The 207549-nt window shown below is 50.3% G+C and overlaps 1 protein-coding gene across 2 annotated transcripts; it reads right to left on the minus strand.

Annotated features, from left to right (window-relative positions):
* Positions 1-29364: 29364 nt before the first annotated feature.
* On the minus strand, positions 29365-203621 carry LOC142365579 (zinc finger and BTB domain-containing protein 7C-like). Of its 2 annotated transcripts, XM_075446475.1 has the most exons (6): positions 203510-203621; positions 128879-128977; positions 104381-104441; positions 41877-41935; positions 37432-38631; positions 29365-31085 (listed from the first exon to the last, which is right to left on the minus strand). In XM_075446475.1, exons 5-6 carry the CDS (start codon positions 38613-38615, stop codon positions 30449-30451), a joined length of 1821 nt encoding a protein of 606 aa, XP_075302590.1. In that variant the 5' UTR covers positions 38616-38631; positions 41877-41935; positions 104381-104441; positions 128879-128977; positions 203510-203621; the 3' UTR covers positions 29365-30448. The 2 variants fall into 2 exon arrangements, with proteins under 2 accessions (XP_075302590.1, XP_075302591.1); XM_075446476.1 differs by lacking the exons at positions 41877-41935; positions 104381-104441; positions 128879-128977; positions 203510-203621 and adding an exon at positions 118020-118032.
* Positions 203622-207549: the final 3928 nt, after the last annotated feature.

A 207549-nucleotide genomic window follows, 5' to 3' on the forward strand; every position in this document is an offset into this window, starting at 1 on the left:
GAAGGCAGCAGCATCAGGGCTCGAATCCCAGAGCCCAGAAGGTACCTGAGAAGCATGGTTGCCGTGGAGAAGCTGGGCAAGATGTGCATCTGCAACGTCAACACCACCCTAGAAAGGGCTCCCAGCCACACACCAGCAACTGCAGAAATAGTACCTGATTCGATAAAAACAAAGAAATGGCAAAACTCAGTCCCGGATACCAAAGCTGGGTGCTATTAACTGGACCGGGAAGCTCAGCACGTTTTGAACATTAGCGGTTGGGTACAGACTGTTGACAGTCCCATCTGGATTTGAACCTGCAGTGGGAGAGCATCGGCACCTCTCGCAAGGTGTGTTAACGTGTGTCGGAGGGATCAACATCCCCGCAACCGGCGTTCTTGCACAGAGAGACAGACACAGCACCGTGGTTTTTCACAGTCACCTGTCTGCTAGAAAGAACAGGGGAAATAATCTAAGAACTAAAGAAAACCTGATGGAACGGTAGCTGGCTGCACTATGCTACAGCCAATACACGTCAGCTTCCCAAAGGCTGTGACCAAGTCTCCTGAGGTAAAAGAAACGCAACACCAATGTCAGATAACTTCAAAGACACCTAGGATTTCTAAATGACCTGGTGCTATCAGATACCAGCACATGAAAGTGGAGACGAGTGTGCAGCGCAATGCCAGGAAGGCAGGGCTTGGAGGCAGAGCAGATAGTTTTTGTGCTGAGGTCATTATTACCGACATGTCAGAATGATCTGTTAAACTGAAAAAAAAAAAAGAAGAGCTTTGAACAGAGTTGTGGTACAAAAAGATCAGCCGGCATGTTCAAGACAGGAAATAACGCATGACAAAAATGAACATAAATCCATGGAGAACCACCGCTAAATGCTCCCAGATTTCTTAGCTCATTCTATCAAAGCACTAGCATGTACTTCAATAAGTGCTTTGTCTCTTACATCAGCAACTGCAAGTGCTGCTTCCCTGCTTACTGCAAATGCCACTTGAGCACGTTATTTTCTGTGTAAACTTATGTGAAGGTAGCTTCCACCTTCTACAAATCTGCAAAAGATGACGAAAGAGAGAATGGCACACAGAGAAGCTGGGTCTGGAAATGGTGAAAGCGACAGATTCCCTTTCGTGCCGCATTACTTTATGGCCAAGTGGCACAAAAGCAGCCTTTCCACGTCGCTGGAGGACTGCCTGCCACAGGGGTGAGGTGCCACGCTTGGAAAAAACCTCCCCTGTGTAGATAACAGCACGAAACAACTCCGCTGGGCTTGAGACTGCATCTCCCTCGGTCTCTGAGGGGTGAAGATGGGCTTAAACCACTTCTCCATGTATCACATGAAGTCTGTAAGCAGCTTCACGCTGTGTCAGTGCTCAGGGCAGCACGAAGAGGGTCGGAGAGGACACCACGCTCTGCTTTGCCCATCGCATCGTGAGGAGCATGTCAGTTGATTTTCAAGACAACTAACTGCTGGCGTGCTGTCCAAACTGGCATTACACTGAAGCCACCAGAGAAGAGCTTCAACATCATAAATGAAAGGGAAGCTATTGTGTCAGGCATAAAAATCTCCAAAATGAATAGGAACTTCTACTCAGTCATACCGGTATAGAGTAGATTAAATATGTGCAAAGGGCCGAGTACTCCTCAAACGTTAACAAAAAAAGCTGTGATTTAAGGTTGGGAGTAACAGCAAAATACGTAAAAAGGCATTTTGTATTTCTGCTTTTCTGTTTATCTTTTCAGTAACGAAATTTCTCTGAAATGTTGCAACTCAAATCTGTTCACTACCTCTTCTGAAATGCAGAAGTATGTTCCCGATATTACATAAATCACTGTCATTTCGGACTGGGCTGTTGGGAGATTTCAAAGCAAAGCAGGAAAAAAAAAAAAAAAGGAAACAGTCCCACAGTGCAAAAAAATTTGACAGCCCTTGATGTAAGCCTGCTGCGTCTGTCTTATACCCTTGTCAAAGTGGACTTAAGAAATAACTACTATCCAAAATAATGCACTAAAAGCAAAGACATGCCTTTCTGACCCATCATAATACAAACTGGTTGGTGTTTATGTTGTGAAGTACGTTACATTTATCAGATGGGATGGAGTTAGGCAACAATCCTTAGAAGTGACATCTCCGGTAAGAAATTCATAACACAATGAGAAAATCTATATATCTGCTCACATTCCTCATTTACACTGTGTAATTCTGATGAGTAAATGATTTCATTACCTTAGCTTATCCTAATTTCTAGTGCCTATTTGCATATAAGCCCAGTTGCCCTGAGTAACCAAAAGCAGAGTGAGTTGAGAAAGACAACATTGGCATAGGCAGACAAACACTTAAATTTCGAATTCTCCTGAGGCTGCGTTAACTTGCTTTGACTTTGCGCTGAAATGGATTGGGGGCTTCCATGCCATCGGGCAGTAAAATCTCACTACAGGAAAATCTCGAAGGCCCGGATCCGTCTAGGGAGCTTGGTAGCTCAGATGCAATCACAGATGTTATACGTAAGCACGGTGAACTCGATTCCATACCTGTCTCCCAGCTTCAAAGCCTCGCTTTTACGCTTAACTTTAGGTGTGGTCAGCCACTGCCAAGGAGCGGTAACGTCTTACACGGCTTGAACTCAAAACACAGGTCCAGAGGAGGGCCACGAAGATGATCAGAGGGCTGGAGCACCTCTCCTACGAGGACAGGCTGAGGGAGCTGGGGCTGTTCAGCCTGGAGAAGAGAAGGCTCCGGGGTGACCTTAGAGCAGCTGCCAGTGCCTGAAAGGGCCTACGGGAAGGATGGAGAGGGGCTTTTCACAAGGGTGTGTAGTGACAGGACAAGGGGGAATGGCTGTAAACTAAAAGAGGGCAGATTGAGATGAGATATGAGGAAGAAATTCTTCCCCATGAGGGTGGTGAGGCCCTGGCCCAGGTTGCCCAGAGAAGCTGTGGCTGCCCCCTCCCTGGCAGTGTTCAAGGCCAGGTTGGATGGAGCTCTGAGCACCCAGGTCTGGTGGAAGATGTCCCTGCTCGTGGCAGGGGGGTTGGAACCAGATGATCTTTAAGGTCCCTTCCAACCCTTACCATCCTATGATTCTATGATTCTTAATTATGCTCGGCCAGCAGCAGAGGTTGCAGTTGAGGAGACTGCGGAGCCTCTGAGATGGTTTCGCATCTTCGCTGCTCGCTCACGAGAGAAGGAGGGGCAGGGGATCCCTGTGGGAGCTCCCTGCGGGCCCATTTGGACATACCCCCTGCTCTTACTGCTGGCTAGGGGACGTTCACTCTCAGTCATCGATAGGCACTGAAACTGGCTTTTCTTTCCTCTGTTTTCCTGATTTTTGTAGATTAGAAATGTTTCGTGTTGTCAGCATTTCTGCTTTTTCTCGGGTTATCCCTCTGTCCTTTCTTATTCCAAATACTGCACCATTCATCTGCCTACATCCTTTATTGAGGATTAGTTGCAGTTGATTAGAAACACGTTTATGCTAACCCCAAATAAGCCACCATTAAAGTGAAATAGCCTTGTTTACAAAGAGATTTACACAAGTTTATCTTTATTGACTTAAATAAATAAGTGCAATTTGTGAGTAGGCCTGAGGGACAGTAGCTTTGTTTCTGAATTAACGGTAGGCCCTGGTCCAGCAAGGATTTGTGTACGTGTTTAAATCTATGCAGCGAATAAGCCAGCTGAAGGCAGCGGGATCAGTCATAGGAACAAAATTCAGCATAAATGCAAACCTTGGTATGATTAATTTTTATATATCATCCTTATTTCCTTTTTCTGTTTGCTTTTTCCAGTGAGCTGAAATTAATTCATTACAGAGAAATACTGCAAAATAAAAAAAAAATAGTTGGTGACTCCCTAGGAAGGATCAAAATAAACCAATTTATGCTGTGATCAGTTATTGCAATACAGTCTGTTTCTGTTTTACACTGTGTAAGATGCACTATTGTAATTAAGCATATGTTTGTATAGATTAGTCTCAATGAGATTTACCCCAGTTTTCTACACCATCTGTGCAAGATTGGTAGCCGAGTTGGAAGTGATATTGTCACCGAAAATCCGGGAATAAAACCTCGTAACACCAATGTAGTGTTAAAAGGCAGGCATTCTTTATTGCGGCGCCGGATGCACGGGGGATAATTCCACCGAACGTGCATACCCCATACCCTTTCCGTGCAGTTTATATAGATCAAAATATACATATTCATCTGATTACATAAGCCCTTCCTTTCATAGTCAAATCAGTCCATTTTCATACACTCCTCCCACCCGTGCTTGCGCAGTGCCTCCTAGTGGTGGTCGTCGGGGGTCCCAAGATGAAGGCTTATCCTCTTCATCACAGTTTCTGCGCAAACTCAGTCCTCTTCTGGCTCTTGTCCCTGCGGCACGGGTCGTCTTGACCAGTTCTAGGCACCTGCTGGTTTTAATTAACACTAACTTCTTTGGGGGGAGATGTATGACTTTTTGCTTCAGTTAATTCACACAATAGATAGGTACCACAAATACACCTGCAACTACTTGGTAACGCTATTTCTATTAAAAATCCCCCTCCACCATTATTGTTTAACATTAATGATTACCTAGGGACTAAACCCTCTGTTCCCAGACCTAATGTCCAGATGGGCAGGGCTGTACAAGGGACATAGCAGCATTGTTCGTGCCTTATGATTAACTAATTCCATCACCGTGGTTACAATATTGTCTATATTAGTTGATGAAGTGTTTAGAATCCTTCGAGGTAAACATTTTCTTTATGTTATTATTGGTCTTGCAAAGCTTTAGTTACAGATTTTGAACATTCTGCTTTCAAAAACTAGTGATTTATGACAAGTATAATTTTAAAAGTTATTGTGGTTCTAATGGCCAGGATGGATCAAGCAAGAATTCAAAGAACCTGAAAAATCCTTTCTTGCTCGCTTTTATTTAGAGTTGTAAAACATATATTACTGTTATGTAGGTGAAGCTATCACCAAATAAAAATGTTGCCATAATAAAAAATTTGGCCTTAAAAATATATTGGGACTTTGTCATTACAGAACTGTCAGGTTGTTTATTTCAGCTCTTGGCATTTCTCATGATGAATAACCGATGGCAAAAAAAAAAACCACAAATCTTTATCCTTCTAACAACACTCCAAGCAAACTGACAGCTTTTTCTGTGTAATCCACAGGGAAGTCTGTGTTAGAGCCTCCATCCCTGGCACGCCGGATTACTGGGGAGGCAGGCTGATTTCTTTGGCTGGGGTGACAGAAGAAGGAGCTCTTTGCCCTGGCCGGCCGTGGTGTGATGCTGTGACAGCCATCATATTTACAGAGGATGTTGGGGAGGACTCAAGGAACCATCCCTGCCTCGGCCGTTTGGTGTAAGAGTCAGCTGGTTTTGTCCTCCCCCAGCCTGGGATCAAGCTGGTGCAAAAAGCTGGTGCTGGGCACGTGTCCTCTCTCAGCACAGCAAAATCTACTCTCCGCAACAAGAAGTTTTGCCCCGCTGTACTTGGGCAGTGCCTTTCTGGCAATCTTCAGTGCCAGAGAGCTGATTGTCAGCCTACCCGCGGAACTGTCTAGACGCAGTGATGTGCTGTCAAACGCACAAAGTTGACAAAACGATACGGGAGAATATTCTCCCTGTGAATCTTCTTCCAGTCATCATCTAGGAGGTTATTTGTGTCAGTGGCAGGTAGAAGATTTTCAGATAAAGACATCATTTGATTAATCAACTTTGCCTCTTCAAGATGTTCTAGGTTTTTATCCAAAGTCCATCCCTGATATCAGCTCAGGCTTACATAAAGTCCCCAGGCACATGCAATGCTGCAATTACAGGTAGTTTGCGCTTATTTAACAGGAAGTGTCAGTAGATAATGGTCTCCTGCTGCTAGATAAGGCCAGAAGAAAAGCCATGACATTTTACACTTGGCATAAATTTAAAACTGAAGGCTAGTGGCTTGGAAAAAACATCTATTTTGAAACAGAGCATCAGTTTCTCTTCTTAGGTTGCTTCTCAGCAGAAGGGTGAGGAGTGGAGAGGAGCAGGAGAATCATCCCAGAACCATTTACAATTCCAGACAGATAAGATTGTCGCCATGAAGGAATCCTGCCATTCCCCTCCCCTGACTTTTTGCCCTTTTGTGAGCAGGATGACTTAACAGTGGCTGATGTGACTCAAATCCGTGACATGGCCTGATAACAGTCTCAGCTGGAAACATTGGCAAGGCCGTGGGGTCGCTCATAAAAGGCATTACCTGAAAGATCTCCGTGCTCTGAGCCAGGGGATGCATCGCATGGCCACTGTCTGGGGCAAGAACAAAGACTAGAGAAGGGAGGTCAGAGAAACATGGCTGACGTCTCCGGCCATGCTGGTACACTTACAGTCCCAGAAAAGAAAATTTGCAACATGGTTTTTGCTCTAGAAAGTACACGAGAAAACGCATTTGTTGGATTTACAGGCTAGATCTGTATTGTCTTTTGAGGGGCGCCTTGAGGCTACCTCCAGCACCAGACCCTTATCCCTGCAAACAGATGGTTGGATGCACTTCACCAAACGTTAGAAGTTAGATGTTGGAAGCCAGGTTAGTGTTGTGGTCACCCTAAGCTTTCTACAGTCATCAGGAAAAGAGGCCTCTCTAGATGAAGATTCATCTGGCCTACTTCAGAGCTCGTTTCAGGGTGGGATGAATAAACCCCCGGAGTTCCTATTATTCTGCACTGACTACAAAGGGAGCTTTTTAGTTTTTAGATACCTCAGGATACTTCAAATCTGCAAGCCCAGCCCCAGGCACCCAGCAGAGCATGCAATGTCTAAACCTGTGGGGTCTAAACCTGGAACCCGGTCTAAACATGACCACAGCAGTATCATTTTCTCTTGCATATGGCATCATGAGCACATCTGTGTCACCGAAAATCCGGGAATAAAACCTCGTAACCCCAATGTAGTGTTAAAAGGCAGGCATTCTTTATTGCAGCGCTGGATGCACGGGGGATAATTCCACCAAATGTGCATGCCTCATACCTTTTCCGTGCAGTTTATATAGATCAAAAATATACGTATTAATTAGGTTTCCCAATCCACCTATACATATGCATAACCTATTCCTTTCATATTAAAATCAATTCCAAAAAGTAATTTCCATATTAAAATCAGTTCCAAGAAGTCATTTCCATAGACTTCTCCCAGCTGCGCTTGTTCAGTGCCTCCTAGTGGTGGTCATCGGGGGTCCAAGATGAAGGCTCATCCTCTTCATCACAGTTCCTGCGCAAACTCAGTTCTCTTCTGGCTCCCATCCACACAGTGGGGTCGTCTTGACCAGTTCTAGGCGACTTCCAGCCCCTATTAAATACTAACCCCTTTGTATGGAGATGCAAGACTCTCTGCTTCAGTTAATTTACACAATAGATAGGTACTATAATGCTATTTCTATTAAAAATCCCCTTCGCCACTATTGTTTAACATTAATGATTACCTAGAGACTAGACCCTCTGTTCCCAGACCTAATGTCCAGATGGGTAGGGCTGTACAAGGGACATAGCAGCATTGTTCATGTTTATGGTCAACCGATTCCATCACCCTGGTTACATCTGGTGTACCAGTGTGGAGCAGGACATGGTGTACGCACCACACCAACTGGCCACAGCCAGAGACACCGATGGAATGAGCAATGCCCAGAGTACTAGACTTTTGGCTTTCAAAACAGGGCAGGCACATGAAAAATGTTGTTGCAAATAGTCCCTGGCCTGACCTAAATCCCAAACCATGCCCCAGACTTGTCTGCAAGAGTGCAACTGGCCCAGGGCCAAGCCTTTGCCAGGGATTGTGGCAGCCGAAGAGCACGGACAAGGGAGCTGCGTGTGTTGGGTTCTCCCTGGGACTTCCCATCTGCACCTACATGGTCCTGGGAACAGACTGAGCTGCCCCCGGGCTCTGGCATCTTGTCCTTCTGCTTCTGAGCAGACCCAACATCCTTCTTTGAGCAACTTGGATCTATCCTTCAGTAGGTTAATGCATACCAGGCAACGGGCCGAGGCACAGAGTTTAATTTTTGTTTTGCAAATTGGGGAAAAAAAACCTTGTTGTTCCAAACATCCTCAGTACAACCACAAGGTCAAACCTTAATTCTCCAAAGGCAGACAGGTACACTGACTGAAGAATTAAAATACAAATCTGTTGACTACCAAGATGTCTGTCTCTGGTGTAACACCATAGTGCCCAGCTGAGCTGAGAAAACTGTGACAAGCTCAGGACAGGGTTTGGCCGAGGAGCTTTGGAATTCCCTTTCCTGAAGCTCTTGCACAACATCACTGCTTGCCAGTTGTTGCCTTTGCCTCCTGCTCTTCATCCTACAAGTTCCAGCTTTTAAAACTATTGTACCTTTGTATTACAGTGCATTCAGGAAGAGAAGACTAAGAAACAGTAGCTAATTTTTTTCACTGTATGATATTTTTTGTTTATATTTACGGAGCTTAATATCTAGATGTCAGGTATGCTCCTGTGGGACTGCACAGAGGTCCTGCAAGGGGATTTCAGATTTGTTTCTGCTTAGGTCCAAGGTAACCCCTATTTTGCTGCCATTTGTGCCAGCGGACAGCAAGCCGCATCTGCGAGCTTGGTCACTGCCAGCAGCTTCACCTTGCACGAGATGGAGGAGCCGGCGTGTGGTTGCAGCTTGTGTGTACCCCCCTTCACAAAGGGCCAGTAATTGTTAAATAAATTATATGCTGTAGTGTCCGCATGTTAATAACTCTAATCCTACCTCCAACTACCAGGTTTAGAAATGTGATTAGGGAGGATTATACCTCACCTAATGCCTAATCACTTGTCTGTTCTTAGCTGGCCTTGTATTTCCACACACGCAGCATAAGAGATCTAATCAACATCTCGCATGCATGGAAAATGCCAAATGAGTTAAAAATCAGTTGAGTGAGAGCAGGTAACAGCTAGAAACCAGGCGTGACTGAGCACTGCAACATTGACCCATGTGGTTATGAGTCTGGGCAGCACCCAGCCACTCCCTTTGCACCCTGACCGTTCGAAGAGCTGAAAACCCCAAAGGGCTGGAGTTAGATCTCCACCAGACTGTTTCTGAGCAGATGAAACATGGTGGGGATTTTTTTTTAATACAATGCTTGGTTTTATTTTACTTTTCCTAGGAAAATATGGATGCCTTTTCCAGCGATGCTAATGTGCAGGTTAGTAAGTGCCACAGTTCAAGAGCTGCCTAAACACCGTCCCCCACAACTGGTCTCTGAGCGCAAGCCTTCGTTAACTCCTTGCTCCCCGTCTTGATGTGAAATTCATTTTCTAGGATGTGTCAATCACGAAGTGACATCCTGCTATCCCAAAGTAGTCCACAGCTTGAACATCAGTGAGCAGAATCAGAGGACATGATGCTTTTTTTTTTTAGTGGTTTCATGTTGTTGGCATCTTTCGTTTCAATAAAATTCATTATCGTTTGCTTTGAAGCTTGTAATTACAGCACCCTGCTGAGGTATGAAATGTTGGGAGCCTTGGAGGACCTGGGAGATGTTGGTTTGTCTGCAGTGTTTGCTATCAGGAAAATAGGGGAGAAGAAAGGAACAAGTGTTTGGCAGAGAACTGAAATTATGTCCTCAACACAAGCATAGATGCAAATCAAAGTGTGATAATAGAAAAATACACAGGGATTTAACAATTCTGGATTAGAAAAAGGATTTCAGCTGTGTACTTCAGATCTCTAATCTTGAGTGAGGAAGTAATCTAAATCCACCTAATAACAATGAATAAAATGATAGCTTAGCTAAATAATCACTCCCTTTTTTTTCCTTTGTATTATTCAGAATAGGTTTATCTTGCATTAATTTTCATCGGAGCATCACTTTAAATGGCAATGATTTTAACTATTAAATTTTAAATAATTATTCTCTTAGTTGATCAAAACCAAACTTGGTCTCTCTTTTTAGTTTTCAGTGTTGGAAAAAAAAAAAGCCAATGTGCAGCCTGGCGCTATTATAAACTGAGCTTCTTCCTCAGAAGACCTTGGTTTGTGAATTTAGCATCTTGGCTACTTCAGAGAGTTCCAGGTGGGCACTGAGAATTGAAGCAGACGGACACGGATGGGTTGTGGTAGAGGCTGCAGCCAGCCACCTTTCTGATGGACACCCTAAAGTCTGTTCTAACTCTTTGTCCAGAGATACTGTCAGTTCTAGTGAGGCAGAACGTGGGAAATAATACAGCTGAGGAGCAGTATAACACGATAAAACCCAGGAGATGCTATGCACAAGACTGAGTTTGCTTATGCTTGTGTGTAAACTTACACTAAGTTCTGGAGTCACCAGGAGGAGGGGAATCAGGGCACATCTTGAGATGGACCCAAAGTTCGTATGACCCGGCTGGACTTGGACCATTTTCTTGGCCCCGAGTCCAAGCTGTGCAAAGCAGCTGGACCAAAATTACGCACTTGGCTGTGAACAAATATGGAGTTCCTGTTGCCATACAACATAATTGTAATTCCAAGGTTTTTTTTTCCTCAGTGCCTGCAATAACTTTAGGTTTTTGTTGCAGCCCACCAGACAAGATGTCATGCAGCATGATGTGGCCACCATGTTGGCCGTTGGTGGCAGGGGCTGCAGCTCTGCCTCTCACTCAGTTCAGTCCTACAGCACAGATGGGCTCAGCCTTCACCCTCTACCCTCCACAAGCTTGAAGAGTCTTGGATGGATGCAAGCAAGTGGAAGCCTTTGCAGACCTACTCCATGGCTGAGTGGGCAGAGGCAGTGAAGGCAAAGAAACAGGTCTAAGCTTTGCTAAGGAGCACATGAACCTGAGTCAGCGTATACCAAAATGGGGTAAATGTAATGATTTGTCTTGTAAATTATTTCAGGCTTCAAGAAGAAAAAAAGAAATCATAACCCCAAGGAGTGATGACTCAAGGGGTGTGCCTGTGGTGTGATGCCTCCTATAGCCAACACCTGCTGGGGAATGTCCCCTCTACACCAAAATCTAACCCTGCGGTAAGCTGGCACCCTCCTCCTCCTGCTAGCCTGAAGCCTCTGTGCAAACCAGAGTCTGTTGAGACAAGGAAAACGGAGATTTTCACCCTTTTACCTGTGCTGATCCATGCCTCCCCATGCCCTCCAAGCTCATCCCTCCCCAGCTGTGGACAAGGTGCAGACCTTGCTGCCCAACTCCAACACTAGCCTGGAGTCCGTGGGAGCACAGTTATGTCAAACACTGCCCAGACCTTCCTCCAGTTTCCACACCTCCCAGCTGGCTCAAAAAGTTGTGACCTACCATTTTCTAACCACCGTAACCCAGTGGCTGTTCATGTAGCCAAGGAGGGGTAATTATTGAATTTGAAGACTAGGGTAAATTACCGAAGGAACGACTGAGGCAGGGAAGGAGAAGGAAAGGTAAACAGCACAGATGAGGTTAGCAGATTTGGGAGATACACAGCTAAGAGTTGGGCGTTCAGGCCCCAATACATGTTGAACTCTCGCCTCACAGAGCTGCTTCACCAGGACAGCAAAGGATCCTCCTGGAGGAGCCAGGGCCCAGGTGTTTAAGTCTTCCCATCCACAAAAGTTGAGTTTCAAGGCCATGTCGAAGAAGACAAGAGAAGCTGAGGACTAACAGACCTCAGAAGCTGATGAATTACCTCTCCCATCCCGGAAGTTTCCAGCACAAGCTAGAGACCACCTCACCATCTGTCTGACAACTCTCAACACCGAGCAGGGGAAAATATTGGGCTCATTGAGAGGGCTTTAAACTAGGTTCGAAGGGGGGAGGGGACATCGCCCAGCTCACTAGGGACGAGCCCAGGCTTGGCGTGCCAAGGCCAGGGGTGAGATTGACAGCCCAGCTCAAGTGTGTCTATACCAACGCACGTAGCATGGGCAATAAACAAGAGGAGCTGGAAGCCATTATACAGCAGGATGGCTACGACTTGGTCGCCATCACAGAAACGTGGTGGGACAACTCGCATGACTGGCATGCTGTCATGGATGGCTACAGACTCTTTAGGAAAGGCGGGCCAACAAGGAGAGGTGGTGGAGTTGCTCTGTATGTGAAGGAGCAACTGGAATGCATTGAGCTTTGCCTGGGGGCAAATGAGGAACGAGCTGAGAGCTTGGGGGTTAGAATTAAGGGACAGGCTCATAAGGGTGACATTACGGTGGGTGTGTACTACAGGCCACCTGACCAGGAGGAGGAGGTTGATGAGGCCTTCTACAGGCAGCTGCAAGCAGCCTCACAGTCACAGGCCCTGGTTCTCATGGGGGACTTCAACCACCCTGACATCAGCTGGGAAGACCATACAGCTAGGCATTTGCAATCCAGGAGGTTCCTACAGAGCATCGATGATAACTTTCTGATGCAAGTGGTGGAGGAACCAACAAGGAGAGGTGCTCTGCTGGACCTTGTATTAACAAACAAGGAGGGACTGGTGGAGGATGTGAAGGTTGGAGGTAGACTCGGTTGCAGTGACCATGAAATGGTCGAGTTCAGGATCCTGCGTGGAGGAAGCAGGGCGATAAGCAGGATAAAAACCTTGGACCTCAGGAGGGCTAACTTTGGCCTCTTCAGGGAGGAATCCCATGGGCCAGGGCTCTTGAAGGCAGGGGGGTCCATGAGTGCTGGTTGCTGTTTAAACGTCACTTCCTCCATGCTCAGGATCGGTGCATCCCCCTGAGAAAGAAATCGAGCAAAGGAGACAGGAGACATGCATGGTTGAACAAGGAGCTTCTAGCGGAGATCAGGTGGAAGAGAAGGGTCCATGGAATGTGGAAAGAGGGGCAGGCCACTTGGGAAGAGTACAGGAATGTGGTCAGAGCGTGCAGGGATGCGACGAGGAAGGCCAAAGCCCACCTGGAATTGAAGCTGGCAAGGGATGTCAAAAACAACAAGAAGGGCTTCTTCAACTACATCAGCAGCAAAAGGAAGGCTAGGGACAATGTGGGGCCGCTGCTGAATGAGGCGGGTGTCCTGGTGACAGAGGATGCAGAGAAGGCAGAACTACTGAATGCCTTCTTTGCTTCAGTCTTCAGTGCTAAGACTGGCCCTCAGGAATCCCAGGCCCCGGAGGTAAGAGAAGAAGCCCACAGAGAGGATGACTTTCCCTTGGTCGAGGAGGACTGTGTGAGGGATCGCTTAAGCAATCTGGATGTCCACAAATCCATGGGCCCCGATGGAATGCACCCACGAGTGCTGAGGGAGCTGGCGGATGTCATTGCTGAGCCACTCTCCATCATCTTTGAGAGGTCCTGGAGGACAGGAGAGGTGCCCGAGGACTGGAGAAAGGCCAATGTCACTCCAATCTTCAAAAAGGGCAAGAAGGAGGACCCGGGGAACTACAGGCCGGTCAGCCTCACCTCCATCCTGGGAAAGGTGATGGAGCAGCTCATCCTGGAGGTCATCATCAAGCAAGTGGAGGAAAAGAAGGTTCTCAGGAGTAGTCAGCATGGATTCACCAAGGGGAAATCATGCCTGACCAATCTGATAGCTTTCTATGATGACATGACTGGCTGGGTAGATGAGGGGAGAGCCGTGGATGTTGTCTACCTTGACTTCAGCAAGGCTTTCGACACAGTCTCCCATAGCATCCTCCTAGGGAAGCTCAGGAAGTGTGGGCTGGATGAGTGGTCAGTGAGGTGGATTGAGAACTGGCTGAATGGCAGAGCTCAGAGGGTTGTCGTCAGCGGCGCTGAGTCTAGTTGGAGGCTGGTGACAAGTGGTGTCCCCCAGGGGTCAGTACTGGGCCCAGCCTTGTTTAACTTCTTCATCAACGACCTGGATGAAGAGTTAGAATGTACCCTCAGCAAGTTTGCTGATGACACCAAACTGGGAGGAGTGGTAGATATGCACCAGAAGGCTGTGCTGCCATTCAGCGTGACCTGGACAGGCTGGAAAGTTGGGCAGAGAGGAACCTGATGAGGTTCAACAAGGGCAAGTGCGGGGTCCTGCACCTGGGGAGGAACAACCCAATGCACCAGTACAGGCTTGGGGCGGACCTGCTGGAGAGCAGCTCTGTGGAGAGGGACCTGGGTGTGCTGGTGGACGACAGGTTGACCATGAGCCAGCAGTGTGCCCTGGCTGCCAAGAAACCCAATGGCATCCTAGGGTGCATTAGGAAGAGTGTGGCCAGCAGGACGAGGGAGGTTCTCCTTCCCCTCTACACTGCCCTGGTGAGGCCTCATCTGGAGTACTGTGTCCAGTTCTGGGCTCCCCAGTTCAAGAAAGATGAGGAGCTACTGGAGAGAGTCCAGTGGAGGGCTATGAGGATGGTGAGGGGGCTGGAACATCTCTCCTACGAGGAGAGGCTGAGGGAGCTGGGCTTGTTCAGCCTGAAGAAGAGAAGGCTGAGAGGGGACCTGATAAATGCTCATAAATATCTGCAGGGTGGGTGTCATGAGGACGGGGCCAAACTCTTTTCAGTGGTGCCCAGTGACAGGACAAGGGGCAATGGGCACAAACTGAAGCAGAGGAAGTTCCGTCTGAACATGAGGAAGAATTTCTTCCCTCTGAGGGTGATGGAGCCCTGGCCCAGGCTGCCCAGGGAGGTGGTGGAGTCTCCTTCTCTGGAGATATTCAAGACCCGCCTGGACAAGGTCCTCTGCGGCCTGCTGTAGGTGACCCTGCTTCGGCGGGAGGGTTGGACTAGATGACCCACAGAGGTCCCTTCCAACCCCTACCATTCTGTGATTCTGTGATATTGCCTAGGGTTTTGTCACTTTTGCCAGTGAAAATTACTCACCCAGCAGCCTCCATCTCTTACTGGCTGGTTGTGAATGATTCACAGGTGGCTTTTTACTTATCAGACTTCCCACCCCCCCTTTCTGCCTCTGTGACAGCTGAAAATTCAACTGCTGGATGAATGGTGACCTGCAAATTGGAGGCAGGGCTCAGTAAGGACAGGGAAGAGGCTTGCGTCTTCCTTGCTCCTCCAAGGAAGGAAAGCAAGACCTGCAAGCTTGTACTTAAAAAAAAATAGAAAACAGCAAGAACCTTTTTTTCCCCACCACTATTTCTATTTTGCCTCAACTGTATCTTAGATGTGAAGATGAGTATTAGAAGCATGGATCTTTGAGGGCTTCAGGACACAGTTCAGGCTTGACCGAAGCAAGGGCAACATGCACCAGACACAGGGGCCACACTTAGTGCAACTAGGGGAGCTCTTGAGGAATCACTGCCGAATCAAGCAGCTGAATCCCATGTTAGGTGTCCAAAATCCAAAAATCCAAGCCCTGAGTATCCATGTTCAGCCACTGTTGATGTTTGCCATCATCTGTTGGACTCTGGCCGAATCACCCAAGTCACTGCAGTGGCATCATTTCCCCCCAGCACGTTCAGCACTTGCTGTTCTAACAAGCCTGAGTTTCATCTGCCATCCTGTGGCCTGCTCACTCTACACCACGAGCCCTCTGCTGCTTTTTATATTTTTCAGAGTACCTGAATGTATTTGCCCTGCAAATGCCTGTCCACCTACTTTTCATGCTCTGAAGCGACTTCTGCCTGTGTTGAACGGTACAGGGTCCAGCTGAGATCTGCTGGTGACCTCACTTCAGACTGGGAAACCTTGCCCACCACTCTGCCACTGGGTTTTTTTAGAGCAATGTTAGCTTCTGTGGGGTCAGGATTAGGCCACAGAGATGTCCTCCCCCACCCCAGTTCCCCTTTTTAACCTGAGTTTGATACCAAAGTCCTCTCCTCTGCAGAGGTGGCAACACTGGTGTCACACATGAAGGGTCCAGTTGGCACTGCTCTCTCAGGCCCTCTCCAAGGCAGCAGGATTTATAGACCTATTTCTCGGCTCTTTAAAATAAATGGATATTTTTTCTCCCAAAACATAGTAGTTTCCACTGAGAATGCCAGTGTCCAACACAACTGTCTTTTCTTTGATGAGAAGAGAGCTATGAAAGGATGTTGCTTTTCAGCCTGACTATGTGTTTTACCTTCTCACTAATCAAAACCATCCCTATTTTTCCTCTCATAAGCTGGCAGGGGCTCCCAGCCTAGCTTGTCTTTGAAGCTACAGTTTCTGACTTTCACTGTCTTTCCCTCCCGCCCCCCTCGTTTTGAAGTAGGAGATCATCCAAGGGACACCAACGCGTGCACGCTCGAGAGCCTTCCAGCTCTGTGCAGGAAGGCAGGGCTGACAAACCAACATTCACCCTGCATCTCCACAGCAAAGGCTTACAAAACCACCTGATTCCCAGCCTGGGAAGCAGGGCACGTGCCAGCTGCACAGCGGTGCAGGCTCTCAGGGAGGTGGCCAGGTAGTGGTGCCCACCCCAGGGGCAGAATAGTTCTTGACAACAGATCTGTCCTCTTTGAAAAAACAGATATCACAGACATCAGGGATTTCCTGGGGCACAAATCCTAACATTCATCAGGAACCTACAGCCTGGGGGAAAGTCACTTTGGGAAAGAAACTGCCACTTTCTAGTAGTGTTTGGGAGGTTTTTAGTCCATGTGTCTTTCTAAACCTGTGTCCTCCAGCTCAACTAAAAGTTATGGGTTTGACATGTAACCCCTGTCTTAGCAGATGGGAAATTAGTTATCGAAGCTGTTTGTCAAAGCTCCCTCTGTAGTCAGTTGTGTATTTTATTCTGCCTTGTGTATTTTATTCTGCCTTAGACATTTGTCATAGGACAGGACGAGTTATTCCTTGGATACGCCTCTCACCACTACAAAAAAGAGTAGCCTGGATGCCAAACCTATAGGTAGCCCAAGCCACCCTGCACAGGGTAATTCTACATTTTGGGTTACAGAAGAGTTAAGCAGATGATCGCAGTGTCGGGAAAGTCATAAAACATCAGTCACACACAGGGGTTAAGGCTCAATCTCGCTCCCTGGGCATGGAATGAAGCAAAATCAGTCCTTCAAATTTCAAGGTTCTGGTGAATTTACGACATAAATTATTCATTGCCCTAAACAAAGACATTCCCTTATCTACCTCATCTCTACTTTTTTGAGCAATAAATATGGCTGCAACTAATTCTGGTGCAGAAGAGTCAATAAAATTAATTATCTCCCATAAACCTTTCTTTCTGCATCCTATTTTAAGGGCAGTAACAAAAACACATTGCCGGAAGCTTGTTTCAGACATACCACGATGAATTATGGAGACACCAGAGGACAACATGCACATGCAGATCCTCTTAGGCTTTGGTCCTGCACCAGCAGAGACAACTGCGGCTCTGTCCTGTTGCCTTGACTGAGCTGAAGGTTCGCATGGCTGGATTTCTTCTCTCATGTGGGCAGGGCTGGTGCTCACGTGTTCAGACTCTGCCTCCCTCCATGCCCGCATTCTTCTACTGGGGACTGTTCATTTTGCCACAGCACTTAGATGAAATCAGAGTTAGTTTTGGTGTCTACAGAGCATGGGATTCATCAACCCTAGCTTTAAATATCTTAGTAAGGAGACCTGCACTCCACTGAGAGTCTCTGGGCTCCCTGTGTAGTCAGTGGAGGGCCACAGGCAGTTTGGGGCATGATCTATTTCTGACATTTAAAGGAAGATAAGACGACCCAAGTCCTAAAAATGCCTATTTATTTGCAGTGGCTACCTGGGGAGGGCACAGCAGCGAGCTCAGATGGTCCAGCCCCGTTGTCAATCCAGCCCGACAATGCATGGCCAGATCACAGGTCCTTGTGTGCCATAGGTGGGCACAACACAGCCCAGCTCGTGCTGAAAGGGCAGAGAACTAAGCAAAGGTCTTACACATCTTGGGTTAATGTATTACTAAAAAACAACAACAAAAAAATCACTTTCTCCTTTCTGACCAGGTTTCCAAACCTGAAGCAAACAAAAAAAACCCATATACTTGGGACAGTTTCTGCAAGCTACCCAAGTCCCTCAGTACAACCAGCCATGGCTGTAGAGACCTTATAGCAGCCTTCCAGTACTTAAAGGGGGCCTACAGGAAAGATGGGGAGGGGCTCTTTATCAGGCAGTGTAGTGACAGGATAAGGGGTAATGGTTTTAAAGTGAAAGAGGGGAGATTCAGATTAGAGATTAGGAAGAAATTCTTTACTATGAGGGTGGTGAGGCCCTGGCCCAGGTTGCCCAGAGAAGCTGTGGCTGCCCCCTCCCTGGCAGTGTTCAAGGCCAGGCTGGATGGAGCCCTGGGCACCCTGGGCTGGTGGAAGGGGTCCCTGCCCACGGCAGGGGGGGTTGGAACCAGATGGTCTATGAGGTCACTTCCAACCCAAACCATTCTATGTTTCTATGGCTTCACTTAGTGGGACACTATGGCATCGCTGAGATTTTAGATGTCTTCTGGCAATTAACAGTCCTGAAGCAGGCTGAGCTTTTTTCCCCTTGGATGCCACAGCAACAGGAACAAGGGCAGATACTGGAAGAAAAATGCTAAATAGCTGATGGTGGCTTTAAATGCTGAAAAGTCTTTGGGCAGGGTGCTGGTGTGGGGCACCTAAACTGGTTGCATTTTGGATATTATCAACCATGTTACCCATGACAACTGTGTTGTGAAAGAACTCAAGTTTTGAGCTTAACCATTTAGTTGACAATTTTGCCAGCAATAGGAAGAAAAGATGGGATGTCAGGTCATTCTGGCACGTTCAGAAGTATTTATCCCCCCCTATCAAGCCCTCGTCCCCGCAAGCCCCTGGCCTGCACTCATCCCATCTCACTTCACCCTCCCGTGCTAGCACTGTACTTGCCCTGGCTGCATCTGGTAGGGAGAAATGAGCAGCTCCCAGAGGGGTTTCTGCTCACCCAGATTTTGATGTCTATCCAGGAGGTGCACCTGTGGCTTCTCCAGGACATCAGGAGACAAGACTGTGCCCCGACTTAGACATTAAACTTGGGTGCATACAGTGAAATAAGCTGAATTCAGGGGTTTGCTGACCCCACCGGGTGAAGTCCCAGCTCAAACCCCTTTCCGAGGCCAAACCACATCTACGTAAACTCTCTGCCCAGCCCTTGGCAGGGAGACAGGCAGAAGCACTCCAAACACCTTAGCTTACGGTTTCTAGATGGATCTGGGACACTCTGCACATCCCTGCCATCCCTTAACCCCCCGATATTTTCTCCTTTCCAGGCTCCTACAACTTCTGCTGTCCCACCAGCTCCCTGGTTGCCTTTTCTTACAGCTTGTCACAGCCTTGTTTCAGCTTTTGCCCTTTTCATGCTTTTCAATGCTTGGAGACATTTCCCATGTCTTAGCTGATAGTGGACCCACACAGGAGAGCATCAGTACATCCACATGGGTTAAGGGCATGGCAAGATTCATCTCTCCTTATAGCTAAATTTCACCATCTCTGGTTGAGCAAGCTGCTCCCCAGTCAGCAACAGTGATGAGCATGTACCTGCTCCCCCAACACTGAAACTAGCTCCCAAAGCCAAAAAGTGGCTTTTCAAGCATTTTAACTAACTTTTTGCATGACGCAGAGATCCTCTCTCACCCATATCTTGCTGAGCTACCAAAGATGCTGGAGAAATCCCATTCAACCCATGGTGACAGCTGAAAAAGGTACAGATCCCACCATCTCCTTCCCTAGGAATCCAGGATGAACTCAGCCCTGCCTAACACCCCTTTTCAATGCTTTGGGCTGCACCTGTGGAGCTTCAGCTGGTCCTGGTCATGGTACTCATTAGCCCTTCAGCTGGCACCTAACAAGCTGTGGACACACCCACAGCCTCCCGCCTCTCTGCTCTGCTGATCCACACAGGGAGTTTTGCCTTTAGTACCATGCACTGTCTCACCCCGGGTATTTAAATGTGCCAGGCTCTTCAACAGTGATTAGCGGGAGCTTTGAACTCCAAAGTTCTTAGCGATGATAAGTCTCCGTGCAAAGGACCAGGTGGAGAGCACGTGGCGGGAGGCTGGTAACCAAAGGGATAGTGCATGAGAGGGGACACTTGGGCCGTACGTCCTGTTTCCCCAGCCACTGGAGAGCAACAGGCACCTTGAAAGTGGGGTTTATTTCATCCATTTCAGATGTTTACCTCTAGAGGGATTGCTCTCCCCTTGACTATGGAGGAGCACAGATGACAAGCCGAGATGGCGGGCGCCTGACCTAGATGAGCTGAATCCCTTTCCTTCATCCACCCTGTTGCTGCTACCCAGGCAGGACCTGCTCCCAATGTGCAGGAGCACTGAGCGCCTTCAGATTTGGTCAGGCATAGGAATAGGCTGTCCAGGGAGGTGGTTGAGTCACCATCCCTGGAGGGGTTCAAAAAACATGTAGATGTGGCACCTTGGGTATGGTTTAGTAGGCGTGGTGGTGTTGGGTGGGTGGTTGGACTTGATGATCTTAGAGGTCTTTTCCAACCTACGATTCTATGTTTTCCAGTGTGATATTTCTCTAGGTATGTTGGTGCCTTGAAAATCCCTTTTCGTAATTAATTTCGCATGTGGAACTTGCTGCCAACCTGTGTTGGAGAAACACATTGCAAAGAGTCACCCCCTCAACATCTTCCAGCTCCCTCTTTAGCCGTTCTACATCAGGGCTCCGCTGCTGCTGTTGGGCCTGGAGCGGCTCGCCCCATACCTCCCCATGCGGGCTCTTGCACCCACCGAGCATCCTTCCCCGACGCCCGCATCTCTGGTCCCCAAGGCCACTCTAACCCGTATCTGCTCCCATGCGCTCAGACGTCCCTTCTCCTCCCCTGAAGGCCCACACGAGCATCCCCCAGCGTGGATTGAGCATATGGCCTGGCATATGGGGCATTAATGCAGCAGCAGATGGTGGAGCCGTGAGGGCTTCAGCACGGCAGGCACATGCGTTTGCTACAAATAAGAAACTCATGTGTGACGACATCCCGCACTTTGGATATCCCTGCCCAGTTAAAGGGACAGGTAGCAGTGGCCACATTCCCTCCCCGCTGCTGGAGTTTGCTCTGATGCTGCTTGTAATGGCATCGGGAAGGGGTTTTCCTTCCTCATCGGCATTCGGAGTCATCCCCACGTTTCACAGAATCACAGAATGTTCGGGGTTGGAAGGGATCTCTGTGGGTCACCCAGTCCAACCCCCCTGCCAAAGCAGGGTCACCCAGAGCAGGCTGCACAGGACTGCGTCCAGGCGGGTCTTGAATATCTCCAGAGAAGGAGACTCCACCACCTCCCTGGGCAGCCTGTTCCAGGGCTCCGTCACCCTCAGAGTGAAGAAGTTCTTCCTCATGTTCAGACGGAACTTCCTCTGCTTCAGTTTGTGCCCATTGCCCCTTGTCCTGTCGCTGGGCACCACTGGAAAGAGTCTGGCCCTGTCCTCCTGACCCCCACCCTGCAGATATTTAGAGGCATTTCTAAGGTCCCCTCTCAGCCTTCTCTTCTCCAGGCTAAACAAGCCCAGCTCCCTCAGCCTTTCCTCATAGGACAGATGCTCCAGTCCCCTCATCATCCTTGTAGCCCTCCGCTGGACTCTCTGCAGTAGCTCCTCAAAAAAGGAGTTTCATTCTCCCTTGTTCTCGCCTGGTTGCTTCAGAGCATCACCGGGTGGGACATGGACATTTATCTCTGGTGTTGCTCACTGTTGTTTTGGGAGGGAGGCTGTTGGCAGCCTTGCACCCTTGGGAACACACTGTTACCGCAGATGCATGCTGACGCAGAGCACGGTCCTCTGAACTAGCCATGGCCACGTGGGTCCCTGGTGGCTCCTGCTGCTCTCACCGGCTTGTCTTAGCGTGGTCTCCTTCAAAAAAGTCCTCTCTTGGTTACTTTCTTTTTCCCCGTTGCTCCAAATCTCTCTCTCACTGGTGCTTTGCGCAGTGGCCCACTGTATCAGATGGGGATGCTGGAGACAAGGAGACAGGACTGCATAGGGATGCTCCTCCCTAGCATTAAATTTCACAGACTGACGAAGCCATTGCTGAGGTTGACCACTCCACAGTGATGATTTGCACCCACGCAAGAACCATGTGGAAAGCGTAGGCTGGCAGCGCACACTCCGATCCCTGTGTGCTGCAAGGGAGCCATGAATAAATCTCTGTGCTCCCCCTCGCCTCAGTTTCCCCCCAGAAAGGAGAAATAATATTGTCTTCTATCTGAGATCCAGTGAGGATAACAGCTAAACACGTATTGTATGTCTGTAGGTCTCCATGTGCATTTACACATACATTAAGGTTGTTGAATCTAATTTAAAGTAGATACATACATGATGCAGCTTGGCTATTTCTGCTCCAGGGAGAAAGCATCTCTGGTGCTTGGAGCTACAAGAACCTTTGTTGTCGGCTGAGCTGATCGAACACAAAAGAGCAGGACACTGGCCAGCTGGGTGAGAAGCACGTCTACACGTGGGCTGCTGGCTCCGGCAGTGGTGATTGCCCTCCAGCTCCACCGTTTCCCCGTGGGAGATCATCTTCCACCTCCTGTGGAGCTTCCGCTCGCTCCTCAGTTTCCTCATTCAGCTCTTGTCTTGGAATTTCGGTGTATCACAGCCTGGCTCCTTCATCCCTGCAGCAGCGCTTGGAGCAAATCACTTGCCTTTGCATCGGATCCAAGGACCACGTCTCAGAAACGCTGGTGGGCTGCAAAGCACCCGGGAAGAATTTTGTATTTCCAACTCATTTTTCAGTGATTATCATCCAAACTTCCCGGCAACAGCGAGGGCCAGAAGCATCTCATGAAAGATGCTTAAATGAGAACCCAGGTTCTGAGAACTCAAGGGTGAAGCCTTAAATATTTCCCGAACGATGCAAAACTCCAGCTAACGTGGCAGAAGTTGGTCCCACCGAGAAAACGCTGTCCTGTTTACTATGGAAAGCGAGTTAACAGCTAGGTATAAAGGCAGGCAGGTTTACAGTCATCGGTGTAAGGATTTGCCAGAGGTTACCTGTGAGCAGAGGAGGATTTTTAGCTGACAGTCAGGGTCTGGCCTTCAAACCTCAGCCCCTGCCTGCTCTGAGCAAGCCAGTGCCTTGCGTGCTTTGCATCGCCTGCCTGCAAATTGGCTGCCTGAATTTAAGATGATCCCCGAGGCTCCAGGTGCTGCATGAACTGTTAGGAAACCCAATCAGATTTGTGGCATCTCGGTTGGTGTCTTCACCGCAGGAAGAAAGAAAGAAAAGAAAACTTCCAATTAGAAAGGGGAGGTTGTAGCTTGGCACTGCTGTTTGGCTTCTGCCTTGGTATTTGCATTTATGTTTTTTAGCCTCGGTTCCGAAGGAAATGGGCTTTATACAGTTGCATATGATTTATATCTGGCCCCTCTACTCACCTGAACTGGGCAATATTACTAGTGGTACCAAGAGGGGAAGAGGGAAATATCAGCTGGGGCTGTGTTGGACATCAGAGGGTCCAGTCCCGGCTCACCTGTGGGCTGCAGGGAAGAACCTTCTCCAAATCATGGTCCTCATGAGGTCACCGATGGTTGCAGGTGGGATGTCCCCAACCTCACTGGCCTAATTATTTGATTGTGGTTAACTGGGGTGCAGGAAACTCTTAGAATCATAGAATCATTTAGGTTGGAGAAGACCCTTAAGATCATCGAGTCCAACCGTTCAACTCCATCTTGATGTGGCTGAGCTTTGTGTTTCCTCTGCATGGCAGGTAGATGCGGCTGGGTATGACGGGATAGGGTGGAGGATCGTGCCTGGCCCGGTGCAACCGAGACCACCCAAAACACCTCCAGATGTGCATATGGGACCACCGATGTCCCCAGCATCGTTCCAGAGGCGGAGCTGTCACCAGGCCACCACAGGAGGGCAGTGCGAGTTTGAGCGTGCCAGGGAGCTGCAGGAAGCCGAGAAGCAGAAACGGGGAGAAAAGCCCCAAAATTATGCTTTAGGTTTTATTTTTTTCTGCCAGCAGGTTTCATGTTGGGCTGTCGGACATCGCCAGGGGTTCCTCCTCAGCCCAGCCCAGATGCCATATGAAGGTTCACCCTGGAGGGCCACCACGAGGTGGTCCATCACCCATCTCACCATCACTTGACGCTGCAACGTCTCTGGCCCCCAGCCCCACAGCAGCTTTAAGGATACACGAGCCACTCACTGCTTCAGGTAATAGTTTATTTTCTCCAGGGGTGTAAAATGTGCAGCAGGTACGTGTATAGGACCGCTGTTTTCTTAGCCAAGAGGAGTCACAACCAAACAAGAGACCGAAACAAAGAAATCTAACAGTATCCTGCCCTACAGCAATTAGTGCAAGTCATGTAAAATGTCGGTTCAACACAGGAAAACAAGGGAAAAAAAAAAAAAAAAGAAAAGGCATTTCCAAGCCACAGGTATTTTCTCTCTTGCTGTTGGGGTGGTGGGGATCCTGGAGGTGGGGCTGGGAGGTGGGATGGGCTATGCAGGGAGAGTAGGTCTATGTTGTAGAAGAAGAGGGTTTTTTTTTTAATTTCTTCCCTTTTTATTTAGCTTGGAAAGAAAGTCACATGTGGACCAAGGAGGTGCAGGCTGTCAGAGGTGCCAAAAGGTGACAGCAGACCCTAAAAATCCCAACCATAGGCGACCTGCTGCAAAACACAGCATTTTCTTAAAATGAGATGCCTGGGGTCTCGTTTCATTGACTCTCTTATCTTAAAACCTTCCTCTCCCACCACACAATCTTCCAGCTTCAGCGCACTGTAAATAAAGCACTAATCCCCTCCAAAATGGGTGTGAAGATGCCAGGACAAGGAGCACAGAAGGTCCCACTGGGCTGCGGGCAGGGCAGGAGCGGAGAGCAGCGCTGGGCAGCGTTTGCAGCCCTGCTGGTGTCACTGGGAGTCCTGCTGAGGACCACACCTTCGGGTCGAGAGCATTTTAGAGGGTATTTTAAGAAATTATTCACTTTTTTCTTTTTCTCCAGGTGACTGCCAAACGGAAAAGCCTCCCGTTTCCCAAAGCTTTCTTTCCCTTTTTTTTTTTCATTTATTTGGTATTTCAGTTCTCCTGCACAACTGAAGAGCCTCTTGCACCCCTCGCCAAAGGGTTTCGAGCCAAGGGCAGGGAGGTGCCCATCCAGCTCCACGCCGCCCATCCGCAGGAGATGCTCCTCGTGCAGCAACACCTGGCGCCAGCAAATGCCGCGTGCGCAGCATCACCCCGGCACCGCTTCCCCCTCCACGGTCTGGATGGACCCGCAGATAACGGCAGCTGTTCAGGAGCAGGAGCGTAGCCATATGCTGCTGCTAACAAGCATTTACTGAAGCTGGTTTCTTTCTGTGATTCCCATGTGGCTGATTAGCGCACAGCTCCTCTGAGCAATTTTCAGATTTTTCACCCTCCTCTTGCAATTCTGCTTTTTTTTTTTTTTGACATTATAAGCAAACCAGAACATGAAAATAAAATGGGGTTAAAAGCCACAAGATTAAAAAAAAACAAGAGTATTTAAGCAGCTAAAAAGTAATTCGCTTAATTTTCCTTTTGTATTTTTTGTGCTCAGTTTATGTGCTGACCCTGCCACGGTCCTGCAGGCTCTCAGCACAGATGAGATGTTCAATGACCTGCCCTGGGAGGGGGGGATTGATATTTCCATCTTCTCAAGCCACATTTTTGGACTGTGCCCGCAGGTCCAGACCCCTGCCCAAGCACTTGATGCTGTGGAGCGCTCCTTGGGAGCACGAGAGAAGGAAAATAACCAGTGGTTGTGAGAGCCTGGGGGTGTTTTGCTGGGCTTGCAGCGGGGCGTACGACCAGTGAGCCCAAGTCCCTGGTCCCCAGGCCAATGGGATCCTGGGGTGCATCAAGAGGAGTGTGGCCAGCAGGTTCAGGGAGGTTCTCCTCCTCCTCTACTCTGCCCCAGTGAGGCCCCATCTGGAGTACTGTGTCCAGTTCTGGGCTCCCCAGTTCAAGAAAGATGAGGAGCTACTGGAGAGAGTCCAGCGGAGGGCTACAAGGATGAGGAGGGGACTGGAGCATCTCTCCTATGAGGAAAGGCTGAGGGAGCTGGGCTTGTTCAGCCTGGAGAAGAGAAGGCTGAGAGGGGACCTTCGAAATGCCTATAAATATCTGCAGGGTGGGTGTCAGGAGGACGGGGCCAGACTCTTTTCAGTGGTGCCCAGCGACAGGACAAGGGGCAACGGGCACAAACTGAAGCAGAGGAAGTTCCAGCTGAACATGAGGAAGAACTTCTTCCCTCTGAGGGTGACGGAGCCCTGGCCCAGGCTGCCCAGGGAGGTGGTGGAGTCTCCTTCTCTGGAGGTATTCAAGACCCGCCTGGACAAGATCCTGTGCAGCCTGCTCTGGGTGACCCTGCTTCGGCGGGAGGGTTGGACTAGATGACCCACAGAGGTCCCTTCCAACCCCGACCATTCTGTGATTCTGTGACCTGGACCCTTATTTCCCATTGCATTCCCAGTCAAAACAGACTGGGAAGAAGTTACGCCAACCAAGCTGGGAATGGTGCCTGGGCCATGCCAGCATCCCATCCTCCTGGGAAAGGTTTTGCCAGGGACTGCCCCATCAGCTGAGCAGAGAGGAGGGAGCTGCGGCGCTGGGAACATCCCTCACTGTGGTTAAAACTTATCTCAGAGTAGCTATGGGAAAGGAAATCAGTTTAGTCCGAGCTAGTTTTTTTCCAAACCACGCTTGTAGGTAGTAGATAGACAGGTGCCGTCGAAGGTGATTCATCCCACCCTTGGGAGGTCCGGCGTAGGTGGGGTGAATCACCCTCCAGCAGTACCTGTCTCCCTCCAGAGCCAAGACGGCTTCAGAGGAAAGCTGGAAATCACGTTGCAGGTTAGGACAGCCCAAGCCGAAGTGTCAACACGTGGATGTCTCAATGCGCATGGGGTGTCTCTTACTTCACTTCCAAATGGCTGAACGATGTGGGATGAGTCCCACTGTTCCTACCTGGAACCTGTTTTCCAGGGTTTTACACCTCTTTCAAAAATAACAAGGAAATTCTGCAACTCCTTAGCAGCAACACAAATTACAGGGCTTGGGTTCATGTCAGCTGTATTCTTGGAATCAGAGCATCAGAGAATGGTTTGGGTGGAAAGGGACCTTTGAAGGCCATCTAGGCCAACCACTTGCCATGAGCAGGGACAGCTTCAACCAGAGCAGGTTGCTCAGAGCCACATCCAGCCTGGCCTGGAACATTTCCAGGGACAGGGCATCGACCACCTCTCTGGGAAACCTCTGCCAGTGCCTCACCACCCTCATCTTTAAAAATTTCTTCCTTGTATCTAGCCTTAATCTCCCCTCTTTTAGTTTAAAGCCATCACCCCTTGTCCTATCACTACAAGCCCTGCTAAAAAGCCTGTTCCCATCTTTCTTACAAGCCCCCTTGAAGTACAGGCAGGCTGCTCCAAGGTCTCCCTGGAGCCTTCTCCTCTCCAGGCTGAACAGCCCCAGTTCTCACAGCAGAGGGGTTCCATCCCCTGGATCATTTTTGTGGCCTCCTCTGGCCCCGTTCCAGCAGCTCCAGGTCTGTCTTGTGCTGAGGGCTCCAGAGCTGGATGCAGGACTCCCGCGGGGGTCTCAGCAGAGCGGAGCAGAGGGGCAGAATCCCCTCCCTCATCCTGTTGCCCACACTGCTGGGGATGCAGCCCAGTGCTCATCGGTACCTGCTGCAGCCGGGCCCTGGGAGTCGTGGTGAGGAGATGAACAAGAAGCCACCACACCACGAGCTGGGAGAGAGCCCCGCATCCTTCAAGCCCGAGGCTTGGTGCTCATCACACCCGTCCTGGCCAGGGAAGGGGAACAGAGCCCCGGGAAGGCACCTCCATGCTTAGCCAGGCTCCCATGTGGATACCTGTGTCCTGGAGTCACCGCACAACATCAAAACGGGAAGAAATAGGGTTTGCTCTAGTCCTCCCTCCCCACCCCAAAACATGATGGCCGCCAGCACCCTCCTCCATCCAACCCAACCCAGCGCAATGCGGGAAAATCAACCTTAACTTGTTCATCATCATCAGCAGCATTGCAACCCCCTTGGAGTGCCCATACCAGCTAGAAGATTAATTAATGCGTGATTATTTTGGCTTTCCAAAAGGTGCCTTTGGAAAGCACCGAATTTGTGTGTCTGGCAAACACCCGTAGACCTGAGGCCACGGGGACGGCCGCGCTGGCCCGAGGAAGGAGGCAGCTCAGCATCTGCAGCGGCTTAGCCTTCTCAGCATGGCCGCAGGCAAGAGAACCAAGTCCTGCTAATAATTTAAGAGCATCAATTAATACAGTGTAATAAATACATCAAAGGATCTAGTCTCTTTTTTTATTTTCCCATCCGCTTTCTAGCATCAGTGACAGTTAAGGGTGATTGTCCAGTGAGTAACTAAGGCAAATTTTTTGTGTGTGTGTGTTTCTCTCTCCTTTTTTGTTTTGATTTTTTTTCCCCATTGTTTTGTACATAAAGCAATCATATAAAAATAGTTATAAATAGAAAAATTGCAAAGGTTTTTTCCCCCCCCTAGACAAATAGGAAAAAAAAAACCAACCCCCAACCAACCCAACAAACAAACAGAGACGGAAAAAACACCTTGCTTCAAGTCCTCGTAGATTATACAGTACTCAGCATCTTTGGATACTTTACAATGACTCTGAATCATAGACAAAAAAAACCACCTGAAGTAACCGGTCATCTGCAAAATATCGCTTGCATAAGAAGTTGATACGGATTTAAAAAAAAAAAAAAAGTTTGATGCAGTTTTAAGAAGTTTTCTTGGGTTTTTTCTTTTTTTTTTTTTCTCCGTTGACTTGTTGCACACGGAGTCTTTGTGGGTTGCTTTTCGGAGGAGGATGTGAGCGCTGGGCAGTTCCTTGGGATCGTTCTGCTACAGATGGTCTGGGAGCAGAAGTTCTTCGTGCCCTCATGGGGGGAGTTGTGGATCCTGGACCCTTCGTGTCCCTCCGTGCTCCGGCGGGGAGACCCTCATCCAGCCACCGCTTCAGAGCGGCACCGTTGATGGGCAAACCAAAAAACTGATGAACCCGTGGTCCTCTCGTTCCCTTTGATTCGGCTGACATTGAAAGGTATCAGTAAAAAAAAGACAGAAAAACCCCTAATTTGTAACATTTACATTTTGGAGAGCTGGTTTCATGTAAAACCAGCTTCCCAGGGCACCTGCCACAAGCCATCTCAGTTGGTGGTGAAACTGGGCTCCCACCACATCCGAGAGGAGCTGTCGGAAGCAGATGGCCATCAAACGCCTTCGTCCTCGAGAGCAGCTCACGTTTTTAGGGGCTGAAGGAGGCTGACAGGGCGATTCCAGCCTATCTGCCACTTTTTTGGCCTCAGAAGAAATATTAGACAGGGGTGGCCAGCCCAGGGTCTGCAGGGATGCTGGGGAGGACCCCAGACCTGGTGGTCACCGTGGGCAACCTTCAGCTTGGAACGCCTCATCATACATTACCACCTCGTGTTTTGAACCAAAAAATGGGTAAGAAATGGTATTTCTACTTGCTTGCAAGTAGACAATCTCATCTGCAAGACATCTTTCATGGACTTCTTTTCCACCAAGATCCCTTGAGACAAGCAGCAGGGAAATTTGCACACCCATTTTTTTTTTTTTTTTCCCATCGACATCGCAGATTTGGGGACACTCGAGCGTTTTGTAAATTTTTGTCATCAAAATATATCCAGGAATTAGGAGGAATTCAGGACAAAACCCCAGACATTGCAGAACAGTCAGCGGTGACGAATTCTGACTCTTTGGTTTGAAACAACTTTTTCATTTCAAAATTGCCACGCAGTTTATTTTCACAAAGCGAGGGTTTAAAAACGCCCCAGGATCAAAACATTTCTGACTCTTCCAAAAATTTTCCTTCACCTTTTCAAGCAACTGAAGTTAAAATACTCAAAATGGACTTTGGTTCTCCTTCTGAAATTTGGAAATGGTCAAAGAACCAAAATAAGTAAAAACCCCCTTTTCCACCCAGCTTTGCTCCTGGGTGATTTTCTAAATCTTTTTTTTTTTATTATTTTTTTTTACAGTCCCAACTCATCCTGCACAGCAGGGCTTTCACCAGCCCCACAAATCTGATATACCGCTGAGCAAGGCAACGGCTGGGATCCTCCTCCTCCCAACGTGGTTGCTTGACGCTCCCCTTTATCCCTTGGAGAATAAAATTTGTTGCCAGACATGGGAATTAATTAAAAAAAGGAGAAAAAAGAAAAAAAAGTCCTTTTGATCGAAAGGGCCAAGGAATGTAACATATCAAAACCAAGTCTGGATGGCTTGTCAGTGTCCAGTGGGCCCCGCGGGTGGAAAATGGGGGAACATCTCCCCGAGAAGAGCCATCTCATGGTGATGGCCATGCCCTGGACTAAGGCAAGTGACATTTTCGGGAGCGTTGAAGAGAGCAGCAGTCCCGGCCTGGCCTTCCCGGATGGAGCCGTGAGTGGTGGGCAGCTGGATGGGGCAGCGAGCGCCCTGCCGCCCCAAAGCCAAGTGCATCGCAGAGTCTAAAGTGCCGGTGGCCATGGGGAGCACCCACCTGCTTGCCCCAGGGATGGCCCTGTACCCCAAGCCCCACGCAGGCCACGGCGGCGAGGGGACGAAGAGCTTCTCGGGAGCCAGATGATGCGAAAGGGCAGGCAGGGACCCCGAGGGAGCTTATCGCCCTGTTGGGAAGGGACCGGACCCATGGTGGGACCAGGCGTGGGTTTAGTTGCTCGCCTCCGAGATGGGAGCCACGTGGCCGAGCCCCGACAAGCCGCTGAAGCCAGTGCTCCAAGGATCGGGAAGGGGGAAGAAGGGTTGGGCAGTGAGGTTTTCGTTATGGCCCAGGGCGAAGGCGAAGATGCCCACGTTCCTCTCCATGTCCAGCTGGGCTCGCCTGAAGAGCTTTATCTGGGTTTCTTCAAACTGGCTCTCCAGCTCTTGCAGGCTGAAGGCGGTCTTGGCCCCGCTCAAAAAGTGCTTGGGGCTGGGGCCGGGAAGGCACATGGCCGTGCCGCTGAGGTGGTCGCTCATCTCCTCCAACGTTGGCGACATCATGAAGCTCTTCTCCACTGGTGGGCCACCGGGAGTGAAGAGCAAGCCGGCCGCCCTCCACGCTGCCGGCTTGCGTCCTCGCCGGGATCGCGTGATCCGGCAGCTCTGGCGTTTGATGTGGCGATGGAGGTGGTCAGAGCGGGTGAAGCTCTTGTAGCAGAACTCGCACTGGTAGGGCCGGATGCCCGTGTGGATGCGCATGTGGTTCTTCAGGTCATAGTTGTGCACGAATTTGGCATTGCAGTGGATGCACAGGTACGGCCGCTCCCCCGTGTGCTTCCGCATGTGGATTTTGAGCTTGTCCTGCCTGCAAAAGAAAAGGTGCTCGGTCAGGCGGCGTGGGCTGGGAGGACGTGGTTGGGATTGCCCCTTGGGTCAGGAAAGGGAAAGGCAATGAGAGAGTTGGGGCTGTTCAGCCTGGAGAAGAAAAGGCTCCAGGGAGACCTTGGAGTGGCCTGCCAGTACTTAAGGGGGCTTAGAAGAAAGATGGGGACAGGCTTTTTAGTAGAGCCTGTTGCGATAGGACAAGGGGTGACGGCTTTAAACTAAAAGAGGGGAGATTCAGACCGGATATAAGGAAGAAATTGTTTATGCTGAGGGTGGTGAAACCCTGGCAGAGGTTGCCCAGAGAGGTGGTCGATGCCCCATCCCTGGAAACATTCCAGGCCAGGTTGGACGGGGCTCTGAGCAACCTGCTCTGGGTGAAGCTGTCCCTGCTCATGGCAGGGGGGGTGACCTAGATGGCCTTCAAAGGTCCCTTCCACCCCAAACCATTCTGTGATTCTATGGGAAGGTGAGGAGCTCATTTCGGGGCTTCCCCCCATGTCTGGATGCTCTCGCATAAGGCTGGCGTTCGCATCCACCTCCTCCTTCCCTTGGTGACAGCACCTAAACACCGCACAGACCCAGCCCTCCACATCAGCAGTTTGTAGCCCATCCTGAAGAGTTCAAAACAGCTAAACTGGAGGAGAAAACCCCCCTGGAATAAACCCCCAAAACATATGGGAATATCTAAACATGTGAAATGGTAACTAGTGGTGTCCCTCAGGGGTCAGTACTGGGCCCAGCCTTGTTTAACTTCTTCATCAACGACCTGGATGAAGAGTTAGAATGTACCCTCAGCAATTTTGCTGATGACACCAAACTGGGAGGTGTGGTAGATACACCAGAAGGCTGTGCTGCCATTCAGCATGACCTGGATAGGCTGGAAAGCTGGGCAGAGAGGAACCTGATGAGGTTCAACAAGGGCAAGGGCAGGGTCCTGCACCTGGGGAGGAACAACCCCATGCACCAGTACAGGCTTGGGGTGGACCTGCTGGAGAGCAGCTCTGTGGAGAGGGACCTGGGTGTCCTGGTGGACGACAGGTTAACCATGAGCCAGCAGTGTGCCCTGGCTGCCAAGAAGGCCAATGGGATCCTGGGGTGCATCAAGAAGAGTGTGGCCAGCAGGTCGAGGGAGGTTCTTCTCCCCCTCTACTCAGCCCTAGTGAGGCCTCATCTGGAGTACTGTGTCCAGTTCTGGGCTCCCCAGTTCAAGAAAGATGAAGAGCTACTGGAGAGAGTCCAGCGGAGGGCTACAAGGATGGTGAGGGGACTGGAACATCTCCCCTACGAGGAGAGGCTGAGGGAGCTGGGCTTGTTCAGCCTGAAGAAGAGAAGGCTGAGAGGGGACCTAATATATACTTACAAATATCTGAAGGGCGGGTGTCAGGAGGATGGGGCCAGACTCTTTTCAGTGGTGCCCAGTGACAGGACAAGGGGCAATGAGCACAAACTGAAGCAGAGGAAGTTCCATCTGAACATGAGGAAGGACTTCTTCCCTCTGAGGGTGATGGAGCCCTGGCACAGGCTGCCCAGGGAGGTTGTGGAGTCTCCTTCTCTGGAGATATTCAAGACCCGCCTGGACAAGGTCCTGTGCAGCCTACTGTAGGTGACCCTGCTTCAGCAGGAGGATTGGACTATATGACCCACAGAGGTCCCTTCCAACCCCTACCGTTCTGTGATTCTGTGATTCTGTACAGCTGTGTTCCTGCCTGCAAATTATGAAATTGGCTGAGTTTCGAGAGCCTGGCAATGTGGGGCAACACTGCTTAAGCCAAGTCCCCCTCGGAGCTGGTTTTCCTCTCCTTTTATCCTTGCGTTGACCACTGGGTGTCTCAGGAGCTTGGGCTTGGAGCTGGAGCATGGCGCAGGGTGAGGCAGGCAGAGGTGCCCGTCCCTGCCAGCTCCTCCAAGGCCAGCGCGCATCCAGCCTCACCCACACTCGGGAGAAGGATCTTATCGACAGCCACAGAACAGCATCCTCCCCATCCCAACAGGGCTTTTTTACAAATATAGTTTGGTTTTTTTTTTATTTTTAAGGGGAACATCAAAAAGCAGCACGAATATTTTCCCAAGCTGGCAGTCCAATACCTATTTTTTTCCTTTTTTCCCCCCAACGAATAAGTGTTTCCTTCCGCCGTCTACAAAAATCACAGTGAAGGCGCGCGGTTGTACAAAGCGAAGCTGACTGTAGCCGAAGCGAGCCTAGGTTGCACCAGTGGAGTTCAAGTAAGTGAAGAGCAAAGTGGGAGAATCTGTCTTGTTTTCCGAAATGCTTTCAGTGCGATCCCTCCAAGACGTCAGCAGTGTGGTTAAGAATACGGAGTAGATACGGAGTCATGTCATTATTATATATACAACACATGAGCATGCAATAAAAAGGAAAAAAAGCAAAAAACACCCCAGAAAGAAAAAAAAAAAAGGCAAAATCACCCCAAAAATCTGTTTATGCTGGCAGGTCAAGCCCTCAAAGCTTGCAAGGTGCTGCCTAATTTCTGCCGCCCTGCCCGCACGCGTCTTGAAATAGTTTTCGGTGGCATGACCGGCAGCCATTCCTGGGGCCGCATCCCAGCTTCCCGCTCTGAAATTTCTAAAGATGCTGCTATCCCAAGATTGGAACAGGCGCACGTTTTCCCCCCGCCACCCCGCAAGTGCCAAAGACAAAGCGGCGTGGAAAATTTCATCCCCAAACGGCTAACGGGCAGCAGAGTTGGAAGCAGGCGGACACAGGGGCTCATGACGCGAAGCGCTGAGAGACATTAATAAAAAGCAGAGCTACCAGCCCCACCTCTAATGTGATTTAAACCTATATATGTAATGTTTAACCTAGCAGGATCTCTTTTCCTAATAAACACGCGGCATGCCAGGATTGTATAATACAAATACAGGCAGAGCTTTTTTTTCAGGCTATTACCCATCTCCGGCGGCAGACGGGGGGAGAAACTCAATCCTGCCGGCCTCGGCAGTGTCTCTGTGGGATGGAAGAGAGGTTTTATGGCTCTACCTGGAGAAGCTCGGAGGTTGGGGGGGTGGTGAGATGCTCCGGCTGTGGTGAAGCACCCAGGGGAGGATGCGGCATGGGAAACACAAGCTGGGCGAGATGGGAGCTCGACTCGCAGGCTCTCCGAAGGAGAACCGCGCTCCGTGTGTGTGAATAACCTTAATGCAATTGCATTAGGAGAGCGATTAGGGCTCAGCGAGCTGTCACAACACAAATAATGTTAACCTTTCTGGCTGGAACAGTTTCTCCTTGAGCACTTCGGGGTTGTCTTGGTGGAAAAGCTGAAAGATTTGCAGTTTTCTCCAGCGTTAAAGCAGGGTAAACCAGCAGACTTAGAAGCTGAGCGGCCTTTGTTTAAGGAAAAAAATTAATGAGCTATAAAATGAAGTCCTGCTTCCTGCAATCAGATGTCCCCGAGAGTCAGGAGGGGCAGATCTGGGCACGCGCGGGGTCCTCACATGGGACGCGGGGTCCCACCGACACGAAGGGGAAGGGATCTGACGGGGAGGTCAGGGAGCTCCCCACCCAGGAAAATATCTTTTCTCTATTTCCCCCAGCAAATTTGCTCCTCCGCAGTTCCTCGAATGCAGAAATAACGCCAAGGGGTGATTCATTCAGCTCCCCTGCGCCCTCGTTCCCTGGGACCCCGGGGGGGGGTTTGCATCTCCCCGGCGAAGGCTCCATGGGTGCGAATCCGCCGCTTTCGGGAAGCGCGAGATTCCACCCCTCCGAGAGAGCAAAACGTGCGGCGCAAGTGGCGGCATTCAGGAGAGCCCGGCAGAAATCTCTTTCTACGTCTCAAACCGCCCCGCTTTGCTCGAAGACGCTTTCCCCTGAAGGAGAGCTCTCAGAGTGATGCTGAAAATGTCTAAAAAAAACCACCAACCCACCCCCAAACAGCCACACACTATTTGAAATGCTTCCAAATACATCTGAAAAATAAACCAAAGTTTTGAAATTTCCACTTCGCTCAGGGTGTTGAAGAAGGAGAAAAAAAAGAACCAACCCTCCAGCCTTCAGCTCTGTGTGAGGTGACCCAAACGGCTTAGTTTTCGTGAATGATGATGGGAGACCGCACCATTGGGTTAGTCCCAATTTTCCTTGTGATTGATTATTTTCTCGAGTTAAAGTCCTCCTGCCCCTACGCTTTAACGCTGCGTTCAATGGGCCGCGCTAGACCATCTCTGTGTGGAGTTTTTAACCTCCAAGATGCTGATTTAACCCATCTGGGTGAGAAGTCAGGATACCTGGATTCCCACCCGAACCTTCCTACCAACCGTCGCGGTGACTGTGACTCAGTACCAATGTCCCTCCATGCCTCAGTTTCCCCATATGAAGCCAACGAAGCTGCCCTTGCTGGTAAAGGACTTCGGGAGCTGTCTGGGATGGCTCAGCTCCATCATCCCCATTGCGGGGAAGGTGTCGGTGACGCGTCAAGTCGCGCTTTTTCCTCGCCGGCAATCAGCACCTGCAGCATCGCACCCAGGCGACGGCGGGATGGGGCTGGCCGGTTGGTCCCTCCAGCCCGGGGGACGCAGCCCCGCTCACCGAGCTGAACCCACCCCGCTCCTCCCAGCAAACCTCGCCTTGTCCAGAGGTGACAGCCCAGCGCTACCCTGGGGACGCAGCACCGGCAGGAGCTAGATCCGAATTCCCGCAGGCAGGAATTAGCGGCGGGCAGTGGCTCTTCCTCTGCAAACAGCGGGGTGAGCCGGCTCGCCTCGCGTACGCCCGCCCGAGGCACGATGCCTCCCGCATTATAACACGGTGTCCGCTGCGTTAATGGAGCGGAGCACGGCAATTTATTTTCAGGTTGAATCCTCATCATCTGCATAACTTCTGCTTGAATATTATCATGGGGACGGGGGAAGAAAAGACGGGCTGAACGCGGGAGCACCCCAGGTGTCCGGCCATTGTCAGGAGCTCGCCTTTGCCTACTGCACGCATGATTTTCCTCCGGTTTCCTCGCCCCAGCCTAATGGGGCTTTCTCTCTCTCTCTCACACGCAGCCAGGAGCTGAAATACTTTAGAAAGCTTTATTATTATGGTAACGATTGTACTCATTTGATATTAATTATACCCAGCAAGAGCAGGTCCAGGAATCTATTTGTCTCTGCTCACCAATTAAATTCACCCAGCTCTTTCAGAGCAGGGTTGCAAGCTGTAGGATTAGATTTGCGTAGCCCGCTCCAATTTATTGCCGTCAAGGGGTCTGCTGGGGTGAAGAGAGGTGCAAAGGCTGGGAACTGGTACGAGGGGTGGATCTGGCCGGTGATGCCTGCCTGGGAGCAGCCCAGCTTGGGGCTGGTCTCACCTAACTGGAGATACTTAGAAGTTCAGTGCCCTAAGCTAAGCCCTGCAGCTCGTCTTTGTGGTCAGGGAGGACACCTTCGCTCATCCCCCTGCCTCATCTACCTCTCTGAGGGTGCTGATCTCTTTCTGCTGACCATGGAGGGAGGCGAGGTGCCAGGTTCTTGGGCAGCCAACATTTGGGGCGATAAATCATAGAACCATTAAGGTTGGAAAAGACCTTTAAGGCCGAGTCCAACCGTTAACCTCACACAGCCAAGTCCACCACTAAACCACGTCCCTAAGCGCCACATCTATACGTCTTCTAAACACCTCCAGGGATGGTGACTCCACCACTTCCCCGGGCAGCCTGGTCCAGTGCTTGACAACCCTTTCGCTGAAGAAATATTTCCTAATACCCAATCTAAACCTCCCCTGGCGCAACTTGAGGTCGTTTCCTCTCGCCCTGCCACTTGCTCCTTGGGAAAAGAGACCGACACCCACCCCGTTACTAATGTATAATAATTAGGACAGCTCCAGCCTCAGAAAGCCCAAACACTGTCATGTCCAAACATGTGCAACTCGGTTGTGGTCTATGCTGATGCCAAAATGTGCAAACCCAGACTAATTACATCCCGCAGCTAAATGGCCCTCCCAACTCAATGCATCTCCCAGCACGTCAGAGATGAAGCCTCCCTGCCTGTTCGACCATCTGTTTTCCAGCTCCCTCTGGTCCAGCTGTGGTGAACTATGGTGGGGTTGAAAATACCCTGTTACTTATTTAAGCTTTTGTCCGGCGAGCGGATGGATCCAGTGACCCCACAACCCACCAAAATCAGTAGGTTCATTTTCTTCCTCCACCCTCCCTTCCTCCTTTTTTTTCTGAAGGGATAGAGATCATGACCAGCTTGCTTTGCTACTTTTTTTTTGGGGGGGGGGGGAAAGAGATGGGCAGCTTAGGAATCAGCCATGGGTCACAACGTGGCCCCTCCAACCATCACCCCCCCCCCCCCTGCAGACGGCAGAGGTCATCAATGCACACCTGGTAAAGCGGACTTCACAGATATTGCACATATACGGCTTCTCTCCCGTGTGGGTCCTCATGTGCCTGGGCAGCTTGCCGGCTCCCATGATGACTTTGTTACAGATGGGACATTGCTGGGACGCCTTGGGCTTTATCTTCCTCTCTTCTTCCAGGGGCCATGGGGGAAAAACTCCTCCAAACTGGGTAGCACTTAGGAAATTGAGATAAGCGCTACAGTCAGTCTCTGCCTTAATATGCCCTAAGGGAGCTGCTGGGGTGTTGGTAAACATGTCCTTGAAGAAGTCATTAGGGAAAGGAGGCAGAGGCAGGTCTTCCTTCTCCTCCTCTTCCTTGATCTTCCTCTTTTTGATCACCAGATCCAAGGGGCTGTTGTCGACTTGTGGCTCCTCGAGCTGGGAGAAGGAGCTAAAATCGCCGTTCCATAGATGGGGGAAGAAGGTAGGGGTGAAAGGAGAGCGAGCCGGCCTCCTCTCTGGGATGTTTGCCTTAGGGTACAAGTTTTCCCTTAGCAAGGACTCAATGGAGAAGTCTCGTATCACGCCCAAGTGTCCGGAGGAGTTATTGGCTGGGTAGTGATTTGGAAAGTCTTTAGGTGCTTCTGTATATGCTTCTTTGGTAAGGTCAGACTTAGAAGGGCTTTGGTGACAGCTTACTTCTTGGACATCGGTTAGGTTCTCCTGATTGACAAAATCTTCCACTTCCTCCTCCTCCTCCTCCTCTTCCTCCTCATCTTCGTCTTTGTCTTCGTCATCATCTTCGTCCTCTTTGTCATCTTCCTCTTCCGCCTCTCTGTCGGGCTCCATGATTTCAAGGCATACATTGATAATGCACTGGATCTCCAGCATCTTGGCAGCGCTGAGGATGTGCTTGACGTTTGAGGTGGTGATGGTGAGGGTTGAGGTGTAGGCAAACTCGAGGATGGCAGAAAGTGCTTCAGGCTTGACAAAGTCAATCTCATAAATATAGGGCTGGTCTGTTAAAGTGCCGGTAGTGAAGAGTTTTTTGAAGTACTTGCTGCAGGCAGCAAGGACGGACCGATGGGTCCGGTACTCCTGGTCCTGTACAATAAGGATGACATCGCAGAGGAGACCATCATGCCGCTGCTCATTTAAACCACATAAGACTTCACTGCTGTGGTTCGGGAATGGGATCCCGATAAGATCTTCAATGCCATTGGCCATATTCTCATTTAGTGCTCTAGGACAAAACACAGACAGCAGGGAATTAGCAGGGCGTTTCCAATCAGTAACACCAAAATGACCCTGCCTTCTCTCAGTGTCGTCCTCCCCCCAACCCAACTTGGACCTCTGTAATCACCTCCTGCTTGCACTGCCCCAGTGCATCTCCATGTCACCTTTAACTCCTTCCAGATCCTCTGTGCTTTAACCTCTGCTTCCCTCCACATCTCTTAGTCTCCTTCTTTGCCTCCATCCTTCTCTTCTCGGTTCCCACCCTATTCACCTTTTCCTAACCACCACAAGCTCCCTCTACTCTTTTACATCCCTCCCCCAGGAACCCTGTGCAACGATTCTCCCCCGTCACATTTCTTCCACATCCTCCCAGAGCCAACATCTTTCTAGGCACATGTTGGATTTGCCCTGCCAAGAAGCTATGTGGGGAAAGGGTGATGCTGTATTGCTCCTACAACACTTAAGCAAGACAAACCAGGGAGTGCCCATCTCATCTATGCAATAGGTTTTGGGACTGGTACAACTCGACGTCCCAAATTGAAGGGACTGCTGGTCATGGCTGTTTGCTGCAGCAGGAGAGCAGTCCTCATGGGTCTCCAGTTCTGTGTCCTCCTGCTGCTTCATGCCTGGAAGTTATCCCATGTCACCTCAGCATGTGGACAACCCACACAGGGTTGCCCAGAGAGGATGCCCCATCCCTGAAAACATTCAAGGTCGGGTTGGGTGGGGCTCTGAGCAACCTGATCTGGTTGAAGATGTCCCTGCTCACTGCAGAGGGGTTGGACTAGATGGCCTTCAAAGGTCCCTTCCCACCCAAACCATTCTGTGATTCTGTATGAGTGTCTTCCTGAGGGATCTGGGAATGGAGGAGGCAAGCGAGGAGCTGTGTGTCACAGTGTACCTAAACACTCAGAGAAAGTCAACCAGGAACCCAACCAGGGAGCAATGGCTTGGCCAGAGGCAGATGGCTGTCTGCTATCTTCACCCATGAGCTGAGCTTGCTCCGTTCCCTATCCCGTTCGGACTTATTAGCACAGTCTCAAATGTCCTGTGCATCCGGCAGACACCTTCCCCTGCCAGAGTAGCTCCAGTTTCAAAGGGAAATTTGGAAGCAAAAAGCCCACACCCAAAAGGAAAACCTGATTTTTTTCTTTTTTGCCTTTTTTTTTAATCTGTAAGATGTTTCCTCTTTCACATGGCTCCCGCGGCCCTTCCACTTGAGAAATCCCAGGAAAGGAGAGAGACTTCCTCCAGCAGGCGACAAATACATTAATCCCATCGCACACAGAACACATCAAACAGCCAGAATAACTTGGAATACACTAACCCTTTGGAAACCCCCAGGACACAGAGCAGTGTCACCTCTGTGAGCTCTGGCTCATGGCCCTGCTGCAGGTAGACAGCTCATAGCCAAGCGGTTCACCTCCAAGAGAGCCCAGGGTACACCCAGGGCCCACTCTGGCCCCTTTTGCAAGGCTAAGACCATCATGCAGGTTCCCAGTCTCACCCTCTGCATCTCTGGCAGGTTCTCAGTCCCACCCCGTGCCACCTCCGTGTCTCTTCTGGGATCCATCACTGCATCCTGGGTGTCATTCCCTACTCAGTCTCTGGCCACACTGACTCCAAACCTCATTCCCACCAGCTGTGGGGACCTGGTCTACCTCATGGTGTGGGGCTGTTTCCTACCCTACCACCTGCCTCCAGCCCTTGGGGACGGAAGGAGCCTGGTGTGATGGACGTTGTCCAGGGAAATCCCTGCTTCACCTTGGCCAGCAAACCAGTGACCCTTGGGGGAGGCTGGGGAGCCGCAGAGGGGATCAGACTCTGCAGCAAACATTCCCATGGGAAGAGGAATGCCGTCTCCCTTCTCTACCCTCTGCAGGGTCAATCTCCAGCCAAGACCTTGCAGATATCTCCCCCACACCTAATCAGCACTGCCAAATACTCGCCGTGTGGGAGCCGGCGAGCGAAGGCCTTGGTAAGACGGTGCAACCTCAATGGAGCACACCCTGGGGAAGGGTTACAGACCACCAGCCCGGTGGGAGCAATGCCAGGATGAGGGACAAGCCACCCCTGAGCTGGTGAAGCCTCATGGGGGAGCTGAAGGGCAACCCCCACCATGGAAAGCCCTCTCCAGCCACCTCCCCATGCCCAGAGATGGGGAGAAAAACTGGGAATCACACCCCTCCAAGCCCCCCCCCAGCTCCAGCCACCGACATATTCAGCCGAGGAACGAGGAATGACGCTGCAGCCCCACATCCCCCGGTGTGCCCATTAGCGCCATGCTAATTATGTCTGTTGTCTGTAACAAATTGATTCATTACAGCGTGCTGCGCTTAACCACATTAACTAGCTACACTCCTCTACCAGCCTGGCCAGCTCTGTATCAAATCCCCCTTGAAAATCGTCAACAAATGAAAGTCAATCCGATGTGTTCTTCAAGGGGCTGATAAGATCATAAATGGAAGGAGGAAGATAATAAATAGAGGGAGGAAGCGACAACTTCCCTTTTAGGGCTTTGTGTCCTTAAGAATAAGCGTGAGCAATTAAATTTCGATTGCGGTGTTTCTCTTCGACCCTTTTATTTTTGTCTGGAAGGAGCATTAGTGTTGAAGGAGCTCCTTGCGTGAAGGAACGCGTCTTCCGACGAATCTGTTTTTAATCTTTTATTGCCAGATCACCCGAAGTGGAAAAGATGAGAAAAGCAGAATATCAGACTACCACAACAATTGTTTTTATAGAGGTTTTTCCCCGGACACTCAACCACGTCCTCTCCAATTCGTGGAATATTCACTCGGCAGCAAGAAAGCAAGAAACAAAATGAAATTAAGAGATCAGGGGGTACGTGATTATAAACTCCTTTTGATGGAAATGGACTCCTTTTCCTTTCTTTTCCCTTCCTGATCCTCTCAAGACACAGTTCCGTTCACCAAAGCACTTAGGCAAGCTGGTAACTTCACAGGGTGCTGGCAAAACTGAAGGTGATTCATGTCATTTAAATAGGGGGGGGGAGGAGATGAGAAACAGCCCACTCATTTTACATACATCTGCATTTTTTAAACTGGCAGGGTGGTTTGACAGCTCTGGAGCTCGGCGAGGCTGAGAAATGACCTTATGGTTCCCATGCCCCTGGGGAGGTCGATGGCCAGAGAGGCTGGAAGCATGCTAAGGCTGAGGTTTTCATTCCTCTCCCTCCCTCCTCTCCCTCCTCCCCTCCCCAAGCCAAAGGCGGGGTCCTCCAGAATAACCCACCTAAAAATAGCATCGGATGGTGACAAATGTCACAGGCGCGTGCAGATGCTGACCGGACTCTGTGGAGTTAAACAGAAAAAAAATCCCATTTTATAACAGAAAATTACAGCATTGTTAAAATAAACCAGGGTGCGTGGGGCAGGGGGGAAAGGGTGGAGGGCACCTAAAATCACCAGATTCTGCAGATGACGTCTCGAAACGTCGCGTTTATGGGCCTGCTGAAAACTCATTCATTACTTTCTTGCCGTGAAAAGGCCCATTTATCAGGGAACGATCCTGGGAGATGCTGTTGGGATATGGGATGCTCCCCCCGTGGGCGCACGGCGAGCTCTGCCTGCGTATTTAAGTGGCTGCAACAGGAGAAAAGGGGGATTGAGGGGAGCTTTGTCTCCTTTTTGGGTGAAAATCCATCCGGTTTTGGGAAGGGTGGTGCTTCGCTGGCTCGGGCTGGTGACTGCCATACCGGCTTGATGGAGGTGCAGGTAGGAGGCTCAGCCATGATGCCAAGGTCTAACCTCACTGCCTGCCTGAACATGGGTGATACAACCCCGACACAAGCCAGGGACGGCAGCAATATTATAAATTATTATATAGCACCCATTATATGCACCCCTTGGGTGACCCAAAGCTCATCTAGTGCACCCTGCTGCTCCAAAGCCCCTTCTATTTTTTATTTTTATTTTTTGATGGCTTTATTCTTACATCTGCTTTTAGCTTCAAGCCTCCTTCGGTATAATACAACCTGTGCAAACTGATAATACAAAACTGAAATACCAGAGATGCGACATGCTCGTTGTGATATGTAAAAAAGAAAAGTATACACAATAGATTATAGAGATATATGTATAGAAAATAGATAAAAGTAAACTAATATTGCCTATATTCATTTGTATGAGTGGACATGGAGGACCACCACAGCTCAGAGGAGCCCTGGGAAAGATGTCCCCGCCCTGAGGTGGGACAGGATCTTCTCCCTGGGTCTCCATATTGCTCAAAGACAGGAGCAGGAGACCTGTGAGGGCTCCTCATCGGCACTTCCCTCTCCCATCGCCTTCTTCAGCTCCGGCGACAACGCCCTGCGAAGCCAGGTCCTGGGAGGAGATAAAGGCTGCCAGGAAGAGCCCAGGATCTCTATAATTTTTTATATATATTTTTATATTAATACTTTTATATTTATGTTTATATACTAATATTTCTATATTTTCCCATTTTAATACTTCTATAGAGATTCTCAGAGCATTTCCTCTTAAATGTGCGTGGCTTGGCCTTCTCTTTGCTATGATTCTCCCACGGGAAGGCGCTGGCTCCTGACTACATTTGTTTTCGGTGTGCCTATATTCACTCTTCCTGGGATGGCCGCCCCAAAGATACCAGGGGGCCCTGGGGAAAGCTGGGTAGGGTGAAGCGGCTGCCGCCCCCCCCCCCCCATGCTGTGCTCATTCTGCATTCGGTGCGACGGAGGAAGGAGCCTGAGGCTCTGGCTGATCTCTGCCTGCCACCGGTGTCAAAATGACATTTTTCCAGGCAAAACAAATGGTGCCTCCAATTCTTCGCTTCCCTGCACGGAGCGGGGTTTGGGGTGCGAGCCCAGGGGCAAGGCTCAGGGTTGAGCATCCCCCCACAGCCAGATGCCACCATCCCAACACAGCATCCCCCACGCTCGGTCCCTGCGGGCACAAAGCCCCAGGAGGGATTCAAGCTCTGCATCTGAAGCATGAGGCTACCCAGCAAAGCATCCCCGAGGAGGCTGGACCTGGATTTGGGGAGCTGAGCATCCCCGGCCACCCTAGCCTGCGGCAGGAGAGGGCATCACCAGGAGGTCTCAACAGCTTTCCCTATCCCAATTTATCTTCTACCACCAACTCCTTCCCTGTCCTGGACACTCAGCATCTAGAGGGGATGGACGCTTTGGTTCTGCTGCTTCCCTACCTGGTCCTCTTTCCCACCCAAGGTAGGCTGGTTGCTCTCCCTCTGCATCTACCCACAGTCCCATGTATGCAGATCTCTTTGTAATGAGGCAATTAAGATGTGCATGTGAGATTACCCTAATCTGCCAAATTACTACAGCTGCTTCCTATGGGACACACTGACCAGTGATTGGTAGCTCCTGCTCCTTGTTATTTTGGGGGAGTAGAGATGCTGGGGCTTGGTTCCCACATCCGTCAATTGCTCCATGACCTTGAGCAAGTCCCTTGTGCAAGTGTCCCCGAGCAGAGCCATCGCCATTGACACCCCACCCGTAGCTGGCCAGATGGGGATGACACCATTGCCTTGGCCAAGCGCTTGACTCCGATTTGGAAGACACCTTTCCTGCCAAGAATGAGTTGGGATCCCTCAAAGCCTATTTGAAAGGCAAGCAGAGAGGTGGGGTTTTTTTCCTTTTATTTAAAAAAAATATATAAAGGAAGATGTAAAACCCAAAAAAGGCAAATACTACCTTAAGCACAACTCCCCTATGAACATCTTCTCTCCAGAAGAACATGTTATTAAACCACCCACCCCAGTACCTGGTGTTTCTCCCCTCCAGCGGGAAGGCGGGGCAGAGAGCACTCCTCGCCTTTCAGTCCCTTCCCTGTGAGATGCCTGAAATGATGAGGAAAACGCGGTGACACCAACCATGGCCTCCCTCGCAAGGAAAGCATTGGGTGTTGAAAGGAGATGAGCCTCTTTGCAGACCCAAAGATGATGCTGTGGGAGGAAACCGGCTCACTAGCAACAGCACCAGGGTTTTATTGCCAGGCTGGGCACCCGCCCCAGCCTCTAATAACCGAGACCAGCCTTCCCCTTGGGACCAGTCTTGCTTGGAGAGAACAGGGTTGAGCTGGGAAAGTTGGGGGTGTTTGGTTTTTAAGAGGTACGCAATAAGCTCATCCACCCAAAACTGAGGATCCCTCCTCAAAAAATCCATGGATTTTGCTCAGATGTGGACAAAGTAGAAAAGGGCAGAGGTTTCCAAAGTGATGCTTTGGCGAGGAAGGATGGAAAGAGGGTCACGTTGGCTGTGGAAGATGCTTGCTTGCAGCAAGGATGGGGAGAAAGCCCCGTAGGTGGCTGCAGAGGTGGCATCACCCCACGTGGCTCCTGGCAAGGGAGCAGCTCCATAAATGGAGCAGGTCAGCACAATTAAAGAGGATGCTCCACACCACGCCGGTGCCAAGGCTGCCTACAGCGGCCAGCCAGAGCCCCAGCAACGTTGACACAGATGGAGACCTCCCACTGATGCTGGGAGGAGAGGGATGGCCAAGGAGCCCTGTGGAGACAGCCCGACCCTTTTTGGCCAGCCTCCACAGAGCCAAGGATATGTGAGATGGCTCCTACCTGAAGGAAAAGCCCCGGAAGTCAAGCGTGGTTTGGTCACATAATTAAAGTGGTTACGCTTTACAGGGATTGAGAACACAGGGGTGACCTTCAGCCTGGTATTTCTCCATTGCCTACCGGACTTTTCAATATTAATACTGATCTCCGAACAAAATCCTTGGGCATACAAGGATTCATCCTTATCAACATCTGGCTGGCAAGTTGAGCCCATGTGGACCATATATATTTACACATACTACATAAAACTGACTTTTTTGGGCTGGAACTCTTAGTTTCCTATAAGCAGGCCATCAGAAAGCTATCTTCACCTGAAGTCCCATCAGGAAACCCAAAATAAAAGGTGTTTGAGAACCACCTCCAGAGTGTCCAACGATCTCGACAACGACATATTTAATCCCTTCTTAATTTTAGTGACAACCACTCTTCCCAGTTTCTATAGTTCATACAGAAATTTAGCTGGCCAAGCAGACCCAGGGCATGTCCATACGTGGAGATCCACTGTATTTCTCTGATATGATATCACTTTGGGAAGTACCATGAGGACTATTTGCTTAAGGAGATGCTCATTCGCTCGCCGAGGTTTGGAGGCACAAGCGTCTCCTGTGCCCTTTGTGAATCCATCCTCAGGAATTTTTAAAGGCTATTTATACATTGCAGTAAATGTTACGCATCTCTCAAGAAATCTCTCCCTGTAGGTTACCTCCAGCTACCGAGAGCCTACACCGGGCACCTCGTGCTTCAACAACTTTGTTCATGTACAGAAACAATCTGGCAGAATTGCAAATTATCAATCAAATCCTCCCCCAGTGAGCTGAACTGGTTGTAATGGGAATTTGCCACTGCTCCATGACCACCAAGACCCAACCCCAGCCCATGGGGTATTTAAGTTAAGGCCGTTTTTCCTGGCCTCAGCTCCTCTATGGGCTTGGTGCTCAAGTTGGCCCCTCCATTGGCATCTGATGCTACAGGTTGAGCTCCTCTCCTCTCTCCCTGGTCGCTCATCACGGCAGGCACCAGGTATCCAAAAAGCATCCCCTTAGATCTACCCTAAGGTCTCTCACATCATTTTATAAGGAACTCCTAGACTCCGGTATGAAGTTTGGTGGATCAACGTGTTGTCTCTGGGCAAGCCCGCAGGGACCTGCCACCCAGCAGCTCTGCACGCTGTGGGACTGATGCAAGGAAAATGCAGTCAAACCACCAGGACCATGCCCCATGGCTCTCTTATTTCCTTAAAACCAGTTCTCAGGCCCCAGATAAATGCAAACAGGAGCTCTGGCAGGGCCAGAATAGAGTTCAGTGCTTCCTATAATTGAAGGGCCATGTTTTCACTTTGGTTTCTTTTTTCCGGCTTCTTTAAATTACCCAGCACACTTCCCCATTTTAGAGTTTACATAAATCTCCAAAATCAGGAGCTCTGAGTCACTTCTGGGTGGCAGCTTGATGAAGTCTGCATGCCGCATGACAAGTCCCATCTGATGTGCTGAGCAGGTTTTGACCAAGGGGAATCCCAGTGATAAATGGCCAAATAAACATAAACAATTACTGGAGTTACATCGAAGGCACAGCCTGGCTCCAGATGGTGTTTTGAAGGCTACATTTATGCAAAAAGCAGAGGCAAATTAATTAACCGCAGTGTCTAGGCAGGTACCGCGGGAGGGGACTTTATAGGGTGGTCACATCTGACCACAGCGTTTCCTTGTAGCTTTGTCCACATCCATCCAAGCAGCTCTTTGGAGGTCTGGAGCTCAAGGGATGGTGCTCTGGGCACCAGGTCCCTTCTGCTCCTCTCTGCTCAGGTTTTGGGAGATGCTGCAAGGCTGGAGGTGCTCAATATCCAGTTAGTTATGGGGTTTTTTTCTTGGAAACCCTCAGTGGTCCCTCTCTACATGACTCTGCATTAGCTTTGATGCTCTCCTGGTCATGGTCCAGCGTTTAGGGACTTCTACACGCGGTGTCACTGGTATACGAAATGATCCTGGCTGAGTATCTCCCCTCTCTATGTATCTATATGAACACACATACATACACGTTATGCATGTGTTTTTGTGTGCGCGTTGAAACCCCGTGGGAGGGGGAATATGTCAAGTGAAATAGAAGAGTTTCCAGCCATCCTGTGCAACCACCCCGCTCTCATGGAAATTCACTCCCACTTTAAGCCACGCGGCCCCCCTCCCACGCCGTGTTCTGCAAAAAAAACCAAAACCAACCCAAAAACCAAAAAAGAAGGGGAAAAAAATAAAGAGAGAGGATAATCCCCACCAGAGATGCACCCATGACGGAGCTGGCCTGGCTGAACATGAGGTTCCTGGTCCCTCCAGCATCTCTGACGTGACCTGGATGAGGCTCCGCGAGGTACATGACATTGCTGGGGGCTTTTCTGCCCATGTGTTTGCAGCCGCTCTCCTCCACCACCACCTTCCCTCTTGTGCAAGCTGCCCAGCCACTGCTATAGGGGCCTATATAGGAGATATATATATATAAAAAAATGATACATCCCTATTGGTGCGGAACATTATGACATCATGGGCCCATCGGTGGTGGGTACCTCCTTCCAGCACGGCTTTAAAAATAGAAAAAAAAAAGCCATTTCCTCTCATTCTGAGCTCTCCTGGGAGAACAGGCAGACCCCTTCACTCCCTCTCGCATTTCTCCAGAGCCAGAAAAAGGAAAAGAAATTTAAAAAAAAGGCTCCTATTGAACGGTGCGCACACATTGGGTGGGTTTGCTTCCTGACAAAAAAAAGAAAAAAAAACCCAACAAAACAACCCATGGTGGAAAAATGTGCCCAGCTTAACCATGGAAATCTGGTTTGCCTGGTGTCCCTTCGGAGTGGACAGGATTGCAAGGGACTTGGATGCGGATCTGGGTAAGGCTGTCACCAGCTTGCACAAAAACACTGCTCCAAACTAAAATAAAATACGTTTTTTGGGGGGGAGCTCCAAAAAAAGCAGGGGGCCAAGGATGGGGATCCAGCTCCCCCTTTACTTCTCTCCTCTCACCCCCAGAGAGAAAGCCACCGAAGGGAGGACTTTGGGAGTGGAAATAAAAGGGTCAGAGCGCTAGCACGTTAAATCAGAAGCAGATGTGTGCCTGCTCGCCAGCCTGAGTCACCGCGGGAGGGTGGGGAAGGCGGGGGGTTATTGCTATTTTGGTGCTGGGTGTGGGGTACAGAAAACAATGCGAGGAGAAGGCGGTGCAGTGTTTGAGCAGGTTTAATATCGGCTTGGAAGCAGGTACGGGCAGGCTCCAGGAGCGGTGGGGTGGGAGGCTGAGCTCGGCGTTGGCAGCGGCCACATTCCACCCCCTGCCCAGGCAGGGCTGCTCCTCCCGACCCTCCCCGGGCTCCCCCCAGCATCCCCAGTCGCTCACATCCCTGTTTGGGGGAGTTTCTTGCTGGTCCCTGTTGCATCTCCCAGCATCATCCCTCCAGGAGGAGCCCCCATCCCCACGCATTGGCCAAGATGTGCCCACCACCGGACCCACCACATGGCCAAGGCATCTGCAGCCTCACACCAAGGCAGCGGCAGGAACCTCGTCCTACCTCTCACAAGGACAACCCCAGGACCTAGCATGTCTCTAAAACCCAGCTTGCTTTGGGCCGAGCCCCATAACGCAAGCTCAGCCTCATCTTTCATCTCCCACCATGCCCTCCGCCGCTTACACCACGTTGGTGCTCATTAAGCTTACAGTCCCACGGGTATTTACGAGAGCCGTACCTCAGATTGCTCTATTTTCCTTTGGCATCACCCGAAATATTATTTTTCTGCTTGGCTCTTGTGAGAGCCTTTGCAGCCTCGTTCATTTTTAATTGCCATTTAAGTCCTGGAGCTCTAAGCACACAAGCTTCCCTGCTATGGCCAGGCCGGAATAGCTCCCACGTGGCCATAAAGTTGTTTTTGGAGAGATGTGTTCATGGAAGGTGCCTCTGCAGAGCATCTCGCCCTGTGACGGCGATCCAGTCTGCAAAGACAAGGCCCCTCCAGTACCACCACCCCATCATCTGTACCATGGGCAGAAGTCTAGCCCTGGGCTTGGACCATGCTGCTGCAGTCAGCTCCAACACAGGATGAAAATTCAAGTCCTGCCTTCAGAGAGGGGACCCAATCCACCCAGTTTTTACCCATATGAGTGTCTCCTAGAGTCACCTACAGCCCCAGCTCCATTGCAGAGGGGTGAATATTGCATCTCCCCATCCTTCGATGACCCCAGGAGGAGCATCATGGATGACCCATCCCTTGAAATGTTCCAGGCCAGGTTGGACGGGGCTCTGAGCAACCTGATCTGGTTGAAGATGTCCCTGGCCATTGCAGGGGGGTTGGACTAGATGCCCTTTAAATGCCCCTTCCAACCCAAACCATTCGATGATTCTATGATCATTTTTCTGCAAGTCAACTCTTCTCTAAATCACATGTCCCGACCATGCTGAAACCCCAGCGAGATGCATCACATCTCTAACCCTTGAGCTGGGCGTTTCTAGAGGAAATACTGCCAAGCTTCAGCAGAGGAGAGTCAGGAGAAGGGGATGAGACTTTCATCCAGACTTCTTGTATGTAAACCAACCAACTAATGAGCTCTCTGAAGACCACAGGTAATATATGAGCATAACCTTACAGTGTAGCTCAAGCACCGAATATCCAGAGGCAACTCCCTATCTTCAGGGGACGATTTAATCCAGCTCTCAAGGTTACAGAGCAATTTAACTGAAGATCAGGGGTCAGATTCAGATCTCATTTGTATCTCAACTCCTTGAGAGCCCCCGGTTTCTCTGCCAACCCGCCAGAAAGCTAAACAGCAGCTGAGTTGTCAGCTCAGCCCTGACCCTGCAAAGCCTCACCCGCCTGAGCAATCTGTGCGATCCGGTGGGGTCCACCCATGCCCAGCTTGGTAAATACAGTCAAAGCTGGTGGAGGACCAACAGAAAAAAAAAAACATCTGAACTCTCCCCAGCACAGAAGCTGGAAGAAGGAAAAGAAAAATATCTACTGCTTAGATGTTTCAGCTCAAACTCACAGGAGAAAAAAAACATGAAAATCAATAGGATTAATTTTTCAACCAATGTTTCTGCTAGCAAGGAGGGGGTTTGCGGGATCGGGCCCCCGAGCAAGGCGCGTCCTACGTCCCAGCTGACTACATGCACACGCCAGTTGATTCGATTTAAAACAGCTGAGTTGTAAATGAGGCTTCTAATGGAATTGGCAAATGACCCTTCCATACAGCATTGCAGACCGACAGCATTCGAAAAGAACCGGGGGCTCGAGTCAGGACTGAGCTCGCAGTTGGGTCGGGGCTGCATCACCCCACTGGCTACAAAAACAGCCCAAGTAAGCACGGAAAAAATCCCCAGCCTCCCCTCTCTTAGGGATTTTAGAGACTTGACCCTTCAAAAAGGAAAAAAAAATCGGGAAAAGGACGGAGAAAAGGCAGCGCTGCCGCGTAAAGAGAGACAGTCTCGCCTGTTTGTATTGGCCCAGCCTGAACTCCAGGCAGTTTCCAACTGGAACCCAGAAACGCTGATGGTGTTTGGAGTCCGTCTGCATCCCTCCCATGACGTGGAGGGGCATTCAGGATGATGGGGATGGGTTTTTCCCTCCCACCACCCCCCTAACAACTATATTTACTGCTACGTTTTGAACTCCCCATGCTGTCATTACGATGTCAGATGAAATGACATGTGTGATAGCCATAACATCAACGCACGCACAAGTTCACAAAGGCTTTGCAAGGAAATGTTCTCAAAGGAAGCTGCTCACATGTCCAGACTCAAAGGGGGATGTCCAAAGGAGTCTCTGAATTACAGGGTGCTGGCTACAGCCAGAACTTGGCCTTGCTGGAGCTGAACAGATGGATTTTATGCTTTTTTTTTTTTGGGCTTTGCCAATTAAAGCGTAGTCTTATTTATCCTGGTGTAACTATGGATGGATTCCAGGGATTTAACTGATGCTGTTCCAGATTTGCACCGGTGCAAAGAGGACGAGGACGTCACAGCGGTCTGCAGGACAGTCTTGCAGAACTGCACCGTCCTACAGTGAGCTTCTGTGCTGGTGCCACCATGAAGACATTGGCATGGGATCTGAACCTAGTCTGTGACTTAGAGAAAGAGCTGCATGATCACAAGAGCTAGAACAGGGACGGCTATACCACTACAAAAGCAGCTCATGTCAAGGTGGCTGATTCCCTTTCACACGCAAGACTACATACGCCCCTATACAGCACTTGCAGACGGAGAACAGATGCTCTCTCCTGGTCCAAGATATGCCAGAGGCATAAGAAATGACCCCCAACTTATCCACTACCAGGCCAGAGGTAACTACTCCTCACCGACCTACTTCTGAGGTTGTTTTTATGAAAATCCCTATTTCTGCTGGGAAAAAGCAGCAACCGAGTTTCTTCCAACTGCTACGGGCAGCTGGGTGAAGGGAACTTGGCTGGTGCTCCTGAAGGCCGGTTCCAGCAGCACAGTGATAGAGGCAGCAACCTCCAGGAGCGAGGCATCATCTTCCATTGGCACAGCTGGATGCGGAAGGCAACATCTGGACAGCTGTGACAGCATCTGCTTAGGGGGAACGGTACAACTATAACTAGGCCAGTTTGGATGAAGAGCTGCAACTTCCAGGAAAATCTATGGGATATTAGAGTTCAAGCTCCCATGCCCATCCCTGGAAACATTCAAGGTCGGGTTGGACAGGGCTCTGAACAACCTGGTCTGGTTGAAGATGTCCCTGCTCATGGCAGTGGGGCTGGACTAGATGGTCTTCAGTGGTCCCTTCAAACACAAACCATCTAATGATTCGATTATTCTATGAACCTCGCAGTGCAGCGCAACAGATCCATAGATACAGAGGTTTTGCTCTCAGCTCCGAGACAGAGAGTATCTTACGGAGCAGCTGCTTTGCTCTTGCTACCTTACACAAAAAAAGAAAGGTGAACACTTAACACAACAGCAACCCCAAGTATCTGTGTGTTGGAGAAGGGCACAGCATGTGCATGGGGAGCACATGGCTTCTTCTGCATGCTCTCGCCAGGGTGCAGGTTTGATAACAGAATCACAGAATCACAGAATGGTAGGGGTTGGAAGGGACCTCTGTGGGTCATCTAGTCCAACCCCCCTGCCGAAGCAGGGTCACCCAGAGCAGGCTGCACAGGACTGCGTCCAGGCGGGTCTTGAGTATCTCCAGAGAAGGAGACTCCACCACCTCCCTGGGCAGCCTGGGCCAGGGCTCTGTCACCCTCAGAGGGAAGAAGTTCTTCCTCATGTTCAGCTGGAACTTCCTCTGCTTCAGTTTGTGCCCATTGCCCCTTGTCCTGTCGTTGGGCACCACTGAAAAGAGTCTGGCCCCATCCTCCTGACACCCACCCTGCAGATATTTAGAGGCATTTCGAAGGTCCCCTCTCAGCCTTCTCTTCTTCAGGCTGAACAAGCCCAGCTCCCTCAGCCTCTCCTCGTAGGAGAGATGCTCCAGTCCCCTCCTCATCCTCGTAGCCCTCCGCTGGACTCTCTCCAGCAGCTCCTCATCTTTCTTGAACTGGGGAGCCCAGAACTGGACAGAGTACTCCAGATGGGGCCTCACTAGGGCTGAGTAGAGGGGAAGGAGAACCTCCCTCGACCTGCTGGCCACACTCCTCTTGATGCACCCCAGGATCCCATTGGCTTTCTTGGAAACCAGGGCACGCTGCTGGCTTGATCCACCGCCCGAGCAAAGGACTGGAGGATGCTCTGGCTGGGTGTGTTTGGGAAATGTCCTGAAGAGCATCAGCAGAAATGTGGACTCACACTATTTCAGGACATGCTTTTTTGCCCTGGGTGGGAAAACAGCAGTATTTCACCCCACTTTCCCCATCATCTCACTGTCTGTGTTTTGCATCTCCTTTCACAGCACAAATACGTCAGTCTCTGGTTAAATGTATTACAGTGAATTCTCCCTAGGAGAGAAAATGTCATTAGGGGCCACAATAAAAGCAGACATTCGGAAACATCTAACTCTCCACCACCTCACCTCCCATCTCTGGCATTTCTAATACGTATATGTTGTTCCATGCATGCATCACACTAACCAAATCCCCCTTGCATCATTTTAATTTCTTCTCCCCGTTTGTCCATGAAGACGCTCACCAAAATGGAGCCTAAACGCCATGTCTTGCATTTCATATGGTTTTTTTTACATACATATATATATAGATATAACCACTCAGCCCTTCCTTGGAATGGGCAGGAACCCAGTCGCTTGCCAACGCTGCACTTCAAAGCCGCACACCAGTGCTCAATGAAACACCAGCGCTGCAGCACGCCGGGGACTTTCCTTTTCCAAGTCAGTACTTCAAAATATTTCCAAAGGCACTTCAGCCCCATTTTGACCACTGCCTCTATTTGCAAACCCTGCCCTGAGATTCGTGTCAGGTCGAGGGGAGTTATGCTCGCATTGTTGGCATACCTGAGGGGAGGCAGCGGGACTCGCTCCCTGCGCACAGAACAAAGCCCTGAGTTATTGAAGCTCTTTGCCCTCCGCTGAGCGCAATTATGGTTAGAGAAAACCCTTGTTTATAGCAGAATCCTTCCCAGTTGGAGAAAAAGAGGTTTAATTATAAGGGAATGGTGCTGTGGGCGTGCATAGGAGCGGGGCGTAGATGTGGGTGCGGGAGGCTACGAGCAGGGCTGCTCCCTTTGCCCAGGTGGATGCTGGTGGCTCCAGCCTTTGCGGATGGTGAAAACGGGGATTTGAAGTCCCCTTCCACGGCTGTTGAAGGCTGAGCACTGAATCGGGCGCTTGCGTAAGGGATGCAAAGCACGGAGCAGAAAAAGCCGGGAGGGATGGCTGCCTTGGAGCAACAGGAGGGGTTTTAAGGGAAGATGGATGGCCAAGATGCCCAAACCTTGAGCGAGGTTTGGTTTCCACTCCCTCTTCCAGAGCCAGAGCTCAAGCCGAGCTGCTGGCATTTTACACATAGAGATGGCTACAGGGCTTCATCAGCCCAAGAGCTCGACCAGGCCTTATAAAAAGCACCTTATAAAGGAAAAGATACAATCCAGTTAAACATCCAGCGCTCCTCAACGCTGCGTATGCCAAGGTACATGCTCACAAAGTGCCTGCATCATATTTTTCTAGCTCTGTCTTTTCTTCCATTTATTTTAAGGAACAGAGTGCGGTTTCCTCTCCTGCATTTCTCATATTTTGCTTAAAAATAAAATTTGAACCTCTATCAAACCACAGCCCGAGGTGGTAAAAAAAACCCCAAAGGCCTCTTCTCTGGTCAGCCCATCAGGAAGGGGAATATAATTGCCTCTGTGGCTGTATTCCCCCAGCAGCATTCAGCCCCCAAAAGCCAGTGCCAAATCTGCAGTGGATTCCTTCTACCATCACGCAGGACTTCTCAGAAATGTGGAAGGGGTCTAACAGAGCACGCTCTGATTTATACTCCAAGCAGGGCAACTTGAACGGCAGTAGGAGTGTGGGTGTAAATCTCCAGGCATGGAAAAAGCAGCTGCATAGCCCCAGTCCTTGGAATTCGCTCTGCTCTGAATGCCACTGCATAAGAATGAGGCTTTATGGTAAAAAAAAAAAGAGGGACATGTCCTTCTGCTGGATCACAGGGATTTCTAGGGGCACAGCACTATAAATAATCACTCAAGCCATTTTGCACGCGCCTCATGTAACCCGTGATAAACCACGGAACAGGTATCAAGAAGACCACAGCAAGGATCTGAGGGACGGAACCTCTCCTATGAGGAAAGGCTAAGAGAGCTGGGGTTGCTCAGCCTGTAGAAGAGAAGGCTCCACGAAGACCTTACTGTGACCTTCCAGTATTTAAAGGGGGCTTAGAAAAAAGACGGGGAGACTTTTTAGTAGAGCCTGTAGCCATAGGACAAGGGGTGATGGTTTTAAGCTAAAAGAGGGGAGATTCAGACTGGATATATGGAAGAAATTTTTCACGATGAGGGTGGTGAAACCCTGGCAGAGGTTGCCCAGAGAGGTGGTCAATGTCCCATCCCTGGAAACATTCCAGGCCAGGTTGGATGGGGTTCTGAGCAACCTGATCTGGGTGAAGATGTCCCTGCTTGTTGCAGGGGGGGTTGGACTAGATGGCCTTCAAAGGTCCCTCCCAACCCAAACCATTCCATGATTCTCTGAAGACCTGGCGGGTTGAATTAGGAGAAGTGGAGGCTGTCGTGCACTCTCATTCGTCACTGCTTTCTGAAAGATTTATGCCTTCCCTGTTCACACGCACAGCCAGAGTCGGCACAGGTCCCCCTGGACGTATATGCTCCCACCCTGCCCCATCCGACCCTACATACCGAGGGACTACGCACGCAAACGCATCCTCCTCGCCGAGCCCTTTGCACGGGTGAGCCGTGGGGACAGTTGCTGTATGGCAGGGGACAATGCCACGCTTACTCTTGCACCATGCAGACAACCCATCCCTAAGATCTCATGCCCCCCAGACCAACACCAAATAAATAGAAATATCCTTGGAGGCAAGCAGGGATGGATGGCAGTGAAGCACGTGGGTGCCTCCACAATCCAGTTTATTAATTTCTCGTTATTGCCAACTCTTGCTGTTCAGACACAGTGTCTGTCCTGTCTGCAGAGCAGAAACCCACCTCTAGCAACCACACTGAAGTCCTAAGTGACCTTCATCTCTCCTTGACCTTCATCAAGGGCAGGTTGCACCTCTGCTCTTTAGGAGGATTTGAGTTTGAAGGCATGGGAGAAAGCTCTACGGGAGAACAAAGAGGACGCTGCTTCTGAAAATGCACGCTGGAACGAGAAAATGAAATGAATGGCCAGTCCTAAAAGAGAAAACTCCTGCCATAAAGCAGATTTTGAGGGAAATAAAAAAAGAAACGGTCATGCACTGCCCTGCTCTGCTAAACAGGCAGATGGGACCTGTATTTCTGTTCTGAAACTTTAATGGGAAGAATACGATTCTGCTGCAAGCGTATTTTATATGTCCGACGATTAAAGAGGAAGGGAAGGGCATAATTTATAGAAGTATGAAACACAGAGGATAGCTTTCTGGCTGCAATGATTCTTTATTTTCTTGTTATTCCTTTTATTCTTCCTTTTGCTTCTAGGTTTGTGAAAGGTGATGGATGGGCAGCGGTGGAGACAGGAATCTTCCCATTATATTTACAGGGCAGGTACCACAGCAGCAACCGCAGCGGCCACGCAAGCTGCACCTCCTCTGAACAAGAACAATCCTGAGACCCAAACAAAGTGCTTCAGTGTATCCTCAGGCTTTCTACAATGCTTTCCTGCTCCTACAGCCATCTCACCTCTCAGTCGTTAACGGGCTTCATGCTTTCAAGCAGGAAGGCTGAGCCAAGTCTTGCTGTAGCCAGCAGCACACAACACAGCCAAGTCCATCCCTGTCTGACCCTCCAGACCCTGCATCTTCAGAGACACTCTGCTCCTCATCCTTTGAGCTTTGCCAAGACCCTGGCACTTCCCATCCATGCCACCTCGGTAGGAAGCAAGAACCACCCGTGTTTGGCTAGAAAACCACCTTGCAGGAAAAGATCTGCTGGTCCTGGTGGCCAACAAGGTGCCCAGGAGTCAGCAGCATGTCCTTGCAGTGAAGATGGCCAGACGCACACTGAGTTGCGTTAGCAAAACTGCTGCCCAGAGGTCAAGGGAAGTGATCCTTCCCCTCTGTTTGGCAGTTCTGAGATGACAGCTGGAGCGCTGCGTCCAGTTTGGGCTCTCCAGACAGACACTGCTGTTGTGGAGGTACACCAAGACAGTTAGGGAGCTGGAGCACACGAGGTAAGAACAGAGGTTTGTTCAGCCCAAAGACGGAGAGGTTAAGGGGTAATTTAATTTTTATATCTACCTACCTAATGCATAACTATAGAGAAGACAGACTCAGACTCTTCTCAGAGCACAAGAAGCTGTGGAGAGAAGTTGCAGCAAAGGAAGTTTAGATCAGATGTAAGAAAAACAATTTTAGGAAGAGGCTGGTCAAGCCTTGAAGCATGATGCCAGAAAGACGTTGGGATTTGTATCATTTTTTGCAATGAGGGTGGTGGCAGAGGTTGCCCAGAGAGGTGGGAGATGCCCCATCCCTGGAAATGTTCCAGGCCAGGTTGGACGGGGCTCTGAGCAACCTGATCTGGGTGAAGATGTCCCTGCTTATTGCAGGGAGATTGGACGAGATGGCCTTCAAAGGTCCCTCCCAACCCAAACCATTCTGTGATTCTATGATCCTTGGAGATACTATGAACTCCAAGAACAAAGCCATGAGCCTGATCTGGAGTGGGAAGTTGAATCAGGAGCCTCCAAAGGTCCCTGCCACCAAACCCATTCTCTGACTCCACGCTCCAGTTTTGCAGATTGGGAGCCAAGGCAGAAAGGAGATCAAACAATACAACCAAAGGCATGCAGGGGACCTGCACCTGAGGACAGATCTCTGGAGAGCAACCTAAAGCCTTCCTGTCATTGCTTTTGGGTAAATTAAACACATCGCCATAGTCATGTCTGTGCATGTCAGGCTTTCTGGGGTCATCTGCTCTTCTTGCTTCTCTGGTAGAAGGTAGCGCTTCTCTAGCTGCAAAATTCTTCAGATTTTTTTTTTTTTTTTTTTAATCTTCAGGGCCAATTCAGCAACTCATCTTTCTGCTAAGACTGTCAGCAAAAGTGTCAACTGTATGGCTGGTTTCTGTGACGTGGAATCATGCCCACCAAGACTTGGACCAAGACTACGCAGCCCATTTCACATAAGCCACCAACCAGCCCACACTTGGCAAAAACTGAAGACCGTATCAGCCATGCCTGCATGACTTCTGGCTTTGGGCCATTTTTCTCCAACTCTCTGAGCAGCCATGATATAAATCTTGCTCTTCTTTCACTAGTCTTTGCCATGCCAACACAATCACTTGGCTCCCCATGCCACGTTCTCGTCGGGTGTTTGTCAGAGATGTGTCAGTGGAAAAATGAACTCTGTACCCTGGCAAGAAAGGAGAGCAGTTCTTCAGAAAATCAGCCACTGCTGCCCTTTCTCAGCTCACATGTTTGCTGCAGGAGGAATTCGAGTCTTCATGAAATCACTATGGATATTTACCTGCACCAGGAGCAAATCCATATTCCTCCCTCCTGGGGAATAAGCAAGAAAACCTTGCCCAGATAAATGCAGGGCGAGAGTTTTGCTTCCCCTCCAATACCAGCACTCCCATGCCTAAATAGCTCCGTGAAACACGCGCGTGCATGTGTACACATCCTTTATTTGGGGCTAAAATTGCTCTTTAGAAAGAAGACTGCTTGTCCTATTGAAGTTAGAACGGAAGAAGAAATTGTTTATGCTGAGGGTGGTGAGACCCTGGCAGAGGTTGCCCAGAGAGGTGGGAGAAGCTCCATCCCTGGAAACATTCCAGGCCAGGTTGGACGGGGCTCTGAGCAACCTGCTCTGGGTGAAGCTGTCCCTGCTCATGGCAGGGGGGGTGGCCTAGATGGCCTTTAAAGGTCCCTTCCCACCCAAACCATTCGAGGGTTCTATGATAGGGCAGCTGAGTCTTCCCATTCAGCCCAGCAAAGCTACGACTCCTGGTAAACAGAGAAAACCCTTCCCTGAATTGGTAAAATTGAGGCTCTGTAGCAATTTTTATATACTACCTAAATGATCTTTTTCACTGGCTGAAACCTCTTTTATTGAATATATCCCAAATTCAGACTTCAGAGCATCACTAGAGCCTGCCGATGGGATGCTGGGACCCCACTGCGTGCTGGACGGTGTAGGAACGTACAACCCCAGCAACCACCCGTGGGGAGACCGTGAGGCCGACAGAGAAGACAGTGGGGTTGGACATGGTGTGGGTTCAGCTCAGGAAGGTCACACAGTTATTATACTGTTAGCATGGGAGGGTGGAGGCCTAATTCTGTCTGGAGAGAGGGAAGAGAGCCCGTCCCCTGCTGCAAGCTGTGGGTGGACCTATTGCACTTGGCCAGCCGGAAGATAAAGGCAGGTCCCCTAATTTAACATTTCTCAATGGAAGGGAGGAAAAAAGCAATTCAGGGGGTGGAAAGAGCCCAGGTAAAATGTTAGCTGGAGAAAACAGGGTGGGTAGGAGAGGCTCCTAGAAGAGAGGAGCTTGGAGGAAGGAAGGTTTGTGGGGGGCAGAGGGGGATGCCGGCTGCAGGAGCCACCGAGTGCTTCAAACACCGGGCACAGATAAGTGGAGTCGAGGAGCAGGGTGGGAGGAGATGAAGGAAGCAGGCAGGAGAGAAGATTACAGGAGCGCAAGGAACAACAAAGAGGAGGGGAGAGGAGAAGGAAAAATCATGCAGGGCCTCGAAGGTCAAAAGAGTCAACTTCAAAAAGATTACTTAGAAGACATAAAGCCAATGCCTTCATATTCAATTATTTAGTTTTCAACACAATTCTAAGTAACATATGGGTTGTGGGGTTTTTTTTTCCCCCTCCCAACACTCGACTTGGCACAAAGGGCTGATGAGAGAAGTCTGAGACTCTTTGCTTTCCTAACGGACCGGATGGTGCTGGAGCCGGCACTAGACCTTTGCAAGGGATACAGAGCGAAGGAGAGGAGGCTTTTCCAGTTGACAGGAGCAGCAGGGTGGGAGTGAGCAGGGCTTCGGCTACGAGGATGATGAGGGGACTGGAGCATCTCTCCTACAAGGAAAGGCTGAAGGAGCTGGGCTTGTTCAGCCTGAAGAAGAGAAGGCTGCCAGGGGACCCTAGAAATGCCTCTAAATATCTGCAGGGTGGGTGTCAGGAGGATGGGGCCAGACTCTTCTCAGTGGTGCCCAGCGACAGGACAAGGGGCAACGGGCACAAACTGAAGCAGAGGAAGTTCCAGCTGAACATGAGGAAGAACTTCTTCCCTCTGAGGGTGACAGAGCCCTGGAACAGGCTGCCCAGGGAGGTTGTGGAGTCTCCTTCTCTGGAGATATTCAAGACCCGCCTGGACGCGGTCCTGTGCAGCCTGCTCTGGGTGACCCTGCTTTGGCAGGGGGTTGGGCTGGGTGACCCACAGAGGTCCCTTCCAACCCCTACCATTCTGTGATTCTGTGATTCTCCTTTGTGAAGCTGAAAAAGATGTTAAAAAATGACTGGCTCACCTGAAACAAACTGTTTTCCCTAAATTAATTTAACCTAAATGGTTAAACAAGGAGCTTCTAGCGGAGATCAGGTGGAAGAGAAAGGTCCATGGAATGTGGAAAGAGGGGCAGGCCACTTGGGAAGAGTACAGAAACGTAGTGAGAGCATGCAGGGATGCGATGAGGAAGGCCAAAGCCCACCTGGAATTGAAGCTGGCAAGGGATGTCAAAAACAACAAGAAGGGCTTCTTCAACTACATCAGCAGCAAAAGGAAGGCTAGGGGCAATGTGGGGCCGCTGCTGAATGAGGCGGATGTCCTGGTGACGGAGGATGCGGAGAAGGCAGAGCTACTGAATGCCTTCTTTGCTTCAGTCTTCAGTGCTAAGACTGGCCCTCAGGAATCCCAGGCCCCGGAGGTAAGAGAAGAAGCCTACAGAGAGGACGACTTTCCCTTGGTTGAGGAGGACTGTGTGAGGGATCGCTTAAGCGATCTGGATGTCCACAAATCCATGGGCCCCGATGGAATGCACCCACGAGTGCTGAGGGAGCTGGCGGATGTCATTGCTGAGCCACTCTCCATCATCTTTGAGAGGTCCTGGAGGACAGGAGAGGTGCCCGAGGACTGGAGAAAGGCCAATGTCACTCCAATCTTCAAAAAGGGCAAGAAGGAGGACCCAGGGAACTACAGGCCGGTCAGCCTCACCTCCATCCTGGGAAAGGTGATGGAGCAGCTCATCCTGGAGGTCATCAACAAGCAAGTGGAGGAAAAGAAGGTTCTCAGGAGTAGTCAGCATGGATTCACCAAGGGGAAATCATGCCTGACCAATCTGATAGCTTTCTATGATGACATGACTGGCTGGGTAGACAAAGGGAGAGCCGTGGATGTTGTCTACCTTGACTTCAGCAAGGCTTTCGACACTGTCTCCCATAATATCCTCCTAGGGAAGCTCAGGAAGTATGGGCTAGAGGAGTGGTCGGTGAAGTGGATTGAGAACTGGCTGAATGGCAGAACTCAGAGGGTTGTCGTCAGTGGCGCTGAGTCTAGTTGGAGGCCTGTAACTAGGGGTGTCCCCCAGGGGTCAGTACTCGGCCCAGTCTTGTTTAACTTCTTCATCAACGACCTGGATGAAGAGTTAGAATGTACCCTCAGCAATTTTGCTGATGACACCAAACTGGGAGGTGTGGTAGACACACCGGAAGGCTGTGCTGCCATTCAGCGTGACCTGGATAGGCTGGAAAGTTGGGCAGAGAGGAACCTGATGAGGTTCAACAAAGGCAAATGCAGGGTCCTGCACCTGGGGAGGAACAACCCCGTGCACCAGTACAGGCCTAGGGTGGACCTGCTGGAGAGCAGCTCTGTGGAGAGGGACCTGGGTGTCCTGGTGGATGACAGGTTAACCATGAGCCAGCAGTGTGCCCTGGCTGCCAAGAAGGCCAATGGGATCCTGGGGTGCATCAAGAAGAGTGTGGCCAGCAGGTCGAGGGAGGTTCTCCTTCCCCTCTACACTGCCCTGGTGAAACCTCATCTGGACTACTGTGTCCAGTTCTGGGCTCCCCAGTTCAAGAAAGATGAGGAGCTACTGGAGAGAGTCCAGCGGAGGGCTGCAAGGATGGTGAGGGGACTGGAAGATGTCCCCTATGAGGAGAGGCTAAGGGAGCTGGGCTTGTTCAGCCTGAAGAAGAGAAGGCTGCAAGGGGACCTAGTATATACTTACAAATATCTGCAGGGTGGGTGTCAGGAGGATGGGGCCAGACTCTTTTCAGTGGTGCCCAGCGACAGGACAAGGGGCAATGGGCACAAACTGAAGCAGAGGAAGTTCCAGCTGAACATGAGGAAGAACTTCTTCCCTCTGAGGGTGACGGAGCCCTGGCACAGGCTGCCCAGGGAGGTGGTGGAGTCTCCTTCTCTGGAGATATTCAAGACCCGCCTGGACAAGGTCCTCTACAGCCTGCTGTAGGTGACCCTGCTTCGGCAGGAGGGTTGGACTAGATGACCCACAGAGGTCCCTTCCAACCCCTACGATTCTGTGATTCTGTGATTCTGTAATTCTGGGCATCTATTTCATTAAAAACAAAGGAAACATTGAGGCAAACAAATCACGCTGCCTGTGAAAGTCAAGACTTTCGCTTTGAAGATGCGGAAATGAAACGCTTCTGTTTTTCACAATTCCTCTATTAACCTGACAAAACTGACCCACACAGCCGGTAGTTTTTTTTGTCAAGAAAAACTTCACTTTGTATTAAAACATATTTGGCTGAATTATCTCTTCCAACCGTACTTAAGGAAGCTGAAGTGAAGTACGAAGCTGAAAAGAGCCGGCTCCTGTATCCTGGGGCGTTCAACCCATCAGCGCAGTTAAAATCACTGACACGCTATAGCAAGCTAATGTCAGTAAAATGGTACCCAACAGGAGGTTTGAAGCCAGCACAGTGAGCTCTACAATAAGTTCCAGTCCATTAAACACCAAGCTTAAGTAAAATATTACAGCCGCTCACGTTTTAAAGCGGACAGAATAGGTTAGGGAATCACCGAGGGCCCATGAGGATGCTCTCGGAGGAGAATGGAAATTCTGCTGTTGCCTTTTTCAGCTCCCTGCCCCAAATGCCGTCGTTTTCCTCCCAATTATAGGTGCTTTCTTCCACTTAACATGTTTTTTTTCCATCTCCAGCAGTGGATGGCAGCAGGGACTTGTGCCACCGAGGCAAAGCCACTGTGATGTTACACCAAGCATCTGTAGGGATGCCATGGTGCCCACCCAAGGTGATGACCAGCCACATCCAAAAAAAAAAAACCCCCAGAAACTAAGTGACTTGCTGAAGGCCACGTAACAGGTCAGTAGCGGAGCAAAGAGCAGAAACTGTGTCCTCCGGTTTCTGCCCACCCGGATCCCAAGTGTTTAGTACTTTTCTCTGTTCAGCTTTGACCTTACAAGTTCCTTTAACCTTCTCCTGGCAGCTTCCTAATGGGCAAATAAATCTCTGGAGAGTAACTTAAATTCTTTTTTATCACAGACTGTATCAGTGTGATAATAAGATCAGCCTTCAGACTCCCCATTAAGTCACAGAAGGTGTGGTCATCAGTCATGCTTTTCCCAGCCTTAATTGCCAGACAGACACTTTAAGTGGAAAGTCCATCTAATGAGCCAAATCATTAAAACATCCCTGGTTCCTATTTGAGATGGAAAATAAGGGGGTTGCATCTTTGCCCCCCTATTCAATCATGTGGCACCGGGAAAGGTGAGACTTCTCTCGAGTTTGCCTTAGATGTGTTTCATTTAAATACAGCCTCCTACTTCAGGCAAGAAATAGTAATAAAACCTTTCACAGAAGGAGAACTAGGTGGTCGGAGAAGATGGCGGCGGCCTAGAGGTGAGCAGAGTAGTCACCATGGATGGGGGGGCCACCACTGACACCACGGATACTCTTGAGGGCTGGCCATGTGGGGATGGTGGAAGAGCCACCACGGTGGCTGTGTCAGGGTGAAGATGCGACATCTGGTGTGCTTATGGAAAAGGCCATATGGGATGTATGAAGCGGGCTCTTCAACAGGACATGTCCTTCCTAAACGGTTTGCAAGAAAATGCTTCATTTGGAGAAAGAATTGGTTATATTGGTCACCATCAGGAGCCTGCACCACATGGAAGAAGTGGTTGGGTACTCATCACGATCCTCATCTCACAGAGAGGTGGGAAACTGAGGCGGGACAGCACACAAATCCAAAAGCCCTTGCATGGGCGAAGTCCAACCAAAGTCCCTAAAACAGAGCTCAGGCCAGAAGTCCTCTGCAAAGGGGTAATTTTCTCTGCTCTGTCCAGTCCCAACAGAAATACTCACCTTTCCCACCTCTCCATCTCCTACTCATCGTGGAAAGCTCCAACTAGGTAAGCTCTGTCTAGGAGCTCAGCCTAGGTAAGACCAGCCCAAGTCCCCAGTGGTCTCCAACCGTGACGGATGCCTATGGCTACACGCCAGCATGCCCATCACTCCCATAGAGAGGAGATGCCCCAGCTGACCTGCTCCCACCTCAAAGCATCATCGGTGAGAGCTCCTCCGCAGGGAATGCCAGCGGGAAGCCCAGGCAAGCCTGAGTTATGAGCTCCACATCCAACGGCGGCTTTGCCAGGTGCTGGGAGTGCTGGTTCAGAGAGATCCCTAATAAAAGCAGCAAAGCACGGAAGGGTGTGTTGCTTTTGGGTAATAATACATCTTAAAACTGCATGGTGAGGCAAAGACAACGCCGCACCCTAAGCCACCCGAAGGGTGTGGGCATTATACAATGATTCGCCCACGCCCAGAGCCTCCGATGACAATTCACATCCAGCCCCGCGTAAGAATCGGTAAATACCGTATCTCAAACCAGGAAACGTCGACATTTTCCGTGCGCACGAAAATAAACCCCGAAGATGTGTCTTAACACGAACATCACTCGGGGCAGATCCGCACCATCGCAGCGCACGGTAATTATTTTCTGCCCTTCTTCTGGAAGAAGCCAGGGTAAAGTCAACAGCGGTGATATTCTGAGTTATCTGAAGCATAAATTTCTTAGTTTTCATCATTTCCCTATTAAGAAAAAAAACCAACAACAAACAGAGATGATGGAAAAATCTAAATGTATAATTACATTTCAATAACTACAAAGTCATGTGAGGTGCTTTACAGATAATAAAATGACAAGATCTCATCACGTCCAAGTTTATTTTCCTAGCCGCAAATCTACTTCTGGTGAAGTCGCCGGGAAAAGATTTTACTGTTGAGTAATAATGGAAAACAAATACCACTTATTAAAAGGAAAGGGCACCAAGAACTCATCCAATGTTGAAAGGCAACAGAGAAAAACAGTTTGTTATTACCAGATAGCAGAAATAACTCTTTTTCACCAGTCCATGACACCGGCGGCGAGACCTGTTGGTTATTAACAGAGATCCCACTCTTTTTCCCAAACCGCGGCATAGTTTCCACGATGCTCGTGAAAATGGCAATTAAAGGTGCAGCTCTAGGGTTACACCTCCAGTCGTCGGCGTGTTGGAAAAACAGAAAAGCACTGAAACAAGAGTCTCTCTAGACCTATTCCTAATCATTTCTGAGGTCACGGAATCCAAGCTGCTTTTCCAACATAAATTCACCTATTCATTATATATATATATATATAAATCAAACCAATGGCAAGGAGAGATGAAGATGATGATCTAGCTACCTTTTGGGTGACCCCAGGAAAAAGGCAGAGCTGATGCTACCGGCTTTGTGTCGGTGTGAAGGACGGAGGTAGTAGAGTTGCCATATACCTGCCTGCGACAGGGAGGCTGAAAGCCTTCCCGAGGGACAGGCGGTGCTCCCGAGGAGGAATGCTTGTTGCAATATTAATGAGGGAGGAGACGAGACCGCCGGGGAGAAATGAAATATATCTTCCTGGCTGACACAGCGGGGACAGTTTGGATAGCTCAAGAAGAAGGGGGTTCTGCTGGATGTTGCTATTTGCCTTCAGGGCAGTCAATCGGGGCAGATCAGGAGATGTTTGTATGGATAAGAAGGTCCTGCCTGAATTTCTGAATCCTGATTCTAGGCAGGAGAAGGGATGGATATTAATCCTCCAGCTGTAGGTCCGAGTAACAGGAGCAAAGCGTAGCCCTACCAGCATGTGTACAGGCAAGGAAATATAAATATCCATTACTATTGTTTGCTCGAAGCATCTTCAGATCTAAGTTTCTACTGTGCAAGGTGCAGGGCTTATTATTATTATTATTATTATTATTACTATTACGAATCGCAGTGAACATTTATACTGCGCCAAATGTCTTCTAGCTACAAGTGGGACTCTCATGCCCTTATAGGCACTGTATGAGCAAGACCGAAGAAAGAGCAAGCTGTCCCTAACTGCTTGTGCTCCAAATAAATAAGGGGAGAAAAAAGAGATTACCTGGTTTGCACAGATGAGAAACAGATACTCGGTGATTTGCTGAAGGCCACGGAGGAAACCCATGGGAGAGCCAAAATCTGGAGTTGGCTCTTCCAAATCCAGGAGGAGGAGCTACTGGAGAGAGTCCAGCGGAGGGCTACAAGGATGAGGAGGGGACTGGAGCATCTCTCCTACGAGGAAAGGCTGAGGGAGTTGGGCTTGTTCAGCCTGAACAAGAGAAGGCTGAGAGGGGACCTTAGAAATGCCGATAAATATCTGCAGGGTGGGTGTCAGGAGGACGGGGCCAGACTCTTTTCAGTGGTGCCCAGCGACAGGACAAGGGGCAACGGGCACAAACTGAAGCAGAGGAAGTTCCAGCTGAACACAAGGAAGAACTTCTTCCCTCTGAGGGTGACGGAGCCCTGGCCCAGGCTGCCCAGGGAGGTTGTGGAGTCTCCTTCTCTGGAGATATTCAAGACCCGCCTGGACAAGGTCCTGTGCAGCCTGCTCTGGGTGATCCTGCTTCGGCAGGGGGGTTGGACTGGGTGACCCACAGAGGTCCCTGCCAACCCCTACCAGTCTGTGATTCTGTGATTCTGTGAGATCCCAACTCACCACCTTACCTAGACAATCAGCTGGCTCCCGCCTAAGGCTCAGCTTTATCCTAAAACTAGAGGTAGCCTAAAGCTCAGAGGGGCTCCAGATCGGGGCCACCACCTGGGCTTCCCATGCTGAACCTCGTGCCCACACCTTGTGGATTTTGGTTTGCACTAGGAGAGCGTAAATCACCCAAAGGAGCTGGGATGGCAGGGTTTGGGCTGGTGGCCTTCCTGGGATTTTCACACTGAACGAAAGCAAAATGATTTGGGCACGAAGGAAAAGTGGGTTTCCAGGCAGGGGTGGAGGAGACCTCCCAAGGGAAAACCAGGGAAAGTCTGGAGAGCTGAGAACGGCAGCTCATTGCACCCAACACCCAGCCTGGCAGGGCAGCGGGCGAAGGAGAGGGCAGGGAGGGCTTTGCAGGGATGCTCAAAAAAAAGGTACCATCAGCAGCAAAGAGGGGCTTTTCGAAACATAAACAAATTTGGGGAAGAAACGAGAACAGCACGCGAGCTAAAAATAAGCAGCCGCAAGTGGGAAAAAAAAAAAGGATTAAAGGAGCCCAAAAGAAACAGGGAGCAGCAAATTGCAGGGAATTGTTCAGCAAACAATAAAAGGCTCCTCGCCATCTCCCTGCAACAGGCGGGTGGCACCGGGAGAAAGCAACCCACGACAAATGATAGCTGCGAAAGGGGAGGTGGAGGTTGGGGGGGGGGGGGGGGCCAGGAAATTCAGACCTGGCAGATTTGTTAAGTGGTTATTTTCCCTCTGTCTCTGCAGAAGACAAAGGGGAGGGAAAGCTCCCCAAGATAGGGATTGTATTTCACGCCGCGGTCGAGAAGGCTTTCGAGTGGCTGCAGATAGAGGCAAGAAATGGTCCTAAAAAGATTAGAGCTCTTAAGGCAGGGCAAAATACTATATCCAGACAACACACTCGAGTTTTAATGACAGTGGGGAGAGAATTGAGTGAAGCATTGTCTGCTGCCTTTAGGAAACCGAAAACTTAATTTGAAACAGCACAGACTAGAGCTGGGCTTTTCTCACGAGAAAGGCTTTATCCCTTGCCCTTTAAGCGTCACTTTTTATCCTTGACATTTATTTTCCATTCATCTCTTTCCCACAACCGACACAGGTTTAGGAAGGGTCTTCTGTGTTTTTAGAGTGATTTGGGTAACTTGCCTCTGAGCATCTCCCCGGCTGTAACATATTTTTTCTTGCTGCATCCCTCTTGTCAGGTTATTATCCGTGTTTACAGACACCCAGCTGAGGGATAAAGAAGGAAAGTTGGTTCCTACAGATGCACAGGGAACGTGCTGGAAAAGAAACTCAACCTGGGTTCTCTGAATCTTGATCCCCAGACCAACCGCCCTGCACCTCCTGCCTCCGTGATTCCCACGTCAGCTTGCTAAGCTGGACGGGCCAGCGAGTGCAAACCAGCAGAGCTTCCACACAACCTGTTTGATACTGGGAGCGAGACCAAGCACCACGTCCAGTCCTAAATCAAAGAATCATTCAGGTTGGGAAAGACCTTGAAGATCATCAAGCCCAAAGGTCAACCTAACTCTGCCAAGTCCACCACTAAACCACATCTCGACTGGATCAGGGATTTTGTGCCCCCCTGAAAAATGAGGGTGATTGCTATGGACCCCACAGTGGCCAATGTGCCCCATGGGGGTCACCGGGACCCCCCCCTGCCTGGTTCGCCTTGGGACAAGGACAAAACAGGGCACTGCCTTGCTGCCAGACTTGCGACCGCATCCACCGGGGCTGGGGGGACATTGCTCCTACATTGCCCCCACCGACTCCTCCACCGGCGGATGACACCAAGGTGGCTCCGCTGTCCCCATCTTAGCTCCTGCATCCCCCAGCCGAGGACTTTCAGCTGCAGGGACCCCCCTGACCTTGCCCAGGGCTCTGCTACTAAGAATAAAACGCAGAGGGCTGCGCTGCACCGGCGCGCGGTGGGATAATTGCAGGGAAGCGGCTGCTGTAGCCCAGCGACCGCAGTAATTGGGTACGGGCCATCCTGTAGCCAGGTTTCCCGTGCTATTATCCCCTTATTAATAGAAACCAAATCTACCTTTGCAGAGACAGCACTGCAAGCCTGGAAATTATGCGGTGCAGGGCTGCAGGGAGGCATCTGTGGCATCTTTGCAATAGCCTCGGCCCTTCGCCACCCAAGGGACAGATCCCGGCAGGACGCTCCCACCCAAGTGGTGGCAAAATCCCAGCCATCCCAATCTAAAGTCCTCAGTGGTCATCGGAAAGGCGAGTGTTAGACTCAGCCACGCAGCGATTGCCCTCACGGAGGCAAGTGAGCGAGATTCGGTCTGTTAACTAATTAATCCCAGCAGCATCCCCACAAGGTATGGCAGGGAGTATTAATTTCACCTCCCAAAGAGAAAAAACGAAGGTCAAAAAGGGCTTGAATTTCCCCTCTCCCGCATGGATGGGGTACAGCGGGGGCCACGACCTGAGTATCCATGGATTTAGGGCTGGGGAATAATGCGGAGCATCTCGGCTGGGATGCTCCTGCCCGGGCACCACGGGATGTCGAATATATAAGATGAAGGTAAAAGTGACAGCATAATTTTAAGGAGAATCGATCCATGATTCCAGGGTTCTCCTTGCTGAAAGGCGTGAAAGCAAAGAGCTGATTTCTGAGAAACCCAAGAACAAAGTGAAAGTCTCCATGGGGTCTTCCAGGAAAGGACTTCCAGGTCAACACCGTAGTCGTGTCCAGGACTAGCACAGGTCCCTCTCCCCATCCCTGTCTTATTCAAGGCTAACTTCCCTTCTAAAGCTCAACTTGGAAACAGTCCTGGGTACAACGTGCCCCTGATCATGACTGTTTTCATTGGGTAAGCAAAGACGAAGGCACAAAGCGTGAGCCAGGATTAAAGCTGGAGGGTAGATTAGGTGCTTCCATCCAAAATGCAGTCAACTGTATGGAGAATGAGATCTGGTTCAGAACACTTATTTTTTTTTAGTGCAGATAAGAAATGCAGGTGTATGAAGTTTCTTCAGGACCATCTGAATCTTGTCTCAAATTTGGGATTCGGGCTGAACCTTCCACAGCGATGTTCACTTCCACCTCCCCTCCTGATTCCTGGTAGGCAAAGCCTAGCAGATGGCCTCCTACAGTAACAATTTCAACCATCAACGTTGTTCATACACTCCAGGGTGACGGAAAGAATTATCAGCCCATAGTATTTCCAAGCATCCCTGTTTTTCTTCGCCTCTCCTTCACCCAGCTTTTAACACTTCCCATTTCAACGGCAATTAATACCAGCCTTTCTGAAGATGAATCCTATCAGCTTGCAACCAAGTCCTCGCAGAGCCAAATCACCACAGATGTGCTCGAGAGTGATGCAGATGGTTTCTCCTTCCCTTGAAACTCGAGACTTTGCTTCTGCTCGACGCCGCGGTGTTTTGCAGGCTGGGGATGTCAGGAGCACGTCCCTCCCCATATGGCAAGCGAGAAGTCATCCTGGGAAGATTAAAGCAGACAGAGGAGACCTGGGTTGCCTCCTGCATTTTTCAGCCCTTCTCCATCACTTTGTGAAAGCCTGGTGCTGTTAAGTAACTACCTAAGAGATGAAAAGTGTCAGGGGAAAATAAATAATATATAAATGCCAAAGTGTGTTGCCAAGGCCACCTCCAGGATGGATCTGTACCCAGGCGTGCTCCCGTCCGGACGGCTGCCTGCTCCTGCCCCGGCGAGATGTCACTAGGAGTGAAATGGAGCTCCTGGGCAAGACGTTGTTTTAGAGTGATGCATTGGAAAACCTTGCAGGTGACAGAAACTGTAATTGCTGTGATCAAACTTCACCAGCCCATTTCACTCCCCGTGAAAGCCAGCTTCGCTGCTGATTTCAGCAGAAGCAGGATTGATGTCCCTACCAGAGGAGAGGTGGGGAGTGCTAGGGAGACCTCTCCCCAAAGAGCGAGCAAAGCCCCGCTGCCTCGGCAGTGGGTCCTGCATCCCTGAGGCTTCGTGGATGCTCTGGTTTCCACAAGGGTCTGAACAATGGTCTCCATCATCCCCCAAAGCAGTCCAGACCAGGCGCAGAGAACCAGCAGCCTGACAAAAAGGGATCTCAGATTCAGTGTGAGATGTTACAGATGACTTCAAGGGAGCTACGCTGCATCCCACCAGCTCCGTCCCCACGTCCTTCCTTTCAACAGCAGCCTGGCCACATCTGCCTCTCTTTTTCTCAGCAAACCCCTGAGAGCTCGATGGCTCCGTAGCAGTAAGCAATAACGTATTGGTCACTTCAGATACATGACAAGAACATAAAATAAAAGGTAGCCACTGTGGCTGGACGCAGCCACGACCATGCTGGGAGCTGCCCAGTCTTGCGGCACAGGGAGCCGGCTGTGCCAGTAGTGCCAGCAGCCCACTGGAAGGGGTTCTCTCCCCACTTTGTCCTTTCCATGGGTTAGGAGGTGAGGCATCACCCCTGGAGCAGGACTCCTGTCCTCCATGATACAGGAGCATCCAGCCCCGACACATAAGGACACTGGGAGGTACCGGGGGTGCTGGGAGGTGATGGTGAGGAGCGTGGTCCTTGGGGTGGACAAGTCACCACACTCCCCTGCCTCACTGCCCTTGCCTGGAAAACAGCCGAAACATCCCCAGCAAAGCACTTTACAACCCGTTCAGCCCCTTCTCCTCTCCTATGCCTGCTGTGAAGGATGGCTGGAGGGGCTCAGGAGACACAGCACACGGCAGAGCACAACAGGGATGCTGCAGGGGCTCCTAAAATGAGATGCACCCAGATAATCTAATGCCTCTGCAAGAAAGCCCGCGTCTGCTAGGATCAGAACCGGCTTCAAAAGTTGAAGATGTCGCTTGAGAAATATTAGTTATAGCTGTGTACATGTATTTGCCTTATTAGTTTTCTCTAGTGGGAGATTATAAAGTGACCGGGAAAAGAGGGGAAAAATACTCTCCTTGCTTAGCATAAAAATATAGGTAATAATTATTAGGCAATAATTGATTCATCCGCTACTTTATTAACTGGAGTTGACAGGCTCAGCAGCGAGCCTTTCATGTGACACGTTATTAAAGGCTCTTTTTCTGGCTCCGAAAGGCAGTGGCTGGCAGATCAAAGGTCAGACATTTCAAGGAGTAAATTGGTTTAATGTGGCTGCAGATAGCCTCACAAAAACCTAATAAATATGCAGTGAAATGTAAGGAGAGAAAATTGTGGACAAGAGAGACAATTACTTTGAAACCAGGATAAGAGCAGCGCAGGCTCAAATTAATCAGCGTACGGGTTCCTTCTCTCTGTCTCGGGATTTAGTATTCGGAGCAGGAGCCTGGCTGCTGGTGGGATGTGCCGGGGTAGGGGGTACTGGTACCAAACCTGCCTGGGGAAGATGCTCACCGCTGAGCCGCAGACGGGATGGTGGTGTGAGCCACCACAGCTTTCCAGGTATGCCGGGAAGCCACTCGCGACCCGCAGCAAAGGACATTCACGAGCACCGTGGGGTTTCGTGGTGGCTGGTGAAATGATTATCCCTCGGGATAATCCCATGGGGATCCTTTGGTGTGACCAAGCGGGCTCATGCCGGCTCTGGGACACCAGCAGACAGCGACCCACTGCCCAAATCCCAGTGTTCAGTGGTAAACAATGAACGCAGAGGGGTTTAATTGTAAGAATCGATGCTTTTAGCTCATTTCCTTACTTTTCACTTGATCTCCTGGCTTTTTCAGCAGCTTACCTCAATTATTTTTAAACTCCAGGCAGTGATGTCTGGATACTTTGGGGTTTTTGTTTGCATTTCTTGAAATGCATTCACTCAAATGACCTACCAACACCTGCAAGGTGGGATTTCTTTGCTAAAAAGTCATGGCTTTACTCCTTTTAATTAAAGGTGAGAAAACACCCGCTCCACCTCTCTGATCTGGGAAGAGACTTTCTGAATGAAAACAAAGCGTGATATTCCCAGTACTGCTGGAAACCGGAGCGGAGGAAACAAAGCTTTGAAACAAAATGCCCGGTCCCTGTCTGAGCAGCAGATAAGGGCACAACCTCTTTGTATTCCCTTTTCAGGTCACCTTCCCCAGCTGAGTCACCACACTCCGGCGTGATTTATCATGGCCCCACCGATAGCCCGAGAAGGATCAGGCACCTGAAATCTGTCTGCAATTTAGCAAAGCCAAGCCTTGCCTGCTCACTCACACAGGGACTTTCTGCAAGCATGAAAATGTTGGGACCCGAGGGCTTCATTGCTCCATCAGCCATGTTGTCCCATAAGCTGGACCACCACGGATGGATGACATCCCTCCACCCACCATAGAATCGTAGGTTGGAAAAGACCTCTAAGATCATCAAGTCCAACCACCCACCCAACACCACCATGCCTACTAAACCATATCCGGAAGTGCCACATCTACCATGTCCCCGTTGGTGGCTTATCACCAGCTGTGTCCCTCTGCCCAGGATGGAGTTGCGTCCAGGGCAGCAATGCCACCTCCCTGGTGTGGAAACCTCCTGAGAAGCCTTGGGGATGGGGCAGAGGGGGACAGCCGGTGCCACCCATGTTCTGCTAGCCACAAGACACTTCAAGAAGAACCCATGCTTCAAGGAGAACCCACATTTCAAGGAGAACCACACACCCCACGGGTCACCCACAAGGAGAACTGATGGGACGTGGACCTCCACACCTGCAACCCATGCAGGCAGCTCTTGCCTGGAGCTCTTTATGTGTATATTGCTCTGCCATAAATCAGGAGCCCTGACAGTGTAATTTGTATCTGGGGAACCCGGAGCAATTACAAAATCAGCCCAAACACTATTTGTTTCACAAGATTTTGCCCTTAGTTCGCACTGTCGTTCTGCTTTAATTACACCGTAATTAATTGCAACAAAACTGTTTGGAAAGTGCGGGTGCACGGTGGAAAGGCTCGATTATTGCAACCTGTCTGCTCCTCTGCAGCCACGAGCGTAAAATCTCTGATTCTCTTTTGATACAACACTTGGCACTCATTTTGCCACTCTATATCCAGTGCAGCTCCAAATCCTCTCAAAAAAAGACCAAGAGCCATGGAAGGTGGCTACTGACATCTTTTACACCGAGAGAAATTAAGGTGCAGAGAAGCTAATCTCTTCAGTTTCTCTTCAGACAGGACTTCAGAGGACAGAAGCTCCCAGAAGTGAACCAAGCTCGGGCCTGGATGTAAACCACAACCTATTTCTCTGCCCTGGGATGCTCAGATGTTCTCACGTCCCCTTGCAGCTCCCAAAGCCACCTTGAAGAGGCTGGGACCTGTCCATGGAGAAGGTTGTCTCACCCAACACCTCCCTAAAGCCAGAGGCAATGAGACCTGCTCACGGCGCAATGACCTGATGATAAAGGAAAGCAAATCTGACATGTTTCTTTCGCAACCTGTCCCCTTCTAGTATTTCCAGCGTCTCGCCGTGGCACGGAGGTATTAATCCCGGCTGAGGTGGACCTTCAGAGTCCCCTTTCAGCTGGCGTTCAGTCTCTCCGCGCAGACTATAAAAGCAGCCGTAATGCAATCACTGGGCAGCCACTGGGAAGCGTGAAGCCTCCAAATGCATCTGGAGCTGCCTCGAGTTTCATCCCCTGACCAATTATTTCTGCGCAGGAAAGGCCAGCAGCACCAGAAGTCTGCATCGCTGCAAGGCTGGGAAGAAGGTGCGGAAGGGACACGGGAGTCAGGAGATAGGGATTAACGATCACAGAATCACAGAATCACAGAATGGTAGGGGTTGGAAGGGACCTCTGTGGGTCATCTAGTCCAACCCCCCTGCCGAAGCAGGGTCACCCAGAGCAGGCTGCACAGGACCTTGTCCAGGCGGGTCTTGAATATCTCCAGAGAAGGAGACTCCACCACCTCCCTGGGCAGCCTGGGCCAGGGCTCCGTCACCCTCAGAGGGAAGAAGTTCTTCCTCATGTTCAGCTGGAGCTTCCTCTGCTTCAGTTTGTGCCCGTTGCCCCTTGTCTTTTCGCTGGGCACCACTGAAAAGAGTCTGGCCCCGTCCTCCTGACACCCACCCTGAAGATATTTATAAGCATTTATTAGGTCCCCTCTCAGCCTTCTCTTCTCCAGGCTGAACAAGCCCAGCTCCCTCAGCCTTTCCTCGTAGGAGAGATGCTCCAGTCCCCTCACCATCCTCGTAGCCCTCCGCTGGACTCTCTCCAGTAGCTCCTCATCTTTCTTGAACTAATGATGTGACTCATCTCCTCTCGCACACCACCAGGTATTTCTTTTTTCAGCTAAATACCTTGCAGAAAAATTACGCTGCCTTGCTCTTCTCTTCTCTTCTCTTCTCTTCTCTTCTCTTCTCTTCTCTTCTCTTCTCTTCTCTTCTCTTCTCTTCTCTTCTCTTCTCTTCTCTTCTCTTCTCTTCTCTTCTCTTCTCTTCTCTTCTCTTCTCTTCTCTTCTCTTCTTCCCTTCCCTTCCCTTCCCTTCCCTTCCCTTCCCTTCCCTTCCCTTCCCTTCCCTTCCCTTCCCTTCCCTTCCCTTCCCTTCCCTTCCCTTCCCTTCCCTTCCCTTCCCTTCCCTTTTCCTCTCCTCTCCTCTCCTCTCCTCTCCTCTCCTCTCCTCTCCTCTCCTCTCCTCTCCTCTCCTCTCCTCTCCTCTCCTCTCCTCTCCTCTCCTCTCCTCCATCAAACCTTCTCATATTCTGCTGGTAGCAGATGGAGCAACTTGCCCCAAAACATAGGAGGACAGTGATAGAGAACATGAATAGTGAGGACAACATGGTAGATCATCAGTTGGTTCCCCAGTGATGCACCCAGACCTCACATGTTCCTGGAAGCACCACCAGCCTCTGGATCGCTCCCCAGCAGCCCAGAGCCACAGTCACACGGGGCAGAAGGGCCCAAATTTTGCATCAAAAAAATTTTGCATCAAATTTTGCATCAGTCCCAGCACAGGGGGCTGTGAAGCCACCTCTCCAGCTGCCGGCCTGGCACCATGGTGCGACATGGCGCAAGGAAACCCCACGGCAGAGGTGAGGATGCACCTCCTTTGAGGAGCTCATGGCAGACAGGAGCTGGCCAGGGACCGGGCAGGCAGCGGCGGGGGTTCCAACGGCAATGGCGAAACGATTGGGATTATCCCAGCAGCAGTAACTCTGGAAGATTGAGCTTATCTAAGAGACCTCTCAGACACATGCCTAGAGAGCCTGGGGTTTGGCAGACGATCTGCTCCATCAGCTTCAACTCACCTTGGCACAAGGTGCCCAGATACCATGGTGACGGGTTCAGCGGGGATAAACACCGAACATGGGTGTGGGTTGTTTGCATAGTTAGGAAGCTGGCTGGTCTCCATCCCTCCACCCTGCCTCCTCCCAGCGGTGCCAGGATCTCAATCCAAAGTGGTCTCCTACCTCCTCCTGGGATGGCTCATCTGCGGGCAACACGGAGGCACTTCCCAAACTGGTTCCCTGCTAGGTAGGGCAGGGTGGGGGACGGCGACGCGAGGCTGCTGCCTCTCCCGGCACCCCGGGAGGGGGAAGTCATTTGATGGTCTCAACATCCACGTGCCTGCCCATATCCGTATGGAGACGGCACAGAGCCTTCGTGGTGTGGGACATCCTCTCCTCCTTCTCTTCTGCAGCTGCCAAGCACCTCGAGCCCCTGGCAAAACCACCGGCTGGGATGTGGCATCCTTCCCCCCCCCCCAAAAAAAAAGCACTCACGACCACCACGCATCCATTCCTCAGAGGCAAGGACATCTTTCTGAGGGACGAGGAACAAAACAATCCACCAGCAGCAAGAAAGAAATCTATAATTAAGGCAAGCTGCTCACAGGAGCGATACTTGAAAATTATGCAGACCTGTGAGCAACGTTGCCATTGGGTGCGTGGCTCCTCTCAGGCTTCCAGTCAGGAATAAAAAAGCTCTGACTAATATAAAGAGGCCTCCAAATCATTCTTGGCAGAAGCATCCCAGCCCCGGATCCCCTCCCTCTATTCATCGCTAAAGCTCTCAGCCAAAGGAAAATAAACTGTGCGGCTACCTCGCTGACCCGACCTGCAGCGTGGTGTAGCCGGGTGCCGGCCGTCCCTTCTGCACCATTATACACTCATATAATAATGTACAATATATATGCATTATGCGGGAGGGCAGGGGCAGGGATGAGCCCCCCCCCCCCCCCATCACTGCCCCATTTGCTAGGATCATCCACGCACGCTCCATCGTACCCCACGTTTTGATGCGATCTGAGATCCTTCACCTTTTCTAATTCCTTCCAAATTGATGAAACCATCCCACCGGTGACGCTTACTGGGAAGAAGAGCAGGACTGCGAACTGGGGAGGGAAAACTTCAGTGTTTTTGAAACTCTTTTAATAGCTTGCTGTTTCATCAAGGGCAATAGCTCTGAAATTATGTCAGTGAAACTTGCCACTTATTTATTAATTAGAGGAGGAATTTCAAAGGAGGTTGAAGGAGTGAGGTGCTGGACAGCCCCGGGCTCGCTGGAAAATCCCTCAGTGCTCAAACACGCTGGGTCTGACTCCTCATTGCCTGGCACCTGAAGTAAACAGCATCAAGCACCAAGTGTAAAGTGGGTATGAAATCCCGCCTGCTCCAGAACACTGGTTTGAAATGGCCTTTTTGCGGTGGTGGGAGAGATGGAAGGCATTGGGAGACCAGGGAGAGACGGCAAAGCATCTCTTCTGCCTTTCCAGGAGTGATTTGCTGGGCTGTCCTGGGGTGGGATACACCAGGATACGCGTCGAGAAGCCTGCAAAATGTTTGCTCTCTGGTGTGGGGTGTTGGAGATGTTGAAGGCAGCAAAGGCTGGCCATGCCCACGGCATCCGCTCCCTGCGACCGGGCTTGGGATAGACCCAGCTGCCTTCGCCACTCCCAACCTCCAAATCCTCCCAGGAGGAGAAACCTCCATCCGAGCCCACTTCCACCAAGCAGAAAGGAGGGGAAAGTCCCACTCAGTCTCATTCCCCCTCAAATATTGCACCCGGGTGAACTGGGAGGTGGCTGCCATATCCCCTTTTCGAGGGCAGAACAAGCTGCGTGTCCCCGCGCGACCACGCCAAGTGTTCCCATCCACCCGCCACACTCCGGAAAGCAACGCCGGGATGGCCGAGCGCCGGTTCCTCCTCTGCTGAGCACATTCCTCCCCTCCTGTTTTCATTCAGCCCAACCTTAAACAAAACCATGGCGGTTGTTTTTATCGGCGGCGCCGCTCTGGGAATTACCTACGCGGGGTCGGGGGAGCTGGAGAAGGGGTCTGAGCTGCTGAAATAGCATTTAACCTCAAGAAGGAGCTGTTAAAAATATTAAAGCTTAACTGGGTGTAACATACCGTCCCGCCGCATCCCGTTTGGTAGGGAAGAAGCAAAAAGTTCTTGAGACAGACGGAGATTTAAAGCCAAACTCCAGGCAGGGGGTCTCCAAATAAAGCACCTCCAGTTTTCCCCCCTGCAATCCCCACTTGCGGCACAGGCACAGGTCGGCTTGAGTCGGGCTTAACCCTGCCCCGAGCAACAGCCTCATCCCAGCCACGCTTCCCAGCCTGTCTTTGATCGCGATTTCTCTGCCAGCATTAAATCTGCTCAGACCTTTTAACTGTTTGAGAGGAGGCTTGGAGGTTTTCCTGGCAAGTTTTGTGCAAAGAACAACCAAAATGAAAATGACTTCAATATTAATAAATAAAGAGTATAAATATGTAATATAATATAATATAACATAACATAAAATATATTACAGGATATTATAGTATATTACAGTATACTACAGTATATTATATTGTATTATATTATACTATATCATATTATAAATATTAATCATCTGCCTCATCAGAGCCCGTCTGCCTACCCAGCAGGAGGTGTCAGCAGATGTATTTTTGCACTGATATTTGCTATCTACAACAAACAAACAAATAACTAAGCCCGACTTCCAAAAAAAAAACCACCCCAAAACCCTCAAATTGAGAGGTTTTATCGTACAGGTGTTGATCCAGAGCCAAAATCTCCGGGCTCGGTAAAGATTCAAGACACCAAGCAAGAAAATCAGAAGAAGAATCACAGGTTTGAGCTCAAACAGCAATTAAAAACGCATGTAAATGGCGATAGATGAGTAGAGAGGATCGCTACGGCGTGCCGAAGATTTCCAAGGCAAACACGATTAGCCTCCGAGCACGAAATTCAATCGCCCTCCCCTCCCCCCAACAAACAGCAAAAGCCCTAAACGGGGAAAAATACCATTTAAAATCCTGTATTTTGCAAGCCGAAAGTACAGCGACTGACCCACCTTCCCGCTCCGGGTGCCGACCCTCGCCTGCCGCGGCTGCACGGGGAATCGGGCAGCGTCGCTCCCCGGGTGTCTGCAGCCGAGCGGAGACTGTCATTGATTTGTGTGCGGAAAGTTAAGCCTTTCTAGGAGCGGTTAGGAGAATTCACTCCCACCACTCCCTCTAAACCAAAAGTATTTGGCACGGAGCCCTCCTCATCCACCTGTACTATTCAGGGCTAAACAACGCGCGGGACGTGGACCGATTTCACCAGGAGCTTTTCATGTTTCCTTTTCAAACAAGCACACAAAGTTCTTTGGAAAGAAAAACTCAGGGGGGTTGTTTTGGTTTTATTCTTTTTAAATCTCTTTTTTTTTTTTCCTTAAAGCAGATTTATGGCGGTCTTTTTCTTTTCTGCTTGGTGGGTCAAACCTTTCCCTGGTGTAGCTAACTGGTGACCCCTGACCATGAGCTGGTTTGCACCCGCAGAGGACCTGGCTCAGCTGGTGACACCTTGGATGATTTTCCTATCGATCTGTTCCACTTCCCCTGCAAACCTTGCACCCGTAAACCCTTGGGGGGGATGAAAACCTTCTCTTTTGAAACGAACTGGGTATAATTTAACTAAAAAAAATCAGGTTTTGTGCATTAATGACTGAAGCAAGCAAGAAGATGGAGGCAAGGCGTCTTCAAAGGGGGGTTTGCTTACCCATGTCCCCAGTCGCTGCGTTGCCCAGGTGACAAGACCACAAATTGAGTGCCTAATCCAAGGAACAAGTGACCTCGAAACCCCTCCCAAGTGCCCAATTTGGGGCTTCAAAGCCCCCCCAGCACCCAGATTTGGAAGCCACCTCCTGGCCACCTCAGCTGCACCCATGCAACCAACGACCCCATCCCGCACCCACCTCCTGAGGTCTTGGTCCATGAGACCATCCCTGGCAGAGGAGTCACCCCACCAGAGCCCAGCTCAGCAGAGCGTGCCACCTCCGCTGCCATGAGCAGCCTAACGAGGCTAAGCCCGGCTCACTGGCATGCACGCAACCCCAAAGGGTTGGCCATCATGTTGAGTGATAAATAACAGGTCTCTTCTCTTCTCGTTGGGTGCCCTAGGGATCAACTCATTCTCGAGATTCTGCCCCAAATTACGCAGCCACATCTCCAAGGATTAAGTTCAACACTGCATTTAATAAAATACTAGCTTCTTTCTGGCATAGGTATTCTGACAACAAGGAAATACAGATTTTTTGTTAACACAATAAATCTGATGAGAGCAGCTGGACACCAAGTTCCACGTTACACGCCTTTCTGATGGTTTTCCTTTAAAGAAGCACATTAAAAAAAAACCCAAATCACAATCAAAATTGTTTATACATGGGAAATCTTTCCAAAGCACGAGGCAAAATCAAGTGTAAGATAGCCTGGGGCAAGCTGGCACTCCCAGACACGGTTTGGAAGAGCTCCGTGCTCAGAGCATGGTTACTTTCGAAACTTTTATTACATGCTTTCTTGGTCTGTAGGAGAAAAAAGAAATGCTGCTTCCATCCCCACACCCAAACCACTATCTGCAACTCCTCTGACTACTGGGTTTCTAAGGAGTGTCTGGGTAAATCAGTAAATGAACTCGGTGCGAACAGTATGTCTGGCCCCAGAATAGGATAAAGTAAAACTTGGGCAGCATCCAGCGACTGCCAAGCCGGCATGGAGAGGAACCCCGATTGCCACCCACTGCTTTTCCTGGTACTCCCACAGCCTGCATCCCCTGCGGGATGGGAGAACCCATCCAACCACCCATCTGCACACCAGCACAAAACCAAGCGACTCTTCATTTCCCACAAAACCTGCATTTTTTTTTCCATCTAAATGGCTTGCTCCCATCAATCCACCAAAGCCAACCTGTTGAAGAAACAATTACTTCCATCCCATGCTAACCAAGTTGCATTGTTTGTGGTGCTGCATCCCGAGATGGTTTTATGGAAATATCCCCAGCACCATTGAGGTGCTGGAGCATGTCCAAAGAAGAGCAACGAAGCTGGTGAAGGGTCTGGAGAACAAGTCCTATGAGGAGCGGCTGAAGGAATTGGGGTTGTTCAGTCTGGAGAAGAGGAGGCTGAGGGGAGACCTTATCGCTCCCTACAACCACCTGAAAGGAGGTTGTGGTGAAGTGGGAGTCAGTCTCTTTTCCCAGGTAACAAGCGATAGGACGAAAGGAAATGGCCTCAAGTTGTGCCAGGGGAGGTTTATATTGGATATTAGGAAAACTTTCTTCACTGAAAGGGTTGTCAATCACTGGAACAGGCTGCCCAGGGAAGTGGTGGAATCACCACCCCTGGAGGTATCCAAAAGACTTGTAGATGTGGTGCTTAGGTACATGGTTTAGTGATGGACTTGGCAGTGTGAAGTTACCAGTTGGACTCGATGATCTTAAAGGTCTTTTCCAACCTAAATGACTCTACAATTCAAAATGTCCCCAGATTCCTGCAAGCCAAACCCACCATTTTCATACAGGAGAATACTTGGAGGAGGAGGACAGTCCAACACCACTGCAGACCAATAGGTCCCCACTGAACCCTTGAAATTATTTCCCATTTTCCATGTGAAATTGGTTCCCAGTTTTTGATCACCATTAACAGGGGGATGAACGGGTCTCCTAGACTACAAAGGAAGAGAGGCTAAACTACTTCTAACAGCGTGTGAAATGAGAATAGCAGGAGAAAGAAGAGAAGAAAGGGGTACATTAGACCCCACCTCGGTTCACATGAACAACAGAAAACACCTAATTAAAAAAAAAATAATAAAAAAGGTTGTAAGGATTGCTTATTCTAGGTTAGGAAAGCTCTAATTACAAGTGCAGTGAATTGAAAGCTTTCCAGAAGACAGAGTACTTGAAGGATGCCTGTCCGATCAGAAAAATAAATGATCATAAAATTTAAAGATCTTCAAGGGCAAAATAAATTTTGACACAGTTTTGGTTTTTTTGCAGGTTTTTTTTTAAGAGCAAACTGTGCTTTGTGAATTTTTGCAAGTTTTCCTTTTGAACCTAAGTTTTTCAGGCCGGTTTTGAACTTTTGCTAGTTGGAGCCCAATAATCAACTTCAGTGAATCCAGCTCTCTGAGAGCCAGAGGAAGAGATTTTCCGCAACAAGATGTGCTGCACCAGTCACATTTTTCAAAGGAAAATCATTTTCTTCCACAAAGATCCCTATTTCATTGCCAAAATTGGTTGGTAAAAAAAAAAAAAAGAGTGTTTTCTTACAGGTTAATTTTGGTAAGGAATAAAATCCAGCAACATTATTCCCCCCCCCCCCCCGATCTCACAAGAAACTGCTTGCAAATGGGAAACTTGGAAAAACCCAGCGAGGTTTTCTCCAAGGTGTCTATCCCACACACCCACACATGTTTCTGTGTGCTGTGGTGCGTATCCTCGTTAACTTCAACACCGTTCTCCAGGCAATAAAGTTAAGCCTTGCCTAAGTACTTCTAAATGTTGGCCTTATTTTAAAGGTGATGGAGTAAGTAGAAGGAAGAGATGGGAGCCTACAACCTTGATGCATGGCCTCACTGCTGGGGTAGAATCACAAAATGCTTTGGGTTGGAAGGAACCTCATAGATCATATGGTTCCAACCCCCCTGCCAGGGGCAGGGACACCTTCCACCAGACCAGGTTGCTCAAAACCCCATCCAATCTGGCCTTGCTACCACCAGGTCAGGAGGAAGGATGACGGGGCACCAACCCATCAGCGTTGAGAACGTCTTTGTGCTCACGGCTTGGGTAAGAGCTGCTGTTTTTTCATCTTTAAAAGGTAATTGTAGACATTGGGAAAGGGTGAATGGGTGAGTCATGAAAGAGATTTCCTTGCTAGTAGCCCCACGCTCTGCAGACGAAGAGCCAGAGGCTGAATTACCAGTTGACCCATGCTACAGACTGGGCAGATTCACCAGTCCAGGCTATACTTACATGCAAAGCTTCTGTCACAATATTCCTATCCAAAAAAAAGAGCAAATCAGTGAAAATCAATGTCAATTAAGCACTTTGCTAAAACAGTATAGCCAGAGTCTCAGTGATTTCATATTTGAAACCTTAATGGTCATAATCCAGATCGATCCTAAGGGATCCCCAGTGCTTTGCCTAACATGGATGGTGGAACTCAAAGAGGCTCCGGTGTCTTCAATGGAAATATGGTCATTTATGCCACCCAGAGATTTCCTTGAGAAATTAAAACAGTTTGATTTCTATTGAGGAACAGGGCTGGATGCAGCCAAGATGATATTGTATAGGTGTACACATATGTACATGTAGCTGTATGATGGGATTTTGCTACATCATCTAGCTTTATCAGGAAGCTCTCAGAGGAAGCACTGCACCCTGACCTCCTCTCTTCCCCAGTATATCTGCTCCAGCAGGGACTGGTACCAGCTCTAGAAATGCAGTCACCTCTGGTGAGGTGGCCTCACAGCTCCCAGTCCTTCTTAATCCTCTGCAGCTTCACCGTGCCACAAGAGAATAAGAATGATCCCATATTAGAAAGAATGTGGCAAAACTTCTGCACAAACTTTGAAATAAACCTGTGTTTTGCTTGGAAAACATTTACATTTCCCCACTAGGTCTTATTCTCAGTCTAATGCAAGAAGACAAAGCCCGGCAGAGTCGTTGCCTGTGCAATCTCTTGCTTGGTGGGAGACAAAGATCATCTCCACAGGCGACGGATTAGGACATGGAAGGCTTGGTGGCATGGCATCAGAGAGGTGCTGTAAGGCTAAACGCATTCAGTCCTCCTTCATCTCCCAAAACAAAGCCATAGCCAGCTCATCTGAGACAATGGCCATTCCCAGCGCTGAAGATTAGGGGCCAGGAACCTTGTCTCATACCTGAAGCCACCAGCGAGGACAGAATGACACCAGCTCCTGCTCCCCAGTGCACGCGCTGCAAATGGAGCACACGCACATCTTCCTCCTCAAACCGACGCCTATAGAAATATCTGACGTATGGCTTGATTGCTTGGTTAGATGACACACGCCTGAAGGCAGTAGCCAGGTCACTTTGCTTGGTTTTAGTGCTTCAGTCTTCCCTTCCTCTTCATTGGGAAAGAGTTTTGAGTTTGCTTGAGTTTGTGTTTGTGCAGGGTTGGGACTGGGTGGGGACTATTAAAAATAAGTGATCACAGGATGAATCATAACTCAAATGGATGTTAATATAAAAGGCAAGATGTGGATTGAAGAGTCATTTTGCAGAGTTTGATGGTTTGGTGCAAGGTTTTACTGGAGGAACCTCTCCCACCCCAGAGTAGCAGCAGCTGGGTGAGATGAAGACCTCCAGGGAGGTCCAGACCACCTGGGACTTCCGAACATCTACTTTACACATGTCGCCATCCCCAATGCCAAAAAACCTTCCCACCACCCTAGAGCAAACTTGAGATGGGTGGTAAAAAATCTAAGTGACACAAAAACCATCTGCTGGGGGATGAAAGGGAGGAGGTGGAGAGCCAGGCTTCCACCGCAACTCCTTTTGCCCAATTCACGGCCCCAGTGTCATTGCTATGCACCGCTTTTGAAATGCATTCCCTGCCTCGTCATTTCTCGATGGGTTATTTTTGCTTTGCTCTGACACAAAACGAACCAAGTCTCCTTGCTGGGTCTGTTCGCGCCATCCCACCTGTGGATGGGCTAAGGACAACCAAGCAAACTCCCGCATCATAACCAGCGTGCCAGCCTCTGGGCGTTGATAATGCTCTACCCAGACCACTCGCTTTCATTTCCACAATCTAGAAAGTTCTCCGTATCTGGGAACAAGAAATTTAGCAGAAGCTCCCTGATGTAGGAGGAAACAATCTCCTTTGCTTTCAAAAGCTGGGGATCAGGCCGCAGCTCCTCGCAGAATGCGGCATTAATAGTGAGAGGCAAATGAGCCATTTTACCTCTCCTAGCTGGGGAAAGAAGAAAAAATGCGCCTGACCTGATTTACCTTCCTGACAACGTATTTAAAAAATGCTCCCAGGTTGAGGACTTTGCCAGCTGCCATTTCATACGAAACGAGACTGTTTATGTCATGACCGCAACCTTCTGAAAAATGCCCCTTTAGATGGGAAAGCTCACAAGACCCCTAGGTATAATGATTTCAGCTATATCAATAACCACATTTCGGCAGATTCATTATCTGCTCACTGGCCTGCCCAGCTGCACAGCAAAGCGTTGCAGCAGGATGGAGCGAGAAAGGAAAACACTGAATTCAGCCGTTCTTCCCGCAGAAAAATTAACACTGTAGGTCATTCTTTTCCTTAGCAAAAGCCAAGCTTTTATTCCCTCTGCTTTCATGCTGTGCTCGGGAGGGAGGACCTGAACCACACACAATACTGAACACAACCGATCTATCTCTCTTTAGTGGGTGCAAGCGTATTCTCCTTCACAGCTCACATCTTGGCTCCCTGAGCATCCACAACCCTTGCTGTCCCAAAATCTACAGTGGAACATTTTTTGCCTGTTCCCCATAATATTCACTCCATTATTCAAGATTTTAACATCCATGCTAACTCTATCCATGGATTTCATAGAATCATAGAATCATAGAATGGTAAGGGTTGGAAGGGACCTTCAAGATCATCTGGTTCCAACCCCCCTGCCATCAGCAGGGACACCTTCCACCAGACCAGGGTGCTCAGAACTCCATCCAACCTGGCCTTGAACACTGCCAGGGAGGGGGCAGCCACAGCTTCTCTGGGCAACCTGGGCCAGGGCCTCACCACCCTCATGGGGAAGAATTGCTTCCTAATCTCTAATCTAAATCTGCCCTCTTTTAGTTTAGAGCCATTCCCCCTTGTCCTATCACTACACACCCTTGTGAAAAGCCCCTCTGCATCCTTCCTGTCGGTCCCTTCAGGCACTGGCAGCTGCTCTAAGGTCACCCCAGAGCCTTCTCTTCTCCAGGCTTAACAGCCCCAACTCCCTCAGCCTGTCCTTGTAGGAAAGGTGCTCCAGCCCTCGGATCATCTTTGTGGCCCTCCTCTGGACCCGCTCCAACACATCCACGTCCTTCTTGTGTTGGGGGCTCCAGAGCTGGACACAGTACTCCAGGTGGGGTCTCACGAGAGCGGAGTAAAGGGGCAGAATCCCCTCCCTCGCCCTGCTGGCCACGCTTCTCTCGATGCAGCCCAGGATACGGTTGGCTTTCTGGGCTGCCAGCGCACATTCCCGGCTCATGTTGAGCTTATATCAGACCACACTTCATAGGAAATCTAGGCTACAAACCAAAGGTTTATTTCGTACCGCTATTTTCAAGCAACAGGGACCGTTATGATCATGTACGACACCCTCCAGCTTCATACAAAATGAAATACTTCACCCAGTAATTTCTGCAGTGAGGCCCTCGTTCCTGCCTGCCCTCCAGCATTTAGCAGCAGAGGCAATCTTGGTTGTAAGATTTCAAATCAAGGGAGCTTTGCCCTGATCCTTGGCAAGTGTTTCTAGCAGTTTATTAGTCTCAGTACTAAAAAATTTGCATCTTTTTTTTGCCTAGCTCTAGTTTCTGGGCATCTGATCAAACCAAGCCTTTTTCTGCTGAAGAAAACAGTTTGGCTCTCTTCCCAAAGTGAGGACTTGAAGGCTACGACCCCATGAGCAGGGATGAGAGCCGTAAGCATCTCCCTTCCATAGCGTCTCGCTGCTGGGCTACACGACGGCAATAGATGTGGCTACGGAGAGCTGGACCATGGATAGAGATTGCTCAGGAGAAAAGCCATGGATAGGTGGGTTGAGGCTTGCACTGATTAAAAGCTGGACCCTGTGGTCTCTCTGCACTGCTAGGTCCCATCAGCCCTGAGTTTCCCCTCTCTCCATGCTCGGGAAAGACAGAGGGGGAAATGCTCACCCTCCGTACCCCCAGTCTTTACCACCAGACCCCATTTTTCTCCACTCAACCAAGAAAAATGCAAAATACAGAAGACCCAGGCAAAAAATACCCCCACCCAACCCAAAATCACAATCTCCCAAGTAACTAGCGATAGGACATGAGGAAATGACCTCAAGTTGCGTCAGGGGAGGTTTAGAATGGATATTAGGAAAAATTTCTTTACTGCAAGAGTGGTCAGGCATGGGAACAGGCTGCCCAGGGCAGTGGTGGAGTCCCCATCCCTGGAGGGGTTCAAAAAACATGTAGATGTGGCACTTCAGGACATGGTTTAGCAGGCATGGTGGTGTTGGGGTAACGGTTGGACTTCACAATCTTAGAGGTCTTTTCCAACCTTAATGATTCTATGATTCTGTAAAACATGATACTGCTTATCTCCTAGGTCAAGTCCGCCATGTGTAACTGGATTGCCCTTTGAAGAGCATAAGATTGGACTCACAGAGGGAGAAAAGATGTTTATATGAAAACCTCTTTAGTACAGATTAAATGACAACAGATACACGTGGTCCTGCAACACGGGCGTTAAGGAGAGAGGTATGAACAGGGACAACACAAGAAGAAATTCCTATCGGCCAAAAAGCCAGTAGGAGCCCCTGGAAGAGCTCTGCCCCAGCAGCAAATGCATTTGCCCTCCTTGTCCCGAATCCTAGAGTTTATTATTTAAGAAACCCTGAGCAGTAGGGAGCTGGGGAAATGGAAGGAAAGGAAAAGGGCAAAGATAAAATGAGACAAAGAAACAGCAGCTCTCTTCTCTTTGCTGATGACACAAAACTGGGAGGAGAGGCTGAAACACTGGCAGGCTGTGCTGCCATTCAGCGAGACCTGGACAGGCTGGAGAGTTGGGCAGAGAGGAACCTGATGAAGTTCAACAAGGGCAAGGGCAGGGTCCTGCACCTGGGGAGGAACAACCCCATGCACCAGTACGGGCTTGGGCTGACCTGCTGGAGAGCAGCTCTGCGGAGAGGGACTGGGAGTGCTGGGGGACGACAGGGTGACCACGAGCCAGCAGCGTGCCCTGGGTGCCCAGAAGGCCAATGGGTTCCTGGGGTGCATCAAGAGGAGTGTGGGCAGCAGGTCGAGGGAGGTTCTCCTCCCCCTCTGCTCTGCCCTGGGGAGGCCCCATCTGCAGTGCTGGGTCCAGTTCTGGGCTCCCCAGCTCAAGAAAGATGAGGAGCTACTGGAGAGAGTCCAGCGCAGGGCTGTGAGGATGAGGAGGGGACTGGAGCATCTCTCCTACGAGGAGAGGCTGAGGGAGCTGGGCTTGTTCAGCCTGGAGAAGAGAAGGCTGAGAGGGGACCTTAGAAATGCCGATAAATACCTTAAGGGTGGGTGCCAAGAGGATGAGGCCAGACTCTTTTCAGTGGTGCCCAGCGCCAGGACAAGGGGCAATGGACACAAACTGAAGCAGAGGAAGTTCCAGCTGAACATGAGGAAGAACTTCTTCCCTCTGAGGGTGACGGAGCACTGGAACAGGCTGCCCAGGGAGGTTGTGGAGTCTCCTTCTCTGGAGATATTTAAGACCCGCCTGGACGTGGTCCTGTGCAGCCGGCTGTAGGTGACCCTGCTTCAGCAGGGGGCTTGGACTAGATGTTCCCCAGACGTCCCTTCCAACCCCTACCATTCTGTGATTCTGAGATTCTAGGTCGAGGGAGTGAGCAAGCCGTCATAAGGAGAGATGAGGGCTTGTACATCCATGGATGACTAACCTAAAGTTAGCAAGGAGATACGCAGAGGGCAGCGGTTAAAAGAAATATTAAGATATAGAATGTAACGACTTAAAAAAATCTGAAGGTTTTGGTGGCAAATCTCATTCTTTGCCGAAGGGCTGGAGGTTTTTTTTTTTTGGTTGCTCTTGGAGGTCACCCAACTGCTCAGCAACGCAAACGGATGGACAACAGCGCAGCAAATGAATAACTCCTCCTTAATAAATGCAAAGTGATGCAGGGCAGGGAGAGGAATTTCTGCTCCTCAGGCACCTTCCAGGGTCCTAAACTGTGTCAAGTCAAGGAATGAACCTCCCAGCAATGGAGACAGCATGGCGGAGGCCTCTGCTCTGTGCACAGCTGCAAAGCTAACAAGATGTTCGGCTGCATATGGAAAGGGATGGCAAATAATCCTGGAAATATTATAATGCCTTCGTATAAATCAGTAGCGCAGCCTCAGATGGGGAGAAAAGTAATGATGCAGAAAAGGCAGAAGCGTTCAATCAATATTTCTGCTCCGCATTTGGAAAGAAGTAGGATGAGATGCTTGTATCACATGAGGAGGATGAAGTACTTTCCAGTCCATTAGTAACCAAGGAGGTTGTTAAACAGCATCTACTAGTGATAAACAATTTTAAATCAGCAGGCCTGGATAACTTGCTCCCAAGAGCCCTCCAACAGCTGGTGGAGGAGCTCTCTGGCCCGCTGTTGTTAATTTTTAATAAACCTTGGAATACCGGGGAAGATTCAGACGGCTGGAAGCACACAAATGCTGCACCGATCTGCAAAAGGGGCCAGCGGGATGGCCTGACGAACAGGTTGGCTCATCTGCCATCAGTCACGGGTAAAATAATGGGAACCCTCCCGAGAGTCAACCAGAAGAGGAATTAAAGGACAGGAATACAGTTAACGCTTGTCAGAGTGGTTCTGCAGCAAACACGTCACATCAAACAAAGCTGATTTTGTCCTTTGAGGAGATTACAAGTTTGGTTAATAAAGATAATTGCCTAGAGATAATATACACAGGCTTTTGTAAGGTGCTTGATTTACTATGACATGACACGCTGATTAAAAAACGAGCGCCGTATTCTAAGAATAAAGGACATGTGCAGGGGATTCAGAGCTGATCTCAACAAATAGCTGTCAGAGGGGAATCAAACTGTTTCCAGGGGGATTTCACAAGGCTCAATCCCAACCCCAATATTCAGTGTTTTCTCATCTGGAAGCAAATAAAGCAACGCTGTTGATAAATCAGCGACGCGCTACACAAACAGGAGAGGCCAAGCCACCCGAGCACAGCGGAGATGCTGGCAGCCAAGCATCTGGCTGGGGTCATCACTCCACTCTCAGAGGATGAGAAGAAGGGGGACAGCCAGTGAAAAAAACAGAGGCTCTTTTAGTTTAGAGCCGTTCCCCCTTGTCCTGTCACTTCACACCCTTGTGAAAAGTCCCTCTCCACCCTTCCTGTCGGCCCCTTCAGGCACTGGCAGCTGCTCTAAGGTCACCCCGGAGCCTTCTCTTCTCCAGGCTGAACAGCCCCAGCTCCCTCAGCCTGTCCTCGTAGGAGAGGTGCTCCAGCCCTCTGATCATCTTCGTGGCCCTCCTCTGGACCCGCTCCATGGGTGAATATCCCTGCAGACAGCCCCGCAGGCTTGGACATCTAGGTCTGCTTCATTGCTCCAAACCCAGAAACCTAACAGCTGAAAGAAAAGGCTTTTAGAAACCTTTAGCGAAAGAAAATGGAAATGGTTAAACAACTCTACATGAAGCAGCTTCGCTGCATCCCAGTTACACCAGTAAGACTTACACTGTCCCTAGCAACCTCTTAGCATGGGCACCACGCAAAGGTGCCCATGCAAGGGGGTGAAGGCAGAGGGCAGGACACGGTTTGTGGGAAGAGCTGCTCATCTTCAGCACGGCCAGCCAACGTCCATCCCTTGCTTGGGTGAACCCTGGGGATGAGATGTGGGTCCCAGAAAATTCATGGGAGATCATTCTTCTCCAGGTTCAGAGCAGAAGAGGGCCCTGCAGGGGAGAGGAGGGTGCATACTCATCAGCTGATGTGTGCTCCTCACTCTCAAATCCCAAGGGTAGGTCCGTGTCTTTGGTCTTCAGGGCACTGCAGGGGCAAGGAACAGGTCCCTTAGCAATTTGGACACACTGAGCCACGTCACAGGAGCAGGGCTTCTTGCCCAACCTTCGTTTCTGGCTTCTCCTGGGTCTGGAAGGGCAGTTTGGTATCTGCCCTTCTTCCTGCTGCTTCTGTAGTTGCCTTGGAAGGGACCAAACCTGCTCAATCATGCAAAAGATGAGGGGAAACCTCTCTATCTCCAGGATCAAGAAAGTTCTGAGCAATCTCATGACCACAGCAGGCACATGAAGAAGACCCCATCTCCCCAAAGAGCCACCAATTTTGGTTGTCTCTTCTAGCTCCCCTGGGTTTATCGGAATCCTTTCCACACCAAAACCAGCAGCACCCAAATCTCGGTGGCTGCCCTCAAGCACTTTGCTCCCGTGTCCCTGCACTAAAGCAGGGACAGGATTGCTGCGGCATCACTCCCGAGCATGCCTTTAATTATCTGTGTGTTGCACAAAGTCCTCGGTGGGTGAGAGCCCTGCCAGGGAACGCCCCGCGCTGCCTGCTGCCTGGCCTGCCTCCCGCCTCCTCTTCCTCTCTGCCTCCGCAGCTGGGGCAAGGAGCATAACGTAACCCCCAGCACTCCATCCCTCCAGAAAGCATACCTCCTCCACTCCCACCTTCCTCCTCGCCCCCACCCCAGCTCCATGCCCAGCCAGAGTGTTTTTCCTCTGTTGCAATTAACGCTTGACGAAGCAGAACATCCCCCCCCCTGCTCCAGCCAAGCCCCAGACGGCGCAGCCAGAGCAAATTATTTAGAAGAGAGGGGGAAAGAAAAAAAAAATCAAATAACCACAGCAGACAAAGGCTTCTTGTCTTAAAACCCTTACTCAGCCGGCGCATCAGGCAGGTTGGCACCGCGATCGGGTGCTGCTGCGTAAGCAGGGGCTGTGACAGGGTCGGTCCGGGCACCCCGTTGCAGCACCCTCCCAAATCCAGCACCAGGGACCCCGAGTGCCCAGTTTTATGCCGATGGGTGGAAGCCAAGGTTTCACATTTTGGGTGAAGACCCGGGGGCTGCTGCGGAATCAGATCACTCACCCGGGAGGGACAGCATTTGGCCCTGCTCCAGCAGGACCTGATTTTTTCAACAGGTTGAAATTGTAATTGCATATTTCCCCCCCCCCATATTAAAAAAAAAGAGAAGGAGGAGTAGGACGGACTCATTTATCATGTGCAGCCAAACCCCAGGCTGGACTCAGCGAAATGAAAATGAGTCAGTGACACTTTGGATAATGGCATTCCAGTTTGTTCTCCTAAATAATTTGTATTTTAATGAGTCCTTTTTGCTCCGGCACTAGTTTCTAGCCCCCACACTTTTTCAAGTCCTTCTGCGCTTTAATTTGGTTTTAAAAAATTCCCAGCGTCATATTTTTATGAACAAAAAGAAAAGCAGGCTTGCTTCTCTCCTGGCTTAGATGGGAGCAGGTAATGAATCTCTGCGCACGGGAGACGGCTCTTATCTCCATGGCCTTGCCATTCCCAAACCTACTTATTTAAAAAAACTCCCCCACCATGAGATAATGGGAGCAGAGAAAGCCAGTAAAGAAACAAAAAGGCAGTCAGGAGCTTTACAGAAGCAGGGGAGCACCGTGATTTCCACCCGATCTTCTCCTGTCAGGACAGGTCTTTAGGTCAAGATACCGTAAATGAAAAGAAGTCGCTTCGGGGAGGGCAGTCACCAGAGATTCACTCGACATCGAGAAGCTATTTTGCAGTGCTTGGGCTTGCTAAGGGCTTCTCCACTCCAGTTATGCTCAGCTCGCCATGGAAGACATGGCAGCTCAGCCCTTGCACCCACCGCATTGGCGGTGGGGTGGCTTGGCCGAGTTAGCTGGGGGTTACACCCCACACCCAAACGCAGGCTGGTCCAGGTGAAGGTGGTGGTCCTGGCCATGGTGGGTCACCGGGGAAGGGCAGTGGGCCTCCGATCCCATAGCAAACCAGCATGGACCAGAGCTGCTCCCCATCAGGCCCAACCACAGCTGGGTGTGAGGGCACTTCCAAACCGTTTCAACACAAAACTTGACCCTACACAACCTACTAGAAAGCTTCTGGGTGCGGTGAAAACCCGCTAGAAAGCTCAGCAGAAGAGTGGGAACTGAAAACTGGGGCAGTATCTTCCCTTGCCTGCCTCTGAACCCCAACAGCACGTGGTCCTGCTCGTGGTGGGGACAGTGTGGTGGCCCCACACCTCTCCATGGCTCCGAGTGCTGGAGCAAGCGTTGTCCCAGCTGAAGGATGGAGCAGCCATGGCTCAAATGGTCGGGAGGAGGGGAGGAGAGATATAGGGGGGTCTGCATGTCCACTCCCCAGCGTTAGCCTAATGAGTCTCATCAATGGGGAGGGCTTTGTTGTGCAGCTGGGTGGGATGCAGGCAGGGGATGGGGGGGGGACAGGACTCCTGGGCCCCTCTAGGAAAGGAGGTGCTTAGGAAAAGCCCCGGGAGGACAACGAGCTCGGGGGATGCTTGCAGTCTAAACCAGGTCAGGGTAGGGGTGACGCTGATGAACTGGAGATACCTGAGATAAAGTGACCCAGCTGGTCAGTCTCTGCTCTGCTGTCCCGTCAGATACCCTCTCCCTCCTCATCACTCCTAAGCTGGAGGAGCAGTGGCACCAAATGACTGAGTGGGTCAGGAAAGCAGCACCTGCTCCACCTTCAGCCCACCCCTCAGTTCACTGGGAGACATTACATAGAAGAGGAGTTTACAAGCAGGGCTATCCAAGAGGAAGGCCAGCTTAAAAAAATTTGCAAATACTCAGCAAACCTTGCTAACATCAGCCTAACCAGGCTCAACCGCTGCTCTCACCTTCAGACCGGGGGAACAAATGTCCCAGGTCTATACACCAATTTATTTCTACCCATTTAACAAATCAGCGTTTCTCTCTCATCTTCCTTCCCTGGAGTAGCAGCCACCGCAGCTCAGAGTTAGAGCTACTCCTAGTTCCCAAAGCCTTGGAGATACGTTTGACCTTCACTATTGCCCTGTTTTAATTTCCAGCCTCCCTTTGCTTACCCTCCCCTATGGATCCCTGCCAGACTTTCTCCCTCCCTTGAGACCATCCTTGCTGCTATTTTACTTGGGTTTTAATTACCTTCTACTCTGATTACTCGCCTCTTTTACAGCCTTTCTTGGTGCTGTGCCATCTCACCAGCCTATTTGGAAGCACCAAATGGACCAGCCAGATTAATCTTTGGAAATATCTGCTCTTTTCTTGGTTTCTTCAATACCCTGGGAAGAGCTTCAAAGCCACTCTCCCCACTGGCAGCGTTCCCAGGAGCAAATCTTTGTGGACAAGGCCAGCAATGATCTGAAGAGCCCGAGCAACCTGGTGTTACGGTTTTAGGTCCAATCCAGGGTCCACCAATGGCCCAAAACAGCCCACCACCAACAAGCTGATGCACCAAACCCCAGCTGTGCCTCCAGCAAGGTGCTCTCTCAACCCCAACCAGCTCAAAGCTGTTTTAAACCCTGAACAAGGAGCTCTAATCCCCCTTCCAAATCTCATGTCTTCCTGCTAATTTATAGCTCTTGTTTTCTTTGCCGTTCCCAGACAACACCCAAGCCACGTTCCTGGCTTTAGAGGCATCCTGTGGCAGCAAGCTTTGCAGACCCAACCTAGAAGGAGAGTATTTGCTCATGGACGTGGCTGCTTCCTTAAACCAACCTCTCGTTATGAGATAGGAAGATCAGAAACATCCGACGTACTTTCTCTGGCCGCTCGGCAGGTTAGAGATGCTACTGGCCCCTCCTCTCTGCCTCTGCTTGGCCCTGTGCCTCCTCCCCAGCTTTTTCCAGCCTCACTTGGTGAATTTTTTCCTCTGGCTGGTAATTGTTCTCATTGCCCTTCGCCCACAGATGGTCCTCGGAGAGCTCACTATTGACGTGGTGCCAGCTCTCCTCAATCCCAGCTGCTAAACTGCATTAGAAGACCAGCCACCACTCAGCAGAGACCGCTCCTCCACTCCACCTGCCCTGTCACGCCCGGGCCATCGCTGGAAAAGGGTTTGCTCACCAGAGCTGCCACAGCCGGGCAACCTCTCGGTCCCATCACAGACACGGGGTCACCCTCCAGCCCCACTGCCACCCACCCAAAGCCTCCTAGGTCTATCTGGATCTCTCCACCCACCCATCCTCCTCCTTGATGTCCCTCCTGCCGTGCAGCTGAGTCACCTCCCCCCTCTCCAAACCTCTCCTTCAAGCTTTCCCATCCCCTTTTGGTTTGTGAGAGCCTCTGCGGTCCCAGCCCAGCAAACTTCACGCGCGGAGGGGTCCTCTGTGCTCACGGAGCTCCCCTTGGGCTGAAATTTTTTACAGAGGGTGGTGAGACCCTGGCAGAGGTTGCCCAGAGAGGTGGTCGATCCCCCATCCCTGGAAACATCCCAGGCCAGGTTGGACGGGGCTCTGAGCAACCTGCTCTGGGTGAAGATGTCCCTGCTCATGGCAGGGGGTTTGGGCTAGATGGCCTTCAAAGGTCCCTTCCAACCCAAACCATTCTCTGATTCTCTGATTCCCCAAAGTCCCGCTCCACAGGGACAACCCGGACTGCCACCCAGGCAGGATGGATGTGAGCAGAAGTAAACAAGGGGGGAAAAAAGCACGGCAGACCAGACTGGAGGTGAAAGCAGCTCTTATTTTTCACCGGACCAAGTTGTTTTTGGAGGCACAAACACTGGGTTCATTCATGAAGCAGCTAAGTGCCAGGTTTTTCGACGGAAACAATGAATTAGCAAGGACGAGCAGCGACAGGATACATGACCCTTTCCCTGCCTCCCAAAGTGTCCTGTTTCTTTCCTAACCCAGCAGCCAGCTGCTCCTTGAGCTCCACAGCACTCAGCCCCAGAGATCTGGAGCCGCCAGGGAAGCCCAAGGGCTTGGAGAGGAGCTTCTCGCAGAGCCACCTCCTTCCCCATGGCTCCGCACCCTTCCCACCCAAAGCCACGGGAGCCGGGGGCTGGAGGGGACCCCCCACAGCCCTGGGGATGTGAAGCAGGAGCATTGCCACCCAGGAAGGCGACAGCCCCATGGCCAAAGCCAAGGCATCACAGAATGAAGCTGTGGCAGGGGAAGTTCAGACTGGACATTAGGAAAAGGTTCTTCACTGGGAGGGTGGCTGGTCCCGGGACCGGGCTCCCCGGGGAAGCGGCCACGGGACCAAGCCTGCTGAGGTTCCAGGAGCGTCTGGACGACGCTCTTAGTCATATGGTTTAGTTTTAGGTAGTCCTGCGAGAAGCAGAGAGTTGGGCTCAAGGATCCTTATGGGTCCCTTCCAACTTGTGATGTTCTATGGTTCCACGCTCAGCGCCCTGCACACCAGGCAGGTGGGACCCAACTAAACCCAGCCATCATCACTCAACAGCAAAAAAAAAAATCCCAGTTCGCCAGCACTGCGAACCCAGCGCCTTTCACCAGTGGGCAATCTGGCTTCAGAGAGATACAAAGCGAGCAGTTCGACTTTTGGTTGCTGCCACCTCACAGTGGTGGCGGATTAAAGCAGAAGATAAAATGCCGTTCCATCATCTATTTATTAAAAGCACCACTTGAACTGCTTTCATTCGGCATATATCTCTGACTAAAGAGGCACTCCTTGACTGTGTAAATCAGCGAGCAATTGTGTTTTAACAGCCTTCAGAATGGCATTTCCCCACAGTTTTAGATGGACTATCAGACAGAAAACCTCTTCCAAAACTCACTTATCATAACAGGCGCGAGCACAGAGCTCTTTGCCGCTCCTCTACCACTGAGACAAATACAAAATGGGCTTGCAAAACTCACAAAGCATAGATCATTCCCACCTTTCACCCTGCTGCATGAATATCCTTAATGACAGGTCAAAATAAATAATTTTGTTCGCAGAGGAGAACTATTCAGCTCCCACTGACGGATGGGGACTTCTGGCAGGCGATGAAATGCAGGCTACAGTTCCCAACCCACTGATGCTACAGAATCACAGAATCACAGAATCCCAGAATGGTCGGGGTTGTAGGCATTTCTAAGGTCCCCTCTCAGCCTTCTCTTCTCCAGGCTGAACAAGCCCAGCTCCCTCAGCCTCTCCTCGTAGGAGAGATGAAGTCCCCCATGAGAACCAGGGCCTGTGACTGTGAGGCTGCTTGCAGCTGCCTGTAAAAGGCCTCATCAACCTCCTCCTCCTGGTCAGGTGGCCTGTAGTACACACCCACCGTAATGTCACCCTTGTGAGCCTGTCCCTTAATTCTAACCCCCAAGCTCTCAGCTCGTTCCTCATTTGCCCCCAGGCCAAGCTCAATGCATTCTACTTGCTCCCTCACATACAGAGCAACTCCACCACCTCTCCTTGTTGGCCTGTCTTTCCTAAAGAGTCTGTAGCCATCCATGACAGCATGCCAGTCATGCAAGTTGTCCCACCACGTTTCTGTGATGGCGACCAAGTCGTAGCCGTCCTGCTGTATAATGGCTTCCAGCTCCTCCTGTTTATTGCCCATGCTACGTGCATTGGTGTAGACACACTTGAGCTGGGCTGTCAATCTCACCCCTGGCCTTGGCACTCCAAGCCTAGGCTCATCCCTAGTGAGCTGGGCAATATCCCCTTCCCCCTTCGAACCTAGTTTAAAGCCCTCTCAATGAGCCCCGCCAGCTCGTGGCCAAGAATCCTTTTTCCCCTTTGAGATAGCTGAGTTCCACCTGTCGCCAGCAGGCCCGGTGCTGTGTACACCTCCCCATGATCAAAGAAGCCAAAATTTAACCTATGGCACCAGTCCCTGAGCCATTTGTTAATCAGGTGAGTTTTCCTGCCCCTTTATGTACCAGGATGACATGAGAGGAGATTTTATTTCTCTCCACAATGGGTAGCAAACCAGAAACAGGACTATAGCAAAGGTGAGACGCGCAGAAGAGAAGCAAACATCATCTGATCTTCTAGGAAGAAGAAACCAGGGCCAGCCAGAAGCAATTCCTGCCTGCTTACCTGGCTCAGCGATGTCTTACAAACCCAAGTATGGACCATAGACACTGTGCATGATATGTCCTGCAGAGGAAAAGACCATGTCCTGCCATGCTCTGCTTGAAGACCAGGAGAGAGCTGCACAGCTGGGAGCAAACAGCACCACGAACCCAACAGCCACCAGTTTCATGTCACCTCACCACAAGACAAGACCCAGACCAAGCTCTTCCTCCCAGCTCTGCTGCTGCACATGTTTCAGGGTGACTCTTTGCCCAAGCTCAAGTTTAAGAGGTTATCTAGCAGGTCACCAAGCCAGATGTAGCTGCCCTTGGCAGCACTGCATTGGCACCAGCAAGACCAGCTACTCAGGACAGGCAAAGGCTGCCTGCACCAACGGCGACGCAGGCAGGGGTGTCACTGCACCAAAGGGCTGGCGAGCCCGTGTCCGGCTCCTTGCTGCCCCTTGCTTAAAGGTAGGTCAAGACACAAGGTGACAGTTAGCGCTAGCAGAGCCGTCTCTGCCCACCGAGGTACTTCCAGTATCAAAAATTAAAGGGAAGCAATAAAGATTAAAAGAGAAGTAATATGGATCATAAAACCCAAGCACAAGACTAAAAAGTCCCCGGACGCTGACGTATCATTAAGGCAGGGCATGAACCTCCCCCTAACAGTGCTGCCAAATCCCCCTTCCACTGGAAATTATCCTCTTTTCTGATTGCTTTCATCGCCTGGCTCTCCAGCAGGCGATGTTCTCCGGTGTTGGGAAAAAAGGCAGTGGAAAGGCTGGTTTGTGGCTGACACCATCAGCATCTTGAGCCAGCGACCGAGCACACCCTGTTCATAAAGGATGCAGTGGAGAAATCCTAAACAGAATCACAGAACGGTCTGGGTTGGTAGGAACCTTTCAAGGCCATCTAACCCAACCCTCCTGCAGTGAGCAGGGACAGCTTCACCCAGATCAGGTTGCTCAGAGCCCCGTCCAACCTGGCCTGGAGTGTTTCCAGGTATGGGGCATCTCCCACCTCTCTGATCACTCTGATAACTGAAATAACTAGGTCCAGCCTAACAGGGTTGCTGGGCTAAGCTCTGATGAAGAAAACCACCATTTTTTTAAAAAACTCTCCATCCTCCAGCCTTGCAGTGACCGATCACTCAAAGACATCTGCCCCCACCCCAATACTCCGCCATCCTCCCAGAAGGTCCCACTGAAACAGCAGCCCCAGCACCAGGAATTTAATGGTGGGGAGAGAGGTTTTGATTCATTTAGATGCGAAGCTGAGGTTTTAGTCATCCCCAGTGCCAGTGGGAGATTCGATGCCTCCCTACCGTCCATCATCCCCATCCCTGTCCAGCCCCGGTGACCCATTAACATCCCCTTTTTCTTGTAAATATTGCCTGAGCACTCCTGCCTGTCCTCCTGGCCTCAATTAATTGTGGCCTGGGGGAGAAGCAGGTAAAAAAGATCTCAAATTTAACTGCTTCTCTGCAGATGGTAAAAACAGAGCTTGATGTGACAAGCACGGGCAGCGGGGACGGGCACGGGCAGGGAGGAGAGCAGAGCCCTTCTTGCCCGAACATCCTCGTGGGTGCCCGGCTGTCCTTGTCTCCCATCACTTCGTGGGATTTGGAGAAATTTTGCATGCCACGGGGTTTTGATTCTCAGGGGAAAACCTTGCTCTGAAGCAGGTTATCCCGGTGAGCAAAACCTCCCTTCTTCTGAATTCCACACTCCCAGAGCCATCAGTCCATTCCCACCGGTCCCAATAGGGTGGACCTCCCCTCACCCACACTTGGACCTGACCCCGCGCCTCATGATACCATGCAGAAGTTGAGCCCACAGAAGTCCCATGGGAGCCTTGTTGGCTGTGGAGACCACTACACGAGGAACCACTTCACTTAAGAAACCAAGTAACGGCAAGAAACATCTCAGGCTCCAAACAGCACCTTCAGCATCCCTGGTGACACCAGAAACACAACTTCAGCACAGTACCAGGCTCCCAGGTCCTGCTGCAAGGAGCAACAGGTCATCAACAGAGAGGACCCAACTCTACCCAAAGGTGCTTCTGCTGGAACAAAAGCAAAGGCCACACAAATAGGTCGGTTGTGTGGGGTTTTTTTCCCCTAAGACATCGCTAAACTCCACGAGCAGGTAGTGCCTCAGCGTCCCGCAAGCAACGCTTTCAACGCGGAGGAACAAAAGGCTGCGGTGGGGAGGGGAACGGTGGGAAACCTCACGGGCTCCCGAGCTTCATTTGAGACCTGGTGTTTGCAGCACGGGCTGCGTTTCATCTTTTCATAAGTAACTCTTACCAGGAAGCGTTACAAAAAAAGGGGACATTTCAAGGCAGAAAAGTTGGTCTCCAAATGTAATATTACTTTCTTTTTTATTACCTCTTTTGTTAGCGACTCCTCTGGGGAGCGCATCCAGCAGAGGCAATCCAGTGCAATGTGCACTCCTAAATTAGTTTCCAGGCACTTGGTATGCTTTATTATTCATTTCCTCCAAATATTAGGTAATGCCTTTTGCCCCTTTCAAAGTCCATACGAGGGGTCTTTGATGCATTGTGGGACTTGAAAGTTGCAGGTCTAAAGAAGCATTTCTTTTAAGTCCTCCCTTTTATCAGGCATATTCTGTTCTGTTTGCCATCATGCACACAATGGCATGAGTCTTGACCTGCTCCGCGTCTGATGGGTTGAAATCTCAGATGCATGGGATAAAACAGCCGTTCCTAGCAATACAGCTTAAACACTTACGGCTCTATTCAGGCAAATATTACCCAGGGGTCTGCCACGCCACTGAAAAGCTGAAGAAATTGGCTCGGTCGCCAGCTGACCAATTCAGCAGCGAGAAACGACCCCGCTACATTAACTCCCCTTTTCATTTCACCCCGGGCGAGCCGGGGTCTGGAGGTAACCACAGCAGGAGGCGAGAGCCGGTTGAAGCCAGATTCGTTTTCTTTATCTAAAGTACTTTTTGTGCATGTATGACCATGAATGTCATTATGTGTATCTGCAAAAGAGGGAAAGGAATGACACTATGGCACAGGCACAGAAATCAGTGAGGGTTTTTTTGTCTTACGGTTACGCGGGAGCGCTGCCGCCTCTTCTGGAGAAGTAAAATTTGTAGCCTACAAACGCTACAAACATCTCAGATAACCAGGTTTCTTCCTCTGCTGAAGGTATGTGGACTTCGGTGGGTCACTTTACATCACCCAGCATCGGTCTCCTCCATGTGTTAAGCAGAATTAATAGCTCTTGTTCCATAATAAGTCACCTTTTTTTTCCTGTTTACTCCACAAGCTCGCTAGTTCAGAGATGGCCCCTGCCCAATAATATACAGGACCCAGGGCCAGGTTGTAAAGTTTCCTTGCAAAAGCAAACTTTTCAGTACAAAATTAAATGTTTTTGTCCTTTAGACAAATCCATTGACATGTTTGTACAACAGTACCAGGCTGCTATTTTAGGATATTAATCTCCTCTTATCAAGCTCCTCTTGACAGGTTAGAACTAGGAAAGATGTTTTAAAGGGCGATCTTGAAATTCAGAGCTAAATCAAATTCAGTGTAAGGGCAGAAGAGCTCCTAAATGGACTGACACTGCTTGAATTAGCCTCGTGTACCCTATACCCTAAGACCAAAAGATGTCTCTAGGATGAGTCAGAAAAGGAATATTCAGACTATACGGGGAGATGTTTGTAGGAGAGACGGGTCCTTTTTTTATGACTCCCCTTGCCTGCCCCAGTGCTGGGACTGCCCTGCAATCCCAGCCTGTCAGCCTAAAACACACACCAGAGCCTTGATAACCCCAATATTTCACTGGAAAGACCATTTCTTAAGCTATATAGAAAGGAAGAAGCTGATTTTGCATGAGCAAAACCTCAGCATGTCTCTCCTGACATTGGCAAAACATCCAGCAGCAGCTCCTGAGCCTGTAAAGAGGGGGACACGTGCGACTGCAGCCCCTGGCTCCGGTGCGTGCGATTCCAGAGGGATTAGCTCTAAAAGCAACTCTGATCCACAGGGATATGACCTCCCATCCCATCCACCTCCTCCAGGATGCTGCAGACCCGGGGAGGTGAGCCCGAGCCCGATTCCCAGCGGTGCTGAGCATCTCTCCCATCGCTGGTACGACGGTGGCAGCACCAGGTACCAAAAATCAGACGAGAAAGTCTCGGCTCTCACGTCACCCATCTGGTTAGGAGGCTTTTTAGGAGCCTGCTTAAGCATCCTTATTAAAATATCATCAAGACAGCCGGGGTTTTGGCCCTGCGTGTGAGTGGTGCGGCGCTGGTCTGCCGGAGGGGAGTTGACAGGTCATTACCGCGTGTCCTACAAATTCTCTGAGCCAATAAGAAAAGCTCCAACAATGTGATGGTTTATCAGTTCGCAGGCTGGAAAAGGAAATTCTTTCAATCGAGATAACGATCCTGTTCCTTTCCGGCAAATGAGAGTTTTCGCTTCGTACAGAAGTGGAGCCAGAGCAAGCAACCCATCGCTCACGAGTCAACAGAAAGCTGCTGTCGCAGCCGGCGGGAGCATCTGCACAAATTGTAAGGAGCCCGAAACTGCTCCTTTGAGAGAGAAAGAGAAAGAAAAAAAAAAAAGAAGCAAAACCGCAGGAGAAACTAAATCTATTTGTAAACCCCAGGCAGAGTCGACACGAGGCAGCCAGCACGAGAGTGCAGAGATGATAATGGGGCCTGATGGATAGTTCACAGGATTATTAGCTACCCTCCAACTCAAATATGCTGAGGAGACAATTATTTAATGCTCGGGACAGCGCGGAGGGATGTTTAATAAGCTGAATCACTCCGGGATTGTAGAAGCTCAAGGGACCAAACCCCCACCGGTGTAAATCAGGAAAGCCAGCGTTCTAAAACACCCAGTGCCTCGGACACACGCCGGTCCCCACGGCCATCACCGTCTCCACCAGGCATGCAGGGGTGCAGGCAGGGGGAAACGCAGCCGGGTTTTGGGAGCGGATGGGCGCGAGTGGTCCCGGGGTGGGGGGGGACATGGTCTGACACCTCGGGGCTGGTGATTGCACCCAGCTCTGCGGCCAGAGGCCTTCCAGCTGCCTCGCTTACCAGCGAGGGGGTTGCTGCTCCCGAGAAGATAGGCTGAGTTTATTTTCTAGCTGATTGCAGAGAGGCAGCAAGGAGGGAGTGGGAGGTGTGGGAGCCAGAGAGGAGTTTGATCTCTGCTCCGGGCCCTGATTAGCACCTGTTTTGGAGTCAGCGATGATCCCTGGGAACAAAGCATCGCTTCTCAGGCTCTTCTGCTGGGAGGGGTGCTGGGGAGAAGCAGGGTCTCAGCACCCTCCCTGCCCTCCTCGCTGGGAGGTGACCCTGCAGACACAACGTCCCCTCGCCTGGGCTCATCTTGCAGCCAGACGAGAGGGACAGGCTTCTAGCTCATCCCAAGGTGGAAGCCCAAACTACATCAGCTGTAACCTGGGCTAAAACCACCCCCACTGACTATAAAGGACTTTTACGTTGTTAAATGTCTGAAGAGTTCTTCCTAAAGCCTCTTCTCACTTCTGCCTCTGTCACCTTCTCCCTTCATCTAAGCCCAACCCTACACTATAAGGCGCTGAGGTGAGTCTTAAAATCCACATCTCCCCACGATCTGCCCACCACCAGCATCGCTCCTGCATGTCCGTGTAGTCCAGGCTACAGCACAGACCCAAGAATAGAAATAAGGAAGAGAGTTTTTATGCTGAGGGTGGTCAAACCCTGGCAGAGGCTGCCCAGAGAGGTGGTCGATGTCCCATCCCTGGAAACATTCCAGGCCAGGCTGGACAGGGCTCTGAGCAACCTGGTCTGGTTGAAGATGTCCCTGCTCATGGCAGGGGGGTAGACTAGATGGCCTTTAAAGGTTCTCTCCAACCCAAACCACTCTGTGATTCTATGATAACCCAGCACTGAGGTGCTCCTCAGCACCCGTGACACGTGTGCAGTGCAGGGACCAAGGGAGATGCAGGGATTTGGTCCCCAATGGATGGGGACCCATGGGGACTCACAGCACGGCTCTGCTCAGGGTTTGGCCAGTGCAAACCAGGCATTTGCTCACAAAAAGATGGTGTAAAAAGACCGGCCTCCCACCTGGTGCAACACAAGATAGCTCAGTTCAGCGACATCAACTCAGGAGCTGGCTCTGGCACATCCAGACCAGCTTAGACGATAAAACCCAGGACACTCCTTTCTTTCTACTCAAGACCTCTAGGCAAACACCCAAGCCACAGCCTCCTGCGCGACAGCTGCAGAAAACAGGTCTGGAGAGGACCTTGAAATGTCACCCAGATCGCAACCCCATCTGCAACCGGGCCAAGCACAACAAAAGCCAAAAGCACTCCAAGCATTAACAAATCTTGTTGCTCGGCGCGCTCCTGTGCAGCTGCCAGCATATCTGCCGCTTGCTCTTTCCAGCACCACAGCACAGGGAACACACGTACTTATGAGAGCATCTTCTACAGATTTACGGAAAGAGCAATTAGCAGTTTGGTCATTGACAATGGCAGAGAATCATAGTAGTGGTAAAGCTCATTTGGGCTGATCCATCAACACAACAAAGTAGCTCCTCTCCCGCAGGAGTCCCCAGTAAGTGAAGGGCAGGATCAGACCCCCAAGACCCCAGAAAGACATCAGGACAGCCACTTCACACTCCTCAACTTGCGTCCTGCTTGCGAGGAGCCACCAGCTCTCCCCACAAAACCACCAGCTCAGCGCACCCGAACACGTACTCACCGGTACCCTTGTTTTTGTTTCAAATCTTCAGTGATGCTCCCTTTGCTCCTCTGATCATTTTCTAAGGAACAACGGAGAAAAAAAAACAACAGTTCATCAGATCCAGAACTGAGCTTCTGGTTAAGCAGGATCAGCTCTGGAGAAACCTTCTGCCGGGACGATGAGAAACCACCAAACCAGGCCTGCTCCTGTTTCCATGGTCAGTTCAGCTGTTCCTCTGCTCATCACCCTTCCCTCATGCCTGTATCACAAAATCACCCAGCAACACTGTGCCATGGAGGTGCAAACCCAACCCATCCTCCCGCTGTATCGCATCTCCTGTGACAGCTGGGAGATGAACAGTCCAGAAACGCATCTCGTCAAAGCAGCGCTGGCTGCTTCACCCATCCCGCCCCCCCAGATAAACGTTACATCTTGGTCCCTTTGGGATTATCAGCTTCCCGGGTCTTCCTAAACCCGTATCGCGGTTGTCGGTGGTAGCTTGGTGGTAGCCACAGTGGTACCTGCAACAAACCCACGGCCTGCAGGTGATGGGGTGCAGAGGGGGAAGGCGTATGACTAGTATCCCCCTAACTCTGCCCATACAAGTCCTCTGCCCCTCTTAGCTTGGGAAAAACTTTGCGAAAAGGAAGCTCTACAGAAGCTCCTGGTCATCACTTTGCACTTGCAAATGATGAAGACAGTGGGCTGGCATTTCTGAACAGGGAGCTGACACCTCCATGCAGGAGGTGTTGAGCAGGACCGTCACCAGCACTTGCTCAAGGAGATAACAAAACATGCTGTTGGCCGCTAATGCAGGCTACAGGTGGCTGCTGAGGGACAAGGTGGCCAGCAGCTGGGCTGGAAGTTGGCAGGACTCAAGGGATGAGTCCCTCAGAGTGCTGATGAAGATCAGCATGGGCATTCTTTGAAGGTCCTGACTCCACTTCAGCACAGCCTCAAGGTGTGAGACTCCCACAAGCAGGCAGCCATCATATTAACGGGGTCCTAGCACAACTGGGGGTGGTGGTCCAGGTCTCCTCCTTGGTAAAGACAGAGAGGAAGACCACCATGGCTGCTACAAGACCAGGGCAGCTGGGCACGCATGCTACGGAAGTGCACAGCTGGAAATTGCTCCTGTGGTTCAGCAGTCCGCTGGAGAAACAGTATTTGCATGCAAAAGTAGCAATGAGCTCATGATCTGGGGTATTTTCCCCAAAATGGCACCACCAGCTCACACCTGTCCTCAAACCTGGGTTTGTACCTGAGTTTTGGCCAGGGTCAAGGGGTTCCTACCAGCTAGTGGAAGCTGCAAGGGAAAAGCGATCTCTCTGCCAAGGCTTAGTGGTGTGAAGTCAACTGGGAGTCACTCCAAGCAAGGAAACGACCATTTATTGCATGCAATCTCTGAATTTGCAGCACTTGACATGGGCAGAGCCAATGCAGGGCACTCCCACTCAGCAAATTTTACACGAGAAGTTTGAAACCAAGGCGAGGAGACACTTGTTACCATGGGTCAGCTGGAGATGGAGACACTGCACCCTCTCCCTGGGGTCCCCAAACAGTTCCTGACTGAATCAATCACCAGAGCATCTCCTCCTTTCCTTCTCCAGGCAGCCCTTGGCATGGGTTTACTGGAGCAGGCCCACTATCCGTGACACAGGCAAGCAACTGGGAACCCTCTCCCACCCTCTCCCTGCTTTTACATGGAGGCTGTATCCACCTTGCTCTTGCATCAGCCTTGATGGGATTCTCTCTCATGGGAAAGTGCCCACAACATTTTTCAAGTCAGATTGGCACCTGGATGAACGTCCTGGGACTGAGAAACCAAGGGGCTCTGACCACCCTACCCATTTTATTAAACCGGTGAGATAATTGCAGTGCATGCACACTCAAGGAGCAGAGAAAAACCACAATGGGTAACCTTTGTGATGGTCTGTATCTTTCTTTTTTGTGCTTCTACAACCATCAGTGCATGGACATTTAAGCAGTAAGCAAAGCACAGGTGACTGGTAGAGCACACGGTGGCTGCAGACCAGCCCGGTGACTGCAGCCGTGCAGGCTGGCCAAGCTCCAGGGCCATGATCAGCCCCAAGCAAGGGACTTCTCCACAGCTAATGAGTCCATCTGCTTTCAAGAGCATCCAGCTGCTCTGACCTTCTGCACTTAAGCACGACCTCCTTCCTTAGCCCCGGCTCCAGTTCAGATCATTAGCTGATGAGTAACCGCCACCGCTGAGGACTAATGGCTCGTTTGCTGCTCAACAGCCAAAAGTGATCAGCAAGGGGGCAAAGAGCTTAATGCAGGTCACTGTCTACATGCCTACGTGGGTGAGCGCCGTTGTCTTTATTTTGGGCAAAATTCCCAGGGAAGGCTGCAAAAATCCTGCGATGCCCTGGCTTCATGCCAGAGCTCATCAGCTCTGCTAAGGTCGATGCACAACCTCCTCCCAGCATCGGGGCAGGGGCTGGCACCTCGTTTCCCTCGAGCGATGCTGGGCTTCAGCTATAACTTCTACTTTAAGTTGTCTCCTTCTCTCTCCAGGCAGAGTCCTGCATTACAGCTTCTCCCTGTGGCAAGGGGAACTCAGGGACACAACAGCTTGCAAGGCAACATCTAAAACAATCACTATTGGAGGCTCAGGAGAAACCTCATGGGATGAGGCTATAAATGGGAATTTCTTGGCTAAGCAAAGGCTGCACCTGAATTACAGTTTAAATAACACATTGCCATGAACAGGGCTCTGGTGCCCTGGTAGCATTTTCCAAAATAGGACGGGCATTGCCGAGAGCAGCCCAGGCTTCATTCTCCTGCTCCCAAAACGCATGCGTGATGAAAAGCTATGAAGCAAACGGGCTTGCCTGTGGCTTTCCCTTCAGCCACAAGGTCCCTTTTAGCTTCTTGGGGTGGTTTCTTGATGAATCGAACACACCCTCCTGGATATGATGTTAAGGTTTCTACCCTCCTTGAATACATTACTAACATGCCACATCAGCTCACTTGTGGGTTTGTTCTTCTCACCACGTGTCTCTAGAAGGGGAGCTTCTGCCTCTCTCAGCACGCTGACCTCTCCAGCTCCTGGCTGGGTTGGGCTGCAGAGCTGGGAAGGATGGTTCCCAAGCAGCCTGGTGATGGGGCATGCTTGTCCTGCTCTTGAGGTCAACCCCACATGAAGAAACAGCCCTTCTCCAGGGTGTCTACACTGTGGACAGCCCTACCCTCAACAGAACAAGCACTCGCATACTCCCAATGGACCATCCTCCAATTCGACCATCTATGCTCTAGCCCTGACAAGCCAGCAGCCAAAAACGCCCTGAGACAGCTCATCCCTCCCAACCCAGGGAGCAATGAGTGCGTGGATCACGCTCAGGAGGAGAACTGGCCTGGCTGTGTCTTTGGGCTGACATCCTTTCCCACCTCCAGCCCTCAATTTTCCCCTTCCTGCATGAAAATGGAAACAATGACGTCGGCTGTGATTGGAAATGGCTTTGAAATCTACAGATGAAAAATGGTAGATAAGATGGTGCTGCATTCCTCTAGTAACGGAGGGAGAGGGAAAGCCAGTAAAGGGGGGAAAACCCCACATAATAAATAACCAGCCTATAAAATATTACATAAATTTAATGCATTAAAAACCAACCCTCCAAGAAGCAGCTGCTTCATTCTTTACTGTTGATAGTGCCAATATAAGAGGGGAAATTACCACCTTGTGTTCTGCAACACATCACACTGACTTTCCTTTACAAACTCTAATGTCCCTTGATTGCAAAGTCAATTTAAAATTTACCATAAAGCGCAGAATCATTCACCGGAATCCAGGAAGGGAATCCAGGAAGGGACACAGCTGGATGGGCTGACCCCACCTGGCCAAACAGAGCAGGGTATCCCATACCATGTGCCATCATGCGGGGTTCCGGTGGGGGGGAGCTGGGCGGGGGGAACTCACTCGCGGCTCGGGAACGCGTGGCGCCGGTCCTGTCCGGGAGAGCGGCTCTGTGGGTTGTGCGGTTTGTGTTGTGTTTTTCCCCTTATCTGTATCGTTGTTTTTCCTGTTCCCTCTGTTTGCTGTTCTGTTAAACTGCCCTTATCCCGACCCACCAGTTTCTGCCTGTTTCTTTCCATTCTCCTCCGCACCCCGGCGGGGGGAGGGGCGGCCACGTGGCGCTTTTGTTGCCGGCTGCAGCCAAACCAGAACACTAAATTTAGCGCCCAAGCGTGGGGCGGGGATAATGGCAGGGCTGAGCAGCGGGTGTTAAAACTGCTTTTTTAGATTTTGTTAGATTTTGTTAAATTTTGTTATATGCATTTTTCTGTGTTAGTTAAACAGTCACCGGTAAAAAATGTTTATGTCTGTGATCAGATGGCTGTGGTTTTTGAATCCGTACTTGCTGTACTTGTTCCCTGTGGTGATGTTCATTACCTCGGGGAAAAGGATCAGGATGATGATTTTACTGTACTGTACAATGTCAACTTATGACATGATAAGAGCGCTGTGCATGAAATTAGGCTTGTGTCTGCATGTGGCACTGCAGTCATTTCCGTACCTCGGATCCTATGTCTTAGAATTTGTTAATAATCAAACCCAATCTGTGGGGAAAACCGGAGGGGATACCTCCCCCCACTCTGTCACCCCCCCTCTTTCCCTCAGGCTGGTCCTAACGGCTTTTGAGAATTTCGAGTACCCTGGGATGCTCAGGGCAGCACTCTCCTTTTGCTATGCCTCCTGAATGGGTTTTGGGTCTTGTTTAGGGTTAAACAAGTCGTCAAGAACATCGTGCAGAGACCTGCCCCGGGGCCGGATAGCTGTGAGTGGCTGGGTGTGTGGGACAGCATGGGCAGGTGTCTAGGGCAGTGGGCACCACCGATGTTTTTTAAACTCACCCCTGAACAAATGCAGAATCCAGACAAACTAGTAAAATATCTGCAAAAAGTGTGCTGCCACCCTGGGAACTCCAGAGAGACACAAATCACTGCAACGTGCTGGGGTCTGGCCCACGCCTACCGAGCCCTGTTCAATACTGTTCAGTGCCTTAAAGGGGAAAGGGGGGGAAGCGAAGTGGCAGGCACTGCGGCTGGCGCTGCCCCCCCAGCCGGCCCTGCAGCCCCTCCAGCCCAGCAGGCAGTCACAGCCCCCCGACCGGCACGGCCGCTGCCACAGCTGCAGGGTCTGCCTCAGTTTCCCCGGCGGGCACAGCAGCTGCTCCAGCCCCAGCTCCAGCCGCAGGCACAGTGACTGAGCCCAGTGACCAACCTGTGCCGGTAGCAGTCGCCCCCGTAAAACTAAAGAAAGACGCAAAGAGAGCAGATCGCTCCGGGAGGGATGACAATGAGCCAGGGTCATCACAAGAGACAGAGACAGAGATCATCACCCGGTCCCTGTCCCTGAGCGAGCTGCGAGACATGCGGAAAGATTTCAGCCTCCACCCAGGCGAGCACATTGCCACCTGGCTGCTGTGGTGCTGGGATAACAGGGCCAGCAGCTTGGAATTAGAGGGCAAGGAAGCCAAGCAGCTGGGATCCCTGGCCAGGGATGGGGGCATTGACAAGGCCATTGGGAAAAAGGAACAAGTCCTCAGCCTCTGGAGGAGACTTCTCTCAGGGGTGAGGGAGAGGTACCCCTTCAGTGAGGATTTTGTATGTTACCCTGGCAAGTGGACCAATATGGAAAGGGGTATTCAGTACTTGAGGGAATTAGCTGTGCGGGAGCTGGTTTATAATGAACCAGACAATGACCAGTTACCCACAGACCCAGATGAAGTCCAGTGCACAGCATCTATGTGGAGGAAGTTTGTGCAAAGCGCACCATCCTCATATGCCAACTCACTGGCAGTAGTAGACTGGAAAGGTAAAGAGGCACCAACAGTGGATGAGGTGGCTGTCAGACTCCGGAAATATGAGGAAAGTCTCTCTTCCTCCCTTCTCTCAGCTGTGGAGAAACTGGTCAAGCAACTAGAAAAGAATATGTCCTACTCCCCACCTGTATGGGCCAGCATCTCAGCTATTAGGGGCAAGCGTTTCTCTGCTCAGGAGAGGGAATACAGAGGCTACACACCACGGGGAACCCTGTGGTTCTACCTGCGTGACCACGGAGAGGACATGAGGAAGTGGGATGGAAAACCCACCTCAAGTCTAGAGGCACGAGTGCGTGATTTGCGAGGTAAAACAATCACCAAAGGGGATTCTGTTAGGAAAAGTGCCGCTCCAGTTTCCAGCAGCCAGCTCTCCAGACCAGGTAGGCAGTTTGATATCGATTCCGATCCTCTGGAGGGGACCTCCAAGTCATTTATTACAGCAGGTGAGCAGCAAATTCTCTGACCAGGATTAGAGGGGCCCTGCCTCCAGCCAGGTGGAGGAAAGGGACAACCGTGTTTATTGGACGGTGTGGATTCGGTGGCCTGGCACGTCAGACCCACAAGAGTAGAAAGCTCTAGTGGACACTGGTGCACAGTGTACTTTAATGCCATCAGAGTTCAAAGGGTCAGAGTCTATTTGCATTTCTGGAGTGACAGGGGGGTCCCAAGAGCTGAGTGTACTGGAGGCTGAAGTGAGCCTCACTGGGCAGGAGTGGCAGAAGCACCCCATTGTGACTGGCCCCGAGGCTCCGTGCATCCTTGGGATAGACTATCTTAGGAGAGGCTATTTCAAGGACCCAAAGGGGTATCGGTGGGCTTTTGGCATAGCTGCTGTGGAGACGGAAGAAATTACACAGCTGTCCATTTTGCCTGGTCTCTCGGAGGATCCTTCCGTTGTGGGGTTGCTGAGGGTTGAAGAACAACAGGTGCCCATCGCGACCACAACGGTGCACCGGCTACAGTATCGTACCAACCGAGACTCCCTTCTCCCCATTCATCAGCTGATCTGCCAGCTGGAGAGTCAAGGAGTGATCAGCAAAACTCGCTCACCCTTTAATAGTCCCATATGGCCAGTAAGAAAATCTACTGGAGAGTGGAGACTGACAATAGACTACCGTGGCCTGAATGAAGTCACACCACCGCTGAGTGCTGCCGTGCCAGACATGCTAGAACTTCAATATCAGCTGGAGTCAAAGGCAGCCAAGTGGTACGCTACAATTGACATCGCTAATGCATTCTTCTCCATCCCTTTGGCAGCAGAGTGCAGGCCACAGTTTGCTTTCACCTGGAGGGGCATCCAGTACACCTGGAAGCGACTGCCCCAGGGGTGGAAACACAGTCCCACCATTTGCCATGGACTAATCCAGACTGCACTGGAAAAGGGTGAAGCTCCAGAACACCTGCAGTACATCGATGACATCATTGTATGGGGTGACACAGCGGAGGAATCACAGAATCACAGAATAGTAGGGGTTGGAAGGGACCTCTGTGGGTCATCTAGTCCAACCCCCCAAGTTGTAAGTTCCTTCCCCCAGGAAGTTTTTGAGAAAGGGGAGAAAATAGTTCAGACCCTCCTGAAAGCTGGTTTCGCCATTAAGCGAAGTAAAGTCAAGGGACCTGCGCAAGAGATCCAGTTTTTGGGGATAAAATGGCAGGATGGGCGCCGTCAAATCCCAATGGATGTCATCAACAAAACAGCAGCTATGTCTCCACCAACCAGCAAAAAGGAAGCACAGGCCTTCCTGGGTGTTGTGGGTTTTTGGAGGATGCACATCCCAAATTACAGCCAGATTGTAAGTCCTCTGTACCACGTGACCCAGAAGAAGAATGATTTTGAATGGGGCCCTGAGCAACGACAGGCATTTGAACAGATTAAACGGGAGACAGTTCATGCCGTAGCCCTTGGTCCAGTCCGGTCAGGGCAAGATGTTAAAAACGTGCTCTACACCGCAGCCGGGGAGAATGGCCCAACCTGGAGTCTCTGGCAGAAGGCACCAGGGGAGACTCGAGGTCGACCCCTGGGGTTCTGGAGCCGGGGATACAAAGGATCCAAGGCCCGCTATACTCCCACTGAAAAAGAGATTCTGGCAGCTTATGAAGGCGTTCGAGCTGCTTCAGAAGTGGTCGGCACTGAAGCACAGCTCCTCCTGGCACCGCCATAGCTGGTCCTGGGCTGGATGTTCAAAGAAAGAGTCCCCTCTATGCATCATGCCACCGATGCTACGTGGAGTAAGTGGGTCGCGCTGATCACCCAGCGCGCCCGAATGGGAAACCCCAGTCGCCCAGGAATTCTGGAGGTAATCATGGACTGGCCAGAAGGCAAAGATTTCGGAGCATCACCAGAGGAGGAGGTGACACGTGCTGAAGAGGCCCCACTGTATAACCAGCTGCCAGAAGATAAGAAACAGTATGCCCTGTTCACGGATGGGTCCTGTCGCATTGTGGGGAAGCAGCGGAGGTGGAAGGCTGCTGTATGGAGCCCTACACGACAAGTCGCGGAAACTGCTGAGGGAGAAGGTGAGTCCAGCCAGTTTGCAGAGGTGAAAGCCATCCAGCTGGCTTTAGACATTGCCAGTCGAGAGAAGTGGCCAGTGCTCTATCTTTACACCGACTCCTGGATGGTGGCCAATGCCTTGTGGGGGTGGCTGCAGCAATGGAAGAAGAACAACTGGCAGCGCAGAGGCAAACCTATCTGGGCTGCCCCATTGTGGCAAGATATTGCTGCCCGGCTGGAGCAGTTGGCTGTAAAAGTCCATCACGTGGACGCCCACGTCCCTAAGAGTCGGGCCACTGAGAAACATCAAAACAACCAGCAGGTGGATCAAGCTGCCAAGATTGAAGTGGCTCAGGTGGATCTGGACTGGCAACATAAGGGTGAACTCTTTATAGCTGGGTGGGCCCATGACACCTCGGGCCACCAAGGAAGAGACGCGACATACAGATGGGCTCGTGACCGAGGGGTGGACTTGACCATGGACACCATCGCACAGGTTATCCATGAATGTGAAACATGCGCTGCAATCAAGCAAGCCAAGCGGGTAAAGCCTCAGTGGTATGGAGGACGATGGCTAAAATATAAATATGGGGAGGCTTGGCAGATTGACTACATCACACTGCCACAAACCCGCCAAGGGAAGCGCTATGTGCTCACAATGGTGGAGGCCACCACCGGATGGCTGGAAACCTACCCTGTGCCCCATGCCACCGCCCGGGATACCATCCTGGGCCTGGAAAAACAAGTCCTGTGGTGACATGGCACTCCCGAAAGAAGCGAGTCGGACAACGGGACTCACTTTCGCAACAGCCTCATAGACACCTGGGCCAAAGAACACGGTATGGAGTGGGTGTATCACATCCCCTACCATGCACCAGCCTCGGGAAAGATCGAGTGGTACAGTGGGCTGCTAAAAACCACTTTGAGGGCAATGGGGGGTGGGACTTTCAAAAACTGGGATACTCATTTAGCAAAGGCCACCTGGTTGGTGAACACCAGGGGATCCACCAACCGGGCTGGTCCTGCCCAGTCAACACCTCAGCGCCCCGTAGAAGGGGATAAAGTCCCCGTAGTGCACATGCGGAACATGTTAGGGAAGACAGCCTGGGTTAGTCCTGCCTCGGGCAAAGGCAAGCCCGTCCGCGGGATTGCTTTTGCTCAAGGACCTGGGTGTACCTGGTGGGTAATGCGGAAGGATGGGGAAGTCCGTTGTGTACCTCATGGGGATTTGATTTTGGGTGAGAACAGTCCATAAATAAATTGTATAAAGTTAATTGTTAAATAACCCTGTCACTGTCTGTTATCACTGTTATAATTGTTATATGTTGTACCAGTAGGAACATAGTAAGAATCGTCCAGATTAAAGAAGGATGGACTTTTTGATGAAAACCTAGCAGAGCACAGCGATGATGGGACTGGACCTGGTTTTCAACAACTGGCATCGAGCAACTTCATCAAGATCAATATCTCCTGCAGACTGTGGGCACGGGCCGCACCAGATACATCAGCCGTGAGCTCCAGATGCAGCAAGTGACCGCCCATCACCACACATCACCTCTCCTGCCACAGAAGACCATTACAACAGATGGAGCCCAAAGTCATGGATTAAATGAACTCAACGGACACTTTAGAGTGATGATCCATAGACTAAGGGAATGATATCTGGAGACAGGAGAAGTGGTGGTGATCAACTGGACAATGAGGGACCTGGGCATGACGTAGATGGTATGGAATAAGGGGTGGATAATGTCCTGGGTTCGGCCAGGACAGGGTTAATTTTCACCAGAATGCAGGAAGGGGCGCAGCTGGATGGGCTGACCCCACCTGGCCAAACAGAGCCGGGTATTCCATACCATGTGCCATCATGCTGGGTTCCGGTGGGGGGGAGCTGGGGGGCAGGAACTCACTCGTGGCTCGGGAGGGCACAGCGGCGGTTTGGTCCAGGAGAGCGGTTCTGTTCTGCAGACTCTGTTCTGCTGGTTTGTTTTGTATATTCCCCTTTTCTGTATCGTTGTTGTTCCTGTTCCTTCTGTTTGCTGTTCTGTTAAACTGCCCTTATCCCGACCCACCAGTTTTCTGCCTGTTTCTTTCCATTCTCCTCCGCACCCTGGCAGGGGGAGGGGCGGCCACGTGGCGCTTTTGTTACCGGCTGCAGCCAAACCAGAACAATCTCTAAACTTTACAACCCCAGTCACACTCACTCAGAGTGATTTTGCCCAGACCAAATGCATAAGCACCTGCTCCACTCTCCAATGCGGATATATGACGATGCTGCAGACAGCAGATGGGAGAGCAGAGCAGGGCATCACAGCATAGATCTGTCTGTCCTAGTCAGCCCAGTGGAAAGGAAAAGAACTCAGGTTGGGAAACAAGCTAGCAAACGGCTCTGTTGGAAGCACCCTCAGATGTGCCAGCAGGATGAAGGGTAGCCAGAACCATGATTGAAAACTCTGGCATGTGTTGCCCTTCTAGTTGCCAAGAAGGCCAGTGGGATCCTGGGGTGCATCAAGAAGAGTGTGGCCAGCAGGTCGAAGCAGGTTCTCCTCCCCCTCTACTCTGCCCTAGTGAGGCCCCATCTGGAGTACTGTGTCCAGTTCTGGGCTCCCCAGTTCAAGAAAGATGAGGAGCTACTGGAGAGAGTCCAGTGGAGGGCTACAAGGATGAGGAGGGGACTGGAACATCTCTCCTACGAGGAAAGGCTGAGGGAGCTGGGCTTGTTCAGCCTGGAGAAGAGAAGGCTGAGAGGGGACCTTAGAAATGTCTACAAATATCTGAAGGGTGGGTGTCAGGAGGACGGGGCCAGACTCTTTTCAGTGGTGCCCAGTGACAGGACAAGGGGCAACGGGCACAAACTGAGGCACAGGAAGTTCCAGCTGAACATGAGGAAGAACTTCTTCACTCTGAGGGTGACGGAGCACTGGAACTTCTTTTTCTTTGGAGATATTCAAGACCCGCCTGGAACGCAGTCCTGTGCAGCCTGCTCTAGGTGACCTTGCTTTGGAGGGGGGTTGGACTAGATGACCCACAGAGGTCCCTTCCAGCCCCTAACATTCAGTGATTCTCTGTGATTCTGAGAGGTGGTCAATGCCCCATCCCTGGAAACATTCCAGGCCAGGTTGGACAGGGCTCTGAGCAGCCTGCTCTGGTTGAAGATGTCCCTGCTCATGGCCGGGGGTGTGGACTAGATGGCCTTCAAAGGTCCCTTCCAACCAAAACCATTCTCTGATTCTGTAACCAAATACAATATGACCTTGAACGCAGTTGGGTAGCTGTAGCACTGGTGCCCTTGAGGTGGGACCAGCATCCCATGGTGATGAGCCAATCTCCCTCCTTGCGCTGGGACATGCTTAAAATTCAGCTGTTTTTTCAGCCCTTTTACAGGCTCTGATGCAAAACCCTAAGTCATTTACCTGAGCCTTGGTTTCCTCCAGAAATTTAAGCCTATATAGATTCTGCAGTGAAGATTGTGTGAGTTTTTAACGAAGGGCAGGAGCATGCAACTACACCCGTTCTGGGAGTTGATCGTTCTCTCTCGCAGGCACAGGTTCCACTCCTGGGTTGATGAGGGAAAATTAATTAGGCTCCTAGTTTTGCTTCCTACGTAAAACTACCTCCTTTCGCTTCTGACTAAAGTGTTGTCACCATGACAGAAAGCCCATCTCTCTGAAGGGGTACAAAGGATTTCGGCTGAAGCGATTGAAAAAGCTGCATATTTCAAGACGCGCTTCCCCAGCAGCCTTAAAACACTTCTGAGTGCCTGCGGTACGCACGCACCCCATAAACTCCAGATAAAATCTCTCCCCAGATTCACCGTCGGCTCAAAATCGCAGGATACATTCAGGGAAGAGCGTCATTTTTGCAATCAGCCGCGTGCGTTTGTGACTGACTTCAATAGCAGTGAGGTGGAGGGTTGAAGAAGAATCACAGAATAGTAGGGGTTGGAAGGGACCTCTGTGCGTCATCTAGTCCAACCCTCCTGCCGAAGCAGGGTGACCTACAGCCGGCTGCAGAGGACCTTGTCCAGGCAGAGTTTGAATATCTCCAGAGAAGGAGACTCCACAACCTCCCTGGGCAGCCTGTTCCAGTGCTATGTCACCCTCAGAGTGAAGAAGTTCTTCCTCAAAGAAGCAAGGGTTAAACCCAGAACAAGAAAGACGACAGGCAGGACTCAGGGATGAAGCAGTTGATCAAAGGGTAGCTCAGAAGTTATTTAAAAATAAACCAGAAAGTAGAACTTCCAGACAGTTGCCGCTGTAATTACAATGCAGACGATGGAGTCATGGTGCTGTTAAGGTTACTGGATTTTCCTAGCAGCTGTGTTTAATTTACTTAAAACATGCAAAGCCATCAGGTCAGATCCCATTAGCAGAATCACTCCGGAGCACTGCAAGAGCCTGGCCAGCCCAGCGCTGCAGAAATGTTAAGGGCAAAACATAAATACAAGATGCCCCTGAAGAAGTGAGAGAGATTCGTGCTATGGCCAACATCAGCGTGCGTTGCCTTCCCCCTCGGCCGCAGCAGGCGTTGGGTGGTCGGTCCCTCCTGCTCGTCAAAGGCCCCAACCCTCTTTCCCCACCAAAGCTCATCTACTGATGTGGTCTCGTAAGGCCAGAGAGGGAAAGGCAAGATCACCAGAGCCAGAAATCAGTGCAAACATCTCTACTGGCTGTGATGGACAAGGTACCTGAGAAATCCAGGATCAAGCATTTAGGAAAGTCCTTTGAATGTGCTTTTCTACAACCCAGGTTCTCTGTGTGTCCTGCAACCTGCTTATGAACACCTACAATGTCCCAGCTGGATCCCTCTACTCTCCGAGCATCCCCCTGACTCTCCCGTTGCCTTAGAGAGGAGACCTGCTTGTCCCAAACTGTGTGAGGCAGGAGCTTGGTGGGTTTGTGGGGTCAGGCTTCCACCTCTGGATCTTTGTTCAGACAATGAGGTGACTGGGCCCACGTGCTTCATCAGGAGCCTTTCCAAAAGACCGGACCGAAAACTGAAACCTCCTTGTCAGGAAAATCCTTTGAGAGACCTTTTTTCGTTTGGGTTTTCTTTTTTTTTTTTTCATTCATTCAATGTTGGTTCAACACTGTCTCCACCAAAGGGAACATCAAGGTTTCATCCACTACTCATGGTTCCTACCAGCTCAAATCTGCTTCTAAAATTAGCATCCTGAGATACTTAATTTCTAGAACAAAAGGTGTTAGATCATGTTTCGGTCCATGCACACCACAAAGTGCTTCTGCAGCCACCTACGACCACCCCAGAGTCAACAACGGACTGCAGCTCAGACGCATACTGTTCCACAAAGACCTACCCAGCAGCGCGATACAGCTTTAACTGGAGCTGATACCAAAAGGGACAGAGCTGAAGACAAAGACAGAGCAGAATATGCCACGGGCTCCCTTCTGCATGCGACCCAGATGCAAAGTCATTCCTACAGAGAACAGGCAAATAAAACAAAACAAATGAAATAAAAGAAAATAAACATAAAATAACATAAAAAAATAAACATAAAATAACATAAACCAAAATAAAATATCATAAATAATACAAAATAATGTGAAGCAATGCATTTGTTTATGGGAACCCTGAAACCACCCGACCGAACTGCACAGCCCTCGTCGATGAGGGTTGGCACTGCTCACCACCAGAAGCCCTCCTGAAATCAGCAGCTCCTGGCCCCGGCGTCGCTGGAACAGCTTAAGACTGCTCTTCCAACACAAACTCATCCTTCACGGTTTAGAAAGGTGGGAGACTTATTTGCATAATAAATGACAAGGCAGGGATACAGATTTGTGACAGATCCCCCCCTTCCCTTTGAAAGAAATCTATTTATTCTGAGTGAATTGGCTCTTCTCCAGATAAACGGTGTTTGCAGTCCGTTTAGCTTCGCGAGATATGCATTCTTTTGCATGCCCGTAATGAATTTTCACAGCTAGAGCCCTAATCCAGTCTAGTCATGGAGGGTTTATCAGGACCTCTTATTTTATTTCTACCGGTAAATGGGAATTGCTTTACTTATCGCTATCCAGAAGCACCTGAGTGATTTTCACTTCGTATTTCCTATCCCACTGGAATTCAGGATGCGGAGTTATCTGATACTGTACAATTGTCACTCATGTTAGTTGCCTTTTTATTTTAATTTGTTGTATTTATTGCTTCTTTTTTTTAAAAAATGAGATTTTACTTGAAGATCTCAGTCCCTCCTTGCTCCCTGCCATCCTCCTGCTCACATGTCTTAGGGCAATCCTCGGGAAGGCAGGATCAGGGCTTGCCTCGCCTTCATCTGCCTGATGCCTTCCCTTGGGAGAAGATTCAGACATTGGGCTTGTCCCCATCCATCCCACCTCCCTCCACCGGGGAAGCGCAAAACTACGCAATAACAAGCAGAGATTACTCACAGAATCCTTCCTTTCTACTCTACCCTGGTGAGGCCCCATCTGGAGTACTCTGTCCAGTTCTGGGCTCCCCAGTTCAAGAAAGATGAGGAGCTACTGGAGAGAGTCCAGCGGAGGGCTACGAGGATGGTGAGGGGACTGGAGCATCTCTCCTACGAGGAGAGGCTGAGGGAGCTGGGCTTGTTCAGCCTGAAGAAGAGAAGGCTGAGAGGGGACCTTCGAAATGCCTATAAATATCTGCAGGGTGGGTGTCAGGAGGATGGGGCCAGACTCTTTTCAGTGGTGCCCAGCGACAGGACAAGGGGCAACGGGCACAAACTGAAGCAGAGGAAGTTCCAGCTGAACATGAGGAAGAACTTCTTCCCTCTGAGGGTGACGGAGCCCTGGCCCAGGCTGCCCAGGGAGGTGGTGGAGTCTCCTTCTCTGGAGATATTCAAGACCCACCTGGACAAGGTCCTGTGCAGCCTGCTCTGGGTGACCCTGCTTCGGCAGGGGGGTTGGACTAGATGACCCACAGAGGTCCCTTCCAACCCCTACCATTCTGTGATTCTGTGATCTATGAGGTCCCTTCCAACCCAACCCATTCTGTGATGACTTGCCTCAAAAGATGAGCACAGGTTACTTGCACCAGCCACTGCTGATAGAAAAGCAAACCGAGAAAGATTTGGATAGGCTCTGTGCAAACAGCACACCCCGTGTGATATATGCACGACAGCTTCAAATTTAGGTGCCTTGAAGCTCAACAAGACAAGAAGCTTGAAGGTTGCTTTGAGCTGCTTCAAGACATAACGCTGCTACTTTGCTTTGACCTTATGGCTCCACCACAATGAGACTTTATTTTTCTCGTAATCATCTCCCAAAGAAACTTAAAATGCTGGGTCTTTATACATTCCTTTGAGCATTAATTTAGAAGCTGTACCAATATACCCACAAGGTTGGGACATCATGGAGAACCTGCCTCTGCTACCGCTGCCACTTTAAGCAACCCTTTGAGACACCCCTGCTTGGAAAGCAGCACCAGCCAGCCGCCAGCCTTGACGCGAGGGAGACGGGAAGGGAAACAGCAAAGCCATCTGCACACCATCAAATCCCTGCTGCGGGATGACAGCATGCGAGACCGCTGCCGACGAGAGGAAGTCTTGCCATGACATCAGCCCGACCCAGTTGGAGTGCGGAAATGCAGACAGAGGAGTGAGGAGAATCCAGGTTTCCGACACATCTCGGTCTGCTCCCCATCCTCCTTTCTCTGCTGGCATGGGGGAGATGCAACAAACCCAACACCAACCCAGCGTGGTTCTCCAGCCAAGCCAGGAGGCCGCTGGAATCTGGTTATCTTTGTTAGCAAGAAGCTGGTGTAGTGCAGGACCCAGGTCACATGGGAGAAGGTCCAAGATCTCCTTCCTCACCTTGGAGCTCATTTTCTAACCCCCAACCAGGTTTTGCCGCAGATCTTTTCATCCAACCCCGGGGTAAGATGAATTCATCCCAAGGCTCTACAGCGAGTGTCACAGCCTGTGCTCTCCAAAAACAGCATCCCCCCTCCCTGCCCGCAGCACCAGGCAGGCAGCCAAGCCCCCCCCACCCATGCCCCCAGCCCCTTCCCTCCCAAAGGCTATTTCCTTAACCTGCTCCCACCCACCCAGGGCTGACAGATTTGTGCACTCCCCTTAGGGTGGGGTGGGTACATTTATTTCCTCTTTTCCGAAAAAAAAATGGAAAAAAAAATGCAATTAACCTTTTCCTATCCTTGCAAGGGGCAAGAAACATCCCTGCCGCAGAAATGGTTTTGAGACTGAGAGTTCTTCTCATGCAGCTGTGCCAGTGCTATTCTGGCTTGGCTAAAATTAGAGCTGAAGTCGTACGTGGGCCTTCATGAAACTGTCACAGAGACCGCAAGATTAGAGGACCAGCCGGTGACCTGGGAGGTCAAGGTCTATTCCCAGCTGCGCTGAGGGATTCTCATGTGAGTCACAACACGTTTCTCCACCTCCGTTTCCCTAAAGATAAAAGAAGGGCAAAGAAACTGAGCCTGTCAAGAGTGCAGACCTAAACGTGAAGGACCCGCAGACCCCCAGGACCAGGTAAACCCACAGGACCAAGCACCGATATCACTGCACTCCTGGAAGGGTGAAGTAGCTCACTTGTGTTTTGGAGGCTAGAGCATGGAGATGCTTTCCTAGTCCTTCAGGCCAAGCAGCATGATCCTTTAACAGGTGCCAAGAGGACCCAGGAGATCCATAGGTAAACCTAGGGACTTCTGCACAGTTTCAAGACAGAAAGAATAATCCCATCTTACAGACTGCCCTAGGTGCCTCAAGCTGCTCTGTCCCTTCCAAAACAACTCCCATTTACCCCACATTTCTCCAGCATGCCCAGCCCAGAGCGCTGATGGACTGCTGCTAGACAGACACACAGCAGGCAGACCTCAGCCACGGACACAGAAGCATCAGGACAACAGAGTAATCACAGCCAGGTCTTCATAGAATCACAGAATCATGGAATGGTTTGGGTGGGAAGGGAACTTTGAAGGTCACCTAGTTCAATACCTCTGCCATGATCAGGGACAGCTTCAACCAGATCAGGTTGCTCAGAGCCCCGTCCAACCTGGCCTCAAATGTTTCCAGGGATGGGACATTGACCACCTCTCTGGGCAACCTCTGCCAGGGTTTCACCACCCTCAGCATAAAAAATTTCTTCCTTATGTCCAGACTGAATCTCCCCTCTTTTAGTGTAAAGCCATCACCCCTTCGCCTGTTGCTAGAGGCCCTGCTAAAAAGCCCGTCCCCATCTTTCTTCTAAGCCCCCTTTAAGTATTGAAAGGCCGATAGCTCTTGCTTGATCACCTCCACTACCCATCCAAACCCTAGCTAGAGATCTAATGGCACTGAAAAAACCGGGAAGCGCAGGATAACCCCAGCATCCCGGCCACCATCCCCTCTCCCACCACGAGCAGGTCCTGCTCCACCGGCCATGCCGGCTATTGTTGGGCACATAAAGGCCGTTCCACCGGCCGCTGTCAGCACACAGCTCATTACTCTGCAAAGGGCTTTGAAACGCTCTGAAGATGAAAGGTGCTCCATCGGACCAAATTCAGCTCCGTTTGCTATTACAATACCGCTCGTTTCTTTTGTCCGCGCCTTTTGATGGCGCCCAATTGTTCCCCTCAGTCAGTATTTTGGAGTCATTAGTTTGAATTAGTAAAGTTCCCTGCTGCCGGACTTTTCCAAGGCTCTGTTCTCAGGCTACAAAGAGTCGACGAGGAGTTGTCCTGCTTTCACCGAGCCGGAGGCGTGGCGGGGAGCGTTTTGGGGGGAACAGGCAGTCTGCTCGACTCCACTCTCCCGTTGCCGGCACTGGGAAATGCACGTGCCGAGAAGATGCTGCGGGTGGTTGCAGCGGGGCCGGTGATTCCCAGCTGGGAGGAAACCCACAGACCCCTTCATCTGGTACCTCTGGCGGGACCAGGTGAAGGGCTTTGCCCAGTCACGTCCAGATTTAGGCAGCACATGCCACAAAGTTCAGGTTTCTCAGCCAGAAATCCCCCGCTCCCCATTTCAAGGCACCAGCACTGAAGAAGTCACCTTTCTCTGGGTGACAGGCCACTTCCATGGTGACAACACCTGGGTGTCCATGACCTTGTACTCCAAATTTTCGCTCATGTTATGCCTTTCCAACTATACCAGAAAGTCTCTTAGTATCATGACGCTTTTTCTCTGAAAGCATTTATACACGGAACATGCTGGTTCCTCCTTGCCCTGTACCTTCTTGAGATGCTCACTTGGACTTAGGAGGAATTTGGTGGTAGGACATTTTCACTGGAGGATCTTAACCCATCTGGACCTGTGCTCTTGCCCTGGCCAGGCATGCTGGAGTAAGCCAACTCACAGGAGAAGCCTTGCTGACATATCAGGGAATATCACACCCCACGATACCAACCTGACCCGTTTCGGTGATGTCCGATCTACAGGCATGGGTTGTGCATTTGCCATGGGAAGCCCAGGAGAGAGGGACAGCAGACACGGTTTCTCTTGTCCTACACCAGCATGAATCTGGTTCAACACCAGAGCAGATGCCTGAGGTCCTGCAGCCCAAGATCCCAGCTCTGAGAGGGACCAAGGTGTGTACGAAACAGGGCACACATGGAGTACTTCTCCAGGTATCTGCTCCTGATGGCCAGCAAGCAGCTGAGATGCTTCCCAATTCAGCGGCTGTACCTGCAGCACTGCCCTCACAGCCCTTGATGGACATTTCGTCCACAAATTTCCTTAATCGGTTTTTGAAGCCATTTATACCTTTGGCATCCGCAACATCCTGTGGCAAGGAGGTCCACAGTTTAATTACATGTTTTATAAAAAAAGCACATCCTCCTGTTTAAGGCCTCTGCCTAATCGTTTCATGGTTCTTCTCTAGCTGCCAGACACAACAAATAACTCTTCCCTATCCACCTCCACACCACGTAGGGCTTATCTACCCCACTTAGATACCTCCTCAGCTCCTTCTCCTCCAGACTGCAGGGCTTAGTCTATCCAGCCACTTTTCACGTGGAAGCTGTCCTGTGCCATTTCTCTTTGTCCCCCTCTCTGTCCTACTCCCATCACACCATAAGTCCTCACATGCCAAACGGGACACAAGTTTTTGGCTCCTTCTTTATCACCAGAACCCAAAAACCCATCCGCTACCCCTGCAGTGGCAGATCCTTGTGTCCCAACCAACTGCAGGGAGGAGGAGCTCCCAGCACCTGTACAGGGAGAAGAAAATCCCCAGCCATGCACCATGCCCAGCACATGAACCAAGGCACATCAGCTATGTCCCTGTCCCCAAAACACAACACATGCTGCGACAGGCTTAATTGGCACGGGTATTAACCAAAGGAGGCCCCTTGGAAACTCGTGGTTTATGGGGCTGAAGACCAGCCCTAGAAAGACATGCACCTCTGTGGCTCACACCAGCTGAGAGTAAAGGTGGGTCCCACTGTGTTAGACACTTTCCAGATACAATACAGCCTCCACGACACGTCACAGAATCACCGAATGGTTTGGGTGGGAAGGGACCTTTGAAGGCCATCTAGTCCAACCCTCCTGCCGTGAGCAGGGACGGCTTCACCCACATCAGGTTGCTCAGAGCCCCATCCAACCTGGCCTGGGATGCTTCCAGGGATGGGTCACTGACCACTTCTCTGGGCAACCTGGGCCAGTGTTCCACCACCCTCACCGTGAAAGATTTATTCCTTACATCCAGCCTGAATCTCCCTTCTTTTAGTCTAAAACCGTCACCCCTTGTCCTATCACTATAGGCCCTACTAAAGAGCCTGTTCCCATCTTTCTTATAAGCCCCCTTTAAGTACTGGCAGGCTGCTCTAAGGTCTCCCCACAGCCTTCTCTTCTCCAGGCTGAACAGCCCCAGCTCTCTCAGCCTTTCCTCACAGCAGAGGTGCTCCAGCAGATGTGCATAATGACCTCCAGCAGATACATGAAGTGATGAAGTTGCATGGGCCATGCCCCATCTAACGTTGCTATCTGGCCCCGACGAGCCAGCTCAGGGACCATAGCAGCCCCGACTCGCACCCACCCTGCCTGCGGGTGCAGACACTTCTGCATCCACCCTGGCCATCCCACCATGGTTTCTGGATGCAATGGGGGCATTTGGCCACCACAACCCTGAAACCAACCTAGGAGCAAACCAACCTTACAGGATGTCTCCGGGGAGTGGGAAGAAGAGCCCAGCACCAAACACAGCGCCTTTACCACCTCATCATCTTTCATAGTGGATTGTACTTCCATTCTCTAAGGATTTCCCTGAAAATTATCTCACAGATCATCCCACCTAACATCAGAGATAGCATTTCCATTGCAACAGAACTAAATGCAGGCAATTCACACCTCTCACCTTGCGTTTGCTTAACTAGCACTGTACAATAAAACAGCCTGCTCAGATTGCAGCCTAATCTAAAACCAACTTTATAGCTTCTAATTTTAGCACTAATCTTCCTTTGCTATGGTTGTGTGATTTCTAATTATTTTATCCCCAAGCCTTGCTTTGACGGATAGTTGTACCTTTTCCAACGTCGAGTGACTTGTAAAGTGCCTTTAAAAAATACGCTGATCATTTCAGGTTCATTTCCAGTCCCTACACAAATAATATTATCATATATGGGTTCACTGGGAAAATATTATTATTATTAAAATAATCATAAAAGCAATACAATTTAAAAAGGAGAGCTCTATTTTTTAAGACGATCCCAATCTGATCCTGCAAACACCATGTTTTCTCTTAAAAGTTGTTAAAGAGCATATTATCCAGATACGGATCTCTCAATAATTCGGCGCCTTTGGCTTGGCATCGCTCCCAGAACAGTTGGCTTTTATCTATCCTTATTTTCAGGTTACAACACATCAAAAAGCAATCGGCCACGCCGCAACCTCAGGGGGACTTTGCGAGGAACGGCGCAAAGCGGTGCCAGAGACGCGCTCACCTTGATGCTCCCCGGGAGTGTTGCTTATCCAAATTCCCCCAATTTATAGGAGCAAAGATCAGCGCTCGGCTGAAGACATGTTGCAGGGGCTTAGGACGAGCCTCCAGCCCAGGCCCCAGCCCAGGGAGATGTTTCCTCTCACAGAATCACAGAATGGTCGGGGTTGGAAGGGACCTCTGTGGGTCACCCAGTCCAACCCCCCTGCCGAAGCAGGGTCACCTAGAGCAGGCTGCACAGGACCTTGTCCAGGTGGGTCTTGAATATCTCCAGAGAGGGAGACTCCACCACCTCCCTGGGCAGCCTGGGCCAGGGCTCCGTCACCCTCAGAGGGAAGAAGTTCTTCCTCATGTTCAGACGGAACTTCCTGTGCCTCAGTTTGTGCCCTTTGCCCCTTGTCCTGTCGCTGGGCACCACTGAAAAGAGCTTGGCCCCATCCTCCTGACACCCACCCTGCAGATATTTATAGGCATTTCTAAGGTCCCCTCTCAGCCTTCTCTTCTCCAGGCTGAACAAGCCCAGCTCCCTCAGCCTCTCCTCGTAGGAGAGATGCTCCAGTCCCCTCATCATCCTCCGCTGGACTCTCTCCAGTAGCTCCTCATTATCATCCTCATCATCATCCTATCCTACCATACTCACCTGAAGCTGAAGGAAGGGGTTAAAATGGATTTTAGTAGAAGTAGCATTATCTAATAGTTGCAGTGCATTTAAAGAGAACTGATAGTGCCTATCTATTGTGTAAATTAACTGAAGCAGAGAGTCTTGCATCTCCATACAAAGAGGTCAATTCCTGATAGGGGCTGGGAGTCGCCTAGAACTGGTCAAGACCCACCCTGCTGTGTGGATGGGAGCCAGAAGAGAACTGAGTTTGCACAGAAACAAAGGTCAATCAGCGAACACCGAGATGAAGAGGATGGGCCTTCATCTTGGGACCCCTGACGACCACCACTAGGAGGCACTGCGCAAGCGCAGCTGGGAGGAGTCTATGGAAATGACTTCTTGGAACTAATTATAATATGGAAATTATTTCTTGGAACTGATTTTGATATGAAATGAGGATAGATGCATATGTATAGGCATATTGGGAAATGTAATGTATATGTAATATTTGATTGTATAAATTAAAGAGACAAGCTGCTGCTCAGCACGCACGACTTTGGTGGGACTACCCCCCGTGCCGCCCGGTGCCGAATAAACATCTCTACTTTACAATCTTACAGATGGTGAAGTCTGCTTTCCGCACGTCAAAGCAACCTCTCGATCCTCCTGATCACTGACCTAGAGCAAATCCAGACCCGATACTGCTGAATTTGCACAAAAAAATATCGGGGAGAGGATGCTGCTTGCAAGTTTCAGGATGCTGAGGCAGGCAGCCGCCTGCCTGCCCAGAGCTACCACCAGGTTGCAAGTCCCAGTAGGACCTGCCACTGGTTTGCAGGTCCCAGTAGGACCTGTCACCGGCAGCCAGCACCGGGCTGGGGGACGCAGACATGGGGCTGGTGGATGTTTGGTGGGTTATTTCCTTTCCCAGGATTTACATCACACTCCGGTCGATTGGAAAACATCCATTTGACCCCATGACATTTTTGTTTTAGTTATTCTCCGAGCTTTGACAGCAGAGCTTTAAACACTGAGTGTGTGAGCTTCGGCACCGAGAAAGCACCCCATCCCGACAAATTTGGAGTGGATGGGGAAAAATATCCCACCACAACCCTGGTGGTGAACATATTTCTTCTTTCATTTTTCCTCTCTTTCACTTTCTGAGCCTGTTTCACCACCCCTGTCTTCTCCCTTCCCATTGGAAACGTGAGCTTAGCTCCTCACCGCCCACCGAATTATTCAACAGAGAAGGATATGGGTTGATTTTTTTTTTTTCATTCCCTGCACAATGCTGTGTACAGAGTATTTGAAATGGAGATTGTCAAAACAGGAAACAACCCAAAGTCCTCAGGCCTGGGTCCTGAAAATGTCACCGTATAGAGCTGCGAGGGCTGGAGAATAGCCCTCTGTTCCCGCACGGAGAGAGGATGCTCTGGGAGAGCGGCCAGCGACACACGATCTGCCCTCACGCCCCCCTGATCTTCAGAGCTGGGCTTTAACCTCTGCCCAGATCAGTGGGAAGCTCTCTTTGATTAACTGATTTATCGGGGGGAAAAAAATCCGACGGACGAGGTGAAAAATTATAACCCTCTGCTGACCGATACTTTTCTCAGCACAGAGAATTTAGTAGGGGATACGATCTTGCTCAGGAAGCCAACCCCACAGGAAATCCTTCATCCTCAGGGTTTCAGAGTAACATCCACTGCATCCTGCTGGCTTCCTACTTACTCCTCTTAAAACTTACCCCCGAGATCCTCGCTCCTCGAGCTGACGCTCTGAGTTCGAGCCGGCCTCCCTGGGCTGGATGAACAAATCTTGGATCAAGCCCTGCCCACGCTCCCCGGGGCAAGGCAGCGGGCTGACACCGCATCTCCACAAGGACATGAAGCAGGGCACCACTTGGCTCCTTGATTTCCATTTCTCCACCCTGGAGCCAAGATTTAAATTTTCTCAAAGGCACAATAACAAGGCCAGGTTCGGAGGAGAGAATGTAGCTGCTGTGAACCTGGGTAAATACGATTTTCACATTGATTTTGCTACAGAAAATAGTTGCTAGTGTTATTTTCAAAAGTAGGCTCTTACAGTTGTAGGTTTTGAGCCCTTCTTAAGAGCCTGACCTGAACAGGCATCCTCACCAACAAACGTCGGTATTTTCAGCCTTTGACTACTTCCGATGGGAGTGAAAAACTTTTTTTTGTTTGTTTGTTTGTTTGTTTTTACAGCTTTCTGCAAGTTAAGTTCAGGAGAACTTCCCAAGCAGAAGAGCTGGTGACCATTGCCAGAATGGCGATCCTGCAACTCAGGTTGCCCAGAGAGGTGGTCGATGCCCCATCCCTGGAAACATTCCAGAAACATTCCAGGTCAGGTTGGACGGGACTCTAAGCAACCTCATCTGGTTGCAGATGTCCCTGCTCATGGCAGGGGGGTTGGACTGGATGGCCTTCAAAGGTCCCTTCCCACCTAAACCATTCTCTGATTCCATGATTCCCCCTCTACAAGCAAAAGAGATACGTTGTTTTATTTTTGAGGGAATAGTGGTTATAGTTGTAGTGTCAAGCCACTGATCTACAGAGTGACCACATTCAGCAGGGAAAAAAAATCCACAGATGCATGGGATGGACAACTAGGAATGTCATTTCAGATGGTCTGCATATCCCAGAACATCAAATTTCACTCGTCATCCCGGCAGAGAATTAGAATAATTACCTAGGGCCTGATCCTGAAAGATGCTGAGTGCAGTCAAGTGGTCTCCGCTCCCATACAGTTCAGTATCTCGGGGGCTCTCAGCAGGGTCAGCCTTGGAGCCTGGGCAAAACAAGACAGGTTGGTCTTAGTCCAGTCTTTTGTAAAAACTTATACATCTAATAGTTAAAAAAAAAAGCCCCATCCCAGCTCCACATGCCAGCCTTGTATTCCTGTATGGGGAGCTAACACAACAGGCACGTAGACCATGGGTGGGAAGATGCTCTCCAACCTACAGGCATTCTCTGCGGATCAGGGATGGATGCCTGCAGCACACGGGAGAGAAACTACACCAGGATGGATGCGTCCAGAGAGATTTGGGCCACATCCAGGAACATCAAAATTATGTTCCTCGGAGGAGTACTGCTTTATCCAAGCCATTCCACATGGACATGTACACTGTCAACACCGTCCCAGAGCTAACACACCTTCCTGGCAGAAGACAAACTCCAGGTTTGCCTTGCCAAGTCTACCGGAAGTGATAAACCTGGAGATAAGAGAAGTTTGCTGGGTTTCCAGGGAGGAGGCCTAGGAACACCCCTCCACGGTGACATGCAGCACGCCAGCCCCGGGCGGGCACGGCTGTGCCAAGAGCAGGGTGAAGGGAGGGGAAGGGGGTTATGGGGACAGGAATGATGGCACTTTTCCCCATATGACCCTTTGCTTTGGGAGGTCCCCCGAGATGCTCGGCTCAGGGTGGCCAAGTCCTCCTTCTTCTTTCCCTATAAGGGGAACGGATGAGGGGAGGAAAACAGTGCTCTCTCCTCACTTGCCTAATGGAAGAACAAAAGCAGAGTGATCCCTTCCAAAAACGTCTTTTGAGGAACAGATGACCGAGCCCGAAGGCCCAGTATTTCTGGCTTATTTATTTTTGGATGAATTTCAGCCTGGCAGCGTCTTTCTGTCCTCCTTCCAGCCTCTTGCAGGACTCGTCCAGAACCACGTGGACCATGTAACATCACCACACAGGGCTTGCATGGACCCCAAGCCCTGCCTGGGATTTAACATCCAGTCCAGCACCTTGTAGAGGTGATGATACCAAAGATGAGGTTCCTCCACATGGCCCCGTCACAAGCAAGCCCTGGCCGTGGGGTGGAATGGACAAGTGGACATCACCCATCCATAGCCCTGGTCCAGTGGGATGTGTTTGGCAGGAAGGGTCTGACCCAGCCTGCTCCCACTGGAAACTGGGACCAAAACCAGCATCAGACCTTTCATTGCTCAGCAGTGGTGGCTGCTATGGAGCAGAAGGGGGTTTCTGCCGTGCTGATTGCTCATGGAAAGTCCCCGGCTAGCTCACAACTGTGGAAAAAATGGAAACTATAACTTTAATACCAAGCTGGTGGTAGGCTGTCTATTTTTCTCTCCTGTGACTAGTTACCATGGATAGATTTCTGAGGTCGACCGCGCAATTGTTCACTGCACTGCTCCTATTAAACAGAGGATGAGCAAATCACCCCATTCATACTGTACTTTAATTTCCAGAAATTCTTTGTTCGTTTGTTTGCTTAAATTATTTCTCTCATTTAAAGAAACAATGCCGTCTTACAAAGCCAAGGCCCAAACCTCTCGAGTAACCCTGCTGTGGGGTTCATTACTTCTACACTAGTTAACAAGACCGGTAATTTCCCTAAGGTTTAATAGAAAAAAAATCTTCTTTTCAGAATGCAGAGAGGCAGGACATTTTACCAAACTCACTGCTGCACTCCAGTTATGTTGTAGGTGAGGGATCTCCCAAGGCAAGGCACAGGTCCTCCCCAGGGGTACTGTATAAAAGCAGGTACCCTAAATGGAGGTTTTTTTCACCCAAAAGGGTGAAGGTACCCTAAATTGAGCTTTCTTCACCCAAAGCTATCCCCTCAGCTGCGGAAGGGGATCTGGAGGTCCCTATTGCTCTGCTGAGCCTTGCCTTGCTCAGAGCATTGGCTCCAGCTCTGCTTGGCAATGGGTTCCTGAAGCATCCCAATCCTCATCCCAAAATGCTGATGGGTTTATTGCAGGACGCTGGGATGAAGTAGACGACGCTGGAGATCCGAGATCTCCCTGGAGTGGGTGTGCTGGCAGAGGTGGGCGCAGAGCCCGTTTCGCTAATGATACCAATCGCAAAGCAAACAGGACACCTGCCAACTGCCTGACCATAAACTGCTCTACTCACCAGTTTTACAAACTTCTTTGCAGGGCCAAATTAGAACACGTCAGAATAAAATAAAAACAAACACACAAGAGAGCTTGGGGAAAACAAGCACATACATAAAACACATATATATGTATATATCTCTATAAGAGCCCAGTAAAGCTCTACTGAGAGACACACGCGGGTGATATGCATCCTATGCTGGGTATGAAGAGCTGGTAGCGCTGCATGAAGAGCATTTGCCCTACGAGTGCCTCTGCTGCTCCTTGATATTACTTCTGCAACAGGATTTGTCAAGCAACAGCTACAGATGTGTGCACAGAGTCTTCTCGCTTATCCAGCGATAATGCCGCACGCCCGGGACGGCCGAACAAACCACACCGCATAAATAATAAATCACGGCGGGTTAATCGGAAAGAGGCGGTGAGCAATTCTGGAGATTCCCACCGACACCCTGCCACGAGGAAGGGAACAAGAAAATGCCCTGACCTAAGCAGGGGTGAGTCTCTCACAGGCGGAGATCATAGGAGCAGTTTGCAGATCGCTTACTGAACATGAATAATTCAGGCAGAAGCGGATGGAAGTATGAGAACAGATAGACGGGAGCTCACCGCGGCCGCTTCGGCAGGTTTTATTGTATCGAGCAAGGCAAAGAAACCATGAGCCCCAACAAAAATGCTTAGCCTAGCGTTGCCGGTGTCATGACTGTACTGTGAATCTCATGACACACAGTGTTTTACCAGATCCCCAGCTGACGACAAGTACCCTTTCCCTTTCTTCTCTGGGGCTGTTTTGTGATTATTTGGCTGGGCAGGTGCGGGAAAATGATGTATTTTTTTGAAAGTTTTAGTACCCACCAGCAGTCCACAGCCTAATTACATGAATCACAAAATCAGAGAATGGTTTGGGTGGGAAGGGACCTTTGAAGGCCATCTGGTCTACCCCCCTGCCATAAGCAGGGACATCTTCACCCAGAGCAGGTTGCTCAGAGCCCCATCCAACCTGGCCTGGAATGTTTCCAGGGACGGGGCATCGACCACCTCTCTGGGCAACCTGGGCCAGGGTTTTACCACCCTCCTCATAAATAATTTCTTCCTTATATCCAGTCTGAATCTTCCCTCTTTTAGTGTAAAGCCATCACCCCTTCGCCTGTTGCAATAGGCCCTACTAAAAAGCCTGTCCCCATCTTTCTTCTAAGCCCCCTTCAGGCACTGGCAGCTGCTCTAAGGTCTCCCCGCAGCCTTCTCTTCCCCAGGCTGAACAGCCCCAGCTCTCCCAGCAGAGGGGTTCCAGCCCTCGGATCATGGCTGGGGCCTCCTCTGGCCCCGCTCCAACAGCTCCAGCTCTGTCCTGTGCTGAGGGCTCCAGAGCTGGACACCATACACAAAGCATCCACCACCAAAAGAAAAAAAAAAAAAAAGGCATTTGCTTTGAGGGTTCACACCAGTTACCAACTTACAGGCCTCCTCCCAGCCCCAGGGACCGCTCCGGGAAAAGACACGGTGCGTGGAGACCCATTTACAGCCTTCCAGCTCCTGTGCCCCTGGAAGAACTTGTGCTTCAGTGGGGTTCAGTTCTGCAGGAGAATTAATAGGGAAAAAAATGTGCCGAGGAGGACAGAAAAGAGAAGAAACCAAAAAGGAGGGGGGGGGGGGGGGGGAAAGAAGAGATGAGGGATGTTCTCTCATCCTTAAGGAAAACACAAGTAGAGTTGCTCCTGTGGGGATACGTTAGTAGCCCACACCGAACACATTATCAGGAGGATTGGAAACCAGTAAGCAAATAAAAAGCCATGAAAAAAGGCAGAGATGGTAAAGACGGATGGTGGAAGTCAAACACAGCTTTGGTGCAACCTGAAGAAATCCAAAACTCATCCCCCTTTTACTACTACAGTGACAGTAAAAGATATTCACCCAAGATCACAACACAAAAATCCCAGTAAGTTCAGTTCTCAGGGTAAACCAGATGAGAAGTATCCAGGCATCCCAAGCTAGCTGCGACCTTTGATGTTACCAGCAAACAAGTCTACGCTTTCAATTTGTCCTTGAACATAAAAATATTGACTCTATCCATACTTTCTCCCACTCTTAAGCTACCTCAGCTGAATCTTCTGAATTAAAAACATCCTTCAGCACCACTGCCAGCAGCATCCTTGATCTAGAAAGCTCAGCTAGGAAGTGACATCTCAATGGTGTCTACTACAGATGCTCTATTACACACATTAAGAAAATTTCACTTCAATCTTTAGCGCAATCTGAGTATCTCTGGCAGGAAACCTATCTCTTGCCAAGAGCTAGAGAGGCCTTTACAGACCAAGTGCAGGCCACACATGACACATCTCCACGTTACCCCAAAATAATTACTTGGCCACGCGCCGCATCTGATTGTCAGGGCTCTGGGTTCCCCACCCATCATGTTTTTTCATTCCATGTTGAAAAATTAACTAATTAATATACGTCTGACAGATGTTCTTTGAAAAGAGATATCAAGTCTTCAAAACACAAGATGATGAAAGGAGTAATCCAGTAGATTCGACTGACCAGAAAAGCAAGGATTGTAGCATGACAACGGAAAGCACAGCTTTAAATCTTTCTCTGATATTTATGGTGGGTTTATTTCCATATCAAACTACGTGCCAATTAGCTGTATATAAAACTATGATGAAATCACACCGTGTACTTCTCCAGAGTGAAGACACGCCAGGGCTGGGCTGCATAATCACCCTTAACTCTGCCCCTCCGGGTGTTCCCATTCAAGCTCGCTCCCAGTGATCGTGTACTATTTCCCAGCAACACAACCGAACAACGTGCGACTTTTGCAATCAGACAGATGTACAGGCAACATTTCCACATACTACAAGCTACTTGGCGTGTGGTGGGACCTCTGCATCTCCCGTGGCCAGTTCAGGATCATTCTTTTTTCATTCTTTCTCCTCCGTTTGCCTGCTGCCCCTTGTTCTCAAGCTGCCATCTCTCTAGGGCAAGCTTTGGCTCTGCTGAGGCTTTGTGCAACCCCGTAGGAAAGCGAGAATCCTCCTTGAAGACCTGTAGATGAATGACACCAGGATGCAAACAATAAGAAGGACGTATGCTCTCCTTTTACATATCAAGAGGAACGTGGGGAAGCAACGGTCCTGGAGCAGCATCACCCACCTCAAGTGTGCATTGAAAGGGGTGTGCGCTTGTAGTCAAACTGGCCACCTCAACAAAGTCTTTGTGCTCTGCCAGGTATCTGCAGAAGGCGGCATGCGAAGCTGGAGCCTACAGGCCCCGGCTGCAATCACAGCTAGCACCAGTTACAGCCAGCAACGCCTGAAAATTAGGCAAGCCACCCTGCCCGAGCCCGCAGGTGAAGGTCTTGGGCGAAGGGGTCCTGGAGGGGCAAGCAGTGCTGGTGCTCCTCATGGCTTTATCTAGACGAGGAGCGCTGGTGCAGGTCCTTGCAGAAATCAGCCAGGCATCTATGTGATCCCAGCCCATCCCAACACCTGAATTCAGTGGTTCTACTCCCTTTCAATGCTTGGAATTGAAAATGGGACTTAATATATCATGTTGTTATGGTGGTTATATCCCTGTTACACACCCCTCCCTCTCTTGCCCCCTTCACCAAGCTGCCTCTTTTACCCTCAGACAGCCATATTATCTCCCATGATGTTTTACATGTACAGACCACTGCTGAGGGCGAGTCCCCAAAACCAGTGCCTCTGCTCCCTCCCAGTTCCCTTTGACTGGGGTGTCTGGAGGAGACTGGTTCTTCATAGCCTCACAATGAAACCAGCCATCAACTGGGTCAACTGCTATGATGGGCAACTGTACCATCTTACGATTACTTCATTCATCTAGGGCCACCAAATTAAGTCAACAGGAGGTTCAAGACAAGCAAACAGAGATGATTTCCCTGCAGCAGATGGTAGATTTGCAGAACTCCTTGCCAAAGGACTTGCAGAAGCAAGCGTGCCTGGATGAGACTGGATGATCCACTGGGATTAATAAACAGATGCAGCACTACAGGATCACGAAATCCCCACTGCTGGAAACAGGTCTTCTTAAGATTAGTTAGACCAAGGGAAAGAGCTTCATGCCACAAATTGCTTGCCACTGCCACAAGAATTTGGTTTGCAGGTGACTTACGGCCCCAAGCAAGGGCAGCATCGCTGAACTTCAGGCACCGTAGAGTGACACATCAAAAGAGTTCCCACCTCAAATGGATTACACAGACACGTCGTGGGAGGTGTTTTCCCAGGGGGGTAGTGTCATCCAGACACCGTGTAAGAAATGCTGCACAGAAAAGTGAAAGAAAAAGATCTTGATGATCTCATGATGCCACTTTTGGGTTGGGATCGATATTAACCACTCTGAGCTTTCCCAGCAGATGTGCTACCAAGTAGGTCTTCCAGGAAAATCCCAGATATGAACAAGCCATCCCTAGAGATGATGTGAAGGGGAGCAAGGAATAAGCCTGCATTCCTCGAGACCATTTTTTTTTGGCCTAACAGAGGTAGACAGTTTGACTAATTTGAGCGATTAGGCACATATTCAGACATTAAATATTAATATGAGAACAAATCAAATGCAGCTTGGCTGGCTGGGCTCATGCTTTGAATTCATTACATCTATAAAAAAATAAAAAAGGGGGAAAAAGAAAAAGTCTTTACCTTTTCAAATACGTCTGAAAAGGTATAAATTCCTGCCTGACTGCAGCACTTGGCCTCGCTGCGCTGGTAATTGGCACCAGCGTGCTCCGCTTCCCGGGCGTCCCATTCACAAGCGCAACAAGGAAGCGTTTAATTTTTCAATAGGAAATTTCATCGCCAGAAAACAATCCACCTTCCTTGCCTCCAAAGAAAAGCCGGAGGGCGAGTTCTCTCCTCGACCACGGTTTCAGCTTACTGCCAGCCCTAGCCAGGGCTGCAGCACTGGCTGCTCAGACCACCCCAAAGTCATGAGATCACCCTCAAATCTGTAAGCTCGGTACTTTTTTATCTTGTAAACACATTGGTGTTTTTTCTTTTTTTTTTTTTTTAACTTCCTTTGGGAGAGTTCAGAGGTTCAGTCTGCAACTTTCCTTTCCATAACCATAAGAGAGAAACATGTCCAGATTTTCTCATGATAGTTTTTCTAAGATTTTCAGCTTTCCAGCCAATTTCAGACCTGGGACTAGATCATAGAATGGTTTGGGTTGGAAGGGACCTTAAAGATCATCTGGTTCCAACCCCCCTGCCATCAGCAGGGACATTTTCCACCAGAGCAGGGTGCTCAGAGCTCCATCCAACCTGGCCTTGAACACTGCCAGGGAGGGGGCAGCCACAGCTTCTCTGGGCAACCTGGGCCAGTGCCTCACCACCCTCATGGGGAAGAATTTCTCCCTCATATCTAATCTAAATCTGCCCTCTTTTAGTTTAGAGCCGTTCCCCCTTGTCCTGTCACTACACACCCTTGAGAAAAGCCCCTCTCCATCCTTCCCGTAGGCCCTTTCAGGCACTGGCAGCTGCTCTAAGGTCACCCCGGAGCCTTCTCTTCTCCAGGCTGAACAGCCCCAGCTCCCTCAGCCTGTCCTCGTAGGAGAGGTGCTCCAGCCCTCTGAACCGAAGCTTCACAGAAAGCATCCGGGTGTAGGCAATGGAAGGGGATTTTTGTACAGGGATTTCCTTAGAGACAGGGCACACTTTAAGTGGATTTTTACGAGCTTGGGACACCCCCAGACATACAGGACCGAGCAAAAATCACCTTATACCAACCACTTTTTTTAACAGCATTTTTTAAACTTCTTTTTAGTTCTTAAGTTTGCACCTCGGAGAAGTTTAATAAGGCTTCAAGGCTACAGAAACCCATGAGAAACTCCAGCAGGACTCAAGAAAGCCAAGCGACAGGCAGAGGGACAAAGCACTGTGATGGCAGATGAAACGCAGCACCGGCCACCCTCGTCCACTTGGCTGGACAAGAAAGCAATCATAGGCAATGCATGAAGGAGTTCCTCAAAAATACATCAAACTCCATCTTTACACCTCTTTTTCCCTAATATCTCTAGAAAAGGGTTGTCGCAGAGCCATTCTTAATGGATAGATAGAAACAGTCTTTGAACCCCCAGTGCAGCATCGTTAAGAGTACTTTTTAGCTGTATTTAGGGTACTTTTAGCAGCCAAGAGCTGATGGGCAATGGGGATTTCTGAAGCAGACGTGTACAAATGGGAGTGCAGAACTGGACCAGTAACTGATGGCACAAGGGGCAGGAGATGGGCAGACGGGTAAGCTGAGGGCAGCAGCTGGAGCAGAAGAACGACAGCTTAGCACAAAGTCAGCATGGAGTCACATGGAGTGTTGGATATTTTGGGATCTTTTGGGTAATGGGGGCACTTGCTGTTCCTCCACTTCAGCAGGAAATTGTGTTTTCCTCTCAAGAAACTAGGACACAGTTCCCCCAAGGCCACTCAGAGTTAGGCATAGGATGCCTTACGCAGCCCCAAAGCAAGGACATACAGACCATAGCATCAAAGTTCTGAAAGAGTCCTCAGGACGTCTTCTGTTTCACCCCTGGTCCAAAGCAGGGACCCCCAAGGTTGTATGGGAGATGCTCGTCTAGTTCAGGACTGCTAGGGATGGATCCACAGCACCGACAGGTCCCTGGTGTTTCACCAGCATTTTCTTTAGAGGTACTTTACTACCCCAAGGATCTGCTCTCATTGTTGGACCATACTAACTCCTCAACAAGCCAAGAAAGTCAGGCAACACTGTCTCTGCTGGACTTCAATCTGGTCTTGACATGCAAGGTTTGGACCCTCCTGTCGGACTCTGATTCCAAGCCCTAACCCAAACCTGAATACCAGAGCTTATCGCTCTCCTTGATCACACTAAACCCAAACAAATTTCAGAGCACATAAAATGCAAGAATCTATTTTTACAAGCCGCGATCACCTTTGTTGAGCCGCCACCAAAGCTCTTCCTAGAAGTCATTAACCACGATGGCCAAAACACGATTCCACCTGGCTTCTCTCCCGCCTCCCCCAGGGCAGGATGGCAGCACTTGAGCTGCTGCAGCGCTGATTGTCCTATTGTTCCACAAAGTGGTTCCTCTCCAGCAAATTGAACATTGAGAGCCATCAGAGAAGCCCCGGACAAAGGGACCAGCGCCTCTTTTAGGGATTATTAGCGGGAAGCAGAAAGAAGCCTCTTGTAGAGTCTTCGTGGCACTTAACGTGACAGCTGAAAATAATGGATAGGACAAAACAGAGCAAAGATGATTTAAATTAGGCAACTCCCGGAAAGTGGTGTTCACTTAAGCTTCCAAAGAAGAATTATCATTTCTTAGAAATGCTAACGCTTACGTCTATGTGCACTCCCCTTCTGCAGCCTGTATACACACACACATACCTTTTTAGGTGCTCTATAGATTTGCACACTGCATCCCTTCCATTAGGAGATGGAAAAAGTGTAAATAAGCAATATCAGCTGCAGCTCATCCATCCTTCAACAAACACACCCTTCAATTCCTATTTGCTGCCAAAAGTTCAGAGACCTGTAGGTAGAGATTTACGTATATGCATTCCAAAAATCATTACACAGCTCCTCCAAAGCCACACAGACGAGAGGGGCCTCACTCCTACTGGAGGGGTTTGACCCAGAAAGAACGACAAAGGCTCTAAAGAACCTTCAGTGCCATCTCATGTCAGTCCTAGCTTGGTGGGACCAGTGTGGGGCTCATTTTAAGTATACCCACCACCTCGCTCCTGCCCTGGGGAGCCCATACATGCTGCCCAGCAGCACCCTTCTGATGCTACATCTTCTACCAGGACTGGGCCGAGATTAAGTCACTCCTTGCATCAAGAGAGCCCTGGGCATCCCCTCTGAGCTCCCTGCACGCGTGCATACAGCTTCCCGGCTCAAGCAAGGCTTTTCCCAGTGGACCCAGTCACCTGAGACCCAGGCTGGCTTCTCCCCTCCACATTCTCCCTTCTGGGAAACATAGCTACCACCAGCACAGCTGGAGCAACGCTGCTGCTGAACCGAAGCACTGCCTTGAGAGCTCCTTCCCTTTGCTGTGGCCATCCTACCACAGCAGTTCCTAAAAATGGAAGGAAAAGGAAAAGGTGAAAGAAAAAAACAGAAAAATTGAAAGAACAAAAAAGAAAAAGGGGGGGGGAGAAAGAAAAAGGGGGGGGAAAGAAAAAGGGGAAGAAAGAAAAAGGGGGGGAAGAAAGAAAAAGGGGGGGGAAGAAAAAGGGGGGGGAGAAAGAAAAAGGGGGGAAGAAAAAGGGGGGGAGAAAGAAAAAGGAGGGGAAGAAAGAAAAAGGGGGGGGAGAAAGAAAAAGGGGGGAAGAAAAAAAGGGGGGAAGAAAGAAAAAGGGGGGGAAGAAAGAAAAAGGGGGGGAAGAAAGAAAAAGGGGGGGAAAGAAAGAAAAAGGGGAAAAAAGGGGGGAAGGAAAAGAAAGAAAAAGGAAAAGGAAAAAAGGAAAGGAAAAGAGAAAGCCAGCAAGCAAGCAAATCGAGCGAACCGCTGCTTTCCAGATACCAAAGGAACAACCTCAAGTCATTTGTTAAAGAGTCCAAGCCCTTCCTAATAATATGCCCAACAGCCTGTGAATTACACAGCCATAAAACCCCGACTTCCACGTGACATTTGCTGGCAGGAATAAATCAGGGCGCCGAAAAGAAGCGACGCTTTGGAGTTCACCGGGTGTTACCCTAACTCTACCCGGATCAGCGGTGGTCTGAACGCAGGACATTGTCAGTCAGACAGATGGGCGATGCTCATAACCGACGGTAATTTGTAGGACGTGTAATTAGCTATTACCAAAATAGCACGGCATATTGGGGGGGGGAGGTTGCCCTTTTTGGTATATAGTCACCTTGTTTCTTTTGGCTCATCGAAAGAAATCTGCTCTGCAGAAGCAGAGCGAGAGCTCAGACCTTCAGCAGCTCATATAAAACAGGTGGCCAGGCAGCAGGGGAAATACAGCTTTTTTGAAAAAGCTAATAAAAAACAGATGATTACAGAAAACGAAGATGAAACCAGTTTCTCTTTCAAAAACAGAAAGTCGGGGACTAAACTAAGCTTAGACCGAGCAAACGCTGATTGAAAACACACCCTGCCGTCACCTCTCGGAGTTTTCCCAACACGCAGAGTTTCCACCTAACAAAAAAAATATTTAGGAAAAGAAGAATCACGTGCTCGGGGTTGATCATCCCCAAGCCCACGGCTGGATGTAGAGATCAGCCGCCCCTGGCTCACCTGGCTGTTGGCTTAACATCAACCAGGCTGGGGGCTCGAGGAAGCCAGGTTCAGACAGACTCCCCACCTTCAGCCTTCATCCCTGCTGTCATCACCTCCCCACCAGACGAGAGCATGCGGCACTTACACTTACGTGAAAAGTTGACATTTGGATCTAGTTACATCCAAATCTTTTAATTTTCCACGGGGAAAATATTAGGAGGTATTCCTCCTACATGCTCCAAGGCCACTCTCTTAAACCGTTGGTTATTTCATGACAGAGATTCAGCAAAAAAATAAATCAGAAGGGAAAAAAAATAAAGCCAAAACCCACCCCAGAAAAATAAATGCCTGTATCCCTAACAAAGCGGCAGGGTGGAGCCAGCACACCCTTATATTCAGCTGCAGGCAAAGCCTTAAAGTTGCAGCACATTTATTTTCCATCAATCCCGACAAAGCTACAAGCTCAAAACCCCCCAAACTCTTGCTCCGTCTCTGACGGGGCACACCGGGGTGGTTGTTATCACCGTTTTATTTTTATTTTCTGAGCTCGGGAGGTTTGGGATGGATTGGAGACTCCAACAAGCTCAGCTGAAGTTACCTCAAGCTAAAGTAAGTGCAGTTTCCCACAACCCTGAAGTATCAATTTATTTTTTTTACAACAGAAAAAAGTAGTTACCAGGCTTCAATCACACCTCGCAATATTTAGAAAATTTTTTTGAGACTGCTGGTCTCAAAGGCTCTGATTCCTCCTACCTCTACCTGTCCCAGCAGAGCAAGCCCAGGTGGCAGCCAAGGTCAAAGCCCATCTGCAGAAGGCACGATCCACTGGGATGTCCAACACGGAATCACAGAATGGCAGGGGTTGGAAGGGACCTCTGTGGGTCACCCAGCCCAACCCCCTGCCTGAGACAGAGAGTATCTTACGGAGCAGCTGCTTTGCTCTTGCTACCTTACACAAAAAGAGAAAGGTGAACACTTAACACAACAGCAACCCCAAGTATCTGTGTGTTGGAGAAGGGCACAGCATGTGCATGGGGAGCACATGGCTTCTTCTGCATGCTCTCGCCAGGGTGCAGGTTTGATAACAGAATCACAGAATCACAGAATGGTCGGGGTTGGAAGGGACCTTTAGAGGTCATATAGCCAACCCCCCCTGCATGGTTTGACCCAGGGCCAGAGCTGCCATCTCAGCACCGGACTACCCAAAATGGACCTCAAGCTCAGCAGCCACCCCAGGGAGAGCCAGTTATCCTGGAAAGCCAGGGATGGACCTCAGCATCCCCCACATCGAGCATCACAAGCCAGCCTTGCTCCACACAGCACCGGCTGGATGGTTTTTCCCAGCACAAGAGCTCCAAGGTGATGTCTAAACGTTGCAAAGCCACCAGCAAGAGAAGCGACCAGGAAACTACCCAAGCTCCAGCTGCCTCCTCTCCCCCCACCCATCCACCATCAGCAGACACACGCACCGAGGAGTCTTCCAAAAAGGGTCTTGAAAAGAACAACGTGCTCAACTCTTATTTACCTGGGTGGGAGTCCGGCACTTCACACCATCAGTCCTCTCAGAAATTCCAGCTTTACTGCTACAATGAAAAGGAAATATTTTTCTACACACGGGTTGCAAGATGTGGCCACAGCGGCATGCGTGGGTGTGCACTTAGACATTATCTAAAGGCTCGGATCTGCAAAGATGCACATCACTTGACTCCCATGAAAACAGCAAGAACAGTCATAAAATGACCCGAGTGCTGAGATCAGACCCACCCAGACAACATCAGTGTGTGCTACTGAGGTACAAAGAGGGAGAAAGAAAAGAGAGATGACGCATAAAATTTTTATTCCACCTCACGGTCAGTTTGCGTCTGCATCAAGTATGTTTTTCTGCATCGATATAACACTTATTAAACTCTACTTAACTCCTGGCCGGTGCGATGGAAGGTGCTGCACGGATACTCGCCCTGGTGTCCCTCTCTCCTCCCATGGCAGCGGCAGGGACCTGAGCAGTGTCCCCAACAGTCACAATGCCTTTCCCACCCCTTTCTCTGCCTTTTGCCTCACAGAATCACAGAATGTTCGGGGTTGGAAGGGACCTCTGTGGGTCATCTAGTCCAACCCCCCTGCCGAAGCAGGGTCACCTACAGTAGGCTGTAGAGGACCTTGTCCAGGCGGGTCTTGAATATCTCCAGAGAAGGAGACTCCACAACCTCCCTGGGCAGCCTGTGCCAGGGCTCCACCACCCTCAGAGGGAAGAAGTTCTTCCTCATGTTCAGGTGGCACTTCCTCTGCTTCAGTTTGTGCCCATTGCCCCTTGTCCTGACATCTGCCAGCTCCCTCAGCACTCGTGGGTGCATTCCATCGAGGCCCATGGATTTGTGGATGTCCAGATCGCTTAAGCGATCCCTCATGCAGTCCTCCCGGCTGGATGAGTGGTCGGTGAGGTGGATTGAGAACTGGCTAAATGGCAGAACTCAGAGGGTTGTCGTCAGCGGCGCTGAGTCTAGTTGGAGGCTGGTAACAAGTGGTGTCCCTCAGGGGTCAGTACTGGGCCCAGTCTTGTTTAACTTCATCATCAACGACCTGGATGAAGAGTTAGAATGTACCCTCAGCAAGTTTGCTGATGACACCAAACTGGGAGGAGTGGTAGATATACACCAGAAGGCTGTGCTGCCATTCAGCGTGACCTGGACAGGCTGGAAAGTTGGGCAGAGAGGAACCTGATGAGGTTCAACAAAGGCAAACGCAGGGTCCTGCACCTGGGGAGGAACAACCCCATGCATCAGTACAGGCTTGGGGTGGACCTGCTGGAGAGCAGCTCTGCGGAGAGGGACCTGGGTGTCCTGGTGGATGACAGGTTGACCATGAGCCAGCAGTGTGCCCTGGCTGCCAAGAAGGCCAATGGCATTCTGGGCTGCATTAGGAGGAGTGTGGCCAGCAGGTCGAGGGAGGTTCTCCTTCCCCTCTACTCAGCCCTAGTGAGGCCTCATCTGGAGTACTCTGTCCAGTTCTGGGCTCCCCACTTTAAGAAAGATGAAGAGCTACTGGAGAGAGTCCAGCGGAGGGTTACAAGGATGGTGAGGGGACTGGAGCATCTCCCCTACGAGGAGAGGCTGAGGGAACTGGGCTTGTTCAGCCTGAAGAAGAGAAGGCTGCGAGGGGACCTTAGAAATGCTTACAAATATCTGAAGGGTGGGTGTCAGGAGGACGGGGCCAGACTCTTTTCAGTGGTGCCCAGCAACAGGACAAGGGGCAATGGGCACAAACTGAAGCAGAGGAAGCTCCGTCTGAATATGAGGAAGAACTTCTTCACTCTGAGGGTGACGGAGCACTGGAACAGGCTGCCCAGGGAGGTTGTGGAGTCTCCTTCTCTGGAGATATTCAAGACCCGCCTGGACAAGGTCCTCTACAACCTACTGTAGGTGACCCTGCTTCGGCAGGAGGGTTGGACTAGATGACCCACAGAGGTCCCTTCCAACCCCGACCATTCTGTGAATCTGTGAACTCCTCGACCAAGGGAAAGTCATCCTCTCTGTGGGCTTCTTCTCTTACCTCCGGGGCCTGGGATTCCTGAGGGCCAGTCTTAGCACTGAAGACTGAAGCAAAGAAGGCATTCAGTAGCTCTGCCTTCTCCGCATCCTCCGTCACCAGGACACCCGCCTCATTCAGCAGCGGCCCCACATTGTCCCTAGCCTTCCTTTTGCTGCTCATGTAGTTGAAGAAGCCCTTCTTGTTGTTTTTGACATCCCTTGCCAGCTTCAATTCCAGGTGAGCCTTGGCCTTCCTCGTCGCCTCCCTGCACGCTCTGACCACGTTCCTGTACTCTTCCCAAGTGGCCTGCCCCTCTTTCCACATTCCATGGACCTTTCTCTTCCACCTGATCTCCGCTAGAAGCTCCTTGTTTAACCATGCAGGTCTCCTGCCTCCTTTGCTCGATTTCTTGCTCAGGGGGATGCATTGCTCCTGAGCATGGAGGAAGCGATGCTTAAACAGCGACCAGCACTCTTGGACTCCCCTGCCTTCGAGAGCCCTGGCCCACGGGATTCCTCCCAGTAGCTCCTTGAAGAGGCCAAAGGTAGCCCTTCTGAGGTCCAAGGTTTTGATCCTGCTTATCGCCCTGCTTTCTCCACGCAGGATCCTGAACTCAACCATTTCATGGTCACTGCAGCCGAGTCTACCTCCAACCTTTACATTCTCCACCAGTCCCTCCTTGTTTGTTAATACAAGGTCCAGCAGAGCACCTCTCCTTGTTGGTTCCTCCACCACTTGCATCAGAAAGTTATCATAGATGCTCTGTAGGAACCTCCTGGATTGCACCTGCCTAGCTGTATGGTCTTCCCAGCTGATGTCAGGGTGGTTGAAGTCCCCCATGAGAACCAGGGCCTGTGACTGTGAGGCTGCTTGCAGCTGCCTGTAGAAGGCCTCATCAACCTCCTCCTCCTGGTCAGGTGGCCTGTAGTACACACCCACCGTAATGTCACCCTTGTGAGCCTGTCCCTTAATTCTAACCCACAAGCTCTCAACTCGTTCCTCATTTGCCCCCAGGCCAAGCTCAATGCATTCCAGTTGCTCCCTCACATACAGAGCAACTCCCCCACCTCTCCTTGTTGGCCTGTCTTTCCTAAAGAGTCTGTAGCCATCCATGACAGCATGCCAGTCATGCAAGTTGTCCCACCACGTTTCTGTGATGGCGACCAAGTCGTAGCCGTCCTGCTGTATAATGGCTTCCAGCTCCTCCTGTTTATTGCCCATGCTACGTGCATTGGTGTAGACACACTTGAGCTGGGCTGTCAATCTCACCCCTGGCCTTGGCACGCCAAGCCTGGGCTCGTCCCTAGTGAGGTGGGCGATGTCCCCTTCCCCCTTCGAACCTAGTTTAAAGCCCCCTCCCACCTTCGTTGCGTAGATAAAAAAAGATAAAAGATCAGCTTGCTGATCCGATCCACAAGCAAGGAGGCAAAAACCCATGGTTACCAAGAAGGCCAATGGGATCCTGGGGTGCATTAGGAGGAGTGTGGCCAGCAGGTCAAGGGAGGTTCTCCTCCCCCTCTACTCAGCCCTGGTGAGGCCCCATCTGGAGTACTGTGTCCAGTGCTGGGCTCCCCAGTTCAAGAAAGATGAGGAGCTACTGGAGAGAGTCCAGCGGAGGGCTACAAGGATGAGGAGGGGACTGGAACATCTCCCCTACGAGGAGAGGTTGAGGGAGCTGGGCTTGTTCAGCCTGGAGAAGAGAAGGCTGCGAGGGGACCTAATAAATGCTTATAAATATCTGCAGGGTGGGTGTCAGGAGGACGGGGCCAGACTCTTCTCAGTGGTGCCCAGCAACAGGACAAGGGGCAATGGGCACAAACTGAAGCAGAGGAAGTTCCAGCTGAACATGAGGAAGGACTTCTTCACTCTGAGGGTGACGGAGCACTGGAACAGGCTGCCCAGGGAGGTTGTGGAGTCTCCTTCTCTGGAGATATTCAAGACCTGCCTGGACAAGGTCCTGTGCAGCCTGCTCTGAGTGACCCTGCTTTGGCAGGGGGGTTGGACCAGATGACCCACAGAGGTCCCTTCCAACCCCTGCCATGTTGGGATTCTGTGAAACGGTATCTCATTTGGCACAAAATCCCCCGATATAGAGTAAATGCGTAAAAGAAATGCTGGACCACAGCTGAACGCAAAGCATCCCAGGCCAGAACTGCAGCTGCTCTGGCACCAACAGCCCTCAAAATAAAAGCTTATGAGCTTTATTTTTATATTCGTCTTTCTCATGCAAAGCGATGCTGGTGGATCTACTCCCTTTAGCCCTACAAGTGCACAAGTCACACCTTTACACACATCACCTCTGACTGCCTCCATGCGCTTTTTATGCAGGGACAATTAAGCTTCGCTCAACTTTTCCATTAACCCAAGCAGCCCTTAGTCATGTCTAATGAACTAACAAGTTGTTTTTTCTCTTTTTTTTATCTGATTCAAGACTCATGTCTGCCCGGCTCAGACACATGCAAAAGGTTCAATCCCTCAGTGCCTCGCAGTCAGACATCAGTCTGGCTGCTGCTTGTCCCTGCTCTGCAGAAGCTAAATGACTACATGAGATGCCAAACAGCTCAGAATTAGGTCTGGGATTTATCCTAGGAGCATCTGGCTGTACATAGACTGCAGGCACCCCTAGGACTGATTTGTTAGAAGCATCCACCCAACAAGCTTCCGCAGTTAGGTGGCAACCACATCACACAGCTCTACTATCACCAGATTCACCAGTGTCTAATACCACTGCCGGTGTTTCCTCACTCAAGTCAGGTCTCTAGCAAGACATTCATTCTCAAGAAACCTAGGAGTTTCCAATTCTTGCCAGCCTTCCATCAAATTTTACCTTCAGCCACCATGTCGTTCAAGAATTACTGGAGGGAGATGTGTGGACAGAGAAAGAGCCAGGTCTCCAATTTGTTCCCTTGGAAGCCAGGTTAAAAAATGGTACAGGCCATCATGGGTTCCATCAATCACTTGAACACGCAATCAATGCAAACATGGAAAGGCATGACGCTAACAGACTTAATCCATTCCCGTTGCCACTGCAGCCACTGAAATAATCACCAGAAAAATGTTAGTCTAGACCAAACAAGGCAAAGCCACCGAGCTGAGCTCCCGGAAGTATTTGGTAAGAGGCAAGAGAGTTCATCCTTTCTTTTAGTATCTTGGGTTACCTGTAGACTCAGGAAGGTGACGCTATGCTCGGATCCACTGAGACAATTTTGCAGTTGCAGTGGTTAGGGATTCATTTGGAGCTTGGCTTTGCAAAGAAGCAAGCTTAATAATATATGTACAAGTCTCTGCATCTACATCTTTTGGGTACATCACCTGCCCAGGGCATCATCTGCGCTCTAGTTTCAAAGGGAGCTGTGATGATAGGAAGTTACGAAGCTCATAAAGTCTTCATGCTAACAGGCGATCTCATCAAGCAAGAGCAGTAAGCGACACCACCACGAGAAAAGCTGCAATGTGAGCCTGACATCCGACCGTTCCCAGTAGAAACCCTTTCCTGAGAGCCGCTACCAGCCCTGAGCCAGCTCCATCCCAACACCCTCCCCAGTAAGCCCCACGCGGTATGAGTTACCAAGGGCAGACCAGATCTTCAAAGGATTTGCTCCTTCAAGCGTTGAACCCAATGCCCATGAGGATGCTTTACAGTAGGAGGCACTGGAGGTTGCCTTAGACAGGCTCATCCCCCATTGGTAGAGCAGAATCCAGCCCTTCATTAACGACCTGCCGCTATATTGGAAACATTGGGGTATAAACCAGAATGACTCAAGACGACATGGCCAAAAAGAGATGACCAGCAGGTGACGCACCACACGACCCGACCAAACGCGCAGCATCTGGAGATATCGGCCTGAATTCCACCCCCTTCCTCTGCCTTACACCTCTTTTACCCCACTTTGAGCCTCTCTCCCTTCACCTCTCTCCAGTCTGCAGCGTGCGGCGACCGTAATTACGGTTTGCCTCGCTGCCGGGCAGCCACACCACCTCCAGGTACTTAACTTCTTTTAATCTTGCTTCCTGTTTCAGTCCCTGCAGCCCACTCGTAACGTCTGCTACTCTTCTTCCATCACCCTCTGATTCATCAATAGCCATGTCAGGCTTTGACCTCCAATTTTCTAACTGCTCAGCTAAACCACTCCGCCACCGGCCCCGTTCCTGCCTTTGTTAAAAACGAGGGGGGAGCCTCATTTGCTTTCTTATTTGATCATCACTTCACTTCTGTGGTGTGCGCTCTGCCTCCCCGTCTCGGAAACCCATCAACCAGCCCCGTTTGAGACTGGCGCTGGAGCTGTTGTTACCTTTAACGAGAGGAAATTATGGTTAATGCTTAATTTTATTTCCCCCCCCCCCCTTTATTTTTTTTTAATGGGTTTCCCAGAAAAAGAAGCTTCAGCAGAGCGCTGCCACCTGAATGCTAATGAACGCTGAAGGGACCCGACGTGTCTGCCTCCCTGCCAGACATCAAATTGATTTTCAAATTGCTTCGATGACATAAGGTGGTTGCACAGTTTGGACCCGTGTGATTACCTGAGCGTTTATCTCAGTGGGCTTTCCCACTCGCTTGCTTTAAAATAACCCAGGCTGCTGGATCAGACCCTTCACAACGGAGGTTGTGGTCCCCTGGGATGCTGCCAGCCCACAGGAGCCCGGTCTGAATTTGGATAATTTGGATACGGCTCCTGGCTGAGCCCCAGCAAGCAAGAGTGCGGAGGCCAATTTACAGCTGAACCTTAACTACATCTTTAGCCCTTCGCTTTCAGAGGACAAAGAAAAAAAAACCTAGAGAGGTGGTCGATGCCCCATCCCTGGAAACATTCCAGGCCAGGTTGGACGGGACTCTGAGCAACCTGCTCTGTTTGAAGATGTCCCTGCTCATGGCAGAGGGTTGGACTAGATGGCCTTCAAAGGTCCCTTCCAACCCAAATCTAAATCCTAAAATGGATTGTTCAGTGCTAGGGAAGGGTCTTGGGTGTCTGATGAAACTGCAAAACAAATTTCTCTCGGGGAAATTAGGCTGCTGTGTGTGGCTCAGGACAGTATCCCATCTACCGGGTCATGTTCTCTCCTTGGCCAAAAGCGTGAGGATGAGGAAGGAAGGGCAATCGGGGAGCTAGAGGATGTGCTGAGGAGCCAGGAGGTCCCCACGGAGAAATATCAGAGCTCAGGCACACTCATCCCTCCTTCCAAAACACTCATCTTCTGAGTGGATGCTGGATGGGAAGGTGTGGCTGACAGAAGGAAAACACGATTTAATGATGGCTGAGACCTCTCTGCCATGAGCAAAGACCCAAGCCGAGGAGGGAGAGGAACACAGCCTGCCAAAGGGAAACATGAGCATCGCATCTGGCCAGGTGCCGGTTTTAGATCCATGGGAAAGGGCCAGCGAAGCAAGGTGGTGAAAAATAGGACCCTGTCCCATTTCATCAAGCCTCAATCCACCGCCTGGTGAGCAAAGACCAGGCCGACGACATCGCCCTGGCCAGAGGGATGCGAACTGGCCACTGCGCTGGCTGCTATTAAGGACTCAATCGAAATAAAAGCATTAACTGCTACGGGCTGAAGTCAGCCTCCGAATCAACACGGATCAGAGCCTGGGATAAGGGGGAGTGCAGGGAAACACGAACCGCTCGCATCAACCTGTGGGTAACATAAGCAGTGGCCCCAAAGATAGTATTTCTTCCATTCCCACGCACGGCTGTATCTCGGTACGCGCCAGAGCTGGAATGCGAAAGGCCGGAGTGCAATTTATGGAGTGCTTTGTGACCCCGAGGGATGAGGGGAACAGCAGGACAGTATTTATTATTACTATTTTACATTAAAAGGAGCACAGCTCGTCGGTGGTTTACATTTCCGGGGCACCTTTCATCTCAAAAGATAACAGAAGCATCCCACAAATAAGGGGAGGGGGAGTGACCCAAAGCCTCACCACTGGCTCTACCCAGGCTGGTATACAGATAAATATACATATTAGGGGACTAAAGAAATTAAAATCACCTCCTTTGAGTGCAGCCATTTCCAGTACCAGCAAACAACCTTCTCCCCAGACCTCCAAAAGCCTGCCATGTCCAGGTAAAGAAAAAATCAGCATCTAGCAGCATTTCCCTCTCGGCTTTGCACTGCCACGCAGGCACTCCCCATTTGCACTATACAAAGATGAAAAAAAAATATCACAGGCACCCTAAATAGACTCGAGGGTGGGGGTTTTTTTTCAGCCAGACAAGCTAGCACAGATAGCTAGCACAGATACTGCTGGGTTTGGAGCAGGATAACAAAGACACGGGTTGCAAGGAAAAGCTCTGACCACCCCAAAGACACCAACTCGGTTGTCGAAGCTGATGGGTGGGAGATCCCAGTGCACATGCGTGCTTCACAGCTGCCCGTGGGTGGGTGGGAGGAGGATGCTCCTCCCCAGATGATATTTGGGGAGATACTGCCAGCGGGTTGAGGGAGGGGGTTCTGCCCCTCTGCTCCGCTCTGGTGAGACACCCCCCCCCCGAGTCCTGCATCCAGCTCTGGAGCTCTCAGGCACAGGACAGACCTGGAACTGTTGGAGCAGGGCCAGAGGAGGCTACAGCAATGATCACAGAATCAATCCTAGCATCATAGGTTGGAAAAGACCTTTAAGATCATCAAGTCCCACCAATGACCTGAGGGCTGGAACCCCTCTGCTGGGAGGAAAGGCTGGGAGAGCTGGGGCTGTTCAGCCTGGGGAAGAGAAGGCTGCAGGGAGACCTTAGAGCAGCTGCCAGTGTCTGGAGGGGGCTCAGGAGAAAGATGGGGACGAGCTTTTTAGTAGGGCCTATTGCAACAGGCGAAGGGGTGATGGCTTTAAACTAAAAGAGGAGAGATCCAGACTAGACATAAGGAAGACGTTCTTTACGATGAGGGTGGTGAAACCCTGGCCCAGGTTGCCCAGAGAGCTGGTCGATGCCCCATCCCAGGCCAGGCTGGATGGGGCTCTGAGCAACCTGATCTGGGTGAAGATGTCCCTGCTGACAGCAGGGAGGTTGGACTAGATGACCTTCAAAGCTCCCTTCCACCCCAAACCATTCTGTGATTCTATATCTCTCCCCACTGTGCAAAGCAGAAACATCTCCAGCAGCAACCACTTGCAAGCCCTCATCCAGGAGGTACTTGCACAAAACAGCCCCAGGGTGACAATTCAGCATCTCTGCAGGATGAGGGCCATACCAGCTAAAGCAAAAGAAGAATATCCTCATAGAGAAGGTGTATTTTTACACCATCAGCTTCTCCGATCACTTCTAGCCCCCATCCAAAGTTTGCTGCCACCGCCGAAATTCTCTTTACCACCTAAAACTAATTTTGTCTTGCACCCCGTGGCAAAGAGCTCCAAGTTGCCTTTTCCAGACATGGTTGTTTCCAGTCTGAGTAACAGAAAACGTGTTTCCCCACATATGGGCAACCATCTGAAAGCCCTGCTACACCAACACGTAGGCAGAACCAAGAAAATGTTTGGTGACATCTCCCTCTCATCGTCTCGCTGTTTAATGAGCTTTAAAAAAAAACCACAAAATCCTGCCTTGGTGCTAGTTAAGTCTATTCTGAAAAGCACAAAAGTCCTCCAGCACTAAGCAGCAAAGATTGAAGCAAATTCTGCAAAAGTAATGGGAGAAAATATAAACTCCAGTATCTCCACGCTCTTCCAGCAAACAGCCTTGCTGTTAGCAATTAAAGAAACAGAAGCCACAGGGATGCTGCCATCACCCTGCACATGGTTATTCCCAAACCTCGGCTTCAGATGACGGCAACCAGACCCATGCCGTGCAAAACGCTCCTCCGGAGGTTTGCGACCTCCATCTCCCACGTCACAGCGTTGACAGCTCCCAGTTGCCAGTGAGTGTTGGGATTCTCCAGCGATTGCAGCGAGATCGCGAGCCCCTCCCCGCATCCTGACCTCCTCCGACTTGCTTTTGGGATGCATTTTGGAAGTTTCGCCTGTTAGTTAGGGTATAGGAAGTCAACGTGTCCACCCCTGCCCTCCAATGTCCTCAGCTCCCCTGGTTGGGGGATGCTGCCCTTGAAAAAAGCCCCTCCAGTATTTCGACAAGCACAGGCTGCCCTCTGCCTCGCTGGAGTGACCGATAACACGACAGAGAATTGCGTTCCCCCTCCCTAGATTGCCAAAGGATGGCTTAAAGACGGGGGAAGAAAGAGCGCAAAGGATTTCACGCTCTGGTTTGGAAATTCCGCAGCATTTTCAGTCATTTCTGGAAAACTCTTCTATTTTCTTAATTTTTTTTTTAATTTCATCTGTTTCCTTCCTATTGAGTATTGCACAGTTTCTTCCAGAACCCAGAACAAAATTAGCAGGAGCTCAGTCACACGCAAAACCAGGTTTTTTTCTTGCCGATTCCTCTAACGGAGGTGAATGACTATGGGAGAAAGGAGCTGAGGCCAGAGGGCTGGTCCTCGAAGATCAATTAAGCCCCTCGCATCCCTCATTTTGATGCTGCTCCTCCCTGGGCTCCAGCAGGCAGCTTGATGCATCTCCTGCCCAAAACGCTAAGGAAATGGCAAGGGATGTCAAAAACAACAAGAAGGGCTTCTTCAACTACATCAGCAGCAAAAGGAAGGCTAGGGACAACGTGGGGCCGCTGCTGAATGAGGCGGGTGTCCTGGTGACGGAGGATGCGGAGAAGGCAGAGCTACTGAATGCCTTCTTTGCTTCAGTCTTCAGTGCCAAGACTGGCCCTCAGGAATCCCAGGCCCCGGAGGTAAGAGAAGAAGCCTACAAAGAGGACGACTTTCCCTTGGTCGAGGAGGACTGTGTGAGGGATCGCTTAAGCGATCTGGACGTCCACAAATCCATGGGCCCCGATGGAATGCACCCACGAGTGCTGAGGGAGCTGGCGGATGTCATTGCTGAGCCACTCTCCATCATCTTTGAGAGGTCCTGGAGGACAGGAGAGGTGCCCGAGGACTGGAGAAAGGCCAATGTCACTCCAATCTTCAAAAAGGGCAAGAAGGAGGACCCAGGGAACTACAGGCCGGTCAGCCTCACCTCCATCCCGGGAAAGGTGATGGAGCAGCTTATCCTGGAGGCCATCATGAAGCAAGTGGAAGAAAAGAAGGTTATCAGGAGTAGTCAGCATGGATTCACCAAGGGGAAATCATGCCTGACCAATCTGATAGCTTTCTACGATGACATGACTGGCTGGGTAGACGAAGGGAGAGCCGTGGATGTTGTCTACCTTGACTTCAGCAAGGCTTTCGACACAGTCTCCCATGATATCCTCCTAGGGAAGCTGAGGAAGTGTGGGCTGGATGAGTGGTCGGTGAAGTGGATAGAGAACTGGCTGAATGGCAGAACTCAGAGGGTTGTCGTCAGCGGCGCTGAGTCTAGTTGGAGGCTGGTGACAAGTGGTGTCCCTCAGGGGTCAGTACTGGGCCCAGCCTTGTTTAACTTCATCATCAACGACCTGGATGAAGAGTTAGAATGTACCCTCAGCAAGTTTGCTGATGACACCAAACTGGGAGGTGTGGTAGATACACCAGAAGGCTGTGCTGCCATTCAGCGTGACCTGGATAGGCTGGAAAGTTGGGCAGAGAGGAACCTGATGAGGTTCAACAAGGGCAAGTGCAGGGTCCTGCACCTGGGGAGGAACCACCTCATGCACCAGTACAGGCTTGGGGTGGACCTGCTGGAGAGCAGCTCTGCGGAGAGGGACCTGGGTGTGCTGGTGGACGACAGGTTAACCACGAGCCAGCAGTGTGCCCTGGCTGCCAAGAAAGCCAATGGGATCCTGGGGTGCATCAAGAAGAGTGTGGCCAGCAGGACAAGGGAGGTTCTCCTTCCCCTCTACACTGCCCTGGTGAGGCCTCATCTGGAGTACTGTGTCCAGTTCTGGGCTCCCCAGTTCAAGAAAGATGAAGAGCTACTGGAGAGAGTCCAGCGGAGGGCTACAAGGATGGTGAGGGGACTGGAGCATCTCTCCTATGAGGAGAGGTTGAGGGAACTGGGCTTCTTCAGCCTGGAGAAGAGAAGGCTGCGAGGGGACCTTAGAAATGCCTACAAATATCTGAAGGGTGGGTGTCAGGAGGATGGGGCCAAGCTCTTTTCAGTGGTGCCCAGTGACAGGACAAGGGGCAATGGGCACAAACTGAGGCACAGGAAGTTCCGTCTGAACATGAGGAAGAACTTCTTCCCTCTGAGGGTGACGGAGCCCTGGAACAGGCTGCCCAGGGAGGTTGTGGAGTCTCCTTCTCTGGAGATATTCAAGACCCGCCTGGACAAGGTCCTGTGCAGCCTGCTGTAGGTGACCCTGCTTCGGCAGGAGGGTTGGACTAGATGACCCACAGAGGTCCCTTCCAACCCCTACTATTCTGTGATTCTGTGATTCTGTGAAAGAGCACACGTTATTGCCTGCAAAGAGGGTACACCAAGACCGACGGCTTGCTGCAGTCCCCAGTGCGAGCAGGGCCACACTCCATCACCGGCTGGGTGGTAATGAGCAGGTTATCAGCAGGTAATAAGCCCTGCCAAAGGAAAACCTGTCCTGCATCACCAAGCCTAGTCTCCGGAAAAAGGAGAACCAACCCGAACAAAAAAAAAATAAAATAAAATAACAGAATTTGAAGTGGGTAGGAAGATGGTGGTAGGAGAGGATGGGCAATGCAGCACAGAATCGTTTGGGTGGGAAGGGACCTTTGAAGGCCATCTAGTCCAACCCCCCTGCAATGATCAGCAACAGCTTCAACCAGATCAGGTTGCTCAGAGCCCCGGCCAACCCAACCTTGAATGTTTCCAGGGATGGGGCATCTCCCACCTCTCTGGGCTTGGTGGGCTCAGCTAGGATGAAGCTCCATGAGCTGTGGTGCCACCTCCCCAAGATGCCTCATTACCTCCTCCAGCCCCACAGCGATCCTGCAACAGCTTTCACCCCTGGCTTATGCAGGGCGTCACCTGCTTTACCATGAAGCCCAGGACGGCCAACGTGCGCTGGGATACTGTTTGACACCGTGGGCATCCTTACAGCCCCACCAAGAAACCCTGTATTTAGTATCATTACATGTTAAAAGGCTGTTCTACATATTCCTGCACAGCTTTTTGATCGTTGTTTCTCACCATTTCCAAACCAGGGCCCCCCGGGAGCTGGAAGGGGGTGAATAATCAATTTGTTAAACCCAGTGACATTTCCTATTTGCGTTCAAAGTAGGAGGAAAATGGCTTGAGTCGATGAGAAACAGATTTGGGGGGAAGGGAAAAGGGTTCGGCAACATGAAAAAAAAAAAATAAGAGTTTGCCACCCCTCCACATTTTTTTTTTTTTAATCGAAACGAACTGTCTTCCGTTCACTTCAAAATCTTGTTTAACCTTTCCTCCTTCTAACTGCAAACTGTCATTTCCAAAGAAAAAGTGAAAAAGCTTCATTAAGATGATGTCAAGAAAAGAAATGTTTTGGCATTTCCAAAATGACACATTTCATTTCAACATTTCAAATGAAATGTCTGGACATTGGCCTTGGTGAAGGGTTTTTGGGACACCAGAGTGGTCACACCTATGCTTGCTTTCCACTAGGCTGGTGGTGGGACTCAGCAGAGCCCCCCAGGCCAGTTGCAATGCTCACCAGGAACTTGGGTTGTCCAACATGGCGGAACTACCTGCAACCATCTTTCTAGAAGGTACCACACTCACTGGTTTCAAACCAGCTTGGAACAGACAGCGGCTAAAGGAAAATTTGCACCATCAGGCTTTAATCTGTCACCATTCTGGTGTGATCTCCCTGGGTGACTGATGAACCAAATTGCTTTTGAGTCAGTTAAGGCCAAGAGAACCCGTTCCCAAGCATCATCAGCATGGTACCAACTTTTTTCAATGGCAAGAAATCAGAATATAGGGTCCCCTGCCATTAGCAACATATTATCCTCATTTTGCTGTGATAGCTTGAGGGGTGTGTGTGTGTGTATTTTTCCCGTTTTTACTTTTTAAAGCTGTAATTTGCTCAGACTGAAATCACTTCGCACCAAAGAGAAAGCTGAGAACAAGAGAGACGACATCCACTCTCCTGCATTTCTAAAGGGTCTAACCCAAAATATCCTCGCGCCCTCCATGGAGACCCTGAACGGTGCCACGGGAGGTCTGGAATACTGACTCTCCTCCAGCACGAGCTCTGCACCGAACTGCACACTAAAGAATAACTTACATGTTTATATGCCTTGCTTGCACAGCATGGTGCTAGTAGGCTGAAGGCTCAAGTTCCTTCTTTTGATTCACTCCTTGAGTGAGTTAAACTATTTATTTGAACTCGAATCCACATGAGGTGCAGAACAGCTCAGGCTTCGGCTCAACGCCAACTGCACTCCCATTGTCCACCATATAAAAGCAGGTATCCCGGCGTGGTCATGGGAGGTACGAAATACAGAAGACAAAACATTGTTTTTATGAGACAGCTGCAGAAAAAAGAATTCATGCAATAGAAAAAAAAAAAAAAAGATCTATATTTCCCTTTTCTCTCCTGTTGTCCGTTCTCTGGATCCCTTTACCTCTTGCCTTTTTGAGGTTAGGGACAGAAGAGCAAGCTTCTTGACACTCAGCTTTTTCTCCACTCTCCATATATGTCTGTATCTAATACACCTCTTTCTGTAGATTTTTAACTTCTGATTACTGAAGCTCAGCCAACACCCCTTATTAAATGAAGTTGCATCTTCACCTGCTGAACCATAACCAACAAAATTCAAAAGCAACCTCATGGGAAACACAGAGCTCCTGGGAAGACTCCTAAGGAGGCTGTCCCTTTTCTCTACATTCCTAAACTGCAAACCTTTTGGTATGAAGTCAGATCTGGGCTTTTCTTCAGCAAGAACCCTCCAGCTGAAAACCAAGGCAGTGAAGGAAATACTCTTGGGCATGTCAGCACATGTTAGTACTGGACCGATGCACTAAGGTGGCATCTCCAAGACTTGGTGCACATGCACTCTCTTCTAGGCAAGGTGCATTAAAGGTTCCTTGACTCTCTTCTGCAAGAATGAGTCCTGGCCTTGCTGATTGGCACAACTAGTAATTTTGGTAACTATTTTGCTCACATAAATGTTCCCTGGCATTCCAGGTGAGCGGAGTATCCTCTGCATCCTACTGCACGCGGTATTTTCTCCCACCAATACCACTTTCGGAAACACCCCAAGCATGAGCGACAACTTACCCAAAGAGCTCCAGGCTTTGGGAAAGGCGTTCCTGCATACATATTTTGAGATTTAAGGTATTATATAAATGTACTTTCTTGTAAGTAGGATCTGACGAGCTCTGTTCAAGATTACACCCAGAGAGCGGCAGCCCCCAGAGTATAATAGAGCACAAATGGGCTCTAATAGGGTATTTGGCTGTTACATTAGGATTAATCCGCTCTATGGCGAAATTGTGGGAGGCTCATGAAAACTCTTTCTTCTCCCCACCGTATCGGTGAAAGGTCTTCAGTAATTTGCATCCAAACAAATGCGCTTTGTGAATAACGGGACCTTGCATGGGACTATAATTTTATTACCTCATTCAAGCAATTTTAGCCAGATTGTGCTTCCTCTCTGAAGAGCTGTCATTGGTGAGGAGAGATTGTTCGTGACTGCACAGGCAACAAAAATGGACATCAACTTCCACGACCCGTTTTTTTTTTTTTGGTCATTTATTTCCAAAATACCTGCTGTTTGTCAGAACAATGCTGCTTCTTTGTCAGAGCGTATAACTGTCACTCATAGCCCATGGTATCTCACAAAGTTTCAGCAGAAAATGAGAGGAAAAACTCCCAGGGTAGATACCTGAAGCTTCCCTTTGAGGAGAGGGAGTGGATTAACTGAAAGAAAAATAAACAAGCTCTAAGGTCCCAGCTCACCACTGGTACTAGTAGGTGCGAATCCCAACACAGAGCCAAAGCCATGTCCACGTTATCTCTCTGAAGGCAGCAGGATTATCGCTGCGGGAAATAGTGGACATTAGGATGTAGGGAAGAGTACTTCAACCACTAGACTGACAAGGGGCAAAACAGTCACTAAAATTAAGGTGAGAAAGCCCTAGGGCAGTTTGGTGAAAAGGAAAACCAAGAAACAGTTATCCTGGATCAATGTCCCATTGATTTAACAGCTTTCTTCTACGGCTGCATCCATTTGCCTGTCTTGTCTCACAAGGTGAGCTCTTCAGGATGCTGATTGCATCTTGCTCCTTGCGCATCACCTAGCTCACTGAGCCTGGAGTCCTAGCTACTACCAGGATGTACCTCCAGCAAAGACACTGGCCTCCCATCTTCTGTCTCCTTCCCACCCCAAAATTTAACACCAGTTTTTCATAGAATCATAGGTTGGAAAAGACCTCTAAGATCAAGTCCAACCATCCACCCAACACCACCATGCATACTAAGCCATGTCCCAAAGTGCCATATCTACACATTCTTTGAACGCCTACAGGGATGGGGACTCCACCACCTCCCTGGGCAGCCTGTTCCAACGTCTGACCACTCTTTCAGTAAAGACATTTTTCCTAATATCTAATGTAAACCTCCCCTGATGCAACTTGAGGCCACTGCCTCTCATCCTATCGCTGGTTACTTGGGAGAAGAGACCAACACCTGCCTTACTACAACCTCCTTCAGATTTTCTCTGCTTCAAGCCAAGCCCTGTACCTCAAGTCATTCAACGCAATCCCCTTCCACCGGTATCACAAACACCAGCATAACTGAAGCATCAAAAGGACAGAGAAATAGATCCTGAGAGACATCCCCCCCCCCATCATATATCCAAGACAAGCACCTTCCGTATGCCTGGAGACCAGCAGTAAGACATCTGCCAGTTGAAGAAAGAACAGGTAGAATAACAGCATGCTAGTGATGTGGGGAATTGACAATTAGTTCGATTTTGCTATAGCTTTAGTTTAATTTTGTTATATAATTTTGCATCTATGTTAAAGTAAGAGTTAAACGCTGTTATTCAGTTTAGTTCTGCTCTTTGTAATCTTGCTAACAAGGACTGTTGTGGCTCAAATGTAGCTAACAAGGGCTGCTTGCGAGACAGACGAAGGGAAACAAGGACTGATAACCAGAACTTTGTTGTCTGTAAGAAGCAAGTCTCTAGCTGAAACTGGTTCTGTGGTGGGGGACTCAGCCAACACAGACAACTCAGGAATTTTTGAGCCAAAGGTGAAAGCACACAGCGAGGAAGACTACGAGCCTCCATCCAGAAGACCCCCACAGACGACCACCAGACGACACTGCGCAAGTGCTAAAGGGGGGTGGAGTATGAGAATGAATTCCTAGAAATAATTACAATAGTCCAGCCTACTTAGATAAGCTTTGTAATAAATAGGTGCATGCTTTGTGACTCAGTGTGCAAGTTAGGAGGAGCAAAACCCCTTGCACCCGGCGCCACAATAAACATACCTGCTTTATAACTCTCTGAGTTGTCAAGTTTGATTCCGCACGTCAATTTGGCACCCCAGATGGGACCCTCTCCGTCCGGCTGCGGGATCTGCTGAGGACGGGACTCCTCCGGGCGCCCCCGAGATTTCTCGGGAGGACTCCCCTATTCACCCAGGTCACCGTGGGGACAGACAAGGACCATCTCCAGCAGACCAGGTATGTTTATACTGTAAGGGGATACCTCTAAGTCGTGAGGAGACGTCCCACGCGAGGTAAAGAGCATTGGTGCTCGCCCCTGGGTTGGGGGTTTGAGGTCCCCATAAGATGGTGGTGGGGGTTTGAGGTCCCTGTAAGGTGATGGGGTAAGGCTTGTAAGTCTTGTACCCCGACTAATGGTAACTTGGGTTCTCCTGACTGCGGTAGCAGGAGTTATATTTGGTATTGCCATGGTTATTGTTATATGCTGTAAAAATGCGGTACCGTGTGTTGTGTGAAGGATCATACCATCTAACACTATTATAACACCTAACAATAAGGCCTTGATGTTTGTATGAAGTGCCTGGCTAGCCCCAGAATGTATGTGTATTATTGTGCTGTTATTGTGTGTTAAAAGTGCTGGGTGAGTGATTGGGCGAGTGAGATGCAGCCTGGCTGCAAAGTGAGTGCGGAGTTCTGATCTGCAGTTTCGTGTTCTCTGCAAGGAGAGCAAGCCGGAGACTAAGGAAGCGTGTGGCAGACTGTGAAACAGCGTTACTTGAATCCAGTATTAACCCTTGGTGTTCTGTACATGGGGATTTTTCATGTAACTCGGTTTTTAAGTGTTTTGTTTGTGAGAAAAACGTTTGGGTACTATTTAGAGACGATTGTCAGTGTACATAATGTGGAAATTGGTCTGACTGGGACAGGATTGATCGCTCAGGTGGACTTTAGCAAGCAATTTGAGGAAATTTAGGAAATATTAAAAATCAGTGAAATTCGGGCAATAAAAATATAGCTACAGAATTCTTGTTATTACATGGGAAGGGACATAGGGCAGAGTAGCACTGTGGTCCCTCAATGTGGAGCTCGTACTAGCTCCTGGCTACTTTGTCACTGCTGTTGCCTATTTGTTCACACTCAGTCTTCAAAGTGTTAGAAGAACATTATTTTGTCAAATGAAAGACAGGAGTTTTATCTTAATAATTGTCTTGAATTTAGGTGTATTTGCTGTGGGGTGAGTACACCTCTGCACCTTCTGCCTTGGACAAGATATTAGTGCTGTTGGTTTAATCAGACTGTATTCCTTAACTAGCAAGGGAGGAAGACAGGGAAAGTTCCTGCAGGATACACTAGGAGAGCAAACCATTAAATGAATAATAAAAAGTAAACAAAGTGGAGAGACAGTAAAAAAGAGCCTTTTAGGCTGTATTTTGGCTCACTAGAAGAATATAAGAAGACCACTAGGCAGAAGTGTGAACAAAAAGACCTTAATAAAGTATTGTAATCAGCGATGGCTTTGGTATAAATTAAATGATGAAAAAAATAGCCCTCTAATAGAACCCTGAATTATAATACTTTGTTGCAATTGATGTTATTTTTGAGAAGAAAAAAAAAGTGGGATAAGGTTTCGCATGCAGCCGGTAACTATTTCTCGGTGCTTAAAGTATAGAAGTTTGGTTAAGAGTTGGAGCTGTCGGTGTTAAAAGGATGTGTTTAAGTGCAAAGTTGGTTTGTCGTACGTTGATTGAGGGACAGAGAGGTGGACGTGGTAAATAATGGGGATTTCACAGAGCAGAGAGATACGGAAGAAAAGCCCTTTGGGCTGTATTTTGTATAAAATAAGAAAGAAGAACAAGGAAGTTGAAAGGATGTTGCTCAGCGTGTATTATAGGGCAGAGATGCACTAAGTTGGATAAAATGAAAGATCCTGGAGGGATCATGTATCTGACCTACCAGAACATTATTCATTGGGCAGTCAGCAAGTGATGCAGAAACTGAGAGCGGCAGACAGCAGGAATTTGGAAAATTTACTAGACAAAGCGTGGAGAGTGTTTAGTAACAGGGAGGAGGAGGATGGAAAGAAAGATAAGCAGATGTTGTTAGCAGCGTTACAAGAAAGTAAAAGAAGCGGATGTTAGTAGCGGTGTTAAAAGACAGTGAAAGATTCAGACGTGAAGGACCTGAGAGGCCCTTGGAAAGAAACCAATGTGCGTGTTGTAGGCAGAGGGGACATTAGAAAAATGAGTGTCCAGAAAGGCAGAGCAGGAGGAAAAGAATACAGGCCCACATCAAGGAGGATTGACGGGGACCTGGGGAATCTACCCTAGCGGATCCACTGGTTGTATTAAAGCTAAGGAAACGGCAACAGAGCGTGAAATTTTTAGTTGATACTGGAGCAACATTGTCAGTTTTAAATCAGGCTTTGACACCTGTAGATAATGACTTTGTAACGGTAAGGGGAGCTACTGGCCAAAGTGAAAAGGCGTACTTTCTAAAACCTCTTGAATTCAAATTAGGGAAACAATTGGGGGTACACAAATTTTTATATATGCCTAATTCGCCAAGACCTCTATTAAGATGAGATTTATTGGAACAATTAAAGACAAAAATAAAATTTGACAAAGGGAAAGTAAAACTCTGGGTGGGAAGTGACCAGCTAATTGAAGTTTTGAGTTTGACCCTTATAAATACCCCTGCTGGCTCAGGAGTACCTGAAGAAGTCCAAAATCAAGTATACCCAGGAGTATGGGCCACAGAGACACCAGGAAAAAAAAAAATACCTCTCCAATAATAGTCAAACTTAAGCAAAGAACACGGCCTGTAAAGATTAAACAATATCCTCTTAGAATAGAAAACAAGGAAAGAATTCGACCAGTGATCGACCGGTTCATCAAAAATAAGTTATTAATAAAGTGTGAATCAAAATATAACACTCCCATTTTACCAATTAAAAAACAGGTGGTAGTTATCCAATAGTACAGGATCTCAGGGCTATCAATAGAATTGTTAAGGATCTGCACCCTGTCGTGGCAAACCCATACACATTATTAACTAAATTGATACCTGAACTGGCCTGGTTTACCGTCCTGGACTTGAAAGACGCCTTCTTTTACATCCCATTAAGTCTAGAAAACCAGTTGTTGTTTGCATTTGAATGGGAAAACCCAGACTCCAGAAAAAAAACAGAGGCGACATGGACTGTGTTACCCCAGGAGTTTAAAAATAGCCCCACTCTTTTTAGAAATCAATTAGCTAAAGACTTGGAACAACGGGAGCAACCCCATGGAGCAGGAACAATATTACAGTATATAGATGATCTATTAATAGCCACTGAAATGAAAGAACTTTGTATAATATGGACAATCAGTCTGCTACATTTCCTTGGACTTAACAGCTATCAAGTTTCTCCACAGAAAGCCTAAATAGCTCGACAGCAAGTAACCTACCTCGAGTATGAGATAGCTGCGGGCCAATGAACACCGGGGACAACGAGGAAGGAGGCCATCTGTCAGACCCCTCGACCACAGACACCTAAAGAGCTCTGCACGTGCCTGGGAATGACAGAATGGTGTCGCCTATGGATATATAATTACGGAATCTTGGTAAAACCACTCTATGAACTATTAAAATCTGACAAAAAACTCCTCATCTGGAATGAGGAAGCAAAAAGAGCATTCCAACAGCTAAAGAAAAGGCTGATGGACACTGCTGCTTTGGGATTGCCAGACACTACTAAGCCCTTCTGGCTGTTCTCTCATGATAAGCAGGGAATAGCCCTAGGAATCCTAACCCAAAATCTGGGACCATATCGGAGGGCGGTGGCATACTTCTCTAAACAACTTGATGAAGTAAGCAAGGGTTGGCCTCGCTGCCTGAGGGCAGTAGCAGCAGTAGTGCTGAACATTCAAGAAGCACGTAAATTTACACTAGGCCAAAAGATTACAGTACCGGTATCTCATACTGTATCAGCAGTATTGGAGGTGAAGGGAGGGCACTGGCTCTCACCACAAAGATTTCTTAGATATCAAGCTATCCTGGTAGAGAAGGATGGTGTGGAAATAGCGGTTACTAACATTGTCAATCCAGCATCTTTCCTCAGCAGGACCACAGGGGAACCAGTATCGCATGACTGCTTGGAAACGATTGAAGCAGTCTATTCCAGCCAACCTGACCTAAAAGAGGAGCCACTGGAGGATGCTGAAGATTGCTGGTACACTGACAGAAGCAGCTTCGTTCGACAAGGAGTCCGCAAGACAGGATACGCGGTAACCACTACAGATCAGGTAATCAAGTCCAAAACCCTTGCCCCAAACACCTCAGCTCAAAAGGCAGAAATAATAGCCTTAACTCGAGCATTAGAACTAGCTAAAGGCAAGAAAATTAATATCTGGACGGACTCTAAATATGCCTTTGGGGTAGTCCATGCTCATGGAGCTGTGTGGAAAGAAAGAGGACTTTTGTCTACCCAAGGAAAACATATAAAACACGCCGAAGAAATTCTTAAGCTCCTGGAAGCAGTGCAGCTGCCCGAGAAAGTGGCTATTATGCATTGCAAAGCTCATCAGAAAGGAGACACCGCTCAGGAACTGGGCAACGCCATGGCGGACTGCGAGGCTAAATGAGTAGCGGAGAAGAGCGAATTGGGGGTGCAGTCTTTAGTCCCAGACGGTAAAGTACAAATTGATTGTGAACCCAAGTATTCTAAAGAAGATCAAAAATTAATTGAAGACCTAGGGGGAAAACCAAAGAAAAATAGGTAGGCAAAGACTCCACAAGGTAAAACAATAATACCATTTGCATTGTTATGGGCCGTAGTTATGCCAGAACATAGAAAATCTCATTAGGGAACAGAGGCCCTGTATAAATATTTGAACCGGCTGATAGTTGCCCAAAATCTATACACTACTATCAAGCAGGTAACACAACAATGCGGGGTTTGTTTACAGACTAACCCTAAGACAAGACCTAAAGCCCAACTAGAACAAATCGGGAAAGGTAATTACCCAGGCCAGCAGTGGCAAATTGATTTCTCAGAACTGCCAAGAAAAGGGGGGTTTCGATACCTGCTAGTCTTGACGGATACCTTTTCAGGATGGCCAGAAGCATTCCCTTGTCGAACTAATAAAGCTAGGGAAGTAACCAAGGTACTGTTGCAAGAAATAATACCGAGATTTGGGGTTCCTGCGGTAATCTCAGCAGACAGAGGTTGACATTTTATTGCCAAGGTCATTCAACAAGTTAGTAAACTTTTGGGAATAGATTGGCAATTACATACCCCATATAATCCAAAATCAAGCGGTCAAGTGGAAAAGATGAACCACCTAATTAAACTGCAAATTGTAAAATTGGGTCAGGAGGCTAACCTGTCTTGGCCCCAATCATTGCCATTAGCACTCCTTAGAACCAAACCCAAAACCAAAAAAGGACTAAGTGCTTTCAAAATAATATACGGGAGGCCCTACATTGTACAAGCAGGAACATCAACTCAAGTTGAAAATGAGGTATTAAATAACTACAAAATAAGCTTGCAAAAACAGCTTCAAAAAATAGAGAAACTGGTCTTAGGAACTAGAGCCCGAGGTCTTGTTGGGCCTGTACATATAATTGAACCTGGTGACTATGTATATATCAGATCTCTTTTAGATTCTCCACTAGAACCGAAATGGGAAGGACCGTTCCAAGTGCTGCTGACATCCCACACAGCAGTCAAGATTAAGGAGCAGACATCCTGGATCCATCATACAAGGGTGAAGAAAGCTCCTCAGCAGCAATGGAAAATAACGTCCACTGGACCCCTGAGGCTCTGCATCCAAAGATGCTAACATGGACTAACCAAGCTAAGCACCTTTGGAATAATATAAGTGGTAATTATGCTAAAACCCATAAAAATTGATACTTAAAAATGGCCTTGGTCAAAAACCTATTTTTGATATACAAGAATTATGGGAAAAGACTTAGCGGGAATAAATTTAACAACTGTCATCATATATGACAACAGGGAATTGCAATTACATGAATCAGAATGGAAGCATTCGATGCACAGATGGAAGGTTGATAAAAGAAAAACAATCCACATAGGTTGCAGAATCTTTAGTGCTAGCAGTAGAAAAGATTTCCCTCCTTTAACCCAAGTGACTATGAGAAGATTTTCTGAACAAAGAACAGAACCCACAAGAGGTGGGGAACATTGTGCATCTGATGTTTGTTGGTTCAATTTTACTATAATTCAGTCAGTATCTGTTGTCTGTTTAAAGAGCACTGGCAGAGGAGACAGAGCATTATCATTTAAATTTGGGTTGGACATATCACAGGAAAAGATTTCGACTACGGCTATACCTGTGCCCATCACGGTGTCAACTTCTACACCCCAGAAAATGACAGCACCTTATGTATATGAAGTGGGCCCCTATATAGTTAAGCATATGGGCAAATGGAAAATGATAGTTCATTAAAGGAAGTGGAGCTAATAACGATTCTCACATCTCAAAGGAGAAAAAGGGATACAACAGGCCTTGTGGGAACGAGTTTAGGAATTCTGAACAGTGTAGATTCCGAGGTGCTAGCGAATAAGTTGTCCGCCATTACGCAAGATTTAAGTAAAATACAACACCCGTTACGATCATCACTCTTAGCTGTAGGTAATAACCAATATCTAGTGTCAGATGTACTACCCCAATGGGAAGGGCTAAATGAAAAACATAAGTTAAAGCAGTGACAGTGTCAAATATTTTACCAAAACTCTTAAGGAGGGTAACTTTATAGCAAAAAAATTTGCAAAAAAAGAAAGAAAAGGGGGGACTTGATGTGGGGAATTGACAATTAGTTCGATTTTGCTATAGCTTTAGTTTAATTTTGTTATATAATTTTGCATCTATGTTAAAGTAAGAGTTAAACACTGTTATTCAGTTTAGTTCTGCTCTTTGTAATCTTGCTAACAAGGACTGTTGTGGCTCAAATGTAGCTAACAAGGGCTGCTTGCGAGACAGACGAAGGGAAACAAGGACTGATAACCAGAACTTTGTTGTCTGTAAGAAGCAAGTCTCTAGCTGAAACTGGTTCTGTGGTGGGGGACTCAGCCAACACAGACAACTCAGGAATTTTTGAGCCAAAGGTGAAAGCACACAGCGAGGAAGACTACGAGCCTCCATCCAGAAGACCCCCACAGACGACCACCAGACGACACTGCGCAAGTGCTAAAGGGGGGTGGAGTATGATAATGAATTCCTAGAAATAATTACAATAGTCCAGCCTACTTAGATAAGCTTTGTAATAAATAGGTGCATGCTTTGTGACTCGGTGTGCAAGTTAGGAGGAGCGATCCCCCTTGCACCCGGCGCCGCAATAAACATACCTGCTTTATAACTCTCCGAGTTGTCAAGTTTGATTCCGCACGTCACTAGGTTATTAAGGGGAAAAAAAAAAGGAGGGGAAAACCACAGCCAAGATACAACCACTTTGTGAGCTACTTAAGACAGATTAAAACATAAGGGCAGCTTCTTGGCTGGCCTCCACCTGCAGTAGATCAGTGGCAGACTTGAACAAGACATGTAGGCATGGTGGTGTTGGGGTGGCGGTTGGACTTGATGATCTTAGAGGTCTTTTCCAACCTTAACGATTCTATGATTCTAAGACCCTGGCTGCATTTGAGGTCTGATGCATTTAGGGAAGATGTGTGTTGTCCCTGAAAGTCTCTGCCACCCCAGGCACAGCACACGCTGTCACAGTCACCCTTTGGCTCTCCTGGTTACTAAATTTATCAGGAAGATTAAGCAAAGCTGCACTTCCCAGCAATAAAACCTTCCTTCCATGGCATCACTGGAGACCCCACTACTGCACTAATTCAAAGGCTGCCCATTACCTATTAATTAGAGGATGCTATTATGCAAATAATGAAAATTTAGCCCTCAATAATCTAAACCAGTCTCTTCCTTGCTGTTCTCGAATACACCTCAGACAAGTGGCTACAACTTTTTTAATCATAAAAACGACAACCTATGAGCTAACACTTCTTTAAAGGATGTCTTTAATATCAACATAAAATAAAGTAAAACAGCCTTGTCTCCCAAGGCGGGCCAGCAGCAACGAGACGTTAACCCAATTTCCTCCAGTCTGCTGAATTCAGAGAGATGTGAGCTTTCTTTCCCACAAACCTCATCCTTCTCCCAGGAGGCTGCTTCTCCTCATTGGGCATACCCAGGCAACAACAGTCCTGGCTAGACGTTTCTCCCAAGGAGCAGAAGAGGGGTATTTATGCCTTGCTTCAATATGTGCATTTCTGTTTGGTTGTCTTCTTTTCTAAATCCCTCAAGTCCAACCGTCACCCCAACACCACCATGCCTGCTAAACCGTGTCCCCAAGTGCCACATCTACATGTTTTTTAAACACCTCCAGGGATGGGGACTCCACCACTGCCCTGGGCAGCCTGCTCCAATGCTTTACAACTCTTTCAGCGAAAAATTTTTCCTAATATCCAATCTAAACCTCCCCTGATACAACTTGAGGCCGGTTCCTCTCATCCTATCACTAGTTACCTGGGAGAAGAGACCAACACCTGCCTCACTACACCCTCCTTTCAGGTAGTTGTAGAGAGCGATAAGGTCCCCCCTCAGCCTCCTCTTCTCCAGACTCAACAGGCCCAGCTCCCTCAGCCGCTCCTCATCAGACTTGTTCTCCAAACCCCTCCCCAGCCTCATTGCTCTTCAAACCTTAAGCTTTTAAAAAAAAAAAAAAGTTAAAGCTTTTTAGTTAACTAAAACTTTAAGCAACTACAACTTAAAGGGTACAACACCCTCACGAGCCTTTCTGCCTCCATGCACCGATCAGCTCGCGAGGGTGAACGGCTGCACGGAGGAGAGGGCGTCATTGCATCCCTCTTCCTCCTTCTTCGACAGCCACGTATCTGCGCTCCCTAACACCGGCGCGGCTCTGCAGATGGTGCCTCCCAAACCGCAGCCTTCGAGGCAATCTCCCAAGACGCAGCATCCCCTCCAACCGCCATGGGTGGCTTCTCTTGCTCGCGTGTGTTTTAAATTACGCCACGGACCTGCAACACAACTCCGAGACAATTTTTAAGAGCTGTACTTACTGTTGTTGCTGCAAATCGCCCTTCTGCTCCTGTTTTTTCCTCTTGCGTTTCTTTGCCCTGCCAGACAGGGCAAAGAAAAAAGCCTCTATTTTCCCAGGCTGTGTGTGCAAAGCCAGGGCACGGCACGCAGGGCTGGGTGCGCTTGACATCACCGCTCGCCGCGACGATGTCATCGGCCGCCAATGCGAAGGACAGACTCTAGACGCCCTGTTTTGCAGTTCTTGACGTGACTCAGAACAGCCTGGGAATTACGCTTGGAAGAAGTGATTAAAAACCCTGACCACTCCTCCATTACCACGCACGGGTGATGCTCCCAGCAGCGCTGATCACAGCTGCACCCTTGTAAATGAGAGCAAAATCAGAGGTGCTGCCCGGTGAGGACGGCTTACACCAGCACTACCAAGAGCCAGGACAAGCCTAGACTGTTCCCTCTTAGCCCTGGATTAATCCCGGCTGTATGGAGCTGGGAATATGGGCTTGGAAAACCCATCGATGGGAGGGGAACCACCCAGCCTGCATTTAATGATGTTCTGAAACCCCAGCACGCAGTCACCTCCTGCGAAAAACCCTTCTCCGAGATGCCAGCCTCCTCCGGGCCAGTCTTTGCAGGCTGTAGGTGTTTGGAGAAACCTTCACAGGCGCTGCAGGCATTCTGAAATGGAGGTGCCCGGACCTTTGATCATATTTGATCACTAGCTCAAGCATTAAAATAGTCAGCTTGGATTTCCTTGGTAGGGAGGGAATCCTGGTGGGAGGAAGGAAACAGGATTTCAGTGGAGGAAATGGAGAGCAGAGGAAGGGTCTGAAGGGGAAAGGGAGGAGGGCTTTTGACTCAAAGCAACAATTACAGCAAAACCAACGTGTTCAGACGTTCTCCTAGGGATTCCGAGCCCTGAAATGCCAACGCGAAGCTGGCAGCCCCTTTGCTGCGTCGGAGCCCAGGCAGACGAGTAAAGAGCCGGAGCGTCAGAGGGACCTGCAGGATGCACCCTCAGCAGTCTGTGCTCACCAGTACACGGACATCAGTGGACTTTACAAATCACCATCACGAGGGGCAGACGGCAAATTCCCCTTTATTTTTCTGGGAAGCTCCATGCTGTCACAGCCCCACTCATCCAGGCGCCTCCTAAACCTCCCAGAGCTTGAGAGAAAAGTATCATCTCTGCTCTCCCAGTTGGGAAAAAGAGCACAGGAATTCAATCAGCAGCTAAACATGCTGCAGCCTACCTGCACAGGTAGTCCCACATGGGATTAACCCCTGGGCTTCATACCCGAGGACCAGGTCCACAGGGCTTCTAGCCCTTATTTAGGCAAAAATCAAAAATCATGCTTGTGTATCTTGGTGTAGCGTGACTCGACGAAGGTCGCACGCCAAGTCTGAGCTGAAGTCACACCATGGAAGCTACAGTCACTACGAAATGAATTCTGCAGATCCCACAGAGGTTTTATTCTCCCTTTTAACACCTCTCGCCCTCTCAGATCTAAACCACTTTGCATTAATCCAAGCCCGTTCTGCTCTAAAAATCAACCCACCCATCAAGCAGCTGGATCACAAGCCTTGCCTTTTGCTCATTAGCAGAAAACACCAAAACAAAATTCAGCTCAAGCCTCCCAGCAGATGCAGCTGAGCCATGTGCTCCTCCCAGTCCATACCCCACGTCCCCTCTTTCTGGAGCCATTCCCACCTACCACCAGCCAGATGGTACAGGATGATGCTACCATATCCTGGTGGGATGGATACTCCTTGGCTATAGTTTGGGTTAACTGGATGACCAGCAGTCTAATGCTCCCCATCTCTTTTTCACTGCCAAAAAACTCTTTCATTAACTTCTTTCCTTTCAGCTGATTATCCCACCCACGCAAATCCATCCTTGCCTTCTGTAAAGTTTGCAAAGGTCAAAATAACAAACTTTGGGGTACCTTGTGTTTGAGAAGAAAAAGAAAAATCCAAGCCATCTGTTAATTTGAACTTTGCATGTATTTTGTGCAAGTTTTATGAGGCAGCAATCTAAAAGTCTGCACAGTTCGTGCAAATCAGGGTCATTTCACTGCAGACCTTTTGATGTCTCCCTCCCTGTGAGGTGGAAGATCTTAAGAACCACAACAACTTGCAGCCTACTGGCTTTGGGCGTCGGCTGAATGTCGTATCATTACAATTCACCACCCATATTAGAGAGGTCCAGAGACCTAGCCGAGAGGGCGTATTATCATGCTAGGCAAGCTACTAATGTTTTACTTGCAACATCAAAGACAATCCCTGCCCTGGAAAAGCAGAGATGCTCCACAGACAAGGCAGTGGAAACACAAAACCTGGGGTGACCCGCTGCGGTCACCCAGACAGGTAGTGGCCAAGCCAGGGAAACACCCAGGTGTCCCCCCAAGGGACACCCCACCTGGGATGAATTCCAGCTACCTGTCCTCACCTTACTTTCTCCTCCAAGTTGATCTGTCTGTAGATACCTGTTCTGCAACAAGCATGGAGATCAGCAGGGTTCCCAGCTGCAGACCAGAGCCAACTACAGCCGGGACCCAGGAGGAATTGTAGAATCACAGAGTGGTTTGGGTTGGAAGGAATCTTTGAAGGCCATCTAGTCTACCCCCCCTGCCATGAGCAGGGACATCTTCAACCAGATCAGGTTGCTCAGAGCCCCGTCCAACCTGGCCTGGAATGTTTCCAGGGATGGGACATCAACCACCTCTCTGGGCAACCTCTGCCAGGGTTTCACCACCCGCATAACAAAGAATTCCCTCACCCTTGGCTCACCACCCACCACCTCCTTCTCCCTCCCTGGCTGCCCCTTTTCTTTGCTACCGAAATTCCTCACCCCTGTGCATCCAGTGACACCAGAGCCACCCTGCCATCACCTCCAGAAGGAAGCCCAGCCTCAAGCCATCTCTTCAAAGACGACTTCACATCCAGGCCTCCCTTCTACACCTTTCCTCATACGCCTGCCGTCCTCAACCCTCCTTAACCTGTATCCTCAAATGCCACTCCTCTGCCAGAAGAAAACCTGTACGAGGGTCAGTCATCATCAGACCAACGCAAACAAGCACCAAGGTGCTCGACGTTCTGTGCAAACCGATCACTGCAAATATTGTATGTGCAGCAACAGGGACCCCACCACCAAGTAGCACTAGGCCGGTGACAAGTGGTGTCCCCCAGGGGTCAGTACTGGGCCCAGTCTTGTTTAACTTCTTCATCAACGACCTGGATGAAGAGTTAGAATGTACCCTCAGCAAGTTTGCTGACGACACCTTACTGGGAGGTGTGGTAGATACACCAGAAGGCTGTGCTGCCATTCAGCGTGACCTGGATAGGCTGGAAAGCTGGGCAGAGAGGAACCTGATGAGGTTCAACAAGGGCAAGTGCAGGGTCCTGCACCTGGGGAGGAACAACCCCATGCACCAGTACAGGCTTGGGGCGGACCTGCTGGAGAGCAGCTCTGTGGAGAGGGACCTGGGTGTCCTGGTGGACGACAGGTTAACTATGAGCCAGCAGTGTGCCCTGGCTGCCAAGAAAGCCAATGGGATCCTGGGGTGCATCAAGAAGAGTGTGGCCAGCAGGTCGAGAGAGGTTCTCCTTCCCCTCTACACTGCCCTAGTGAGGCCTCATCTGGAGTGCTGTGTCCAGTTCTGGGCTCCCCAGTTCAAGAAAGATGAAGAGCTACTGGAGAGAGTCCAGCGGAGGGCTACGAGGATGGTGAGGGGACTGGAGCATCTCCCCTACGAGGAGAGGTTGAGGGAGCTGGGCTTGTTCAGCCTGGAGAAGAGAAGGCTGAGAGGGGACCTAATAAATGCCTACAAATATCTGAAGGGTGGGTGTCAGGAGGATGGGGCCAAGCTCTTTTCAGTGGTGCCCAGTGACAGGACAAGGGGCAATGGGCACAAACTGAAGCAGAGGAAGTTCCGTCTGAACATGAGGAAGAACTTCTTCCCTCTGAGGGTGACGGAGCCCTGGAACAGGCTGCCCAGGGAGGTTGTGGAGTCTCCTTCTCTGGAGATATTCAAGACCCGCCTGGACAAGATCCTGTGCAGCCTGCTGTAGGTGACCCTGCTTCGGCAGGGGGGTTGGACTAGATGACCCACAGAGGTCCCTTCCAACCCCTACTATTCTGTGATTCTGTGATTCCCGTGCCGGAGCATCAAAGAGGAGCCCAGCACAGCCCTAAGTCCACCACTGGAGCACTTCTTGGGGAGCTGGCAGGGCAGCCAACTCGCAGACCTGAACTCACACCGTTTTCCTCTCTGTTGTAATTTTGTACACCCATCTTCTCCCGGACTCACACCGGCATCATCCCGTCTCCTCCAACACCGAGCACAGCCCCACCTGGACACAAATCCAAACCAACTCCATCGTCTTCATCACCCAATTCTGTCTTTCTACGTTCCCTCTCGGACATCACAAAACGGGCAATAGCCTTGAAGTTATAATTACAGTTTGGTGGGTCTTAAATGTAGCAGAGAAAGACAGTCCTCCCCTTTGTGACGTTCCCAGTACGACATAACACAACAAATGACCCAGAAGTGAGGTCTGTGGAGCTGAAGATCAATATTTGAATGTGCGTGTGGTAGGGCTTCTCAGTGCTTACTGTCCACTGCCAAAAAATCGGGCTGCTCACCAAGCTTGCATCGCTACCCAGGCACGCATCTTCATCTGCTGCACATGAGGAGCCCCCCAAAATCCACCTGCTCTTATGAATATTTCTGGCTTTCCACTAAAAGAGGGCTACGTTCCTTTTCTATTTAAAAAAAGCAATAAAATAAAATAAAAATTAGAGAGTGGACAGGCAGTTAGGAATTTCCAAGGTTTGACAGCCCGTAATCAGAGACAAACTCAACTGAAATAGAAGTCATCTTCACAGGAAACAAACCCCTGAACTGTTCTCCATTCATTTTTAGCAAGCAAACCAGGTGAGCACAGCCAACTGCTAGTTATCCTCTGAGTCACAGAAAACAGCACCCGAAACGCATGCCTTGCCCAAAGCTTTGGAGGACTAAAAAAAAAATATGCAAGTGATTTGAGGCAAGTCTTGAGGCTTGCAAATTCCCTGTGGAATCCAGGCTTTGGCTAACCAGGAGCTCTGGGGCTGAGGTCGGGATGCTGCTGAGCACCTGCACTTCGCAATGCATCGTTTGACCAAATGTTGCTCCAGGCGTCGAAGCCCCACAGACATCACCGGCTGCACAGGCTGGCCCTGTAACCCATAATTTCTCCATAATCAGAAGCAACAGGGTGAGAGATTTAGTGGCCATACATAATGCATGTCTTCTGGCATCGCTGGGGAAGCAGGAGATGAGCACCACAGCCAGCACGGCTGGCCGCAACGCCAAAGAATCAGACGCCTGAATAACCAAAAGAGCTCCAAGGGACATTTACGACCCCAAAGGCAGCTGGAAGAGTATCCTCCCCTCTCTCCCTGCTCCCCCACCATATCCCAAGCTCTTTTCCACATTCCCAAGGCAGAAGCAACACATGGATGGTTTCATCGTGGCTGATACCTGGACATCCGCTGCTCCTCAGCATGCACGAGGGCTACCTTCCTTCCCATTCCCACTGCTGGTCCACCATCGACCTCCTCTTTGTCATCTCAGCTAGTTTCCTACCATCCAGACTCCAGTACAGCCCCACCAGATGTCAGGCCTAGTCCTTATGCCAGCTGTGACCCCTCCTCCTTATCCCCACACCCAGAGAAGCTGCTTGTACCCCCTTTTCCCTTTCTTTTCCCTTGCGTGTTCTTCCCCAGCCCACCCCAATCCCTCCCTCTCTGCACCCTTGGTCCTTCCCTAAGAATCCCAGTAAGTTTTGCACATCCCTGGAAGCCCCTGAAAGCATCTTATACCAAGTTTTACACAACCCCCAAATGCTCTTCTCCCTGAAACCCGTAATAAACCCACTCCACTGTAGGCAATCACAGCCTTTAGCTCGCACGGCTTTCAGGAAAGAGGTGGACCCACCCATGCCAGGGCCAAGGTTCTACCTACATACACAATCACACCTCCACCAAGCTCCTCTGCTGGCACGGGAGCCAGACACGGAGCATGTATAAGGGAGTTCCCCCTCTGTGTTATATCAAAAAGATGCAGGACTTGGACCAGAAACCATCCTCCTGGCCAGGTCCAGCCTCCTCCTGCCCACCCAGGCTACCAGTCGCAACACCACCATGTCATGCTTTGCTCTCTTGGCCACACCATGGTGAAGGAGAAGCTGCTGCTCCTTTAAAAGGTCTCCATTGCTGTAAACCAAGGATGGTTGTGGCAGCTGCAACCCAAGCAGCAGCAGGAATCATCTGCCAGATAAGGGCAAGAAAGAAGCCAAGAAAACTTCCCAGAAATGTGGGTTAGATCCTGCTGCCACCAAAATACCTGGGTTTCCCTGGGAGGAGAACTCTCCACCTGGCACGGTGGAGCACAATCACATAAATACCAGCCCCGATTGAACTGCACAGGTCATGACATTTACCACCAAGATGTAACCTTTGAATATATCTCCTGCGAGTGCTTAGCGCTTCGCACGCTCCATGTCATCTAGCCATCACCGCTGAATGACGGTCAGATTAAGTTGGGACAAAGCTAAGGAAAAACATGTGAACACTGTATGTGGAGAGCACCAGATGGTGCTTCCCAGCCCAACCACGAGTGAAGAGCAGCAGTGGGAGCGAAGAGAGCATCAAGAGTTGGGTTTGCTTAAGCAGAGCAGACCAGACCATCAACACCGAGCAAAGTTTATTTTCAGGATTTGCTGCAGCAAACGAAGGGAAAGCTCTTCTGATGACCCCCTCCGGCTGTAAGCCTCAGCACATCTGGGGAAGTTCAGTGGACGGTGAGTTGAGGAGACAAGGGCAGATGGCAGGCAAGCATCAACCACGGCATAAATTGGGACCCATCAGAAAATCTCCCTAATAACTGGTTTCCCGCAGAAAACTGGATATCCGACAACAGTCCTCTCTGCACAGAGCTTGCAACGCTGCTCAGGAGATCTGTTTTCAAAAGTTTCACTAAAAATTGAGGTTTGCTGTTGAAGGTGAAGACTAACGTATCTCAACCCTTGCAAAGAACACATCTATCTGCTCAGAGGATGAAGGACCAGACCCTTCCCAGGCCACCAATTCAGCATCGCTTGCATTTTCCACTTCTCTGCTTTGACCCTGTGAAACTTGGCAGACATCAGATACTTCTTCTGCAAATCCCACCTCAGCTCACCCAAGCCGTGGCAAAGGGCGAGCCCCTTGCATCAACTGGGGTGCAAGACCCTGGGATGATCTCGGTCAGATCGTGTGTCATTGCTCGTGCGGTTTGCAGAAATGATTGATGGGGGCCCCAGCAGCAGTAGGGGATTTCAGAGAGAAAAACCCAGCGACAGGTCCTCAGCTTGAATAATCTTCACTGGGCTGCCACCGCCACGGACCTTCTCCCAGGCTATGGGGCCACCACTAGCTCCTCCCTGGCATGCTCCTCACCAGTCTCAAGACCAGAGCAGTTTACAGACATACACATCTCTGGCTCCCCAACAAAGACAAGAGCTTTGGGAAGCTCACCGTGCACCAAGGCGTCCAGAAGACCCGTGTCCTTCATCCCACTCCACATTCTGGGGTACCAGCACCCAACACACACAAGATACAGCCTTGAGTCCAAAACCATACCACTACCCAAACCTTCCATCCCACACACACACAGCAGGTTGCACAGATCCCTCTCTCCAGGGCACGTTTCATACCGGGCTATAGAGGGTTAAACTTTACAGCCTCAAAAATAACATTTTAAACCCAAAAAAGGAGGCGGCGGGGAGGGACAACATGCCAGACCCCAAGCTGTGCGCTCCTATATTCGGGGAAATCTCCCCCAAATTCTTGCATAAACCAACCCAAGTTCCCAGGCACACCGAGAAAATTAAAATAAAACCTAAGAAAATGAAAATAAAAACTACCTCCTGCAATCCCGCCGGTCCCCGGGTCAGTCGCTGTACGTCCTTGGGAGTTTTTGGGGAGGAAACCTCCCCATCTGCAAATAACCGACCGTATCGAAATGCCTGTGCCCCATCTTCTGCCTGCAAACGCTCCGGCTGGTGGTTTTTTCTTTTCCTACAGCGGTTTGACTCAGAGGTCTGGCCAGACTCGCTGCTCTCATATTCGTTTAATAAATCATCTCCTCACCACGCCCAGAAGCAAAAGGCAAATCCGTGTCTCCCAGGCACCTGCTGATTGGACTAACATGCCTCTCGCTAATTACCCCGTGAGGAAGAGTACAGCTCGAGTGACTTGTTTATGAAGATAAATATTTTAACTTCACAGTTAGAGCTGTAAACTCGTTCCAGCCGGAGAGTCTCTTAAGTTGATTCCAGGAGAAAATGCCCCGATAATTAATTTTCTTAATTTTTTCTTTCAAAGGCTATGAAATATTAATTTTGGTGAAAATGCATAACGTGTCTTTCAGATGCAATTAGTAGCTGCTGGTGGAGGAAAATAAGCTGGCTGGTAAAGCCCAGGGAAGGGATGGGAGTGTTTTCTCCCCTCTGCGGAGGGAACGCTGCGCGCTGCCCTATCTAATCTCACTATAGCAACGGGAAGACCTTGGCAACCCCGATCTTTACAGTTATTAAGACGGGAGCGGGAAGAGTCAGGAGAGCAGCGCCGAGCGACGCTTGACCAAGAAGCTGACCTGGTTCCTACCGAGGAAGCAAAGTGCCCTGTCTCGCTCAGGGGTGATGGAGGGTCTGCCAAGCTCTTGGGTGAGCAGTAGTCCAAGGCTAGCTCCCCAAAACTTTCTTGTGGTGCCTTTTTTGGGGGAGAGATACGCCGAAGAGGAGAGGTGCATCTCCCCACCACGCCCTGGAGAAGGATCTCCAAGTCCTGCCGCTTGGACCTGCTGGAGCGGGGCCAGAGGAGGCCCCAGCCATGATCCGAGGGCTGGAACCCCTCTGCTGGGAGAGCTGGGGCTGTTCAGCCTGGGGAAGAGAAGGCTGCGGGGAGACCTTAGAGCAGCTGCCAGTGCCTGAAGGGGGCTTAGAAGAAAGATGGGGACAGGCTTTTTAGTAGGGCCTATTGCAACAGGCGAAGGGGTGATGGCTTTACACTAAAAGAGGGGAGATTCAGACTGGATATAAGGAAGAAATTGTTTATGCTGAGGGGGTGAAACCCTGGCCCAGGTTGCCCAGAGAGGTGGTCGATGCCCCGTCCCTGGAAACATTCCAGGCCAGGTTGGATGAGAGCAACCTGCTCTGAGTGAAGATGTCCCTGCTCACGGCAGGGGGGTTGGACTAGATGGCCTTCAAAGGTCCCTTCCCACCCAAACCATTCCATGATTCTATGATTCCCCAAAGTCCCAAGAAGACGACACTGCTCTCAGGACCAGGGGCCAAGTCTGCAGCCTGCTGCAATCCCTCAGCCCCCCTGCTCCCAGCCCCAGCTTCAGCCATGAGGACGTGCCCAGATGAGACGGGGACAAGGAGGCTCCCCCACAACTGTCACCCAGTCTGGGGCTGCCAGCACCCCACGCCGCCGCCATCTCTGCGCCTCCGGAGATCGCTCACTCACTCTTGGCTCTCCCCAGGATGATTCACCCACAAATGCAAAGGCGCAGAGCGCTCAGATCAGCTCGTTGCAAAATACTACGTCTTGGTGACTGCCTGCCCCGGAGCCACTTCGGTCTTGGGCTCCTAGACAGCAGGGACAGCCCCAGGGCTAACCTGGCTGCCACCAGTGAAAGGTGTTCCTGCTCATAGCAGGGGGGTTGGAAAGAGATGATCTCTAAGGTCCCTTCCAACCCAACCCATTCTATGATTCCAGTACTCACTCCTCCCCTGTCAAAGAGGGACAGTTCGCTAAGACCTCCTTAACAGCCCTGCACCACCCTATAAAAAGGGACTTCAAGCTGCTAGGATTTCCAAAACCAGATCCTACAGCTCACAGACCAGACCTGAACACCTCCCACCTGCTCTCCACCATCTCGCCATGATGGCCACTCACCAGAACAGGCTACTGACTCAGGGAGGACTGCCTGGGGACCCTGCATGGCTAAATTACTACCACTACTACTCAGAGTGCTAGTAGAACAATAATTATAATCCGTACTACACTTCCAAGGTAGCATGAGACAGTCTTTTTGGTGGCAGAAGATGTGTTTTCGTCTCTAGCACCACTCTTCCTGGCACCCTGAAGTCCCAGGCCCACGTTCCTCCTGTTGCTCACTCCACTATCATGATTTCCACCCACACTCAGCTGTTTCTTGTTCACCAGCCTCTGAAACACTGTCCCACAACCCGCAGCAGCCAGGACAGCCCTTGCTGCTCCACGCTACCTTCTGTTCCCCATCAAGATCCTCCCCAGCACCAAAATCCCCATCTAACTCCCAACCACACTCCTCGCGATCCCAGCTTTACCTCCTCCAGGGCTTCACTGGCATCACAATATAAAGTAGGCAACTGGGCCAATTCCAGGCAGGATTAGATGCTGCTTGTCATTTTTTTCCCCGACAGAAAAGAGAGGAAGCCCCCACCACTTCAATTGACTCTGTTGGGTGGATGTTGTCCAGCCAACACCTTTGCTAGAGAGCCTGACGCTGGGCACCAACGCAGCCTAGCAGAAACATCGCTCCGTACCCAGAGCATTGCTTGCTCTCACTCTCCTGGTCCTTGGAGGCAATTAAACTGGAAACATAAATCCCTCAGCAGCTTGGAGGAAGGCTGCCAAGGAGGTTTTGAAGGCCTGGTAGCTTTGGACCATGGAAAACATGGGGTATACAGTGTTTAAATACCATTATGAACAGAAGAGCAGCAGGAAAATAGGTTAGATCAGATAAAGCAAGTCTGATTCCACTCAAGAAGGGAGATGGTGCAGAAAACTTAAATATATGATTCCCGTCCCTCAGCCAGCCCTTCAGATGTGCGTATTGGCCAGATTCCACGCAGTTCTGCTGATAGCCACCCACCAAGGGCTGGATGTACGTGTCTAGGACTCTTCTGAGTGTTTGTCAGCAGTTTTGCTTGCTTTTATTTTTTGTTTTTGACTGGGCTGGAAAGCACCTCCATCAAAACACACCATGCCCTTTAGCACACACTAAAACCGAGAGCTACCAGAGACAAATGTCAAAATTTTAATAACCGGCTAGGTCTCCATTCGGTCAAAACCAGCACCCTGTCACCCTCCCTGTGTCCCCTCTGTCCAGGCAGGGATCACGGCCACCAGCAAGGTACCAGCCCCCATGTTGGCTGTCCCAGCGGTGGGAATTTGGAGGGGGCTGCCAGGTAGGACGGCGGTGGCAAGTAAATCAAAATATAGCAAGACGGTGTGTCATCCCAACAGCCCATTTCAGCTGCAGACACCCGCCAGCGTTAGAGACCGGGAGGCTCTCTATCTTGTCACCGGTGACTAAGAACATCCACGGCATGACGGTACCACAAAAATACAGGTGATGGAAAATGGCCCTTTTCCAAGGGGGATGGATCTTTTATTACATTCTGTTTATCTCCTATATTACTAAAGAGAAAGCCATGAAGCATGAGATCCTTTTAGGTTCTCTGAATCCACTTAGATTTTATCTCTGGAGACAGAGCTTTCCAGGAATGAAATAGCTGCAAGACATGATGTGGGTGAAATGAAATCAAATAGAGAGTCTCCAACATGAAAGGCAAACTTAAAGGATGACAGCACTAGTTAGACAGAGGGAGAAATATGGAGGAAAGGAAATTAAAAGCAATTAAAGGGAATTAATTAGAAGGTATGATGGAACTATGAAAGAGGAAAAACAGCTATGCAGAGTTCACTAAATACCCCAAACTTTTAATTGTTGCACTTAGAACTGCAAGCCCTGGAGGTTCAAAATCCCTCTGGCAGTTTCCAGAAAAAATTCCCATGGCTTAAACAAATTACTTCTTTGCCTTTAAGTCTGCATGGCGGAAAAGTTCCTGAGCTTCTCCTCCAAACCATGAAGGCAGAGGTGCATCCTGCTCCCCCCTTCACACCATTGGCCAAAGCAGACAACCCACGGCGGCAGCTGATGCCTGGAGTTGGGGCTTCAAGTAGAGTGTTCATGCTGTCATCCCAAGTGCTGGGGCTGAATTATCTGCACCTACCCAATGTTCCTGGTAGGATTTTCAAAGGGCCCTGGGGGTGGTGGGGCCATCGTCTGCGCTTGAAGTCACCAGAATGAGACCAGCCACTGGGTCAGTCCCAGGGGAGATGACTATCAGCTGCAGCATCTCGCCTTTCGTGGAAACACACTGCCCGCACTTCTGACTAAAACCCAGCAGTCCTTTTCATAGAATCACAGAATGGTTTGGGTTGGAAGGGACCTTAAAGATCATCTGGTTCCAACCCCCCTGCCATCAGCAGGGACATCTTCCACCAGAGCAGGGTGCTCAGAGCTCCATCCAACCTGGCCTTGAACACTGCCAGGGAGGGGGCAGCCACAGCTTCTCTGGGCAACCTGGGCCAGGGCCTCACCACCCTCAGAGTAAAAAATTTCTTCCTAATATCTAACCTAAATCTAACCTTTTTCAGTTTAAAGCCTGCTCATCATCTCCAGTTCTGAACTGGAATGAGGACTTAAACCAAAACATTGCCATGAAAAGGGCTGCGGAGAGCAGGAGCCTCAGTCTCTCCAGATCTTCCCTTTGCCAACCGCCTTGGCTTGAACCACGGGAAGTTGTTGGGGTCGATGTAGCTTGAGAGTTAGCATGACTAGGCTGCTTAAGCAAAACAGCATAACTGAACAGGCTGCTGGAAAAGACAGCTAAGAATAGCCATTGAGAAAGTTCTGATAGCGCACGTGGTGTGGGTTAGCAAAAACAAGATGTGTTCAAGGACATGCAGGCAGTCTGTTGCTATTGGCGTTAGTGCATAGTTACCAATCATAAGGGAATGTGGGGCGTGTGAACAGCGCGTGATTTATGTCTGTAGCCTATCCGAATAAGCGTGATCGCGTGTGCAGATATGAAAAATGTATATAACCTCACAAGCGGAATAATAAAGAAAACCAACTGTGCACTGCATCAATGTGTGTGAGAGTCGTTCCTGTCCTTGCACGGATGCTGAACCTCGGCAGGAAGTAAGGAAGTCCCCTATGGAGATCAATACAGCCTTTATTAAGGGAATAGTGTTGATGGCTGGGAGGAACGACAAGAGGTCATAAAAAAAAGCAGGCAGACACTGTTTGTCTTGGCCTCCTGGTTATGTATTATTTTCCTGGGATGCAAGCTTCGTTTGGCCCCATGGCAAAGGCAAGGACGCACGAAACGAAGACGGTGCCGCCTTGCCAACGCAGGGTTTGTTTCAGAAGAAACTCCTCACCCGACGTTTCCACGCAGGAAGGAGCTGACGGGGCAGAAAAGCCGAAGCTTGGAAAGCAACAGCCGGATCCTTCAAGCTTGGGGTGCACGCATGGGGTCCACGCAGCGCCCCAAAAATCCATATGGGGGCATGGACAAGTTCCTTACGGTCTTCCCATGCTCTCCATCCACCCATACCATGCTCACCTCTATCAGTGACAAGGCAGGTCACGTATAGACATAGGGACTGTGCAGAAAGAGCCATCTCCATCCCCTGCCCCAGCCCTGCTACCTCCTCTGCCCCAGCCACTGCTCGATCCTGCCATTTTCAGAGACCCACAAAGCCTTGTTTGTGTTTAAGTGACTGCAAGCTGATTTACACGACAATAACCCTGTTTCCAAACAGGCGGGCTTCAAGCAGCTCACCCCAGCGACAGAACCACACTGTTCCTATGAAAGGGAGAACTCCATTACCAGTTACCTGACACAATTCAGAATTTAAAAAAACACTTTTTTTTTTTTAAAAGGCACAGCTAAAGTGACATAAAAAAGCCACTCATTTTCAACCCAAGCCTAGGGAGTATTTTTTTTTCTTCTTGAAAGACAGACTGTTTCATGCTTTGAAGTTAATTATAACTATTTTGCTTTATACATCACTTGCTCAGGAAGTTACAAGCCTTCCAGATCTCCGTGGTTTATTTGGTACCGAAACAGACCAAGGTTTGAAAGTCACAGCTGTCACAAGCCCAGCTTCCATTAAGAAGATTAATCTTCCCCAAGATGCATCTATGGGAAGGTCTGAATCACAGAGTTGGATCCTGCTAGTGGCTACATGGCATCAGCAGAACTGCACGAAGATGAGGAAAAGCAAAGCTGGGCTGGTGAGCATCAAACGCTCCCGTCTGGTCCCACAGCAGGAGAAGGCAGTAAAATATTCTGCTGAAATGTCCCAAAGAGCTGATTTTCACGCCCCGTGTAGCAAAGCAGAGCCCTGCTCCAGTGCTGGGTCTGCCAGGCACCGGGGCAAATCAATACCCAATTAATAGCAATAAAGACAACGTGACTGAAAAAGTCAACGGAGCATCTACCAGCAGCCGTGCCTACGTGGTGGGATGGGAAAGCTTCAGCTGCTGGCCCCTGGGGATGCTCATGGAGACCCACCACCGCTCCAGGGCATGCCACAGCACATATCACAGCCTCCATCCCTAAATTAAGGGAGTCTTACGACTCTTCAGCACTAAACAAAATCAAATAATAATGCGGTGAGGGAACAGCCACATCACGGCAAACACCATGTGCTACCAGGACGAGCGGCTCGCCAACGAGCCCCCGCAAACAGCCTGCATCTCCCTTTCCCCCCCTACTCGCCCTCTGTCCACAAGAGCAAAGTAATTTAGCTTTGAGCTTTTAATTCAAAGAGCAGAGCATCTAACACGCTGAATCGGGGTCACGCCATCGTTCCCGAGCACCATGTTCAGAAAAAAGGCAGCACCTACATGGGAGAGAGACATTGAAGCTGCCAGATCACAGGCCAATTCAAAGCAAACCCCAAAGAGTCACCAGGGAGTTCTGAGATACTCCTGCACACACAGACACCAAAGGGACAGAAGAAACTGCTTGGCAGAGGAGGAACTGGAGCTGCTCTGAAAGAAGGGCTGCGCTCGCGGTGGAGTTGGAACTCAGAGGTATCAGCACGCAAAGCTTCCCGCGTTGCTCTGCTGCCTACAACCTGCAGGCAACTATAACCAAGAGCGGGTTTTCTGCTAGTGCAGGATCTGCTGGTGGGTTTTCGAGGTGCACCTCAAAGGCAGAGGACTTTCAGCGACGGCCAAGCTGAAAACTGGGGAGAGAATGGTGGGTGGCGAGGTTCCGCTCTAGGTCAGCACAAGAGCAGCATCACCACCACAACGCCTGGGCTTGAACCATGCCTGAAAGGAGCTGGTGGTCTTCAACCAGCTGCAACGAGGCTTTGGGGGACGCAGCACCCGCTTTGGTTGGGGTTTTCTGCTTGGTGAGTTAGGCTGCTTTGTGAATTAGCCCATCTCCTCCAGGGACCCAGGGCAGGACCTCCTGAATTACAACTCCGCTGCATCTGCAGCAAACGCTGCTGAATTCAGAAGGTGCAGGGAGATGCTGGCCTTTAATGTGGGGAACCCACAATGGATTAACATTACCTTTCGCTCAGAAAAGCAGCAGAATCCAGCTTACAAATTAAAAGGCAGCAGCCGACAAGTGATTAGCATACCCTTTCCACTGCATGAGGCCGTCATCGACAAAATAACTATAAACCTTTTTTTTTTTCTTAAAAGCACAGTCTCCACAGAGTGATTCTGCCTCCGGGCTCCACTGAGTTTGCAGCGCCCTGTATTCGTTTCCCAGCTGAGACAACTGCAAGTTAAGCGTTCGCTGGTGTTGTTGCTGCTACAGGAATTGTGCAGCTAAATAATTCAGCAACCAATTACTGTTTAACGAAATCACTCCCCACCACTGGAGCAGCGATCCAGCATCCAGGCCAAGCGACCCCAGCAAAAAGGAATCTGCAAGAAGCCTTCGTTCAGGGTAAAGACATCGACTTGTGCCCTTCTTCTGTGTAATACACAACTTCTTGACCGAGAGACAAAGTATACGGCGCATTTTATCGCATGCTAAATGAGGGCTGTAATGAATCGCTGCTTGCCTCTAGATCACCTGTTTGGTTGCCACCTCAGCAAACTGGTGAGGGAAAAAGATCCTGCCCATGGGATGGTTCCTCGGCAAAATGAGCTCAAGAAAATGAGAAAGAAGGACAGCCTAACGCCGATTTTGTGGTCGGATCAGGAAATCTGCATTTCTCCCTTGTCCCCAAAATATATGAGACACCTCCGCATTTGATGCTTTCACCATCAGGCCACCGCACCGAGCCAGCTCTCCAGCAAGGGCAACCAGTGCTCTCCAGCTCAGATTCATCCCGCTCAGGATCCAGTCCTCCCACCCTGCCTCTGTGCCTGGATTTGGGACCCAAAAACGCAGCCGCTCTCATTTTCATAGACTCATCGATACACAGCATGCGTGACCAGCTGCCCTCTTGGCTATGAGACAGGAGCTTATTTAAGGGCTGAACTTGATCTTCTCCAGGCAGGGCATCACCAGAGCTTACCCAGCCCGTCTCCATCACCACACCTGGTTTTTAGAGAGATCCCTCCTGCCCACTCGGTTCCTCGGCCGTGCGGCTTTAAAGCTTTCTTCTGCACAGCTATAAAAGAGTGTGAGAAAACTTGGAAAGGAAACCCTGGGTGGTACAGCAAGTGGAACAAGGAGCAATCTGTGCCTGGGGCAGAGGAGGGGGTGGCAGAGCCCACATGGTGCCAGGCTGAATGGCTGCCGGGGAGAAAATGACACACCACACCATCCCGCTTTTGTCCAGGGGCGAGACCAAAACGCTCCAGAAAAAAAGAAAAAAAAAACTCAAAAAGGGATTATTCTGGCTTGCGCCGCTCCCTCCCCTCCTCACAACCCCTGAGCAGGCTACAGGCGACCGCCCCTGCATCCTCACTCCTACAGACCACAGGGCATCGCTGCCTGAGCGGCATCTAGGTCGGTTTGGCACCAGGCTCGCACTTTTATGGTGCCCAGGTTTCTCCCTGCTTGTTGCTTTTTAACAAGGAATTGCAGCAACAAAGCCACCCGACGCTGGGTTTGGTTGGCCAGCAAAGCCAAAGAAAAGCTCAAAAACGTGCCACTGGCCATGAGGGCCACTCTTACCTCTGCTACACTCCATGCTCAAGTATGTCCTCTCTTGCTCCCTCATCTCAGGCATCCCTCCATCACACCAGCCTGAGGCCATGGGGCTTCTCTAGAGTCCATCACTATGATAACCCCCTCCCCATGGGCTCCTCTCTTCCCTCCCCACAGCTGAGGCTCATCTTCTAACCACCTCCAGGTCAGATCCTTCACCTGCAGCTCATAAGCCATCTCCCAAATGCCCCACTACCCTTTCGAGCCCTGACCTGCAGTATCACACATTTTTTCTATATCTCTTTTTCCTGTTGTTTCCATATCTCCCATCCTCCTCTGTAACAGGACCAGAGTTCGCGCTTTATTCTTCAGCCAAAACTATCTCCATGTCTGGGCCACCTTTTGCTCCTCTCTTCAGGCATAATGAAAACAAGCAAGTCACAAATGCCATTTTCTTATAAATTAAGGTAAGCAGCCTACCCTGAAAAGAACCCAAAATCTCTGTTCCTGCCAGATGGTATATCTTCTTAAAAACAAAACCCCAAAGGAACCCCAACTAAACAACTGTCCATAGACACAAGCTCTCCTCCTACATCCCACGGGCACTTCAAAAGGGCTCAGGCAAGATTAAGGAAAATATGGACTGGGGACTGCAGGAGTCCAAGAAGGGTGAATATTGTGGGAGAGATCTGCCCTGGTGGGACTTCAAAAAAGCCGATAACCTAAAGCCAACTTGCCAGCAGAAGCACCCGTATCAGACAGGAAGGCAACCCCAACTGATGTTCTCTGTATCAATGGAGGAGTTGGAAGGACAGTGAGGACAATTACGCTGAACAGGGGGAAATAGTGTCTGCTGAGCCCAGGATGACTCCCCGGCTCTCTACTCATCACACCACGCCTCAAAAATCTCCTGCTTAAATTTGGTTGCCAGAACATCCATGGTTCAGCATCAGTCCAGTTACTCGAAGTTTATGGTGGAGAAAAGACAGGGTGAAGAAAAAGCCACCTGCAGACAGAATATCACAGAATATCACAGAATAGTAGGGGTTGGAAGGGACCTCTGTGGGTCATCTAGTCCAACCCCCTGCCGAAGCAGGGTCACCTACAGCAGGCTGCACAGGACCTTGTCCAGGAGGGTCTTGAATATCTCCAGAGAGGGAGACTCCACAGCCTCCCTGGGCAGCCTGTGCCAGGGCTCCGTCACCCTCAGAGGGAAGAAGTTCTTCCTCATGTTCAGACGGAACTTCCTGTGCCTGAGTTTGTGCCCATTGCCCCTTGTCCTGTCACTGGGCACCACTGAAAAGAGCTTGGCCCCATCTTCCTGACACCCATCCTGCAGATATTTGTAGGCATTTATAAGGTCCCCTTGCAGCCTTCTCTTCTTCAGGCTGAACAAGACCAGCTCCCTCAACCTCTCCTCGTAGGGGAGATGCTCCAGTCCCCTCACCATCCTCGTAGCCCTCCGCTGGACTCTCTCCAGTAGCTCCTCATCTTTCTTGAACTGGGGAGCCCAGAACTGGACACAGTACTCCAGATGAGGCCTCACTAGGGCAGTGTAGAGGGGAAGGAGAACCTCCCTCGACCTGCTGGCCACACTCTTCTTGATGCACCCCAGGATCCCATTGGCTTTCTTGGCAGCCAGGGCACACTGCTGGCTCATGGTCAACCTGTCGTCCACCAGGACACCCAAGTCCCTCTCCGCAGAGCTGCACTCCAGCAGGTCCGCCCCAAGCCTGTACTGGTGCATGGGGTTGTTCCTCCCCAGATGCAGGACCCTGCACTTGCCCTTGTTGAACCTCATCAGGTTCCTCTCTGCCCAGCTTTCCAGCCTATCCAGGTCACGCTGAATGGCAGCACAGCCTTCTGGTGTATATCTACCACACCTCCCAGTTTGGTGTCGTCAGCAGTTTGGTGTCGACACCCAGGTTCACCTGGAGACACAGGACTCCCTCACCCAGGGCACCCTTCCCATGCATGGGACCTCCTGGGGCAGAGCAGAGCTACCCAGACCTAGAAGACAGCACGGATCACCGCTTCCCAGGCTTTGCCCGGGACCATGAGCACACCCTGCCAAGCGCTGGGCACAGAAGAGAAGCCACTGAGTCCATCTTCAGCTGGTGCCAAAGCTCACAGCATCCCTCCAGCCCAAAGCGGTGCTGAGCCCACCTCAGGGTCTGCTCTCCCCATACAGACATCGACGCTCCTCTGCCTGCTCGAGCCATAAAACCCTCTGCCCACCCCTGGCCTGGCTGGGGCCCTCAGTGACAGGAGCTGCAAAGAAAGAAATCAAAATTATCCATTGCAGCAGACACCTCAAAGTCATATTTGTCTTCTTCAGCGTGTCAGAGCTTCCCCCTCTTGAAGGGATTTTTATCTCAGCTCCTCGACGCAGGATGGGGGCTCGCTCTCCATCTTGCAGAAAAGAGACACCTCAGCACCTCCTGCACCCCCCTGACCCATGTCCCACCCCCGCCTGCACCCAGTCCCAGCCCTCAGAGACACCCAGCAACCAGGGGAAGCTCACAGCTCCACATGGCTGCCTCGCATGGGAGCAGCTCCCCATGAACAAGGCTCCGGCTAATTCGGCTACGTCCACGTGAGCCGTGATAACCACAGCAGCGCTACGCTCGAGCAGCCCGCCCCGGTCACGGAGCATGTCACCAGGAGGGCAAGACACCCTGCATGGGCTTCTCCGGGCACTTGCTAAAACCCAGAACTTCCCCTTTTATTCCTCTTTCAAATAAGGATTTCTAAACTTTGATGTCAAAATAATAAAAAGTAAAGCCAGCTCTCCACCCCCAATCCTTAGTTTAATATAAACTGGAAGACCGTGGGCTTTGCAAAGCTGGGCACTGATTTTGGTGACGGAAAGGGTCTGGCTTTTTTCCATTGCATCCATTTTCACAGGGTTAATGTGCAATCCCACCATGGCTCCCATCTCCACCGGCAAAGTGGGCTGGGAGCAAGCACGTGGCTCGGGGGTTGCTTTTGCTGCCTTTGTCAGGTCCAACAGCCTCAGCGAGCTACAGCCCTTTCACAAACCAAAAGTATATGCAGAAGAGGGTCAGAAATGGTGCAGATGTCTCAGATGAGGTCACACCAGCCTACCCAAGGTCACCTTTCTGAGTATGCCTCAGCGAGGTGAACCCTCAGTGAAGACTGAAGATCTGCCACTTCCACACGGATCTTGACTGAGAGGGGCTGCAAACCTCCCCCATGGGGCTCTGCAGTGCTCAGCCGTGATTAAGAAGAATTCCCTTTTCCTTCTCCCCTCCCTGAAGACTCATCTTGAGCATCTCCAGCTCTGAAGAAGAGCAAAACTGACTGCTATCCCTCCAGAAAACAGCAGTGAGCAGAGGCACCAGCACAACCCCCTTCCCAAACCCAACCACACAGCAAAGCCATCTACCGCAACCCTTCCACCCACATCCATCCCCATCCACCCGAGAAAAGCTACTCCGTGGAGATACACCGCTTCCTTTATGCTTCTAACGAATTATTATTGGTGACCCATAGGCACAGCTGGCCAGCCGACCTGCCATGCCTGCAGCGGAGCCTCCTCTTGCTCAGCTGTCAAAGGATCTGACCCGGAGGTGGCTAGATGATGAACTTCACTCTGAGGGTGGTGAGGCACCGAAAGAGGTTGCCCAGAGAAGCTGTGAATACTCCATCCCTGGCAGTGTTCAAGGCCAGGTTGGACAGGGCTTTGAGCAACCTGGTCTAGTGGAAGGTGTCCCTGCTGATGGCAGGGGGGTTGGAATCAGATGATCTTTAAGGTCCCTTCCAACCCAAACCATCCTGTGATTCAGCTGTGGGGAGGGTGGAGGAGAGCCCGTGGGCCCGGGGGCAGGGGATCATCCCAGTGTTGGACTCTGGGGAAGCCCCACAGCACGAGGCTGACGTGATGGAGAGGTGGCCAAGATGGGGGAGCAGGAGAAGACATCCCTGAGCGTGCGGCGGAGCAATGGGGGAAGATTTAGCCCTCTGGGTCATCTCAGTCACCTGGGTGTCCCCCGGGACCTGAGTCACCAGACACCCATCAGCCACCTCATCATCCGAGGCACCACCGGCCCCAGGGCCAGGGCGACGTGGGGAGCCCTGGGGAAGCATCGGAAGGCTGCGTGGAGCCGCCCGCTTCAGACTGCACCGTCTGAACATCTGCATATTTGGAACCACATAAAACCATCCCCTAACACCAACAAAAAAACGGCTTAAGAGCAAAAGAGAAGTGAAACTGCAGATATTTTGGGGGTGCGCATCCCACGCTGAACCCACCACGGTGGTTGCCAAAAACCACAGAGATGTCCCCATCCCCAGGGATCTCATGGCGGAGCACAAGAGGAGGCAGAGCAGACAAGTAAAAAGGTGTCCAGCAGTGGTACCCAATGCAGCAGAAAAATGGTTCGTGTGTTTTTGGGGTTTTTTTTTACATGCCACACCTGCACATCGTCCACCCATTCGTTCCCCTCCAGACTCATCCAAACACTCACTACTTGCACAACGCTTCCCAACGAGGATCAACTTTGCTAAGAAAAAGAACAGAGCCCTAGGCAAAATTAGCTCTTTGTCTCCCAAACAGGCAATTATCTCTTGCAAAACTATGTAAGTCTAAAATGCAGGAGAGGCAATATTAAGCTTTACTAAAATGGTGCCTTTAAAGTACAAATTGTTGCAATGTAAAAATAACACGGGGGATTTGCGGCTGTGGAAAACTGAGACTACATTTTATTTTACGGTTTCCAGGCATACCTGGCTCCAACAGAGATGACCCTAAAAGATCACCACCACGGCTGTATTACATACAGCACCCCATTTTTATTTTAGAGGTGGTACAAATGAACGACGTCCCCGCTCCTCCTGGAGCCCCCATAGACATGCTCTAAATACAACTGAGCAATCCAGATTCCCAAGGTGTACCTGTAATATATATAAAACACAAACCAAACTGCAACATATACCTCATATACGGTGGTGTGACGTGCCTAAAAATGTTCATGGTGTTTATTTGGGATTGCAGAAGAAAACCCTGATGTTCACAGAATCATAGAATCATAGGATCATTAAGGTTGGAGAAGACCTCTAAGATCATCAAGTCCAACCATCACCCCAACACCACCATGCCTGCTAAACCATGTCCCCAAGTGCCACATCTACATGTTTTTTAAACACCTCCAGGGATGGGGACTCCACCACTGCCCTGGGCAGCCTGTTCCAATGCCTGACCACTCTTTCAGTAAAGACATTTTTCCTAATATCCAAACTAAACCTCCCCTGATGCAACTTGAGGCCATTGCCTCTCGTCCTATGGCTAGTTGGTTGGTAGTAGAGACCAACACCCGCCTCACTACACCCTCCTTTCAGGTAGTTGTAGAGAGCGATAAGGTCCCCCCTCAGCCTCCTCTTCTCCAGACTCAACAGCCCCAGCTCCCTCAGTTGCTCCTCATCAGACTTGTTCTCTAGACCCCTCACCAGCTTTGTTACCTGGGCATGCTAGATGAATATCAAAACAACTTCATTGCTCACCATCAACACACGTAGGTATTATGTAGACAGATGCAGACAGAGATTAGGAAACAATTTTGGAGATCCTTAGGACAGCCCTTGTAAAGGCAAAAGCTTCAGGATGCAATGAACTGAAAGGCAAAACAGAGACTTGAGATTTACATCCCAGATCAGGCTCCGGAGCGTGAAGCAATAACGGTGGTTCTGGAGTGCAGCAAACCGCGTCTCATGCGACTTCTTCAGACAGGCAAAGCAGGCAGGAATGAAGCAGGCACAGGTCTATGCAGATTCCAGCCCATGACACACTCAGCAGAGATTAAAAGCCTGAGTGCTTTCTAAAGAACAACAACAAAAAAGAGCCCCTTTGGTCATTAATTCATTTATTTTTCTATGAAAACAGAAAAGACGCAGCATCTCCTGGAACACTTTCAGGGATGCCCCTCCTGCGTGTGTGCTCTCCCCCACAACCATCAGAAGAACCGAGCTGAAGGTGAAATGGTTTTCCAAGGGCAAGGAAGCACGCAGCTCTGGAAATGCCGTGGAAAAACGGATTACTTCTCATGCCTGAGCATGTCACACCCTCAACCTCTCCTGTCACTGCCATCACCAGCACGTCCCCATCCAGGACCGCAGCTGGCACGAAACACTGCCAGCATTTTGTAGGAAAGGCTGCGCATAAATGCCTGCACAAAACCAATGGAAAATTATGCAGCTAATTTGCATGGGTGATTACTATGAATTAGTATGCAATTGGCCAATTAGATTCCCTTCTTGCATGCATACAGTATCTCAATTCCGGCCTCATCCTGGAGCGATCTCCCAGTTTGATAAGTGGTCCAGCCAATGGGCTGTCTCCAAGTTCTGCTCCCAACCTCAAGATCATCACAGAATCACAGAATGGTTTGGGTGGGAAGGGACCTTTGAAGGCCATCTAGTCCAACCCTCCTGCCGTGAGCAGGGACAGCTTCAACCAGAGCAGGTTGCTCAGAGCCCCGTCCAACCTGGCCTGGGATGTTTCCATTGATGGGGAATCTACCACCTCTTTGGGCACCCTGTTCCAGCTTCTTTACGGGTTTCCATCAGACGTACGGGCTAAAAACATTCACTGATCCCAGAGAGCTTTTAATAAATTCACAGGATTTGATCTACAGGGGACCTCCAAGATCACCTAACCTCACCTCAACCTGAAGAGTGGAGCCTCATGAAGCCCACATGACATTTGAGCTAAAGCACGTTTTTCAGGAAGACACCCAACCCCAAACTGAACAAGATGGAGAACCCATCCCATCCCCACGCAAGCATGTCAGCAGCCTGCCTGGAAGTTTATACGACCTTTGGCACATCCAGTTAAAAGATGCAATGGAAAAGCTTTTACTACTCATCCACAGCGCACGTGCTCTGAGGACTGAGAGGGTATCGGGGAAGACCAGCCATCCCCACCAGCTTGGAGGCAGCACATTTCTTCAAACTCCTTTTTCAACCCTAGACACAACCCAGCAGAGTCCGGCCAGGGAAGAAATAATGAAGGAAAAGGCTCCCAACAAGCCTGGTTTGAAGCCATCCCTGTGGGACGAGGTGGGCTGCATGGATTTGGGGTACTGCAGAGCAGGAGGGGAGGTTTGACCTCCCTCCTCACCCTTCCCCAGGTCCTCTCCTGGGGCTGGGGACCCCAATGACAAGCAGCCACTCTTCCAGGTAGAGCTTCTTCATCTCCGGTGACTGCGGAGGTCTGGAGCTCCTCACAGAGAGAGAAGCCCAGCGAGCTGTGAGCCCATTTTGGGGCGCCCAGGAGCCCGCAGGGGAGCGTGGCCATGCCAGACCCCCTTGGCTGTGTGGCATTTTCCAAATCCTGAGGAGAAGGAGGAGGAGGAGGAGGAGGAGGAGAAGGTGAACAGGAGCACCAGGGAATGACCAAGTCCCATTAACAGCATCGAGGTTGCCAAGCAACTAGGAGACACCGTCAAGAGACAACAGCGACCAGGGCCAAAAACTGCAGCAGCACCGAGAGCATGGGGGCAAGGTGGGCGAGATGAGGCTCGGCACCGTATGGTGGTTAACCCTCACGCACCCACCAGCTACTCCTCCACCCAAAATGAGGCCCCTGAGGTCCATCTCATGAAGGATGCTCATGCAGCAGGACCACCTGTGAAGGCGAGGATGGCCTGACTCATCCTGCCAAGGAAGGCATCACCACCCCATGTCGGGTGGGGTGAACGGAAGTGTCATCTCCCAAAAATCTTGCCATCAGCACCCTGATCCTGCACCCTCGCTCCCCACACCTTGGGCCCTTTTACCTGGCAACCCCGGACAGCGACAATAGAAACTTAGAGCAGATTTCCCCTCCGACGTTGCGTCAACTCTTGCCAAAACAGAGGAAATTCGCTCAAGACTGGAAGGTGACTTTAATTTCCTCCTCTGATTTTTTTTTTTGGGGGGGGGAGGAGGATTAACTTATTTCTTTTTAACGCCTTTGCCTGTCTTTGAACTACGCCTCTCAGAAGAGGAGCATCCCAACAGCACACTCATCTGCCGATGTCCAAAGAAGGGAACCTCAGCGCTTGGCCTAGCAGCATCTTTCCCAATTACTCATGTTTCAAAATCAAAATTGCCTTTTACTCTATTCCCCCCCTAAAACCAAGCAATCCTGCAGTTCAGCTTGGCCACGGGACAAACCGCTCCAATATTGGAACTACAGTATTAGAGCTACAAAGATGATGAGGGGACTGGAACATCTCTCCTATGAGGAAAGGCTGAGGGAGCTGGGCTTGTTCAGCCTGGAGAAGAGAAGGCTGAGAGGGGACCCAATAAATGCCTACAAATATCTGCAGGGTGGGTGTCAGGAGGATGGGGCCAGACTCTTTTCAGTGGTGCCCAGCGACAGGACAAGGGGCAACGGGCACAAACTGAAGCACAGGAAGTTCCAGCTGAACCCGAGGAAGAACTTCTTCCCTCTGAGGGTGACGGAGCACTGGAACAGGCTGCCCAGGGAGGCTGTGGAGTCTCCTTCTCTGGAGATATTCAAGACCCGCCTGGACACGGTCCTGTGCAGCCTGCTCTGGGTGACCCTGCTTTGGCAGGGGGGTTGGACTAGATGACCCACAGAGGTCCCTTCCAACCCCAAACATGCTGTGATTCTGTGTGATTCTGTGATTGCATATATTTTTTTCCAGCTCTGCAACAAGTGCATGCCAGGGAAGTGGTCCAGGACCAATACAGATCATGGTGTGAAGAGCCACTCAGCATCACCAACCCCAAGATGCCACCACCCTAAGCTCACCCTGATGGCAATCTTGCTCCAGGGCTTTGCTAAAGTCTCCAACATGTCTAAAGAAGTCCCAGGACTGCAGTTAGCTGTCGGTGTAAAGAAGGTGACCTCCAAAGCTACATCAGTAACTGCTGTGAAGACACCATCCTCCTCCTCCCTGCTTCTCCCTAGACCGATGCACCTTTAAAACAAGCTCTGTTTTAACGCGATAGTTTTTCTACCTCTTGCTTTCAGCTGGGATTGCATGCTCAAAACAACAACAAACAGGTATTTTACAAGGATGGTCAGTCATTTCTTTACAATTCAAAGCCCAATAAAGATAAGGGGCTTAGAATAACTCTGTACGCAGCCCCGGAGAAGGTCTGCTCCTGAAATCAATGGACTAGCCAGGCGAATAAAATCACTCACACGTGGAAGTGTTGCGAGCCCGGTCTATAATAAAAGACATTTAAAAAGGCATCAAAAAATAACACAGGCAGTGCTGCAGGAGTACGTACACACCAAGCTGCTGAAGTGAGATACTCAAGTTGCATCAACATCACAAAAAATGAGATTAACACCCGCATTTCATATTTTGAAGGGAAATCATAAAATGCGTTATTTGTAAACTGACACTAAATTAATTTACAAGTTGATGTTTATTTTGTGAAGCCCATCATTATTACAGGTCACCTTAAATTTACAACCTGAGCCCGGTAAATTCCTGCATTGTCATACTAATTGCACATTATCAAAGGGCTCATTTATAGCCTTATCAGCCAAAATGGTGATTGTTAAAGAAACCCTGCTGCTTGTTTCCCACTTCCAATTTCACATGGCATCTCTATGCTTCTCAACAGGCTGGCCAAATAGTGTTTATCTTCTTGGGGGAGGGAGGGAAGACTCTAAAATAGATCAGGGATTAATTTAACCAATTCAGGGCACTGGCCAACACCAGGTCCACACCAGTATCTGGTGCCTTTGGGTTAAAGAGAAGGCCAAGGTCCCTGCAGTACCAAATTTCAGGCTCAGGCAGAAACCCTAAGCTGCAAACATCCAGGAAAAGGATGATTTATAAAGGCAAGGCTGACAAGCGGAGCGCTGCCGGCAGACGGCAATGCAATAACAACTCTGCTTGCAATTCCCCGCTGAGCAACTTCGGTGACTGTCATCAGTCATGTTTCTCTTCTCCTCTATTTAATTGACAATCAAGATGCTGAAAAGCAACAATGAATACCCCGAATGTTTTCTCTTGCATCACCGTGATTAATTTCTGGAACTTCATTCTCAAGCTGCAAACGGTCACCAGTTTTGGTGAGTCTTCTGGACTTTAACCTCAAGGTCACTGCTGACCCAGCTGAGGTCACCCTGCTCCTGCCCACCCTTTTTTGGTTTTACTTTGATCATGTGTTCATCACAGAGCAAGGCAACCTAAAAATAAATCTCCCAAAGGGATTTATATTTAAAAGTTGCCAACCGCCCTGTGCCAAGGTACAACACGCTCTACAGAAGGGCTCATCTTCGTTGCAGTCAGGGAGTTCATCACCTGCCAATTAGCTTGAGGTCCATACATTTGCTAATGCTGGTTTGATTACTCCCATCAGATCTTATCAAACATGGAAATCTTCAGGTCTTACGCTAGGCAAAGCCTGGAGAAAGGAGCAGGCCTGAGCCAATAAATAAATAAGTCAATCATTTTTGGATTAAACTGAAAAAAGAGGGCAAGAAGTAAACTTTTCTCTTCCGCCCCAACCTCCTCCACTGCTGCATGTTGTTAAACATGATGCAATGAGAAGGTTCAGATAGCATTGGAAAGGCTCCTTCCACCAGGAACAGAGCCCACGAGGTCCTACGGGGCCAAAGACCATCTTGCAGACTGGTGAATCTCATCTGCACGAGACCCAAAATCTGCAAGAAGTAGCCACAACGGGTTGGGAGACACCACTTTTCTCAGCAAATCAGTGCCCCGTAACGTTACTTAGGACTTTCTAGAGCATCGTTCACCACACAACCCAAAAGGACCCATGTCCCTCTTGGGGGTGCTTGGCTGGCAGAGGTGACAGCTTTCAGATAAGTCACAGAGCTGCTGGGTTTGCCCACTGGAAGACTTAAATAAAATGTCCATGTCATATTCAGGGGGACTGTCCTGTCCGGCTTCCATAGAATCATTCAGGTTGGAAAAGACCTTCAAGATCATCGAGTCCAATCATAACATGGCTGGAGCACCTCTCCTACAAGGACAGGCTGAGGGAGTTGGGGCTGTTCAGCCTGGAGAAGAGAAGGCTCCGGGGTGACCTTAGAGCAGCTGCCAGTGCCTGAATGGACCAACAGGAAGGGTGGAGAGGGACTTCTCACAAGGGTGCGTAGTGATAGGACAAGGGGGAACGGCTCTAAACTAAAAGAGGGCAGATTTAGATTAGATATTAGGAAGAAATTCTTCCCCATGAGGGTGGTGAAACACTGACCCAGGTTGCCCAGAGAAGCTGTGGCTGCCCCCTCCCTGGCAGTGTTCAAGGCCAGGTTGGATGGAGCTCTGAGCACCCTGGTCTGGTGGAAGGGGTCCCTGCCCATAGCAGGGGGTTGGAACCAGATGATCTTTAAGGTCCCTTCCAACCCAAACCATTCTGTGATTCTATGATAAGCTAACACTGCCAAGTCCACCAGTAAACCATGCCCCTAAGTGCCACACGTAATACACGCCTACACGTAAATAGGGTTCATTGTATTTGCGGACCCAAATTTTCTCTGCAGCTCCAAGTGAAGGCAGTAATTCTGCATTTCAGGTCCTGAACCCTGGTGCAGGTGTGTTATTAAACAGTTGATACTACCTTGAAGCCTGGGAGCAGCATTTTATGTGCATGTGAGAGTTTATAGAACATTCGGGCGTCGTTTCTGATGAATGGCCCTGTTAGACATTAGATCTTCAACCCATCGCTCTTGAAAATACTATTATTTTTTTCTTATTTATTTGTATTGCAGTAATTCATTCAGGTGCCAACCATGACTGAGGCCATGCTATCGATATGCAGCATGATGGCAGCAGCAAGAGACAGCTCCGGATCTACAGATCACACAGGAGAAAAGGAAGCATCACGGCTGGCGTTTCATGGGCGGGGAATGGAGATAAAACCAGATTATGTCCCCCAAATCCCAAGGAAAACCCCAGCAAAATGAACAGAAGGAGAACCCCAGTCCCCAGAGCACCCATCTAAGCGTTTAACCAGAAGAGGACCACAGAAGCCCCATCTCAGGCAGAAGCAGGAGTCTCAGACAGACCTTTCATATGGAGATGCGTGTCCCACCAAAACCCCTAGATCAGGACAACAGTAATTGAGGGCCATCAGCTCATGCCTCTGCAAAGCCAGGCTCAGATAAAGCTGTCCTAGCTGGGACAGCCTCCCTGCCTACCCCAGAGACCTGCCTCCCGGCAGGAACCACAAGCACACCCAATGTGTGCTCCAGCAGTGGTCTGTATGGACTGGCAGGATGAGATGCTGTCGGCCCATACCACTCGTCTTCTCCATAGGATGCCCCAAGGCGGCGTTCAAGCCCTGCTGCTGCCAAGTAACGCAGAAGCAGTGGGTGGATTTGCAATAGCTCAGCTCTGGTCTGGCAAGACACACCATACTTGACCTTGATCATGCCAACATGCATCAAAAGCAGGTTGACATGGCCCACCAGCAGCCATGAGGATGTGGGCTAATTCCACATCTGTGGCCAGGCCCTGTGTCACCCCCCGTAACTGTGCCAGATGTTTTGTCCCACTGCATGAAGGACCACGCAGGTGAGCAACCACCATGGTCACAAGATGCTGCTGCCCCCAGCCACAGCAGCCAAGGTGTCACCAGGATGGGCTGGATCTCCAAGCCATGGGGGTCTGCCAAGAGCCTGGTCCTGCTCCCTGGGAGTTGCACCATGGTCCACAGCGGAGGCAGAGCTGGCTCCTAGTTCTCCTTGCCACCAAGAACAGGCAGTGTCATCTTGCCCTTTGAAGTTTTTCTTCTGAGCCTTGCTCTTGTAGCAAGTCCCTTTGCTCCTGGAGATCCACTGGAGAGGAAACCAGCAGCCTGGAGAGCCCCACCGCTCCCCACCCGCCTGCTCCTTCCTCCTCCAAAGAAAACCGCAAACCCTTTCAGACCAACCAGCTTAGGTAAATAAGCCAATGAACCTCCTCCCAACGACAACAACAGAGAACTGAGATCTCATTAAATAAATGAAACAGATTCGCAAGACCGGGAAGGGTTGTTTCTCCGAGCTGGTCATGGTGAGATTAAAGGCACAGCGAGACCCGGATCCCTTTTCACCGGAGCGCTGTAAAATGAGTGGCACAGACCCAGCAGAGCTTAAAATACACGGGCAGGGCACACCCTTCCCTCCAAACACACCTGCCACTTTTTTTTTCTACCCCTTTTTCTCTCCCACATCCTCTCTGGAAAAGCCAAACTTCATTCATGACAGAAGCGAACTATTTCCTTTTTTATTTTAATATTTCCCTTTTTATTTTATGGCGACCATCTGGGAGCGGGGAGGGGAAAGGAAGCCCTGGAGCATTTCAGAAACAATATTAAAAAAAAAAAGGTATTATTAAAACCAAAAAGCATAAACAAACAAACCACATTACCCAGAATAATGGCTTCGGGGAAAAGCGCCAATAAAATTGTATAAGCTTCGAGAAGAGAACGGAGAGTCCTCACTGCTGAGAGGAGCATGCTGCTGCGGTAGGACAGCGGCTGGGACAGCAGGGATGCTCAGGGCGAGCCAGCAAGGAGAAGGGTTTCACATAGATTTAGCTGCCTAAACACGTCTTCAGGCACTTGGTTCTGGTCATTGCAAAGCCCCGGTCTAGGCAAGTTCAGACCCTTTCAATACAGAGTAATCACCCCTCTGCTCCGCTCTGGTGAGACCCCCCAGGAGTCCTGCGTCCAGCTCTGGAGCCCTCAGCACAGGACAGAGCTGGAGCTGTTGGAGCGGGGCCAGAGGAGGCCCCAGCCATGATCCGAGGGCTGGAACCCCTCTGCTGGGAGGAAAGGCTGGGAGAGCTGGGGCTGCTCAGCCTGGGGAAGAGAAGGCTGCAGGGAGACCTTAGAGCAGCTGCCAGTGTCTGGAGGGGCCTGCGAGAGAGCTGGAGAGGGACTTTTGATATGGGCATGAGGTGACAGGATAAGGGATGATGGCTTTAAACTAAAAGAGGAGAGATCCAGACTAGACATAAGGAAGACGTTCTTTACGATGAGGGTGGTGAAACCCTGGCCCAGGTTGCCCAGAGAGCTGGTCGATGCCCCATCCCAGGCCAGGCTGGATGGGGCTCTGAGCAACCTGATCTGGGTGAAGATGTCCCTGCTGACAGCAGGGAGGTTGGACTAGATGACCTTCAAAGCTCCCTTCCACCCCAAACCATTCTGTGATTCTATATCTCTCCCCACTGTGCAAAGCAGAAACATCTCCAGCAGCAACCACTTGCAAGCCCTCATCCAGGAGGTACTTGCACAAAACAGCCCCAGGGTGACAATTCAGCATCTCTGCAGGATGAGGGCCATACCAGCTAAAGCAAAAGAAGAATATCCTCATAGAGAAGGTGTATTTTTACACCATCAGCTTCTCCGATCACTTCTAGCCCCCATCCAAAGTTTGCTGCCACCGCCGAAATTCTCTTTACCACCTAAAACTAATTTTGTCTTGCACCCCGTGGCAAAGAGCTCCAAGTTGCCTTTTCCAGACATGGTTGTTTCCAGTCTGAGTAACAGAAAACGTGTTTCCCCACATATGAGGGGAGGTTTAGATTAGACAGAAGGAAGAATTTCTTTATGACAAGGATGGTGAGACCCTGGCAGAGATTGCCCAGAGAGGTGGTCGATGCCCCATCCCTGGAAACATCCCAGGCCAGGTTGGATGGGGCTCTGAGCAACCTGCTCTGGGTGAAGATGTCCCTGCTCACGGCAGGGGGGCTGGAGTAGATCCACCTGTATTGATATCAGGGGTTGCCCCAAACCATGTGCAAGACCTTGCACTTGGCCTTGTTGAACCTCATGAGGTTCACACCAGGAGCCACTTCTCGAGCTTGCCCAGGTCCCTCTGGATGGCATCCCGGGGAGCACCAAGGGATGCACCCATTGCTCCTGTCCTAGGAAGGAAGCATGTTGGGGCGATGCTTTGCACCCACACGTTTCCACTCTGATGCAGCACCTAAGTCCCTGAAAATAATGAGGTGCAAGAAGCCACGTGGAAATTACGGTGAGGAGGAGGGTGATACCATGCAGCATTGAGGCAGGGTTAGCAGAAAACACGGGCAGCGCAGGCAGCCACACTCCTGAGATACCGACACTGCAGCAGAGAAGACAAACATCTGGCCCAAGGCCACGCAGCGAGGCAGTGTCCCCTCTACGTGACTTTCAGTCCGTGCTCCGGCACGGGATCACTAAGGCATCCTTCAAAAAATTGCTAATGTTGGCTTCAAAATTGTGTGATTATGCTCATACACTCTCACATATGTAAATGTACTTTTTTTTTTCCCTCTTTGCTCCTTATCTTTCCAGATAACACCTCAAAACTTCTCTGAATAACCAGAAAAAGTAAAATCTCCTCGTTTCTCCACTAAAGAAGAACTGATGGAGGTTGACCTGACTCCAGGAGCTGGAGCTTTGCATGAAGCGGGACGCTGCCAACAGCCCCACCCAGCAAACCAGTGCCTGTATTTACAACCACGCGCCGGGAGGTACCGCAAACATTTCCCAGGAGCTGTAAAACCCACCGCCGCGACTGCAGCGGGCGCGGGGGATGAATGAGCTGAGGTCTGTCACTTGGAGAAGTCACGCCGGAGGAGATCCATCCAGGTCATCCATCTTTCTGCTGTGTTATACAATGAGATGGTAACGGCCAGCCCCGGGGGGATTTCCTTCCAGAAAACTCAACTGTTACTAAAATGGTAAGTTAATACCTAGCAAGAACTCCAACTGTCGTTAGACTGAGGTACGGGCACAACAGGGAATAAAATATTACAGTCCCCATTCAAATATTTCTATTTATAAGAGTAGAAATAAATAAACCTATCCGCAGGCTGCAAAGAGAGGAGGCTGAGATTAAAAGAAAAAGAAAAAAACCTGCGCACATCGATTCCTCCTTTGCCATTTTTTCCTAATAAATAGCCCGGCGCGGCTGCGCTGAAGGGTAGCTGGGGTGGAGGAGGGCACGCTGCCCGGCTCTCGCGGGGACGCAGGACACAAATCTGAGCTCAGGCTCTGCCCTTTTGTGTTGATTACAAAAAAAAAAGAAGGAAAGAAAGCCAGAAAAGTTATGCGGCTAATAAAGGGCTCTATTGTGCCATCAATTTTTTAAGCTTTAATGATTTCGGGAGGAAGTTCAGCTCAGCAATCGATAGCGCAAGACGGGCAGGAGGGCTGGGAGGAAATTCAGAGCTGGAGCTGCGGCGAGGGTCGGCGGAAAGAGGGGTGCAGAGGAAGGGGGTTCCCCTTGCTCAGGGCACAGGGGGGCTCCCGGGACCCCCCACGAGCTGGGGACCCCTGTCCTGCATAGCTCCCCATCCTGTTTAGCTGGCGCTGTGCGAGCTCCCTCTCCTGCCTCACGGCTCGTGCTGCCAGGGGACAGCGGGGACGTTTGGGGACGCTGGGGACGCTGCCAGCAGCGTGGGAGGTGGCGAAGCACCCACGCCGGCCGGGGTGCTCGCCCCACACTCCCCGCACCCGGGCTGAGCACGTACTGGGGATGCTCGCCCCACGCCGAGCCCAGCCCAGGGATGTTCATCCCATGCGAAACACGTCCGAGGGATGCTCACCCCACACCAAACACGTCCTGGGGATGCCTGCCCCACGCTGAGCCCATCCTGGGGATGCTCACCCCACACTGAACACATCCTAGGGATGCTCACCCCATGCTGAGCCCAGCTCAGGGATGCTCGCCCCATGCTGAACACGTCTGGGGATGCTCGCCCCACACCAAACATGTACCGGGGGTGCTCGCCCCACACTGAGTCCAGCCCAGAGACGTTCATCCCACACTGAGCCCGTCCCAGGGATGCTCGCTCCACACCGAACCCAGCCCAGGGATGCTCGCCCCACACCAAACATGTCCCAGAGGTGCTCACCCCATACTGAACACATTCTGGGGATGCTCACCCCACACTGATCACGTACCAGGGGGGTGCTCGCCCCACACTGAGCCCAGCCCGGGGATGCTCGCCCCACACTGAACATGTCCCAGGGATGCTCGCCCCACACTGAGCCCATCCTGGAGATGCTCACCCCACACCGAGCCCATCCTGGGGATGCTCACTCCACGCTGAGCCCATCCTGGGGATGCTCACCCCACACCAAACATATACTGGGGGTGCTCATCCCACACTGAGCCCAGCCCAGAGATGCTTGCCCCACGCTAGCCCATCCTGGGGATGTTCGCCCCACAGCGAACAAGTCCCAGGGGTGCTTGCCCCATGCCGAGCCCATCCTGGGGATGCTCACCCCACATTGTGCCCATCCCAGGGATGCTCGCCCCACACTGAACACATCCTGGGGATGCTCACCCCATGCCAAGCCCAGCCCAGGGATGCTCGCTCCAAACCGAGCCCATCCCAGGGATGCTCACCACCAGTCCCAGCGGTCTCTGGTGACCGCGGCTGGGGACACGCAGGCAGCCCCCCGTGTCCCCTTCCTCCCAGCAGCCCACCCGGAGAGCAGCCAGCCGCGCTCCTGCCCGCAGTGGGAGCCGCCGCCGCTGTACTGCATCGCCGAGGCTGGGTGCTGCCACCAGGGATAAGGAGCAATCCGGGCGGGAATGTCCTACGCCAGGTGGACCTACGTAACACGGTGACACAGCGTGAAGCCCTCCAGCACCCGAGGTGCCCCCCTTACCCCACGCAGCAGCCACAACCGCCTCCGAGTTTCCACAGGTCCACACAGCAGCTGGTTCAATACAATATAATAAAATATAATACAATAGAATAAAATATAATACAATAGAATACAATACAATATAATAAAATCAACAGCAACCCACCCAAGGGCTGCCCAGCGCAGGGGGGCAAGGGACGGGTCGTGACAGGGTCACTGCCAGCATCCCGTCCTGAATTATTACGGAAAAGCCAAGCCGGTGTCGGTGCGCGCTCGGCAGCACTCGGGGATCGCGGCGCGAGGAACCGCGGGCGAGCGGCAACTCCTGCCAAAGTTTTGCCAAAATAAGGGAAAAAAATTTTTAAAATTTTAAAAAATTCGTAGCGATAATTAATCAGCAAAAAATTATTATTAATAATCATAATTAATTGATTAAATAATTAATAAGGGGGGGAGAGCAGACCTGGCGGCGGTGCTGCCTCTGCGCGACGCTGCCGGTCCCGGTTTGGGGGGGGGTGGGGGGGGGGACGGGGAGGGACAGAGGGAGGGGAGGGTCCACGGGCGGGGATGAGGGATGGGGGGAGGGTGGCTTGGGGGGGGGGGGGCCCCCCGTGGGTGATGGCAGCAGAACCGGGGGGGACCCCCCAGCCTCGCCCCCCCCCCCCCCCCCCGCGGGAATCCCGGTGGGGGCGGGCGGGAGGAAATTTTTTTCTTTAAATAAAATATTTAATGAAATCAGGTAAAAAGAACTTACCGCCAAGAAGGAAAGTACGGGGGGGGGCATCGCCCCGCCGGTGGGACGGGACCGGGACACACGACGGGGGACGCGGCCCCACCTGCGCGCCGGCAGCCGCCCGCCCCGTCCGGCCGCGGCGACGAGCGAAGGGCCCGGATGTCGGTGGCCCCGCTCCCTCCCCCGCCGCCCGCGGAATAGGAGGGGGGGGGACGGGGGGACACCGGTGCCGGGGGGAGAGGGGGTCCCGCCGTCCCGCCCGACCCGTCGGGGCGCCGGGCGCTGCCACGTGGGACCGGCGGGGGGGGGGGGGAGGAGCGCCCCCGCCTTCACCCCCCCCCTCACTCCCGGGCTTGACAGGTCCACGCGACCAAACCAACCGCGGCGGACGGGCGGGCGGCTGAGCCAATCGGGGAGGAGGGGCGGGGCCGGAGGGAGCCTGAATGGGGAGCGGGTTGGCCGGCCACCGCGCCTCGGGGCCGGGGCGGTGGGAAGTGGTGTGGCGCTTTCTCTCAGGGGCCCTGTGAGGGTAGGTAGCGGCCACCGACTACCGACACGAGTGGGGTCCCGGCCGTGGCTGAGGGGAGCGGGGCGGCTTCGGAGTGAGGGGCGCTGGGGAGGGGAGGGCTCCACAACGTCCACCTTCATTTCCCCCCGGCACGGCTCACCGGCCTTCTTTGCCGCTGAGGAGCTTTGCGGGGCTGGCTGTGCAATTGCCCTCTGGAGAGAACCTGAAGCGATCCCTCCTCTCCTGGACCGTTAGATAATTCCAGCTAAGTAAAGCCTTAGATAGGAAATAAAAAAAAAATAGCCAAAATCCAGAGTGGGAACGCTGCTCCAGCATCGTCGTCCTGCTGCGAGATGGCTGTGGAGCAGGGTGCGCCTGATGGCATCCACCAGGTCTGGGTCCTCCTTCCTCCCCTTCCCGATCGCCCCTGCATTCCCTGTGCACTGGGGAAAGGAATTTAAAAGTTTTTCTTCTGCTTCTTGAAAGTATCGTTTGCCGCGTCGGTGCGGGTCACAAGTGCAGGGTGCCACCTGCCCCGTCTTCTGTTGTTTGATGTAGTCCCTGAAGCCACCGTGACAGGACTGGGTGATCATCACTCATCGCTCCTCAGCCGTTTCAGGGCTGGGCTGTGGGGGAGTAAACTCTTGACTCGCAGAGAGAGCAGGCGAGAATCCCGCTCGCTGCGTGAAATTGCCATCAGCAAGAAGCCCCCTTCGTACATTTAACGAGCTTGGTCCCAAAGCTGGTACTCCAAAGGAAAAAACATTGAGGTCCTGAAAACAGGAGGTTTTCCAATGGTTTTTTTGCTTGGCGGGCTGTTGGTTTGAGGATTTGGGATTTTCGATTTTTTTTTTTCTTTTTAAGTCAGACCTAGCCAAAATCACAGTTTGTTTTGATTTCATCTGACAGCCTAGCCCATCATCAGGCTTCCATGCTTTCCCTCCGTGTCCCTGAATGCAGTCGGCACAATGCTGAGTCATGGAAGAACAGTGTCAGCTTAAACTCTGAAGCATTTGAGTCTTCACCCTCAATATCAGCTATTTGGGGGGGGGGGGGGAGGGTGTTCTCCCCATGTGCGTTTAGAACATTTCCAGCACATTTGCACACTGTTTTCCAGGATTTCTGTGGTGGATGCTGCAAACTTTCATTAAATGTTTTCACTGAAGCACCGTTTCAAGCTGTTCCTTCAGGGTATGTTGGCGTGGGTTACGGATCCGTTGTAACGATGTCACCCCAATATGAGTATTGATCATTCAACCTTTATTAGTCAGCAAAACAAGGTTTATATAGCAAAACTATTACAGCATCTGATTGGTTAGACCCCTAACCATATATAGGCAAAACTACTGCAACTCGCTGTGATTGGTGCAGAGCTGCAGCTCGATGCGGAAGCAGTGCTGTGGCAGGAAACGACAGCGTGGCAGGAAGTGACAGCGCGGCAGGAAACGGCGACGTTCCCCCTGCTCCAGTGTCCCAAGCTCGTCGCTCTACCTTCCCAACAGGGTTCCGTGTTCGCCGCTCCCAAGGCTCACCTCTGGATCGGAACCCGGGTTGCTCAACGCACCAAACTATGTCCCCTCTCGTCCAGCCAGGACTCCACAAGGGTACATTGTTCTGCCATCCGTTTCAGGTGGAGGAGCCTGGCGCAGCGAGGCTCCAATTCAGCCTGGGATCTCTGCTCTAAGACCGAGTACAAACACTGCCAAATGCTGATCCAGCCTGGGATCTGACTCTGAATGCGTTACTCAAAACTCTCCGATTTTAGTGAAAACCTTCATCACTAGTGCACTTTTAGATTTAAAGGGAAGATTTAGATCAGAAAGGCGGGAGCAGCCGTTGTGACTTTGCTCTGCTGACAGAGAAATCTGTGTTCCCAACAGAAAGCGGAGGTGGGATTTGGGGATGCCCCACAAAGAACCGCAGAGAGCTTTCGTGTGGTAGAACTGTGGGTCCTCTGTATCAGCTGGAGAGAAAGGGTGCAAGGGGTGGGCAGCCATGAAGGACCAGCAGCCCTTTTCCATACAGTGGAAGGATGTGGTCCAGCTATGGGAGCTCTCCATCAGGAACATAGGGGATTTTCCCCAGGGAGGCTGAAAGTTTGTCCCCTAAGGAGAAACCCTAACCTTTGTCTTGTTCTCTAGGTCCAAACTTAGCACCTGATCAATTTTAAGGTAACAAGCTCGTGTAAAACATGCTGACAGGAGCAATGTGATGCTACCCCTTGATCTCCCTGGTACATCTCCTGCCTTCAGAGATCCATCGGGATGGTATTGCCTTCACAAGCATACAAACCCACTGCAGCGAAAGCATCTTGGAGAGAGTGTGTGACACAGGACAGACATGTGCTAAGGACTCCCACACGCCTTTGTCTGGCTGGCACCAGCACGGGAGGTGAGAGGCTATGAGGAAGGGCGGCTTTAGACAAGGCGTCACAAGGCAGGAAGGGCCGCTTGTATCTCTTGTGATTGTTTTCTCCTCCTGCCCAGCCCCAGGCAAACCTGAGATGGGACCAAACCAAAGATCTTGCCTGAGATTAGAAATGAATAAAATAAATAGAAACATAATTTTTCCTGCTATACTTTGCATCTAGTTGTATCAGGGTCCTGAGTGCACTAAGTGTGTACTGCAGCGTCTCCAGAGAAGAGCAACGAGGCTGGTGAGGGGTCTGGAGAACAAGTCTTTTGAGGAGTGGCTAAGGGAACTGGAGTTGTTGAGTCTGGAGAAGAGGAGGCTGAGGGGGGACCTTATCGCTCTCTACAACTACCTGAAAGGAGGGTGTAGTGAGGCAGGTGTTGGTCTCTTCTCCCAGGTAACCAGCGATAGGACAAGAGAAAACAGCCTCAAGTTGCATCACGGGAGGTTTAGACTGGATGTTAGGAAAAATTTCTTTACTGAAAGAGTGGCCAGGCATTGGAGCAGGCTGCCCAGGGCAGTGGTGGAGTCCCCATCCCTGGAGGGGTTCAAAAAACATGTAGATGTGGCACTTGGGGACATGGTTTAGCAGGCATGGTGGTGTTGGGTTGACGGTTGGACTTGATGATCTTAGAGGTCTTTTCCAAACTTAATGATTCTATGATTATGATTCTATGATTCTATGATTAATTTGCCTTAATTACCCTGACCAATCCCACCTCCTCCGACCCATCCTCCACACATTAGTCCAGAGGCTCCACTTAATCTCAGGCCTGGGCACCTAGACCTTGCCTGAGCTGTGCTGTAGGAGCACCTATCCGTAGTCCTTCCTGGGGTCCTGTGTCCTGGATCAGCGTCACACGTACACTGTACTTTTGTCCCCAGTCCTGCTCCTGCTGTTCCTAAGTAGACCCTGGAGCCGGTTCATCCCCTCACCTTGCCTGGGACTCTTGGTCATTCCTTTTTACCAGCCCGTGGCCCTGCCAACCCTCTTCAGATCTGGTGGGACTGCATCCCGGCCAGAGAGGACACTGCCTGTGCCGTGGTCACCATTGGCACTTGGCTCACCTTCCCTTGGCAGGAAGGATCACCCAACCTGGCTTTACCACAGCACCTGGGAATGCCATTGCATGAGCACCTT

The sequence above is a fragment of the Opisthocomus hoazin genome, chromosome W (assembly GCF_030867145.1).
Source record: "Opisthocomus hoazin isolate bOpiHoa1 chromosome W, bOpiHoa1.hap1, whole genome shotgun sequence".
Classification (NCBI taxonomy): domain Eukaryota; kingdom Metazoa; phylum Chordata; class Aves; order Opisthocomiformes; family Opisthocomidae; genus Opisthocomus; species Opisthocomus hoazin.

Excerpts from the sequence above, each read along its gene's own strand:
- LOC142365579 (XM_075446475.1), bottom strand. The coding sequence starts at position 38,615 with ATGGCCAATGGCATTGAAGATCTTATCGGGATCCCATTCCCGAACCAC. Across the intron at positions 31,086-37,431 it reads TGTGAAGTCCGCTTTACCAG|GCAGGACAAGCTCAAAATCC; the intron begins GTGTGCATTGAT and ends TTTCTTTTGCAG.